We start from the raw sequence: 288358 nt of genomic DNA, 5'->3' as shown, positions 1-288358 counted from the left end.
TCAAATCTGGAATTATTTTCATGCAGCTGAAGAAGGTTGGGTTGTTGAGTTGTTCCTTCCGGCTTTGCTGATCCTCTCTTCTCTCACACCCCCTCCACCCCGACCTGTCTTCCTCACTGAGCAGAGGAACAGAACACAGTCAATTAAAAGAAGGAAGTGAATAATATAAGAAAGAAGTTGAAAACCTAAGGGAAAACAATAAAACATATTGAGAGGTCTTGGAGGCAGATACAGAACCCAGAAATAAGGTGGTTAATATTTTCCCCCCCGCCTTGCAAACCCTTTGTCTTTCTGAGCCACTCCACTTGGCTCCGGCTGTGAGTTCTGTTATCCCTGGTAGAGCCCCAGCCTGGCGGATTCCACCTACATTCCTTCATCGCCTGGGTGGGGAGGGGGAGTCACGGGGAACTCAGAAGAGGGGGAGGCAGGGCAGACCCTGGGGATTGTCCGACATACAACACCACTCTGAACCACAGCTAGGGTTTTAGCCTGTTCGTTTTTGAAGTTTGCCCAAAGTCGCAGAGTTGAAATGCCTGAATTTAATACCACTTCCTTCACCACACACTCAGCCAAATGTCCTTGGCTTTTCAATAGTCCTAACCTCTTGGCACTATTGAGTCTTGATGTTTTGCATTCTCTTTTCATACATATTTAACCCTTGCCTAGCCTTGCTCTGACTCAAGCTTCACAAGTCACTCAATGCCTTACTTCCTGGGAAGAGTTTCTTCCTTCCTTCCTTTTTTCCTTCCTTTTTTCTACCTTCCCTCTCTCCCATTATTTTTACTTCCTTTCACTTTTCACGAAGAGGGAGGGAAAGCAATAGAGGAGTCCTTGGAAACTCTGTCCAGAAACACAATTGTGTGTTTCCAGTGGGGGTTGGTGGGCAGTGGGGGTATGGGGGAGGGGCACATAGGTGATAGCTTAGCCACTCTGTCCAGAAAGCAGAATCTTCTTTCCCTACAACTCCCCAAATCCTTTCTGAAATAACTTCAGAAAGTTACAATCTAATCCTTGTGCCCAGGCTTTGGCACTGAGCACAGTCTTCAAGTGTTGCCCTTGAGTAGCAAAATGGGTTTATTGTCAAGTTGTCCCCTTGCACTCTTGTAAATGCCCTTCTGGAGACCTCCTTCTCCTGACCCGGTGTCTACCAGGGCCAAGTTCCTTAGTTTATTGCCAGGGTATTCATTTTCAAAACTTTACATGTTTTGCTTTGCCCTCATTTCTTACCAACCTGGATTTCTTCCCCTGTAAAGTCCAGTGGATTTGCCAAAGTTCACGATCTCAGTGAGGAGCAGAGCTGCAGCGAGAAGATGCAGTTGCACTCCACTTGAGTGCATGCACAGTCTGTGTCTCACTGAAGACAGAGGATTAGGGAGTGTAAGTGAGGCAGCAAGTGTGATTTATTTACACAGATAAGAATTTTTCACAAAATCGACCAGTTGTGAAATCATTGAACTGATCTGTGTTTTGGATTTTGTGTGTTTTTGTTTGTGTCATTATAAAGGCCCAGTTTACTCTTACACCTCAGGCCTTCAGCTCATGAAGTTTGTGTACAACTAGCTTGTTGCATTTCACTTTTTAGGCATCCCATCAAAAATGATTATTGCTGTGCTCATGGAGCACATAGTATGCCTCCTGTCATGTGCTAAGGGTCTTTCAAAAATTATTTAATCTTCTGCATTATCTTATGAAGTGGGTAAAATGCTAATTAATTTTACAGATGAGGAAAGTGAGGTCCAGATAGGTCAATGACTTGTCTAATGTCTATGACTATTCACCTGTGCCTTCTGATACCATATAAGAAGCAGAGTATTGTCTTCCTTATCCTTCTGTCCACACATGGCATATATTCAATGCTCTGCACACAACAGATGCCAGACAAATACCAATAAATATTTACTTCCCAAGAAGAAAAATTTAAACCAAAGACCAAGAGATAATCAAGGAAGGTTGTGTTAAAATTCTTTGCAAATCTGTTGTCTTTGGACCCACCTCAGGCTATTCACAGGCTGGAGCAGAGTATGAAGATTCCTCAAGAAGCTAACAGTAAATTGTGCAGTGTCTTACTTCAGAACTCAGTGCCACAGTGAGGACTACAAACCCACAGCTATACAAGTATAAATACAGACATTTACCATCCTCTGTCAGCTAAAAATGTTGCCTTTCTCATGGCTCAAATTATGAACCTTTCAACTCTGTATGAGAAAGAAGACACCCAGGTGGGTGCAGTCTATCTGTGGGAAACACCAAATCAAGCAAACCCTGGATGTTTGCTTTGTTCCAGGGCCCAGCACACTGATTCCATGTTAAATAGTTTCTTATGCCTAGAAACCCAGATTTTATTGGCATTGAGTCTATCTCTGTCCTTGAAGTTTCTCTTCTTTTCTAGCCACCACTGTATTGGTCAGAAATATATGACCAAAAAAAACTTAGAGTTGAGTCAATCTTCAGTGCTTTGGAGAGGAGTGGAGATCTTGCTCTATGGTCGCTATATTGTATGAGTTTGTTGAAAATTATCTAAGATTTCTTTTAAGGACTCCATTTCCAACTCCTACTTAAAAGAAGACATGCTTCTAGGTCTCTAGATCCGGTGCAGGCACTGATCGTAGCCTAACACAGCGAATTAATTTAGTCTTATCCCTAGATGTGCAGTTGGCTCATCACTCGCTGCATAATACTGGTTCCATCTATTGTCAGAGTATACTGACTGTGAGGATTGGATGCTGAGAATCAGGAAGGAGAGAGTAAAGACAAATGGCTTCTCTGGAACCACTCAGTTACCCCCAGAAAGGCTCTTATGAGAAACAGTCAATACAGCTAATGCCTTTTACTGGAGAAAGAGCCAGAAGACATAGAGGAAAGAAGAAATATGGTAGACCTAGCATTCCAGAGATTTCAAGACTAGGATGGTGGTATGAGAAGAGAAACAGGCTATACCACCATTAAAAGAAAAAGGACACAAAGAAAACAGGACTTTCAATAAATAAATTGGAAATTATGTACACAAGCTGTCCTGCTCTATCTACCCAGAGAAACTAGATCATGAACTAAAGTTTAGGGCCAGAACAGTAAATGGACCAAGCAGTAGACTTCATCTGCTGTCATACCTTTCTGGACTCTTCAGTTTGAACAACCCTTATTAATTTGTAGCAGGAGAGACAAAAACAAAATGTTGCTCTCAAAGAGTTAAGACTATAATTTCACTGTTCTCCAATACATTCTCCTAATAAGGTCACACTGTCAGAGAGCTACAACCATATTCCATAGTTCACCAACACATACTCCAGGGCTTTCCCCTGTATTTATGTGGACTCTGTCTGCTGTCCTTCCTATCAGCTGCTACTTCTTATAGACCTCTGAGCTCCAGAAAGACATCTGTGATACCTGATGGATTAGATTCCTTTCTACCCTGATTAGGAGCTTTGGGCCTGCCCTCATTGCTATTGCTGACCTGCTTCTCTCCCCACCCTTCAATGGCACAGAGGGAGACAGCTTAAGTGGTCTCAAGCGGATTCCAAAGAAAAGATGCAATGATCTTAAAGAAGAGGCCATACAAATAAGGAAAGAAAACAAAACAGAGACTATGATGCAAACCTTTCAAAAATGAGATTAAAGGAAAGACTGGGATTGCTGAGCAATCAGAAATCCAAGAATTCTGAGATCAAGAAGTGGCATGAAGACTACAAGTCCCCACTCTAACAGCAGTGCTTGATTTTACTTCCACAAAAGCATGAAGAAGATTCTCAAGAGGCCAAAATTGCAGCATGAGAGCACCGGTTATGAACTCAAGCCTTCAAGACAGATATACTTGGTTTTGATTCCCACTTCTGCCTCTCACCAACTAGGTGGTCTTAGCTAAACTGTTAAGTTGCTGGTTTCTGTTTGTAAAATGGAGATGCTCATACCTACTTCATAAGAATATTTTGAGGTCTAAATGAGATCATGCCATTAGCACTTCTCTAGAACCATCTATGTGCCAGACATTGTCAATTAATTAACTTGTTCAAGATTACTCTGCCAAAGAAATGGCAAAAGGTAGTGATTTGAACCCAGGAACACTGGCTGCAGTCTGTGTTCTTATCTCCTATGCCATTCAATATAATGCTCATAAAGCTGTGAGCCTGGCACCTGGCATGTAATAATAGTGTTGTGTCAGCTATCATTTTATCACCTTTTTTTTTTTTTTTAAACAAAGGGCATAAGAAAAAAAATCTCTTGTCAATAGCAATTATGAAAGGAACGAGTTCAGGAATGCCATACCTACACTCCACATGTCAGAATAGTATTTCTGGGAGAATCTTTAAAAAATCACCAAAGAGATATATTGCTCACATAGGCTTTCCTGTGTGAGCATGCGTCTAGCTCACATAGTTTTTCTCACCTTAGGTTCATCATCACTTCTGTTTTCCAAGACTGACTAGAGGTCTAAATCTTAACAGAGAATTATAGATTGCCCTCACCCTTTCATTTTGTAAACGGGTACATTGAAGATTCAAGTTACAGTACTTTCTTATAGAAGCTTTGGAAATAAGTAACAAAGCTGAGATTTGAACTCACATCCCTTGATGCTGACACACTGTCTCTTAAATCTACCCTCAATACATATACCCGATTTTCTAGATTTCAAAAATTCTTGTCCTCTGCCTGCATAAATGCAGTCCTATTGGCCAAATAACTGATTTAATAATTGATTTGGAAAATATGGTTATGACAATGATTCATCACATGGAGAACAGTTACAGAGCTTCTTTCTCCATTTACTTATAATGGGCTTGAAGTAGGGAGAGGGGATGCTTAAATCAAAAAGCCCCTAATTACCTATCATAATCCACGGGGTCTTCAATGGTCCTGAGGTTCAGCAACCTGTTTGCTAGTGTTGAGGCTCAAAAGTTCACATTGTTCGAGTCCTCCAGAGGGGACATGTAACATTGAAATGAGGGCCCTCCTGCCATCCCCCCCAAAAGATCATTTGCTTTTAAGGTCTCCTTTAAAAAGCCTGCGAGTTTTCTCTGATCCTCCTTAATAAAGTGCCCCAGCAGCAGTGCTCCCCTTCCTTATTTGAGATCTGTGCAGTCTCATTAAATTTGATGTGTCGCTGAGGGCTTGGATATGTGAAAGGAAGGCTGAGGGAGCAGAACTGGAGGTTGCCAGCTTTACTAAGGAAACGTAATTCATTACGGCTTTTCAAAATGGACGCCCCTCTGGCTTCCTGCTCCATTGATTTTTTTTCCCCCTTTGCAAGTAACAAGTGAAGGGCCAGCTCAGCCTGCAGATTTAACCCTTATTAACAGCTGTTTAAATTAGAGATGCAGTTTGATGGAGAGACAGGAGCCTCCGTGGATCCCCACTCAAAGAAATCCGAGAAGAGATGATTAAAGATGAAAGCGAGCAAATGTCTGGTGCTACACGGACAAGGCGTCATCTTCCCCCATCTGAGGAGGGGAGAGCACTGCTATTAAGTAGTTTATCCAAATAATGTGCTCCTACTTTACCCCGATTAAATATTCATGACCTACTCCTTCCTCCTCCCTCTTGAAATAGTAATGGAGGAAGCAGTATTTGCTGTTCTATGTGAAGTGATGAATAGCAGGACAATAGCAGGCCAGCATGTTGGCACCGGGTTTGAGCACCGCCTCCATGGGAGGATTGATCTGGAACAACTAGGACTACCTGCCCGCTTGCAGGTTTCCCTGAGACCTGGGAGTGAAAATACCGATTGCTTTGATGATCCTGTATGGAAGGAACTGAACGAGGCCAACCTGTCTGGGGAGAGAGCCCGCAGAAAGAGACTCACCATACAGAGGCTAGCTTCACTGCTGTCTGGGCAGACCAGCGTGAGCAGCAGCCCCTCAATAGAGCCAGAAAGCAAAATAGTAAGGACAAGGGGCGGCATCGAGGATGCAGACAGTCCAGGATGAGGCCGCTCATCCCATCCTCGTTCCTGTTTTGCTTGGGGTCTCCTAATGCCCCACACTCCTTCAGCCCCTGCTCCTACATAGTAGTGGGTGTTGTCTTTGTTCCTGTAAATGTCTCTCTTTAAATAAGAGCATCACACTGGGTGTGATCACATTGGGTATTGCCCGCAAAACAAGACAAAATCCCTCCCCATTGCGTAAAGGAACTCTGGAAAAAGAGCATTTGGTGAAAGTGTTGGGACAATACTCCCCCTTAAAACTGTAAAACTCACTTTGTTCATATTTTTGCACAACACACTCTCCTCCAGCAACGGTCTTCTTTCCTCAAAACCTAAGAGTAATTGCCAGAATCAGGGCCCTATCTCTGGAAAATACATACCTATACCTCTCTGAGGAAGAGCAGCATCTCAGTGGCTCTCTCATGCATATACTCTATAAATTATTTTCCTGACTTGCAGTGTCTAAGGCAAGGAATAGAAAGAGAAACATTCTATGACAGAAACAAAATAAGACAGGCCTAAGTAAATCATGTGCTGACAGCACTGGCATTTACATATTAAGTGAAAGGGGATGTCAGCTCACTCTGTTCTTATTTTCAACTGAAGTGCATAGAAGATTTTTTTCTGGATTTTCTAAATTTTATCACAGCAATGCATAGTGCAGAAACCCTTGTGTACCCTAGATTTTTCTTTGCCAGGAGTAATTCTTCCCCTCAAAAAAGACCAAAATAGAAAAGAAATCTGTAGAAAGCATTGCAGTGCCCGTGCCCACTTAGTTCGCTCTTGTAACTTTTGTGCCTGTTTTTCCTGGGAGACTCAGTTTGTTAGAAATAGCGTTTCTTTCAAACTGTTTTGAAACAACGTTTTAAAGTATTCACAGTGCCAGAAAAGTTATTGCCAGTTAGTGTTTGCCACAGAGTGGGCTACACAGGAAATATAGGTCACTTTTTTACTAATTGTCACCATCAGGGAAAGACACAAATATGAAGCATTGGGAAAAATAAACTCAAAATTTCCAATGTACACCATGTCCAGGGACAGATTAAGGAAGGTGCGTGCTATAAGAAGTGCCAAGAACTCTCAGGTTCAGAACGAGTGTCCAAGCACGATGCAGACTTGGCAAGAGTCTTTTTCCTTTTAATTTCAAGCTCGAGAGTACATATACAGGGAAATGTAATCCGTGTTCTTTCTGAGAAGCTTTCCCTTTCTAGAACATCCAAGCCCTGCTTTACAAGCACGTAATGCATGAAAAAGAAGCTAAGAACATGGAGGAAAGCTTGCCTGCCAAGTAAGGATGTTACTCCCACAGCACTGAGAAGTAGTGTGTTGGAAGGTGGATTGTTTAAGAGATATTTTGCTCATCTACTCAGCACTGTCCACAGCAAAATCAATCTGTGATCCCTAAAAGTGTGCAGAATGATAAAGGTCAAAGTGGAACCTGGGGCAGGAAAGAAAAAGAAATTGTCTTATTATTGAGCACTTAGTCTGTGCCAAGAATGTGCTACAGAACTTTACATATGCCTCACGTAAGATTTGCAACCACCCAAAGAGATCAATTTTGTTTTCTTTTCCTACTTAAAGTTGTACGCCCTGAGGACCAGATGGATTGGGTAAATTTTCCAAGGTCTGAAGTGTTAAGCTAGGACTAGGATCATGATCTACCTGATCTTTCCACCACACAATGCTGTCTCCAATTACAAGGTTCTTTAGAGATCATAGAACCAGACTACCAAAGTCACGAAGAGTGGAAATAAGAATCGTGACTCTCAATTCAATCTTATTTCTCATTATGACAGAGTAACCACTGCTGTGTTTACTTCAAACTTGAACGGCCTTATTAAACTACCAAAACGAGTCTAGAATCCTCTTATTACAATTCTTAATGCAATGCCATGTACATCAAACTCAAACCACACTACGTAACAATGACAACAATAGAGGGAACCGGTTGTGTGGATCTGTTTTTTCAAGTAAATATTTACTGTGCCACAGTGCTACAAAGATCTTAGGGTATTAAAAAAAAAAAAATTCCTGACAGACATAGCCCTCATTCTGACCTCCTGCTTCCACTCACTATACCTTTTGCCTGCATTCTGCCCAACCACACGATTATCGACAGAAGCTAAGAAGACATTTTCCAAATAAAATCAGACATAGTCAAATAGTCACATAACACAACCGAGGGCAGTTCAAATCCCCACAATGAAGTTGGGATGTCAACATTCTCCTTCCCTGGTCACTCACACAGGCCTGCAACTTCACCTTGGCCCCCAAACTCAGTCAAACCTCAGCCCTAATGTCTGAACTTCTAGTGCAAGCACAGCACACCCCCACGTTGTCTACTTCCCCCTTCTTTCCCATTCAGTTAACCTGACTTACATCCAAACAAGTGCCCCAACCACCACTTAAGTTCCACACCATCATCTCAACCTGTCTTTTCTTTGGTGTGTCCTGTGGACTCCTGTTTAATGTGAGCAAAATCCCATATAGCTATAAACCCTTACACCAGCATTCCCTTCACCTCACTGTTTAGATGGAAGAGAGAGTCTTTCCCTTAATTAAAATACCTCAGGAAAATCCATTTCCTGAAGGTACTGTTTTTCTCTTCCCTGGTCCCAGCTGGAAGGTCACACACGCTTTCTACCTCCCTTGAAGAGCATTGTCCTGCTGCCATTGCACAAGCATGCCTCTCCTTGGCAACCCTCTTCCCTCACTCCTTGGTGTAGCCGTCTGACCATGGATGCGTTGAGCACTTTTCACCTTTTGCCGGCACACTAAGATTGTATTGATGATTGAAGACCTTGGCCTCTCAGAATGTCCCACCTCCTCAATACCCATAACCTCATCTCTTCTTTTTCTTACCACAAGACAGTGTCTCTCAAAGCATTGTTCTTGGACCCTTAGGATCAGAATCACCTGAAACTTACTAGAAGTGTACATTTTCTGGCCTTAGACATGTTGAATCAGAATCTTTAGGGGTGGGGCCAGCAAGCTATACTCTCATATACCCTCTAGTTTGACTCTGATGCACGAAAGGTTAAGAGCATGAGCACGGGAGATGGTCATACCACGGACCATGTCATTAACTAGAGTTTTGCTACTCTAAGATCTCTGCTTCCTCTGCTGGACATCTCTCTTTCCATCCTCTCATTTTGCTGCTCTACTGCTGGTCCTGGTAAAACCTCATCCAGCTTCATCTTTACCCAATCCAGATCTTAGTCAGTCATGTCCATGATGCCTCTCAGTTTGCAAGAGCCACTTAACTGGTTTCCCTAAATTTGGATTTTTGAATAAAGCTATGAAATTTTGCTACTTGAATCCAAGCTAGCTGCCTTATCTGGGCCCGTGTTGCTGGTTTATAACCATGCTATTCGTTTCTGTTGGACTTGCTAATTTGTTCTCTGCAATATTTCCAGCTTTTGTCTACTTTCATCAAGACTGACACTTCCACCCTATCTTCCATGCTTTTGGCAGATGGCTCTCACTCTAACTTTACCGAGAGCAAAGTCACCAACCTAGTTCCCTCAGTTTCCACCCACTGTTCTCTAGCCATCTGTATAGCTACTCTTTCTGAATCTGAAGTAGAGGTGAACATGCTCCTCTCTTTAGCTCTGCGTATCCTCCCTCATGACTCCACCAGAATCTCACTCCTTAGGAATGCCAGTGGAATGTAGGGCCTCTAAGACCATGTTTTGCCAGAGGGTAGAGGAGGTTGTCAGTGATTAATAGTGTCAAATGCCAGAAATAAACCCAAGATAATGAAACTGAAAAAAAAGGTTGTTTGCCATTTCCAGATGATTGGTTTCAAATTCGCTATTTTAGTAAAGAGGTGAGGAGAGAAGACAGGCTGTAGGAGGTTAAGAGAATGATGTAAATATGTAAGGATGTGTATGGCCCACTAGTACAAAAAAAAAAAAAATGTAGCCAGGTAGCAAAGGAAGAGAGTAGAAATATAACTAAAGCATCTGAGGAATTGATGGGGAGCCTTCTCTCCACCGCTGGTAAGATTTATACAAAAGGAAAGCAACCAGTAGAGAAGGACAGAGTAAGTACACTAAACTGCAGGATAATTAAAGGAGAAAAGTCCTATAATGGATAGAAAGACAAAGGATAGAAAGTAAAACTGGAGGGACCTATTGATCAAGACTCTTGGTTGCATCTATGAAGGATTCCGCAGCCACTGCAGCGCAAGTTTGACCCCTGGCCAGAGAGTTACCCACATGGCGCAGCAGACCTCTCCTGACTCACCTGCTGCTCCCCTCAGTAGTGTATTTTAGTCAATCTGCCTGTTCTGTTCCTCATTCTGTCTCTGGTGAATCCTCTCACCCCCCACACCTCTGGCCTGTACCCCAGTTCTTGTATGTATAAATAAAATCTTTAAAAAAAAAGACTCTTGGTTGCAAATATAGTATAATATTGTCATCAACTAAGTTGGCCAAAACAACCATATATTGGCTTGCAGTCAGCAATAGGAGGAGTGTAGCAAGAGATGGCTGTCCCCAGAGGTCTCATGCTCCCAGGACCATTGTCTCATTGCTGCTATACTCTCTGCATCTGCCACCCCCTCTCTGTGAAGACAAGCATACACTAAGCTCATTCCATGGGTTTTTCCTGGCATATTTCTTTCCAACTTTTTCTTCAGAAAAGGAATTATTTCTCCTAGTTCCCATTAATTGCTGTAAAGATTCAGATCAGCCCAGTCTGAGTGTTGGATCCAACCCCATATCTGGCATGGAGCCTGGTGCATATAAAAACATTCGCTAATTGGAAAAAAAAAGGTATGGTACTTCGACCTATAGACTAAGGAGAAATCAAGTACAGGGCAGATGGAAACGACCAATGTCAACTCTACATGGTTAGGCTTGGACAGGAGCAGCAGGACCTCATTGACTCCAGCATGGGTGTGAATATATATTGATATGTGTATATGTAGAGTATATATGTGATTATACAGGTATATACATACATAGCATATGCATGTTGTATGCATAAATATATAATGCTTGTGTACTTATGTGTATATAGAGAGATATAGAGATATATACACACATGCATATATATGTATATGATATAGTCACTGGGTATGTTACAGGCTGGGTACTCTGAAAGCAGATACTGAGAGGATTTTGTGTGCAAGATGTTCGTTGGGGGTCAAGACCTCTACATGAAGGGAAAGCCATATTTGCCAGAGGGAAAAGTTAAACTGCAATGCCGACCTCCATCAACACAGAGGAGATCTCTTCAGCAAGTGTTGAATCAGGTAGAAGTGGCTGGACCACAGTACCTGGGCTTTTATGCCCTTGGATGGCTCAGTCCCTGGCTATAGCCACCTCAGGGAACACTTGATCTTTATAGCTAAAGCTACCTCCAAAGAATCTGACAGCTGAAAGTTTCTCTCTGCATTCTCTATAACTGAGCAAGCCAATCCCTTCTTTTTTTTTTTTTAAGAGGTGGGGTATAGGCCAGAGTTGCAGGGGGTGAAAAGATTCACCAGAGAGAGTGGGGAGCAGAACAGGCAGATGTACCAAAATACATTACTGAGGGGAGCAGCAGGTGAGACATGTGAGGTCTGCTGCTCCATGTGGATTGCTCTCCAGCCACTGGGGATCGAACTCACGCCTGCAAAAGCCACAAACAGCTTCACAGCTCTACGCTCAACCCCCTGCGCCACCAGGGAGGCCCACCAATCCCTTCTTAGAAAGGAATCTACTGCATGAAACAAGAGTAGAGAGTGCACAACACAATGAATTTTTATGGCAATAAATTGACTCTGTACGATACTACAGTGATAATTACATGCCATGATACATTTGCCCAAGCCCATAAAATGTGAAATACCAAGAGTGAACCCTAAAATGAACTATAGACTCGGTGATGATGATAATATGTCAGTGTAGATTCATCAATTGGGACAAACATACCACTCTGATAGTGGAGACTGTGCTTAGTGAGGACAAGAAGTATACAGGAAATCTCCCAACTCGTCAATGTTGCTAACCTCATTCTAAAAAGTAAAACCTATGAATAATTTTAAAATAATTTATAGCAAAATAAATGTCATAGCAAATGTCACAACCTAGGCCACAGAGTCAAGTGTGGTCCTTTCACTGTATCAGTGCCCAAATGGGAGCAGCAAAGCTAAGTAGAGGGCATCTGGGCTAAAGTTAATCTCCAGTGAGTCCATGGAGAAGAAATTCCCATTTGTAATAGAGAGAGGCTTAATATATTTAGAAGGTAGCATCTGTTTACCTTTCTTTTGAGTCTAGGCTAGTCTGTGACTATTTTAATTCTAGAATATGTTAGTTGCTATATACTATATATTTGTATGCCATGCCATTTATTCCTCACAAGAATTATATGAAGTACGTATCACTTGCCCCATACTCTGTGGCTCAAAGGAAAAAAAGTAGCATGTCCATGGATCAGCATATTTAAAATGGCTGGACAAGGATCTTTTTCCCCAAAGTCCTTGCATTTTCCTAATATCATTTAGCCTCGTGAGGTTTATTGATGTCTATCTCTTAGATTGGACTGTACTCTTTTTAAGGATATGAATCTTGTCTGACTCATCTCTGTTTTCTTCCTATGCCAAATATAAATGTATTTGCTGGTCAACAAATAGCATTTCTGGGTGCTGTGGTGGTGGGTGTGGTGTGGTACTTATATCTCAAGAGCTGTGAACCTGTACCTCCAAATCATATATTGTGTTATAAACCAGTGTTACCTCAATAAAAAGTAACATAAAAATGCATTTCATAACCAAAGTGAGGTACAAATTTAACAAAAAAATATTCCCTAAAAGTGCATAATTGACATTAAATTGTTATTTATTTAACAAAATGAAAAAGACAATGTATGGATGGATAAATGAGTGCAAGGAGGAAGGCTGAATGTGTTCTCATCTCAGGACTTCTGCATTGATTGTTCCCTTGGTCTGGAATGGTTTACCCCCAGAATGTTACATGGATTGCTCCCCAGTCCTTCCATTCTCCACTCAAATGTGACCTTCAGTCGCCATTCTATATAAATAGCAACTATCCCTCCAACTGTCATCTTATGTCCTTACTCTGCTGTATTTTTTTTCACAGCACTTACCAGCATCTGACATATTGTCTAGTTGTTAGTTTCTCATCTGTCTGCCCCACTAGAGCACATACTCCAGGAGATCAAGAGACTTTTTTCTACTGTAGTACTGCTGCACTCCCAGGCTTGTAGGTGCTCAGTTAATATGGGTTAAATGGATCAACATGATCACTAAACATAGTCATAGAAATCAAAATCCCTCCTGCCTTTTCTCTTATTTTTCCTGAAAATCAAATAATTGTATCAGCCCATTAAACAGTGCTGTGTTCCAAAAGTATAAAAAAAGCAATGAGATTGCCTGTTTCTTGTCTTTTATGTCTGTATGGCTCTACTCACACAATGGGGTTTTGTTAGCACGATAGGTTGCTACTTTTCTCACCTGCAAGAGCTGGGCATAAAACATAGTTGGATCCATTCTCTCAGTGAATTGCAAGGCTAAAAGGAGCTCTTTCTACCTGCCAAGAGGGAGGTGTTTGACTCTCATCTTCCTCTACATTCTTCCCCTTCACCAATAGATTTTGATGGCACTTTGGAAATCAAGTAAAATATTGTTTCAGTCACTGTGATATTGGAAAAGGGGGAAGAAAAACTCTCAGGACTAGTGTTTACTTCATTGCAGGACTTGGGATTTTTTTGTCTCCTGCAGAAAGTTCATGTTCAGATACTTTCAACACAAAAGAAGGCCATTCACTAGAATCTTAGGCAAGCTTTCTCCTGTTTTAGATAGAGAAATTGCTCTTTTCAAGATAGCTTTGAAGCATAATACTGTAATAATATTCATTGCAATGGAATTTTACCTTTATGATAATATTATCTAAGGTGGTAACCAATCTCATTCCCCAGTTCTCTGTGTCTCTAATTACTTGGAGAAACATCCTAACATTGTGATATTTAAGGGTAGGTCCTATGTGACTGGGATGTTAACAGACTTTAATGCAGAACCTTTGAGATTAAAATAAACTATTAGCGACTGAGCTCATAGTCAAAGCTGAAATAGTAATAATACTTTATATGACTCTCCATATTTCTCACTTTATCATCAGCACCTTATTAGGAAAAAGTCAGAATTTCCTCAAATTGCTAATGGTGAGACTTGAGACTCCTAGAATGTGAAGTGTACCATAGGATCACATGGCTAGAGGAGATATAATCCAGGTCAGAGCCCTGGTCTTTGGACTCCTGAGACCTCTTCTACCTGCTCTAACTAGCCCAGAAAAACTGAAACTGTGTCATGGAACACAGGTCTTCCCTTTCAGACTCGAATTTCTGGAACTGCAAATCAATAGCAAGTCACAGGTAGGGCCATATCAAAAAGAAGTAAGGATTTGTAGAGGCAACTCGATATATGTGAATTAAAGTGGAAATCGGGCCCCTAGAAAACCAACCCAGACCTGTGACTATTGGGGAGAAAGACCCAAATCCCAAACTGAACAGAGGGAAGCAGAAGCCCCCAAGTGAACAGAGCAGCCTGATTTCTAGCCTGTCCAGGCATTTACTCTGAACCCCTCATGGATTCAGCAATAACTCATTGCTTCCCTTCTTACTTTGCTTTCCTCTGGTGAGGAGAGTTATTTACTTTGTGATTAATACTTCCCTGAAAATATTCCTATAGGTGCATTTCTTTATCACCTCTTTTCCTTTCCTCCCACTTCCCCCCTATTTCATTTTCTCTCTATCATAAGCTTTTAAATCCTCAATCTTGCTTGAGGTATTAGTTTTCTGTGGCTGAATTTAAAATTGCCACAAAATTAGCATTCTTAAAACAACACAAATATATCCTCTGGCAGTTTCTGTACATCAGAAGTGTGAGAAGGGTGTGGCATGATTCTCTGCTGAGGGACTCCCTGAGCTGAAACCAAGTTGCCAACCAGGGATGCCGTTGGGAAGACATGGGTCTTCTTCCAAGATCACTGGTGTTGGCAGAATTTGTGTCCTTCAGGCTGTAGGATGGAGATGCCTGTTTTTGTGCCAGATGTCACATGAAGACTGCCCTGTGTTTCCAGAGGCTGCCCACAGTTTCCTGCCACATGTCCCCACCCCCACCCTCTGACCCTCTAGGGCATTTGCAACTTGGGATTTGCTTTCTTCCAGAGTAGCTGGAGTCTGTCTTTCTGACTTCCTCTTCTGCAACCAGCTGGGAAGAATCTTTTGTTTTAAATGGCCAGTGTGATTTGTGTGATCATCAGCTATGTCATCAAGCATAAACTAACCACTAGGATAAAGTCCGTCACATTCACCACCCCAGGGATTATGCAGGGCATGCCTAGCACTGTTAGCAATAGCACACTCTGCTCATGTGGCATGTAATGTGAAGAAGAAAATTTCTTTGTTCTTTTTTTTTTAAAGATTGATTTATTTATACATACAAGATCTGGGGTACAGGCCATAGGTGTGGGGGGTGAGAGGATTCACCAGAGACAGAGTGGGGAACAGAACAGGCAGACGGACTGAAATACACTGCTGAGGGGAGCAGTGGGCGAGGCAGCAGAGGTCTGCTGCGCCATGTGTGTTGCTCTCTGGCCAGGATCAAACTTGTGCTGCAGAGGCTGCGGACAGCTTCACAGTGAGGTGCTTCACTCCTTGCACCACCAGGGAGGCCCTTCTTTTCTTTCTAAAAGATGATTCTTCCCTCCTATTTAAAATATCCTTCATATGTCCTCTGAAAAGCCACTAACTACTTTTTGGGTCTGTTCTGACACTCTGCCCACTCCTTCGTAAGTCACTCTGTTGGTTCTTCCACATTCCCCAACTTCTAAATGCTTGGGTTCCCCAGGATTCTAACTTCATCTGTCTAACTAAAATATTCCCTAGAGATGTCCTCTTACCCAGGTTTTGAAGAACTATTTATATAGGATGGCTCCCAAATTTATCTTCATAGATCAGATCTCTCCCCTGTATTTCTGACTCACATATTCAGTTGCTTCCTGAATATCTCCACTTGCTATCTAATAGGAATATCAAACATTTCTAAAAATAAACTTCCTTCTGACCCTTCCCAAATTGTTCCTCTCCAAGTCCTCCCCATCTCAGTGAGGGGCGATGCCTCCATTGCACCAATTTTTCAGGTCAAAACCTCGTAATCATCTTTAACTCCTCTTTCTCTTACATACCACAGACTCAATCCATCAGCAAAATCCCTTGGCTCTGCCTTCAAAATATGTGCAGAAACTGCCAGTTGCTTTCGCCCACCACTAACAAGCTACCTTGTCTAGGTTTTTGCAGTAAATGTCATACCTTCTTTATCTCCACACAAAGCTCCACTGATTACCTTATGACATTAAGCATATTATGCCACTCTCCTGCGGAAAGTGCCCCAGTGGCTTCCCAGCTCATCCAGAGAAATGTCTAAGTCTTCCCTTCATGGTCTGACCCCTGCCCCTCAGCTTTTGTCACACTCTTATCCCTCACTCTACTTCGCTGTGCTCTCCACAGTGCCCCTCAGATAGCCAAACATGTTCTTTCCACAAGACCTTTGCACTTGCTTTTCCTGCTGCTCATCTTCCATATCCACTAGCCTCACCCTTTCACTCTATTGTTCTGTCCTCAGAGTGAGTTTTCCTGACAGCCTTATGTACAAATACACCACCTTTGGGACTCTCATAATGGCACCGTCACCTCCTGATATATGAAGTCATGCATTGTATGCATTTATTTCCCATGACCGTATTAGAATGTCAGCCCCGGGCCTCCACTGGTGGTGCAGCAGTTGAGCCCTGGGCTGCGAAGCTGCCCGCAGTCTCTGCAGTGCCAGTTCAATCCCCAGCTGCCAGTGAGGGTCCCACATGGCGCAACAGACCTCTCCTGCTGTGCCCGCTGCTCCCCTCAGCTGTGTATTTTGTCAGTCTGCCTGTTCTGTTCCCTGCTTTGGCTCTGGTGAATTCTCTTACCCTCCCATGCTTCTTACTGTACCCAGTGCTTGTATAAATTAATAAATAAATCTTTAAAAAAAAAAAAAAAGGTCGGCCCCATGACTGAAGGGGCTTGGTCAATTCACTGTTGTGTCCCCAAAGCCTTGAGTAGTATCAGGAGTATATTCAATGACCATTTACTGAGAGAGTGAAAATTGTACAATTAGAGAACACAAATTTTCTCAATATAGCATTTTTTAGTGGAAAATACCATGGTTGAGAGCAGAAGTGTTAGAATAACCTTAAAATTCTCTTTAGCGAAAAAGCAAGTTCCAACCATATAACATTGTAGTGAGGACAAAGAGGGTCTTCATGGAAGAAAGATAGTCAAATGAGCTGTGTTGTTGTTGTTGTTTTCATCACAAGGGTTACGGGGTCAAATATAGTCAGCCATCACGGAAACCAGAGGATATTTTGTGTTTTTTGCCTTTTTCCACAAGCCAAGCTGGAGTCCCATCCCCATGTCTTAGTTCCTATGGCTCTTGGCTGACCTGCCTTCACCTCAGCTTCCCAAAATGCAATCCATCATTCTAGATCCATCTTAAACACTATCTTTATCACTGAACATTTTGTGACTCCCCCATATCATGTATGACATTTCTACCTAAAGCCTCCCACAGCGCCCTATCTTAAATGGCCATCACTAAGAACTTTCTCACCCACCCACCTCCCACATTTCCCAAACTTAAAGGGAACAGCATTGTATTATTTATCTGTCCTCCATAGCACTTAGCACCATGACTTACCCAGAGAAGATGCTTGTTATATGTTTTGTGGGTGGTATTAAATTAATTCAAATTATTGCATTTAATTGGGAAATTAGGCACTTAGCTAGCAGACTGCTTTCTTGGACTTTCAGGCCTTCAGGATTAAGCATTATTCACCTCCATCGCTGGCAGTCAGCTCAGTGTCCTGAGACTAGATGTGGCTTCACAGCTTGCTTAGAGGGAGCTCCCAAATAACAGGATTCTACAGGTTTTGTCAGATATTAGGGTCAGTCAAGAATGGACAAGGGGAGGGCCTCCCTGGTGGCACAAGGGATTAAGACACAGCACTATGAAGCTGTACGTAGCCACTGCAGCATGAGTTTGATCCCCAGCCAGGGAGGTGACACACATGGTGCAGCAGACCTCTCCTGACTCACCCGCTGCTCCCCTCAGCAGTGTATCAGTGGATCTGCCTGTTCTGCTCCCCACTTTTTCTGGTGAATCCTCTCACCCCCAGCATCTGGCTTATACCCCGGTTCTTGTATGCATAAATAAATAAATCTTTAAATAAAAAAGAATGGACGGGGGAAAAAAATCCTCTTTAAAAGTAGATTAAACTCTGTTTTCCATTTCATGTTCACTAGTTGTATATTTTTAATCTTTTATGAAATCTTTATGAAAAGCAACTTCTTTTCTATTCAAGTGAAATAGAACAACTCACCCTGGGCTGCCCATGGTCCTACTAATGCTTCCAGGAAAATATAGTGAAGGGCTACTTTCTTTTTCAGCCTTTGATTTGTTCTTTCTACATCCTGTAATTTCCATCCACACCGGAGAGCCAAGTGCTGTGTGGGACTAATTAAATACTATAATTATCCATGAGCTATGGCCCAGAAGCAGAGAGAAAAATCTAACACATGTCTGATTGTAATATCAGGTAAATACTCAAGATGTGTGACTGGCGAAATGCAAAATATTCTATTCATTTAATATTCTTGATGAATAGTGAATTAGTCTAATCACATTAGCTATTCTATTCATTTATTAGGTGAGAGTGATTAGAAGTGAATAGCTGCAGAAAAACCCTCTCAAGTTGCAAAAATTAGACTTCTATAGTTTTATTATGTTTATTTTCAACTGAGAGTAATTGTCTGTAGCTTTCTCTGAGACTAGTCTACACCCCTCCCCTATCTTTGCCCCTTGAAAAACTGAGTGCTGGTTACAAGTGCAGAGGAAGCAGATAAGACATGTAGATCTGGCCCATAAATGCACCTATAGATTGTATAAACATGTAAAAATATTGCATACAAATATTGCACTTGCAAAGATTAACCATACTGTTTTTTTCTTTTATTGAAGAATAATTTACATACAATAAAAAACATAAATCTTAAGTGTACAGCTCAATGAATTTTTGCCTATAGACTTGCCTGTGTAATTACTACACAGTTCAAGATACACATGTCTCAGGTAGGTTCCATTGCACCCCTTCTCAGCCAATACTCTTCAGTTCCCAGTCACACCCACCCTCTTCCTGAATTAATCACTATTTTGATTCCTATCACCATACAATGGTTAGGCTGTCCCTAACTACCTACATATGCTATCGTTCAGTCCCATATTCAATTTTAAAGAATAGTATAAAGTCGTTTTAACACAGAAAATCAAACAAAGAGGAAAATCTATAATCTTATCATCACCACCAAAAAACAAATGCTCTTGACATTAAAATAGTCAATTTAATTTTTACTTACTTTAAGTAATACATACATGTCATTAGATATTTTAGACATTACAGAAAAGCATATGGAGAAGCCCTCATAACTACACTTCTTCAAAAGTTGTTCCTTCCAAAGCATCACTCCAAAGTGCATCTTGCCCACTGGCTCCTTCAGATCCTTCCTCCAGCCCTCTGCACCCAGTTCTGAGCTGGAAGTGTGTGGCCTGCCTCATTTGCTCCCTGGTATCTACTTGGGAACTATCAAAGGAGGCACAGTTGTAGATGGAAGGTCGGTGGTGTTTTGAGTGTCTCTCCATTGGGTTCCCTTGAGATATCTGCATCTCCAGGAGTAAGAAGAGTTTCCTCCCTTTGCATCTTTAGACCTGGATGATTACAATTCCCTTCCCAGCTTTGGCTTGCCCCTGGTTGTTTCAACACCTCTGGTTGGTTTTCCTTAATTGTTCTCAGACTTGTATAAATAATCCTTTCATTAAACTCAGCTATCCTGTTTGAATGTTCTATTCTGCCCCTCATTATCACCCATGTTAAGTTTTAAAATTGAGTTTATAGGAAATATTTTTGCATTCATCATGAGCACAGGCTATAAACTGTTCCACAGGTGATAATTTGATTGTTTCCAGAGAGTTTCTTCATTAGTCACCTTTTTCTAATCAAGTACACTTATATCATCCACACAGCTAATTCATCCTGATCACTATAACAAGTGATCCAAAGTCTATATTATACTCTCTTGAATCTTATAAGTTATTTTTACCATTTGAACTTACTTGAACTCTTTGCCCACATCTCTCATTGCAATTTCACACCTCGTATATACAGTTGCTTTGGAAAAGTCATTTACCTCTCTCAGCAAGTCTAACATGGGCAGGCTACACAAGAAGAATTTGGCCAAAACCTCAGTTGTGGCAAGAAGAAGCTTGAAATCAAAGGTATAAGGTTGACACAAACCAGAAGGTCAAGGAAACTTCAGCATTTGGTGAGTGTGTTGTGCCAGGCTCTATACTAACCACTTAATAGACATTAATTCTTATGTTAGCCACATGAGGTTATGAGTTCAGCATAATTCACAGATGAGGAAACTGACAGATCTGAGTTTTAAATTCACTATATCCAGGTCCCAGACTTCCAGCTCTCCCATGAAGGAGACCCAGTGAGTGTAATCAACCTGACTACCATAGAATTGAAGCCCAAGGAGGGGGAAAGGGAGGGGACACAAAAATAGACAACTAAGTTATTTTAAGTGTCAATATTCCTAAATCCAGACAAACTGCATTGTGGAGGGTGAAGAAAGTCAGATGTGCTGCCAAAGTCATTATCTTATTTAAAAGAATGTGGAAACAGCCAGAGATATACACCATGAAGTAGCAAAGACCTGAGCAGGAGGGACAGAATAGCTCTCTGGAGATGATCCCACCTCTGGAGAACCAGGAATGGAGGTTACAGTGAATAGGGTTTCTAGCCTGTCAAGTTCTCTTCATTCATTCACTTACTCAAGAAAAAATTTGAGAATCTGCTATATCCCAGGCATGTAATTACTGCTAGTGAATACAATTGTGGACAGGAAACAACATTCCTGTTGCCATAGCACTTCCATTTTTGTGGGACTAGACAGCAAGTAAATAAGGAAACAAAGATATAATACATTAGTGTTATGAAAAATATCAAACAGGGTAAGGAGACTATAAAGAGATGAGGAAGAGCATTTGCTTTTGTAGAGGGCGGTGAGAGTCAGTTCTCTGAGAAAGTCTCTTTTCTGAAGAGAGAAGTGATCCATGTGGATACCTGGGTGGATTCATGTGAATATCCAGGGGAAAAAATGTTCCAGGTTATGGAGCAGCATCTACAAAGCCCCTGAAGTGGGCTTATATGTCACTGTGTTTGAGGAACAGCAAGGAGGTTGTGACTGAAACTGGAGGATCATACCAAGGGGTAAAGAACTTGGGAGAAATTAAGATTCGTCCTAAATCTTCTGGAGAAAGATTGTGTAGAACCTTGGACCCTTTTAAAGTATTTTACCTTGTATTTAGAGTGACATGGGAAGCTATCAAAAGATTTTCTTTTTTTTTATAGAGGCATGTTTTATTTATTTATTTGTTTGTTTGTTTTGTTTATATATCACTGGGTATATTCAGAAGCGCGGGAGGGTGAGAGAATTCACCAGAGCCAGAGCAGGGAGCAGAGCAGGCAGAAGGACCAAACTACACTGCTGAGGGGAGCAGCAGGCTGCAGGAGAGGTCTGCACGCCATGTGGGACCCTCCTCCGGTGGCTGGGGAGCAGCCGGGGATCGAACCAGCGCCGCAGAGGCCACGGGCAGCTTCGCAACCCAGCGCTCAACCGCTGTGCCACCGGGGAGGCCCATATCAAAAGATTTTCATATCAAAAGGAGAGATGTGATATTACTAATGTTTTGAAAGGATCACTCTGGATATTGCACTGAGAATACACTTTTGTTGAGTGGAGGGAAAGTAGGGAGATAGGAGGCTGTTAAAATAATCCATATGAGGAAGAATGGTGAATTGGACTAGGTGTGGCAGTACAAGTAGTGAGAAGTGGTCAGATTCTGCATATATTTTGAAAGTCGAGACCATAGCACTTGATGTTAGATTGGATATAGAGTCTAATAGCAGATAATGTAGCGAAGATGATTCCAATTTTTTAGAAATGTAGAATGTATTTGTCATTTGTTAAAATGGGGAAAACTTCAGAATAAAAGGTTTCAGGAGAAAATGAATTTTGGATATGGTGAATTTTGAATGTCTGTGGGACATCCAAGCATAGATGTCAAGGAGGCTGTCAGCTATAAGAGTCTGCCTTTGAGGAGAGAGCACCTAAATATATAAATTGGGGAGTTATCAGTGTTCAGATGGTAGTTAGAACCATGGGATTGGATGAGGCCTTCTTTCCCTCCCCTAAGTGTGCACGAATAGAGAACTGAGTCCTGCAGCACTCGACAACTTAGAGGTCAGAAGGATGAGGAGGAACCATACAGCAAAGATTGAAAAGGAACTGCCAGTGAGGTGGGAAGAACTGAGAGGAAGTGGTACCCCAGAGAATAGTGAAGAAGGCACTTCAAGGTCTAGATATGATTAACTATGGCCAATGTTGCTGATAAGCGAAGCAACATAGTGACAAAGACTCAGCTGTAAATTAAGGTAATGGGAAATTCTTTGTGAGTTGTAGTGGAGTAGTGACAACAAAGACCCAACTGGAGTGTATTCGAGAAAAAAACAGGAGGAAAGATTAGGGAGACAGAATATATAGACACCTCTGCCAGTGATTTTGCTTCAAAGAAGAGGACAGGAATACGGTAATAACTGCAGGGTGGTGAAGGAAAATGGTTTAGGTTGGATGGTTGGTTGGTTTAAAGATGGTGACTGTTGGGCCTCCCCAGTGGCGCAGCGGTTGAGCGCTGTGTTGCGAAGCTGCCCGCAGCCTCTGTGACGCCGGTTCGATCCCCAGCTGCTCCCAGTCCACCGGAGGAGGGTCCCACATGGCGCGCAGACCTCTCCTGCCGCTTGCTGCTCCCCTCAGCAGTGTACTTCTGTCCTTCTGCCTGCTCTGCTCCCCGCTCTGGCTCTGGTGAATTCTCTCACCCTCCCGCGCTTCTGACTGTACCCAGTGATTGTATGTAAAAACAAATAAACAAACAAATAAATAAATAATTCTTTTTAAAAAATTTTTTAATTAAAAAAAAAAGATGGTGACTGTTCTATCATGCTTCAGATTGACAGTAATGACCAGCAAGCAGTATCAAATGTTGATACACAGGGACAGATTGATGAAGGTAGGTTCTTGAATAGAGTAGAGGGCAGGAGCTCTAGGGCCCAAGTAGGAAGGGTTCCATAGAGTCAACTAGTATAGTTCTAGCTTATCTGCTTCTATTTTTGCAGCTCCACAGAGAATTTCATTGAGGAAGCATGAATGTTTTGTTGCTAATTTTTTTAATTGACAACTGTTTGTTTTATTTATCCCTTACATGTTCCTATGAGTCATTTTGCTAATAAATATTCATTTTACTAATAAAGTTAATAAATATTCACTTTACTAATAAAGAAGACTCATAAAAGTTATATGATTTCATGACTTCTCAGAGTTTGTATGAAAACCAGGTCTCAAACTAGTTCTGGCTCCTTCCAAAGATCATAAATGTTCCACCACATCAAAATCTAGAATTCTCCTTGAGTGTCTACTATAATGAGAAAGGGAGAACATCTTATTAAAATACCAAGAAAGGAAAAGCACAACTAACATCAACATAAAGAATCCCACGTGCAAGCACTAAAAAGGCAAGAGAAAGTTATATGCATGGGCCCTCTGTAGCTTTTGGGAAGATGTGGTTTGTTCCATTGCTTCTAAAGACAGAAAGTGAGCATGGCTAAGTAGGTAGTTGGCTCTGTGGAAGGTTTAGTACTTGACAGTATTATAGGAAGTCCTGAGAGCAACTAGACTTCAGTGCAGGACTGATTAGTCGATGAGAATGTTTGTACTTGAACTGAATGTACAGTGGCAGAGTTGAGAAAAGTATCATGGGGCTTCTTTAATGAACATTTATCAAGCTCCTACCATGTACACAGCACAAGGCTCCATACTTGGGAAATAAACACAAGTGGCCATCCTCCCAGAGGTTACCTGTATAGTGAACAATATAATTCATCTTAACATTTCTAAATGCCTGTATGCAATGTTTCTCCAGAGAAACAGAATTAATGGTACCTTGCTATAAATATAGATGGTATAGATACAGATTTACATGTGGGTATTTATTTATATATCTTTATATAAAGAAATTTATTTCAAGGAAATGTGGAAAAGTATGAAATTTGTAGGGCAGACCTACAGAGTGAAAACACAGGCAGAAGTTGATGCTGGGGTCTTCAGTAGAATAGCTTTCTCCTCTAGGAAACCTCAATTTCTACTGCTAGCACCCTCAACTGATGGAACGAGGCCCACCCACATTATTTAGGGTAATGCACTTGAAATCAATCAACTGTAGCCACTAAGCACATTTTGAAAATACCATCAGGGGCCCTGGCGCAAGGGGTTAAGTCTCAGTGCTATCAAGCTATCTGCGGCAACTGCAGCATGAGTTTGATACCTGCCAGGGAGCTGACCCACATGGTACAGCAGACCTCTTCTGTCTTGCCCGCTGCTCCCCTCAGCAGTATATTTCAGCCAGTCTGCCTGTTCTGTTCCCCACTCTGTCTCTGGGGAATCCTCTCACCCTCCACACCTCTGGCCTACACAGCAGCTCTTGTATGCGTAAATAAAATAAAATAAATCTTTAAAAAAAACCCACAAATACCATCATATCAACATCTGGATTAGTGCTTGATTAAATAACTGGGTACTGCAGCCTAGCCAAGTGACACATAAAACTAACCATTTCAGCATCCCACTGTTCCCACATCTATGCTATAGAAGCCAAAACCAGATGCTTTATTTTAGAGACATTTGCCTTTTAGGATTGTTATTTCCTGATCGGATTTTAAGCTGTAGACCAGTTAGAGGACAGAGGAGGGGCTGTCTCTGAGCCATTGTACTCTTAAGGGTGGTTTCTAAAGGTTCTAATTCATTGTAATTAATTTTCATTGTGCAGAGGCAGAAGGCTGGCGGAGTGAAAAGGGGTAATTTCTCAAGTCAAAATAACAAATAAGTAAATACAAATAGGCCCCCACTTCTCAAGAGCAGATCACGGTCTCCAGGTCTCACCTCTGTGTAGGAAGTGCAGGTTCTACACCGTGGCTCTGTGCTCCCTCCTTCCCACCAGTTTTTCATGATGCTGACAGGTTTCAAAAGCCCCCTGGCCCCAATAGCTCCCTTCTCCCCCAGCTTGACACAGTGTTAAAGCCCTTGTCAATGGAGAGGGAGTATGAGGGTGTTGAAACAGTACCCCCAAATGGCGAGGAATTCGCCACCCGCCTGACTGGGGAGAGCAGCTTCTTTGGGTGTGCTTGCCGCAAACAATGAACCGTCTGCTGGGAGGCTCTTTGTTCAGCTGCACACTCGGAGCCCTGGCGAGGGAACACTGCAGGCGCGTGTGCCGGATATTAAGTCTCCTTTCAAAGCCGCTGTCTGCAGAATGACGTGGGAGCCTGCTAGGTGCTGGGGGTGGGAGGCTGGGGACCCCGCTTTGAGCATCTGCATGGAGGGGCGAGGGAGTAGAGATGAAGAGAAGCCCCTGTGTGGGGTGGGGGGCCAGGGGGGCATTCTCCTTTTCACAGGGTGAGGGACGAAAGGGAGACTTTGACATACTCAGGCAGGAAACCCTGGGTTGGGGTTTCAGGAGCCTTGAGTAATGACCAGTGTAGTTTTCTCCTGGAGGACTCATTTATCTGGGTGCCAGTGGGTGAAGCTGGCTTCCCAAGCTTGAAAATTTAGATTTATTGGGTGCCAGAAATTGGACTGGACACCATTTAATAGGCCCATGCACCATGAAGGTGAGGGTAGGGGGATAAGAGTCAAAAGGGCAGAATGGATGAAGAAGGGACACCAGGAAAAGAAAACAGCAGAATGATTAGTGCCACAGAGCATTTGCTGCAGCAGGCGGGAAGTACAGACTCTGGAGAAATTGGTGGTTTGGAAACAGAGCTGAGATCAGACAAACCTGTGGAAAGAGAGAACTGGAGAAGAGTAAACAATGAGTCTCTCTAGTTGAGGGAGAAGGTTGCTGGAGAGATGAGAAAAAGAGAGAGAGACCCTTAAAGTCTGCACAAAGACAAACCTGCTGGTGGAAGAGGTGGATCGATAAAAAAGCCATTTGCTGCTTACAAAAAAAAAAATACATATATCTTGCTCAGTCTCTTGCTCTGAAACAGAAGAAAAGCTTTGGGATTTATGGAATGTGGATTTACATAGAGAGGCCCTGGAATACATAAATACTGGACAGACTTCTAATGTGCAGAGAAAGGCCAGGGGAGGCACGTTTGCAGGAGGGAAAAGCAGAGGAATGTGAAATCCAAGCCGTGGCCTCTGCGCCCCCTTTTCCAAGTAAAAGTGGGGAATTCATTCCCCTTCTTCTGGTGCTTCGATTTCTTCATTAGTTTCATCTATTTTCTCCCTTGGGCTAGAAGAAGCAGTGTAAAAATGACTTTGCAAGCTTTGAGACATTTAAACAAAAAGCGATGTAATGCCACACAGCTGATGTGAATCTCTCACAAACACAAATGTTCATTCAATATTTATTGGGTTTCCTCACTGTACGAAGTGCTGCATTAGTGTCATCACTGTAGAGGCCTGTGGTGGGCACTTCGCTCATTCATTCAATGAATATCTGGGAGTAAAAAAAAAAAGATGATTAAAATCCAACCTGCCCCTCCAAGCTCTCCCATTCTTGTGGGGAGAGTTGGACAAGGAAATTCATGACCGTGTATCTGGATGAATCAGACAGGGAATCATGGGTGCCTTCACAGGAGAAATGACTTACACACAAGATGTAGTGGTCAGATGAAAATCACATGTCTCAGTCAGCAACCCAGATCTTGGGATTCCACCTCTGTACATAGGAAGGCATCTGGAAGTCCCTGCCTCTTTGTTGTGGATGTGGAAATGCCTAACAGCACCCGTAGAAGGGAAGTGAGCATGTACCTTGTAAATAGTGTGAGCATGTATCATGTAATAATTATTTTTATGAGCCATTCCTCTTCCACGAGGACACAGATCATCACAATTCTTTGCTATTTATTATACATTACTTTATTACTTTCCCTCAATTATGTGGTAAAATTTATATCTTCACGCATGGCCAAGGTGGTAGGCCCTGTGGCCCAAGGCAATTAGATAAGGCCTTAAAAAAAACTCAGACTATGAACAAGGCAGAAATTTAATAGAATTTGAGACCCACAACTGTCAAGCTACGCGATGCCTTGTATTCGCAAATAGCAGACAGACCATCACTACAGAATCAGTTGTTGTAAAAAGCTCTGGCAAAACTTTGCATCCTGTTTTGGTGACAGGTTTAAAAACAATGTTAGGGTGTGTGGGGTGTGTTTATGTGTGTGTGTGAATGTGTGTGTTTATAAATACATACATGTGTGCATATATGTGGCGTTTTTACACTGATGTCAGGATGCGCTAGAAGGAGGGAAGCAACATTGCAAAGACAAAACTTCCTATCAGTGGTCCTCAGTCACTTGTTCTCCCCCACCTCCTTAATCACCCTCTGCACCCTCTGATCCTGCACAACACCCCCCCACCCCGCAAAGCCTAGAGCCCTTAAGCCCCTCCCCCAAGAAAACTTAATCTCTTGTCCCTAATTCACATAAATGTCCTTCTTGTGGAATTTTTATTTTATTCTATTTTATTTTATCCCCCGCCCCACCCCTACCACCACCTCTGTCTCTGTCCCTTTCTCTCTCCAAAGCCCTCAGGATGTTTGTTGATGCCCAGTAGTTTTTGAAAGTGCTTTCCATTGTGAAATTATCTGTTACAGGAATGAATATTTTCATTTAAACAGCTCAAATAGCCTAAAGCTGAGAAAGATTAAGTCCTGAGGATGAGAGAACATAAGGAATGAATTAGCAACAGGTCAAGGTTAGAGACGGGGCTGAGAGAAACAGAAGAGACTTTCGTGATGTTGAAAGGTAAAACAAAAAAAGTGGGTCTGAATTCCAGGGCTTTCCTTTCCAGGCTATTTCCAACTCCAGGGGCAAGGCATTCTGCCTTTCTGTTACTTGGAGTCAGTCTTTCTCGTCTCTGTCCTCCAGAGGTTTTTGTAATTGCCTCAAACCAAGTGCTTATCAGATTGCATAAGCACTAATGAATTACTTGTTTATGGCTGTCTTACACTCGATGGTGAGCTCCCCAAACCAGGGGGCCATGTCTCCCCTAAGTCTAAGATGATGCCTGATGCCTGGGTGTGGAAGTGGCCATGTTGAATGCTTTGCAAGGAAGCTAACTCTTCTGAATCTCTTTCTCACCTACAAAATGCAACTGTGTCCACACATCCACCCATTTATCTACTTGCTTTTTACTGGACAACCTGCTAGTTTAGGCGCTATAGAAATCATACAGATGCACAATCTAGTAATTTACCTAAAGTATCATTCCCCGTCTACCTGCTGGAACTATAAAGAAAAGCAAAAAGAGATGGTACTGATAAATGAGCTTGGGAAACTGTATGTACTCCCTGAGGTCAGTGGCAATTTTTATTCCTACTTGTTACCTGTGCATGCAGATGCTGTGTGCTCTCCTGGCCCTGCAAGGGTTATTTCTGCAGATTCCCCCCTTCTCCCTTCTCTGTAGCTCCCAGCAGATGTATTAAGTATAATCTTGGAACTGTTCCAGGTTTCTTCTTTAAGACTCAGAATGTTCAATATTTCCTGCACACAGCAGGCTGCTCTGGCCTGGCTTCACGCCAGGGACTCTGAAGGGTTCACTCCCCAAGAATCCCTGGTGGTTGAGCCCCAGCCCTAACTTGTCCATGTTCCCTGGCCCTGACTTGGGAAGTAGGGACAAAGCCCCGGCAGTGGCTGCCACTGCAGCTCCCTCCCCTTCAGTCCCCAGCTTTTATCCAAGCTCTCCTGCTCTCCAGCTCTGTCCTGAGCACCAGCTGAGGAAAGGAAGTCCCATGACTGCCCCTCCTGCTACCCCAGGAGGCAAGTGGGGCATCTGGGCTGCCCAGAGGCTCTGTTTGGGTTGATGGTGGAATTAGTGCTTTTGAGAGGTTTCCACGGGGAAATGAGCCAACAGTAGTGTACTACATCCCCTGGTCTCTTGCGGGGCTAATATGGAAGTTGACCCCATCTGCACTGTGTGGGTGATGAGACTCCATCTGGTTCTGCAGTGAAAACTGCCTGTCCTTGTGACAGCTCAGGGCCTCCTCTTTCTTACAGCAGCAGCACAAATGGAATCCAGATCCTTCTACCAATGGGGAAAGAAGTGGTTCTGAGGGGTCTTTGGGCACACTTCCATTTGGACCCATCATCCCTTCTCTCCCTCTTAATTAATTTGCATAATCACTTGCACAGCCTGAACACATGTGACACACTCTGAACTCACATTTAAACAGGAACCAGTTTGCTGCTTTGTAAATACGGTCTTTTCCTGACTTTTCCCCTGTTCCTCCCACTGTTTGTCTTTCTATTCATTGAGTCTTCTGTCCCCTCCAGATATTTCTCTTTTCTCCAATCTTCCCACACTTGGTGGATTACGTGTTCAGTTGCAACTCTATCAAATAGACACCTTCTTTCCCCAACCATGTCAATTTAATTGAACAAGTATATTCTGCCACAGAAAAGAAAGAAACCAAGATTCATTGAGCTTCTATGAGGCAGCAGGCATAGCACAAAAACACAGGCTATTGACAGATAAGCCCCCTGCACCCATAGAGCTCACCTGTGGCCTAGGGGATCCCACCTGGTGCTAAAGCACCTATCAAACGTACAGTCCTACTAAGACAGGGAAGACATACTATAAAAGTGGAGTAAGAGTTACAGAGGCCCTTGAAAAGCATGAGGATCCAATGTCCAGCCAATAAGAATTTCTTCCACAAAAGGTCACCGAGAAATGATCTCTCGCCCAGGTAGCAAGTTAAGCTCCATCTTTAACTGACCTTTGTTATTCTGACCCCAGTTTCCTCATTTATAAACCAGGATAATTGAAGGAAATAACCAGTATGTCTGCTTACTCTGATAAACTTTGATTCTGTGAATCCTTCAATGATCTTAGCTTCATGACCCACCTCATGATAAATTGGTACTAAAATGGACTGTGGATAAAGGTAACTGTCATCTGTATTTTTTCAGGTGACCAGACCCCTAAATTCTTATCAAAATAATTTGCATTGGGGGCTATAATAGTTTCTAATCATTCTAGGTACACATACTGTCTCTCACTACCAAAATACAGTGCCCGCTAAGCACTTGAGTCCATGTTATTTGGAAAGACAGACTGTTATTCATTCTGTAGCCATCCTTACTGGAATCCCATTCAGACAGGGCTTGAGTTGCTTGAGCTAATGAGAGAGACCTTTTATCAAATCCTGGAGGTCAGCAGATGTGAGCTTTATGGGAAAAGTGAAAGAATAGGGGAAAGTCCATCATGGTCATGAAAAGGCACTTACAGTAAACTCTGTTATCCATCAAGGAAGAGTAATACATTGTTCTGGTGGGTGGTGAATAGAATCTCTATGGGTGTTTCATGGATTATCAATTTTCAAAGATAGAAAGAAACATGGAAATACACCAAAAAGCTGCTCTATATAAATTAATCCTTTCTGAGGATTCCAGACCCTTTCCGTGAGCCTTACATAGCATGTGGGGATGGTAGATTTAGAATATCATTTTTATTCTTTTTGACAAAAAAGTTTCCTATTTATCAATCCTGTTGCTTTTGAAAAATATTAATAATATTCCTCTCCATTTCAATGCCAAGTTCCTGCTCCATGCTCTCCAAACTCGGCTGACCATTTCTAGAGAGAGATTTAGATTCTCCCAAGTGTACACCTGTGCTCAGTGCTTCTCACCCTGCAAAGCCTGCTGTGGTCTCTTTCAAGAAGTCATAATATCCCCCAAAGATGTGGCTGCTCCTGTTTCAGAACTCCCCCAGAGCTTTGTTTTCAATCTCCCTTAAAGCATTTATCCATGCTGTGCTCTTTGGCCCAAATGAACCTATCTGGTTTTGGCACTTTCCTATAGAGGAAGTTTGACATATAACCTGCCTAAGGACATTGCTGTTTTAATTTGGTTTAGGCCTCTTGATAACAGAAATGGTACTATTTATCAAAAATTTTTTTAATGAGGAGCATTGGTGATTGCCTATATTCCTTATCTCTGAATTTCTGTGCGTCTCCTGAGAGCAGGATCATATCTAAGCAATCTGCATTTCTGTGTCCCAGCTCAGAGCCTGACACTTGGTGGTAGTGGTGATGGGGATTGGGGGAGGGATCATCAATATTTGTTGAATTAAGCAGAACATTGTAAAAAGACACCATGGTGCAACACATTATCAGACTTCTAGTTGTGCTAGAAATGTCACCAAAATTAAATCTCTCATTTACAACAGAAAAAAAAAATCACATTTTACATTGGACAGAGAAACACTAAAATTTGCAATATCATTCTGAAGCCCAAATAGTTTGTTTTAATATAGAAGCATTACTAACCTATACTTTTGCAGGAAATTATTGGTTAACATCAGCCACTTTATCATGTTGACTTTATAATTATAGGTATAGATTCTTTTATTTTTCATTCAATAAATATTACTGAGCACCAACTATGTGGTAGGAGTTATTAAAGTTGTAGGGTTGGAGCAGTGGAATAAGACAAGGTTCTTCAACTCATGGAGGGTATATCCTCCATGAAGCAAGAGCAGAAAGCAAACTAGTATAAATGTGGTTCACTGATATGAAGAAAATAAATCAGAGTATTGAAAACAAAAGTGATGGGGAAATCAGAATTTTAGGAATAATGGACAGGCAAGGGAGGATGTTTGGAGGACATGACTATTAAAATTAAAGAAAGTAAGTATGTAAATATGAGGGGGAAATATTAGGCAAGAGGAGTGTGTACAAAGACTCTGACATAGGAGAATGCTTGGTTGTTTGAGGAAAAGAATAACAAGGAAAACTGTAGCTGGAGTGAACTGAAGAGGAATGTGTTTAGGACAAATGGCAAGAAATGAGCTCAGAGTATAGCAGTGAGCCAGGTGTAAGAACTGTAGGACACAGTAAGATTTGGATTTCACTCCAAGTAAGATGGATGCTTTTCAATGATGTGGAGCTGAACTGTGATGTGATCTGACCTACATTTTAAAAGCATCGCTGTAGCTGCTATGTTGAAGGTAGAATGGGAAATGGTAGGAGCCTGGCCATTTAGAGGTGATGGAGGAGTTAGGAAGCTGCTGAAACACTCCAGGATGCTGGTGACTTGAAATAAGTTGATGAAGAGTGAGGGTGGTAAGAAGTGACTGGTTTCTGCACATATAGTTGAATGTAGAGCTTCAGACTTTGCTAAATGATTGGATATAAAGTCAGAGAGAAAGAACCCCAAAGTGGTTAGCCTGAGCAATTGGAAGAGCAATTGCCATGTATTGGATGGATTCGATTGTGAGAGTTAATTCTGAGGTAAGGGAGTTCAGTTTTGAATGTGTTAATTTGGGGATTCCTACTGGCCATCCAAGTAGAGATGTTGAGTAGGCTTAGAAGACTGAAGTTCAGGAAACACTGAACTTCAGATATTCAGAACGGATATGTGAGTTGCTAGCAAAGAGTATTCCTATTAGTCTGCTCAAACTTCCATAACAAAAAAGCAATCAATAAAGTGGTTTAAACAATCAGAATTTATTTCTCACAGTTCTGGAGGGTAGGAAGTCCCAGATCAAGATGACAGCAAATGTGGGTCCCTGGTGAGGACTCTCTTCCTAGCTTGTAGACAGAGTCTTGGCTCTGTGTCCTCACATGGCAGAGGGAGAGGGGAGAAGCAAGCTGTACATGGCCTCTTACAGGGGCACTGATCCCAGCAAGATGGCCCCACCCTCATGGCATCATCTACACCTAATCACCTTTGAAAAGCCCCACCTCCTAATACTTTCAGAAGGGTGTTAGGACTTCAGTGAATCAATTAGGCAGTGGGGGGAGGCAATTTAATTCATGCTAGTATTTTAAATGAATTTAATTAAATCAATTTAATTCATGCTAGTATTTTAAATGAATAAAAGAGAGGAGAGCAAAGGGGAGGATGAGAGAAGAGGGGAGAGGAAGAGAGGAGCAGTTTAAAGAATGAAAGAAGATGAGGCAGAAGCAACAACAATCATAGAAAAGGAATGACTTTGGGAGGGAGGAGGAGAATCAGGAGGCTCTGGCATGCTGAGAGCCCAGTGAACATAGAATGTCAAAGAAGACAGATGATCACCTGGGTAAAATGCCAAAATGCCGCTGATAGATCAAGTAGGAGAGGGGTGCAAATTGACCATGCATATAGTAACTGATAGGTCATGGCGACCTTAACGAGAGTAATTTTCTGTCAAGTGTTGAGGGTGAGATACTGATTTTGGTGGTTGCAAGAGAAAGCAAGACAGAGGGAATTGGAGCAACTAATATCAATCATCCCTTCATGGCATTTCACTGTGAAGGGGAGCAGGGGGAAAAAAAGGCATGATAGCTTAAAAAAAAAAAACACTTACCTGCTATAGCTGAAGAACCATCTAGAGTGCACCACCTGCCTTCTGAAAGTGCAGCCTTTACTCACTCAGTGGGAAGGGCACTCTAAAGGCTAACAGAGTGCTCTCAGAGGACATGAGAATGGTCTAGAACCCTTAGGAAATGCTGCCCCATCTACCAATAAAACCACACACAGAAGATACAGCTTGATGTTCCCAAGTCAGCCATCTATTGTCAACCAGAATGGCTAAACGCCACCAACACCTTCCCTTTCCTTCCTGTGTAGGTGTGCATGCATAACTGGGTCTGGTCACAAGTAGTGACAACCCCCTGTAGGCTTGTAGGAAGCCTACAAGAAACCTGAGATAAAAGGGCAAAGAACCTGAAGTCAATTGGAAAATCATATTATGAGCAAATCTCTGGCATAGAAGGATGGAGAAAAAGAAGAGGATTATGTGAGAATGAACAGACAGGTATTAATGAATTCCCAGCTGCCTATATCCCAGTGTGTTTAGGCACCCTGTGGCAATGTGGGACAGTTTCAATTATCTCTTCTCAGTTTGTATCAAGTGATGCTGGGAACATACATTCCTTTGCTGACAAGTGTTTCCGCATTGACACCAGGCCTGCTTTACAACTACACCTTGCTTCCTCTGCTTTTCAGTGATCTCTGAAGTGGAGGCATAGAAGTTGGCATGAGGTGACTCTCACCAAAGTGAAACTTTGCTTTTGGTTTCATTTCACTCAACTGTTTTATTGAGCATCTATTAGAGCCAGTTTCCATGCTAGTTGGTACAAAAACACAGGTTGCAAAAAAAAAAAAAAACTGAACTTGCATTCATAGAGCTCACAGTCTAAGTTAGTGGTTCTTAACCATGGCAAATTCTGCCATCCAGGGATATTTGGCAATGTCACTACTAAGAGAGGGTGTCTCTGGCAGCTCCTGGGTAGAGGCAGGGAGATCCTATGATGCAGGACAGTCTCTAACCAGAATGAATTATCTGGTCTAAAATGTCAGTAGTACAAGATCGAAAAGCCCTAATCTGAGGGGGACAATAGCACAGATATAAATAATTGCAGTTGCTGTAATAAGTAACAATTCGTTTTTCCAGGGGTCCTTGAAACTTTGTAGAGATATAGTATCTTAGGTTTAGTAGATAGACCTCACCAGTAGTCTTGGAAATTACACTCTAGGGAAATCAAGCCTCGGCTAGTTCATACATGGGTGATTTGTATGCATCGACATGGCCTCCTAGAGGTAACAAGGCTCTTTTGTAGACACTATCATATTCAATCCTTGAAGTCATCCTATGTAGAGGCCCTCTCTCTATTTCATAATGTGACAGAAGAACAATGTGCCTCTATTTTGGAAAGAAATTCCAAATGAGAAAAAGGGACCTCAGCCTGGCCAACACAACAGTCAAGAGGACCCTGGCTGTCACTGATGACAGATGCCCCCAGACAGATGTCCATCACTGCTCAACAGCTGTTGTAAGCAGAGTTGGGTCTGTCTTCATTTCAGATCTGGAAGCTGAGGTTTAGTGACATAACTAAGACCTCACTGCTCCTAAATTTCAGTCATATGGCTCAAATATAAATCTGACACTAGACATCGAATGCTTTCTACAATGAGACACTGTGTCTCTCCAGAGTAACAACCAGAGGCATCTCTGTTAAGGAGATGACAATTCACAAAGTGATTCTCGCACACATTCTTTTCTCCTCGGGTATTTCTTCGGGCATGTGCACGGAAAGGAGTGGAAAACACATTATGGGTTTAGGTGGAAGGAAAGAAAGAGTCATCACCTCTATTTTTATCAGCCACATCACATCTCTCTGTGTTCATACATAAATCGTGGAGGCAGAACAGATACAGAGCCACTCTGCATGGAAGTGGAGTCAGACTAACGGGTGCATCCAGTAGCACCATACAGCACATTTATGTATCCTTAAAAAACAAAAAACAAAACAAAACAAAAAAAAATGGGGAATCCATTCAAGTATGGTATGGCTTTAAATGACGAAGTTAAAACCAAGCCACATGCTTTTATTTAAATACAGATGGTCAGATTTTGTTTATATATACAGAGCCAACTGCTGATACAAAGCGGTGCCCTATACATATAAACCAGCAAAGCCATTTTAGAACCCAGAGTTTGAAAGAGTCTATATAAATGTAAATTACCAACCAAAGGGAGCATAAAATCTATGGATGTGAAAATGAGACTACTATCTTTCCTCATCCGGCTCCTGTTGGCCAGTGAGGGCTCACATGACTTTCTCTCATTTGGGGAGCCTCTGGAGCATGGATTTAGCTGAGTATCTGTGTGCCAACATTTCAGCTGGCAGTGGCTGAGTGACCTGTGTTTCTTCTGTGGTTGTTTGTCAATGCCAGGGGCTTTTCCAGATCTTATGAAGACACTGAGTCTTCATGCATCTGACTTTTCACCCCAGCACAGCTTTGATTCCTTGGATTCTGCAGCAGGAACCTTCTAGGCAAATTCTGGGAGTGGCTTGGCCCAATAATTCATGCTAACAGCTAGTTGGGCAACTTTGTCCAGGGCCAACACTGAGCTCTGGTGGGAAATGCAATGCTGCTGATAAGGCATTAACTCTTTTACACCCCTCATGCTGTATTTTGGGCCCTGTTGTAGCCATTCCCTAAAAGGGACTCAGACATGAAAAAAGTTAAAGTGAGCTTTTCCAAACCTGTTATCCAACAAAGGAGGATGGGGTAGGAGAGGACTCACAATGGGCAGGGATTTATCGATTAAAAGAGAAGGTCCACAAACTACTTGGAGCTCCATGCAAGAAGGACCCAGAAAAGAACAATCTAGCTAAATGAAATTGTTTTCTTCCTTTCCAACCACAGTACATTAATTGGGTACAAATCGGTCCACTTAATGCCAATTGACATTAAGCAATTTGCCATTTGATGGCAATTGAAAACCCATGCTTACTGCTCCAAACCCTCTTGATTGTTCCAAACAGATTTCCCATCCTAAAGTGGAAATGGATTTAATTTGATCTCTTCAGTCTGTTCACTGTTTGTTTAAAACGGTGATATTAGGACCAGGAAGCCAGCCGCTACCTGAGCAGTAGAGCATTCAAAATGAAGGTGTTCAGTCATTGGCAAAAATCCAAAAGCATAAATCCTAGTTGCAATGATGGACCCAGGATAGCATGGCTGTTCTTTGTCATCCTTATTGCTGTCTCATTGTCTTGATTTTTTTTTTCTATTGTGTTTCCTTAAACCCAGACAAGCTTAAAGTTGAAAAAAGTGCTAGAAAGTAATCTGGTTCAGTTCTGTAGCTCTCCAATCTGAAAACTGAGGTCTAAAGAAGTTACATTACAAAGTTGATTTTCCAGATAGTTAAAAACAATCATCTGTTCTCCACATTCCTGTATCTTTTTAATTTTCTTCTATCCTTCTTCCTACCCCCCAGTAAGCCCTGATCAGAACACTTTGAGTGGACAGGTCATGGAAAGAATGTGTGATCTTGTAACCCAGTGGACTTGAGTTCTGTGTCACCTAATGTCTCAGGACCTCAGTTTCTTTAACAATTAAAAAGGGAATAGAGATTCATACCTCTCACTGCTTTTGCAAGGACTAGGTGAAAGAACTCATTCGAAAGCATTTAAAAGTTGTGAAGAAACATGAGACAAAAGGCCTTGGCTGATACAAGTCCAGAGGAGACAGGATATGGGCCCAATGGGTCAAAGGAACAAACTTTGAGCAATTGGCCACAAGAACCATAGCACCAGGTACTCTCCACTCCTACCTGATACCAAAGAAAGACTGGGGATTACAAGTCTGAAAATATTTGCAGATATTTAGCATGGCTGCGGTTAGCCTTTTGACTTTTGGGCCCAGTAACATGGAGGAATATTTGTTCTGCTTGTTTTTCTTTTAATTAAGTTGTCAGCATATTACTTGAAAATTTTTAAATTCTACAGATCTATGTTACAGAAAGATATCTACTCACTTATCTGAACAAAAATGCAAACATGACTATGACTCACCCTGTCATTCATTATACTTCACAGTGAAATACACAGAGCTAATCCTCTATTCTGCTGGCAATGAACCCAATCCTTTATGTAAGTGTTTGCAGAAATGAGTGTCCTTTCACAAGTACAGGCATAAATGGAACACAATATAGCCTAGAAGGAGCCCTGGTCTAAAAGACACAAAGTGTTGTTTTCTGTTTGCTATGTGACTTCAACCAAGTCACTTTACCTCTCTGAGCTTCCAAGAGGTAGATATGGATGCACAATGGAAATAATTACAGTATCAACACCAGGACTAAATGGGATCACATTATCTGGGTGTCAGCTAAAATATCCCCTACCCAAAGGGGCAATAGTAGATGCTGAAGCATCATTTCCCTACATGCGGAAATATTGGCAACTGCCAACTCACAGCTATCTATTGTTTCATAGATCTTATCCAAGAACTCACCAAACCCCCATCAAAGGCAAGAGTTTAAAGTCCAATCTTCTTACCACCCCCAACTCAGGAGACTCTGCAGGGTGACCCCAAAACCAAGTGAAATGTTTTAGGGTCTAATGTTTTGCTGTGAGTATAGGACAATCCAGCTCTTCCTCTTCTCAATCCTATTTCCTGGCATGCTCATCCTAAAAATAGCTCCATAGTAAACTCTCTCTATGCAACCTCTATCTCACAGTCATCTTCCCAAAAAAACTTCCCTTTCTGGGGCAGGAACCTTTCCTGGTGCCACCAGATCCTTTTGAATCATCTCTTCTGGTCACTATCCCATTGCTTGTGTCACTATCTGAAAAAAAAAATACCATTAATTTATTTGCATGTATATCGTCTGCCTCTCCACTACTATTATATATATGCTCCATGGGGGCAGGGACTTTGTTCCTCACTGCTGTATCCCTAGGACCTAGCATACAAGAGGCACTCAGTATATACTTATTGAATAAAAGAATATCAGATATTCAGAGCTTCCAGTTCAGTAAATACAGTGAATTATACACTGTTAGCTTATGTTTTTAAGAACTCAATTTGTGCTTCAAAAAGGATGAGTTAAAAGAGAGTTGACAAATACGTTGTAGGACTCATCCACTGAATCACTCATCAACAGATTAATGGATTCTGCCTTGGTTGACATTTCTGTTTGCAAACTAATGGCATCCTTATTTAACTGTCTCCATTATGTGGGCCCTTAATATACTAAAAGAGTATTTTTAAGCATGAAAATTGCAACTTAAAAAATTTAAACACAATCACAGTGTGTTTGTAGGCACCAGCAAATACCATTTGGATAAACAAACAGCTTATAACTAAGGAACCAATGATCTATAAAACAAGCAGGTTATCAGTTCAGAAACAGAGAGTGCTGTCATAGGCACGAAAGATTCATTTTATTGATCCTGGTAACGCTCCAGGTCATGAAGACCAGCTCTCTGAATTACCTGGGTCAAGTTACTACACCTCACTGGTTCGTAGTAGTCTTATCTATGATATTAGAAGAAAGATGCTTTCCATCATCCCTCTCAACTTTAAAATTCTGTGTGCATATATTAGCTGATTGATATATACCAATGATATATTAATGTCATAGAAGACAACCTAGACTATACTACAGTTTTATGTAGGAAACGTCTAAAACACTTTATAACCTACAGGATACTTGGAGTGCAAAGTAAATAGTCTATGCTTGATTATTTATTTAGATGTCTGAGTTCAAGGTAATAGTTAAACTTTTTTATGATATTGAATAAATAACTGAAAGACAGGTATGTTTGAAACCAGAAAATAATAAAATGTGACTGACTACATTGAATCAAAAATGGATTTGTTTCTGAGGACCCAGGGAGGCAGTGTTTTTCAGTGTTGCTCCAAAATTTGTTGAGAAATAGTGTTGACCCCCTTTTCTCAAATGTGTGAACTAAATGAGGACTTACCCGACTCCATCTGCTATTGCTTTTTATTTTGAGCCCAACTCAGAAAATTATGACAATTTCTTCTTTCTCTCTTTTCCTTCATAGCTCCTTTCTTCCTTCCTGCCTCATCTTCTCACTGCGGTCAATCTTCAAGGTCCCATCCCCTACTCTCTTCCCTATGCTCATCTCAGATAATGATCTCATCCACCTTACATAGGCTGATTATGTGCAAATGGCTCCCACGGCAGTATCTCTAGCCACAGCATCTCAATTTTTTTTTAAAGATATATTTATTTATTTATACAAGCACTGGGTAATCAGAAGTGCGGGAGGGTGAGAGAATTCACCAGAGCCAAAGGGGAGAGCAGAGCAGGCAGACTGACGAAGTACACTGCTGAGGGGAGCAGCGGGCGGTAGGAGAGGTCTGCGCGCCATGTGGGACGCTCGCCAGGCAGCCGGGGATCGAACCAGTGCTGCAGAGGCTGTGGGCAGTTTCTCAACCCAGCGCTAAACCACTGTGCCACCAGGGAGGCCCCCATGGCATCTCAATTTATAAATCAAAACTCCCAATTGCCTATTGGACAATTCCACTAGCTAACTTCACATCTCAGAGTGATATCTATATAGAACTTAACTTTTTCTTTATCTATATAAAGAAACCTAAAACAGTTCTTGAGCCTCACTTTCCTCATTTACATTGTGGGGTACTTATTCAAGTCCTTGCCTCCTAAATCTAAATATCTGATATTGAATAAATAACTGAAAGACAGGTATGTTTGAAACCAGAAAATAATAAAATGTGAGTGACTACCTTGAACCAAAGGTAGTCTTGAATCTAAACCTAAATCTAACTTCCTTGCCATTTTCCTCTTCACTGTTTTCTGCATGTATCCCATTTCAACTGCTTCCAATAGAAGTCTTGAACAAGATTGCCAATTCAATAATAAATAAAACTTACATCACTATTCTAAATTTTAAAAGTCTCTGGTATGAACAAAAGGAAAGCATAGGCCTAACTCACTAATAAACATAAATAAGACAAGAGTAAATAAAATCTTAGCCAAGCAAGTCAAACAATGAACAAAAAAGACATTCTGATCAACTGACTTTATGCCAGGAATTCATAAATGGCTTAACATTAGAAATTTGATTAATATAACTTATTACATTAACAGACAAAAGGAGAAAAAATCATATGCTAATACCCATAAATACATAAACTCAGGAAAAATGTTTAAAATGATAAAATTCAATATCCATTTGTAACTTAAAAAGAAAAAACTTAGCAAACTAAGAATAAATGTAACTTTTAAATCTACCAAAACCTTCCCTCAGAGACATCTTTTTAATGAATAAATCCTAAAATATTTATAGAAAAGATGGTAACATTCCTGCTATAGACACTTCTGATTTTATAATAGAGGCCCTAAGCAAGACAGTAAGAAAAGTGAAAGAAATAAGGGTTGAAAAAATGCAACAATCTTGCAGTTGATCTGATTTCCTACACGGAACAGCAAAACCAAAGACTCTACAGGAAAAAATAATAAATTTAATGAGAGCATTCAATAAAATTGTGAGATATAGCATAAACATACAAAATTAATTGCATTCTCTTACCATTTACACACAAAAAAACTTATCAACAGAATTTTACAACTAGCATTTACAATACTCACTAGAAAGTACCATGATTTATCTTACAGGAAATCTTTAAAAATACAAATGGTAAAAATTATTGCAAAATTACTAAAAGACCTAACAAGTAGAAAGATGAATACCAATTTCATGGATAAGAATATTCAATATCCTAAATACGTCTATTTATCCCCTAATGAATATATATATATATATATATACCAAAATCCTAGCAGGATTTTTTTTTAATTGAATAGCTAAATTCTACAATATGAAAGAGTAAAGGGCCAAGAATAGGCCAAGACAATCTTGAAAAAGATTCGCCCTAATGTATTTCAAGACCAACACTGTGGGATTGGGATAAGAATGGAAAAAATTGAAAAATAACAAGCTATAGGGTCCAAAAACAGTGCTATATATGAGAAAGCATCATATATATAGTAGAGAAAATGTGCAATAACTTAATCTATATGAGAAAGAAAAGATTTCTACCTCATTTCACACCCATTTAAAGCCATTTACAATGGATACAAAAATATAAGCATTAAAGTATTACAAGAGTATTAGAAGAATTACAGGAAAGTATATTTAGAACTTTGTGATGGGGAAGAACTCCTCAAAGATCCAATGCATAAAAACCACGAGAGGGGACTCCCCTGGTGGCACAGCAGTTGAGTGCTGGGCTTCAAAGCTGCCCACAGCCTCTGCAGCGCCAGTTTGATCCCCGGCCACCTCTAGGGGCCCACATGGCGCGCAGACCTCTCCTGCTGCCCACTGCTCCCCTCAGCAGTGTATTTCGTCCATCTGCCTGTTCTGTTCCCTGCTCTGGCTCTGATGAATTCTCTCACCCTCCCGCGCTTCTGACTGTGCCCAGTGCTTGTATGAATAAATATTAAAAAAAAGAGAGAGAGAAAAGATGATTAATCTGACTATATTCCAATTAAAGTGTTCTGTACTTCAAAATAAACATCATTGGAGGGACTTTGGGTTATGGCAGAATGAAGGTCTTCAAAAATAAGAATAACATTGAACAAAATTGTCAAAATCAACTATTTCAAATAAAATAAATCCAGTAATCAAATAAAATCAGTTAACAAGCATTTATTCTTGAAAAACTCTAGAATTTTGGGTGAGAACAGCAGGGGTCTGGATTTCCCACCTGGGGTTGCACCTACCTCTTGCCCTAGTTTTGTTGGTAAGAACTGTAGTTTTGCCCATGTTAAGCTACTGTAGCACCAGAAGCTTTGCTGGCAGAGAGAATAGTGTCAATTCATGATAAGGATTGGATTGGGAGTAGACAGGAAAAATCCAGGACTTTTCCAGCTAAAAGTGGTGAATTCTGTAGACAATCATTGGGGAAACCCCACAGCAGCTTGCTGATCCAAGATTGCAACCTTATTTGTGGTGAGTAATCGACCGGTCAGAAATGTAATAGAGAAATTCAGGAAATGAGAAAGCTGTAGAAGAGTTGGAATAAACTTCCCACACAAACCTTAGTAACTGCAAAACTACAGACATGTGCAAGGGAGATACAAGGAAATCTGGAGATAAAGCTAAGAGAGACTTAAGAACTGGTTGCAAGTCTAAATATTTCCCAATTCACACACATCTCAATTAGCCCATGGTGAAAGCCCTACCAAATCTATCATAATCTCTGCCCAAATTATGGGCTTACTACTAAGCAATGCAGACAAGGAAGTGACCTCTAGGAAAGGAGATAAAAATGAAAGTAAAAATTTCAGCAGATACCTTAATGACTACAGGTCTTAGAGGAAATGGTTTCTCCACATCCCCATTAGCATTTGGTATTGTTAATCTTAATGATAGCCATTGTAGTGGGTAGTTAGTATTATCTCATTGGGCTTTAAATTTACATTTCCTTAGTGACTAAAAATGCTGGGCATCTTTTTAGATTTTTATTAGTCACTCACATATCTTCTGTGAAGTGCCTATTGTTCAATAGTAAATTTACTAAAATACATCAGTCTATGCATTTACAATGAGTAAATTTTGTGGTATACAAATTAGACTTCAATAAGCTTGTTTTTAAAAAGTTGTCATCATTGAAAAAGAAGTTGCATTATGAATTAGAAGATATTTTAAATCAATATAATTACAGAAGGGTTAGAATCCAGAATATATATGTTTGTGAATGTGTGTGTGTATATTAACTCTTATAAAAAACTGGAAATAGAAAATGCAATTTTGAAAATTTATGAACAGGCAATTCTCAAAGAAAACCTGAACAGGCAATAATAAACATAAAAAACAACCAATCTCATTGTCATTTAAAAAATGTAAATTAAAACCACAGTGAAATACCAAGTGATGCCAGAAAAATTTTTTTTTTCATTTTGATTACACTAAATGTTGGCAAGACTATGGAGCAAAAAGAATTCTTAAACACTACTCTGGAGAGTAGAAATAAATACAGTTACTAAGGACAGCAAGTTGGTGAAGTCTCACAATATTGAATATGTACATTTTTTAAAAAAAGATTTATTTATTTATGCATATAGGAACTAGGGTGCAGGCCAGAGGTGCGGGGGGTGAAAGGATTCACCAGAGACAGAGTGGGGAACAGAACAGGCAGACTGACTGAAATACACTGCTGAGGGGAGCAGCGGGGGAGAGAGGAGAGGTCTGCCGTGCCATGTGGGTAGCTCCCTGGCTGGCCGGGGATCAAACTAGAGTTGCAGAGGCTGTGTATAACTTCACAGTGTTTTGCTTAACCCTTGCACCACCAGGATTCTTCATGGCTCAGCTATTCCATTTCTACACACACACACACACAGCGGCACCAGTAAATTCTTATACATATTCCGTAAGAAAGACATACAAGAGCGTTCATAATAACTGGTTTTGGAGTCAACAACTGGATTAAATCTTGTGTAAACCATTAATTCTCTGAATAGCCATAGGTAAGAGTCCATTAAATCTCTCTCGGCTTTAATTTTTCCATTAATAAAAATTGGGATAACCATACCTACCCACCAGAGGTACAGATTAAAAGACAATGTTTATTTAAAATGTAGCACAATGTCTGGTACTTAATAAACCTTCAAGAACATTATTTCTCTTCTCTCTGTACACTAAATGATGGTCCATATTCTTAATTGACTAGTGGGAAATATTTGATTGTAATCCAGACAGGCGCCTACATTGAAGGCAAGTGGACTCCTTCTTAATGTTTAAACCCCTTTCTTCTGGTATTTTACAAAAAGTGCCTATGCCACACCTCCCCGAAAGTACATCATCAAAAGAGGGAGGCAGAGACACTGGGACCATTACAAGCTTAAGAAGTCATTGATTATAGCCTGTCTCTCAATATGAACTTCATATAGATATACTTGGTTTAAAGCAGCGTCTGTATTATAGTCAAATGTGTCTATCTAACTTTGAAAGAAATGTGCTTGTACAAGTTCAGTAGGACACAATGATTCCTGGTCCTTACAAACTTGTAAGACCATTTTTGTTTATCTTGGTACAAAAATCCAGTTATGTTATGGAGAGCCAAGTAAATATTTTGGCTCTTTCTCATTTAATTGTACAAGGAAACTTGTGGCAGATGAGGTTAAATGTGGCTGAATTTACAACTATGGTGGATATTCCTTACAATTTCAAATGACTGTCAAGTTAGAAGTTTAGTTCATCTGGATGAGCCAGATCTAAAAAAAGCATGTTCTAAATGGGCTTTCAAGACCCAGGGCAGAAATGGGAATCACAGTCAGTAATAACTTTGATTTACTGAATGGGATGGAGAGGCTCTCAGGTTCGAATCCTGGCTTGGTCACTAACTTGCTGTGGGAACTGAGCAACCCCCTTACAGCTTTCAAGATCACCAAAGACTCAATGATCTACCCAATCTAGATCTTGGATTCTGAAGCTAATTACCTATTTCTCAAACCCTGGTTGTAAAAGTTGTGTTCCAGTGGGTCTGAAAACAGAGCCCTCGGTACTGGGCCTAGGAAAGAAACTGGGCAAAAAGGAAGCATAGGAGATAAGGCATAATGAGAGAAGATATATAAAAATTAGAAATGCATTTTCAAAATGCCTTTTAAATGGAGTGGATACATTAAATCCAAATGATTCTTTTTGCAAGTTCACAGAGGTGTAAGGTAGGATGTCTATTTTATAATCGTGAACTCCTGAATTAACAAGCTGTGTGACTTTGAATCAGTCAGTCAGTTTCCTTCTTTTAGTCTCTGTTTTCTTCTCTATAAAACATGGGGTTAGGACTAGATGGTTTCCAGGCAAAATAACTTGATGAATCTAAGTTTAAGGGTTAAATAGCATGCAATGTACATATAAGCTTTGGGGATCTGGGAGTTGTGGAGGATTGGTTAAAAGTGGGCAGGGTTTCCATCTTTGGGTCTCCATTCTCCAGAGTGCCCCTCCCTGTCAGACTTCCCAGACCACGCTGGTGTTGCCAAAGGGCTGCTGGGAAGTTCTCTGCACAGCCCTGTTCCGAAATGAACTCCCCTGAGACTGGGGGGATGGATGAGGGTGCCAGTTTAAAGCAGGTCTGATATGATCCAGGACCTGATAGAGTTTCAGCTGCCTGCTTTCTGGCAACTTGCAGAGAAATTAAAGCGATTTTTGTTGAGGTTAAATGACTCGAGTCCTAGGGAAGAACGCCATTTCTCAGGAAAACACACACACACACACACACACACACTCACACACACACACACAAAGACGAGATTCATCTTGCTCAAGAATTATAAATAGAACAGTCAGATTAGATTCGGCAAAGGAATGGGGGCACCACGAAGGAGCCAAGTTCTCTCCGAATAAAGAGGCAAGGCTCCAAAGCTCCCAAAGCAGGCTTTCAAAATGGAAAAAAGAAAAGATGGAAAAGAAGAAAACATCAAAAAATGGGTCTTTTCTTTTAACCCACAGCTTCTTTCAGGCAAGAAGGCAAAATCATCAGTTTCTGAAAAAGAGATTAAAAGTAAATTATCACCCCATAAGGAGTCGTTCACTGTAAAAGGAATGAAAATAGTTTACTGCTTTACGGAAAATGCAAGCTGCTTCCAAACTTTAGGTTAAAAACTTGGCAAAGGGAGTTTGGCCTCCCTGTGCGGCTGTGTTGGAGATGTTTATCCAGCGGATGGAGATATTGAGATGGGCCTGGTTTCAGGTTTGTTTTTTTGTTCCGCATAAGGTTTCCATCAGATACAGTCTGCAAACTGGTGCAAACCAACAGGCTGCTGGAGGAGAAGCTCTGATTTAACTGCAGCAGGCTCGGCCTGCACCAGGACTCTGCTTGGTAGGAACAAAGCAGTAGTGCAGGGACCAAGCTGGAAGCAGCTCCGGGAGCTGGTGGAGAGCATGCTGGCTCCTGACTCAAAAGATCTTTCCAGGTCTGCTTCCAGTATTAAATACCATCTGGTCTTAGACAAGTCACTAGACCTCTCTGAGCTACAGATTCCCCATCTGTTCTTCAGGGAGTCTGGCTTCCACCTACATCTCAAGGTTGTTTTAAGGAAGTAATATAAAACATAAGTTCTGTAGAAATGCCGTGAGTAGTGTAGGCAAAAACAGCTTCCTTCAGGGGGACCCTAAATGCTTTCTACATAACCACAGATAAAGGGGGCTGCTTATTCACATTATACATTTCCTGTTCTCCACAGGATGTCACCTAAATACTTCCAGTCTTCTCTCTTCTAAAATAAAATCTACAGAGGCAATGAAATTAGGATCATGGTTATGGATTGGGACAAGCTAGAGTTCGAATGCCCCCATTGCACTTATTAGGTATATAATACTGAAAAAAATTTCTTAAACTATCTTTATCTCTTATTAACTTCACAATGAAAAGTGAATAATGCTGGTCTGTCACATTTGCTGTGAGGATACATAAAAAGGGAGAATGTGTACAGGGCCACATGGCATGTGCTCAATAAAATATTGATAAAGGCTATTGTTTTTAATCATCACCCAGTACCACAATCACTAATTTAACTCTATGTTAAATCAAGCAACTACCCTTGATTTACTGTAGCTGTAATTTAAATGTTTTTGTTAAAATTTAATTTTACATACTAATAAACAGATAAGAAGGCTAGATTTATTTTAAATATAATACATGGCTATACTTCTACTTCAGGAAGATGGAACAGGCATACGTTTTCTCCCTCCTTTAAATACAACAAAAATGCATGGACATTATATGTAAAACCAACATAAGTCTATGAAAAGTGAAGAGAAGGTAGAAGGTCAACTAGGGACCTCAGAATCCAAATAACAACACAGTGTTAAGTACCCTGAGTTTTCTTTCTTTTCTTCATATTTCCCAGATTTGGAGCTCAAGAAGTCAGACAGAAATGGCAACAGGTACAGGTTAAAAATAGTCTCAACAAAAGCCTGTTCTCCCTAGCCAAGTGACCAGAAAAGAGGCAGCCTAGCAAGATAAAAAAAAACGTTTAGATAATAACTCTATTCTTGCTAAAAGCACAGAAAACCACCCCCGCCAGCAAAGACCAATAGAGAACCTAGACTTCTGTCCTTGTCAAGCAATAATGAGGCACCCAACACCCAATACCATGATCAGGTATTAAAAGATGGCTCTAATAGGAATTCTACTACAATGCCAGTGGACCTTCCCTCCCACCCAAAACCAGTGTCAGCTCTTCTCCTCCCCGATGGGTAACCTCAGAGAAGGACTAGAGGCAAATCAGGACTTTTACCACTGCCCAGCTGTAATGAAGGTACCCTTCTTCCCAGTTGTCAGGGTGGCCAAATGGGGGACAATAATGAGACTTATCTACCTCTCCAAGCTAGAGGAGTATCAGTGCAAGCTTAGTGGGAACACAGAACTTCCAACCTCATCCATCAGTAACAAGGAGCTCCCCAATGTTGGATGTCAACAGAGCTTCAGTGAGAACCTGGATATCTACCTCTACCTGGCACTATCAAAAGAGAATCCTCCTTTACCCCTTTGGAATGGTGTTAGAGCAAAAACAGAATATTGAAGTAAAACACAGAATATCATAATATAATACAAAAATTGAAATCAATTGAAAATGAATCATTATAATACCAACCAAAAAGATTGAAAAATCCAAAACCTGACAACATCATTAGTGAATTCCACCAAATATTTAAAGAACACCAGTCCTTCTCAAGCTTTTCTAGGAAAGTGAATAGGGGAAAGCACTTTCTAGTATATTCTGTATGTTAGCATTGCCCAGACAAAGACATTACAAAATTACAGACTAATATCCTCATGAACATTGATGTAAAAATGCTAGCAGACTAAATTCAGAATATTAAAAAGATTATACGCTATGAAAAGCCCACAGGAATACATATTCAATGATGAAAGACAAAGCTTTTCTTCTAAGATCAGGAACAAAACAAAGATGCCCACTGTACTACTTCTATTCAATATAGTACTAGAAGTTCTAGCCTAAGCAAATTAGGCAAGAAATGGAAATAAAAGGCACCCAAATTGGGAAAGAAAAAATTAATCTCTCTTTTTTCACAGATGATATGATCTTATGGGTATAAAATCCCAAAAATTCCACATAAAATGTGTTTGAAATTAGTAAATGAATTCAGAACTGCAGCAGGATGCAAAATCAATACACAAAAATCACTTGCATTATTCTACACCAACAATGAATAATCTGAAAGGGAGATAAAAAAAAATTCCATTTAATGCCTGTTCTGTTCCCCACTCTGTCTCTGGTGAATTCTCTCACCCTCCCACACTTCTGACTGTACCCAGTGCTTGTATGAATAAATAAACCAATCTTTAACAACAACAAAAAAAAAAACAGCATCAAAAAGAAAAAATATTTGGGTACTAACTTAATCACTGAGGTAACAGACTTCTACAATAAAAACTGCAGAACATTGCTGAGATAAATTCAAGAGATAGATAAATGAATGGCAAGATGGCCTGTTCTTAGATTAGGAGACTTAATATTATTGAGAGGTGAGTATGACCCAGAGTGAGCTGCAGATTCAATACAATCTCTATCAAAATCCCAACAATTTTTTTTTTTTTTGCAGAAATAGGAAAACCCATCCTGTTATTCATGTGGACTCTCAAGGAGGCCCAAATAACCAAAGTAACCTTGCTTAAGAACAAAGTTGGAGGATTCAGAATTCCTGATTTCAAAATTTATAAGACATCCATTTATATTTGATAACTGACATGAATTGATTCAATCTCTTAAAAAATAGAAACTACCACATTCATTTAACATGAAATAGGTGATTTGGATATCTTTTATAAGTGATAATGAAGTTAAATTCATAACTAAGGAACACACCAAAAGTAAATATCCTACCCAACATTTAAGAAAGAATTATCGTGAATTCTACAAAATCTCTTCCAGAAAGTAGAAGAGGAAATAACACTTTACAGTTTATTTTATGAAGCTAATATTGCCCTGATCTCAAAATAGGACAATACAAAAAAAGAAAACTCTTAAAACTCACATTTCAAGAATATGAATACAAAAATCCTTCACAAAATATTGTCAAATACAATTCAGCAATTATATAAAGATATACCTGTCCCTGTATAGTTTATTACAAGTGTGCAGGGCAGGTTCAACATTGTAATATAAATTGTTGTGTTATATATGTTAATATATAATCAATCTATTGTATAATTGGAATAAAAGAGTGAATTACATGAGCATATCAATCAGTACAGAAAAATCATTTGCTGAAACTCAATACCCATTCATTATTTTAAAAAAAAAAAGCTCTCAGAAAAAAATAGTAACAGAAAGAACTCCCTAAACTTGAAGAAAACCATCTACAATAAACCTACAGTTAACGTGATATTTGCTAATAAGAGACAAAATCCTTACTCCCAAGATCAGGAACAAAGTAAAGATATCTGCTCTCCAGTCTTAAGGTAGTACTAGAGCTTCTAAATAATACAATCAGCAAAAAAGGGTAATAAAAGACATAAAAATTAGAAAGAAAAAAATGAAATTGCCCCCATTTGCAGATAGCATGCTAGTCTATATAGAAAATCCAAAATGATATACTAAAAAAATCTCCTAGAACTAATAAATGAGTTCAGCAAAATTATAGGACATGAGAAACACAAATACATGTATTACATATTATAAATATGTTTTATATTTCTATATGCTAGCAAAGAATATGTTGAAAGACTCAACAGAGTAAAAGATGTTATTTCTCCCTAAATTTACATACACTCATTGCAATTTATATCAAAGTTATAGAAAGACTTTTTTGTAGATATGGCAAGACAATTCTAAAACTGATATGGAAAGGCAAGCTAAAATAGTCATAACAGTTTTGAAAAGGGTGAGTAAAGCTCAGTGTACCTGATTCCAAGACTTTTTTATATAGCTGCAATAATCAAGACTGTGTGGTGCAGGTGAAGGGATAGATCTATAGAACAATGGAATAGAAGAAGTGGAAAGAGACTTACACAAAAATTCCCAGCTGATTTTTGACAAAGGTGCAAAAGCATTTCAATGGAAGAAAGACAGGCTTTTCAACAAATGGCACTGGAGCAATTGCACCTCTATAGGAGAGAAGGAGAAATAGGAAAACTTCAACCGAAGTCTTGCCCATTAAACAAAAATTAAGTGAAATAGAGCATAGACTTAAATGTAAAAAAACAAAACTATAAAGCTTTTTTCTAAAGAGAATATATAGATGTCAAATAAGCACATGAAAATGTATTAGCTATTAAATAAATACAAGTTAAACCACAAAGAAATAACTTTATACACCTCACCAGATACTAGTAAGGATAAAGAAAAACTGACTCATGCATGCATTGCTGGTGGGACTATAAAAATGATCCAGCCTCTCTGAAAAAGAAACTACCTTGTGACCCAGAAATTACTCTCCTAGGTGTTTATCCCCCAGTAAAGAAATCTCAAACTCACACAAAAATCTTGAACAAATATTTATTTCAGCTTCATATGTAATGGTGAAAAATCGGAAATAACCAAGATGTATTTCAACAGATGAATAGTTAAAAAAAACCTGTGGTACATGCATGGGATATTACTCAATAATGAAAAAGGAATGATTCATTGAAACAACAGAAACATGGATGAATCTCCAGAGTATTACATACCATATGATTCCTATGACAAAATTAACAGGAGTGGAAACTAGATCAGTGGTTGAGAGAGGTTATGGGGTAGAAGCAGGAGGGTAGTGAGTGAGGTTATAAAAGGACAGCATGAATGGTTCGTGGGATGATGGACTCTTGACTAGATCAAAGTCAGTATCCTTGGAAGGTTGTACTTTGCAAGATGTTACCATTGGGGGAAAAGTGGACCAGTGATATATGTGTTACTCTGTATTCTTTCTTACAACTCTATGTGAATTTAAAATTACCTGAAAAGTAGAAGTTTAAATTTTGTAAATAATACATATTCATTTTAGAAAATCTGACTAATCTGTATATAGAAATATGTACAGAAAAATGGTAAAAATCATGTGTATCCACACCACTCAGAGAGAACAACTTTTTATACTTAGACACATTAAACCTTAGATTTGGAAATATTTCTGAGCATGAATAATTTCAAAGAAAGATAATTTAAGAAAGTGATCCTGTGCCCCATTTTCTCACCATGAAAATTATTTTACTTCAGAAATCCTTTCTTATCCTACAATGACCTTGTTATATTCAAGGTTGTCCAGACAAATAGTCAATACTTTTATATTATACTTATATCATTGTATTTATCATATTCACTATATATCATATCATATCACAATATACCATATGATACAGAATTAGCATGTAGCTAGGGAGACTGAGAATTCCCAAGATCTGCTTTCAGCAAGCTGGAGAGGAGACCCAGAAAGCTGATGCTATAGTTTCAGACCAAAAGTGAGCAGACTTAAGACCCAAGAAGATAGGGTCTTCCGACCCAATTATTACTGTTATTCTGAGCCTCAACCACCCCAACTGTAAAATGGGCATTTTTGATCTATCACTGGCTCATAGAAGTTGTTGTGATGTCTCTACAGCCCACCAACCCCTTAAAGAAAAGCGAAGTTAAATTTAAGTCAAAGGCAGAAAAAGACCAATGTCCCAGCAGTAAGCAGTCAGGCAGAAGTTCCCTTTTACTTGAGGGAGGTCAGCCTTTTCTAATAGACCTTCAACTGATCAAATGAGGCCCACCTCTATTAAGGAGAGCAACTGATTACTGAGTCTACTGGATCAAATGTTAACCTCAGCCAGAAACACCCTCACAGACATATCCAGAATAATATTTGACCAAATATCTAGGCACTCTGTGGCCAGTCAAGTTGACACACAAAAGGAAACCTCACATGGCTTGATGCCATTCTCCATCTCATCAGTAAATCACTAGCCTGCCTCGACCAACACTTTAGCTAATTTCCTGAAGAGTTTCTCAAATTCATTATTTTGAAGAACTAGTGAGATCATGAAGCAAGGCATCTGAGCAAGGCAGTCCCAGATCCTGTGATAAGCAACTTGCTAAATTTCCTGGGATGTAAATTACCTCTTGTCTGAGCATGAACACTTACAATGTTAATCCACCCAGAACAATCTGAAATGTATATAAGCCCATAAATCCCTTGCAGGCATGCTCAACCTTTGGCTGTAGATCTGCTGAATCAGGTACCAGTACATTAAACCTGTTTTTTGTTAGCTTCGGTGACCTGGTCTCCTTATACCACATAATAATCATAGCAGGGAAACTGTAGACAGTGGCTACAGAATTTTTCAACCAACTATCCTACATCTGGAATGTGTCCCAACGGAGTCACTAAATGGTAGCACCAGTGTGAAACAATGCCAAAGAGAGCGGGTGTTAGTTCTGTGATGTATGAGATCAGTAATGTGGTGTAGCAGAAAAGTTATGGCACACACACCTATGTGCACACAAGGACCTTGCGGTCTGTCCTGTGGTTGTTTGCTCACTTGTTCTGTAATGAACTTCTCAGTTTGGGTAGTACAGATTAATATTGGGACATGTTAGATGGGTCTATTCTATAGAAAAATTATTATTTTCATCCTGAGTCTCAACCACCCCAACTGTAAAATGGGCATTTTTGATCTGCCTTTGGTTCATAGAAGTTGTAGTGATGTCTCTACAGCATAGCAACCCCTTAAAGAAAAACATCTGTATAAATAAATCATAGGCCCCTCCATAAAAAACAATGTCAAGTTCATTAATCATCCAGATCCTTAGGAGACTCACTTTAAATATTTAATAAAAGTAGACAAACAGCTGGCAGCATGAGGATTCAGCTTGCAACAGAGTTCAAAGAGAAAAGAACTCATAGAAACTAAGGTAAAATGGAGCACCCAATAAAGTGATTTTACTTGGGCCATACAGTTCTGCTTCACAGGCTAACTTCCCAATGGCATGTATTTCATCACACACTCATCTGTTCTCTGACCCAGCAATTCTATTCCTAGCATTCATCCAAAATAAATAAAAGCATGTGCCCCTACACAAAAAAATGTAGAAATACATTAGTAGCAGCCTTCCTCGTAGTAGTCAAGTGTCAATTAACATGAATGGATAAACAGATTGTGGTATAGTTGTTTAATGGAATGCTTTTTGGAAATAAAATAATAATGCATTGTATACATACAAAATAATAATCAATATAATTATATCTTGACAATAATTATATATTTAACATATGTAATTATGTATTATAATATGACACATAATAAAAAGGAGTATGTAACTACTGATATAGGCAACCACATGGATAGATCCTAAAGTCTTGTGGAGTGAAAGAAACTAGACCTAAAAGAGTCCATACTATATAATTCCATTTTTATGAATTTGGGAATTGCAAAACTAACCTATCATGAAAAACTGGAAATATGGTTGTGTATAGCAGTTAGTGGGGATGGGATTAGAGTTGGTAAGAAGTTGGGATTAGAGTTGGTGTGTAGATGATTGAACTCATCAAACCAAACATTTAAGATATGTGCAAACCATCATATGTAAAAGTATCTTAGCAGTTGTTTATTTTTGTTTTTTTGTTTTTTGTTTTTTTTTTTTGTAGTTGTCAGACCCACCTATACCCAGGGGCAGGAAAACTTGATCAACACTGAATACATCATGAACTAGCAATGGGAAACAAATTACCATTTTGTTTTGATCACATCCTTTGATTGTGCTTGTTGAAGATATCGGTTAAATGCACTACTTATTTTGTCCAAGAAAGGAAGGAAGAAAGGGTATTCTGACACCTTTCCTGACTTTTCCTGTTTAATACACTTACTTCTCTCCCCTTACTCCATTGTTCTATCCATTTAACATTTCCACGGAATACCATACCCTGTCTTCGCCCATCCTAGGTGTCCAATGCGCTCATGGACAGCCTGAGTGGTTGACTTAGTGGGAAAAATGTCTGGAGCAAGTAGGAGATGACACAAGACAATATGTAAATTTGACTCTTAGAAGCCAAATTTAGTTTAGAGAAAAATTTCTTCCTGGGGAAGCCAGGAGAAAGTTTCACTGAGGCAATGGAATGAATGTACTTTGGAGAGCTGGGAGAATTTTCATTGGTGGAGGCATAAAAGCAATTCCATAAAGGGTTATCATAACAAAGGCACAGAGTCAGAAAAGCAGTAAGCATGGTGAGGAAATAGAAATAACTATTATAGCTACTACTTGTTAAAAACCTTATGTTTGTCAGCAACTTTCCATCTATCTCCTTATTTAAACTCCAGAATAACTCTTCATTATACAGACAAGAAAAGGGAGACAGAGGGAAGTTAGAGACCTGCCTCAGGTTCTCCCAGCTAACAAGTGCGAAGCTGGACTCTGAGTCCGGGTCCACAGCTCATGCACTGGCAAGTTACACGATGATGCCATTGTCCCAGGTTCACGCAATGAGGTGCAATGCCCACTTACGGTACAGTCCTTTTAGTAGAAGGCAGGATATCAATCCATTAATTAAAACAGAGAAGGGGATTTTGAAATATTGAGGTGACAGAATAAAAAGTTAGGGAACCAGTGCATAGAGTACTTTGAGTAACAGGTTAAGGAGTATACATTTTATTGCAGGTACAGAGAAGTCATCCAAGCTCTGTGAGCCAAACCACATGAATGTGAAAGAAACATTTTAAGAAGATTGCTTTAGTTGGGATGAATAGGACAAGCCAGGCGGGCACCAACCCAGCAGCAGCAGGTAAGAGGTTATTAGGATACTGTGTTCGTTCCTATTAGGATGCTTTAAGGGTCTTAAGGAAACAGTTGAGAGAAGAGAATTTTTAAAATACTGACAAGGTACAATGTGCTCTTAAGGTCCTCTCCTCACACCATTGTTCTAACCATTTAACATTTCTATGAAATACCCCTTTTCCTCCATCATGGGTGTCTGATGCGCTCATGGACAACCTGAGTGGTTGACTGAATGGGAAAAATGTCTGGAGCAAGTAGGAAATGACAAATAAGAGAAATATGCTCAAAGCTTAGTGTCTAATAGGATGAAGAACTGAGCAAAGTGAGCAAGGTAAAGAACAGAGGACTATAGGGTTCAAGACTAGGTCCTGGGAAAAGGTAGTTGTGTTAATAGAAGTCAGAAGGAGAGATGGAAGGAGAGGAAGGTGGGTGGTCAACTAATCAATATAGTAAATTGGGGGTTTGAAATCTGGTGGGACAGGGAGATATGGTGAGATTTGCAGGCCGGTGATAGAAGAAAAGAGACTAAGATCAAGGAATCAAACTTTGGGCCTGGAGCAACCTGGCTAAGAAGTCAGACAGAGCAGACCAGGATTTGACACCTACCAAGACCTTAACCTCTTTTCTTCCTCTAAAAGTAAAATAATTAATGTAGCTGGTTTATAAGGTTGATTAGAAGTAAAAATGAACACTAGTAAGCACTCAATAAATGTCAGCTCTGATTATTGAGGCATACATTTTGGGAGAAAGAAGCAGAGGGGAGGCCTGGAAGACCCAGATGAAATCAAAGAAATTTAGAATAGTCTTGGAAGAGTGCAACATGACAGATGCCTAGGGAGTCTTAAGGAGAGGTTGATAAACAAAGGAGAGTGGAGTCAGAATGGGCCACAATTGTCAATCAGCAGACTAAAGAAGGCAAAATCCGTTTTCAAGGGCTTCAAGGGACACTGGTTATGTCACAATGGAGACAGTCAATGTAAACATATGACAGATCATAAAGGAAAAGAAAGCTGGAAAAGTTACTAGAAAAAGAGCAAAGCTCAAAGATTTATTGTCAATACAAAGAAGACTGAACTATTGGCTGAAAGTTGCAGTGAACAGAGAAATAGTAAATATACCGAAGAGAAAATGGTAATCAAGAGGCCAATTACCCCCCCATAGAGGGAAGGGACCCACTCATTCCCAAGTAGCCCCAACTTGAATATATTCACATGGTCTCACTGTCAAAGGGAGAATATTTTTGTTCCATACAAATGGAATCCACCGAGGCTGTTCTGGGAGCCTCTCTCATCTTGCCAAAGTATTGTTCCAGATGCCCAACAACAAGGATCTCCAAGTGTTCCCCTAATACTTAAGTAGATGCTGAATGAAAAGTTGAGATGGTAGACTTGGTAAGGGTGTGCTCCTCACCGAGCTCCCTCTGGATCAGTGATTTCCGTGGAAACTGTAAATGCCCCAATTCTCTGAAGTATTGACTTTGAAGCCTCAGTCTCACAGGGCCTAATTCAACATTTGGCAATCCATTGGCATATGTGGTACTTGGCATTTTCATTGCTTCATTATTTAAAGGGCAATTCATTATGTGCAATGGAAACAAATAAAACTCTATTTCTGACATTTCTAAATCTGAACCCTGAACTCTCAATAAACCTTCCAGTTTCAAAATAATTATTTAAGCAAAGCCCTGGTGTATTCATTCTAAACCATCAAGTGGTGCTCCTAAATGGTTGGTGATGCAATCTCCGATGCTGAGACCAGAGTATTGGAACTTCCCTGAAGAATATTAAATAGTCCCCTACGCTGCAACCCATTAAAGGCAATCTTGTCCTCACAGGCCTCAATCAAATTTGCACACCAATTAGTCCTGCACAGGGTTTGATACATTTCTTAATTATAAAACAACTTTGTACTCTATTGGCCCTTTCAGATGGGTTAAGAGAACATTAATTACCTCCTCCTGAGACATCAAAGAGTTGTTTTTTTTAATCCCCATCTTAGGGATGAATACAGCAAGATATAGAGAGGAACTAGCATCTATGGAACACCTACTACGTGTTAAGTTCTGTTTTATTTGGGGTGATTTACACCAGTCAGAATAAGCCTATGGTGAATTAATAATACTATTTTGGACATGAGAAAACACCAGGAAGTTAGCACACCTGCCCACCATCACCCTGCTAGTAAGTCTGCAAAAGGGAGTTTTGTATTGTAGTGCCTCTTGAGAACTATTACCCCTGATTTTTATTTTTATTTTTTTAAAGATTTAAGTATTTTATTTATACAAGCACTGGGTACAGTCAGATGCACTTGAGGGTGAGAGAATTCACCAAAGCCAGAGCGGGGAGCAGAACAGGCAGACTGACGAAGTACATTGCTGAGGGGAGCATGGGCGCCGGCAGGAGAGGTCTGCGCGCCATGTAGGACCCTCACCAGCAGCCGGGGATCGAACTGGCGCTGCAGAGGCTGCGGGCAGTTTCGCAGCCCAGCGCTCAACCGCTGCGCCACTGGGGAGGCCCACCCCTGATTTTTAAAAAATAACAATAATAGCTTACATCACTATAATAATTTATGTAATTATAGATGTGTGTAGATATATTCTGTCATAATATAATAATATCTCTTACTATCACCTTTTGTGCATTTTTGAGCACCTTCTGTATGCCAGTGTGCCAGGTGCACTGAAGAATAAATGGCTGGCTCCCTGTTGCCAGAGCAGGCATGAAACAAATAACTCCTCCATCCTGCTTCTAGAATCAAGCCAGAGCGCTATGCGGATACAGGGCAGGCTGTGAGCACCCAGTTCAGCCCCTGTGGGTGCGGCCGGGAGAGTTTACACAGTCGAGGGTGGGGCTTCTTTCAGATGAGATCTAAATCCCCTGGAAATTGCCACCTCTCCCTTTCACCCTAGTCTGGTGCATCCCACAGGGAAGGAAGTTAAAACATCAGAAAGAAAGAAAAAAAAAAAAAAAAACCCACCTAGGTGTTTTCCTGGCACTGACTTTGGCACCAGAAAACAAACATTTTCTTCCCTTCCTTTGACTCAAGCAACCCAGTCCCCCGTGCCCTCCGCAGCAACCCTCCCCCACCTCTAACCAGTCAAGATTTTTTTCTCCCCCACTGTAATCTTTCTAAATTGCGCATTTCATAAGACCTTCAGGAAAAAGTCAGGAAATGAGGTTTAGAGGAAGACAGAGGAGCAGAGTAGGGGGCCGGGAGGGGATTGGGGAGGAGGGAGGCAAACCAGAAGACAGCAAGGCTTTCAGGATCACGACCTGCTAGGCGCACACCCTCCCTTCTCCCTGTGCCACCCTCGTGCTGGAGGCGAGCCATCCTCTGGGCTAACGAGCAGAGCACGGGAGATAACTAATCCTAATGCAATTACCGCTCGCCATTACACTGATAGGTTTGAGGCGCTCCCCATGTGCCCCGCAGCCCGAGCCAGGCTCATGCAGATGTGTCTTAGGCTCCTGTCTGAGACGTTTTGACAGCTGTATACCCTGCTGACCCCCTCCCCCTGAAAGCATCCCCGGGAGAGTGATCTTTTAACAGCGAGTCCCCGCGCAGCCTGTCGGAGGTGAAATGAAATTTTAGCAGCTTGCGGGAAGGAAGCCTGCTCGGACCGTGCGCGATAGGCGGCGGCTTTTTCCAGGGCGGTGATGGAAGAAGCCGTGAGACAGGGCACTTGTCTGAGGCTGCGCCCCCACCTCTGCGGCTTCCTGAGAGCTTGCGGGGTGTTTAAACTGCAGTGAAAAATTATGGTGCGCAGGCCTGGCCCTCTCCTGGTGGAGCTCGCGCTCCCGTGATAGGGGGATGGTTCGCAGCACACATGTTCCTTTGTTTGGCTGGACCACGTGCTCTGTTTGCACAGCAGCATGTGGTACCACTGGAGGAAATCGAACCGACTCTGAAAGTTTAAGAAACAGCCAAGCTCTGCTGGGAAGCCGCTGAGCCAGGGCCGGAGTGAAGCGCTGAGGCCGGAGACAGGCAGGACTCCCCAGCAGGAGAAGGACAGGGGGATGGGAGGAATCCCTGGGGTAACAACTCCTCGGGATAAAGAAGACTGCAGGTTTCCAGCATCAGTCCCACGGGGAGGGTTTTCTGCAGTGACCAGCCAGCCTGCCTGGGGTGGGGAATGGACTTTGACTGTGATGATTATCTCTTGTGTTTGAAAGACACTTATGGTTGATAAAACCTTCTCACAGCCTTTATCTCATTTAATCCTTAAAACAACATATGATGCTGAAGTGCCTCTCCTTCTTGGGGTAAAGAGGGAGAGGGAAAGGGCTGGAGCTCCTGAACCCTTGACCTTGACCGAATGGCCTGACCTTCCAGGAGGCCCAGCAGGGCAGCTCCAACCATGGCTGATGGCAAAATGGGTGAAACAGCACTGGTTTGTGTTCTGCACATATTTCTCTCTCTCTCTCTCTCTCTCTCTCTCTCTCTCTCTCTCTCTCTGTGTCAGCTATAGAGTAATACACACTTGTGAAATAACACAAAAAATATATAAAATAAACGTAGACAGTAAAAGGGAAGTTTTCCAAAATCCAATTTTCCAGTTACATGTCATTCAGTTCAATCTGTTCAGTTTAACAATATATCAAACGATATCTGTCTAAAACAGAATATATAAATTTATACCACTGTTCTTTTTAACAACTGCATAATGTTTCTTTATTGACTGTGTTAACTGCACAATCATGGCTTCCAGCTTTTGTTATTAAAACAATGCCTAGCTAAACATTTATGATGCGTGAATATGTACCATGTATATAATATGTGAATATCTACTGCACATTTTCTAAAATTGCTACTTCAAACAGTTTTGAGTCAAAGGTAAGGCACATTTTTAATTTCAATCAGCATTGCCAAATTGTTCAACAATAATGTACTAATTTGCAGTGCTTGTAAGAAAGTTAACTGTTAATATAGGACATTAGTGTATGATCATTATGTGTCTCCACACCTGACCTGGGTATTTGTAAATCTTTTCTTTTCATGCTAGTTCAACAGGATAAAAACCTTATGTTTTTAAGAGTAAATTTAAGTATATTTCTTATAATATTTTTATTGGCTATTTTTTGGTTTTCTCCTAAACATTATATCTCTGCTCATTTTTCTGTTGGTTTATTTATCTTTCCTTACTGATTTGAGGAAATTCCTTTGAATACTTTTACAAAGATATTTCCCAGTTCGTTTTTTCCTTTCAGTTCTGTAAAGTGGAAATATTAAATGCATAACATAGTCACATCTGTCCATATTTATCTTTATGGTTTCTAGATTTCATGCCATACTTAGAAAAACTTTTCTAAACTCCCAGAAAAATCACAATATTCTACTATATTTTAACACTTTCATGATTGCATTTTTTTATTATTATTTAACAGATTTTTATTGCACAAGTAACATATGCAGACTCTATTTTAGAAGCTGAATATGTCAACATAGTTCCTGAATTGGTGGAATTTATTTTCTAGAGTGGGAGATAAACAATAAACAAGTAAATGAATGAATTTAAATTTAAATTACAAAATTTAAAACACTATGAAGAGTTAATGGCGAATAACCAGGAATATCTACTTAGGCAGAGTAGTTTTACAGAAGGCAAGACTTAAACTAATCTCCAAAGAATGAGAAATAGCCAGTTATGAAGGTGAAGAAAAATAATTTGTGATGTTTGAGGAAATTAAAGAAGGCCAATGTGACTGGATCACAGTGAAATAGTGTAGTGAATAGAAGATCAAGAGCTGTAAAGACCAAACATGAGAAAGAAATGAATGATGACTGACAGACCCATGTAAGGAATCAACTTTATTCTGAATGCAGTAGGAACACCCTGGATAGTTAAAGGAAATAAATTGATGTGCTGATTTATGGTTTTATGTTTAACTTATTTGAAAGAATGTTTTGGTTTCCTTGCAAATGCTGTGAAGGGGGTAAGAGATGAAGCAGAAATATAGGAAAAATTCTAGAAAAGAGGATAATGGCTTGCTGGATGGTAGGCATGGAAGAGGAAGATGTAAAGATTTAAGAATTATCTGATAGGACATTGACATGAATTGCTGATGGAATGCATGTGGGTGATGAGCAAGAAGCAGAAATCAGCATATTTCTAGATTCTAGTTTGAGTAACTGAGTAGAAGGTGGTACCATTTCCTGAGACATGTCAATTAGAGAAAGATGTGGGTGGAGGGAGTCTAGAGGTCACTTTCAACATGTTGAGTTTAAGGTAATCATGAACTATCAAGTAAGTGGTTGGCAGTACAAAACTGCAGCTCAGAAAAGACTAGGTGGAGATAAAAAAAATTGGAAATTGCTGTTCATTGAATATTTAGGTACAGGAATCAACTATAAAAGACAGGCAGAGGGCCTGGCTGCAAGTCCTAAGAAACTTCTATGTCTGGGGTTAAACTGAGGAGTAGAAACAAATCAAGGAGACTAAGGAGCAGTCAGGGAGGTGAGGTGGAAAACTAGGAGAGATTGCTATCTCAGAGATTTTAAAAGGAGGAATAGTAAACAGCATCAAATGCCGAGAAGAAGTCACTTAAAGAAGAGGTCATTTAATATAGGAGGACCAAAAGAATTCATGAAAGTTGACAACAAAGAACTCACTCATGATATGGACAAGAGCAGTTTTAGTAGAATAAGAAGGTAGAAGCTGTAATTTGAGAACCATGGCAAACCACTGAGAGAAAACTTGGAATAGGGGACTTTTATGAATATAATGCCTTAATCTGGTATTTCTCAAACTTTGCTGTGCACTAGAGTCATCTAGCAAAAAATACAGTTGCCTCACCCCCACCCTCAGACAACTGAGTCTAACTCATTAGTTCTACAATAAATATTTTAAATAAGTTTCTCACCTGGGTCTGAGACAAAGCAAAGTGGGAGAATCACTGCTTGCCTTAATCCAGATTCCTTGAGGCAAGATTTGAGGATAAAAGAACTTTCAGTGCCTTTCAGATTTTATCACACAAGCAACTGCCTACTGTTGTATGAAGATGGTGACAGTATCTCTTGGTCTTATCTCAGGTGTTTTTAATCTGAACAGAAGCTGAATTCACTGAAACCAAGCTAAATTCCCTACTTGACCTGCTTGTTTGAATACAACCACAGGTAGACTCAAATAACATTTCACAGGTGAAATTTCATTTTTGTAAATAAAGGTCTCCTTTTTTTAAAAAAAGATTTATTTATTTATTTATACAAGCACTGGGTACAGTCAGAAGTGCAGAAGGGTGAGAGCGTTCACCAGAGCCAGAGCAGGGAACAGAACAGGCAGATGGACCAAAGTACACTGCTGACAGGAGCAGCGGGTGCCCAGGAGAGGTCTGCGAGCCATGTGGGACCCTCGCCCGTGGCTGGGGAGCCAACCAGCACTGCAGAGGCTGTGGGCAGCTTCACAGCCCCACGCTCAACCGCTGAGCCACCGGGGAGGACCAATAAAGGTCTCCTTTTTTTATTCAAAATGTCTCTTCTTCCATTTCTCTTCCAACCAACTTGATCATGTCCTTAAAGGCAATTCCTGGCTTAGTCTTTCAGAGTCAACTTTCTTTTATTTACCACCCCCCAGTCTAGGTGAGCACTTTTTAATATATTTTCTAACCAAATTTCACATGAACCTTTTGAGGCAACAACTTTTATTTATCTTTTATAGGTGAAAAACTGTGACTAGAATGACTCTGAAATCACTTACTAGAGAAGTCTCAAAATTAGCATCCTTTGATTATGTACAGATTGAACTAGGTTATCCTGACTATGGAAAGGAAATGGGTGGTTCATTTCCCAAATGATTCTAATATTTGCCTTCTCTTACCCTCCTGACCCTACTATGTTGATGAGGTTCTTAACTACTTGGATACCATTAGCAGTGGGCTTTGTATTCTCTCTTTTTTTTTTTAAGATTTATTTATTTATTTATTTATACAAGCACTGGGTACAGTCAGAAGCACGGGAGGGTGAGAGAATTCACTAGAGCCAGAGCGGGGAACAGAACAGGGCAGACTGACGAAGTACACTGCTGAAGGGAGCAGTGGGCGGCAGGAGAAGTCTGCGCGCCATGTGGGACCCTCGCCTGGCGGCCAGGGATCGAACCGGTGCTGCAAGGCTGCGGGCAGCTTTGCAGCCCAGTGCTCAACCGTTACGCCACTGGGGAGGCCTGTGTGGGCTTTGTATTCTGTCTTAGTTTGGACATGGAGCATGATGTAGTGGAAAGTATATGCCTGAGCTCTGGGAACAAATAGACCTCGGTTCAAATGCCAGTTCTGTCCCTTAGTAACTCTGTTGCCCTGGACAAATCATTTAGCTTTCTAAACTTTATTGTCCTCAGGTGAAAATCAAGATGCTCTCCAAAGGATGTTTTCAGTTCTAAATGATATCAGTTACATGCATGGTATGCTCAAGAATCAGTAACTATATTATTTGTATCAAACCCCATTATACTCCTCAATCAAATCCTAACTCCACCCAAATCTCCTAAAGGCTATATTCCTAAAATGCTTTTTTGAAAAGTGCTACTGGTTTTCATTCCTTTCTAACCCTAAAGGAGTTATTTCAATGACATTCTGCCCCCATCTCCAGAGTTCAATGTAGCCACCACACTGGGTCCTGAAAGAGATGATAGATTCAGACTCCTTCTACTCCATGTCCCCCCATACCCAGTATTAAAACAAACACACCCCCAAGTTACCCAAGAAACAACACTTACTTCCAAGTTAACCAAGAAAATTGAGAAAAATGAAGGATTTCGCCAAAATATTCATACTTAATACATACTCAAGTCTCTGGTATCAAAAAATACATTTTCTATAATATCCCTCTCATCTACTCATATACATTTAGAGATGAAGAATGCCAATGCAGCCTGTTCATTCCATGGCTCTGACTAGGAGAAACTTCTCCCCAATGTCAATTAGCATCTTTCTCCTACAGATTTCATCTTACCTTTAAGAATCATAAAGAACTAGTCTTTGGAATGTCCAGCAAAAGCTGGCAGAGCCTCCTTGAGTTTCTTCTCTCCCAGCTGCATATCCCAAAATTCACCAGTTATTCCTTACATAATATGCTCTATGGTTTGTTTAGCATCATGTCCACTAGCCCTAAATGCACTATCTTTCTCTTTCCCTCTTAAAATTGTTTACCAATCTAAATGCAACGGTGAGGTTTAACCAGCACAGAGAGCAAGATTATCCCCACCTCTGTTCTAATACTTTTTCTTTACCCAATTAATGTGCTGTGCATTTAGATATAACCACAAGATCTGGAAGGTGGATGTGGGGTGAAGTCCATTTCCCTGAATTCTGCCACTGCCACTGGCAAGTGGAATTGTAGAGACTGATTTTGTGCAACAAACTGAAGCTTTCTATTCAGCATTAAGGGTAAAGATAGTAGCAAAGACATTAGGAAGTGGCTGCCTGCTTCCTGTTCTGAAGTCAGTAGTTCCAGTGGTAGTCACCTAATTCCTTTTCTTCTTGGTTGTGACAGAAGCAGAAGCTCCTTTGATGGACCAGTTCCTCAGAATTGTTCTAAGACTCATTCCTGGAGGCCAAACCTAGATAGAGCTTGCTCCTCCAGCACATCCAACTGTTTTGTAAGTACCTAATTCCTCATGTTGAATCTCTTGATGCTTGAAATGAATAGAGTGCTTTCTATTTCCTGCAATTGTATGCTGGCCATTTTGAACAATGAGTAATATTTCACAAGGCAGAAAGTTATAGCACTGAAATGTGCTGCTTTATGTTCATTTATATGTAAGGTCCACTGGATAGATGGTTGAACTTGAACTTGTAGGTGGATGGCTATAGGAAACACTGTTTCTTTCGGTGCCCATTTTATTCCTTAAATTCACAGAATAGCAGCCCTGCCTACTATATTATTGATCAAAATGTGTAGTTTGGCTACAATTATAAGTCCTACTATATTGATCAGGACTCTTGGTTATAAGGGACAGAAACACAATTCAAAACTATTCAAGCAAAAGAAGGGGGTTAATGATAATCTAACATCAGAAAAGTAGGAATAGAGATGGCCTTAGGGACAACTAAACCAAGGATCAAATGTTCTAAGGATCTCGCTTCATCTTTCAGCTCTGCTTCCATCTGAATATTAGATTTATTTCCCCAAACTATCTTATCTAGCAGAATTGAGTACATGGCTGCTGAAGGCACCAGTTTATATCCTAAACATTCTCAAACCAGAGATGAAAATAAAGGTTCTCTTCTCCCAACCAAAATTTGAAAAACACCAAGATAAAAATTCTGAAGATGGTTTGGATCTTGTGCCCATCCTTTGGACCAATCACTATAGCTGGGAAATGAGGTTCAATGGATAGACCAACCTGGACCACATGGTCATCTCTTGAGGGGAGTGAAGTCTATTAACAGAAGACTGGACAGTAGGCAGAGAGCAGATACAAGAGACTTCTCCAGACTTGAAATGATCTGAATGATTTACCAAATGCAGCTGTTAGGCTTTTCAATGTTAACTCTTCTCAGAGGATTTAAAACCACTGACATGACCAGTATGTTGAGAAATCTATCTCTGTGAAACTACTCTGGTGAACACATTTCTGAAATGTTTCATCTGTGGAGGATTTTGGTAATAAGACACTTATCTCTTGATCAATTATTTGGCCATAGAAAAAAAACCACTTAAAATCTAGAAATAAGAAAAAGTACCTTTTGAATAGGTAGAAGTGCATTTTAAAAATCAAGTTATGAAATGACCAAAGAGTTCTGAAATGGTTACCAACATTCTGGATGCACTGATACCACTGAGTTGTATTTAAATGGTTAAAATGCTCAATTTGCCACAAAAAAAAATTTAAAAAGCTGTGTATCTAATTCATTCATGAATTTATAATTTAATTATCATTCATTCATTTAGCCTTTATTTTACTGTAGTCTCAGAGGAAAATCCAGAATATATAGATATATCCACAGATTACTGGAGCCTAAAAATCATTGACATGATTCTCAATGTACTCAACCCTGCAAGTGGAAATTCATGATGCCATAGAATTCTTGGGCTAAAAGTGTTAGCACAGATCATCTAGTTAATCCTCCACTTGTCACTAAAGAACGTTTCACTCCATCCATCCAGGACACCTAATTCATTCTAGATACAGATGCTTTAACTGGTTTAGAAACACCACTGACAGTAATTGCTCTCCCTAGGCTTTATAAGCAAATCTTAGGTGTGGCCCAGACTGGAAAAAAATTCTCATGTGAAGGATGTTAGTACCATGCCCCCACCCCTGCCAAGTCATAAGGAACCAGTAGGCATTTTCCTCCCAACTCTTAGAAGCTCTATTGGAAGAAAAATGAAGGTCTTCTGTGCTCTTAATCTTAAGAACCTGAGACTGTTCTATAAGAGGAAAGAGGAGGTATAATGTTTTTTTCTTCCTTAAATAACAGGGAATGAGCTCAGAGAAGGCTAAGCTATACTGATGGAAATTTTCTGTAATCTTTTGAAGCTTTAGAAACTGACCAAAAATACAATGCTATGCTTCTATTTCCCTCTGTCATGGGATTAGACTGTTAGATAACTAGGCATTCTCCAGTGAGAGAGTCTGTCATGGAAAGCCACCCTTCCAGAAAGAATTTAGGGCATTTCTATAGAATTGGATTAAATCAGAAACATACTCCGATCAATTGGCTATAACTTATCATCTCTCATGTCCTTTACATGTTTAACCCTCCTGGAATCTCTTTCTTTTATTTGGGAAAAAAAAAAAAAGATTGTTGTGGTTCATTTATTGCTTAGACAAATTATTGACATATCAGAAAGTAACAAGAGACGACAGAAAAAAAAAATAAAAACTCCCATTATGAATTCCTTTATCTAATATTTATTAAAGATTCACTGTATGCTAAACTGATGTTAAGTTTCTTTTACTATGTAATAAATTACCTCAAAGCTTAGTTGATTTTGCTTGTGACTTAATTTTGCAGGTCAAGGGAATGGTTAGCTAGATGCACTTGGTATTTGCTGGATTAGTGAGCTTGAGGGTACATTTCCAATGTGGCACCTTCACTTACCTTTCTACAACCTCAGTGCTCTATCACCTCTCTCTCTCTCTCTCATTCACCAAGTTTCCTTCACTAAGTTTGGAATTCTCACAGCATGGTTGTCTCACAGTATTCCTATTTCTTATATCAAAACTTCCCCACACCCAATATCCTAAGAAACCCAAGGAGAAACCTTGGCAGTCCCTGAACACCACTTCTGACACACACTATTGGTCAACATGAATAACATTAAGGCAAAGCCAGATTCAAGGTGAGGAAAGGAATAGACTCTACCTCTTCATGAGGGTGAGACATGCAGGTACAGGGAGGGAAAGACTTGATGGTAGCCATCTTGGAGAGAAGCTACAACACATAGTGCTGTAAGAATATAGACATAGTCTCCAGTCTCACTGAACAGATAGTATAAACAAGGAAATAGCTCACTGCAATGATAGAATAGGTATACTGTGGAATGGGAGCATATTGAAGGAAAACCCAACCCAGACTTGAGAGGGATTTCTGAAGTAGAAAATATTTAACATACGACCTAGAGCAAGTTTGAGGGAATTGTATGACAGGGAAGACAGAAGAGACAGTGGTCTAAAAGTTGGGGACAATATTCTAGCAGGTCCAGGAGCAAAAGAAAGAGAAAGAACAATTGTATTTTTTTAAAAAGACTGAAATAATTCCAATATGGCAGAACAGTAGGATGAAGGGTATAATTGTTAAAAGAAAGAGTTGAAGAGACAAGAATATAAATCACAACTTTTTCTGTGTAAAGATAGATGCACACTTAAAAGTATATTTTTTTTTACAAAAATAAGTTCATGCCAGTCTCATGGTTTTGTGGTCTACATTTTTTCATGTTAATACCTTTTCTTAAGAAATACACTTCTTAAACAGCTCTTTAAATAAATATATATCATTCATTTCTTGGTTTTGTGTCACTTTATTTGATCAGTTTCTTACTGTTGAGTATTTAGGGTATTTTCAGTTTCTTTTACATGCAGCCTTATGGTTAAATCTTAACCATTTTAATGATAACTTCCCAGATACATGATTTCTGGCTCAACAAATATGAATACTTTTTTAAGGTTTTTGATAAATCTCACCAAATTCTCTTCCAGAAATTCTTAGAATGTAATTCCGCCAACAATTCAAGAGAATATCTGTTCCCTATATATTTTCTGTCAAGAAGAAAAATAATTTGTTTCTATTTTTTACCAATTAATCTGTTTCCATTTACATTTCTATAATTACTGTGGAAACTGAATTTCTTGTTTGCTGGTATTCTTTTTTTATGTAGGCTTCTGGAGACAATAAGCTTCCAAAAATAGATAAATGGCTAGACTTCAAACTTTAAAATGCTATAAAAACATAATAGGGGAAATTTAATCTACTAGTAAATTTAAGCTGTGGTTTGACAATATCTCTGTCTGCTTTTCTTTTCTCTGACTGTGTCAGTGTTTAGAACTGTTCTGAAATAGTCACTGGGCCTTGTATAGAAAGAGAGGAAGTCAAAGGGTGTGACATATCAAAGACCCAGACTAAGTTCAATTCCAGTTAAATAGGTGAAGTGGGGTGAGCGGGGGGCCTTATTTCACTCATGATAGCTCACTAGCTCCCTCCTCTAATGCATTTAATGATCCTGTGAGCTTAATGACTGTTGCAATTAAAGTCACCCTGCTTAAGCATTGTGAATTACATTATGCTTGTTAGTGGTTGCCTTTGATAAAACATAATAGCGACTCATCTCTTACATCATAACTCATTTTAAATATTGCTTTTCTGTATCTGTCCTTGCCCAGTTGATTTATTACCAGGTACTCCTGAGAAGTGTAATAAAAAGAAAGTTAAGACTTAAGTAATTCTTCTAGGGTCTAGATAAGCAGGAATGAGAGGGGGGTGACCCTATGATTGGTTATCCTAAAAATGGCAATGGGAGTGAGGGTGGTAATCAGGAATTAAATGAGGCTAGTTATACAAAAGGAAAATATTAGCTTTTTGTGGCCTCTTTGCCCTCCCTCCCTTTGGAAGGAAAATCAACAAAGGCCAGGTCTCCACCAGGAAGACTTGAGATATTTGCCTATCCAGATAAACCAGGGGAATGCATCTGCGAGTCAGGACCAGGGACAGATGGGGCTGGGAAAGATGGTATGCTTTTATTTTTTGTCTCCTTAACTTTACCAAGAATAGTTTTGACATAGAATTGAAATCAAATCTGAACAAGAATCTGGTAAAATTGAGAAATGTTGATTATTTGAAACCCCCTTCACCCCTAAGAAAAGAAACCTCATGTTGCCTTTTTGTTATGTACCCACCACCCTCATCCCCAAATCATAGGAATCATTTTCCTTCTGTTTTTCATTTTGCTCCAGCAAACTAAGTCCCAGCCTTTGGCCATTTGGTACAAATAACTTCCTGGAGACAAGCTCATCAATGCACAAAGTTAAATTAATGTGAATTCATAGCTGTACCCAAAATCTTTGTACCTATTCATAACATCCACCCAAGATGCATTTGGACTTGGAAAGTAATGTGTTGTATTAGCTATTACAAAGCTCAGTGATACACAGTGATTTCATTCCGATTAGTGTCAAATGACTATATGTAGAACTAGGTAGAAATATGTCTTTTGAGGTATACCATCAACTTTTGGAGAACCAATGGAGAATTTTCCTCTCCTCTCTACCCTCACTTCCCCCCCATATAGTTTTGCTGCTTCCTTCAACTGCAACTGGTAATAGTTACAGAGAGAAGTCTGATGTTTGTATATATAATAGAATAAAGGATGTTCCACTTCACATACCCAGCAAAGATCTTGAGTTGACAGATATAAAGGAGAATTTACAAAACTCTGTACAATACCATCTTCTAACAAAATGACTTTTTGAGAGACTGAGTGGTTTAGTAGAGAATGTACCAGAAATAAGAACAGCTGTATTTGAGAACTATTCCTGCCACCAACCTGTGTTCTCTCTTTAGACAAATTATTTTAACATTAGGGTACCTCAGTTTTCTCATCTCTAAAAAGGGGGATTAAGCTATATCATCTCTAAGCTATATGAGTTCTTTTTTTTTTTAAGATTTATTTATTTATGCATATAACAGCTGGGGTACAGGCCAGAGATGCAGGGGGTGAGAGGATTCACCGGAGACAGAGTAGGGAGCAGAACAGGCAGATCTACTAAAATACACTGCTGAAGGGAGCAGTGTAAACCATATGAGTTCTTAATGAATATGCTGTTCTGATCACTTCTGATGGGTTTTGTGATATAAATTCAGTAATTTCTCTTTGCAAGACATTTTTCACATGAAGATATTCATTGTATGTCTGCTGCCTACCTGGAAAAAAAGATTAAAACTTTAGAAGAAACTGATAGTAATAATAATAATATGCATATATATAATCACATAATACATATGTATAAATACCTATACATATATACCTACACATAAATACCTTAGTTTTGTGTTTCTAATTCACCTCAAATATAATTCATAATATTGTAACACAATGGGCCTAACTCTCCTCTTTGATGTTTAATATATACTTGATTTATTCTTTGATTTTAATGTACTTCCTTACATTACTATACACTATAGAAGTCCATCTGCTCCCTAAATTGCTGTAGTAAACATCACAGATGTCAGTTGCCTAAATTCTATTGTTTCTTGGGAAATAATGACAGCAATAGTTCACACCATATATATGATTTTATGGTTTGTGTTTTTTTAAACTTAATGCCATACTCATCATGATTATATTAGTGTTACTAGGTCATCAGTTCAGAAGACAGCATGTATAATTTCACAAAAAAAAAAACTTTTAGATATAAATTATTAACATTAAAGTCAGCTAAACGATTTAAGATATATAGAGTAAACACAATGAAATGGGCACTGTAGTACCCATTAATGAAAATACATGACAGTCTTTCTGGAAATAGATTGGGAAAATGTATCCTGAGACTTAAAAGTGTTTGCACTTTAGCAATTCCTCCTCTATTAAGGTATCCAAAAGAAAATCTGAAATACAATGGTTTTCTATCATTGTGTACAAATCCCTTACACTAAAGTAAAATTAGATCCACTCTGAACGACCAGTACAAGATAGTGGCTTAGTACATTATATCCATCCATATGATGAGACATCACATAGTCACTAAAAACATATTTTGTCAAAATTTTATATGACAGAGAAAATGTCATTAAGCAAAAAATGTAAAATTTTACATCAAAATTTAATCTCAAAAAGTATGTAACTAGGGCCTCCCTGGTGGCACAGGCAGTTGAGCGCTGCACTGTGAAGCTGTTTGCAGCCTCTGCAGCGCCAGTTTGATCCCGGCTGGCCAGCAAGGGTATCACCTGGTGTGGCAGACCTCTCCTGTCTTGCCCACCTCTCCCCTCAGCAGTGTATGTCATCAGTCTGCCTGTTCTGTCTCTGGTGAATCCTCTCACCCTCCCACGCATCTGGCCTGTACCCCGGTTCTTGTATAAATAAATAAATCTTTTAAAAAAAAAAAAGTATGTAACTAATAAAAGTAGAACAAAGTATCTTGATTTTTTTTTTCTTTAAACTTTTTGTCATCTCCAAATGGGGTATCCGCTAAAATCAGGGAAAAAATTACCCATAGTAATAAAAAACTAAAATTAAAAAATGGATTGTATTGTGAGACCAAGAGTAGCTAGAATGCTTGAGGAATGAAATATTTGGGTGGCTTTAATGTTGTGGCACACTACAAATTAATTAGGAATCCCTTTCTGAATCTTTGCTGAGAAGCAAGCAATCAGCCAACAATTGTTTTCGGAATACCTTTTACAACTTTATTCAGGCACCTTGCAAAGATGCCAAATCACTTGCAAACACATGTCAGGCAGTTTCTGTGCCAGACAACGGAGACCCCAAGTGAAAAAGCAACATACCCTGCCCTGACAGGACTCACAAGTCTAACAGAGGAGATCTATGAAAATGCACCCCAAAATACGGGTGCCCACGCCCAACTAACAAGGGCATGAGGCCCTGTAGGATAATGTTGGAAGAAGTCATTTTGCCCAACAAGCTCCAGAAAAATCCTCACAGAGAACAAGAGAAAAGTGTGCCTTGCAGAATGGACAGAATTATAAGAGAACATAAACTGGGAATCTCCCTCCACACCTTGATGGACGAAAGCACAGAGAAGCTGAGGTGCATCTGAGCTCCCACACAGATCTTCCTAGCAAAAGCAAGGCTTCTTCTGGAAGTGGTGGGCATGTTTTCTCCAGGGCACTCACTTCTTTCCAAATCAGTAAGGAATGGTCATGGCTGAGTCTTTGCACCATTATTGTAGATATTTTGGTGCCACAACCATCCATGGGAACTTTACAAACCACAATCCACTCCCTAAATGCATATGTCAGAGGCCTAAGATACTGTTCTAAATAATAATGGTAATCCCCTACCTTTGTATAGCACCTTTCATTTTACAAAGATTTCCCCCCCCGGGGTTTATCTCATTTGCTCTTCACAGCCACCCTGAGACCAGCATTATTATCACCATTTCACCGATAAGGAAATACACTCAAAGAGACGCAATGAATCATCTTGGTTATACCACCAGGAAGTGACAGTTGAGTTTCAGATCTTCTGACTCCACTGCATTTTTCTCTGTACCACAGTTGCCTTTGACCCAGGGACACACCCTAAAAGTTCACTTGTCTTTTTCCTCACTCCAAAGTTCACGTTAATCTCTGTCATTGTCTTCTTTCTTCTTGATGTTTCAGTACAGGGGGTTCTGTTTAGACTGGATTTGGAATTCTTCAAAGCAATTCTCTGCTTTCAAAGTGGCTTCACACCTCATTTATCCTTACAACTTTTCAGGTAATTCCGACAAATTGAAAACTTTGCTTTAGACTAAATACACCAAGGACAGAATGGGAGGCAGAGGGGTAGGAGCAGGAAGAGAGAAGAGATAAAGGCAGGAAGGAGCAGCTAATTTACTCAGCCTTATGATCACTTTGCCACGAGCACTGAGGGGGTGAAAGGGGACATGGAATTTTTGTCCTTCCCAGGTTGACAAACTCCTGGAAATATAAAAGGTATAAAACCCCCCTTATGAATTCCCTTTTTGTTGTACCGCTTTTACCACCAAAGCCTTTTTCAACATTTGGTTCTATAAGAAAAACAGTTGTGTCATATGGCTCCAAGTAATTCTCACACTTCCAAATCAAATATGGCTGCCAACTAATATTGCAAGAACTAAATAGAAGACATCTGGAAAGAAGAAATTTTAAAGCCCACTATTTGTTACCCCCACCTGTGTCTTTATAGGCAGCAGGAAAGTAGAGGTAGAACAGGGAAGGGGCTCTTTGACTTAGAGAAAAATAGAGGGAGGGAGGACATGTTAAAAATATGATTTATCATCTGTCTTTGTTGTCTTTATTCACCAAATGCATTTCAAGCAGGTAGAGTGAAGAGGGGTTTGCATATTAAGTCAGTGTGTCTCTACAGACCGTCATCTCTCTAAAATACAAATCCCTTTGCTCTAAAACATCAGGCTGACTGTGGAATGGAGTTAGGATTTAAGATCAAATAGTACTTACTGAATATTACTTAAAGAAATACCTACTAAGTACCTCCCATGTCCCTGCTCTGTGGAAAATCTGGTCCAGTGTAACTTTGGGCAAATTATTTAATATTTCTTGCTCTAGGCTTGCCAGACTAAGAAAATAGGATACCAATAAAGTTGACTCTTCCAAACTGAGAGAGTTATTGTGAAGTTCAAAAAAGGTAAATATGTGGAAGGGGTTTGCACACTCTAAATTCCAGAAAATTTCAAAATACCATTATTTTACAATGAAGCATTGGGTCTGATCCTGGTGTACAAGGAACTTGCTACTGATTTGGAGGAACAAAGCATAAACATATCAAATTTAAATACCAGAGTAAAAATGAAATAATAGAAAAGACAACATGACAAGTGGTTTGGCAAGATAATATGTAATTATTTGCAAGGGAGAGGTGCAGACAATGAGATGTATAAATTTAAAATAGGTAACCATCTCAGGCAGCTAAAGTGATGGAGACAGGTTTTTTCAGTCAAAAGGATTCTGGATCTGGCCTTGGAGGGTGAGCAGGTGGAGCAAGAGGAAGCATACGCTATCATTTCTGCAGTAAACCTAAGCTGTTTCTTCTTCCCTGGGTGTGTATGGACATGCTGAGATGAAATTCACAAAGCACTCCTTCTAATGTATGAGGCTGACTGAAGTCAGACTTCAGTGGTCTTTAAAAGAAGTCCCTGAACACTACCTTACAGGTTAGACCTGGAACTGAGCAAAGTACTAATGGGACTAAGTCCAGAGGTTCAGCGCCCTACCCATTCTTTTCACCAAGCAAAAAGCTATTAGTACTTTCAGTTTACTGGACACAGGATGCAATAGAATCCCACCCAGTCACCCCTTGGTACAAACTGTGGGTCATGAGAGAGCTTAGAACAAGGTACAAAAGACTCCACCCAACACATGGCCCCACCAAGGTGTCTGGAAAGTCAGCACCACCCAATCCCTCTTCCCCTTCCCAAATGCTTTTCACCAGTGGTCCAGTCACTGTCACCCAGGATGTCAAAGAAATTGCCCAGTCCACATCTTTGCTCATGCTCCCCTTACTGCCCCTTTGGCCCCCAACATTCTCCTGCAGAGCATTAATTCAAATGTGCTCCTTTCCACAGGACTTACATTTTCATCCCTGCATCCCCTCCAGGGCCAGTCCCAATGCCTCCATGCCCATGGTGTTCCCATTGTCTGACCTCCCAGAGCACTCAGAAGACTTTTCATTTTGGTCTTGGTATTATTCCCTTAGGATTGGCATAATGCCTGGTACACAGTAAGCTCTTTTAGAAATGCCTAAGAAATAAATTCTGGTTACATATAATGGAAGGAGAGGGGCTTACTAGAAAGATCAGGTAAAACTTCCCTTTGAGTTTATCTGTAAATTCCTTCCCTTCCCAAATAGCACATCAGTGGCAGTAACAGTAGTGAGGGTAATAACAGCAGGAGGCAGGAGGGGATAGTGCTAGTCTGATATCTTGGAAGTATTGATCAGGAGGAGAACATTGAAATCTACCACATAGAGGAGTTCTACATGTAGACTTGTGGCCATTATCTAAGTAATTTGTGCAAGCAAACTAGACAAAGAAATAGAACTCTTAGAAACATAAAAATGAGAGACTCTTCATTGCATACCTAACCCTGTCCTTTCTCTCCTCCTGCAAAATCCAGCTAGTTATAGATATCTAAAATCTCCCCACATCTATTCCCACTTCTAGATCATCCTGAGACCGTCACCATACATTATCTGGACTATTCCAGAAGCCTCTTACCTGATCTCCACCCTCTGACCTTTCCCCCTCAATGCGTTGTTTCAAGACTGACAGTGACTTTAGCACACTCTTGTCTGAGCATGTCACTCCTTGGCTTCTAAGCCATTTCCCTTATGGGTAAAGTCTGTACAGTTTAGCATGGCTTCCTAATTTGACCCCAAGGTACTTTTCAATCTTTTTCCTCCCTATGACCTGTCACCTCCTACTCTCTAGACACATCAAACTGGTCACCAAGCCCTGAGTGGAGTATGTTTTTTTTCACATCTCCTTACCATTGCACAGGACGCTCCCTACCTGCCAACAAACTCCTACTGAGCCCATATAGACCAGCTTGAAGAATACTTCTTCCAGGGCATTTCTTCAATGATGGCTCCCATCTTGCACCCTGAGGCCCTTTTGAGATTCCTCACAGAGAACCAGCACAATTATCTGTTCACGTACTGATACAATCCCACTAGACTGAATTTCACAGAGGTGGGGGTTGTGTCTTATTTACCTCCCCATCTTCAGAGCCCAGCACACAGATAGTGCTCAACAAGTGTTGGTTGTATGTCGGATCAGCTCACACTCCTCACATCCACACCCTACTGTGCTTTGTCCCTGCAGCTCTGTTCTTTGCCTTCCCACATTTCACCCTGAGGGGCTAATAAGGAATGAGAAACTAAAAAAGTAAAGCCTTGGAGATGGACAAAGAATACCAGCTCATTGACAATCCTTTCTTTTTTTTTCAATCAAGCAAAGTTTTTCTAGGTCAAAACTGTGTGTCCTGATGCATTGTCTTTTCTTCCTCTCTTCTGCAATCCGATTTGTCACAGATCTCATTGGTTCTGCTCGCCGCATCTCTTCCTACTGCTACATCACCCTCAAGCCTCACCATAACTTATCTGGGATAAAGCAGGAGAATTCACTTGACCTGAAACTCCTGTAATTTTTTCTGATTCATGGTCTTATTTCATTTGAGGAATGGCAGCTGGAGCACTCTCTTTCTGCTTAAATCTTTTTTTGTTGTTATTTTCTTTTATATATATATTTTATTTTATATAATACTTAATATCATTTTTCATTTTTGCACAATGTATGCATTTTCATTTTGGTTATATTCCCCATACAATTGCACCCCCCCCATTTTGACCCTAATCCTACCTCTCCCCTTCTCTCCCCTCCCCCTCGTAGTGTGTCTCTGGTTTATAGTTGCTTGTTGATTTTGATTTTTTCTTTATTACAATTGGTCTTTTTCCTGGTCCCTTACTTGGGTTTTCTAAATTCCTGCTATGAGTGAGACCATCCGGTATTTTTCTTTTTCTTTCTGGCTAATTTCACTGAGCATGATCCCTTCCAGCTCCACCCATGTTGCTGCAAATTGCATGAGTTTATCTTTTTTGATTGCTGAGTAATATCCCAGAACTGTCAAGGCTGCATGAGAAGAGAGAGGGATGCCGAGTGATGAATCCAAATGCATAGCCTTTGTTGTAGTTCCACCCCTGCAGCTAATTAACAGGGCAACTTTGGTCAAGACACCTTTCCTCCCTGAGCTTACATTTCCTTTTCAACCGTCTATTTGAAAAATACCACCAGATAAGTCCTCAAGAATAAACAAATGTTGAGCTGGTTTTCTACCAGATGATGCTCTATAAGGAATTTTCTAACTCCAACACTGAGGCTCCCCAGTTCCATACTTCTCATCTCCCTGCTTCCTCTCTGCTCTTCTCCCCTCCACATATGTCTGCAACAAGCCTGACCAATACCTCAACACTTTATTAGAATTTATTTCCGTTATTGCCTTCATGTCAAGACCACCTACCAGAAATAGGAAGGCTGAATACAGAATATCTATTTCCTTTCCATTGTGAGGCCTCTTCTCCTTTTCTAGGGAAAATGGTCTATTTGGAGAAACCAAGTGCATTTGAATTGAATTCACCAAAGTAATATACACAAGGTTTTAATTTACAGTTTTGGGTCTCTGTGCCCCTGCATATGAGTTCTATAAATGAGACGTGTTGCTACAATAAGCCCCATCGGGAGAGGTTGGACTTCAACTGAGAACAGCTGTAGCACTATAATCCAACAACGTCAGCTTCTGAATCAAATATGAATTATAGGTTCAGTCACAAAGCTGTGGATATGCTTTCCCCACAGACACTCACATATGGCCTTCGGCAAAAAGGAAAATATCTTTTCCCTCCTTTACTGCTTTTGGTTAATAATAAATCTTTATTCTGAATACTTTCTTATGTCTTAACTTCCTTGTTCTTTGTTCTCATTTTGATTTCCTCTGCAAGGCCTCCAAGAGCCACCTGTACAAAACAAGGCCACCAGCTCTTGTGAAATGAAGCAAGCCAAGGCCTTGGAGGTAGAGGCTCTGGGTCTTGCTTGTCGAGTGGGTACACATGAGGGTTTTTCAAAACGCCCAGTGCCCACCATGGGGGAATTCAACCCAGAGCACCTAAGCAGGAAACTGCAGGAGTGGAACCAAGGCACTGGTCTCCTTTAAGCCCTGAGGTGATTCCAAAACTCACTCAACATGAAAACATGACTTCACTTTCAATGACGTCTAAACCATGAACAGCTTTTAAAAGCGCTATCTCTGAACAACATATAGGAGATATGGGTACAAAAAGCTTCCTTTTTTCCCCTTTGTCTTTCGCCTTCATTTTTTTTTTCTGAACTATACTGTTCTCCTGAGTAAGTAGATATTGATATTTGGATTTCTGCACTTTTTATAAAAATGATTATTATAGACTCATTTGATATTTTAGTTAAGCCATTTAACAATATTCCAATATAAGAAGTGGTTCATGTATTTTCAAGTATTTTTCCTCAAATATTCCTTATAGAAAGACTACAGGAAGTTATATGAGAGTTTTAGTTTATATGTGTGTGTATGAATGGGTGTGACATGTTTTTTCATCTCATCCATGGTAAATAGATTTTAAAACACAATTTCCCCCCCCACCATCCCTAAAACCCCTTATCCTTATCTATCTCCCCCCTCTCTTAACCTCAGAGCATCACTGCATTTATTAATATCCACTAGTTTTTGTGTTTTACTTTGTCAAATCATCCATTTTTGTAAATATCCAGTATTTGTCTGTCATTCTGACTTGCTTTACTGCATATAATTCCCTCAAACTCCCTCCATTTTGCTTTAAATACCTTCAGCTCCTAAGACCAAAACTTGTCCTCTAAATTAAGGTGTGTAGCCAAGACCTCAAAAAATTTACCCAACTACCATACCTTCTGGAGTGTCAGCTTTCTGATCCTCAAAGCATTTAGTTTTGAAGGCTGGAGGCTAGGAGGAGACAATGGAAAGTGTGCAAGAGGGGACTAACAGGAGGCTAGATCTGGAGAGTCTATTTCTGACACCATTGGTATGGGAAAGAGTCCATTCAAATTTTAGAGTTGCATTTCCTTGTCTGTAAACCGAATATGGAGGTTCGTGAAATATCTTTAAGTGGTTTCCTCCACCATCCTCTGGAGCCAGCGAGTTAATCAAAATGTTTAACATGCTGCATACACCTTGTTAAATACTATCCACTTGAGTACAGCCATGTGCTCTGGGTAATAAAATTAGTTAATTAATTGATACTTTCCTGTACAGAACTGCCAAATATTTGGAGAGAAAACTGGAGAGGATTTGGAGTAAATCATCTAGACTCAGGATCTTCACCTTGACATTGGATAATGGAATAATAGAACAAACCACTTCTTCTTTTTTGGTCATTTCAGCCATTATAAGACCATAAATCTTTCTGTCCTGGTAGGGAACTCAAAATCCCTCTGGGTCTTCTCTCCTTTTTCCCCTGTAAGGACTGAGCTCATCTCTGAGTTCACTGAAGACCTCCAATTTCTACATTACCACCTTTCAGCCTCTTTGGCTACACTGTAAGTGCTGAATCATTCTATAGGCTTGGGCATAAGCCATCTTAAGCAGTAAGCATCTCCCTTTTTGACCGGTAAGTAGATTGTGTTAAATGTGGAAATGTGATGCTTTTCCATCTGACTTATTGGAATAATTCATGCTAGATTCTTCTCTCTACCTTGGCCTTCACATACAGTTGATTCTCTTAATTCTACTTTTAAGTCTCACATCTCTGAAACCCATTTTTTGTTTCCCATTCCCACTGCCACTGCCCTTTCTTGGGTAAAGTTGTGCTTCAGAAGAGATGGCTGTGGATAGACAAGCCAGAGAGGGGGACCCACTTAGTCAGCCAAATAATCAGTGTGGAGAGAGTAGGCTTATGAGAGAGGCAAAAAGCAGCTCTCTTTTAAATCATATTCCAGGTCCTCATCATTTCCCCCCCCCCTATAATTGCAGCAGCTTCCTGATCAGTTCATCATCAAGTCCCACCCCCACTCCTTCTTAATTAAATGATATATATGAGGCACCACGATTGGTGCTACCACTGTGAAGATAAGTCACTCCGGTCCTGCCTTTAAGGAGATCTCTTGCCTGCAAATGACATACAAGTAGGAAATCATTTCCTCTATTTGGTAGAATTCCTTGCTGATGTCACAAAGGAGGATGCCACAATGTGTGGTTAGAAAAACCCGAGACGTTTCTGAGCAGAGGTGATATCTGAGCTGAGGGACATTCTGTAGAAAAAGCACAGACTGTGCAAAGACCTAAAGATCGGAAAGATTATAACTCATCATTGAAATTGCAAGTTGCACCCTACAGTGAGTATGTAGATTAAGAGCCTGTCACGATCCGGGGCTTAAAAAGGAGGCAGGGACTGAATAATGAAATCACAGATCCAGAGTGCAGTGAGGAATTTGGGTTTCATCCATAGCCTATGAGGTGCCCTTGAAGAATTTTAAGCAGGGAAGTCACAAGATCATCAGTTTTAGAACATAGTCTTTGATAGTGAACTGAGAATGCCTTGAAAGAGACAAGCTTGGGGGCAGGTAACATTGGTAGAGAGCGTTGCAAAGGTCCAGGTGAGGAAAGGTGAGCCGAAGTTGAGGTGATAACAGTGGAATTAGGAAGGAAACTTTCAGTTGTCTGCAAATTTGCCCTGATTACCACTGCATTTTTATTCTTTCTTTTTTATGTTTGCTTTGCATTTTTTAAATAGAAACTTCTATAGATCTTAATCTATGTATAGCTCCTGAACAATAGCTATTAGTAGCTCAGTTTTGCCAATGAGGAAACTAACTCAGAGATGTCAAGTAACTTGCCCAGAGTCACATAGCTAAAGACCATGCCAGTCTGGTGCCCAGATTTTCTGGCTCTTTCAACTACACCTCTGTTAAGTAGCCCAGTTTCATTTTTGCTGTATCTTTCCTGTGGCAGACTGAGCGTGGCAAATAGACCATTTGTCTGGGCATAACTTCGGTGGCTATGGTTAAAAAGCCTGGCTTTGGAGTACAAGCAACTTGGGTCTGATTCCCAGCCTGGAGCTAAAACCTTCAATCCTCAGTCATTCTGTCTGTCACAAGAGGGCAATAACATCTCACAGGGTTCCTGTAAGGATTAAATGAGGTCCAATTCCCTTAGCAGCCCCCAGCGAGGCCCCCGTCCAGTACAGTTCATGGTATATAGTCAGTTCTCAGGAAATGGTGACAGTTTTTCCCCAGAACAGCCAGGAAAGAGTCAAATGTAACTAGAAGCTGTGTCCTTTATTTGACTCAGGAATATGCCAGAAGATGTGGGATACATAAACCAGGACCCAAAAAAAAAAAAAAAAAAAAACCCAGTTGTGTGGTTTTCATATCTCCCCTGTCACCTCTAAGACAATTCTTTCCTCCTCTGATTGTGTCACTGAGGTGACTGGTAAAAACACCCCCACACCCCCTCCCAAGCCAGCTTCATACCCAGCTCAGGAGATCCTTGTGCCAAGCTACTTTACGGGTGGTTTCTGTTCTTTTTCTTTCTCTCTCTTTTCACACTAGAATTAAGAAACCTGTAACTTGCTGCTTATCTCATTATCTCCTGCCTTGCATTTTAATGTGTTGCCTCTAAAGAGACCTCATTGATATTCCAGTTATGTATGTGTTTGTTTGTGTCTCTTGGGAAAATTTGCTACCGATCTTCCAAGTTGAGCACCGGCTTCCTCACAGCTCAAAGTTGGATCTTTTTTGTATGAAGGGGAAAAAAATGGAGAAGGCTAGAATATTTTGCCTCTATGAGAAGCTGTAAATAGAACTGCTCAAGAGTCTCCATCCCAATCTCTGCACAAAGGGCAGGTGAAGAATTGGACATCTTCCCGGGATGCTGGGTATGTCGATGAATAATTCAAGCCCAAAGGCTCTTAAAAGGACACAGTTACCTGGTTTTCCAGATAATTAGAGACCCCCCTGACATAAAAGGTTTTTACCTAATTTAACCAGATAATTAACCAGATCATCCAGAAAAGAGCAAGCTTTTTATCCTGCCTAAATTATCCAGAGTTTCTTCATTATTTATGTAACTGAAAACCTTCTCCACTTACAAGAATGTGGATTCTCTGCAGATGGAGCAAAATCAAGTGAACAGGTGACACGAACAGGATAACAAGGACTAAGCTTCCCAAACCAGCTTGCTCTTTTCCAGTGTTACAGAACATGGCCACCTCCATACAAAGCACCCTGGAAGCTTAGGGAATTATCCATAACAAAACAAAAAAAGCCTAACCATCGGGAAAAAAAAACTGGATTGGTAGAAACCTGATTTCAATGGCTTTTTGCAGGTTGAATTATTTAAATCATCACTGGTTTGATGTTATTTTGCTTATGCATTAATATTAGGAGGTTAACATAGATACATAGCATTTTTATAGGCTGATGAAATTTTCTCATTTGATTAATCAGCTTCTACTTCCCTGAAACTACCCAATAGAATCTTTGGGGAGTAGGCCATAGTCTGTACTGATAAAACATCATTAACTGAAGAACCAAACACTGGCCGATCTGTAAAATGCATTACTTCACATAAACATGTGGAAAACCCCTTCAAGTAGGTCTTTATGAACCCTATTTTACTGATGAAGACACTGAGATTTTGAGCAATAATGGGGCATGGAGAGGCAGGAGCCGACTGTGGCTCAGACTGGATGGATTACAGAAATGGGTCCTCCTGCACTCTGCCCTGGGCTCACCCAGAGAGAATACTGCTCTACTAACATGAATGCTTTTTAACTTTCAGCATCACCTACCCAGCACTTTCAGAAAGTACTGATCAAGACACTAAGAACAACTATAAAAAGAATGAAAACAAAAATGGTCATAACTTTTAACCCTTAAAGCAAATGCAAGTGAGATGGCTTGTTCATTACAACCATGGCTGCGAGAGTCCACTGGGGTTGAATTCTAGATGCACTACCTAAGATCACAATGTGTGTGATCTTAAGCTTTCACACTTTCTGATCTCAGGGTTTTGTTGTCTTTTTTTTTTTTTTTTTTTTTGTAACGTGGGAGTAGGACTGTTGTATTAGAAGGCTGGGCCTGGCCCAGTATCTAGCACAGAGTAAGTGCTCAGTGATTGTTATTATTAAGCATAGAGTAGAACAGTCATTCCTAGGAATGCAATGGATGATATAAATAATTCTTTATCAGTAGCCAATGATCTAGATTGCTTAACCAGTGACAGTTAACCTTGGTATATCAGAGCACTATTTCAGGTGCTTTGTGGATAATAACTTGTTTAAGACTTGTGATAATCTCTAAAGTTGGTAACTGCTATTATGGCATTCTACAAATGAGGAAGTTACTTCAACTCTGAGAAATGAAGAGGTAAATGTCAAGTTCAAGATCACACAGCTAGTACTGGCAGAGCTGGATTTCAAGGCCAAATAGCCTAGCTCCAGAGTCCTTAACCTTCACCCCTATACTCTTCTGCTCCCCCAACTGCAGAAGAGCAGGATTTTTACTCCAGTTACAATCACTTCACCAGTATCATCTTGGTCCTCTCTCTGGTATGAGTTCTGGCCCTAGTTTCCTTTATTGGCCCAGCACTTAAGCTTCCCCCACCTTTCAGGGTAAAGTTGTTTATGGAAATTCTGATTATAATTTCTTAGGTTTAGCCATTTTATTTTTGCTCCCTGGTACTAGTTGAATCAATAACAAGAGACAAAAAAAAATATTTCTTTGTAACCACAGATGCTAGCCATGCTACAGGATATTAACAAGGGAACTTACTTTGCCTTGACAAGAAGTAGTGGAAGAGAGCCAGATGTCCCATTAAAAGTCCTTTCTAACCTAAATGAGTTTGTGACGATGTGTGTTTATACATGTGAGGATAAAACATACTGTGAGCATCGCTTCTCCTAGTGTATAAGCTGTTATCTGAGAATGAGTCACTTCAGGAGGCTAATTGAGCACTGGAGGCTGTCTACATAGGCAGAGCAAAGGGGAGATCTGGAGTCCTCCCACCAGCCCCCCCCAAACTCCCCACCACCACCCCAACACACAAAGTAAAGAAAAACCTTGCTATATTAGCCAGGCAGGCTCATTTATCTGATAGGAGAACTTCATCTCTCCCCTACAGACAAAATATGTTTATGTTTTCAGGAGCCTGGACTTCCAGAGGCCCAGATAAGTCTCAGCTTCTCTATTCTGCAAAATGGTTCTCTCAAGTACTCATGAGTATACTTCCAGCTCAGCCAGCTCTGCTCAGACAGGCTTAGCCATGATGCCCAGCTCTGCTTTCCAGAGCCTACTATACCAGCTGTGGCCATTTTATCCTTTAGTAGAGAACACTTGAAAGGAAAAATAAAGGGGAAAAAGAATCATGTTAAAAGTCAACCCTGTATTTTGTATAAAGATGTCATTTTTTGTTAGTTACTTATTATTGTTGGCAATTTTGGATTAATTATGGCAGGTTTTTTCTAAGTGGCAGGAGCAATCTGTCACCCCGAGTTACACAGAAGGCCACCCAAGCTCCGTGCTTCCTGTTATCCTGCTGTAAATAAGTGTAACTTGCAAGACAGCATGCCACAACGGAGCGATGGCCGGGCCGTCCTCTGTCACAATCAGTGCCGTGCCCACCACTCCCCTCTTCCCGCTCCCCAAAGGGGCCTGAAAGAGGATTTGTCCAGGAACGCTGCAGCCCCGCAGCGTGCTGACTTTATAAAGAGACGAGGTGAAGTAACACTTTTCTTTTTAATACCCCATGGTGTTGAACTGAAATTGCAGCCTGCTTCTATTTTCAGAGGCCTCCTTGGTAAGAGAATGTTTTTATCTGCAGATACAATGACCGTGGCCCATACTCTGCAGTTCCCATGAAGGCCTTGCCAAAGTCCATGAATGCTCGCTTTATGAATTGGTCTTGCAGGTGTTCAGGGGGGTATGTAATCACTAATGAATAGTCGAAAAACACAGAAACTCTCCACAGCCTCTGGCACCGAGAGCTGCTGGGCTTTATAATTCTGTGAGAAAACACACTTGCATCTAAAGCATTCCCTGGGCTCCAGTGTTGCCTGAGGCCAAATATTCGTCACAGTCCATCCCTGGACTGGTGGTACGTTCCAGAAAAGAAGGGATCTATAGTGGCCCTGTGGCCCCAAGAAGTTTGTGGCTCTGACATGACAATCTCCTCGCTCTCACTCGTTGCAGGCGTTATTCACGCCAAGCTACCACACACCCACCGTTTGTGCAACCCAGTAGGCTTGGCCCTCTGGAGATTTTATGAAGACCTCACAGACCCAGACCCAAATTGGCTGGCTTCCCAGGGAAAGAGGCTTTGGGAAGGAAAGACCATGTGACCTCAGATAATCAGCACATATCCAAGGCAGCGAAGAGGAGTCAAGAAGAGAATGCTTCCTCAAGCAGTCTGGATAAGGGGGTGGGGGACAAAGAAAGTGACCTGGTATTGGGGGTCCACAGAGCAAGAGGGCTTCGATCTCAAACCCTCCATTTATAGCTCTGCCAGATGCCCATCTAGAATTTCCATGATATATCATAGAAAAGTATCCATTCCATAAATGAGAAAAGTAAAGCAAATGTATTTCATTTAATTTAAATACAATACACCTTGACAAAAGGAATGCTCTATGTGTGTGGCGTGCAGTGACACAAGCACAGGGGAATGTGAGGAAGAAATTCTTTGGATTGCTAATGTGGGTCCCCTGGGAAGAGATGATGTAGAGCCAAGGCGGGTCAGAAGAGGAAGGAACCAAGCAAAAACATAAAGGAAAGCCCACACTAACAACAGCAACAAAGCCCTGTATGGTGTGATTGAATTTTTGTGTTTGTATGAAATTATATTTGTATGGCTCAAAAGAGAAATTACTGCCTCCTCTCCTCAGAAAAACCTGCTATCAGGTAGGCTGGGTTTCCCTTCACTGGCTTATCAGCCCTACGTATATCAAGTATCTGTTGAACCCTTAGTGCTCCAAACTGATACCTGTCCCTCCCTGGCAGCTTATTTGGGAATTTAAAAGATAAATCAAATGAAATAGCTCTATTTTGATGCAAACATTCATTCATTCACTCATTCTTTCATGCATGCCCAGGGAACCAGAAGAGGGTATCACACGCAGCACATTCTGACGTAAAAAGCAGTGAGGGAGGAGTATTTTATATTTTTCTCTGTTTCTAGTTTGTTTCTTTAATGTTACTGTTAGCTAGTGTTTCTTTAATGTTACTGTTAGCTAGTAATGTCCAACGAATACTTTTTCTCGTTTCCTCTACTTACTCCTTTGCTGGATCACCAAATTCTCAGAAAGATAAGATGGATGCCCAGTGCATCATCGACAGTCCACCGAGGCGCACAGAACAATGAGTGCAAGTGCTCTGGCCACACCTTTCAAGGTCAGGAGGGAGAAGCATGGGCTCCGGACAGTCGCTGTCCCGCCCAGTGACCTAGAAGCCCAGGAATCCGATCAGGCCACACTGCAGAGGCTGTCCACAGCTCCAACTGCCCATCAGTTTCTGTTCTGACGGCCAAGAATGAGAACAAAAGAAGTGAAATGCCAGCAGCTTTCAGTCTTTCCTCACCCAATTCCATGGCCTTTTTGTTTTTACCGCCCCAGATCTATTCTGGGAACTGCTAACCAAAGGAAGGTCTGAGGCTCTCAAACTGCTGTTCTTAACTCAGGAAGAAAAATGTTCTCGCAGTTTGCTCCTTGCACAGTGTAGAGGATGAGAAATCATCCCAGACGTATTGAACTGTCTGGTGTAGGTGGCGGGCACAACCACCTAATAATAATTACAATTTCCTTCTACCGGGACCATACATTTCAAAGTGTTTCCTTCCACATATAAAATGTCGTGAGAGACAGAAAGCACAGGCAGTATTAAGAACACCTGGTGAAAAGCCTGAAGCTAGGGATAGGTAAGCAAATTGCCAGGGGTGATCAACTAGTAATACAGGAACTGGGGGGGTGAACCCATGTCTTTCAAATAGTAACAGGGGCACAGAAGCAAGCAGCATTTTCAAGAAAATTCATTGGTGTAGGGCACCACTGTTCAGCAGAAACAGAATGCGAGCCATATGAGGCAGTTAAAATTTTTCCAGTATCCACATTAAAAAAGTGAAAAGAAACAGGTGAATTTAAGTTTAATGTATTTTAATATAACCCAATATAGTTTAAATATTATTTCATCATGCAATTAATATAAAAGAATTAATGAGCTATTTTACTTTTGTGCTGAACTCTGGAAATCTACTGAGTGTCTTATACCTAGAGGACATTCAGATTAGTACCCCTGCCCTCGAATACAGTAGTGCCCCTATCTGCAGTTCTCTGTTCTCAGTTTCAGTTACATGTGGTCAAATGTAGTCTGAAAATATGACCAGCAGAAAGGTACTGAAAGAGAGAGAGAGAAAGACAGCGCGCATGCACTTTCACATAACTTTTATCATAGTATATTATTTTAACAGTTCTGTTATTAGTGGTTATCATTGTTAATCTCGTGCTGTGCATAATTTACAAATTAAACCTTGTCATGGGTACATACATAGAGGAAAAAATACAGTATCTGTAGGAATTGGTACTAGCCACGGTTCCAGGCATCCACTGGGGGTCTTGGAACATATTCCTTGCAGAGGCGGGGGGCGGGAGGGTGGGGTGCGCTTCTGTGCCACTTCTGGCTGAAGTCTACCGTAAAGGAGAGCTCAAGACATAGACAAAAGGAGAAAGACTATGATCATAGATTGCATTTACAAATCAAGGAAATTTTCTTAAAGCAGCTCACCAGAAAATACATGGAGGCAAGTTGGCAGGGGCCCTTCCTCTAGCCCTCAAGTGTGGAACCCAGGCCCTGCTGATACCCTGCACTGCAGGTCACCCAGAAAACACTCCCTAATCCTCAGTAATAGAAGCAAGGCCTGGAAGGATAGGGACAGGCTGCTCCCTCCTGGGTGGAGGCCGGAGCAGACATACTGGGGACTTGTAAAGCTTCTGTCAATAAGAAACTGGCTCCACAATAATTTTAAACCACAGTGAGCCCTGACAGGAAACTGACCTAGTAAACCAGACAAATTACTGCAGCAGCCAGGCCTGCCTGCCTCCCACTCCACCCTCCAATGAAACTGGAGCTGTTTGAAAGCTTCTTCTCAGTTTTCTGGACGGTGAGAGATGGAAGGCACAGAACGGCCTTGAACTCAGAGAGCCCAGACCAAAGTCTGGCATTCTTGGTCTCTTGCATCTGTACGACATCAGGTATACCTAGGCCAGTGCCCTAAGGTTGGGGCTTTGACTTGACTTAAATGGTTCCCCTCTCTGGGCATTCAGTTGTTTTATCACGAAGTGGCATGAATTACACCTGCTCATTGGCACCACATCCATTCGGGCAGTGAGCTTTCCACTAGCAAAAGACCATTCATTGCCATCTTAGTTAAGTGGCACTGGGATAAAGTGGCCTATGGTGTTCATGGTGGAATGTGTGATTCCTGGCAAGACTCACAGGGGCACAGCAGAACCACTGGGAAAGAAAAGTTCCATGAAAGTTAAAAGCTTGGGAAAGGGATCCTATGTGAAAATAGACAGGGAGACACAGCAAGGACCCAGTGAGTAAGAAAGCTTTGGGAGATTTTTTGTTTACTCTACCTCTGTCCCCTTCCTAGACAGGAAGCTTGTGCACTTGCTTGACAGCAAACTCTAAACTTGATGTCAAATCCATCTGCCAAAACAGGCCACTGGTGATTGGTTGACTTAAGCACTAAGCTTGGTTACTTGGGAACAAGTCACAGTGTTTATTTAGCACCAGGATGTAGCTACAAAAAAATTAAAGATGCCTTCCCCTCTGATGTACCTCACCCCCCTGCATGCCCTGCATGTGCCATGGGCTCATAAACACTCACTGGCAGGACAAGTCAGTGTGTTCCGTGTGGAACAACAAAGTAGCTGTTAAGACTTTTCCCCCAACTCTCATTCATAATGCCAAGGTGGTAGAGATCCATCCTGTGGGAAGGATAGGAAAGGCAGGTGTATGTTGGGGATAGGGGCAGAGCTGAAGGTCAAGGACCACATCATTTTGGGAGCTACAGCACCCCACTGACTCCTTCCACTTCCACCTGCTCTGTGTCCTGAGCCCCAATATTGGGCTCCTTCCAGTCCATTTGTGTCCCTTCCATCTGTGGAATTTCTCAAACACTCCAGATTTTCTGGCTGGTTTAACAGCCTTATGGAGGGGTTAAAGTCTCAAATTTAAACTGTCAAAGCTGTTTAAGGTCTAACAAAGACTCAGTAATCTAACCAAATTCAGGTTCCTTTCGGAGATGCAACTGAAGGCCATAGTCATCTGGTTTTTGCAAATTCCCAGTGTTCTATTGATGTTAAGGAACTTTGACATAATCATTGAAGGCAACTAAACTTGCAGTGAGAATAAAGGGAATGCAATTTCTTGGTAATGCCTTGTTCTCTAGTTCATTGCAGTCATGGAAGCTCCAAACAGTGACTCCTTACTGGAAGAGGCTCTTATGATGACCAGCCTCCTCCTGTGTCTTTTCCCTGATGTCTCATGTAAAATAGTGAAAATGATTGCCTCAGTTTCACTGCCTGTCATATGCAGAAATCAGCCTTTATCCTACCTACCAACCTTATTCTGAATGTAATAGTGTAGTAATTTGAATAGAAGGGGAAAAACACCAGAAGAGTAAGGACTGAGAAGGGATTATAGGTGAATTTTTTCCTACCCTTTATTTTGCAACCTTTTTGAAATGTGGTTACACTCCTTACAGAAAACCAGTTGAATTTGCTGTAAGATTTAACAGAAAGTAACTAGAAATCGGTGAACTCAGTATGAGGGTAAATCCCTGCCGATTCTTAATTAAGCCAGGTGCCACAGAACTCACGAAGTTTTTTGTCTACACTCAATTTTTTAAATCCAGTGGAACTCCCCTGGTTACAAGGACACCTCTGAGGTGACTTCAGTCAATCACTAAAAAGTTGTTAAGTGTGTGTGCATGTATTTTGAACTGTGAATTCAGCATTGTGGAAATGCATAGATGATACAGAGAGTTCCACTACTGTCCTGATGGATTTCACAACATGTGGAAAACAGATCTAACATAGATGACAAAATGTAAGTGACATAACTGTGGCCATTCTGAGGGCCAAACCATGGAGAACAAACTCTGGAGATGAGCGTAGGCTCAGAGTCACCAGCAAAGATGGCATGGAAAGTGGGGCCTACGGGCGAGCTTGAAAAATAGATGACATCTATCTGTGAAGAAGAAGGGACAAGGCAAGGTCCTGCAGGAACAGAAACAATAGAGCAGGAAAGAGGAACCAATATTTGCAGACATCTGCTACTCAACAGGCACTGTTATAGGAATTTAAGCATTCTCATTGACTTCTTGCCACCACAGGAGGCAGGCATTCTCAATAAACCATTGGACAGGTAAGGAAACTGAGACTTAATTATTGTATCATGTTCATAGGATAATGCAGGAACCTGCCTGATTCTAAGAGGCAGATAGGCCTGGTAACATAATGAAGCATAACTTAGAATAAAGAGGCACCCATGGTAAAGAGCTATGCTGTCCAATATGGCGGCCACACACCCAAGCACCCATTGACTCTGAGACAGTCAATGTGTGATTAAGACACTGAGGCAATGTGTTGTATTTTTCTGTGAAGTACAACTTCACAGCTTTTTTGGGACTACATTTAACTTTAACCACTGAAAATTTAGCTTCCAAATTAAGATGTGTTCTAAGTATAAAATACAAAATTTGAAACAGGATGATTTTTAAGACTGTAAAATAACTCATTAGTAGTTGTAAATATTGACTAAATGTTTAAAGATTTCTGATACATTCTGGTGAAATAGAAGATAATCAAAACATTTACCACTATTTTTACATTTTTTTATGTGACTACTAGAAACTATTAAATCACAAATATGACTTGTATTATAGTTCATTGGACATTGTTGATAATGGAGCTTGGAAAGCCTGGGTATCAATAAAACACAGTTTAATACCACAAGACATTTGCTTATTGTTAACCTGAGCTAATAGTCCTTTGGACTATAAATAAAAATAAATCCCCAATGATTTTAATTGCCTGCTGTGTAGAATCACCTATAATGGTTTTCTTTGCACATTTGTACTTTGTGCATCTTTGTACTTTGCAAAATACTTTCACACATATTGTGTAAACCCCTACATCTCTGTAGTGAGACAGAGTGGGTGTAATTATCCCCACCTCACAGAACAGGATACCAAGGCCAGTCAATCCAGTTGCTAGTGAGGGGCAGAGTAGACTTCAGTCAGTTTTCCAGTTTCAATAGCCAGCCTTCCTTGGTCAGAGACTGCTTCCATTACATACATGTGCCCATAACTCTCATCTGCAACTCCCTGGGAGCCCTACCCATGCAGCAGTTTTGCTCAGCAAAGCAATCTGGATGGATTTCTAGGACATTTCCAGTTGATGCACAAACCAGAGCAATGCAGGAGCATTGTTAGAGCCTCTGCCCCTCCAGTGCAGGCCTTCTGCAAGCTTCTGTACATAGGTGCTTGTCCAGTTGCACTCACCCTACTTCCCAGGTGGCTCCAGCAGGCATTTGGGAGCCAGCTGTTTGATTCCAACAGGCAAAAACCTCCAGGGAGCAGGAAACCACATGCAAAACTTACCTCTTTTCTGTCCTGAGTAAACTGGCTCCTTACCCAAGGCCTACCCAGATATGTGCACCATCTTCCTGACTCTACTTGGAAGCTCCATTGCTTGCTTAGCTCTTTGCCTCCCTCAGCATCCTATCAATAACTCCTCACACAAGGAACACACTTCATAAAGGTTGGCTTAGATCTGTGATAGAGTGACATCTATACCTTCTTTCTAATGTAAATCCCAGGAGGCTTCCTAATTCAGTTGAGGTGAAGAATGGCCTTGTTGTCTGGGGTGTGTCTAATGCTAGATGGAGAGTCAAGTTTCTGGCTGAGCCATTTTGGTCCATGTATGATCTAGGGCAAATTGCATAACCGTTCTGAGCTTTGTTTCCTAATTTTCACAATGGGGATGACAATAATAATCAGAGTCAGTACCCATGGCCCAGCAGATAAGGTGGGGCTCTAGTCTAACATGCACTCTTATCACCAGGCCACATACCTGGTTCAGGGAGTGTCAGCCTGTAAAGAGGATCACCATACTCTAAACCCCTCACAAGTGCTATCTACTCACCAAGCCAGCACCTGCAAGGCCAAGCATACCCAGGTGGGGGGTCCTTTTCTTGTAGTGAAAACTTATGATAGATAATGCAGAATGCTTGGTCAGAAATGACAGATTTTCAGGATGCCATTGTTTTAGAAGCTGATGACATATTTTCTGCCTTCATGGAACTTTCCCTATCTGATAAGAGAAGGGGGATGGCAGGTTGTGTTCATATCCTGGTTCACTCCTTTCATTCAGGTCTATTGAGTCTCCATTTCTCATTTGTAGAAGAGCAATACTAGGACTGCTGGGGGAATTAGCACAGTGGCATGGATATAGTGTTTCCCCAATAATTTTGAGTCATCTGAGAAGGTGAGAAGTAGCAAAGGGTGATGGGCACCCCAATGTCACACTGGCTTCCCTGACTCTGTCTCCTTGACTGACTTCTCAATTCCTGTCTTACCCCCAACTATGGATGGGTAAGATGTTTACCACTTCTCATTTGTCTACTGGAAAAATCACCCACTATCAAGCCTTCAATTTCTACATCTTTGCTTATGGTGCCCAACTCTTTCTCTTAACCTGGAACCCCCCAAGTTATAGTCACAGCTCTAATTGCCTGCCAGGCATTTTCCTTTGGAAGACTGATCTGGTCATTCAATTCAACATGTACAAAAGCAAATTGACCTTCTTTCCAAAACCTCCAAATCTTCTCCCCTCTCCTCTTTCCACTAATGGCCTTGCTTCTTCACTGAGGTAAGCAGCTATCAGAAGAGTACTTCGATAAGGAAGACATACCTCCAAACCTATTGACCTAGTTATAGCTGTATTTGCATCACTGCCTTTATTCTATGACAGAAACAAACTGTCCCTGTTTCTATTGCCAAGGCCAACTCCTTTACTTCTTATCCTCACTACGTCAGCCCTGTCCTCTCCTTAATATTTCCTTCTCAAATGACCATTGCCATAAACCTACAAACTTACAAACTGTAACTTCTCCTTTCCCTTAAAAAACTCCCATGGTGGGGGAGGGCAGGGGGCCAATGGAACATGGTGGAGGAGTGTTGGGGCATTGGTGGTGGACAGGGTTTGAAAGTACACATTTTAGAGGTTTCAACCCATAACCCCCCAGCAGAGATACAAAGATGTAAACCCACTGTCTCTCAATAAACATAATTTGGGAAAAAAAAAAAAAACAGTTCTCTTCATCTTACACCTCCCCATTTCTCTGCTTCCTTTTACAACAGAAGTCATCATAATAATTATCAATACTGGGCCTCCCCGGTGGTGCAGTGGTTGGGCGCTGGGTTGTGAAGCTGCCCGTAGCCTCTGCAGCGCCGGTTCAATCCCCAGCCACCGGGTGAGGGTCCCACATGGCATGCAGACCTCTCCTGCCGCCCGCTGCTCCCCTCAGCAGTGTACTTCATCAGTCTGCCTGTTCTGTTCCCCGCTCTGGCTCTGGTGAATTCTCTCACCCTCCCGTGCTTCTGACTGTACCCAGTGCTTGTATAAATAAATAAATAAATCTTTAAAAAAATGTAAAATAATTATCGATACGTGCTGTCTCCACTCTTCTCTTGTTTTCTCCAGAACCCACCACTATTAGGCTTTCTGGTCCACTTTATCCAACAGAATTGCTCTTGTCACCAGTGACCTTGACATTGGTTGTCAAATCCAATAGCTACTTCCAGTTCTCATATTACTCAAGATCCGCATTTGACAGAGCTAATTACTTTTCCCTTTTGAAACACTTTTTTTTTTTTTGAGCTGATCTCTACAGTGTTACTTTCCCTTGGATCTCTTCCTAGCTCGCTGCCCACTCTTACTTAATTGCCTTTCTTTATCATCTTCCCAGCCTTCAAATCTTAGAACATCCAGTCCTCTTACTTTCTCTCTTCTCACTCCCATGCTGATCTCGTCTGAGTCTCCAGATCAGAGTTCATCTCTAAACTTCAAATGCTATGTACAACTACATGGTTTTCTTCTTACAAGTATTGAATTCACTATGCCCATTCTAGATGGAACTCCCCAGCATGCAGGTGCACATGTGCACGTCACAAACACACACACATACACACACACACAAAACCTGCCTTTCCCTGAGATTTCTTCATCTCAGTAAATACCAAGTTGTTCTTCTAATTGCTCTGCTAAAACTTGCAGAGACAACCTTGACATCTCTCCCCTCTCTCACATTTCAACTCTAAATCATCAGTTCTACCTTCAAACAATATCTAATTCTCACCAATCTGCCATTATCACCCTGATCCATGCCACTGTCCTCTATGCATCTCTACATTAACTTGACAAGGTCCCCTGCCTCTCCCACTATAGTTTATTCTCCATATGGCAGGCAGAGTGATGCTTTTAAAACAAATCAGAGCATAACACTGTTCCTTTCAAACCTTCCAATAGCTTCCTATTTCAGAGCAAAATTCAAGGTCCCACATGATGTCCCACCTCTCTGATCTCATTGCCATGACTATTCCCCTGCCTATTCTACTCCACTTACACAACCTCCTGTTGTTCTTCAAATTTGCCATGCTGGCTCCTGCCTCATGTTACCCTACTTGCATATCTCACTGCCTGGTATTCAGCTACCTCAGATTTGTATGACCTGCCCTCTCCCTTCCTTCTTTCCCCAAAGGCCAACTTATCAAGAAGTCACTCTTGTTTCCTTTATGTAGATGATAGCTCATCTCCCCTATTTTACTCTCTATTGGCTTTATTCTCCATCAGGCAATTACCACCACGTGGCTTGTTATCTATGCATTTGTTTATTGTCAATCTTTTTTCTACTGGAATATTAACTCAAAGAGTAGAGAGACTTTGTTTCTGTCCACTGCTGTATCCTCACAACTATGAACTCACTATCTACTTAATTAACAATAGTCACTGGCATAGAATAGATGCCCAATTAATTTTGGATCTGAATTTCTGTCATTGGTACCATCATCATTCTAGTCACCTTGCTCTCCACTTTGGTGTCCCCTTTGCTCTCCACTGTCTGACATCTTTGGTCAGACAAGAAAAGTTGTCATTTCCCACTCTGCAAGAGCCCTGGCACCTATCCTTTTTTATCCACATCTCCCACCCCTACCCCAGTCCATACCCATAGGTAATCCTAAAATTACCTGGATTGCCTGTCTCTCTGCCTCTGCCTCTCCCTCCCTCCAGTATATTCTGTCATCACTGCCAGATTAATCCTCCTCAAATGCTACTTTCATTTTTAAAATTCCTTAAGTACAAGGAATGGGTGTTATTTATCTTGGTATACTCTGTGTGGGGCACTCAGTAGGTACTTGAGAATTGTAAGAAATGTTTTTTGAATGTGTCAAGTTATTTATAACTTACCTTAGTCCACAAATACTGAGGTTTCTTTTATCCTGTCATTTCCTTGTCTATAACCCTATAAGGACTCATCCAAAAACTATAGGGCGAAGTCCAAACTCTACTTGGCACTCATGGCAGACCAGCATTTGGTGATGTCTACTGACTTCATATCTCCCTTTTTGTATTTTCATCCTTCCTGTACCAGAACTTCCTTTTACCTGGTTGCTTCGGCTTACACTTTCCCTCAACCTCTTGGAATACCTTCTTTCATCCATTTATCAAACTCTACCTCCTCTTCAAAGTTTGGATCAAAATCCACATTTCTTGAAGGACTCTCTTAATAACACCACCCCGAAATGAACATCTTCTGCTCTGTCCCGTAAATCTCACTGTTCACACTGTTAGCATCAGCCACTGGACTTTAGTATATTCTGTTATTCACTCATCATACATTCATTCACTTACTGACTTAACAGCTATTTATCTTATCAGACCTCTAACATGTATTCTCCATATTTCCCCCATACATGTATCTGATCTATTCAATTATATCATAAACTCTTTAGAAATGCAAACGAAAGTTTTAAACTTATTTGAACTGTCTGTGCAAACATATTTGAAAGTTCTATGCAATTTTATATTACGTCATTTTGTTCAACATTGTTTTATTGTAATGATCAGAAATAAATAATCCTCACCAAAGTGACTAAACAGCATTATTGGAGGAACTGCTTTCCTTATGCGTCATTTGGCTTAAAGTTGCAGTTTTCAAGAACCTATGGACGATGTTGAGTACTTACTGTATGTAAAATTACTGATCAAAGAGAATGTAGCCTGTTTCATGCCTCTGTGTTGTTATACATCTTGTTCCATTTGCCTAGAATGCCCTTTCTCTGTTATTATTTCCATCTGTTAGGCAAATTCCTACTCTTCTTTCAATAGACAAGTTAGGTTGAGCTCTTCCTCCTTTGAATTTCCTTCACCAGCAACACATTGCGTGTGTCCAGCTTTTATTCTCAAGACTTTCTTGTCTGCTTTGTTTGGTAAATGATTTCCTCTCCCCAAACCACTAACAATAATACTCTATGGCATATTTAAGTACTTTAGATTCTTCACAGAAAAAGCACTAATTAAATCCATGCAGGGGCTGTAGTCTCTGTTGTGCCAAATATATCTATGAACTTTCAGTGCTGGCTCTCATCATCAGTGCCTTCGTTACCTAAAATGTGTTTCCTCCCTTCCCACCCACACAACATCTATATGAAGGTGTTACGGAACATCCATGTATTACATTTGAATTCATGAGTTCTACAGCGTCATGCCTTGATTGTTGTTTTACATATTGTTTCATTGCCTGGAATGCCCTAAGAGTAGGAAGAGATTAAATGAATTAATCACTAGAACACACCCAATACACACTGAAATGTTTGCCATTTGTTGGTAAGTTAAGAAAAGTTAAGAAGTTTGATTATCATACATGTTCTGAGAAATGATGATGATGCTAAGACAAACCAGCGATCAAACTGGAATTTTCTTTTTTTTTTAATTTTTTATCAATAATTATTTTTTTTACTTTTTTATTATTTAAATTTTATTTTTATATTCCCCATACAATTACAACCCCCTTATTTTGACCCCAAACCCTCCTTTCCCACCCCCCACCTGCCATAGAGTGTCTCTGGTTCATAGTTGTTTGTTGATTTTGATATTTTTTTTTCTTATAGTTATTCTTTTTCCTGGTCCCTTATTTAAGTTTTCTAGATTCCTGCTATGAGTGAGACCAACTGGTATTTTTCTTTTTCTTTCTGGCTTATTTCGCTGAGCATGATCCCTTCCAGCTCCATCCATGTTGCTGCAAATTGCATGTGTTTATCTTTTTCGAATGCTGAGCAATATTTCATGGTGTATATGTACCACATCTTGATCCAGTCATCTATTTTTGGGCATTTGGGTTGTTTCCATAGCTTAGCTATTGTAAACAGTGCTGCTATAAACATAGGGGTGCAGGTGCTCTTTGGAATGTTTCTGTGTCCTTTGGGTAAATACCTAGGAGTGGAATTGCTGGATCATATGGAAGCTCTATGTTTAGTAGGTCAAGAAATCTCCACACAGCTCTCCATAGTGGTTGGACCATAAACTGGAATTTTCTAAGCAAATTATTTGATTCAAATTTCAGCTCCACTTCTTCCTAACTGCATGTCTGTCATAGGATATGTTATTTTATCTCTAAATCTTAGTTTCAAAAAAATAAAATAAATCTTATTTTCTTATATTAAACAAAAATAACAGAATAAATAACTGATAGTGTTGTGATGACTCAAAAAGCTATTGTATATAAAATACTCAGCATGCTGACAAGTACATAGTAAGCACCTTGTAAGTAAATAGATATTATTTATAAATATTAATTTGTTAATAGACCAGAAATAGGCACATGCTTTTACATTTTAAAAAATTCTAGAAATAGCTTAGTATTGAACATGATATATTCTGGCAGAATCCAGGAAAACATTAAGCAGATGACTTATGAAGAGAAAGAGGTGATCCCTATAGGTTAGCACGTGTTCATTATGACTAAGTCAAAGTTTGGAAAGGATTATTAAACAGGTGAATGAATATGGTTGTACAGAGGTATTGCATCTTCATTTTTTGTAATGTTTAATACTCTCTTTGGTGATTTCTTTAGAAGGAATGTAGACGAAATGAGAATTCTGTTATATAAGCTGGTTAAAATGCATCACTCCCCAGGATGGCATAACTAATACCACAGTTGCCTTTCTATGGTAAATAACTAGAAAACTTGGTGAAGGCAATGAAACTCATTTTTCAGACATTAGAATACCATGCAGATTGTGATGCCTAAAAAAAAGAAATGCAAGCTAGGTGAACCCTATGATAGGCTATGTATTCTCTGAAAACATGCCAGGTCACAGTATAGGGAAAAGCAGCTCAAGGAAAACGTAGTAGTCTGGCTCAATTAAGAAGGCAGAGGTTAGAGTTTGAGTAGACTGAGGTGACTAGAATTTGTGTGACAGAACACAATAGTGAAGGAATCTACTCAATAAAAAAGATTTGCTCATAGGAATCTACCCAAAGGGCACAAAAAAACACTAATTCAAAAAGAAACCTGCACTCCTATGTTTATTGCAGCACTATTTACAATAGCCAAGATATGGAAACAACCCAAATGCCCCTAAATAGACATATGGATCAAAAAGTTGTGGTATATTCACACAAAGGAATATTACTCAGCCATCAAAAAAACAAACTCATGCCATTTGTGGCAATGTGGATGGAGCTGAAAGAGATTATGCAAGCTGAAATAATTCAGAAGGAAAAAGATAAATATGGGATGGTCTCACTTATATGCAGAATATGGAAAAAACAAACAAAAGGTCTAGAAATAATAAAAACTAGCAAGCTGTCCATAGATAGAGGCACATAGCAAGGGAAGGGGAGCAAGTGGGATCAAAACAGGTGAGGGAAGAACACAAGGGAATATGGTGACAGTTCACAGGTGATACGGTGGTGGGAGAACTATGGGGACTATAACAATGTATGGGAAAAAATAAATTAATTAAAAAAAAAAGATTCTGGAAGTTTGCCATGTTCCCTTGAGTCTTTCATTAAGTACTAAGCTCATGTACCCAGGAAGAAATTCTATGAGGCCAGGCAAGGAACAAAGAGTAGGCAGCTGTAACCAAATATTTCTAGAGCTCACATAAGGCTGGAGATAGTTAAGTTTCAACAGCCAGCATAAAGAGAGTTCCTTGAATCTCAGAGCTATTGAGGAGAAGCCTCAGAAGGTTCACATTTCAGTAATGTGTAAAAACTACCCTGAGGGCAAAAGTTACTCTTGACCCACTTTTTAAATTTTTTAAAACAAGTGTCAAAAGAATCAGGCTAATCCACAAGTTATTTAATGACCTGCAAAACAAAATTCCCCTCTCTTTAAAGGAAGACAAGAAAATGTATACACTGATCAATGCAACATTGTCAATGTTCAACGCCAAGTGAATACCTAACACCAAAAAATGCTAGATATATAATCCATAACCAATAAGAAAATAAAAACAGTAACAGAACAGGTAGAAACAATGGAAGAAGCAAAGACTTTTAATACACACGTTTGAGGATTTAAAAGAAAATGTAAAAGTAATGATAAAAAGATATGGGAAAGAAGGAAAATGAAACTTCCACACCTGAAAAATATTATATCTGAAGTGAAAAATTCACTAAGTGAACTTACTTAACAACAGATTAAACACTGTGCACACACACACACAAAGGACAAAAAACTGGTAAATGTCTGAAGCAATAGAAATTATTCCAATTGAAGCACAGAAAGAAACATGATTTTTAAAAAATGATATGAGCATCAGTGACTTTCAACACAATATAAAGCAGCCTAACATATATGTTGGGAGTCCTAGAAGAGAAGAAGAGAAGAATATTCGAATAAATAATGGTCAAAATTTACTAAATTTGATGAAAATTATAAACCCACAGATCTAAGACATTCTGCAAGGAGGAAATAGAAGGAAAAATTGGACACATCGTATTGAAACTGCTGTAAATCAAAGGAGGCATGCTAAGCGTTGGAAATGTTCCATATCTTAATTATGGTGGTGTTACATGGATATATTCATTTGTCAAAAACTCACCAAAATATATACTCAAAATGGATCTGTATTAAAATATGCAACTTTCATGTAAAATATACCTCAATAATGCCGATTTTTTAATCATCAAAAAAGATTATATAATTTAGATTAAAAGTACAGAACTTTTTCTCAGCCCTGCCCAATTCTGTATTCTAATACAGCAAGAAATCACACTTTCCAAGTTTACTGATGACATGTAGCTGGGAAAGTCTCTTATATTTGTTAATCCAACAAATATTCCTTAAATATCTACTATGTACTGGGCATTTGAGTCTATCATGGTAAAAAAAAAAAAGAGAGAGATCTCTATTCTCATGGCATTACAATATTATGTAGGAGGCAGACATTAATGAAAACAATACAATGTACCATTTTAAGCTGAGATAAATGGAACAGTTCTATGAAAACAGATAAAAAGGAGCCTGATGTAGTCTAAAGAGGGAAAGAGAGGTCTCCCCCCAAAAAAAGACCATGCAGTTAGGAACTTAAGGATGAGTGGGTAGAATTCATGGAACCGGGGTGCTGTATAGCAAGAGCCCTAAGCACAAGGGAGAGAATGAAAGAAGCATGAAAGGCAGGGAGCCGTGTCAGAGTCATGTCCTGAAAATGAAGACCCACTAAGGAGTCCTCCTTGAGAAGGTCAATGATGCAGTGGTGGGCCAGCATGAATGCAACAGTCCAGGGGAGAGAATTGGCTACTTATTATCGTAATGGCAATGCGAATTCCAAAAAGTGGATGCATTTGCTAAGAGAAGATAAAATTGACCATCTTGGTGAAGGATTATATATGGGGGACCAGGGAGATAGATCACAAAAGCATAATGCCAAGAGCAAAAGAGGAGGGTCCAGGCACAGGAGAACCAACACTTAAGGCCCAGTCAAGAGAAGCAGATTCCACAAAGGAGTACCTATGAAATGAAAAAAATAAAAACAGAGATATGTAATCCATCAGGAAGGGAGGAAAGCATTTCAAGGAAAATGCAGTCAGGAAAGTGGTCCCTTTAGCACAAGGCTCTAGACAAAAGCACATGGGCAATGGGAGAGTGGTGGTAGCAATGTCTGGGCATGATTGAGCACTTTAACATTATAAGTGGGCCTCCCTGGTGGCACAGGGGTTAAGTCTCAGTGCTTTCAAGCTATGGTCAGCCACTGCAGCATAAATTCTATCCCCGGCCAGGGAGCTGACCCACATGGCTCAGTAGACCTCTCCTGTCTCCCCCACTGCTCCCCTCAGCAGTGTATTTCAGTAGATCTGCTTGTTCTACTCCCCACTCTGTCTCTGGTGAATCCACTCACCCCCTGCACCTCTGACCTATACCCCAATTCTTGTCTGCATAAATAAATAAAAATAAATCTTTAAAAAATAAAGAACATTCTAAATACTGTCCTAAGCACCTTAAGAAAATCCCCTGATGTTATAACTACAACAGCAGCAATGGATAGAAAGGGCACAGCTCCAATTCCAGTGCTCCTTCCCCTACCGCCTTTTCATTGACCTAGCTGGCTGAGCATCTGTTTTTCCAAAACTGCCTCTCAGGCTCAGTGACCCAAATTCTCTGCACCATAGAATGTGGTGTATTTGGATTTTGGGGTCTCCTTCCTGGTCCACCCCGAGGTCAGTTCATTCTCAGGTGGGAGGAAGAGGAGACAGTAGTAGCCTCCAGGGAAACACCTAGCACACACAGTTCCCCTCCTTACCGCCACCCCATCGCCCCTTTTTATTCCCTGGTCTCTCTCCAGGCGTCTGCAGGAGTTATTTTCCTGCAACCATGAGGGGTGCACAAGAGGAACATTTCTCCCCTTGCATGTCCTCAGTCCCCTGCATGTCCCCCCCACCCCACCCCCAACCCACCCTGGCCATCCCCTCCCTCAGGTTGGCATGTTTCTCTTTCCCTCCCGGGCCTTATATAGTCATGAGGATTCACAAGTACCAAGGAGACTGCCAGCACCTCTAACCACCCTGCTGCCAAAGAGATGGCTGAGGCGAGCTGCAAACTTCGGGTTTCTGCCAGACACCGAATTTATCTATTTTCTGCATCTCTAACAAGGCACCGGAGACAGCCTCAGGGGCCCTGGGCCCCTTCCCAGATCGGCCACACTGACATTTAAAGAACCAGAATGCGCAGCACCAGTGCCTAGGCCTGAGGGAGTCAGGGGCGCCCGTGCACAGAGCAGGTGCTCACCACCGCCCTTCTCCCTTTGCGTGCGCGCGCGCGCAAAGCTGCAGTTCTTTGTGTCTGCATCTCTGCTAGCTGTCTGCACTAGACTGGGTGGGGTGGGGGAAGCCGGAAGCAGCAAATCAGCGTCTGGGTCTTGAAAAATGCCTAGAAGGGTGGACATTTTCATTAGAAACCCTTGCACATTTGGAGAAAGCAAGTCTACAAGCTCAGTGCCCTTCCCTCCCTGCCCCCCACCCATTCTCCCGCCCACACCCCACTCCCTATCGGCTCACCTCCTTCCCCCGGTTCCTCTAACAACCCCCCTCCCTCCCTGGTCATCTGGATCTCGTTGTTTTTGCATTTCCCCAGCTGCCTGTCTGCTTTTGCTGCCCTGCACGTGCGCGCGCACACACGTGCTCAGGGCACCCGCGCCCTGTGCCCCTTACCGCGACAACCCCACACCTTTCACAGACTCACAGGGCAGTTCCTTCCCTGCCTCCAAGACAGAATGGGCCCTTTATTCCAAAACCGAAATAGAAAGGCCTTGGGTCTAGTTAACTGGAGCAAGAGAAACCACCAGGAAGGGCTGTATTTTTGCATGGGAGAGTGGGTGGGCAGCTGCTGTGGTTTGGGATATTTTAGTCATTTTCCAAAAAATATACTATATGAACAATCTATTTCTCTACTTTGAGGGCTTCCCTGAAGGAAGACTGTTAAAAAGAATATGCAGGAACACAGTTAACAAAGTGTTTTTCCCCTTACTTTACATAAAGGCCTTTTGCCATGTTCAGTTACTATTGTTTGATGTTTTATATGTTATTTAATATGCTGGGGGGGGGGCCGGTGGGAAGGATTATCAAAAATCTAGGACATTGTCCCTTTAAGAATCTAGACTAAAACACCTTAAATGAACTCTGCAGCAGACAGATGAAGGGGGGGGGGTGGCTAGAAAAAGCCCTTCTCTGGCCCTTGCTGCTTTTGCCATTATTCATGATGTAATTTTTCAGGTGTTAGTTTGGCAGAGAAAGATTGGAACTGGGCTTGTTGCTAGGACATGAATGAAGAACAAGAATCCCATTGGTTCTCTGAGACTTTGCAGGAGCCAATGAGAATGAAGGGGCTGGAGTGGGGAAAGTCACTAAAAAAAAAAAAAAGAAAGAAAAAAAAAACCAAAAAACTCTCCGCCAGACCATTATTGTGTTTGCCATGTTAAAGTTAAGTGGGGTACTGTAAATTTATGGGGGGCGGGGGGTTCAGTCTATTTTTCCAAAGTGTTGGTGGGGAGTATTGTCCGATGGAGTAAAGCTGAAGAACGAGCAATTAAGAAGCAGCTTTGTTCCGCACTGTCCTGGGTTTCACTAATAGCTCACTGTCACAAGGCAGTCTGGAGCACTATGCAAAGGAGGCTGAGCACATTTCACACCCTTCCCCTGCTGCCACACACCATTCGGTGATGCAATTATGCTAGAGTTGGAGGAAGGGGAGGTGGGGAGTGGGTGGAGGGGGCCTCAGAGTCTTTCTCTAGTCTTGATCATGATTAGGTGAACCCCAAACAACATTTGGCAATGTAAGTGAAACAGCTCTGCATGTGTAAATAAGGGGCTCTGTGTGTTCCCCGCCCAAGGCTTAGGTGCCACCTCCCCACACTGTGTTCCAGCATCTCCATGGGTCACTGTGAGATCTGGCCCAGCAAAACCCCAGTTCTGATAACAACCACATGTAGGCACAGTGCTGCTGAGAATGTCACCAGGTCTCCAGACCAGGGCTATAAAACGTTCACCCACTTAAGCCATTTGAGTCTCAGCCTCCCAGCTAGCAAAGTAAGCAATTTTGTGTGCCAGTCATACTCGACTGCCTGATTCAAGGCAGCTCCTTGCAAACTTGGGCAGGAAGAGAAGCTTGATCCCTGCAGGGCCCCCCTCGCTCTCCCCCCACTGACTGTGTAGACTTGACAATAATCCACCTCCCATGCCACGTTCCATTGTCTGGGCTCTGACTGTAACCCACACCTTTACTTGAATAAATGTGTAGGGTTTAGGCTGGGTGACTTGAAACACACATGCAATAAATTGACTTCTTATTGGGTTATAGACCTGGCCAGTTTATTTACACCCTGGAGGGGGCTCAACCTCAGCCAGATTCCTAACTTCAGAGATTCTGTGGCTGGAAGCCAGCAACATAAAAGGATTTTTCCTTGTAATCGGAGCGCTTCTTAAAACCACAGGCAGTTTCAACCAATTAACATCTCTGATTGCAATAGAACATTTTAGGAGACTCAGAAAGAACAGGAGGGTTTTCAACCACAAGCCTTTATTGGATCCATAGCAAGAATTGATCTGATTATTGATTTCTTTCTTGCGGATTTCTGTGACTTCCCAGGTTGTTGAAGATTTGGGGGGTTGGGAAGATGGAGGGTGGTCATGGGCAGAAAATGGGAGGAGATAAAACAGGGAGATTTTTAAGTAGTCCGTTTTCTTTCATCCAAACAAATCCCAGGCTCTACTCACATTCACTGCTCCACTCTGATAGAAAACATAGCTCCAAGTGCAGACCCTAATTGTACCCTTCAGGTGACAGGTAGGGCATGTGCTCCAGTTCAAAGCCAAAGTCAGGGTTGAGTAAATGTGAATTCAGACAGTCAGCATTTCAAAATAAAAGCATTCAACCTGGAGCCCCAGACTGGAGGCCTCCTTGCAGCCTTTTAGCAGGAATCCTGTGAGATGCACTTCAGTCAAGGTCTCCACTCAAACCTTACTTTGTTCTCGTTCTCATAAAACCTCAGACTGCTTGCAAAGCTCCCCTACCTAAACCAAACGGAGGCTCCAGAGACTAGTGCGGGGAATGTAAAATGCATGGAAATGATGTTGCAGGCAGCCATTCCACCCTGGGGACAACGGTACCAAGCAGCCACCAAGGGCGACGAAAGAGTTCCAGAAAAAGAAGAAAAGAGATTGGATGGCTTCTTCTCTCCTCATATCTCAGTGCATTGATCATTTCGGGGCACTGTTACATTTACTGGGAAAATGGGTAAAAATCCTGAGATCTGAGCTCTCTTTCATGGAAAGAGAGAGAGAGAAATGTGGGGTGAGTTGAACAATTAACATTAGATCTCTGTCATTTAAGCAATGCAGGTCATATTCAAGGCTGGACTCTAATTAATCAAGCCTTGAAATATCCAACTTACATATTATTAACTCTGTATAAAAGCATTGTCATTCCTTGCTTGTGCAAAGACCTAGCAAAGGCCCCCAAATTAAGAGATCTCCTTCATGACACCCAGTCAGCCTGGCTCAGGAACCACGAGGAGACAGCACCATTCTGATCAGGAAAGGACCTTCCACCCACAAACTTTAGAAATGAGCACATGTTCATTGCCACTGCGTGAACTGTCAGCTAATTTCTGTTTCCCTGCATGGGAGGCAAATTATATCAATCGTACAATAAAAGCTATTGTCATGCCTAGTGTGTTCATCATGACTCAGAAAGATGCAAAAATATTGACTTGCTCTAAATAGCATTTTACTTTAGTCTCCAGACAGCAGTTCTGAAGACCTAGAATGACCAGAAGTAGTTTTGTTAACAGAGGGAGGAAATGTGACAGAAAGGAAGAGGCTGTGTGTATAACCTACTCCACCCACATGGAAGCCACAGGGAGCTCTAAGGGAAAGGGGTACCTCATGAAAGAGTTAACTTGGACTATTACTTAGATTTTTTTTTTAATTCCTTAAAACTCCCAACAGTACCTACAGTAACAAGAAAATAACGAAGCCCACTGACATCTCTGAAAAGAAGGTGATTAATTAAAGTAATTAGGCTGCACTGAATTATTAAAATATGAAGTCTTCTGTAGGGACGACCAAAAAGGCAGAACATTTTTGCAGTTCAAAAATTAAAACCATATTCTGCTTCATTAGCTGAGACGGGAACTCACACGTTTTAGCCTACAATCTTATTCACAGATGCGTAAGTGTCTAATATTTCACACCTTTGTAATGGCCCTTGTAAAAATAAAAAAAGAAAAAGAAAGAAAAAAAAAAACAACAACCTGACTTCAATTATTTTATTGCTTATAGGGCAGAGGAGAGCTTTTGAAAGAATGACAACGAGCCTTTCGGGTTTACTTTGAAAATGCCCCAGGCTTTGAAATGCCAGGTGTGTTGGGTCCTGACTAGAGTCAGGCCAGGGACAGTGAAGGGCAAAGAGGCACCTCTTAACACATTCCTCAGCTGTGTCTTCAAAGCAGTTGATGTCTCTTTCCTTCCTACTAAATCAAATTGAACTCATGGGCCTGACTTTAAAATCCCTCCCATGATGCTCTTCCCCACCCCCATGACATCCACTCCAGTGGGCCAGGCAAATTCCACCATCTTGTTGCAAACCATACTCAGTCCTCCTGCTACATCCCCAGCCAGTGTGGCCCCTGCCTGAATGTTCCATGGTTCTTTGATGAATCCTAACCACCCCGTCTCTGAAAATCCAAAGCTTTTTGTCCTCCTCTTCCAGATCTTCACACTCAAGACCTGTGTTGTTTCTGACTTGATTGCAAATCTGATCTTTTCCTTGTTTTAAAACCTTTCATTGCACCCTCTGCCTTCAGAATCCATGTTCAGGCATGTTAGCCCTGTGTCCATTCCTTCTCTGAACACTGGTTCTAGCATACTCCACCAGCCAGTAGCTAACGGTACCGCCAGTTGGTAAATAAGAGCTCAGACTGCAGCTGATTCTTCCAGATTTACTTCTGACTCCACCCCCTGTTGGGATGTGGTGTGATGGTGGCTGAGTCCTGCATGGCTATCCCAGCTCCAGAGACCACAGGGATTCAGTCAAGAGGACAAAAGATATATTTTAAAAATTTAACACTTTTGCACCCATATTTCATCAGTCAAGATTTCATTAGGGGGCCTCCCCGGTGGTGCAGTGGTTGAGCGCTGGTCTGTGAAGCTGCCCAAAGCCTCTGCAGCGCCAGTTTGATCCCCGGCCACCAGCAAGGGTCCCACGTGGCGAGCAGACCTCTGCTGCCACGCCCGCTGCTCCCCTCAGCAGTGTACTTCATCGGTCTGCTTGTTCTGTTCCCCACTCTGGCTCTGGTGAATTCTCTCACCCTCCCGCACTTCTGACTGTACAGTGCTTGTATAAATAAATAAATAAATCTTTTAAAAAAAGAAAAATATTTCATTAGGGCTTGTGCTAAGCAGTTTATAGGGTAAGCATTTTCTAAATGTGAAAATATAATGACTGTATTTCTAAGAAGTACTCTTTTTCCCACTTTAGAGATTCTGATGTGCACCAAATAGGCAGAGATCTCACCGAGTCCCTCTGACGGTGCATTTTCTGCAAGCTTTATCCCAGAAGAGTGACCAAGGAATCACATACCCCATGTGGCTTCTCCAACCTCTACGAACTCTTCCAAACTTCACGTTCGAGATCATCAGCTGAGCAGGTAACTCACCCCTTTTCTGTCTCAATTCCCACCTGTAAAAAGGAAGGGAAGGAGATTCCTCTTTCCAGCTTTCCCACCTCGGATCATTGGAAAGATTAAATGAGATGCGATGGGAAATGCTTTGAAATAGAACGACATGAACATTTTCCTGCTGGCTTCTCAACAAATCCCCAGTTCCCCTGAGTGCTCACAGAGATGTGTTGTATAAATCCACGTTTCAGGGCTCTCATACGCATAGAAATTTGTTCTCACTCTCAACGAGAATATGACACTCAGAAATCTGTACATTGTACCCCCTTGTCAAAGCCATGGGAAGTTGACACGGAGGGAAAGACTAAAATCCCCTTAAAATAGGAGCAACTCGATTCAGAAAGAGTGATAAATTTTGGGCTTTCTCTATTGACTGGTATTTAAGAAAAAGGATCTAAGAGGACGCAAATATGGTCAACTCAGCTGGGGAAGCCTCTCATCTCTGAGATCAATGCCATAAATCCATACCTGTCTCTTCTCCAAAAGAGAAAGAAAAAAGAAAAAAAACAACTGAGCTTATTTAGAGAAAGGATAACTCAGGAACAGATATAATTTGGGGTAAGACCAACTGACTACACTAGACTCTTCTAGGTATCAGAACTGGCTACAAGAGTCAGATCATCAACGTCATGCTGACTTGTAAAGTTCACCAAATGGGAGATTGTGCCAAAGGTCCCAGGAGTCTCTCCACTGCCCTCTTAAATGATTTTGGTCTCTGCCCACTACCCTCAGAGCCTCTAACTGCCAGTTTATCCTGTGGGGCATTGCCCCTAAGTGGACAGAACTAGGTCAGAGTTGCCAAGGACACCAGGATGGCAGGCTGCTCTGAACCATGAATGGTCAAGTTAAGGACATCTCCCAGAAGAAGGGCTGCCTACAGTCGACCAAAGGAGATCTCAGCCAGGAGCCATCAATGGGCTTCATCAGGTCACTGCTTAAAATGCAACAGGGAAGCAAAGCCAGTCCCTTGAGCCAGGTAGGAGCCAAGGCTGGTAATTAAGAGGTAAGTGACACTGGAGCCAGTGGGCTGGGAATTCAGTCAGCAGATGGTGGAGGTGGAAGTGCAGTTGCACCCCAGCCAAGTGCCCTTGTGCACAAATGACATTGTTGGTTAAGTGTCCTACCAAGGGCTCCAGCTCGTTGACACAGCAATGCGATTGTCCTGCCTTCTGCTGTACAGAGACACATCATGCATAGCCGTTCCTACACACCACTCCTGAACCACCCACCCCCACCAAAGCATGTTAAGGAAGTGCTGATCTCAGCCACAGAGATCTCTGCTTTGAGGGCATTTAATTCCCCTGCTTGGCCTATGAGTTTCCCCCACCCCACGCACATTTATTAGATAATGAACAAGAGCAAATTATGTACCAGTTTTATTCTCTACTCTGGAAATTCCGTGATAAAGAAGGCATGACTCCTGTACTGGAAGTTACTCTAGTTAGGGAGACAGACAAGTAAGTCTGTATGTTAAGGTGATACAATTCCCAGGAGAGAAACTGCATGGCTCTACACTGTCTTCTCGAGACTTCCAGGATACCTCACACGCCTAGCTGTCCTCTGAAATCAGTGACTTCTCCGCCTCAGTATCCTTGGCTGAATCTTCCTCCTTCATACTCTATGTTTCAGAATATCCCAGGGCTCCTCCCCCAGGTTATATTTTACCCAGTGGTTTTAAGTACCACCTATGCAGTGACAGTTCCCAAATGTGTCTCTCCAGCACAGACTTCTCCCCTGAGCTTGAAGTTATACCTCCAGCCGCTCCCAGCCATCTATGCTTGGAAACATGTAGCTATCTTGAGCTTTCTTGCTGTTAACCAGTTAATTTCCCTCTCCCCAAGCACACACAATGGCCACTGAATTATCACTCCCTTGGTAGGTGGCAGGACATCCACCCAGTTGCTCAAATAAAAATCGCAAGAGTTAGCTTTGCTACTGTCCCTACTCTCCTGTTCTTCATTGAATCCAGACTCCAGAATAAAATCCAGGATCATCTGCTTCTTACCCTCCTGCTCCTGCTCTTAAGGGCTCTGTCACAGAACATACACATGTGCAACATTTTCCATATAATTTTAGAGGTTTCATAGGGGAATAGGCTTGTCAATAGACTCCAGGTTAATGTCCCATTCAATGAGTATTTGTATCTTTTTAACCGTTTTAGATGTTAAGCTACTTAGGGGCAGGAATCCTTCATGTAATTATTTCAGTAGGGTACCTGGCACAGTGCCTCATACTGCTAATCCCTCAATTAAGTCTTTTTTAAAAATATAATATGGAGGAGGAAATTAATCATTCATCCAATAAATATTTATTGAGTGCATACTGTATGCAGTGTCCTTGGGCTGGTTGTTGTGGGGAATACAAAGATTTAAACCAAAAATACAGAGAAGCTGAGTTAACAACATTATGGGGCCTCCCCTGGTGGCGCAGTGGTTGAGCGCTGGGCTACGAAAGCTACCCACAGCCTCTGCAGCACCAGTTCGATCCCCCGCCACCAGCGAGGGTCCCACATGGTGTGCAGACCTCTCCTGCCTCGCCCACTGCTCCCCTCAGCAGTGTATTTCGTCAGTCTGCCTGTTCTGCTCCCCGCTCTGGCTCTGGTGAATACTCTCACCCTCCCGTGCTTCTGACTGTACCCAGTGCTTGTATAAATAAATAAATAAATAAATAGATAGATAAATAAATAAATATTTTTTAAAGAAAAACCATTATGAATGACATGAACAAAAAAGGGGAGCCAGTTGGTGTTTCAGGATGCAGTACTAGAGGTACGAAGATGGAAGAGCACAAGAAGGGCTTGCTGAGAAGTAAGGCTACCCAACTGGGCTAGAACAGAGGGATTGTACAGAAGGTCTTGGAGCCAAGACGGGGAGGTGAAAAGCAGTGACACAAGACCAAAGCAATACATTTGTGTGGCTGAGTTGGCAAGAAGGATAATTTGGTACTTTTCAAAAACCATTAAAACATGGAAAAGTGTGAGGCAGTGTCTTTTACTGCCCTGTTCTCATGCTAGAAGATGGAATATGGGATAGGTTGAACCCGCTAGGAGGGCCTGGGGCATTGTTGTCCTCACAGAGGACACTGGGCCATTGGGATCTTGACAGTGGGCCCTGAGTCATCGGGGTTCTTACAGAGGGCAGTGGAGCATTGGGGTCCTCACAGAGGGCACTGAGGTATCAGGTGCTTCGTCGTGCATGATGGGTAAGTGTTCCAGAGACATGCGTCATGGCCTCCTAGCATGACTTTGAGGGGGACTAGAATAATAATAGCAGTCATTAATGCAGGCAAATGTTTAGAGAACACTTTAACATGCGTTCGCTTACTTAATCCTGAAGATCTCCCCATGAAAGAGCTGTTATTTTATTTACAGTTTGCAATGAGGAAATTCAGATTTAAAGAAAGGAAGAAAGCAGAAACTCAGATTATTGAGTATCTACCAAACACTAGGACTTGTCAGAGGTATCTTATTCTTCACTGAACTGCCACAAAATGATAGGAACATTCCTGACTTGCAGTTACCGAAACTAAGGTTCAGAAGAGTTAAATAACTTGCTGATCAGCAATGAGCAGGTGATACCACCAGTGTCTGAGTGTGGGACTGGCCACCGTACAACTAGCAGTACCACAATGCAGACAACCTAGAAGATGTTTAATAAGCACATCCAGCAGGGGTGTGTTAATGAAAGGTGGGATTGTGACGGGAAAAAAAAGGTTTGTATGGGGCCCCTTTATTACAATACAGAATGCAAAACAATCCAGATGCACAGAGATTCAAGAAAAGGCTCCTGTAAGATAGAACTCTGGGAATCTTGGCCAAAATTAATTTAAATTTACTGTTCCCTCCCATCTAGGGATATGTAAGCTCCCATATATAAAGCACAGTGAACATTTTCCTGTAGCCACTGGAAAATCCTGCTTGCCTGTCTTTCGTGAATGGGTCTTCACCAGTGCCCACACTTCTCACTCTGTTCTGACAGCTGTGGACCCTTGGCACCAAAGTTGAGGGAAGAGAAACATCCCAAAATAATGAAAGTTGGCCATTAATAGCCTTTTTATCTCCAGCTCTCTGAATGCAGGCAGAAAGATGGCTGTTTCTGAAGCCAGCAAATTTACAGATAATATTTCTAAGGGATTGGGTCTTGGAAAATTGAATTTACAACCAGACTATTCTTTATAGAGCTACTTTCATTTAAGACACTCAACTGAATATAATCTTTCTCATTGCACCCTTGTTCCTGTTTCCTGAAATCTCCCTCCTTTATCCCAATTTATCTACTAGAATCTGAGGATAAAAGCAGTCCTATGGTCCCATAAGAAGTGGGAGTAGAGATAGGATATAGATCGAGAGAGCATTGAAGATCAATGTCAAACACATCTCATCTTGCCCCCATAGCAGCTGCTGCAGTCTTAGCCATGAGAGTTGCTCAATAAATAATCACTGAATTTCAGTGAATTGAACGGAACCAAAATGGCTCTATGAATAGTGCTCAGAAGAGGTGGTGGTGCATGATTCATTGGTCACAGACTTAGTTATTTGTGTGTGGGAGTGGGGGATTCTTATGCTTCTGGTTTCAGAGATGGAATAAGGAGGTGAGTGGCCCTCTCTATTGCTGGGTTGAGTCCCTAAGACCCATCAGGTTGCCAGGTATCTATTCTTGGTCAGTGTAATCTGTTACTAGAGCCATTTCAAGCTGCCCTACATGGGATTTAAGCTGCTATTTGATCCAGCATGTCCCAAGGATTTATTGTCTGTAAGAATTCCACAAACATGGTCAGCTTGGGCCTGAATTATGAAAGCAACTAAAGACTCATTTTCAACCCTTCAGAGACAGGGGCCTGAGGGTGGGAGAGCAGGATGGAGAGAATATTTGGAAAACAGTAATCAGGGCAACACTGCCAGGACAAAACACGCAGCCAACATAATTACCTGCCATCTGTTATATGGACTAAGGATGGTTATTTAGTGGTCAGAACAAACCCCATGGTTCCTGGCCTGGCTCTTCATGGAAAGGGCTTTGTGTCCTGAAGTTGGTTCCTTTGACTCTCTGCACACAATTCACTGGTGGGAGAAGCAGAGGTGAAGCTGTCCTACCCCTGGAGATGTGATGATAGCGCATTTCCCATACAGATTGGACAGGAATATGACTCCAGCAACCTTTTGATCTAATTATTGTTTGTGGCATATTTGGTGGATCTGCTGGTGACAAGGACTACATATAGGAACAAAGTCTGACTACTAAGGCTTATGATTTAACTCCTTTCCCAAGCTCCATGTTGATTCATTTTGAAATCCCACTACAATTTCAAAGGCGGACTGATCTCTTTTACATGCAATGAAAAAACAGCTTCCCAGAGGAACACTGCTCTCCCTGGCTTAGGGAGCCATACTTAAAACTCACACTAATACAAATAAACACAGCACTGGAGCTTCAATAAGGTAGACTTTCCATGACCTATTTATGGCTGTTGGCTTCTACACAAATAGTCAATTCTCAATTATGCACTCAAATGAGGGACTAATGGTGCAGAAATCTAAATGGATGCCAATGAAAGGATACTTCTCTCTGTCTATTCGCTTATCCACTTATTCTTTCAATAAGCATTTATTGAACACCTACTAAGTACCAGGTAGTGTGCTAAATCCTAGAGATTCAAAACTGATTAAGAAATGGGATGTGCCCTTTAGAAGTCAGTCTACTAGGGAAAATGGACAAAGAAAATAATCAGCACAGGTTAAGTATTACAACAAAGGTACACAGATTGCTTTGGGAACATGGAGGAGGGATGCTCTTACTTCAAGCACTGGCAAAACTCCACTGACACCAGTCCAGCAGGTATGGCTCCTTGGCATGAACTGGACAGTGACCAGTTGCTTTCCTGCAGCCCTGATCCATGGTGCCAGCAAGCCAAGCCAACATAGAGAACCAAAGAATCCTGCAAGCATTGATTAGTTGCCCTAGGATGCAGAGCCAGGGACAAGTATGGGGAGCTAAGTTGTGAAGGTGAAGGACCAGAAATTCAAAAAGGATAAGAAGCAGCGGAGCAGTGGGTTAATTCTAGAGAAAATAAGATTGACTTTGCATGCTCCCCACCCTAATGGGCGATAAATGGGAGTTTTCAGGAGTAGGATGAAAAGGTGAGAGACTAGTTCTGCCTGCAGAGTTGGGAAGAGCTTTGGAGAGGACACATGTGTGCAGGTTTTGAAGAATGAGTAAGAGTTTGCTACAGGAAATCCATTAGTCACATAATTGTGTTGATGATTATAGAGGAGACAGTGGTAGTTAGAGGTTAAGGAATATGTTTGTTTTCTCTCTTTTAAGAAGGTCAGAGTTTGAATTTTTATTCCTGTGGCATTCAAGGCCGTCCATCATCAGACATGGGGCAACATTTGTATCCCACTCCATCCCTACACACCCCTCCTCTCTTCCAGTTACATGGAACTAATCTTTGTTCCCCAAACAACTTCAGGTTCTGTAATTTTACTTCTGCTATCCCTTGTCTTGCTATTGAAATTGAACACATTTTTCTGTGCCTAATTCAAACACTACCACATACAGGAAGCCATCCCTACACCAACACCCTAGGGAAGAGGAACATTCTTTATTCTGAGTTTCCAAGATCTATGCCCTGTACCTCCACTGGCCATGCTTTCGATTCTGCCTTGGATAAAACACAGTGATTCGCCTGTCTGCTTGCCCTTGGCAAATAGTAAATAGTAAATGCTAAGCTCCTTGTTGTGCCTTTTAATTTTAAGGTTTTTTTTTTTTTCTTTTTAAAAAAAATACTTATTTTTATTATTTATGCATACAAGAACTGGAGTACATGCCAGAGGCACGGGGGTGAGAGGATTCACCAGAGACAGAGTGGGGAGCAGAGCAGGCAGATATACTGAAATATACCGCTGAGGGGAGCAGTGGGCGAGACTGGAGAGGTCTGCTGCACCATGTGGGTCAGCTCCCTGGCCAGAGAGGGAAACAAACTTGAACTCATGCTGCAATGGCTGGCAATTGCTTGCTAGCACTGAGACTTTAACCCCTGAGACACCAGGGAGGCCCAATTTTGAGGCTTTTTCAACCCCAGAAAAGTTTCATTACAATTGTCAACGAACATCCAGTACTCTTCACCCTCGGTTCGCCAATTACTAACACTCTGATATTGTGGGTTTCTTTCCCTGACTCATTTGAAAGTTCATTGTGATACTCATCCCTTCATTCTTCAACATGTCTGTCATGCTGAGGTTTCTCCTCTAAAACCCCATGCCATGGTCACAGCTAGAACATCATCAATAATCCCATTATGCAGCCTACCTCAGATTCCCCCAATTGTCTCAAAAAATGTCTTTTATAGATTCATGCACCCCACCTTGCATTGCAGAGTCATTCAAGGTCCACACATTGCATTTAGCTATGATATTAGTATATAGTTATAATGCTAGTTCGTCTTTTTAACCTCCAAGAGTCACTCCTGGGTATCAGTGATTCTTATCCACCCTTTTTTTTTTTTTTAACATAGTAGGTACCAAATAAATTGAATGATGGAAGAAATGGGTAGGTGGAAAAAGGAACCCCATGATGTAAGATTCCTGGGCTCTTCCTCCAGGAAGAGGCAGGACATGACAGGAGGAACTTGTACTAAGTGTCCTTTGTGACATCACCAGGAACTGGGTAGGAGACAGCGTCATTGTCTCTCTGTGGCTTCTGCTTTACACATCAAAAGCTGGTCCTTAGACCACTGGGGAAATGGCTCAGAGAGACTTAGGGAGAAGAATCTGCTCCCTCACCTTTGACAGAAGGCGGGAAGGCCCAGAGAGCAGGATGCTCTTGACTCATGAATGTCAAGCTGACGAGAACCCAGAGGCCATAGCCAGCTGCCTGGCATTCCAGGGGAGACACCCAGACTCAGAGAGGTGTAGTGGCTCATCCAAGGGGATCTTTGCCTCAGCTCCCCATCCAGCTTCCTTTCTCCTTTCCCTGGTCACCACAATATCTGGGCTCTCTGTCCTTCTGGTTCCCCATAACCTGTAATTTCCTCAACCTTGAAGCGTCAGAGCCCTCGAAGTATTCAAGACAAAGCCACTCTCAGAACTCCTAGCTCACATGAATGAGCCAGAGACCATTCTTTGTCTGTCTGAAGTGGAATTCATTTCGGAGGGTACTTCTGGCCTCCAATGGGGAAAGACGGAAGCCCACAGCACCTGAATCCATCACAGAGGAGGAGGCGGGAGTACAACCACTGCTCTCAACAGACTGAGAGGGAGGACGCCTCAGATCATCTTGCTCTACCGACTGTTATGCTCTAAAAGTGTGACTGGGATGTTCTAAGGCCCACTAGCCTCACCTCTAAAAACAGATCCTTGCAGGGGGGCATCACCATCATGGCCATTTGCAGGTGTGACCCCCTGATGATAAGTTATAAATGAGGGAAATCAGGGGAATGAAGGACTCTCATTTCTCACTGCCTGAGGATAAGCATTTATTTAAACCAGCAAAATTGAAAATTCCCCAGGAAGTACAGAGCACGTGTTCTTTCCCGTGCTCTTCCAGGCAGTAGCAACGCGGGCCTGTGGGTGTTGGCGAGTTTCATTGAACAAGAAAAAATGAGTGAGAGGAGGTAAGTGGCTCCCTCAACAATGGTTTGAAGACTGAGTGAAAGCCTCAATGATCACTGAGGAAACAGAGTCTTCTATAGAAATTCCAGTCTTGGACTTGAACATGTGTGACCTTTTTTTGAACTACTTACTTTTTAGGAACCCCAAACTATAAAAAAAGGGAACATAGAATCCCAGTGATATTTTAAATTTCTGGATGTGCATTACAATAATGGAGTGGGGAGGCTCAAAATGAAGATGTCCCCCAGCTCTAAGGTGGGTTCTAGCTGTTCTTAAGTAGCAGGAGTCAGAACCTCTAGGTTATGGGATCACCAAAACCCGATTCTCAGAAAGGAATAAAGTCAGTGTGACAGTGGAAAGGAACACTAGACTTTCTCAACTGTTTACTGGTGCACAGAGCTGCTAAGCCCTGTGCTGGCTTGTCTGCTGACTTGGTTATTTCCCCAAGCTGAGCACCCTCTGGGATCAAGGAGAGGCTCCTCTCAGCATTTCCCCAGCAACCTGTGAGGACACATGTATTTTCCAAACTAAAAGGGAAATAGTAGGAAGCATGGATCTTTACGCATTCTGCAGGGGGTTAGCCAGCTGTATGGCGGTCCCACCACCTTTCCGATGTCTAATCCAAGCAGCAGGATGGCCACTGGAGCAGGGAGATGGGGAGAGAGGCCCCAACCACATCTAACAAGATGGCCGATCAGTCTGCATGCCTGTCTGACGCCAGCGCCAGCCACCAGCTCCCGACACGCAGGACTGAAGCATCTGCCAGACGGGTGCCGGCTTTTGATCAGTACCATGTCGAGCCAGACACCTGCAGGGAAGCGGCTAGGCTCCCTGGCGTTGGCTCGCAGGGATCTTTCTGCAACCTTGGGAGGGGTGCTTGAAGAATTTGAGCACCGATCTAAAAGTGGGGTGCAGGCAGCAGGAGGGGGGAACTGCATGACGGAAGCTGTCTCCAAATGCCAGGTTTTTTCATCTCACCCAAAGGAAGCAAGACACCCTTTCTTGTCTGATGTTTGGAGCAGGATTCCTGTGCTGCCTTTGCACATTTTGTTACACTGCCCCTCGGCTGGGGGAGTCCCTCAGCCTCAGCAGAAGCAGCTGTACACCCTGAGACCACCGGAGAGTGGGTCCCTGGTCTCTCCTGTATCAAGCAGCAGGGTGTGGTGCTGACTGACGGCAGTAGGGCTGTTTACATGAAACTTGGGGCCTTTTGCAGGTCTGCTCAGAGCGGGACCCTGCAGGAGTCTTGTAACTGGGTCCTCCGGGGCATTGGTTTAGTGTCCTTAGGAAATCCAACCAGAATCCTTAGCCTTGAGACTGGGGGTGCCCCTCAAAGCTATGTGTTAAAATAGGGTGGTTCCTCCTCCCCCACCTTCCTGGGCAGCCAGGCCAAGTGCGGGAAAGAGCCAGGCCAAGAGCCGCAGACAGATAGCTGTACTGTGTGTCTGACAATAGGAGCTACGTGACTTCAAGGGCTCTTCTCTTAGAAAACCAAATGCCCACTAGTTTTTGCTTATTTGCTCTAACCTTCAAAGAGCCCAGAGGTCCCTTCCTAGTTCAACAAATAAATCCAGTTCCACTCTGGCAGGCTTCAGCCCACAAAGTTCTATTGTTTCGCCTTCCCCCATGAATTTCGCTCCCACTCGGGCAGTCCAGCTTCATGCCGGCTCACCCTTCTTTCGTTGGGGGATAAATCAACCTCCGTTGGCTTTTTGTTGTTGTTGGTTGTTTTTTTTTTTTAATTCTTTCAAAGGGTAAGGAATGTTGACACCCCCCTCCCCCCCGAACATGCTTCTGATGTCTGGTTAGACTTCAGACGGCTGTATTTGAACGTGTGCTGACGCAATCGGGCAGATTGGGTTAAACCAAATATTACAATTGCAAGAACTCATCTGGAACTAATAATTTTGAGGCCACCGAAAGTAAAAGGGCCCCGCTTTGGGGCTGGCCAGCGGCAGAGGCCAGCCCGGGCCGATGCTGCCACCTGCCGTGGGCCTGGGGAACAGGGCGCGCCTAACCGGCCTGCGTGTTTTGTTCTGGGGGCCACGGTCTCCTATGCAGACGGGTCCCCCCCAACGCCAGCCAGACCAGGGCTATTTTCGAAAGCTAGTGCCTCTCTGCAGCCCTCGGTGCAAACATAGCTAGTCTGGCTGCCCCGGCTCTCCTCTGAAAAAGACAACCTCCCAATTCTAGAGCCAAGGCTGGCTGCAATGGCAGTTGGCTGCATTAAACAAACATGTGCCCCTTGGATGAAGCAGATCATCTGTCGATGGTGCACTTAGGAGGAAGGCTCGTTGGAGGAAGAATTTTTATTTTGCGGGGGATGAGGGGAACGCGCATGGGTTATGTCGGCACACTGCTGCACTGCAAGTCACATGCCAGAACCAGAAATGATGAAAACATCTGTTTTCGCTTTAGACCAGCGAGGCTCTGGCCGTGGGGAGGGGCGGGGGAGGGGAGGGACCGGCTCTGCTCACCAGCGCCATCTGCTGAGCCTGGTGTGGAAACGCCTGCGTCTCCCAAGCACAATGCAGGTTGTCGCTCACCCCGCGAAGGGGGAGATCAACAGGTGGGGGGTCTCTGCCCAGGCGATCACTCTCCAGGGAGGACAACCCTGATTGTGCCCTAGGGACTGTGCCGTTCCGTATTGTCTCCGAGTGTTCACAACAAAGAGCTTTGTCCCCGGGGATTGCTCTGGGGCAGAGGAGGAGGAGAGAGCAGCAGCAAATGAATTCCCAGGTTGGGAGGGAGGGAGGTGAAGGGGGAGGGAAGGAGCTCGTTGGTGGTTGCAGACAGTAAAATTTGCTGTTCCTTCTGGCTGAAATCTACCAGAACAAAGGAACAGCTCACTGTCTCAGGAAACTCCCAACTGCACTTCCCCCCCAACCTTCCCTCTTTCCTGCAAAGATGGCTTTTACTCAGCATGTCTGAGAGTGTTTCAGTTTTCACAGGGACCCCAGTTTTCACAAGGATCATTCTGGTCAGGCAGGGCTTCATCAACCCTTTAAGATGAAATCCACCCAGCTTCATAGCCATGGGGCGCTGGGGTTGGGTTCTGGGGGAGCCATACTGACGGTCTTTCTTTCAATGTGAAGCAAATACTTATGCCTGCCTGCTAGCTGCCCCGCACTTACTCAGCACAACTATTTGTCATGCAGTTTAAAAAAAAATGCAAATATGTCAGAGGAAAATGTATGTTTGATGTCAAGTGAGTATTCCAGACAATGACAGCTGTGAGTTCAGAGGCAGGGATTCCAGAACTCTGATTCCACCTTTTCTCAGTGTTTAGGGGGCCATTCTGAAGAGTCTGATTCTCCCAGTCATCCCTTGTATGGTTTAATCCCCTAAATAACTGAGTTCAGTCTACCTGTTTCAGCCTTAAAGTTAAATACTTTGCTCCAGTTCCAAGGGAGTTCATTACAGAAGATACCATTGTTGGGGGGCAGTGGGAGGGGTGGATCCAAATCACATCTTATTTCCCCCTAATCAGAATTGGGTGGGTGGGTTGGTGGGGGGGGGTGGCAGATCGCTGCCTGGACTCCCATGCATCACCTCTAGGCCAGAAGCAAAATTGTAAAATACAAGTGTTTCAGGGCAGGGAGAGGGGCACCCCAGACCCCACAAACCTGCCTGCTCTAAATAGGTTCTGCCATCTGCCACCACATCAACACTGGGGACCACCCTGTTACACAAGCAGGCCGGCAGAACTTTCCAACAGTAAACTTAGTCTAGAGGAAAAAGAACATAGGTCCACGAAAATGTCCAGGCTTTCAGATCTTTTTTTTTTTTTTTGAGATTTATTTATTTATTTATGTACGCACTGGAGGGTGAGAGGATTCACCAGAGCCAGAGCGGGCAGCAGAACAGGCAGACTGACGAAATACACTGCTGAGGGGAGGAGCGGGCGCGGCAGGAGAGGTCTGTCGAGCCATGTGGGACCCTCACCGGTGGCCAGGGATGGAACCAGTGCTGCAGAGGCTGCGGGCAGCTTTGCAGCCCAGCGCTCAACCGCTGCGCCACCAGGGGAGGCCCATTTTCAGGTCTTATTAAGTCCCTTTACTTCTTTACATTGATCACCCTCAGCTCTCAGTTTCCCACTTTTGAGGTTTCCAGAAGAAGAAAGACTAACAATTTGAACTTCAGTGCATCTGTCTGTTCATTTTTGCCCACCTTATCTATAATCTCCCAACTAGAAAGGAAACTAAGTTCTGTGAGGGTGGCCCAATTCTTCCATTTCTCCCCCAAATAATGTAGAAAGAGTTGTCCTGCATGAGGGCCTGGGAATCTGATTGCCATCAAAGGGATGAGTAAGAAAAAGATTCATTCTCATTTTTACAGCTGGACAGTGTGAGAACAAACTCAGTCCTTATAGATCTTGTCATACACTAGCTGTGTTCCCAGTGGCTATTATCTGTTTCCATAGGACCCATGTTTTGACACTTACTAGGACCCCAACCAACCCTCAAAGCTGCCTCCACGTTCATCTGTCACCTGCAGCTGCCCTGCTCAGGTGTTAGAAAGTTGCTAGTTCAGGGAAACCATGCTAACCAGTATAATCAACTTCCGGTTTTGCTTTAAGCCTTAAAAGATTAGAACAGGAGGCTTCATTTGGATCTGGTTTGGTATTGATCCGCCCTGGAGAGCTTTGATGTATTTTCTTTGTTTCATAAACTGAGGAAACCTGGTCCCTGACCCATATTTCTTTCCTGAATTCTTAACACTTTTTCCCATTTCTACCTGGCTTTGCAACAGGTCTGTGTTTTGATCCATTGGGGGTTGGGTAGAGATTGTTTTCATGCTGCATTGATGTCTTTGAGCTCAGAATTCAGGGTATTTTGTCAGCATTCAGTAAAATAAAATCTCTAAACTAGACTCAGACAATAAGGTAGAAAAACTACAGGAGAAAAGATGTGGCATGAATATAATAATTTCGTGCTTTCCCAAGTGTAAGATGCCAACCTTCTAAACTATTCTTTCAGTCCTATCTAAACTCTCTTTCCCTCATTACATATATATTTAAAAATTCCCTCGCCCATTTTCATTTCATACATCTTGATGTGATTCTCTTCACGCAGAGAAATTACCTTTGTCCAAAACTCCACTCTCCTAAGCTGTGCTGAATTCTGCAAGATCACTCCCCACGTATAAGATTAGCACCTCCTTTCCAGCACCAAATAGACTGTAATCCAAAAGCTGCTTTTAAACAGAGGTTTCTTTTATACTTAAATTCCGAAATAAAAGAAACATCAATGCTACTGCTACTCTCCCCAGTTAAATCCGATTTGCAAGAAATGCTGCATGCTTGAAATTCTGGGTGTGAGCTGAAGTCTGGACTCCGGGAACACATTTGGGATTCTCCCATCATTTTCTATCTGGAGGGCCCTCCAGTGGCCAAAATAATACCTGATATAAACAAAGACCACCAAAGCAAGTAGTTACAACAAAGGCAGAGGATGACTCTAGCCTGCCTTTAAAATGCTGTTTGTAAGCCTCACATTTTGCCCCACAGAGGTGTGTCTCCTTTAAAGAAAGCCCAGACAGAATCTCAGCTCATGGAAGGGAGACGTTATTTGCATTACAAAAGGACCCTTCACTTGATAAAAAGAGGCAGGTTTGAACTCCATTAAATGACAACTCCCTCTAATTTTTTTTAGGATGCTATTGAATTTGCAAAAAAAAAAAAAACAGATTGACTTATGAATTTCCAGAACGCATCTGTGGCAGAGAACCTGGTATCTTTTACTGCCTCTGCAGGACTCGACCCAACCCACCCACATTTCCATCTCTGAGAACCTCATCAGCACTTTGACCATGAGACTCTGAGACTGGGAGGAAGTGATCAGAACACTTGGTAGTGAGAGCTGAAGGCTGGTGTAAATATCCCAGAACTGTGGCCTTTCTGGAACACTGTGAATTGTGCCCAGGTATTTCCCTCTGGTCCTGAAGGATATTGCCAATGTTCTGAAAGTAGGTTTTTGAGAAGAAGCTCTGCCACATATTAACGTGTCCCGTTAGGCAGCCAGGCCTCAGTTCCTTCTGGTGTAAAATGAAGGGTGGATGGCACAAACCAGATTAGTTCTAGGATTTTGGATCATCCCCAGCCATTGCAATGATCGTTGCTCCCTAGAAGCATTGGGGAAAGGGATAGGAGCGGGCAGAGATGCTTTCTCCTCTAAAGTCCCTTCAGTCTTTCTCTCCCTCTCAACAGTCTCCCACTCACAACCAGCAGCAGTCACACCAAACTAAGGACCCCCACAGACTAGAGTCCACACACACATACCCTTCACTCCATTCCCCACTGGGCAAACTCCTACTCATTCTGCATGGCCCAGATCAAATGCCAGTTCCTCTCTGGCACCTTACCCAACCCTTCGCCAACGTAAGGCTCCAGGTGCCCGCCTCTGTCACAGCATTTGGCTGTGCTGGGCCCTCCACCCTGCGGTGTTGCTGGCGGTGGGAGGCAGCCTGGGGACTCCTGTGTCTCTGTGTCCCTGTGCTTATTGAGAGAATTGCTGAGTGGATGAGAGATGAGAGGAGAGCGCCTCTCCTGCCAGGCCTTCAGGAAGAGAGACGGTGGTTGGGGCCAGCAGTCCCTCTCCCAGGCCTGCCCTGACCCAGGGCCAGAGCCAGATTGGGAGAAGGTGCAGGGAGGTTCCCTGCCCAGTGGAGTGTGGTAGTGATAGAAGCAACATCCTACTCTCCCCGTCCTCTTCCTCCCAGTCAGGCACCCTCCATCAGCCACATCCCCCTTTGGGCCACTAGGCTTCTCCTTGGGTACTTTGAGCAGCAGGCACAGACAGCAGGGAGCAGCAAGGATCTGTCTGGAAGCCAGGAGGGGGCTGGCCCAGCTCCTTGGAGCTCCCTCTCAAAAAGGAGGAGTCTGAAGTCCCTCCTCCTCCTTTCCTCTCAGTCCCTGCTCATCCCAGTCGGCCATTGTGTCCTGAAAACCCTCTCATTGAGGACATCACCTCACCTGTAAAAACAGGGTCTGCCTCACAGGGCTGCGGGAAGGACAGAGGGTCACTCTCCTAGGTCACCTTCACCGTATGGCGTTTATTATGCACGCTCCACTGTCTCTCATTGAATCCTCACAGCAACCCTAAGGGCTAGGTGCTAAAGGGTCCTCATTTATAGGCAAGATTTATAGGCAAGGATACTGCAGAGCAAAAAAGGTTAAAATACCCATGGAATCACAGGTGCCCAGTCAGGATTTGAACTCAGGCCATCTGGGTCCAGCTCCTAACTCAGGAAAGGCTGCCCGGTTCTGAGAAGTGCAGAGCCCTGTTCCTCCTACCTGGTATCTGACGGGGCGGTCCCCCTCCACAGATCTTTGTGCTCCTCGCACCTGAGTTCTCCCTGTCTCCACATACCCGTCCGGCCTCCCCAAAGCAGCGTATCGCCTGCCCCAGCACTTTGGCAAGTTCCCGCCATTTGGATTTTATTTTGCCATCTCTTCTCACTCCTCATACCTCTCTGTCCAAGTTTTTGTCTCCATCCTTGGCTTTAACTACCTGGATAAGTATCTCTAATATAAGCTATGGCTTCTAGATATGAATCTCAGCAAACACCTCCAGGCTGACTCTGTCTCTGAGCTCTAAGCGTTGCCCAAACTGTGCTCCCCAATGTCTGGTGCTGTTTTCCAGAACACACATCGCTGTCAATCAGGTCACGCCAGTTGGTAATCGCAGTGTTCACTGTTCACTTTGTCTTCCTCTACTTGAGTCTAATCCCCCCAAGGACAGAGTCCAGTGTCTTCAGCACCCAGAACATGCCTAGTATATAGTAGTCACTCAGTTAATATTTGCTAAAGGAAAGACACCAGCTGTCACTTGGTCACCCTGCTTGGGATGTGCCATTGGCCCTTCCAACTCAGTATGTCCAAAAGAGAATTCATGAGCCCAACCAACCTTTTTTCCTACCCTGCTTTGTAGCATCAGTCAACCATGTGATGTTATAACCTGGGAATGGGGAGGTCATTCCTCATCTTGCTCTACACCTTGCTTATAGGGGCAAGGAGTGCTTGCTGTGTTAGGTCCTCTATGAATGGTGTACCTAGTGATTCTATGTTCAAGGAGATCCCTGATCACCTTACTACAGAGAATTTTCCTAGATGGAAGATTGAGGAATTAGGTAAGACTGGATAAAAAAATATGGATACAAAAGTGTGATGAAATCGGCAACATGAGAAGTTCCTGGCATAGAATGACCTTTCTCTGAAAGCAGTCTCCTTGCTCTGAATGCCTGTGGAAGATGTCTTTGTATAGCCAGCACCTTCCAGTTTCAAAGTGTTTGCACATCAGTTTCTTTCATACCCTGTGTATCAACTTTAGCTTCCTCTTAGGACAAGAAACCTAAGGCAGGGCCTCCCTGGTGGCGCAAGGAGTTAAGTCTCAGCACTATGAAGCTATCTGCAGCCACTGCAGCCTGAGTTCAATCCCCGGCCAGGGAGCTGACCCACATGGCACAGCAGACCTCTCCTGACTCGCCTGCTGCTCCCCTCAGGAGTGTATTTCAGTCAGTCTGCCGGTTCTGCTCCCCATTCTGTCTCTAGTGAGTCCTCTCACCCACTGCACCACTGGCCTGTACCCCAGTCCTTGTATGCGTAAATAAATAAAAATAAATCTTAAAAAAAAAAAAATCTAAGGCACTGGCGAGATTTGGAGAATTGTATCTCTGGCCACCTAGCCAGTAATTGCAGAACCAGACTGTGCCATCAGCCCACATGTTCCTGCCATGCCTCCCTCAGACTTGGAACTATTGAACTTGACCCTTCTGGTAAACCATTTTTTTTTTTTTGTTTGCTTAACTTTTTATTTACTTTTGTCTACCCAACACTCTATGGCAAAGATCACCAGTGGGCTGCTCAGCTTCTACGCTCCCCCTCTTCCTTGCCATATAGGCCCTCCCTTCTTGAAAGTGGCAATGCTTAAGCTAAATGACCCACCTTTCCTGGATTCCTTGCAGGAAAGAGTGGCCAGTGAAACATTAGAAGTTGTTACGTGGAGGGCCTCGCTGGTGGTGCAGGGGTTAAGTATTATTGCATCAAGCTCATCACCAGCCACTGCACCATGAGTTCGATCCCTGGTGAGGGAGCTGACCCACATGACGCAGCAGACCTGTCCTGTCTCGCCCACTGCTCCCCTCAGCAGTGTGTTTCAGTAGATCTGCCTGTTCTGCTCCCCTCTCTGTCTCTAGTGAATCCTCTAACCTCTTCCCCCAGCACCTCTGGCCTTCACCCCAGTTCTTGTATGTATAAATAAAATAAACCTTAAAAAAAAGTTATTAAGTAGAGATTCTGGAAAGCTCCTTAAAGATTTATGTTTTATTTATTGATGCATATAAGAACTGAGGTGTAGGCCAGAGGCGTTGGGGCAGGGGTGGGGGAGAGAGGAACCAGCAGAGACAGAGTGGGGCGCCAAACAGGCAGATTCACTGAAATATACTGCTGAGGGGACTAGTAGGTGAGACAGGATAGGTCTGCTGCACCAAGTGGGTCAGCTCCCTCGCCGGGGATTGAGCTCAGGCTGGAGTGGTGCTAGTGCTGAGACAACCCTTAGGCCATCTGGGAGGGCCCCTGGAGAACTCCTTAAAAGGAGCTGATTAAGCTGTAAAGCTCTCTTCTGCCCCTCACCTCTTCCTCTTGGTCAGTGCCCAGACTTTGGTGATGACTGGAATGGAACCATCAGGCAGACTACGCGGGGACTGAAAGGAAATTAGTCATGCAAAGGATGGAGGGACAGAGTGATGGGGAAGACCTGGATCTTTAAGGAATAAAGTTTCCAGAGCAGTTCAGAATTTCTTTTACATGAAAATAAGCATACGACCCTCTCTTTTATTGTTTTTCCTATTCCTACCATTTGCTCTGCATTTCTTTATTTTTTTTTCTTGCACGTTATTAATTTTTGGACTCTTTTAAAATCACTTCTAAGTGGGCTTTAGGTCATATGCAGCTAAACCTCCTAATGGATTCACCTTCAAGAACAGGTGAACTCACCCCTTCATCCATCTAGCAGACTTACTAAGTGTCGAGAATCTGTGGAAATAGAACAGGCGAGGAGCTCCAATTTAAAAGATTCTGTTCTCCTTTTTGTCACGTCAGGTTTCTTGTACAAACTTTGCCCCAAACTTCACACAGGAGCTAAATGAAGTATGACACAGTTTTATTTCACAAGTTCATCTTCTTTTTGGTGCTATTGTGGGTCTTCACTTGTGTGTCTTTACTTCCCTTCTAGACTTAGACCCTCCATGATGAGGTTTGAATGATGCACATTTTGTCCAGTGGGTGACTATGGGTGTCACTTCTGGCCCAGAGACCTTTGTGTGGTGAGCAGACTCCCTTGAGTTTGGAATGCCGTCTAAGCAAGAGCCCCAAGGGACTGCCTTGGTCTGGCCCTTATTTCAGAAACATTTCTACATCTGGGAAATGTGCCCCTTTGCTCTAATCTGTTCAGTGTATCATCAAATTGTGCAATAAGGAATCATAAGGGTCATACAGTAACATAGAAGGAGGCCATATCAATCTCTGATTTCACTCTCCCTTTATGTTTTGCGACGTCCTCTAAAACATCATTCCTCTGTCTTCTTTCTCTCCACTGCCTTCTGGAACTTCTAGGGCTCTGAACCCACTAAACACTTAAGAAGCAAATGTTGATTCCATCAGTCATCCATCAACCTGCAGGTGGGATTAACCTCTGGGTCAGACAGAACTGGGCTCAAAAACTGGCTCCAACTTCTTCTGTGTAAAATAGGATGATTATATTTACTTCAAAGGGGTTTTAAGATTAAATTAAATGGTAGTGCCTGGTACATCATCGGTGCTCAATAAACGAGAGACGTTATTAGCACTCATCTGTCCATCCACCAAGCTTCTCCAAAATAATAAGTTCAGAACAGTGGAGTAATTGTGAGTAATAGAAAAGAGTAGACAATATAACCTTTGATTTGAAAGAACATAGTTTCACCATTCAAAATAAAAGTGATGGGATTTTTTACCAAGTATGAAGATAAAATGGATTTCCTTCCAAAAGTTTCCAATAGCCTTGGATTTCTGTAATCAGAAAATGAATTCCCTAATGAATCCTCCATATAATTTATTTCTATGATGAACTATGTCTTAGGTCACAGGTATATATGTCATTCCTTCATACGACCCTTCCTGGGAGATAAACAGAAGAGGGTTGCCCTTTAGATGAAGAGTGGCTTATGGTAAAGGGCTAACCCTTGACCCAAGGATGCATTTCTCACCCTCCATATCACTGGCAGCTCCCTCTGCACCAGAAGTGGGCAGACATGAGCTGTCAGAGAAGGACTTTACCATGGTTCTCAGTCCCATGGGGAATAATGCTACATCATCAAGTCACCAAGCTGTTGCACCCATGAGGGTCAGAGCAAGGAGGAAAAGCAACTTATTAATTTATGCTTTAGAGACTCATTTTCAGTATGAATTATATTGTAGATTTCACAATGAAGTAGTGAAGACAGAAGTATCATTTGTACTGTCACTACCTGTGCTAAAGTAAAGGGACTGAGTAGCCCTGGAAAAATTTTAAAAGGTGAATTATCCAAAAATGATTTCTCTATGTATATGTTTTATGAGCACATTTAGAGAGAACTGTCTAAGTGCTGCCTACTTTTCATATCTTTTGCTGAATTTAAGCTTTAATTTTTTCAAGCACTAGAGTGGTAGGTTAGAATAGTACTTGGATTTTAGGACTCTGTGAGGAAGTCTACCCATAAAAAACACTAGCCAATTTCACTGAGCATGATCCCTTCCAGCTCCATCCATGTTGCTGCAAATTGCATGTGTTTATCTTTTTTGAATGCTGAGTAATATTCCATGGTATATATGTACCACATCTTCTTGATCCAGTCATCTATTTTTGGGCATTTGGGCTGTTTCCAAAGCTTAGCTATTGTAAATAGTGCTGCTATGAACATAGGGGTGCAGGTGCCCTTTTGAATTAATGTTTCTGTGTCCTTTGGGTAAATACCTAGGAGTGGAATTGCTGGATCATATGGAAATAATCAGAAAGAAAAAGAAAAATACCGATTGGTCTCACTCATAGCAGGAATTTAGAAAACCTAAATAAGGGACCAGGAAAAACCTAATTATAATAAAGTAAAAATCAAAAACAAGCAACTATAAACCAGAGACACACTATGGGGCGGGGCTGGGGGGAAGGAGGGAGTAGGATCAAAATGTAAAAAATGTATAAAATAAAAAAAAAACCACTAGCCAAAAGGAAACGAGGTATCACATTATTAATAAAATCTGGATAAGCAGCCCATGACACACTCTTCTGCACCAAAGCAAGGTCTGTCTTAGAAGGGAAATTGGAACCTCTCCAATCAAATCCAAAGCCCTGCCCCAGTGTGATCGTGGGTCCACTAACACAGGCTTGATAGCAGGTTTTTCGAATTCAGACTAATTAGCTGATGATTAGCTGGGACCTTAGGCAAAATACTTAATATCTTCAGCCTCAGTTCCTCTTTTATGAAATCATTTATACCGTCAACTTGAGACTCAAATGGCCTCAACACCCTGAGGGTTTGTTTTATATTGCTCCAAAGGGCAAGAATATGAACTGTTTTTTTCTGGTGTTTAAAGAATTTTTTATTTGTGCATGGAAGAACTGGGGTATAGGCCAGAGGCGCAGGGGGTAAGAGAGTTCACCAGAGACAGAGTCAGGAGCAGAACAGGCAGATCAACTGAAATACACTCCTGAGGGGAGCAATGGGTGAGGCTGGAGTGGTCTGCGGCACCATGTGGTTTAACGCCTGGCTGGGGATTGAACTTATGCTGCAGTGGCTGCAGAAAGCTTCATAGTGCTGAGTCTAACCCTTGCACCACCAGGGAGGCCCAGAATACAAACTTTTTTTCTCCACTATTTTCCCGTGGCGAATACAAACTGATATGCTCAGAAGTTTCTTCCTGGGTGAATGTTGCTCTGAGACCTATGAGTTCTGTGCCTTACTGACTGGGAAGTTTTTCATCATGTCAGCCTGAGCTGGAGACCTGACAAGAATCTTTCATTTCTTCAGGAACAGCGCCATCCTCAGGCCTCTCTTCTCCCTACTTGCTATTTCTCTAGCCTAGAGACAGAGGACATTTACAAGCGATTCCAACAAGAGGTTCAGTGTCTATTCACATATAATCCACATTTTTCACTGCTGGCTCTGGCCTATCTATACTTAGGAAATTATTCTGTCATTTCACAAATTTCATGTTGGGTTGAAATGGAGAAAGTGCTCACCATCCAGCTCTAAATACCTTTAAAGCAGCTTTTTTTTAAAAAAAAGATTTATTTATTTATGCATACAAGAGCTGGGGTACAGGCCAGAGGTATGGGGGGTGAGAGGATTCACCAGAGACAGAGTGGGGAGCAGAACAGGCAGATTGACTGAAATACACTGTTGAGGGGAGCAGCGGGCAAGTCAGGAGAGGTCTGCTGTGCCATGTGGGTTTCTCCCTGGCCTGCCGGGGGATCGAACTCGTGAACAGTGGCTGAGGATTGCTTCACAGGTTGTATCTTAACCCCTTGCGCCACCAGGGAGGCCCCCTCTAAAGCAGCTTTCAATTCCTTCTTTTCCTTCTACTCCATCACAGACACATGCAAACAGATCCCACCACCTTGCTAATACAGCAGGCTTTAGACTGCCCCTTGTTCTTCCGTAGAGTTCAGGCACCTCCTTTGAACCAGGTTGCTCTTGGACCAAACACGCTTAACATGACAACCATGTCTGCGAGTCATCTTTTACTTATAAATCCTTCCTGTCTGCTGTTTTCTTTGGTGGGAAGAGTTAATAGCAGCTTCTCCTATGCGCCAAACAGCAAGACGCTGAATTGGGCAACCTCAGTGAGCCAGAGCTAATGAAGTGACACAAATAAATCCTACAAGTTTCATTAGTGTGAAAGAGGAGTCAAAGCAGCTGACCATGATGCAGGCAGAAATCCAGCTGGGGACCTGGTGACAAAGATTCTCTGGTTTCGCTGCTCTTCAGCTGCTTACAGGGACAGAGGGGAAAGGATATCCCTCTGTTTCTGAGATCTGAATTCAGATTTGCCCTTGTGGTTGGAACCAGGACCTAACAGGAGCAGCATTCTGGGAAACTCCCCCATATGAACTTGGTTGTCTTCATAACCACAGAACTGTAAGCAGATGCAATTGTCATTATAGAAAAAGGGGATAAAGGACCAAATGGTAACTGTGGTTATCTCAAAGATCAAAAGGAAATCTCATTTTCTTCTTTATGTCTTTATTTTCCTAATATGCCTAGAGTAGATCCAAATTTCTTTCATAATCCAAAAAGAAAAATCTGGTTATCAAAAGGGTCACTTGGAATGGGTGTGTGACATCATTAAAAGCACAGACTCTGGAGTCTGGTGATTTTTTTTTTTTAAGACTTATTTATTTATGTATACAAGAACTGGGGTACAGACCAGAGGTGTGGGGGGTGAGAGCTCTGATCCACCAGAGACAGGGCAGGGAGCAGAACAGACAGATCTACTGAAATACACTGCTGAGGGGAGCAGTGGGCGAGGCAGGAGAGGTCTGCTACACCATGTGGGTAGCTCCCTGGCCAGCCAGGGATCGAGCTGCAGAGGCTGCAGATAGCTTCACAGCGCTCTGCTTTAACCCCTTGCACCACTAGGGAGGTCCTAGTGATTTGGTTTATATCTCAGTCCTGCCTTACTAGCTGTTGTGACCTTGGGCAAATTTCTTAACCTTTCTGTGCTTCAGTTTCCTTATCTATAAAGTGAGAATAATAACATCATCCTCAAAGGATTGTTGTGCAGATTAAATAAATATGTAAGAAATCCCCAGAACAATCCCGGCATGTACCATGCATATTTGCTACATATTTACATATTAGCTATTACGACTTACTATCATTGACCAAAATGTTTTTGACTACCTTTTGGGTGGTCCTTGAATCCCTTAGATGTGGATAAAATTTCCTCCTTTGAAGATGCCCTAATCCTTGGTACAAGGGGAGTTTATGAAGTCTGCTTGATGTCCTTGCATTGTTTATCTGCTGTCTATGGAAAATTCCATAAAACACACATGCACACACACACTCCTAAACAATTCAGCACCATCTTGGGCTTGATCAATCCCTAGGTAACTAATATCGCTTCTGCTTCTGCCAGAGAGAAATTGAGAAGCAAGTTTTGGGGTTTTTTTTTAAGATTTTATTTTATTATTTATGCATACAAGAGCTGGGGTACAGTCCAGAGATGTGGGAGGTGAGAGGATCCACCAGAGACAGAGTGGGTAACAAAACAGGCAGATTGAATGAAACACACTGCTGAGGGAAGCAGCGGGTGAGACAGGAGAGGTCTGCCTTGCCATGTGGGTTTCTCCCTGGCTGGCCGGGGATCAAACTCGTGCTGCAGAGGCTGCGGATTGCTTCATAGTATGGTGCTTAATCCCTTGGGCCACCAGGGAGGCTTTTAATGGTGAGACCTCTTTATTCAATCCATCCTGAAAGCTTTGTGGACTAGTGTGGAGCCACAGGGCAAATTTCATAAGAGGCTGACTTACATTTAAATCTGAGGCCTTTTTTTCTTCCTCAAAGTTTGCTGATGCCATTTTAAATATGAAATGTCATTGTTTTCATACAAATATTCCCAAACAGTACCAGTTGTCATTTTGGGATTAAATAGGGTTGCGACATTACAATGATAACATTAGCATATTAAAAAGCCTAATGTCATTGTTCTTTTGTAGATTGTTGCAGACTCAAATTGCCCTACATATAATCTTTCTTAAAAAAATTAATGGGGCACGAGCATGAAAGCCAGTTAGAGCTGGGTGAAAAAAAGGCAGCCACTTCCTTTTGGTGGGACCCTGATGGTCTTGAGCTAGCCCCATTATTGCCCTAACAGAACATTTTGTGATGGTGTCTTCCACTGGGTACATAAATAAAGGTGAATGAAAGGTGCACTGAACATTCTTTCCCAAGATGCAGAGAACTTTGATAAAAATCTAACTGGGTTGTAGAAAGGCAAAGAAATCCTCCATTTTGTTAATTATTGAATCCTTTACAAAAACATTTTCCTGGGCCTTCCTGGAAGGGTTAAAGACAGCGCTATCAAGCTATGGCCAGCTAATGCAGCACCAGTTCAATCCCAGGCCGGCTGGCCAGGGAGCTGACCCACATGGCACAGCAGACCTCTCCTGTCCTGCCCCCTGCTCCCTCAGTAGTGTATTTCAGTAGATCTGCCTGTTCTGCTCCTCATTCTGTCTCTGGTGAATCCCCTCACTCACCCCCCACCCCCAAACCCCACACCTCTGGCTTACACTCCAGTTCTTGTACACATAAATAAATCTTTTTTTAAAAAAAAAAAAACATTTAAAAAAAAAAAGACTTCATTAATCTAGCTTCAGTAGGGAATGATTTTGTCCTCCATAAAATTTGCAAAGAAATTTTAGTATGTAGTTTTAAGTTTCCAGTGTCATTTTTAATCTTTCTGGTAGGATTCCTTTAAAAGTACTACTGCCTTTGAATTCCCTAAAGGGTATTGCTATTACAGACCTCTAAAGTACCAAAAGACAAAGTAGCATAAATAAAAACACAAACGCTAGAATGGAGATACATTTAAGTTGGACTCTCGGCTCCACCATTAACCACATATGAGATCTTGGAGATGTTACTTGCTCAGAAATGATTTCCCTCAGTTCTTAAAAATGAGTATCTAAATCAATAAATCACTTCTAAATTAAAAAAAAAAGTTTAGCACTGTAACTTGCAAAGAATAGGGGCTCAATACAAATGAACTATTTTTCTAATCAACTGGACTACTAAACTTGTAGGATTCTGTCCCTATCAGGCTTATAGAGAGTAAATGCCCCCAACAAGATATCTGTTTATTTCCTTTGTCTCTAATGAAGGTGTTCTGCTGCCTCACAGTAAGGTTCTTAGCTTTTATTTTATTATCAGGGTGTCTGTCTTTAGTATTCTCTTTCCATTTTAAATTTGCTGTTGCTGGGGAACCAGATACTCTTAGCTGACAGATGCCGTCAGAACTTGGAGCTTCATTGAAGTGTCTCCCTCTAGGGCTCAAAAATAGTGTCCTTCCAGAGTAAAGAGTACACCAACATTAACCATGGAATGTTTGTGTAAAGAGGAGGAGTATTCTCAACCACAAAACACAGAGGATGAAGTCTGGGTGGCAGATGTGGGCGGTGCTCAAGCCCTGTGGAGAAACTTTATCAAATAGACTACAAGGGTTAAATCCCCATCGGCAAGAACTTCTTAAACAGAAATGGATACAGGGAGCTGTGGTCTGAAGATTTCAAAAACTATCTTCAGAAGGGGTAGTTTATGCCTCTAGTGGAGTGTCAATCACTCATCCATTCATTGTCTGATCAGTATCAGGCAATCATTGCTTCCACCTGGACCCCTCCCACTTCCTTTATTCTCAACCAGTGCTCACCGAGCAACCATCTAGATGTGACTGGCTTTCTGGTAGACCTCTCTAGAGGCAGCCAATGCACCTTCAGTGCTAACATTCTATTGCCCATGTTAATAGATGGGCTTCATTTTGTTGCCTATAGTCTTACAAGTTCGGTTAAGGTACGTTTGCCCAAGATGAACTCACTATTGTGCTAATAAAATAAGTCATATAAGGCTAAAAATTTAAGGGCGAGTCTATGAACAGATAAATTCACCCAAGTGGTAGTATGCACACTGAGACAGAGCAGGATCCAGATTCAGAATACCTGGCCTTTGAGCGGGAGTTTGCCATCAACGCTCTGGTTTACCCTAAGCAATTCACCTAACCTCTCTGAGCCTCTTTTCCTCATCTGCAAATTGGGACACTTCATAATTTCATTTTTGGCTCAATAAAAAGTCACTAAAAAGTGCTGTTAAATCTAAAACACCTCCCAGTCCCATACTTGCCAATCCTGACTTGTTTCATTTGCCACTCATTCACCAACCACAGAAAGTACAGCATCCATCACAAGACCTCACTGCCTATGGAAACTCCTGGAAATGATCTTTGCCATGCAGCTCATCAGACTGTTGTGCTCTTCGCTTAGATTTGAAAATTGCCTTCTTAGCAAATGTAATTACAGCTGTAAGGAAGCCACTTCCATCACTTCCCCTGTGGAATCATTCTATTTACTTCAAAACAGCCACCAAGCCATTTCCCCAGTCCTCAGTCAACACAAAGGCATCGTGTTCTTCAAGGATTCACCATCTGAGACCAGCTTGTTAAAGCCAAAATGATTCCAGGTCTCGGTGTTCTCTCATCTATGAAGTAAACATCCTTTTAAAACAGACAAATCAAACGGGGTTCAGAGACTGTATTAACCATCTTTATTGCACTCAGAAGAACAACTCAAGACACGCATAGAGAGTGGATTTTCAAATAGGTGTTTTCTTGACCCAGTTAAATTTTTATTCAGTGAAAAAAGTTGACATTGAGATCAAAATTGTCTTAAAATTGTGCAATATAGTAAAATCTTCAGCATAAATTAGTGATTTGGAAACTTATCCAGGCAATTGAAATCATAAATACCTAATTTCGCTTTGGAGAGAAACAAGTTTACAGTGTTTCACTTTAAATAAGAGCAGAGTAGGCCTTTATTTTGCTGCAAATACTTTTGATTTTTGCCTAAAGTTTCTAATAACTTGTAACAGGTCTTTAAATGAGAAATGACATGGAATATCTGAGAATAATGTTCCACTTTAGCATTCACACTGATTCCATTTGAGCTATTATACATGAAACTAATACCATTCTTGGGTTACTTGGCTCTGATGATTTAATTATTATGACTGCTCAAAATCAGTGGGCAGAAACATAGCCTCCCGCTCAACCCATGCTCAGTGGTGATCCCCCATCTGGAAACGTGTTTATTATCCGTGTACTTAATATTACATCTCTCTTGCTAGCTAGTCCATATCCTCAGTCTTGCATAGAAAGTAGTCTATATAAACTTAATGCACTGGCTTTTATTACACAAAAATTGTACCTGAAAGGCAGCACACACTCCAGTTTTAAAAAATAACATAATAGGAATGTCAAGATACAGTCCCAAAACAAGTGAAGATTCTGCACAGAGCTTGAGAGTCAGTTCCTAAAATCAATGTGGAGGAGGATCCCTTCTCTGAGGGACCTTCCTACTCTGCCGAAGGAAGGGGAAACTTTTCAGGATCTACCATAACCCCCTTCATGGGAAAGTGACCAACCATACTGACAGGATGGGGTTTCTGTCGTCAAGGAAGCACTGGGAATGTAAGCTGACTGGATGGAGTGGCCGGGTGGATACGTAAAGGCAGGATTCTGAGGATAAATGGGTGACTTATGTGTAAGGTGATCACCTTACCATTGTTCTCCCCAATTTTCCTACCACCCCTTGGCAAAATGGCCACTGGTTGGAGAAAGGTTGCATTCCTTATTGACTGAGCTATAGCTCAGTCTAATGGGGCACCCCACCGTGCCTAAGGGAGCACTGGGCTTATCCCACATCTGTCCCACCCAGTCTAGTGACACTACTGGACACTCAGGAGCCACTCTTCCCAAGGCCAGAAGTTTCTACCAGTTACCAGCTTCCTAACTGTTTACCCAGCTCTCCAAAGCAGCCAGTAGTCACTAGAACACCTGGAAACAGGTGTGCAGACACAGCTTCTCCCTGGAATCCTCTGCAGAAGTGTCATTTCATCCACATGGACCCATGTCTCATTATGCTCAAGGTGGGGGTGGTGGTCACTCAACATATACAGGGACAAAAATCAGCATCCAGAGAAAATCTGAACACACTCCCCCTGCCCACTGAATTGTAATGGTCTATTAGAGGTCCACATGGAGGGGGGCTCCTGACATGTGAATGAATCCCAGGACTGAATAAAACATTTCCCCTGTACAGTGTGAATATTTGAGGTGTTATCTCCAATGCGGCATGGAAATCCCTTTTTCATAATCAGGGCCTCACACTAGTTGCAGTGAAGACAATTATCTGGTCACCTTCAAAGGCTGAATGTAGTTTTTGTTTTCATTTCCTACTGGCTCTCCAACCCCTGGACTCCTGCAGATGGCAGAAGTCACCAAACCCCACAAAGCTATGCAGAGGGAAACAGAGTGTGTGCTTCAACATTTCATAAAAATATACAATTTACACATAGCTGCATCTATCTAGCTTAGTCTTCAGGAACTTAGCTCTTCTGTTTATATAAAATACTCTAGCCCTAAAAGGCTGCTTTGTCTCAGACAGCACAGTGGCATTTTCCAAAGAGAGGGGTGATGGCCGGTCTCTACAGTACTGGGGACAAAGCTTTGGGAGGCACTGGGAACGAGAACTAGCCGCTCAAGAATATCGCAAGTTGCCAACTGGAGACATATGCTCCATAAAAGGCTTGCCTATGGAATAATTGAAAATAAAGTCTCCAAGCCTTTTACATCCGTGTGTGCAAATGCCACCAAAAAGTTGGCAGAAAAAGAAAAGAAAATATATTTTCTAGTGGTTCAATTGAATGACTCGCCTCCCACTAGGCTTGTTAATCTTTCAGCGACTTAAAGAGCTTATTAGAGAGGAGGTGGTAGGGTTTGGAGTTTTGAACAAAACTCCAAGGTAAGACAAGATGATGCCAAAGAAATTCCAGTCTTTGAAAAAAAAAAAAAAAACAAAAGCGAGAGCTAGGAAAGAAACTATGCTGGAAGTAGGGTCATCGTTACCACCACTTGTTAAAAACCAAATGGACCCCGACCCACACACGACACACTAAGTTGTCTACAGTTTAAAATACTCATCCAAAATATATACATATAAATTAAAAAAATGCTCAAAACTAGTTTAATTGGCTCTTGGTTTTCCCAACAATCACTAAGTAGAAGAAAACTGTACCCTCACCCAAGAATGATACTTTTGGTTAAAAGAAAGCAAATACTTGTGAGGTGATGCCGCACATCTAAGAGATGGGGTTTTACGAAGCTTGACTATGAAGGACACGTATTCAGAAGCCTGGCTCTGCAACAGCCCCACTGCTCACTGCTTCTCAGTGGGGAGAAGCCTGGTGGTGAGGTTCACACAGAAGTCACAGCAATGTTAGACCGGGGGGGCCACGACACTCAGGCTGAAAGGTGGGGGCCCCAGTGGGACCACATGTCTGTCATGCGGCCCTAATTTTAATACAGGGTGGAGGGACATTTAAAGGCAGAAGGGTGGGGGCGGGGAGAAAGCCCCCCTCATTTTACAGAGAGAATAAGCTCTAGTACTGCTGCTTCTAAGAATTAGCTTGAATAGCCTCAAACACGCAGCTCTCCTGCACCCCTGTGAAAGTGAAACAGCATTTTTTCTTTAAATCAGGCAGGGGCACGGGTGAGAGAGGTGGCAGAAAAAAAGAGAAGGCACTGACCCAATTTAAAATGGCTGCATATATCAGCATGGAGCTTTTCAGGACAACACATGGCTACCTCAACACAAACACAAAGTTTTACATTCGAGGTTTCTCAGTGGTTAAAAGCAAAGAATCCAGAATGGAAAAATTAGGTACCCTATTTGCCAGTGTATCTATCATGGCGCAGATCTAGAACTCTCCCTCAAGCAGAGCGACTTTTTTGCCATCGACAATGACACCAGTGAATCATAAAGCAGCGTTACCGCTTTGTAGCTCTGAAAGCTCATCTGGTACAGAGGCGGATACAGCAAGCTACCGTCAATGAACAGAGCAAGGAAGCGGCTGCTCGCGGGGCTTCCCAGCTGCAGCTCTGCTGAGCTGAAATGGGGCGATGACTCAGTGCCCCCTCCGGCCAGATGCCATTATGTGACACGCACGCGAACAAAAATGGATCGTTTCCGGAATGGCAACAAAACTGCTTCTGTTCCCCACCCCTCAACCCGACGGGTGAGGGGCTCGAAACATGTGTGATGTCAGATGGGCCGAAAGCCCTGCTTTATACAGAGTCCCAATAAATTAACAAAATAACACAAAAGAAGCTTCCCCTGTAACACACCCACATACTTTCATATAAACTAAACCCAAACAAAGTTCAAAATTTCAGGGCTTCCACCCGTCACTCTGTCTTGAAGTTTTTATTAAATACATTTCTGTGTCTTAGAAAAATAAAAAGAATGACCAGTTTATTGAACCAAAATTATCTCACAGACTTAAAAGCATGCCCAGCAAGCACAGCCCTGTAAGACTACATTAATGTCAAATCGAAGCAGTTTGGTTACTGAAATTAACCTGGCTTGAAGTTCACAGTTGATTACTACAAAGTTTATTCATTCCTTTCTCTCCTTTTTTTTTTTTTTTGTTTTTGCTTTGTTTTTGGCCCATATAAAAATAACATATTGCAACTCAAAGTGCATCTTTTAAAATAAACCATCAACTATCTTTATCAAATAAAATATTTACACCATTTGGTTTCTAGTGAGAAAAACTTTCAGGCTATCACCATTGGAACGTCGTCTGAAAATCCAGTTATCATAGGAGCGTCTTCATCGTCTTCCCCTAAAGACAAACAGTCATTCCTTGGTGAGTTTCAGTGCATTTCTACCAGGCCCCAAATGCCCCCCACTGTGTGACAACCCCCAGCTAGGAAAGTCAGCCCAGTGGCCAGCCAGCACAATCATGGACGCGGACACCCAGCCCAACTTCTCTTTGACACTCCTGGGTCACTTTCTTCCCCATCAGTGGGTGACCAACGCTATTTTAATGGTAGCTGGAGCCTGACCAAAGACGGAAGAGGATCTTAATACCTCTTTCTTAGATTTCTTAGAGGTACCAAAGTCCAATAGGCGGTTTGGCTCTCCAGCTTGATTTATCTATACCCTGAATTGGCATAGTCAACTTCATTGCTTTCTCCTTTGAACCCACAGTCCTGAGGAAAAGGGCCTTGGAGGGGTTTGAGCAATTTGAGGACAACCTCCCCCACTAACTTGTCTCCTCATGTCCCCCCCCAGCACACTTTCATGCAAGTGTGGCTGACCTGCCATGGGGGAAGGGAACACTACATGGCCCCGGAGTGGGTTTGGTGCCTTCTGCCCCCAAGAACAAAGGCCAAGAACCCACTCCATTCCTGTAAGGCCATCCAAGTACTTGCATTAAGCAAGAAAGGAAATTGAGAAGGGGAGCAGAGCTGATCAAAAATGGCCAGTGAACGCACCCCGCCTTTGAGCCCCCACGGCCTGCGCATGGCCTTGGGGTTCATTTTTAACCGCGAGCGACACGGCTGAAAAAGAAAAGGAAAAAAAAAAAAAAGCAGCCAGTGAATGGGACTATGTACTGCCTTTACAGACAAAACAGAAATTACAACTAGTTTATAGGAAACAAATATGTAAATGCACATTTAGCACTCTTGAGTATGGGGGAGGCCCCCAAACACACCTACTGCATTGTGTTGTCTACCAGCTCGATTAGCACACAGGAGTTTGAGTGTACAGACCTCTATAGAAAACTATTTCCATCTTTTCCTGTGCCGAGCTCACTGACACAGGAAAGAGGAATGGCGGGTAAGGTTGCACTCACAATCAGAAAGAGAAACAAAGATGGGACGGGCTTCACTGGATAGAAGCCTGTTGGGAAATTATGGCTTTTTCTCTTGCCTGGGATCCCAAAAATGCCTGCGCTCCAGAGCTGTGAAGGAGGGGGAGGTTTGGAAATTCTTGAAAACTGGCCAATACCCTGGGTGTATCCAAAGCCCAGAGCCTGTCTATCCTTGAGCAAGGCAAGTTCCTACTGGTTCTTCCACAAAGGTACTCCCTGTCTCGGACCAGGACCACATGATTGAAGACAATTCTGGTATTTTCATTTGGGAGCAAGTTCAAAGCGAAAGGCTTGGATTGCTTTGACCCAAAGCAGTGGGATGGGATGATTCATGAGTAGCTCCTCTAGCGTCAGAGGTGAGCTGACATCATCGGCTATGGGTGTCCGCCCTGGGAGAGGAGTCCTGGAGCCACCCCACTTACCCAAGTCATCCCCTGAGGAGAAGATGGCAGAACCCAGCCTGGAGCTGTAGTGGCTGTTGGCAAAAGCAGTGAAGCTGCTCTGTAGCCTCCGATGCTTTGTGTACAGGATGGCAAACCCGACCCCAAGGCTCAGCAGGATCAGGAACAAGATGGGCACCACCACGGCAGCGACGTCAGTGGATCTGGCAGCTTGAAACGCTGACGCATCCCCACCTGCCAAGGCAAGATGCCAATCCATGAGCCGCCTGTCTCAGGGCCGGAAGGCGGATCAGGCCACACTCCTCCAGATCCCACCCACCCAAGCAGCCGGGCATCTGCCACTGCTACCCACAGTGCCTGCCCGGCATGACATGTTCCTGCACATGAAGCCGGAGTGTTTCCCGGCTCCTCGCCGCGAGCAGCTAGACCACGGGCCTTGTGCATGCAAATACGGTAATTACATTAGACTCCTAATCACTGCCTTGTTGGTTATTTAGATAATCTCTTGGAAGGGAGACCTTTGTTGGGGTATCAACATTGATTTCATTAGCATTATTACTTAAGACCACTTGCTTGCCTTACATAAGAGGATGTGAAATCAGACCACTAATTAACGAGATTGCAATTATTTCTCCCTACTTGGCACCAAAGTCACTCTGAACTGCAATTACCTGAAGCTCCATTAAGTGATACAAACAAGATTCCTTTACTACAATACTGACTTAACAGCTCATGAAGTTTTATGAGGGTTCAGGTTTTTTTTTTTTTTTTTTTTTTAAATAAGAGCGAGAGAGAGAGAGAGAGAGAGAGAGAGAGAGAGAGAGAGAGAGAGAGAGAGAGAAAGAGAGAAGGAGGGAGGGAGGGAGGGAGGTTGGAAGGTGGGGAGAGAGAGAGCGAGAGAAAGCTTTTCATACATATTTTACATTTTTCAAGATCTTTGAAAAGCCATTTGGGGTTTTATCACCTAACAATGACTTAAATGCTAGCACTGGATGATGTATGGGCAGATTTATACCACCAGGGCTCTCAAGCAAAGCCATCTCCCCTTAAGTTAGAGCTGGTCTCCCTGAAAGCAGTTGGCTGTTTACAGCAGAAAAGGGATAAATCAGAGCCTGAGGCAGGAGGAGGGAACTCAGGAGTCAGTGTTCCCTAAGGAAGCAAAGTGGACGTTTTTAAGTCTAGGTCTCTATGAGCATTCTTGTTAGATCTGAGGTTGAGAGGAAGCTAGCACGGTAGAGGCAACAGGAGTGCGTGAGCGCTCATCCCCACCGCAGTACCATCGGGAGGCTAAACACCTAGGAACCAGACATAGGCCGAGAGTTCTGAGGATCTCAGTTTTGTTAAGGCAGCTGGCTGGTGTCCTGAGTTTTCCCAAAGCCTATTATTTCACAGATCACTAGTTGGTTATTCATAAAAAGGAGATTCATCAGGAACCAATAGGTTAACAAGAATTTGTTGTCTGTTTACTGCTGGACCTCCCTTTTTTAGGGAAGCAACAGGGCTAAGCCTTCACTGGAACACACTCAGGCAAGCATCATATGACAGAATGAACAACCCAGCACAAGACTGTGGTGTGGACCCTGGTGAGTTTCTGGCTAGGAATCAAAGGAACTACAAAGACCAGCAAAGCACCTTCTGCTGGAATCCTGGCCAACCTGCTACCACCCAGGCAGAAGTTCTATGTAAACAACAGAGCTCTGAGGCCAAACCCAGGCCCTGAGCTGAGGTGGACAGTGAAGATAGATGATGGGGAAAAATCAGGACAAAGGCTGACTTGAAGAATTGGAGGTTTTGAAAAGTCCTTCAAAAAACAAATGACAAACTGTTCTTCACCTAGTGTTCCCCAAAGAGAACCCCCCCTTTGAAACAAACCTGTTAACTTTCCCTTTCTTGCACTCTATATTCAGAATGGGGTCAGCTGATCACCCCAGCTCCTCATGCCAGGCCTGGTTTAGTAAGTACTTGTTAAGTAAATCAGCATCAGTTAAGTTGACACACAAATGACTTTCTTCTGAACTGAAAGACTATTTTAAATGCATTTTGGAAAGACACATATTCATCAAACCTTTCTGTATCCTTGGCCTGTTTCCCCAGAACTGAACATGGAAGCAGGCAACAACAGCGACTTACCAGACCCCAGGTCATCATACAGCAGCACAGCAGGCTCCCCACACATCTGGCTGCCAAAAAGGCATCTGGCTTGGACAGTGAAAGTATAATTATGACCCAGTTTTAGGTTGGAAATTTTAAAGAAATTGTCAGTAGTATTCCCAAGGTAAACGGTGATGTTCATGGCACTGTCGAACATGTGGATCTCATAGCCCTGAAAATAAACACAGAGGCCTGCTCAGACGGTCAAAGACAGAACTGCCAGCTTCTATTACATGCTCCAACTTGATGTGAGCTCCTTCATGCAGGCCTGATGGACATGTAAAGCGCTTTGGGTTTCTTGCTAGTTTTTACCTGACCACTAAGATATTGGATTCAAAAAAAGGGGGGGTGGTGGAATTTTTCCATTCCAAACGTCTCAAATAGCTACCACGCCCACTTATGATATGCACAGTGGAAATATGAAATGTAGCCCTCACAAAAGTCACTTTAACAGATATTTTGGTCCAAAGTCAAGGTTCATGACAGCAGGCCACTCACACAATATTAAAGGCCACAAAGAATCAGGACAATTTAACAACAGCTCACTGTAGTGGGATTTATTTACTAAATAATGAATACAAGTTGTTATGGATTCTGGCAAAGGGTTAAGAAAAAGAACCTTGCATTAGAAAAGACAGGATATTTCTCCTTAGAACAATCTGTGGGAACTCCATGGTCAGCCCACAGCTCACTTCCTGTCTCCTCAATTTCTAGCTCTTAATCCAGCCCAGCCTGACCCTGAATCTAGAAGCACCTCAGCAGGCTCCAGCCCTAGTCACTGGAGGAGAGTGTGAAGCAGGCGCCTATTCAGGTGTCTCCTGTGCAGAAAACGTCTCTTGGCAGAGCTCTGGCCCAGCGTGCTGACCAGGAGCAGGACTGTTAACTGGACTCCTGTCTGATCCAAGCATTCAAGTGCCCACGTTACCCAACCCCATACACCAGGCATCAGGGCATAATCATGGTGTCCTGGTATCCATTCCTGGACCTGCCCGTTCTCTAAACTTACTCAGAGGAAGGCAAGGAGAACGTGCCATGCTTATGTCAAACCCTCCACTGGGACCGGAATACTGACTTCACTGCCTCCCAGGAGGATCCCCTGAGGAAAACCGGCCGTCAAACTGGGGGTTCCAATACCACCTGCCTGGAATATCAGCCCTGCGTTCTTTGCACTAAACTAGCATTTATTGATTTTCATCTAATACAGATTTGGTGTAGCCTATTTGCAAAATACATAAAAGTATAAAGAAAAAGCATCAACCATCCATAGCTGATTTCACTAGTGCTCTTTCTTACTACTGATAATGCTGCCCTGAAGGGCCTTGTATGGAAGTTCTTTATGCGCATTGTTTACTGCGAGTCAAATTCTCTAAGAATTGCTGGGCAAGAGAGGGTGAACACCTTTTGATACATATCATCAAAGTGTCTTATAGAAGGTTGAACCCACTTATACTCCCAGACTAGTCTCACCCACTATCACTCAGACTGGTAATAGACTTCCCCCAAAACTTTGGCCAGTAGAGTGTGCAAGTGTCATAACTCTGTTGTTTGTATTACTAGTGAAGTAGAATCTTTCTGTCTTTTGTGTCTTTTTTAAATTTAACTGTACCATTTTCAAAATGACACTATTTCTCTTTGAATTGATTTGAACACTTAATATTTAAGTATATTAACCATTTATATGTCAGAGTTGTGAGAATTTTCTAATTTTAATTTAACTTTGCTTCTGGCATTACACGGACTATTTGGATCCCAAGGGTTCTTTGCAGATTCCTCAAGGTAAAAGCAGGAGATTTATGACTCTGTTTAGCTCATTTGATTTGCTCACAAGGGGGCCAACCCAGTCTGCTCAGGAATTTGTCCACCCTAAAGCAGCAAATCTATTCCCAGATCCCTGTCCTCGTCCAGTTGCCTACTATGAATGCAGTAATTGATCTGCCAGGAAGGAAACAAAATAAAAAGGTGTTTTTCATATGTCAACAGATTATCTTCAAGTACTTCCTGGTCCTGGAATTTCTCTGGAAAGAAACGGATGGGATGCCAGGTTGAGGAAGCAGTTTTGCTGCCCGGTTCTAGAGCCACAGTCACCCCACATACTGTTTGAGAAAGAGGAGCCCTTGGTTCCAAAGCTCAAGCCCAGCCTGGCCTCAGGAGGCACAGCAAGCTCCAGCGCGTTTCCCTCTCTACCGGGGAAGACAAGTTCAGAAAATGAAAAGTGCTTAGTGCAGAGATTCTCATCTTAATGGACAGTATAAACTTTTCACTAATTAGCAACCCCACAGAAAATGACCCTTTAATTCTCAAGTTCACTTCCTTGTCCTATTCTTTTTACTCAATCTATGCCAGCATACTGTTAATGAGCTCATCTCTAAAACAGCATTTCAATGAGATTCCCGAAGTCCTTGAGAATGAGGGAGGTGCTTACCCTGCTTTCATTAAAATGCTTCTCCTTCAGAGCAAGACTTTTCCAAAACAGAAGAACGTGGTCATTTTCTGTTATAATTTTTAAGGCATCAGGTGCTGATAACGAAACTGAAAGTTGAAGATGAAACAGGATACAGTTAGTGCTTGCACATTTGAACCTTTGTTTTTTCATCCATTAAAGGGAGATTAAATAATGCTACCTTGACAGGATCCAGGAAGAACTGTGCAACACACATAAGCCAATAGTATGTCTGCCACGGGCTATGCTCTATAGGGCATCTCTTGCTGTTCTTATAAAAGCTTTAGCCAAGAAACTTGGACAGCATCTAATTTAGTAGTTCTTGGGCCAAGGATGGCCAAAATCAAATGAGAGGACGGGAGGGAACAGAGGAGGAGGAGGGCAAAGGGATGGAAGAGAGGAAGGGGACATGGTGGGGATGGGACGGCATAGAAAGGGAAGAGAAAAGAAGGGAAGAGACCCTGGTTGATAAGCCTGCCAGGATCTCTGCCTGAAGACAAAGCCCCCTGTGGCCAAGGAGTTGGGCCTAGGCCCACTGTCACACTGCCAGCCTGATGGGCTGCCTGACTGCCCTCCTGATCCTGTCTGCTGCTGTCCAGGATAACTGAGTTTACTGCCTGCTTTCTGACTACAGCCTGACTGTCGAGCCAGTCCTGTGCTCACACAAGTCCCCTAAATTCTGCTGCCCAGTTATTGGTGTCCCTCCATTTCTCCATATCTTGCTGCACAAAGAACCACTGTGACGTCAGCCCAAGTCCTTGGATGCAATATTTGGCTTTCGTGGCAAATACTCAACTTTTGTCCCTGTCTTGGGCATCCCTGCTCTTCTCTCCAGACAGGAGACAGGGGAGTAGAAGACTTAGAGAAGGTGAAAATGAAGGCCGCTGCCCAACCTGGTGCCCTGACCACCACCTGCAGCCCAGATCCTGGAACCCGCGCACCGCTCAGCCCTGCATGGGCACTGGACAGTGGTGCCAACATATCCTGTGTAGTTTCTAATGGAAACTCCATGTGTCAAGGTGGCCCATCAGCACACAGGGGCCTTGCTGTGTGGGAAGGCCCCTCAGCCCCCTCCTGCTCACCTGTGGTAATTTTTATACTGCTATCTTTGCTCATGTTCCCTAGTTGGACAATGACGTGGTATTTCCCTCCAGGTTCCAACTTGTTCAGGGTGTATTCCACAGTGCTGTTGCGGGATTTCACTTTGTAGCTCCGGTCACTCTTTCTTATTAGATCTTTTACTGCAATTGCATATAACTGGGCCAAGGAAAAACAAAACAAAGCAGCAAAACATCTTAATGGGAACCAGAAACCTGGCATTTTCTCCTCATCCTATCAAGGGTAGATGTGACGCAAGTGTTTTGGTGGCTGTGACCCACGGCAATGGCATTTGAATGTCTACGCTGACATTGTTCGTCAGAAAGCCTTTGATGTCCAATCTCAGATCAATAGTCACTCCCCAAACTGCATTGAATTATCAAATTCATCCAAAATACCTACTTAGGGAAAGCCACCTTTTTTTTTACATCAGCAGGTAGGTTAGGACAAGAAAAATTCAAATTTGGGGTTAAATTTCTCTATCTCCACCACTGTAAAAGTTTCAGGATGTTGTCAGAGGAGATAATAAATGAATGTGTTTTATCTTAACTCTAAAGGATAAAAAAAAAAGATTCACCTTCTCCCAGGTTGCCTCTCATGTACATGGCGGCAAGAAGAAACTAAAGGACATGTAGTAAGTACAGGAAACGCGACTGTCAGGAGAGGTTGAGAGTCAGGGTCTTAGTAACCGAGCATTGAGTGCATATGGGCCTGGAGGGGCTGAGGAGGGCAGAGGGAATGGAGGGAAAATCAGCCTAGAGCAAGGGAAAAAGGGAGCTTTTCTAGAATCCATGCCTTTTCTTTTACAACAGGAACCAACAAACTCTTGTAAGGATCCACACAAGCAACTATTTTAGGCCTGGAGGGCAAGAGAGTCACTACCCTAAGTACTCAGCTTTGTGTTTGCAGCACGGAAGTCCTCACAGATAACATGGAAATGATGGGTATAGCTTTGTTCCAACAAAACGTTATTTACAAAAATGGGCACAGGCTGCACCTAGCCTGCAGGCCTTTGTCTGTTAACCCATTCTAGGGGGTCAAGGAGGGCATGTGAGAAAGCAGAGAAGGAGAGACAAAGCAAGATGGCAGCTGGGAGTAAGAAAGTGAAGTGACCACTGAGAAGAGGCACCTGTAAGGACCCTATCTTTGGTCAGTCAGAAAGGGGTGAGACCAGGCCTCCCTGGAGGTGCAAGGGGTTAAGCACAGCACTATGAAGCTATCTGCAGCCTCTGCAGCACGAGTTTGATCCCCAGCCAGCACGACATGGCCCAGCAGACCTCTCCTGTCTCGCCCGCTGCTCCCCTCAGCAGTGTATTTCAGTCAATCTGCCTGTTCTGTTCCCCACTCTGTCTCTGGTGAATCCTCTCACCACTCCCCGCCTCCACCCCCTATAACTCTAGCCTGCACTCCAGTTCTTGTATGCATAAATAAATCAATCTCAATCTCTAAAAAAAAAAAAGTGGGGAGGCCTATTGAGCTTCAACCCCCACACCTAAGTTTCTTGTCCCATGATAGAGTCCTCCTCCCAAACCATACCAAGTAATTAGCAAGGCTGCTGGGGTGCCCAGCCCGCTCACCAAGTCCTGGTCAGGAGAATCATACGGGGATTCCCACTTGATGACAACCGAGGTTTTGCTGGTGTGGACCACATGCAGGTGGCGGGGGGGAAGCCTGCTGTCTGGGATCATCCTCACCACGACGTAGTCGGAGGACGGGCCCTGGTAGGGCACCACCACCCGGACCTGAAACAAGTACCACACACTCAGGGAGTCTTCCCCAAGCCGCTTTCCCACAAAATAGTGACATATGCACACAGTTAAAATCCCATCAGTACCAAAAGATAGAAAATGTAAAAAATAATTCCCTACCTACCCCAGGTCTCCAATTCAGAGCTACCACTGCTAACATTTTTTTGTACTTCCTTCCAGAAATGCCCCATGCATATATAAGCAGACATTTCAGATACAGATTTATATGTATGTATGGCCTGATTTCCTTAAATTTTCTTATACGAATGAGAAAACATGCATTTATATGCTTTTTACTTCGTTCACTTCATAATATAGCTTAGAGATTTTTCCATCGCAGTATATTTAGGGTTGCTATATTTCTTTTGGAGGGTTGCCCCGTATTCCATTGCCACAAAGGGTAAACCATAATATTTTTAACCAGCCTTCTCTTAATAGGCATTTGTTTCAAATCTTTCACAATCACAAGCCATAGCAAACCGAACACCTTTTTCCATATACCTTGGCACATAAGTGAAGGCATGTAGGCTTGGTCCCAAGAAGGGGAATCTGATAAAAGCTCATATCTATTCCTGTGATCCACTGGCCAGATCTCCACCCTCCACAGTGGAGCTGTAGGTGCTGAGTGGCCATTCAGGCTGCTTCAGGTAAGAACCTGATGCTTGTGAAGAGGAGCTATCTTTGCATCACACACACAAATCCTGGAATCTGCATCTCCATGTCCTGGATTTGAGTGAGGTGCCCAGGAATAAAAGACATCCTCGCAAAGCAGAAATGCCTCTGGACTCTCTGGTGCAGGAAACTTACCAGAAACAAATACTGCTCGTCCCCGCTGACAATGACCGTTTTGTTGTGGAGGGGAGTAGTCAAGCTCTTTGGGTTTCGATAGAGGTCAAGAAAGGACGTAGCGTAGAAAATGCCATAAACCTGGCAAAAAGAGAGAACAGGGAAGGACATTAACTCAGTGGCCAGTGACCTCACTCTCTTGAAACCCTTAATTTAAAATCCTGGGAACCACTTCAAATGAGCTCAGTGAGAAGTCATCATTCGACATCTATTTCATCAGCATTTACACAAATTGGCCCAGGCACCATATTTGCTCCTACAAAGATAAATATGGTATGGGCTCTGTCTACAAAGAGTTCATTTTGGGGGGAAGAGATGGGCAGAGAAGAAAAACAAAACAAATTTATAAATCACAACTTGCACACAGAGGATATTTGGGGTTATACTAGACCGCACCATGAGCCAGGGGAGAAAAGCAGGATCAACAAAGAAGAGTGGGTGCTCTCCCGGGGTCATTGGAGAAATGGGGAGCTGAATGCACAGAAGGAGGGCAAGATGGTGCACACTGCTAGCTGCTCAGCAGACACCCTGCTTCTCCCCTTTGTCCTTAATGGAATCCTGGTTCTTAGTAGTATTGAAGTTGAAATGTCCTTTGTAAAGAGAGTCCACTTGGAGGTACAAGAGGTACAAGCCCAGGATAGACTCAGGGCCTGCTCCTCTCTGACCCTGCCTCCAAATTGGTTCTGGAGCAAAAGAAGAGCAAAAGCTGTTAAACCAGCCAGACTTGACCTCAAATTCACTCTACTGCTTACTAAGCTTCAACTCCAGCTAGCAACTTCTCTCCAACCCCTGGCTCCTGTAACATGGAAACATGTGCCCCATGGAACTGATGAAACAATTAAGTGGGATAATGTGTGTAAAGGGCTGTGTAGGGTGGCTGCACACAGTGCAGTAAATCTGACATCTCCTTTCCTCACTGCTGATCTTACAATTGTTTGCAAACCTTGGTACCTGCCCAGGAGTCAGTCCCATACCACATGAGCCCTGGAAACACCCTCAGAAGAAAAAACAAAGGTCCGTTCCCCCCTCGCCTGTCACTGAGGAGTCACTGAAAGATCTAGACGGCTTTCCATCTGGAAAACACTACTTCCGTTCAAGGAACCTACAAACTAAATCAGGGAGGAAAAGAGTCAGACAGAAGATGTCAAATAGGAGCAAGCAGAATCTAGTGAAATAGGCTGTGTGGCCCCAACTATGAATATGTCAGGAGTTCAGAAGGGAAAGAGATCAAGAGATCTGCACAGAACTGTTGGTGGGAGTGCAAACTGGTCCAACCACTATGGAGAGCTGTGTGGAGATTTCTGGACCTACTAAACATAGAGCTTCCATATGATCCAGCAATTCCACTCCTAGGTATTTACCCAAAGGACACAGAAACATCAATTCCAAAGAGCACCTGCACTCCTATGTTTATAGCAGCACTGTTTACAATAGCTAAGCTTTGGAAACAGCCCAAATGCCCAAAAATAGATGACTGGATCAAGAAGATGTGGTACATATATACCATGGAATATTACTCAGCATTCAAAAAAGATAAACACATGCAATTTGCAGCAACATGGATGGCACTGGAAGGGATCATGCTCAGCGAAATAAGCCAAAAAGAAAAAGAAAAATACCGGATGGTCTCACTCATAGCAGGAATCTAGAAAACTTAAATAAGGGACCAGGAAAATGAATATAAGAAAGTGAAAATCAAAATCAACAAAAAACTATGAACCAGAGACACTTTTTGGGGGGTGGGGGGCGGGAGGGGAAGGATTGGGGTCAGAATGGGGCGTTTGCAATTGTATGGGGGAATATAAAAATAAAATTTAATATTTAAAAAAATAAAAAAATAAAAAAATAAAAAAAAAAAAAAAAAAAGAGATCTGCACAGAGAAGGAGGGAAGGACATCAGGGAGGAGAAAGAGCACAAGCCGAGGTACAGAGGCAGGAAGGGGTGGCGAGCACCCTGGAAGTCAACCTCAAAGCAAAGCACACAGCGGGAAGGAGTAGGAAAGAAAAACCAGACTGAAAAAGAACCACAAGTCTAATCACAGCAGTCAAAATGCATACACGAAAACAAAAATAAAGACATATATGCAAGTGTGGCGGGGACAATGGAGGGGGTGGGGCACCTTTAGAAGAACTGGTCCCAGAAAGCAATCTGTGGATTAGGGAATCACATTAGGGTAAGGGGCTGGAGTGGGGGCAAGACACTTAACTGCAACACTCACTGTCACTGCCTCTGCCCTCTCCCCACACCCACCACCCAAGGTATGTCCCCCTTTTCCTACTCTAGATCTACTGACAGCAAGCAAGAGGGGGCACTTTCTTTCAGGGAGCAAGGTGTAGAATGGGATTCTGGGGCTGGGATGTCAGGTGCCTCTAGAAGGTAATCCAGGACTGACCAAGCGGGTAGCTTGCATTTGGGGTGAGAAAGGAGGACGCAGCAACAGAAGAGAAAGCCCTGGGGCTGTTGGCATCAGGGAGAGAATGTCCACACTGGCTAAAAAGGTCATTCTGGCCAACTTACCACATTCCTGGGGCCAGTCCAGGTGCATTCCACTGCAGTCTGATTGACGGCCTTGGCTTTGAGGCTGGGAGCAGGTGGGCGGACTCCTTTTGTCATGACATGCTCAAAGGCCAGAGGACTATCCCCCAAGTCAGTCTTTGCCCAGGCAGAAATCTCATAGGCCGTGTGCGCGGTCAGATTGCCAACTGTGAAAACAGGGATAAGGTGATGCCAGGCAGGCCAGGGGTGTTTGTCCAGAATGTGTGTGCCTGGTATACATACCCTGTTTGATGGACTCTTTCAATTTAAGTGCAGCTTGCATGTTGGGATAGTAACTGTTCTATAAATTTGTTCAGTTACTCATTGATGGCAACTACAGGTCACTGGGTCATTTCTTTTAAAGGGGACCAACTGGGATAGAAATTGGTGCAACATGCCTGGAGAACCACGTGGCTTTGTGTAACGGTCTCATACCCTTCAATTCTTCATACCCTTCAATCCATTTACCCCATGCAATTAGGGGGGGGACTCAAAGCTTTGTATATGGAGGGTGTCCATCACAGGGCTTTTCACAGTGGAAAAAAACTGTACATAATCTGACTGCCTAACAAGGGAGCAACAGTTAATTAAACTGTATGCACTCCATGAACTACAAGGCATTTATGGGCACACCACCAACCACTAATCTATTTCATGACCCAGGAAAATTCTCACAAATTCATGCTAAAAGGGCAGACAGACTCCAAAACTATATGTAATATTATTCCCATTTTATTTAAAAAAAAAAAGGGGGGGGGATGTTATGAAAATGAACAGAGTGGTGCAGTGAAGGAGGGTCTTAGAAACTGAAGAACCTAAGTTCGAGGCCAGCCTCTATGTGTGTAGCAAAGCTTAGGGTAGAGCATTCAGAGTCTCTGTATCCATTTCCCTGTTGTGAGATGAAGAAAAATAACAGTATACTTAGAGCAGTTGGTCCTTGGAGGGATTAAAAAAGAAAATTCTTGTAAAGCGCTTGGCATGAGGCCTAGCAGTGAGCTGGCTTTTTCATATTTCACGCAATAGCTAATAAGCCTTTTGTTCCAGATGCTGCCCATTTCTCCTCAGTGACAGAGACAATGGGATCACACATAAGAGGGGGGCTGTCATCCTGGCTCTGCCACCTTCAGAGGGACACTTAATCTCTGAACCTCAGGCTCTCCTCTGTAAGGCAAGTGCATCCCACAGTTATTACTGGAGTTGCATAAAAATGTCAGACATGGATGCCCAGGTTGATGCCGGCACTCAGTGTGTGCTCGATGCCATTTTACTCCTGCACAGACTCTTTGGGGAAACCTCCAGCTTCCAGAAAAAGATGACGATAATAGAGCACTTGTAGGAATATAAGCATGACTGGAAGCACTTTGAGACAGGCGAGAAGGGGAAAGGAAGGTGTTCTCATGTCATGCTCACACTCTCGGCAGGCTTGGCCACTGACAGTTTTATCTTGGAGACAAACGAAAATCCTACCTTTAGCTCACTTTCAGATATTTTGATTGAGGCTCATTATTAGCACAGGTTAAAGGTACGAGCCATGTCCTTAGTTTGACCACTCACTCAACAAATATTTACTGAACACCAGTAATGCGGTGTGCTCTGTGCTACCTCTTAGTGACCCGGGTCAGAAGAGAGAGACAGGTAGCTCAATCTAGGAATGTGTTTGTTTGGGACTCAAAAACACAGCTGAGAGGGTTCATCTGGCTTCCTTCCAGTTCTTTCAACTTCTATCACAAGCTGTCAGTTTAGAAATAGGCTTGAGGAACCACCAAGGAGATCCCTCACCTAAAGTCAGGAGCCCTTCATATAGTATACCCAATGGATAGGAACCTGCCCACCCAGAGAAGTCCTCCCCCCTTCCCCAGGATGCCCCCCACCATCCCCCAGGTTCTACTGTCAGCAATGTGCCCACCTGGCCCCTCCTTCCTGCTCACACACCCACAGCCTCCAAGGTGTTACCTTTGTGTGACAATGTGCTTCCTCGGAAGCTCAATGTTCTCTTCTCTTGTTTGTGGGTGTCAAAGGCCCAGAAAAGGTTCACCACATAGCCATTCACCTACCAAGAACCAAGAGCCACGTTACTGAACAGCGAGCAGACCAAGCGTAAAAGGCGCCTCTGATTTCCTTGGGTGTTTCTCATTCCTTACAATGGACAGGTTGTTCCCTTGATCTTTAAACCAGTTTAATTTGTGCTACTATTGCACATTTAGTGACTACAGCAATAGGCAGGCTGTTTTCTTTGATCTTTGAACTAGAACTATCTGTGCTATCATTTACTGGTTAGTGACTCTCTACCTACTTCCAAAAAACAAACATGAAGCCATCTAAAATACACACTTAATGAAATAATGCAGGAAAAAAAGGGACAAGATCCAATTATTAAAGGCAGAAAGAGGAGACGCAGCCAAGATAACTTAGATATGCTAATTAAGGAAAAACTTAACTCGGGTGGTCCTTGCCGGCAAGGTCAGGAGGACTGTACAAAGGGGACTTAGACCGCACGGTCTGACAGAGCAATACACCTGTGCGGGTGTATTGCTTCCCAAGCCCTGAGCTCATAGGAGGGGGTTTGATCTAAAGATCTTGAGACAACAATCAAAAGGTAATAAACATGTGTAAAAGACATGTCAAAGACCGTGCACACGAGGTCCATGACTCGTGCACACGAGGTCCAAAGACCGTGCACACGAGATCCAGTGACTTGCACTGACTATTTCTGAAGCCAAGGGCAGGACTCCAAATTGTAGTTCACGGAAGGTCACAAGGACTGTGAGGTGGACCTCACAGATGGGGAAGGATATAAGAGGGACAGATGAGAACACTCTGGAGAGTGGGTCTCAACTTGAAAAACCACGGGGAACAGGTCACGATGGGACAGGTGGCTGTGACCAGCCACACGGAGGGTACGGTGGTGCTAGGAGAGGTGGCTGTTGGGTGGGTATACGCGGGTATGTTTCCAAGGTATTGCCTCTCTCACAAGACTAACTCTGTCCCACTGTGGGAATCTCTGCATTAGTGCTCAGCACCAGGAAATCCAATAAAGCTGAAAATTACAGGGCATACATATTCTGTTAACACCAACTCTTTATTTGCACTGTAGCTGTGAACCATTTAATTATATGGTTTTAAAAAAAAGGCACCAGGCAGAATAATTACATGTGAAGACTCAAGTTGTTCTTGGTGGGGGAAGGAACCTACCTAGTTGTGGTCTTTTTACTTCACTGGGTCCAGTCACCTGTTTTTCTTCCTCTCCCTGTACTATGCTGTCTCAGCTCCCACACAAAGCACAGCCCCACCCAACGGCTAGTCTGAAATTCCGACGTTACCTTGATGTCACTCTCTGTGGTCAGGGTGAAGCTTAAAGAATTTTCACTATAGCTGTCAATGTGGATATCTGGCGGTGGAATCACTAAAACAAAAAGGAATTCAAAGAGAGAAAGCATGTGATGAAAAGTGAGGAAGGCAGGACTTAGCAGGTTTCAGCTCCATAGACAAAGCCATCCTTGAGTGAGGGATGAAAGGACATTTCTGTTTTCACTTGTCTATCTCATACCACTGTCTTTCTGAAGCCGAGATTAGGGTCACCTTGGCCAGATGAGCCACATGAGTATCTTGGCAAGGTTGGCCATCCTGGCAAGTAGGTGGAGCAGAAAAGTTCCATTATGTCAATGACTCCAAATAGCCCAGTTCCAGCCTGGCCTGAAAGCCACAGGGATCATGATGAATGCACCTTTATTGGTGCTAACAAACTCCCAGCAGCCTCGAGTCCTTTCTGAAAGCTAACAGCAGTAGAAGCCCTAAATCATAAATTAAAAACACAAGCAGGCAGACCGGAGTTCAAATTCCTCACGCTCATCTGTGTGACTGGGGCAGGTTCATTACCCAGATTGAGCCTGAGGATAAGACCTGCACTTGACAGAGCTGGCAAAATGCACTGTAGCAAAGTACATCAAGTGTCTAGCACTCAAATGATGTTCCCCTTCGCCATCTTGGCAGTAAAGCCCCAGCTATGACTGAAGATCCCTGGAGTCGCTGGGTTCTTGAAAAGCCCAGAGTAATGGGGGCAAGTCAAATCTCCCCAAGTCACAGCCTTGCCACTCTGCTGGCAGGAATACCCAAGGTCCAGAAAAGCCCCAAGGCTGAAAGCAGGGAAACCACTTGTGGAGACAAGTGGCAGTCTGTCTCCAAAAGTGTCAGAACCTTCGTCTCAATTGCTTCAGTTCACTCATTCATCAACTATTTTATAAGTTCCCACTTGCCCCCAGTTATACAATGGACGAAGCCAGAGCATGCTCATCTCTGCCCTCGCGAAATACACACGCAGTACATGCCACAGCCCATGGGGGCAGAAGAGGCATACAGCACAGTGATTAAGGGCACAGGCCTTGGAGTCAGGCAGAGCGGGTTCTAGTACCAGCCCTTGGCAAGTGTCAGCCACCATCAATACCAGCTCCAGCGCCGAAGACACCACCTACACATTGTGAGTCGGTGCCATTTGGAGAAGCAGTAGGCGTGGGCCTCATGCTCATTCAGAAACGTTGAAATGAATACACAGTCACCTCTACCATAGCAGAAAGAAAGTCCTTCTCCTGGGGATATCACACATGAGCTGGCCCTCGGGCCTGCCTGGGGGCTTTTAGAAATCTCTTTGCATGACTGTGTTATAATAAATGCTCAGCTCCAGGAGGAACACATGCAACAATCACCCAAAAAGACTTTGCATCCCCAGCACGGTGGAGACACCCAGAGATGTGCTGAGCTGGGGGGAAGGCGGCATGTGCAGTTCTCTAGTCTGTGCTTCCCCGCCTTCGCAGTTATTTCCAAAAGAGTTTCTGCCTCCTCTAGACCTGCAAATGCTGGACTCATTTACCTTTTCCTTGGATGGTGGTAATGGATTTCGAATCGCTCCAGTTTCCTATTCCACGACTAGTCACCGCAGCCACCTTTTCAAAGCAGAGTGTGAATTAGTATGAAATAAAGGCAGCAGACCATCCAGCAAGAACTCTGGATGAGCTAACAGGGTGAGACTTTGGCCAGAAGGGTGGAAAAAAATTATCTACAGAGGAATCCAGGATATTCAGAGGCCCCAACAACTGAAATAAGAGGGGGAGAGAGTGTGAGAGGGAAGCTAGGTTAAGGGAACTGAGAAGCTGGGGTGGTGAAATTGCTATTGATGGACAATGTCAAGGTCTTTCTAAAGGGCTGGGATGGGAGAGATAGAGGATGTATGCCTGTCCATACACACACATATAAAAAAGGGCATTGAGGTCATCATCGACGTAATGGAGTCTGTGTGTACAATTAATGGTCTCGGCCAACAGATTTTGTACAAATCTTTTTCTGCTGAAGCCACAAGGCAGCAGAATATCCGGCTAAAAGCAGGCAGAGCTGCATCACATAAATTCTTGGTTATCTGAGGGCAAGAGTCTGGCTTCAACGAACTGGCTTTAACGAACAAAAGAAACAATGACCCCGACCTCCACCCCAGGCCAAGGCTGGGTAGTCAGCAGACCACCCCAGAGCATCTCATGAAGGGGAGCAGAGTGAACCCCCAGGAAACAGCCACCACCACTCTGGGCTCGGCTGAAATGAGGTGGTACTTACTCTGACAGTGTATGGGGTGTTGACAGCTAAGTTCCTGATTTCGGTGACATTACTAGCAGCCCTCTGGGAGGCCCACACCTTGGAACCACTCCTGCTGTATTCTACCTGAAGTGGGACCAAAAAAACATTAGTAAAAGATAACCGAAGACCACTGGCATCCTAATACCTCACCAGACGAGCTGGAGGAGAGGCGGAAGGGAGGAGCATGATACTCTAATGGAGAGATCACTGACGAGGAGACACTATGTCACAATACCCATTGGCTCTGACAGGCAAGAAATCTACTATGTACCCGACATACACGGCCAGTCCTGGCAGGTACTTACAATGTACTCTCGAATGAGGCCATGGGTATGGACAGGAGGAGTCCAGTGGCCAACAATCACGCCTTCCATCTCCCTGTGGAGTGACAGCTGGAGATTTCCAGGGGCATCGGGCACTAGAAAAGAGTCAACTCAGTGTTAAAACCATCTGCATACTGGTTGGCTGGAGTGAACCCCTTGAGCTTAAAACAAGGAGAAAGCATCGAGAGCCAGCACAGAACTTAGCCACTAGAAATGGCGGTTAGCTTGGTCTTCACATTGACAGAAACCCTTTCCTTTCTCCAGAATACAAGCTGTGCTGTGCCCACAAGGTCATGGCTTAGAGGAGTCTGAACACTTTGAGACTCACTAGGGCTGCAGGATGAGCCGCCTGGGCAGGTTGAGTCCCCTCTGGCCCTGGGCCCTCAACCAGAGACCTTAATTGTCCAGGACTGAGCCTGAACCACAATACCGTGGGTGTGACCACAGAGGAGTAGGTCGCTGTCACAGCACCAAACGGTATTCAAATGAACAAAGAGCAGGCTCCTTGCAGACCAGAGCTGGCATAGTCAAGACATTTCTGACTCTTTTTTGAGACTGCATCCAGAACCAGGTTGGAAGTCACAAACAAAACCAGTGATACTTTTCTGACCAAGCTCCAGAGCCTTCCACTCACAAGGATAACCCCCAGGAGATGAATATTATGGGTTGAGCTAAAGTCCTAAACTCAGAACCTCAGAACAACCTTAGGTAAGGTCAGTAAAAAGGTAATTAAATTAAAAGGAGTCATGAGGTGGGAACCATGGGCCAATAGGACCTGTGTGCTTAGAAGGAGGAGCAGCACACAGACACAGGGGAGATGTTCATTTTCTCCAAGGCCAAGGACAGAGGCCTCAGAAAAAGCCAGCCTGTGGCCACCTTGATCTTGGACTTCCAGGCTCCAGAACTGTAAATTTACTAAAACCTTCTTTCTTTTCTGTTTGAATTGACTGATTTGGCTTAAGTCTGGAACCCTAAAGCACACCCCCCCCAGGACTCTGAGGAACTCATGTACCCCGGGTCCTGTCCTCTCTGCCCTCACCCACCTTGGCCTCCCTGTGAGGCCCCCTGAGGCTTGCTGTGTACTTCCTCCAGGGCCTGTAATATCTCTATTTAAATTTCCCTCAGGCTTTTGGGTTGACAGTCAACACTCTGGGGGCCTCTACTGAACAAATGATAATTTAACAAAATCCAAACACATGGTTCTGACAGCAGATGCAAGTGAAGCGTCCACAAAACTTTGGGAACAAAGTTCACTCTCTGGGATAAGCACACAGTCACCAAGCGGGGAGGCAGCAGGGAACTCTCCTGGACACACAACTTTGCTAAACTTCTTTTCTACTTGGTCACAATACTAAATTAGGGACATGGCCTAGTTTAAAAAAATACGAGGAATAGATGGAGCTCACCAAGTACCAAGCACTGGGGGACACCTACAGAAGGCAGAGGCAGACACTAAATAAGAACCATAAGAGATGATAACAGTGGACAGGAGCTGAAATTAACTTAAGGCAGAAGAACATCACCTGATAAGAAAATAAATGTTCAGCAGTTCAGACAAGGCCATAAAACGCAACCACAATCCTCGGGATGTACACAGCACAGGCAATTATGTCCCCGTGCTCCGAGTACCCCGATCATCCCATGTAAGGTCTAGAACAAACCATGAAAATAAAGTCTAACACTTACAACCTTCCGGAGTCCTCAGGGTCACGAAGTCATTGGTGCTGTGCACCTTGCTCAGACATTGGACCTGAACTTTAACCTGATACGTGGTATCCGGCTTCAGGACTTTCAAGATCGTGTTGGTTTTATTGCTGTGGGTCTCCAGAGCCTTCCATATACTTTCTCCAACCACTCTGACCAACAGAATAAAGATACCATCACATCAAAGCCACATGGGGGTTGGAGATGAGTGACCCAGGCACAGGGCCACCCTGCATGCACTGGGGAGTTAAAGGAGCACCCTGGGACTATGAGGGCGTCACTGTCTTCTTCTGGGTGAGACGGGACCCACCTATAGTAGACGTTATAGACGCAAGAAGCAGAGGGCATTTTCTTGGGCCGCATCCAGGTCAAAGTGACATCCCCGGAGAAGTCGGCTGTCCACTGAAGGTTCTGTACTTTGTATACAGTCAATTCATCTAGAGAGATGGGAGGGGGGAGGAGAAGAGAAAGCGATGTGTTACAAATCCTTGGATTTCAAAGGACCCAAGAGCTGCCTTGATTTTAGGCAAACTTACGATCTACAGGGTGATAGCACCTGCATCACCTGACAACACACGCGGCAGGTAGAGGGGTCCCCTTTCTCTGCACCCTTTCCTCAGGTCTCAATTTCCATCACATTTTCCCTCTCATTTCACCTCCTTTCCTTCTGCAGGGACAGAAACCTGCTTCTCAAGCGAGAATGCTACAACTCCAAGGTTGATGTCATAAGAGGATTTATTTCTGCTCTCGATCGACTATCTGTGAATCCTAAAATTCACATGCTGCAGCCCAACTCCCAACATGACGGTATTAGGAGGCAAAGGCCTTCGGGAGATAATTAGGTCAAGGAAGAGCCCTGATGAGCAGTATGGGGTTCCTCATAAAGGAGACCCCAAAGGGACCCCTGGCTCCGCTCGCCATGTGAGGAGACAGTGAGAAGGTAGGCACAGTGAGGCAGGAAGTGGGCCTCCGCCAGACCCAGAGTCTGCTGGCACCTTGACTTTGGACTTCCCAGGACCCAGAACCGTCAGAAATAAATTTCCACTGTGTATAAGCCACCTGCTGCCCCATCTGCGGAACACTCACTTCCAGCAGCCCAAAAGGACTAAGACAGTTACTAGATGCGTCCCAGACAGAAAGGCCATGTTAACCCACCTGCAGCCAAGCACATGCACGCTGGGGAGACGCACCTGAGATGAGACCAGCGTTTCCTAGCAGAATTCCAGCTAACCTTGCTCCTAGCAGCGGTGAGCCAAGTCTCACCTCACTTGGGGCTTGACAGTTAGGCAGAAATCTTTTCTTTTCCAATGGGAGAGAAGCTTGCTAGCTTTCTGGCCAGAGGGCCACGCCGGAGCTGAGCCCCAGAGACCGGACTCACCGCTGCAGCCGTTCTCATCGCTCTCATCCGAGCAGTCCAGGAAGCCGTCGCAGCGCTCGGACAGCACGATGCAGGCCTCACCGTCTGTGCACCTGAACTCCCTGCTCATGCAGGTCAGGGTGCTGTGTGTGGCTGAAACACAAAAAGCCTTCTTAAACCCAAGGGAGATGGGACAGCCAGGTGTTCTCAGATTAAGGAAAAGCAGTTTGCAGTCTCTGAAGCTTCTGCTTCAAAATCCACCTCTGGAAGGAGTGGTGGGCTCCATGAAGCACTGGGATGCCTCCCTGTTTCACTTTAACAGTTCGACTCTGCCCTCACGAGGGGCAAGAGCTTTGGGGCATCAAACAAATTGGGATTTAAATCCTAGATGTGTATGGGCCTCCCTAGTGGAGCAAGGGGTTAAGTCTCAGCACTATGAAGCTATCCACAGTCACTGCAGCACGAGTTCAATACCCAGCCAGGGAGCCAACCCACATGGAGCAGCAGCAAATCCTGTCTTGCCCAGCTGCTCCCCTCAGCAGTGAATTTCAGGTGATCCACCTGTTCTTCTCCCTGCTCTGTCTCTGGTGAATCCTCTCACCTCTCTGTACCTCTGGCTTATATCTCAGCTCTTATATACATAAATAAATATTAAAATAAGTAAATAAATAAATCCTGGCTATGTGTGACTGTGAGACTGGTTGCACTCAGGCCCTTACCCCTACATCCTCCTGAAGTAACACTTCCACTCCTGCCGTATCCACAAGGACCAGGTAAGATCAAGCGCCTAGAAGATGGCCTGGCTGCTAGAGTAAGAGCTATGATCTGCTGGGGGCTGCCAGGTACTACTAAGTATTCTGTTACTATTGTTAATTTGCTGCCCAAAACGACACTGATTTCTCATTTCAGTTAATACTAGCAGCAACAAAATGAATGACAATCTTAAGAGCATGCCCGCTCTGTGTAGTATTTTCATTGTATAGGTTTTAAAATTATTTACTGTCATTAAAGGGTAACTAATATACAGAAGGGTAACTGAAGGGTAAACGATTATATTCATTTCAGGTGTACAGTGTAATGATTCAATATGGTTTCAAAGTATTTTACCAGAATGTGAAATAAAGTAAAGAGCACCGGTAACTGAAGAGGTCCGCAGCTCCACAGCCATGAACCATAATCTTCTCTCTAGTTCTGAGAGATTTAAACTGCAAGAAAAGCTCAGAATGGAAGCAATGACAATTGCACGTGGTTCTAGGAGGAGGAGAGACTGGCTGTAGAAACCAAATCTGCTGCCCCTGACTGTCTAGGCCAGGCCCAGGGCAGCACTTCAGGCCTCCACTACAGAGAGTCCTAAGTGCCTGTAGGCCCAGCTACACCAGACCCCACCCAACCAGAGAGCAGGGGCTAAAAGTGAAAGATATTGGCTTCCTAATCCCTAGAAACTGTCAGTGTTACCCTGCAAAGCTAAAGGGACTTTGCAGGTGTGACTAAAGGATTAAGACTCTGACTATGGAGCTTAGTCTCAGTTGTCCAGGCAGACCCAATCTAATCACATGCATTCTTATCCTTAAAAGCAGAGACCCTTTTGGCTGTGGTTAGAGAGGAAAATGTGAAGACAGAAGGAAAGTCAGAGATGGAAGACTGTTGGCTTTGAAAATGGAAGGAGGGAGCCAGGAGCCAAGACACGTGGACATACTCTAAAAACCAGAAAAAGTAAGAAATAGATTCAGAGAACTAGGTCTGCCTGTATCTTGGTTTCGGTCAGTGAGTCCTCTGCGTCACACACCTGACCTACAGAACGGAAAGATAATAAACAGGGGTGTTGTAAGACAGAAAGTTTGTGGCAATCTGTTACCAGGCCGTGGGAAACTAAAACACACTGAACCTCTGTATTTGTCAGAGCTTACACTGGGGATTCTTCCTTGGTCTCTTGATTTCTCAGGATTAAAACCTTATAGCTAGGGCCTCCCTGGTGGCGCAACGGTTGGAGGGTTGCGAAGCTCCCCGCTGCCTCTGCGGCACCAGTTCGATCCCCGGCTGCTCCTGGACCACCGGAGGAGGGTCCCACATGGCGCGCAGACCTCTCCTGCCGCCCGCTGCTCCCCTCAGCAATGTACTTCGGTCCTTCTGCCTGCTCTGCTCCCCGCTCTGGCTCTGGTGAATTCTCTCACCCTCCCGCGCTTCTGACTGTACCCAGTGCTTGTATAAATAAATAAATAAATAATAATAATAATAAAAAAATAAAACCTTATAGCTAGCTCTTGCTTCCCACCCCCAAGCAAATGTAAATATAATATTCCAGGCACTACCTCTACAATCTCTTATTAATATTATGAATCATGCAGAACCCCAGGTTTATTAAAAAAAATCCTTTCTCTAAAGTGGGCTAACCAGACCTTCAAACTCCATCCCAGGTATTGACACTAGAAGAAATTAGCAAAGAGACCACTGAAGCCACTGAGAGTAAAACACCCACAATAGTGGATCTTAAGAGTCTCGTGGGGAACTTGCACAAATCAGATTCCTTCAACCTGCCCCAAACCTAGTGAAGCAGCAAGAGGGAGCTAAGCATGTTCAGAATTGACGAGCTCCCCAGTGATACACTGGAATTGGCGAGAACTTCTGTTCCGAGACAAGAGCAGCTAGTCCTGATATCTGTCTGAAGCACTGTATCTCCTTCTAGAAACTTGAAATGCAGGGAGGAACTGGATAATGCTCACACGAGAGCAACCAGATAGTGCAGAGGAATAAAGGATTCAGGGATATTTTCCTAGAGAGGAAAGATATAGAGGGTTGGGGTGGGAGAGTGTCCTCAACTGGTAACTTTTCATGTGAAAGAACAATTAAGACTTCTTTGCATGAGTCTCTAGGGTAGAGATTCAGATTCCAATTCAACATATCTCTCTTTTTTTTTAAGATTTATTTATACATACAAGAACTGGGGTACAGGCCAGAGGTTTGGTGGGGTGAGAGGACACCAGGGACAGAGTGGGGTACAGAACAGGTGGATCGACTGAAATACACTGCTGAGGGGAGCAGCGGGCGAGACAGGAGAGGTCTGCTGCTCCATGTGGGTCAGCTCCCCAGCCTGGGATCGAACTCGTGCTGCAGTGGCTGCGGACAGCTTATGTCTTAGCCCCTTGCGCCACCAGGGAGGCCCCAATATATTTCTTAAAGGACTAATATAGTAATTCTCAGTGGGAGGAGGGAAATATCAAAACCACTCGTTAGGCTTTTGCAAGCTATAATTCCTCATCTCCAGGAAAATCGTTGTTTTACAGAGTTCTAGTCTATGATCAGCTGAAATGGGATTGCCTTCAGGAGGTTGGAAGGGGGGCTCAGTTACAGATAAAGTGCATTAGAGTATCTAGAAAAGGTTTGAGAACTATTACTCTAAAAGTCCCAGAAGCCCAAGATGGAATTCATCCATCCCTCCATCCATCAAAGCAGCCAGCCAAGCCCTTCCACCCATGCATGCATCCAAGGAACATTTTCAGAGATCTTCTGAAGTAGGTACTACTCCAGATGCTAAGAACATGGTGGGAAGCAGACAAAGGCTCTAACCTCGTGCAGATTACCTTCCGCTGAGAGAAGCAGCAAACAAGTAAACAAATGTGCCATTTTAGACGGTGATAAGCATCACAAAGGAATATAAAGAGGGCTTTAAGAAAGTGAGGGGGCTTATCACTTTGCACCAAGTAGTCAGGGAGAGACTGTGCTCAGAAGGGGGTAGTTCTAGAAAATACCAAGCTCCCCATCACAGAATTATCCTCCTTGGTAAGAATATAGTAAAATCTAACCAAATAATACTTAAGTAGCAAAGCTGACGATTGTTTGAGGTGTCTTTATAAAATATGTCTCAGTATTTTAAAAATGGGAAAACCAAGGTATTCGCAATTGGGAATAAGGCTGTCATTAATGTTTGAACATTCTTAAAACTGATTATTCAACAGAGGATTAATGGGCACTTAACAGCAGGCAGTGGCCTTCAGGGCCAGCTTCTGCCAGGAGGATCCTTCTATGCTCTTCGCCTTTCCTTCTTTGATAAGGTCATCAGATTAATGGATCTAGGAAAGTTGTGGATACAGCACATCTAGATTTTAAGACCCTTAGTAAGTAACGTCTTTGTGAATGAGTCCAATTTGAAACAAGCTATAAAAAAATTAAAAAATACCAATTAATGAATCAATCTCACCCAGGAGGAAAGTCCTATCTCATTTCCTCTTTGTTAATTACTTTCAGTGTTCATCTTAGCACATCCTTGCTTATTTGGCTCAGATGTTCCTGCTGTTATTTTCGATGTGTGCGAAGGTCAATCTGTTGGATTATTTTAACATCCAGAGTCCACTCTGTTCATTCTTTGCATTAAGTGTAAAGTTGTACACTAACTGCTATTTCAGTTCTGTTACTTGGATATATTCCATGCTCAAGAAGGACTTTCAATATGGTGAGATCAAAAGATCTCAAATTTGCACAAAGGATATAAACGCCCCAGGATGTCACTGACCAGATGATTCTCTTTGAACCTTAACATTCCTATCTCTAACACGAAGATAATACCCGAACCACAAGTTCGTAACTCGAGGCCCAGCAGCCTTCCCGGGGTGATGGTCCCGACTACTCACGGCAGTTTTCCTCATCCCGGCCGTCCCGGCAATCTCGATGGCCATCACAGCGCTTCCAGTTGGGGATGCACTTCTTGGGTTGGTGACACTCGAACTCAAATCGGTCACACTGCCCAAGCTGGGTAGGAGTGGAGGCAGCAGTGACATTTGCTAGAAAAACAACATTTTTAAAAATCACTCGTTGGTCTTGAGGGAGCTGGCCAGCAGCATCCACCAGTTCCACAAGTTGGGGGATGCCAGCGGTTGAAGAGTCGCAAATGGGAACGCTGGGGAAGGACAGCAGATGGATGAAGCACAGGGATCTCATCTTATGCTCGCAGGACCCCACAGAGGAGACAAAGGCAACACCAATGAGGACGCAGGGACGCAGGCAGATGGTGGTAAGTGACTAAAGAGACCAGAACAGACTGTATTCTAAGCTGTCGGGGGAGAAAGCTAAGAACCAACAAGAGCAACATCACGAAGTCCACAAGAAGCAGGAATATGGCCTGTCTTAACTGAAAGAAAAGGGTGAAAGCACAATAAGGCAGCTGGCTGAATGCTACTTAAACAGCAACTGGATCCCCTGCATCTATTATCCCCAGTCCCTAATAAAACCTCACCCATAAAAGACTGAGGACTGTTATTTGGAGAGGGTAAAAACAAGGCTTATTTCAAAAATAAACATGCTTATTATACTCTGAAAGAAAAATACATATCTATGAAAACAGGACAGAATGCCACAAAAAAGGACAACACTAAAAAAGATCTAAAAATTTTAGACAGTTTTAAAAACTTAAAGCCATGTTAACAGAACTGAAAAACTCAGAAGAGGTGGCAGATAGAGTAAATCTTCTAGAAAGTAGAAAAAATTTTAAAAATAGAAAAGATTAAGAAATGAAATATTAAGAGGACCAGATTAGGAGGTCTATTGTATGTATGACAAAATTTCCAGGGGGAAAAGAACCAAATCATGAATGAAATATTTCGAGGAAAGTTCATGAAACTAAAATATTTCAATTTCTGGAAGGAAAGATGGTCAGTGTCCATCCTATTGCATGGAAAGGCTCCTACCACGTCACCATGAGATTTCAAAACACTGGGGCCAAAGGGAAGATTATTCTACCAGTTTTCAGGAAGTAAAAACGGGCTACACACAAAAAAGATCAATATCAAAACGGTTTGAGATTTCCCAAAACCTGTTCTTAGACAGTGGAGCAATGTCTTCAAAATTCTGAGAGAATGTTATTTACAATGCAGAATTACAAACCCAGCTAAAGGATCAAAAGCAACTTATAGACAAGCAAGACATCTCCAACATCCTTCCCACCTACTCTTCCTTAGGAACTTTCTGGAAAATGTGTTCAACCCAAACATGGGATCAAACTAAAAAATGGGGAAACTTGGGATGTAGAAAATAGCTCCAACGTAGGAGAGTGGGAAAGCAAGTCCCTAGGGTGGCAGCTGACACCAGTGCCCAGGCATGAGGGCAACAGCCCGACCCAGAGCAGAAAAACCCGGAGACAGCCTGCGGGAGGCTATCATGGCTGTGCCCCCCACCGCTGTGCCATCACATTCACCCTGCAAAGCTACTGGAGCATGTGCTCCGCCAAAACAAAGCAGTCAACCAAGAGAAAGACACAAGATCCAGGAAACAAGGAATCCAATTCAGTAAAAAGGCAAAGAGAATTCCAAGGTGAGTGGTGAAGTCCTGAGCCCAGAGAGAGCAGGCTCCAAGAGAAGTACTGGAGTTAACAGATGGCCTGATACATAATCTCGTGGGAAGTTACTCTGAGAGGCTACGGGCAGCCGGTAGAAAGTAACCTGAGCTAACAAACAAAAAGCAATCATTAACTTAGGGGTAGTGTGTGTGTCCTGTAGTTTTAACTGGATTTTCAAACAGGCTGATGCAGAAACACCTAGAAATACGCTGCTAAAACAAAGTGCATGGAAAAGGGAGGTAAACAATTAGACTAGAGCACCAGGCCAATGTGAATCCTAGTGCGTGTGCTCAGGCAACAAGGGTCAGGAAATTCCAGTACACGGAGCGGGGCAGGCTCTTGCATCAGTGTGTCGCCCACTGGGAGGTAAACCAGCAAAGGGCAAGACAGGAGAAGGAGAAACCACTTAGGAGACTTTTACACTTAAGAAATAATATCTGAGAGCCGGAAACAACACAATGTACATTTGTACGAAAAATGTACATAAAAAAAGAAATCACAGAAGTTGAACCAACTATCTAAATAGGCATCTGCTTACCGGAGTCATCAAAATTTTCTTACTTTATTAATCTCCTGGCCAGAGCTTCAATAGTCCAAAAACAATTTAGGAGCAGGCAATGAAGATACTAAGGAGATAGGTGAGTCTGAGGTTGGGGGGAAGAAAGATATTAAAAGGCTAATTTCTTTCTTATGGTTTAATCTGGGACACCATCTATTTGCCTGTTACTGGGCTAAGCATAGTGGTGGAGTCTACGCCGCCCGCAGCACCCTCCCAGAACAAGAAGTCCACACAATTACGATGGGAAGGAAACGCTGACACCCATGGGATGATTAGGAAGATATGGCGGGTCACAGTTGAGAATCAAAAGGACAATTGATAAGTTCAATGAGAGTGGAAAACAAATCAACATCAGTTAAAACACTTAATGGACGTTCCAAGGAGCTGGGGCTGAGAGGAGAATGCTCTACTTGTTCAAAGCAGTGAACTTCAGTGAAACTACAAATCACATGGGGAGTTCCTGGGCTCCATCCAGAAATGCCCATTCTCTATTTTTCATAAATACCCAAAGTTGATCCCATTACAGGGGATCTTTGTGCCATACTTTGAAAAATACTGGTGCCAGAGCAAGGTCTATTTTAGCTATGAAATCCATGCTTCTGTTTGCTAGGATGGACAGTGGGCTTCTTAGAAAGCAGGACAAGAATGAGAAAAACACGTCTCCAATAAAGGCAAAACCCCTGCTACAGGAATACAGGCAGAGAAGCGGAAGTTCCGTGCAGAGCAGATGAAGAGCCAGCGTGGCAGATGGAAGACGGAATGGCAGGCAAGAGGCATCAGCCCACACAGGGCCTTGAAAATAGGACTCAAAGATCAGGATCTAGCTTCTGGATGTTAAGACAAGAGGAAACCATAGATCATTTTAAACAGGGAAGTGACAGGATGAAAATAGCAACAAGAGGAAATGCAGACTATGGACCAACTAGAAAAAGGACTGAGCAAACAATGACCTAATCACTTACGATAACCAAGTTGGAAAGAGAATTCTGTTCAGGAAAGGGCGCCACTTTCTTACCTCTTTCAGGCTGCAGTTAAGCACGTGTGCTAGGAGGGGTCCTTGGGGTCTATACCCTGCCTCTGACAATCTTACACCTTCAGGTGCCACTCCATGTTCAGCCACTAGATGGCAGTGCTTACCTGCTTTCAGAAGGCTGCCCACCAACTAGTAAACTGAAAAACTGGGCATTTTCCCCTGAGCTTTTAATACACACACAAACACCTCACTATAATCCCCACTGTAATTTCCTGTGGAGAAGGAAGCAAAGGTGGCCCGACCTCGGTCAGGGTGGAAAGCAGGGAGGCTAGCCTACTTTGCAGGAAGCTCAGAAGGCGGTTATAGAAGATGAGACAGTGCAGTTCCCAGTGGCCCTGGGTCTCCCTGCTGGGTGGGGGTGAGGGGCAGAGGAGTGGTGAGAGGCAGTCTGGCTGCAGGCACTGAGCCTGGCGATGCTGTGCCCAGGGAGCCCTCTCCACAAAGGCAGGTGCCGCAGGCAAGCAGGGCCCAACTCACGCGGAGAGGGGCAGGCTTCCTCGTCCGAGCCGTCAGCGCAGTCCCGGTAGCCGTCGCACACCCAGCTGTCCATCACACAGGCGCCGCTGCTGCAGCGGTAGTAATTGGGCAGGCATGTGGAGGGCCCCGGAGTCGGGGAGGGTAGAAGATGTGAATCTGCAGAGAACGGCAAGCAAGAAACCCCAAAAGTCACATGTGGTTTGAGCTCGGCCCAGAGTGTGCATCAACCCTCCTGCAGATGTCTTGGTTCAGCCACCCCAACCCAGGGCGACCAGCCCCCTAGGCCCAGTCAGGAACAGCAGTTCAGCTAAATGCTACTTATAACCAGGTTTCAGATGGACTGTATTCTTTCCCCTTCTGGAGCAGATTTAGTTCCCATGTCCTATTTGACCTGGCTAATATTGTGATGAGTCTGCTGTCTGGGGGGCTAGCGTTGGTCAATAGAAGGAAAGGGACTCAGACTGCATGGGGGTGCGGGTGTGGGAGGGAGGCTAAAAAGGCTAAAAGCTGTTGAGGCTAAAAGCTGCTCAGGTTAACACAACCCACAGCAACACAAGGACCCCATTCAGAGATGAGAATGCCAAAAAGGAAGCAGACATGCATTCTGCACAGAGCTTCCCAGAAGTATGTGGTACATAGAGCTTCTTACAAAGTAGATTCAGACACAGGAGGGAGGCCCAAGGCAGCACCCAGAGGGCAGGTCTCACACTCTGAGGAGATGTGGATACTGCTGGCCTGCAGATCACACAGGGGGCAGCGAGGCCCCGAGTTTTGACTGTGCTTTGCAAAATACAAACTGCATAACCCCAGACATAGGAGAGATCCAACACACTAATTTTTAGATGGGAGAGGGACAGAACTCAGAATTATCCTCCCCCAAATCATTGATAAGACAGAAGAGAAAGTTCTGTGCAGCCAGGAGTGGGGGAGCACTGGTGTCCCGATGCGCTGACCCCAGACCCCAGGGTCTTACCTCCACAGTCCTTCTCATCAGACCAGTCCCCACAGTCATTTTCCCTGTCACATTTCCACCGGTTGGGGATGCAGTGGCCATTCTCACACTGGAACTGGAAGTAGCGGGAACAGTTTGGGGCTTCTGTGGGGTTTTCTGGGGAGACCAAGCACACTATCAGTTGTCTTGCCTGCACCAGTGTGAACATAAAGCTCCATTCTGCAAGCCTCCTCAACGCCCAAATCCCAGGGCAGCCTCATGGCCCTAGCAGAGAAAGGTAAGCTTCTGGGATTCACATAAAACCCATCTTCCCCAGGTCCCATTCCACGCTTGTGACCTAGACTTCTACACCTTGTGAATCATACCTGAGTGTTCATTCTGACACTTCACCATTAACTTTTAGGGGAGAGAGGGGCACACTCCAAAGTATTTACCATAATTCCTTATACATGTAAACTTATATTCCTGATACATGTGAACTTCTCAGCTGGGGCACAAGGAATGAACCCCTCTGACTCTTGCTGGGGGCCCAAGTTTCCCACTTCCAGATGATCCTTCCATGGAGATTCTAGAACTGGGCTCATTACAGATGGGAAGCAAAGTCTGCGTGTGAGTGTGCTGGTGAGCACCCCAACTACAGATGTGACTGACCCTGAAGATGAGGGGGGATAGGAGCCGGAGCCGTCTTACCACAGTTGGCTTCATCAGAGTAATCACCACAATCATCCATCCCGTCACACTTCCAGATCAAACTGATGCACACGCCATTCTGACACTGGAAGCTGAGCTCGTCACAAACCTTGTGGAACTCCGGGTCTTGGGCTAAAGAAAGAACAAAGTGCCTAAGCCCCAGGCCACTTCTCACCGAAGCCTCCAGGGTGGCCATGCCGTGAGCTAGCGCCCCCACCTGTCTGGCAGGAGGATTCCTTGGAAGTCAAAATGGAAACCCTAACCTCCAGCACCTCCGAAGAAGCCTGTACACTAGGGGTTTCAGAGAAGTAGCTGAGTGCCAGGGAGGGCAGAGGAGGTCCGGACCCAATGACCATGTTGTCGAGGACAGTGAGGAGCAGCAGATGGCCATCTGCTAGCCAAGGAGAGAAGCCTCAGAGGAATCCGCCCCTGCTGACACCCTGACCTCGGCCCTGCAGCTGCCACGTCTTTGAGAAGATCCACTTCTGTTGCTTAAACCGTCCGGCCTGTGGTCCTCTGCTGTGGCAGCCCTGGAGGCTAATTCAGCGCCTACCACACACAGGGCGCTGCTTCAGGACAGGGGCCAAGCAGCCAACAGGACAGAGCCTGGCTGTCACTGAGCTCCCATCCCATAGGGGAGACACAGACAGTCAATATATACATAGTGTGCAAAGTGGGGACTCTTGCTGTGAAAACCTCTGGAGCAATGCTGGGGGGCTACAGCGAGATTGGAGGCAAGAAAGTCCTGCCGTAGGTGACATTTGAGCGAAGTCGTTAGCCCTTCTCCATCCTTGCTTTGCACACATGCCAATGGCTAAAGAGTGGTACTTCTGAAGCAAAGATATGTCCTTCTCAAACAAGGCGAGATCGGGCATCCCTAGTGGCTCAAGGGGTTAATTAAGCACAGCACTATGAAGCAATCCGCAGCCTCTGCAGCACGAGTTCAATCCCCGGCCTGCCAGGGAGTAATCCACATGGCTCAGCAGACCTCTCCTGTCTGGCCCACTCCCCTCAGCAGTGTATTTCAGTACATCTGCCTGTTCTGCTCCCCACTCTTGTCTCTGGTGAATCCTCTCACCCCCTGAACCCCTGCATCTCTGGCCTGTACCCCAGCTCTTGTATGCATAAATAAATCTTAAAAAATTTTTTTTAAAAAAAACAAGGCGAGATCATTAACTCAGTCAAGATCTGTAAACTAGAGGGAGGGGGTGCATCCCCAGGGGGCCCATTCCACCCCCTAGTGGCTTCCTCAGTAACAGGGATACCCTCCACCCCCATCCACTCACAGCATCCCGCGAACGCAGGGTCTTCGTCAGATCCGTCCCGGCACTGGACAATCCCATCACATACCATGGTGTGGAACAGGCACTGCTGGCGGTTCTTGCACACAAAATCCATGAAGCGTGTGCACAGGGGCTCTGTAAGGGGTGCAGAGAGAAGGAACTGAGCATTCAGGGCTGCTGGGCCAGGCCCTGTGCCAGGGACAGGCATGTGTTTGCAAACCAAGGTAAAAGCAATTGCCATAAAGGAACATCATTAAGCGCTCAAGAGAATGCTGATTTTATGGTCACGCGTCAACATGAAATAATGGGGTGGCAGCATGAGATTCAGCTGAGCGCACACAGCGATGAGGGTGTAGCCAAAAACTGAAATCCATGAGTCTGACATCGAAGCCCGTGGTCTTCAATACTATTAATAGCACTGAATCACTAATACAGGGCTGGCAAGCCTCCTATCAAGGCCCTGTATTGGGGCATCCTTGGTCGCGCAAGGGGTTAAGTGTCAGCACCATCAAGCTATTGCCAGCCACTGCAACATAAGTTCAATCCCTGGCCAGGGAGCTACCCACATGGAACAGCAGATCTCTCCTGTCCCACCCTCCACTCCCTCAGCAGTGTATTTCAGTAGATCCTCCTGTTCTGCTCCCTGCTGTCTCTGGTGAACTCTCTCACCCCGCACCTCTGGCCTGTACCCCAGTACCTTATGCATAAATAAATAAAAATAAAAATCTTAAAAAAAAAAAGGCCCAGTGTTATGGACTCAATTATACCCTGTCCCCAAAGTCAGATGATGATGCCCTAATTCCCCTTTGGAGATGAGGCCTTTAGAGAGGATTACAGTTAAATGAGTCGCACTGGTGGGGCCCTGAGCCAACAGGATTAGTGTCCCTCTAAGAAGAGGAAGATACACCAGAGATACAGTACAGAGAGAGGACTACTTGGGGACAGAGCGAGAAGGTGGCAGAGCCTGAATTGCAAAAATCGGCTCATCCTGGCTTTCCAGTCTGCTGGTCAACTTGCACATTTTGGATTTGCCAGCCGGTGTGACCACAGGGTCCAACTCCTTAGACTAAATCGCTATATGCACACATGCGCACAGAGAGCACAGAGATGAATATGGTGAGCGTGCAAATTCTCCCAGCCTCTCGCATGACTCCTCGACTCTGCCCCTCCAGCACTGAGAGCAGGAGACAGGTGTTAGGCGAAGGCAGTGGCTGCTCGAGTCAACTGCATGGATGGGCTGCTCCCCACAGCCCCTTTCTCCCCCCAATCCTCAGCCTGGACTGCACATTAGGATCATCTCAAGGAACTTTCCAGCCTCAAGCCCAAGTCACACTCTAGACTAAATCTGCATATCTGGCGGGTAAATCTGCATATCTAACAACATGCTTAGCAAACTATTTGTGCAAAACAGGACGAGAACACACAATGAGGCCCGCCTTTTAAAGTTCCCCAAGTGAATCCAAGGAAGAGCTCCACTGACCAAGATAATGTTTCTGGGTGTAAAGAACAGTGGGGATCAAAAGGGGGTAAAAAGGTAAACACCTGTTAATCCACAACACCAATAATATCAATAAAGTAGGAGAAATTACTGTCTGATTCAAAACAATTGGCTAATTCATAGAACATACTGTAAACAATAACGTCACCGGAAGTATGACATAATTCCACAGTCACCCCATCCCTGCTCCACTCCCTGCTCTTACTCTTCTTCATCCAAAACCTGGCTCCCTGCCATGATCTGCCTTTAAGAGTCCTGGTCCAGCACTCAGGGCCAACTTGGTCAAAAGCAAACCACAAAGGGAGTGAGGATGTAAAAGGACTTCGTCCACACTGTGCCCTTCTAGCGCGAGCACCTGATGCTCCCTGGGGCAGGAGGGGACTCACCGCAGTGCTGTTCGTCCGAGCCGTCCGAGCAGTCCCGCAGACCATCGCAGTGCTTGCTGGACGGGATGCAGGTGCCATTCGGGCAGCGGAAGCCATTGCACTTCTTCTCTGAAATGCAATTCAGAGACAGGACGATGACCCAGAGGGCGCAGGCCCTGCAGGTGGCTACTGGGTGTAAACTCCCAGGGAGACCTCCTGGCACAGCTCTCACAAGATCACAAACAGAAATGGAAGTTGACCCAGCAGTGCAACTTCTAGAAATGTACCAAGTTACACATGTGAAAATTAAGAATAAGGTTATTCATTGCATCCTGTTGGTAACAGATTGAAAACCTCCCACCAAGGGAGGATTTTCTAGTGGACATTGCACACTGGAACACCACAGCGAGGTAGAAGCAGCACTCTAAAAATGTCCTAGATAGAGACTGAAAAAAAGGTTAAAAACAACATGCTTAGCAAACTATTTGTGCAAAACAGGACGAGAACACACAATGCATTAAAATTTGACTCTTTCATCTCAGCCACCAACACACTCTCCAGGCAGAGCATGATCTGGAGACTTGGGGCCACGTGAGCCATGGCCACGGCCACATGGTTTAGGAGGGAAAGCGCCCAGGGAACCCTGGTAATGCTGCTGGCAGGGTCAACATCCACAGATATCGCCCAGCTAACTCAGAGAGATGGTAGGAGGCATTAGCTTGTACAGAGGAATCGGAGCTTCTGCCCACCTGTCAACTCTGGCAAATGATGGGCTTTTGTCAGTGAGCAGACTCAGGTAAAAACTGCCAAAAGCAAGTCTGAAGCTCTCTTAGCATTGATATGGTGCAATCAGAATTCTCCAGAGCTCTGGGGAAGGTAAAACTCCCTACACAGCATGTGACTGTGAAAGCCAAGAAGATTAAGGAGGTATGTGTAGAGGGGAGGGGGGAGGTGCTGTGCCATCTGTTCACTAAATGCTACAAATAAAAAACAAAATGAAATCCGTACATACATGCACAAAACTCTTCTGGAAAGATTATACGACTATGGTTTTCTGTGGACACAGGCTAGGAACTGGGCGGGTGGGAGGATGCTTTTGCATCTTTTACTGTATGCTTTTGTATACTTTTTCCATTTTTAACCATGTGAATGTGTTACCTACTCAAAAAAATTGGTTTTTTTTAAGGAAAGCTTCAATGAATGTAAAAAATCAAGACATGACTCATCATTATGAAACATTGTTTTTTTAAAGCTGTCTCCTAAATCACTCACCATCTTAATTTTCTAGGAATTGGGATTAATCTAAAGCAATCTAAACCAAAGCTCCCTTGGAAAAAGTGTCCTAGAAATGTTAAGTGCCTGAGGTTTCACAATTAGTTCCAGGGGAAATTAAACTACGACTGACTAAGGTATCTGAATGCTTAGAGCCACATTCTCGGGGCTAGGGCGTCTCCTTTCTCTTGAACACAGAGCTGCTGCAAGACGTCAGGCACCTAGGGCCTGGGAAAACCCCAATGTCAGTGGCAGAGCTCCTTAAGGACCAGATGGAGGGTGAGGGAACATGTTGTACCCCTGTAAAAAGACACTGTTCTGAGGAAATGATTTGAAGGACAGAAAACAAAACAAGCACCGCAGTGTGGGGAAATCACCCATGTCACTAAGCAGGAAAGGTTGTTAAAAAAAGAATGGATCAAAATTACATGAGACAAATTCCAACTCATTGAAGAGGGAAACAGCTAAAAAGATAAAATATATTATCAAGGGAGACTCAGGAGAAACATACTACAGACCAGAGAGTGAGATGCTCTTGGTACCATCACTGGCAATACAGTCAAAACACTCAACAAGAATCGCGGAGACTGATCAGAAGCTTTGACCTACCAGTTCCTCTGGGGAACATATCAACATCGGGAAGGATCTCAGAGGGATCTCATTCTTGCTGGGTTCCTAAAGAGCTTCAGGATGGGGGCTGGTCCCCCAAAAATATCAAGACACAACAGATGCTTGGAACTTACCAGCCCCTCATCCTCCAGGAGGGGAGGAGACCGAGTTAATGATCGGTCAAGCCAAGCAGATGAAACCTTCATAGGAACCCCTAAAGTGCAGGATTCCAAGAACTTTCAAGTTGCTGAACACGGCGAGTTGCTGGGAGGGTGGCAAGCCTGGAGAGGGCTTGGGAAGTCCCACACCCTTACCCATACATACTCTGCCCCACATGTCTCTTTTCCCTGGACGCCCATCTCTATCCTATCCTTTAGGATAAAAACAGCAATGTGTTTCCGAGTTCTGTGGACAATTCCAGCAAATCATCAAAACCAAGGGTCACGGGAATCCCAATTTATAGCCTTTCTGTCATAAGTACAGGCAACAAATTGGGACTGGCAGATGAAGTAGGATGGGGTGAGGGAGTGGAATCTTGTAATATTGAGCCCTTAACTTGTGGGAGACACACTCTCCAGGTGTTGAACAAAATTGTAAGACAGACAGCAGGCATCAGAGAATTGCTTGGGGTAGAAAACACACATTGAGTGACCAGAAATATCACAAGTATTCAATAAGATGAAGTTTAAACAACAGAGGAAATACACAGGTGGAGTTTTCCCTTCAGACATTTGGCAAAAAGATAACAGAGAACCTTCAAAATACTGGCCTGTAAAAAAACATTTTACACAGAGTTCGTGTGCGAGCTATTTTGTGGCTGCTTAATTTCTATTCTAAGGATCATTAATGAGCTCCAATATTTAAACTCATTATACTGAAAAATTTTTTCTTTAGGAACATTGAGCCATTTTCACAAAGGACAGAGAACTTAGACTTAAGACCTACTATTTCTACTAGGACTGGTGGCTCGCAGCACACTGGTAGCATGGCTGCCTTCCACGCACTCCATTTCTTTTCTTCAAAGTTGTTACGGAAAAGCAGTGAGGCAAACGGCTGGTCTGAGAGTGGACACTAAGTAACACCCCCCATTGTGCCTTCTGGCAATGTCACAACAGAAGGTGGGGGGCTTGCTGAGTTGTCAGTGGGGACGCGGGTTCTGCAGAACAGAACTTCATTTCCTGGCTTCGGATGGCCTCTTTCCTGAACAGCAGACACTGCTGCTCGGGTGGGCGAAGCATCTGTACTTACCACAGTTGACGGGATCTTCATCAGAGCCATCTTGGCAGTCCATGTCACCATCACACGCCCACCGCTGGGGGATGCAGTGCCCGTTGCGGCACTGGAAGTTTGAGGCCTCACAGGTGTGATAGATGGCTGCGGCAAAGCAGAAGAGAGAGACGTCAGCCCCCTCACCTCCCCGAGTCGGCAGCCAGCAAGGTGCTGACTGAAAGCAGATGCTGCAGGGGAATAGGCCCTGAGCTGGAGGCCACAGTTTCTCCTCCATCAGCAGGCCAGCACTATGGGCTGATCTAAGAGTATGGGGCAGCCCCTGGAAGGGCAATGACTGGAGTCTGAGAGAAAAGCCACACAAGCACAGATGGACATGTTTAAAAATTCATTCACTTTTCACAAAACCTACGAGGTAGGGGTTTACAGATGAGAAACAAACTTCAAGATAAAGTTGGTCACATTCACAAAGATAAATATTAGCACCAGGGTGTCCATGATTCTCTACTCTATCTTGCTTCTTTATCTGCTCACATAAATCCTCTCACTCATCCCAATGCTCAGGAGGTGGAGCAACTGTTTGGGGTCCTCTATTTCATCATCTACTCACCGATATTTAGGACCTTTGGGAGTTCTGAAAGACCATGGCTTTGTAGTTTCCAATGAACTACCCAGTTTCAAGTGTGGAATATATCAGGCCCACAAGAGCACAAAAGACTTACCCAATATGGCAAAGAAAGCAAAATCTGGAAGTGTCCAGTTTTCTGGACAGTTAAGAGTAGCCACTAGCAGCTAACAGCACTCAGTGTCTATTACTGGAAAGAGAGGCTGGTGAAACAGAAAGGCATTGTTATAAATGAATGGCCTCATTTGCACATCTGGGCCAGGACTGCTTGGAAATCATTTAGAAACATCTCAAAACTGCAGTTAAAGATGAGTTCAGTTGCATATCTGCCTCAAACCCAGCCAACATTACCAACCATCTTATCCATCAGATTTCCACCTCCCTGCTCCAAAACAGAAAGCTATCTGTGTCTGTTTGCTGCTGAATGAAAGCCAGGACCAGCCTTGTTTACAACCAGCATAAAATAATATAACCATGATAGATGGACTCTGTTGGTTTAACTGTGTGGCTAGGCTGCCTTCACAACAAAGGAGGCTAAACAAACAAACTTGGGTAGTTGAGTGCAAACTATAGTTATTTATTCAATCGAGATAGTTGGAAATAAGCTACTCAAAGGCTGGGAAAATTGGCTACAATGCCCTCTGGAATTCTTACTGAATTGGAGGCTATTTTCTGCAAAAGTCTGAAATACAAAGAACCTGATTTTTCAAACCACTTTAAAACAAGTGGTGGGTCATTATGTCTTATCTCTCCAAAGACCAAAACTGTATTTGGTAGCATACAAACAAGCCTGCAGGAAGTTTCAACATTTTACAATCCCTGGCTTTTGGAATCCATTAAATATCTTTCATAAAATACTCACCTCTGAAAAAGAGGAATAAGTATCATGCATGTTACATGAGCTTTTGCTCCAGTAAACAGTAGTTGCCTAGAATACTTACGATTTATTGGCTCCCCAAGGCTGATAGTCCTTTAAAAATTCTTCACCAAAGCCTTGCTCACTTTCATAAAATGCAATATTGCTTAAATTTACTGCCATAGTGATCTACTTATTATTCAACCTATGCATATGATTTTTAATTGAAAGCAATTTCAGAGTGCTAATGGATTTCCAAATGGTAATTCTGGGAGGTATGTAGGAGAGCTCCAGACTCTACCCCTGAAAGACTAATCAGTTTTCAGAAGTTCCTTCAAGGGCCAGGTGTGATGGGAATACTTAACACATTCTCTTTCTGGATTTTGCTGTCTTCTGAGTAACTTATTAGCTCTCTGACAGTGGTAAATACATGCTCAATAAATTTTTTAAGGGTTTTAATTACAAAGATGGAAGAGGTTAATTTCAATTGAGACGAAATGACTTGGGGAAGTAAACGAATGTGAAGCATGGCATGAGTCACTGTGACTTCTAAGAATGGCAGTTCTAATGGAGTAAATGGTCATGAAATTAGAATATCAGGGTTTCTAACAGAGGCTATCATCTTACAACTAACTCTGACTAAGACAGATCTTTTCTGACTCAGCAAGACCCTTTGTAAACCTGATCAAAAACCTTAAATAAAAATGGGGAAGAAAAGATGAATTAATTACAATGACGAGGACAGCACTGCCTCTGTTGCAAAGCACTGAACTACTAAGAAATGCATAAAGGAGACAAAATGCTAATAAAACACAGTATGAACAAAAAATGGCAGATTTGAAAGAACAAAACAGGAAACCTAGACTTAAAAAACACAGCCATGGAAATAAAATAGCTCAGTGGATATGTGAAACAGGAGACTAAAGTCAGCTGAAAAGAGATGTGTTGAACTGGATGAGAAGCCTGAGGAAGTAACTCAGATTCTAGCAGAGTCATGCAGACCACAAAAGTAACAAGAGGTATGAATAGAATGAGCCAGTCCAACAAATGGCTGCACGCAGTTGCTAAAGACAAGACCAGAGAAAGTAGCAAATAAAGCGGATAACATAGTAACTGTAGTTTTCCATCATGAGACATGGGATTTAAAAGTCACTCCATTAATTCACAAGGATAATGACCCACACTAGATAATTGAGGAGTTTGACTCATGAAAGATGAGTTGCAGGAAAGGTGACGGATGAGGGTGTGAAAGCAGATCTGCCCAGATCATCACATGGTCAAAGGAAACAGCTTTATGTCCATCGCTGGGATGATTTAAGGTAGAGCTAAGTTTACAGAGAAAATGTACTTATCACATTGAAGAAATTTTTCATTCCTCTGCAATATCCCCAAACTCCTTGCTCTCCCACATTCCACTACAGGTACATGACCCCCCATTCTTTCTTTCATTTATGTGAGGAAAAAAACAATGTAATGAACATGAGTAAACTTAAAGCCTGAGAGAAGAAATAGAAAGTTGCCTCTATCTTACGCCATGCAGCCTTCCTCGCATATGCTCGTGTTTTCAGCTTTATTCTTAACGAAAGCAGCCCCCAGACAGATGCCAGCACAGTTTAAGTTTTCATTGTTCAGAGAACCCCTGATGTTCCATTTAAAAACATGAGCTAGTTCCGTGCTGCTCTAAGTATGGTCCCAGATTAGGGTGAATCTGTAAACTGTTTATTCCTGGTCCTGAGCCAGAATGTCAATCAAGTATCACTCAGGACACTATTTAGTTCAGTTAACAATTTTTCAGTGTCAGACATTCACAAGGAAGGAAGCAGGATATTGCCTTTCATTCTGGCACCACGAGCTTAGCATAAACCTGCTTTTTAGATGAAACTAGTGCATTTCTAAAGTCCAAGCTAATTCCTAGAGCCTAGAGTCCACACTCCTACAAACTTCAATGCTACCCAGCACATGAACAGAAAAGTGCTACAAACTGAGGCCACGAAATACTGACCCGTGCAGTTGGCTTCGTCAGACCAGTCCCTGCAGTCATTGTCCCCGTCACATACCCAGGAGGAGCGGATGCACATGCCAGAGCTGCAGTTGTATTCATCGCTGCGGCACTGGTGCATTTCTGCAGGTGAGACCACAAACAGCTGTGAGGACAACAACTTACTCAGAATTCTGTCCCTGGTGTCAATCTCATGAGGGTTGGAGATGCATCCACAATCCCCATTACCACTGACTGTCCACAGATAGTGTGGCTGAAGAGCTCCTAACAGGGGAGGCCCAGTCATTGAGGAAGTTCTAGGTAGTGTGCTGCAACAGGTGACAGGTGAGCTGGGACATGACATGACACCCTCGTCTCTCCCAACTGGCTGCCTCTAGGCAAGAGCAGTCTTGTTCATTTAAATGGGTGTGCTTTTCAAATGCCATCATTGCCTGTGCTTACTATGATGGGAAGAAGGTTGAGAAGCAATGCTTGAGGAGCCCAGGAAATTAAATTTGCAAGAAACAGAAGACTTAGACAGAGACAGAGTCTGTGGTTTCAGAGAAGGAGTCATATGAACCCACAGTGTGCAGACCCATGCGTGCTGAGTTTCTGCAACAGGAGCTGTGTAAGCTGGGGACTTCCTGCATGTGGAGAGCCAGGTACAGGGCTGTGGGCTGCACCTGGAAGGGTGGAGACCTGGAGCAAAGGAGCCAGTGTAGTCTAAGAGGTTTAAAGAGGTGATGCTGGCAAGATCTTTTGTGGGCCCTGGGGATATCATTAAAACAGAACTTCCGCATGGAATTTTTAAGCTTCTGTAAACACAGAAGCAGCTAAGCCTACAGCCCATGTGGCTGCCTCACCCAAGAGCCAGGCCAATGGGGATGTTGGTGATTCAGGTAATTAAGGACAAACAGTCTGAGGACTTCTAAGGAGGATCTGGATCAGGGAAGGGGCACTGAGTCCTTGGGATGTATTTGGAATACACTGTCGCGATGGGGTCACGGGCAGAAAGTGAGGGGGAGGCACAGTTGAGCAAACTGACACCAGAAACATGTCATTCTGTGCCTTGTCCTTCCTACTAAAGCAAAAGTAGCTGCGTACTTTAACCTTCTGTGTGCTGGGCAGGGAGTGGGCGGAATGAAGGGAAAAGAGTTATGAATCCCAAGGGTTCATTTCTAGGAACCTCCTTTTTTTTAGACAATGAAGGAAAAGTATCTAACTCCCCCTGAAAAAATTCCCCCGAGAGCCAGCATTTCCTCTGCTCCCTTATCTCAGCCCCAGCTCATGTCAAGCAGGTCCTTTGCATCCACATCAGCTCAACAGGACCTGCCCCCTGGACAGGCAGGGGTCCAGATAGATCACAATGTCTGGGTCAGCGTCTGGCCTCTACTCTCACTTCCTGTTCAGGCCTGGGATCCCTCCACTGGTGCACTGCATGCGTTTCCTCTTTTGGTGGTCAGCAGCGCTGTGCTTGGGATCAGCAGACAACACAAAACTGTCGGGGCAGGATTGTGCAACCAAAGGGTCACCAGAAACAGGGGCTCCAGTTCCCTTGGGACACAAACTATGTCACCCTGAACAAGGTCCCGGAACCTACCTCCATCAATGCATCTGGAAAGTCAAAGGACTGAACCAGAGAACCCCTGCCACTCCTTGCAATTCCAACCCACTATTTTTCTAAGTATAAAACATTCCATTGAGAAAACAGAGGCTTAATCCATGCTTGTGCCATCTGCCGACTTCTAACAGAGTTTATTGAATTACATTGGTCATAAAAAAAAAAAAAAACAACAGTTCATAAAGGTATAAGAGATCCATGTTTTCAGGAGACTAAAAGCCACCAGAGCCCGTGCCACATCCATGCTGCTGTTAATCATCGCCTGGATTCACTTAGAAATTCTGTAACTCATGCTTGCAATACCTCTGCAAAGCACAGCAGGGCCCACTGCTTTGTGAATGAACAGATAGCCTCCACTTCCAACCCACCTCATGTATGGGCCCAGTACAAGGGTGCTGCCCCCCTCTGGAACAGGGCTCCTGGACATGGGGTCCCCTTACCACAGTGGCTTTCATCACTGTTATCTCCACAGTCATCCTCAAGGTCACACTTGTAGGAGAGAGGGATACAAGTCCCAGACTCCTGGCAACGGAACTGCGTGTCCAGATCACAAATGGTAGTAGCTAAAATGGAAGAGAGAGACAGCATAGTCACTAGGTATCATTAACACCCCAAACATAAACATCCATTGGAAGGAAGCAGGTTTTAATTGTGGCAACAAGAATGCAACAAACTTGTAGAAAAAAATGCATGAAAACCTGAAATTTACAACAAGAGATCGGACCTGTCTCTCCGTGGAGTTTCCAGATGGGAGTCAGGGCCGGCTAGGAAAAGTGAGACTCTGTCCTCTGTGAGGAGGGCAGGAAGGAAGGGAGAGAAATGGGAGCACTCACCCCCTAAGATTTCCTTAGACACCAAAGTGTCTTCCTAAATAAGTGGCAGGAATACCTTCACCTAGAAAACTTCCGTCAGCGAGCCCAGCTGCACACAGGAGCCAGCACTCATCCACGAGTGTGCAGGCAGAACTCTGCAGCTGGAACCTGCACTCAGAGAGACGGGGCTGCAAATTCTGGCTCTGCCTCAACCCTGAGCAGTTAGTTTTACCACCCCAGGCTGTTTCTCCACCATAAAAAGGGGATAAGGTAATGTGGCCAGGTGCTTGCAATGACTGAACTACCAAGATTTGGATCCGGACTCTATGTCTGCTTAACCCAACCATCAGTGTCCTCCCTGAACATCATCGAGGTAAATAAAACAAGTGTGGGGCCTATAAAATCGAGGTGACTATAACAGGCTCAGAACAAACCTCACTTCTCTTCCTCATCATTCTCCCTGCCCTTCTGGCAGCACGATGTACTCAGAATGAGATTTCTCTCCCTCTTCCAGGTACAGACTGGTTAGGCTGAAGCACCCTTCCGAGAAGCCAGCTAAAGACCCTCCAGGAAAGGATTCCGGAATAAAGGCTGCTCTCCAGGGCAGCTGATGCCTAAGGTAGGATGTGGCAGAACAGAATCCTGGGAAGGAGGGAGGGGTGTGCTGTAGAAGGAAAAGCCGTTGGCAACACTGTGGTTACACAGCCCCGGCAACCCTTATTTGAGGCTCTGTTTCTTCCATGTAATTGAGCTCGTGGTGGGAGGCAGGGGATAAATGCAGAAATGACAATACTGCAGGGGATTCATGTCAAAATCCTGAGTGCCTGACAGCTACCCAGCACAGGATTCTGTTTAACAGGAAGGGAGATCTGCTGACAACATCACCACCCCTCGCTTTCCTCTTCCCTGGTAGCTGACAGGATGCCTCACGTAACTTCCCAACAGCAGTGCCCAGGCACAGCCTGACAGGCCCTCTCCTGCAGCTCAGCACCACTATCATGCCAAGCACAGCTCTCCTGGGTCAGGGCAACACTGCCCTGGAAGGCAGAGATGAGCATCACACTCCTGGTTCCCAGACTCCACGTTTTCACCCTGCATCCCTCACCTCTGGCCCATCTGAGCCATGTAGAATTGTGAGGGCAGAGCAGAGCAGACAGCAAGTTCAGAGTCTCAGAAAGGTCAATCCCAGCTGACATTCACGCCAAACCCAGAGGAGGTCAGGCAGATCCACACTTTATGCCAAAAGCGGCTTAAACTCTGTGTAGACAGCTGAGAAGCTGGCAGCAGAGCCTGGGAACCGGGTGGGAAGGCACACTCCCTGAGGACGGAGGGGGATCTTTCTCTCCAAAAGCTGAAACAACACAAGTTCCCAGTCCTTCCAGTAGACACCAAAGCACCGAGATCAAAGGCGGACCTCCTAGCGGCTGAGCGTGAGGTCATCTAGTTTATCTCTCTCTGCTTCCACTCTGCCCAGTTATGCCTGAGCACTTTTGTTCTAACGTGTCAATTCTAAGAAGCCTTTCCCCTCCTTTCTACAATGTACTGCAACGCTATTAATATTTATATATTAAAGTGCTTAAGGAGCTCTGGTTATCCGCCAACCCCCAACATCACACCTTCTTTGAGGAACTAAAGGTTTCTCAGTGAACCTTTTGCAAAAAGGGGAAACCATACAGGCCACGCATTCCCAAATCGGCCCATTCGGTACACTCTTCTCCCTGGCCTGGAAAGGCCACCACTGAAAAGAAGGCAACATTATTAAGGTTTGGCAAGTAACCGCCTATCAGACAGACAGGGCAGCACAAGGTCTACAGGGCCTAGAGGAGGTGAGGAAGTTGATTGCTTTGGAAGTTGCTTTCTGGGGGGAGTGGCATGGGGACCTAGCACAAGCAGCAGCTAACCGATTCAACAGACCCACCAGAAGAGCGTGAGGGCCACGTACTAATAGATTCTCAAAGCACAAAATGGTTAACGAGCTTCTGACTCCCACACGTAAAATGTGGAGGAGACTTAAGACTGGTTTTGACCTGTGGCTCTAGGCTTTCTCGCATCTCAGGCATTCTGCCCACTGCTATCTTTCCAAAGGCAAAATTTCATGTCATTTCAAAGGCTTCCAAACTGTTTTTCTGATAAAGCACACAGGCCCTTGTGGCTCTGGCCTTGCCCACCTGCCCCACTGCTCCCACTGCAGGTCTGGACACCCACACTAGCTTCCTGACCATGCCACATCCACGCTGACCTCTGGGCTTTCAACATGCTGCTCTCTGGCCCAGTACCCTGCTTGGTACACCTCTACTCACCCTCAGAGTAGAGCAGACAGCAAGGGCTGTTCAGAGGTGCCGACCCACATTCGATTTGGGAGCCCTTCCTGTCTGCACGTGGCGCTTTCCCCTCATCTCTCTGCTGCAACCACCTATTTGCTTTTCTGACTCCTCCTTCAGACTGAAAACCTGTCCCACCTCAGTCCCAGTCTCTGTCCAGGCCAGCGCAGAGGTGGAACTCAAATACTTGCTGAGTGAAGGTAGAAACTGACCAAGCAGGGCACCTCCTAATAAGATGTTGAAGCTGTTAAAATAACTGAAAAGAGGGCCTCCCCTGGTGGTGCAGGGGTTGAGTGCTGGGCTGCGAAGCTGCCCACAGCCTCTGCAGCGCCGGTTCGATCCCTGGCCTCTGGTGAGGGTCCCACATGGCGCACAGACTCTCCTGCCACGCCTGCTGCTCCCCTCATCAGTGTGTTTCATCAGTCTGCCTGTTCTGTTCCCTGCTCTGGCTCAGGTGAATTCTCTCATCCGCTCACGCTTCTGACTGTACCCAGTGCGAGTATAAATAAATAAATAAATCTTTAAAAAAAAAAAAAACAAAACTGAAAAGACAGGTGGTTAATGAATCAGCCATTACAAATAGTTGTCTTTGAACACTGATAAACCAGGTCCTATACTTTAGCAGTTAGACCTTACATATTATAGTCTCCAAAGATGGCATTTACACATACACACACCAACATTCCAGGTCAAAGTCGGCATTGCCATTCAATGAGAACAATCTCTCTTGAGCCAGGCAGGCATCCAAGGTAAAACCTGTCTCCATCTCTGAAAAGGCTGAATTTACAAATCAAGAGAAGTCTCCTGGCCACCTGGCGTGGGTCACCAGCCTCAGACAGCAGCAGGGTCACCTGCTGGTCATCAGAGTGCAAATGCCTAACTCCCAAATCAGCACAGCTTTACCTCTGGGGTGCTTATTTGTCAAGCTTGTAATGAATAGATAATACCTGGAAGTTTTTAAAATAAAATATCTAAATGGGTGGGAAAATATGTTCTCTGTGCTCCAAGCCCCAACAGCTAAAATGGGCACCACTGATCCTGAGAGGCCCACCAGCCTTCACTGTGCCTGCCCCTCAGGCGAGGTTGACCAGCCTCCATGGTCAATGCTTGACACCCCCAAAACCAAGTCAGAGGACTCACGGCAGTCTCTCTCATCGCTCATGTCCCCACAGTCGTTGTCAAAGTCACACCACCAGATGCTGTTGATACAGTTCCCGTTGCTGCAGCGATACTGGTTGCGGAGACAGGTGTTCTCTGGCCAAGGGGAAAAAGGGAGATGATACCAGTGTTAGTCTTGCTCTGGACCCCAGGTCCTTGTCTTTCATCTCTTTTCCTTAAATAAATGGCCTTCGATGGCAAAGAGAAGAGGGACGCCCACACAGACATGCACATAGGCAGGAAGCATCGAGAGCGGCTTTCTGTCTCTTTTTATCAAAATTAAGGGAGAAGAGGCGGACTAGAGGTAGTTATAGTGATGAAAAAGGAGCGTGGTGGTGCCTGCTGGGTCTAGTGGGTAGAGGTAGCATACATCGATGTTATAAAATGCTAATGACACAAGGAACTCCGTAATGGACTGTGTGCAGAGTATTCAAACATACATTCAGTATGTGCGCAGATAAGTTCATGAATATTCCAATTTACCAACCAAGTAGGTTATGAAGCTTTTCTTTACGTACTTGGTGGACTTTTTTTTTCTCCCCCAAGACTTCTTGAAAGCAAGCAGTTATAGTTCCTCACACAGGTACGGCACCTTGCTTGTGTATTGGGTCAAGAACACGTGATGCGGGCCTCTTGTTTGGCTCATCAAAGGCATGCCAATGGGAACAAAAGAAGAGCTCTCTCCCCGCCTCCTGGAATTTAGTGTTAACTCTGTTTCTCTCCAAATAGCTTTAAGATATGATGTCCAAAGCCTGAAAGACAGTCTCCCGTGTCTGAGAGAGGAAAGCAGCTCGGCTTTCTCCATGTGTATTTTGTAAGGAAGGGAGAGCAGAAGACTCCTTTGCATCTCACTGCAGGGACGCCACGCCGCCGTGGAGGGAGGTTGACATTACAGAGCAAATACAACCTTGAGAATAAGGTGGAAAGCGGGAATTCTAGCCACCCATCAGGCACGGAGTGGCAAGGTCCCTTCCTGGGGCTCACCCGGTGACACATGAGACTGGGCTTGGGGAGGTGGGAAGGTGAAAATGAGACAGAGAAGAAAGATTAAACAGGTTTGCAGAGAGAATTTTAGCATCTGTGTTTTCAAATTAAAGCAGGAGAGGGGAGAGGTTGCCACAGCCTCGAGCACAGCTCAGAAGCCAAGACCTGAGCCCTTTGCAACACGGGTCTTGGGGTTCCAGAGATTTCTGGACTGAGGGAAGATGAGGAGGACACAGCTAGGATGGACCCAGTGGACTATGAGGGAGTCAAACCAGCCCCTCTGCCAAGTCAGGCTGGCTCCATGTACGAGAAGCAGAAGAGGCTGGAGAACCGACATGTGGGGGGTGGTTACAGATAAGAGGCAGGAGGGGGAAGAAGAGGGTGGAGAAGAAGAGAGAAAAAGGGGGAAGAAAAAGAAAAAAAGAAGAGGCTTCTGAGAAATGCTGTGTCACCTGACAGGAAGCTAGAGACACAGCTGTTATTTTTAAACAAGCAGCTTCGCCTGCCCTGGATGAGGACTGAAGGACCACAGGCTCGGACCTGAACCAGGAAGTCTACAAGGACCTAGTGGAGTTTATTTTCAGCTTGGATATTTTCAATAGCCCAAAACATGAGGGAATAGAGCTTTGGGAGAGAGAAGGCAGGAAGGGAAAAAGGCCTTGCATGGGCGGGGAACAGAAATGGACGCACCTTCTTTGACACAGGTGTTGTTCTTCAGCTGGTAGCCCTGTGGGCACTCGCACATTAGGTCCCCAGATGGGAGGATGCTGCTGGACACACCCTCTGGACACCTGCAGCTTTTACTGTTGTTTGCCTTGGGCAGGCACAGCAGGCTGCAGGGCCTGGACACACAGGCATTGCTTCCTACAGAGGAGATAAACACCAGCAGGTTAACAAACACAGGCGGCTGATGTGGTGTCTTCACGTACGGGCTTGGTGCAGAGCTGAGAAAGACCAAGGTGACGTGGCCAGCTCTGGGCACCTGCTGTGCCACCTATCTCTGCTCAGAGCCCTGAGCAGGGCTGACCCAGGGGTGGGGACCTCAGCTGACCAGACTGTCCAGAACAACACCAGGCATCGGCTACTCCTCCTGGGAATCTGGAATCAAGACACTGAGAGAAGACAAAGTCATCTGGGAGGCTGGGGCTGCTGGAAGAAAGTCACATACGTGGGCATCCAGCGTCAGGGAGACTTACGGTTGCTGCTGAGACCAGTGGGCATTCTAGGGAGAGTGAAACCAATTTATGGAGAGAAGAAAGGACAACAGGTGGGCTCCAGGGGGAGAGAAGAGGAGAGAAAGGAGGTACATGCCCAGCTCCAGTCCCCGTAAGGCTCACCAGATTCTACCTTCAGCTTCTTTACACTTCCTCTTTATTCTTTTTTTTTTTAAGATTTATCCATTTATTTATACAAGAACTGGGGTACAGGCCAGATTTTCAGGAGGGTGAGAGGATTCACCAGAGACAGGGTGGGAAACAGAACAGGCAGACTGACCAAAACACACTGCTGAGGGGAGCAGCGGGCGAGACAGAAAAGGTCCACGGCGCCATGTGGGACCCTCGCCGGCCGTCTGGGATCGAAGCAGCGCTGCAGAGGTTGCGGACAGCTTCACGGCGCTGCACTCAACTGCCTGAGCCACCAGGGGAGGCCCTCCCCTTTATTCTTTCAATAGCACTTTTACTAGAGTTAGCGTGAGTGGACTTCCAGTCCCTAGGACCTAAAAGTCCTTAATTAAAACACATACCTGTGCAGTGACAGGGCTCAGAAAAATCTGGGTCTCCTCTGCTCAATTCCTTTGTGCAAGAGCACAGCTGCAGAGCTAAAGGAAGTGCCAACCATTGCAGCCATTGGGCACAAGAATGTAAGCAATCCACGTCAGGACTAGCTCATGTTGACCTGTCCCTATTTCCAAACTTTTCTCTGACTCAACCTTCCCAAGACAGTACCAGAAGAGAATCCATAAAATCCTACACTGCACTCTTGGGAAAGAACCAAGTGGATGAACACAATGGAAAAGGTGTTTTCTACTCCCCTTGCCCATCTTCTGGGAAGTAGGGGAGAGGCCACACAAACCATTTTGTAACATCTAGAAACATGGTATGGTCATTAAGCAACCAAAAAAGCCAGTAAATTGTGAAATATACATTTTTTGCTTTTAGCTGAGAATGTTCCATCCAGCTGAGATTTTAGCCGAGCCATGCCCACCCCTGCAGTGTGGGAAACAAGACAGTGAGTGACAGAGTAAAGATCAGTGCTGATAGGAGTAAAGATATGCTGGGGAGCTCTGGGTCTGCTGGCCCCTTGTCAGCATTTGACTGGCATCCACACACTAGATTTAAGAGCCCAATGATACACTGAGAAGGGGCCAGAACCAGAGGCATTTTTACCTACTGTTCTCTCCCTTTCCTATGTATAGTGGGGGCCAGTGAAACCACTAGCTACAGTGTCTTGTAGACGCCCCAGGCATCAAAGTGAGCATTGTGCAGGCTCAGGACCCAAGAGCTAAAAGGTCCTGGTTGACCATGTGAGTGTTGTCCAACCCAGAGGGGAGACACTGCTGCTCACTCCCGTCTGGGAGCAGAAGGGGGAGAAGCTGGAGACGCCTGTCATATCCCAGCCAGTACCAACAGCCTAACAGGATCTGGAGCTGGATCTGGAGTGTGATACTGCTCTATAAGGATCTTTTAAAAACCTTTTTAAAAGACACACACAAAAAATCCCAATGATATAGTAACAATGTTCTTTTGATGATAGGACCAAGTTATCGTATAAAATAGACACCCACAGAAAGAAAACCATATGATGGCCCATGCAGAAGGGTCTAGCAAATAACTTGATCAGCCCTACAGGTTGAGTTACGGTAGTCAACTAATCAGCTAAAATGTCAGAAGTCAGTTCACCTTATCTGTTCCATGGGCTAAAACTATCCACAGATTTCAAACACAAAAGCCCCAGGTTAAAGGGGAGCTGTCACCAATGAAAAGCCACTCTAAAAAGATCTAGAACATGTTCGTTGTACTCAAAGGGCAACACATTATTCAATCTTTCCAGAAATTGAACAACAGAATATTTGGGAAAATACTCATTCGAGGACATTTTCATGTGTGTCATATCTATCGAGTGTAATTTACTAACAATGTTGCACACAGAGCCAGTGTCCCAGCTGATCATCAAAGCCAGAGGCACAGTATTTCAGGAGGGTGGACAAGGCAAAACACTGACACTGCAGAGTGGGAGTCAGCTCCAAGGGCAAACCCCAAGCTTGTGCAGCAGAGTTATTGACCCCTGAGGTGGGCAGGCCAGGAGCGTGCAGACTGGTACAAAGCCGCCGTCCAGAAGAGGGGAGTACATCATTAGCCAAAGAGCAGGGAAGGAGATTCAGCAGAGTGCCCAGGGCCAGTGGAACATAGCCACCCACCCTGTGTCCACACCACAGTCCTGTGTGGCAAGGCAGCAATGGGGAAAGCATCATCCCAGTGTGAAGGGTGGCCAAGTGACAGCTGTCACCTCCGCAGATGTCCCCTCAGAAGACTACCACCCACTCATACACTCATAGGATGTCTTCACTGAGCATGTTTAGGACATTTTCAGATTTCCTCCTTGGAAAATTGCTCCAGAACCAGTTTAGAAGCCAAAAATGCAATTAACATGCTTAATTATCTATACACTTGACAATTATCAAAATCAAATGCATACCACAAAATAAATATTTGTCTCATTACAGATTTTTAAAAATATGTGCTTACTGCAGACACGGAAGGAGAACGTCAAAAACTCCAAAATATTTAACCCATTACAGTATCAACTCAATACATCAATGGCCTTGCAGAGTAACCTCTGTAAAGGAAAAACATGAAGAATTGAACCCAGTAATGCTATGTAGAAACTAATCAAGTATAAATACACCCATTTATAACCAAACACTCCAAACTGACTGATATTTCAAATGAACAGTTTGTATCATAAACAAAAATTAATCAAAGCATAGCACTTCTAAATTGTGGTCCTAGCCCCAGGGCTAGTCCAACAACACTAGAGGAAACGAGCCTGAAGCTTTCATTGAAGTCTGTGCTTTGAAATATACTTAGTTGCGGAACCCAACTTTCACATTCTCATCAGATGGGGATATTTACAGAACACAGAGATTTGGGAGAGATTAACAGATTCTACAAACCCACAAAGCCTTAGGGAGATGATGACACAGCAGTTCCCTAAGAAGTAGAGTTACTGCCCCTGCTATCACATCACTCCTGCCTAACAGCAAGTTCCTATGTGTAATTTTCAAAACTTCCTGGCACCAGGAGCTGCCAGTACTCACGGCTAGTTTGTAACATTCTCTCAGAGCCCGAGAAAGCCAGCAGGTTGAGCAAATGAGATCAAGGCTGGGAGGCACCTTTTGCAAAAATTTCGATTTCATCCAAACTGGCCCATTAGAGAATACAAACTTGCTGCTCCTGTGTCTATGAGCAGAGCTCCTGGAAGTTTCCTGCCCACACAGAGAAAAGATCCCCAAGGACAAATGGAGAAAGGAGCAGCAGAAGCCACTAATGGACCTGGCCCTGCAAGGGCTGCTGTCTGGGTTATCTGCGCTGGTACATCGACTCCACCCACCCACGCTCTCCCAGAGCCCAAGGATCGCTCTCACTACTTTAATCAGAGGTGACTCTTGGAGGCATAAAGGGGAAATCACCAGGAGGCATTAAGGGGGAATGTATAGCACCAGGAGGCCATGCAAGCACGCTCTGATCGCAGCCCCCCTACCTCACCACTCCCCAGGTGCGGGCTATGGTTACGCTTTAGCTAGAATGACATGGTCGCCCATGACTAGGGAGTGGAGAGCCCAGGGATCACCAGCTTTTTCGGGATGGTGTTTTGGGACCTGTTGTATGTTCACCAAGCACAGGCTCACAAGTTCTTGTCAACACTAAGCCCTGTCATCCACACTGCCTGTAACTTAGAGAAATGCTGGAGATTCCATCAGCTTGCTGGCGAGGCGGTCAATAGGGGAGGGTGGTCTCTGTCAAGGGCCTGTGATCCCGGCCAGCGAGGCTGAGAGGCACAGCTCCTTCATCCCTTGCTCTTAGAAAACAGGCACCTCCTCTAAGAAGGAATGTGACCCCTCTACTTAGTAGCAGGATGGGACAAAAGTCCAGCTCCTGATCTAGTCAAGGGACCTTTGGGAAAGCTAATTTGTATCAAAGATCTTGTTCCCTAATCTATAAATCAAGGATCATAATACCAAGCCCTGCTTCCTAAGTGGTGAAGACAGTATAACAGACTTTCATTTCTAAGATACTTTGTTTTGAAAGGGTGTTCTCAGGCTGGTTTCATTGGTCCCATGAGGATAACAAGCATATCTATAACTATCTTATTTCCCTTTGTCAATATTCTCTTAGCACAGGCCCAGCCAAAAGCCACAACAATATCAGCATTCTAGGCCAAAACAGGGATCTTAGCAGTTAGTCAATAAATGAGAGTCAGCAGCCCCAGATGCTACTTAACACAGTTGAGATACAGAGGGCACTTCTTAAAGGTTCTACTCTTCTTCGGAGTACCCTGATCTCTCTCCACTAGAATAACCAGTAAGATAAAGATAAACCAGCCAAGTAAGGCAGAGGCTTTCTATTGAGGATGCAGAGACTCCAGGACCAGCCGCTCAGGGTATTGCACCTGAAGTCTCCGTCAATAATCTTTGGGACTGTGGCTGTCTACACCCTGGCAATGCTGCCCTTCTCTCCTCAACCCTCCTCCGTTCCACTAAAATTGAGCATATACTGAGTGCTGAGCAGTAGCAACATTGTTGGGGAAAAAAAGAAAAAGCAATCTCCTTATTTATAGTTTCCTGGTGGGGGCGGTTAAATCATCCTCTAACTACACTGAGTTTTACCAGGAGGTGGGTGTTCAGTGAGGAATGGGTCATCAGGACAACAAGAGAATGAGGTAGACTGACACTTGTCAGGAAGCACAGCTGCCTGCATACCCGGCTCAGAGTTGCTCCCTGTCAGGGAGCCAAACAGGGATTAAGCGCACGCTGGGCCTCTCCAGCTGCAACAGAAGCCACGCCACCAATCAGTAAGGGGCCAAAGGCAGGAGGAGGGTGTAATTACCCACCAAGCACCAACACTCCAGGCAGGCAAAAACATGCCGTCTTCCAGCTGTTTGTGTATCATTAGAAAAGAAATTAAGATGTCATTAGGAAGAAATTAAATAATGTGCATGTTGTCGTGACAACAAAGATGCAGGCTGCCAGATCCCACTCTGAGTGGAGGTTGCCCACACCCAGCCCCTTTCTAGATCAACTTCAAGATGGAGATGAAGGAGGAGACTCTGCCTTACCGGTTGTCTTTCCCTTGTAGAAAATCTTCATGTCCATCAGTCCCGTGAGCTGACTTGCCAGGCTTGTCACCCGGGACCCGCTGTGTTTGGAAGCTCGGAATATGCTGAGCTGTGACCAATCGTCCCAGTAGATTTCATTCTAAAAAGAGAAGTTTGGCTCGTTAGTTCAGTTCTACAGGCCTGCCCATCAGGCACACGGACCTCTTATTTTGATGGTCAGCCTGACTGACCTTCCATTTAAAGGCAAGAGTTAGTGTCCAGACACCAAGCATCCACACTGAAGGAACTACTGATGACCACTCACACCTGACCCCAATTGCCACCCTGCTTTCCACTGTTGGGAAGAACCATTTTGTCCTCTAGACTCAAAGTGGAGATGAAAGGCAACACAGGTGATGGGAAGCTCATCTGAAGCCAGCAGGGAGCCCACGGGTGAACCTCAACCTTGAAAGTTTTGAAATGCTAACGGTGAGCATTCCATATGGGCTGAAATAAACTGGCTTCATTTCAGAAATAAGTTGATGTTCTAGAACTTGGTCAAATCTCTCTGCCAAATCCCAGGGACAGGAGGCTCTTCCCCTCACCTTGAAGACGGCAATGGCATAGGGGTGGGGGAGGTTGTCCAGGATGACAGAGCGCTGCTGGCCACTGAAACTGACACGTTCAATGCAGTCCAGGTAGGCATCTGTCCAGTAAATCCACTGGTCGTCCACAGAGATGCCATTGGGCCATTTCACATCCTCTGACACAAGGCGATGGACAGCAGAGCCATCCATGTTGCTCCGATAAATGCCAGGCTTCAGGTCTCCCCAGTCGGTCCAGAACATGACCCTGGTCCAAATTGGGACAGAAAACACAAGACATCGGAACTAAGGAAATAGGCGCTCACATACTGCTCCAAACAGGTAAGACGTCCCTCCAGAACAACCAGGCTGGCTACTTCAGCATTACTGTTACACTCTGTAATTCTAATACTCGAAACCATTTAATTCCCGGATGCAGGAATTCCTGTACTGGAATTTCTTTAGAGAAAGAATCAGAATTTGCAAATGTACAAAAATGTGCATAACAGCATTACTCAGTCTAGACAAATACACACACACACAAACATATATATGCATACAAACATCTCCCCAAAATGTAAATCTATAGAGAAAATAACACATATGGCACATATAGAAGGGCTCATATGAAGCTAACATTAGATTAACATTAAACATTGAATTGTTTAAAATATGAATAATAAATAACTTATGATACTATTCGGCCTGTGTCCTTGTTTTAATATATGCTTGCACATGAATATTTTTTAAATTCTCAAAGACACGTAACCTTTAATCATCATGATCACCCCTAGGAAGTGTCACGTATGAAGGGTCAGGTGTGAGAAAAGAGTGAGAAAAGAGGGAATATACACTTTTCACTTCATCAACTTCTGTTCTTTTAATGTTTTTTAGCAAGTACATATATCTCTGTGAGAATTTTCCTTTAAGAAATAGATCAAATTGTCAATTATCAATTTGACCAGGAAGAAAAGTTAGTCTAGAACTTCCCTTTGGGTTAAGCTCATTAGGTAATAAAGAGCATTTTATATGTCCGAGTTGCATATGAATCCTGGTGGGAATCTACAGGTACTGGGAGGTGTGGAAAAGATGGGATGAAATGTTTGTGGCATGCTTGAACGTGAAGAATCCTCACGCCATCTGACCAACCAGGCCCAACTCTGTCATCGAGACTCTTAGTATTACCTTTAGTTAAATGATGCCCCATAGCTGTGAGACATCTGGATGCCAACAGAGATCCTGATGCTTGCTAAAGAAAGAAAAGGGAACAGGACTAACTGGCCCAGACTATGGTGTCAAAACTCTCAACTTAATAGATTCATTTCGGCCACAATCACAAGAATCGGGTTTTGTCCAGCAGTTTGCATTTCCACAGGAAAGTGTGGCATCTGACACCTAGACTCCCACTGGGATTTTACTTACCCCTCCTGGGGCAGGAGGACCAGAGCCCTGGGCCGGTCCAGCACAGAGGAATTGACAATCGTGAGTCGGAAATCACCATCTGGACTAGCCACCTGACAAAAAAAAAAAATGGGGAGAGGGTGCAAAATAGATGTGAGCCCCTTAAAAGGCCCACACTGCGGTCTCCTACTCAGCAACTGCCCACAGTCACGGCCTCTGTGGCTGCCAGATTCCCCTGCAGACTTTTCTGGGAACCTGCCCCCCTTTCCAGTCAGTGAGCAGCTTCCTCCTCAGGCTTATGTGACAATCCTTGCAGGCTATAACTAATGAGCCAGCACCCCTCGTTCCCAGAGTTGATGACCTGCACCCAGATTTCTATACATGTTTATTCATTTAACCTGCCTATGCTCCTCCATGCTCCAAAGTCACTGAAGGCTCCACGTTGTCAACCGAACAATTTCTCATGTCACAGCCCTGAGGGGGAGTTGCCATAGATGGGAGCCCCGGTCTCTGGCCCACTTCAGCTCTTGCGATTTCCTTAAGATGGGTCTTCAAGCCTGACACACCCTTATTCCCATCTGCACCTGCCACATCCCCTGTGGGGCCTGTCTGCAGCTCTCTAATCAAATCCTCTTTCCAAACTGTCTTCCAGTATGTTGGCAACTGTGCTGCATCTCTCTAGAATCTGGCAAAGTGCTAGCCACACACAATTATCGAAAGGAGAGAAACAGAAACAGACGACCATCATCCCACACACAGCAGGAGACAACTACTGTGTGCCTTCAGTCCCCTTTCTCGACCTCCCTAAGAGGTGAGCACCCCAATTATCCTCTCCTCCAGCAGGGCTCAACTCCGATGTCAGCTGCTGAGACACCCGCTTTCCAGCGCCGTCCCCACTCCCACTTGAGCATGTGGCCTGTTTTCATTCTTTGTAGCACTTATCACCAGCAGAACTGAGGTACTCATTTCTCCATTGCTTTGCTTTCTGCACTGAAATCTAATCTCTATCAGAACAAGAAAGTCTGCTACTGAGGTAATGCTGCAACATTAAAACCACACCTGATGTGGATCTCACTCTCCACTCAGCACTTCTCAAGCCACTGAGCACATAAAATGAATGTTCATCTTACACATGAAGAAAGGGAATGCCCAATCCATGTAAGGACTGACCCTGGGTCTGTCTCACAAGCTCATGTCTGTTGTCTTGCAACTTCTGTTTCTGCGTGCTTATGGTCACCAGGCCCTATGTAGAGTGAGTATAAGGAGGCGGTAAGGCAGTGCCCACCCAGCCTCATCTGTAACCTGCAGGAGGTGAGTGTATACCTATATTCCCAGAGACAGTGGTTGGGATGATTTGGAAACCATTTATACCCTTCACATTGCCTTGGGTAGCTAAGCTGCAGGTAGGTAATGAGGGCGTAATAGGAGAACCTGCCCTAAGGGTTATTGTGAGAGATGAATCAAGTAATCCCTATGCAGTGGCTCCCATAGAGCTCAGCACAGAATAAGTGCTCATTATCACCATCACCGATGGTCACCATGATGACCTTGGCATTATTACCCTAATCAACTAGAACAGCTGAGCATTCATTATAACAGCACCATGGCACTGCCATTTTGATCACTGCCTCTCCTCTTTGCATCTGCTGGCAGAATATAAACGTTCAGGTATCTTCATGAATCTGTCTGAGAGATTCAGGTACCCTGTTCTCACATGGGACCTTGATGGCATTGAGCAATAATTCTAAGACTATCCCCCTTTTCTTTCTTCTCAAGAGGCTCGGCTGGTCCATTCTCTGGAATCTTCACAGTTTCCAGAGACATCTAACACTGGCTCCAACCACTGTGTCAAATCTGGCCTGCAGCCCGATGCTCCCCTACGTGCTGGCCTCGGGTCAGCATGGGGACACGCTTACCTCAATCTTCTTGAGGCCAGCATCCACCCAGTAAAGTAGCTGGCTGAGGGGCTCAAAGGCCAATGCTTCTACTGTCTCCAGGCCAGAATTGATGATCACCTCTTGCCCTGTACTCCCATTCAGACAGAGGCGCTGAAGAGAGAAAAAAAGAACATTAAATCCTCAAGTGACATCCTGCCTATTTTCTAATCCCACAAGTCAACTGGCTTGACTGGCCAGCGATGAGACATTTTATAGAAATAAACTCTCCAGATGAATGAAGCAGATTTTTACTAAAACAATTCTAAGATACAGGATGGCTTTTTGGTTTAAGTAGACTAATGAAACCAAACGTAAGTTTTTCTATCCCTCTGCATGGTTGTGAAGAACGCTGGTTGCTAAACCACACTGCATCATGGTAACAAGTTCACAGATCAGGGAGATGCATGAGTCTGTTTGTTTCTAAAATAAGTGAAGCCAAATTGTCATTATTTTCAAGTTCTTGCCTGACCTCCCTTCTGCTTCCCAGAGCCTCTCCTCCCCGAGGAGGCACTGAGTCATCAGGTGCTACTGCTGGGACAGCTACACTCAGTCCTGCCATCCCCAGCCCCTCAGGCCCTGGGAAAAATTCTGTTGGGTTAGAAGCCCAGATACAACTTGATGTAACTGCTTTTCCAAAATGATTTATAGAAAATGAAAATCAAAACACTCTCCCCTTTAAATGTGTGGGTTTCAGTACAGAGCTATCCACCTGGCCTGTCCAGGGATCGTCACAGGTGTCACTATGCCATGGGGACTGGGAGGAAGAGCCCCACAGAGGCAGTTGGTATAATGATGAGTATTATGAATCATCCATAATGCTAGACCCAATATGAGACCTTGCTTATGAGCAAGCCTCAGACTTGGGGTTCCTTGGTCCATCCTCCAAGAACAAATATGGGCAGTGAAAGAAAATACTAAACCATAAAACTGAACAGTTTCATCAGTTGGCCCTGAGATGAGGGATGACTTGAAAACTCAAACATCTACTCCCTCACGCTATTCTAAAAGCAGCTCTCAGGATTGGGGAGTCACAAGGTACAGCCCCAGAACCAGACCAAGCCATGACTCACCTGGATGATGTCCAAGGCCAGGTCAGACCAATACAAGCAGTTGTGCTCATAGTCAAAATCCAAGGCCACCGCCGCCCGCAGGCCGGTGAGAGGCAGCTGCTCGGTGGCCCCTGATGCCAGGTCGTAGCGGTGGATGGACTTCCGCATGGCGTACAGGATGAACTCATTCTCCTCTGCACGGCACACAAAACAACAGGAAAGGAGGACCTGGGGGTTAGGGATGCCAAAGAGGCCCCGGCATGGCTGACCTGTTTCTGTCTCACACAAACGTCAGAGTCATTGATATTAGGGAGGATCGAGAATCAAATAAGAATCAAGACCTAGAAGGTGTCTAAGGGAATCACACTCCCACCATGGGTGAGGTAAGCTCCTGGGAATCTTAGTTTTCTTGTATGCAATGTCTTTCTTACTCTTTCATTTTTTTTGGGGGGGTGGGGGGCGAGGGGGCTCTAATAGCCATACTTCTGAGCTTAGGCAAAAAGTCTTCGGTCAAACTTAAAAAATAATTACAGCAGCCAGTTTGTGGTACCTTGTCATGGCCCTTTATCATGCACCATAATCTTGATAACTAGAAACTACTAGTCCCCCAAAGACTTGTAACTAAATTTTCTAATCTCTTCACTCACCCACTCAGTATTGTTCACAATGACATATGGTGATGACATCAAGCTATATTTTCAGAATAATACATTTATTCTTGGCTTCTTACAAAATGTTTTCAACATAATCATCACAAAGATTCTATTTCTACTTAAACACTGTACTCATGACCTCGCAGCATTGCTTAATCTGAGTAATAATGGTATAATGGAAGAACTACTCTTAACTCAATTTTACTCAGGAGTGAAGTGAGAGCAGAGGTGAACTAACTCAGGATATATGACTATTAAGTGGCAGAACCTAGATTCTGACTGGAGCCAGAGTGTGTGTCTTAACCATTATGTTCCTCTGCCTTTTGTGATACGGATACTAAGATTGCTGTTTTTTAGGATGTAGAAATAGAGGCCCAGAGCACTTATGAGATTTACGGAAAAGATCAGACAGCTAGTTCTCTCCCCACCACTTAGAAACAGTCTGGAAAATAGACAGTTCTTCCCAGGAACCATAGATGAGCAACAAATCAGATTCATTTTGACAATATGTTGGTAATGGGACCAAGATGCAAATCTGAATCCCTTTGCTGCCTGCATACCTGTTTCTTATTCTCTCTTCCATTCCTCAACAAATAAACATGTACCAGCCTCCTGCCTTATAAAGGCCTCCATAAAGATAACACACCTGAAAATTAATTCCACCTACCATTTCCCCACTTTTTCCCCCGCTTTGGGCTAACATTAAAATTACTAAGCTGCTACCACATAGTATCTGATATCACCTTTTGGTTCAAGAAAACCTTCCCACTGTCATTCAGAGAGAAGGGGGCAGTCAAGATAAAAGCGGAGCAGTCAGGGAGGATACATTCACTGCAGCCTCTCACCCCTCGTCTAATGTCTTCATACTTCACCCTGCTGCTTTGGTTTCTTCTAACAAACTAGCCTTTACAACAGAGTCTGAGTCCAGAAATATTTGGCTTGGAGTGTAACATGCAATGTCTGCCGTGCAGTACTTAACAGAAAATGGACGGGACCCGCGGCCAAGCCCTGTCATCCACAAGCACAGCTGAGGCATCTACACTACTAGAGTGATCATAATGGAAGAAAAATGACTTCACTTTTAAAAATCCTTCCAGATGTCTAGATGACCTCATCTTTGCAACGATGTTATGTTTCCATCAGTCCCACAAAACCCTCTTCCTTTCTTGGTACATCCCTCTTGTTCAACATTTGGGTTTTTAAACATTTAGGAAGTGGTCTATATTGCAAATGAGTTTTTTCCACTTCATTCTGTTTCATCTTCTCCAATCAGAAGAGAAAATAGCTTTCCTACCAAAGTTGAAATGGCTTTATTTTTTTAAAATATTTATTTATTTATGCATAGAAGAACTGGGGTACAGGCCAGGGGCGTGGGGGGTGAGAGGATTCACCAGAGACAGAGCAGGGAACAGAACAGACAGACGGATGAAATACACTGCTGAGGGGAGCAGCGGGTGAGACAGGAGAGGTCTGCTGCACCATGTGGGCAGCTCTCTGGCCGGGGATCGAACTTGTACAGGAGTGGCTGCGACAGCTTCATAGGTTGTGTCTTAACCCCTTGCACCACCAGGGAGGCCCTGAAATGGCTTTAAACAAACTGTTTTGTCCCCTGCTGAATTACCTTCAGAAATATTTATAACCAAAGTATGTACTTTAGCTCCTTTAGGACAATCACTCAAACCTTGCTAACAAGGTTGAATTCTAACAATTAACAGTTCTTGCGAGGGACGTATCCAAATATGATCTGCTCGTTTGTGGGGACCTGCTGAAGCTGTGTTTTTTTGAAGTCTCCACAGTGAGGTATGTTAATTACTGTAGTAATGATGGAAGATTAAATTAAGGGACTAATGAGCTTAGCATGAGAAATACCAGGGCAAGCTGGCAAGCAGTGAGGGAGGGAGCCGGCACTCTGGCCTGCCTGCGAGGCCAACGTGCTTGCTTCAGGATCATTTGGTGCTTAAACAGCACCTCTGAGGGGGGAAATCAGCTCCAACTTCACCTTCATTGAGAAGTGTGAGCAGGAGGGAGAGCTCAGAGGGAAAAAGGAAACTCTAAATGAGCAAGAGCTCAAAACAAAGTGAAGAAAAGATACACAAACATTAACTACTTTAAGCACTGTCATTTCATTTCTAAATTATAAATAGCTCAGCGTGTACCGAGAATCAATTTCAAATGTTTGAAACATAATATGCTTTTATAGTAGGTACAGTCACTCTGAAGATTTTCTTAATAAGAAGCATAATGATCATCTAAAATAATGACACCTATATGACATGCAGGTGACATAAGAACATGGGGCTCAGAGCCTGAATTTAAGCTGTCACTTACCAGATGCATGACCTAACCCTCTCCCGAACCCTCTCCCCTGAACATGCTTGATATATGTAAAAAGAATGGAGCTGATAATATCTGTTTCACTGGCTAGTTAAAAAGATTAAAGTCACAACACATGGAAAAGTACATCAAAATGTGTGAAGTTCCTTTCAAATATTAGTTATTATTATATACAGATAGAATACCTCACTGCTTGCCAAGCAGCAGTAGTTCTCTTTATTCAACTCTGACACAAAGATTAAGGACACTCAAGATCTGTCGCCCTCAGGCCCCCATGTCTGCCACACAACAGATATACATTTTTCAATGCAATAAAGGTATACCCTGAAAGGTATTTTCTGTCCCTATAAAGGCATAAGCCTGTAAGGTCATTTAGTCTGGAGACTAAGCTTAAGGGCGAGAGGAGGCTCTGTGTTGCTTGTAAAGCACATTCTTTTTCTCTACTAAGTGAGCAGAGCCACAGACTGGACCTGGGTGGGAGCATGATGTTTTCCGATGTCTCGAGACATCAAAGGGAAGAAGCCACCTCTCTTACCTGCCAGGGGACATGGAACCAGCTCTCCTTCTAGTCGTGCTTCCACATCTCCTCCGCTACAGGTGTCCCCAGAGATCTTCCGGTACCTGTCACCCCCCACCCCAAGAGCAAGAAGTCAGAAACATGAATAGCCACAAAGGCATCATAATTGGAAACGTATTTCCTATTCATGGAAATAGCTCACTACTCGCTTCCCTCGAGGGAAACTGGTAATTCTGAATTGGTTCTGCTGGTAATCAGGCAGCCCAGACAAGTTGGGGTGCTGTCCTGGGCAAGGTTTTACATATATATCTTCAACAAATGTCTCTGAAGATATGTCTGTTCTGAAGGTTATGACTCAAGAGACAACTAGAGGGGGGCCCAGTGGAGGATTACTGGTGCTTTGGTGTGGGTGTGGTATGGCACCTATACTCCTGAAGAGGGGTGAACCTATATCCCTAAATCATATGCAGTGTTGTAATGCACATAGGTTACTTGTAATGGAATGTTATTTCAATTTAAGAAAATACAATTAAAAAAAAAAAAAAGACACAACTAGAGCTGTGGAACAGCTTCCAGACTTGCATTTTTTTCCTCAATAGGGATAAGAGAGTTTATAAATATTGTAATTTTAAGCATCATCCAAGCTACCTGAACCTGCCAACTTGCATTCTAGCACTTAGAGCCTTGGAGGCACCCAAGTGTCCTCCATGCCCTCTCAAGTCACGTGCAGATCCTGCCCCCACATCCTCAACATGATAACCCTGAGAGACGTACCCTCTGGTTCTTCTGTAAGTCGAACCCACAGGACAAGGCACAGGTGGGGAGTAGGACTTCCCAGAAAACTCAGGATCCGGCACACAAACCTCCAGTGACAAGTCTTCACTCATCTTGAAGCCAAAGTCACTGAAAAGGCAAAGGACTTTGTTAGGCTGTTCAGACGCCTCACTGCCCACATTTGTGCTGGAAGTTACTTGACATGCCCCTTGAAAGAATACTCATTTATACAGAAATAAATACATTTTCCAAAGAAGTCAGACATCAAAACCATAATTGAAAATCCACTATGCTGGACCATAAAGAGACAAAAGCGATACCAATCATCATGCCAAAAACATAATTCTAAATTTCAGCTAGAGCCAGTGCCCTATCCAAAGCCTGAGTCTGCCTGTCCTTTCTTTGTGGAAATGAATTTGCAAATGCTAAATAGTTAATAGCACCCAGTAGGGCTTTTTTTTTTCCCCTTGATATGGTCAGAAAAATTAAAAGAGCAATTCAAAATACTTTTTTTTTAACCAGGATTCAGTGTTATTTAAGACTGTCCACACAGCACCTAAATTCACCACTAGGACTCATCCTGCACAGTAAGACACAGGGCTCCAGCCAAGGGGCCTTCTGGATATGGGGTCACATCTCTTCCAAGCTTCCCCACTCAATGGGCAGTATCCTGGATTAAGAAGCAGGGGTCCAAGCTCTGGACTTGGCTCTGCCTTTAGCTGTGTGCCTTCACTGCCCCACATCTGACAGCTCCATTAGGAGGCAGCTGCATGCTATAAGTCTCCTGGGCTAGCCGAACCAGAAATTCAAAATTCAAAGGGATTTTCCATGTTGATGTGCTTTCCCTGAAAGGTTTCGTTTACTGTATTCAGTTCAAGGTGTTGTTTATTGACTATCTTCTACAGGAAAAGTATTAACAGGGACAAGGCAAGGTGGTTTGTGTGTATATTATGTCATAATCCACATTTAGCAACTTGTAGAGTTCAAAAGGAAGCAGTTTTATTGCTGTATCAAACAGATCTCATTAAGTCAGTTTTTACTGAATGGCTGCTTTGAATTTTTTGGAGTAACTGGACCATTAGCTAACAATTAGGCTTCAATGGCAAAGTTCCCATGTTAGGCAGGTTTCTCCCAGCTGTAGGCCACAACCTGGTGGACTATGTAAGTATGTTGGAGGGTCAAGAGCAGATTCTTCCCTTCCCGACACAGAACAAGAGATTGCAAAATTCATCACTTATGAGTAAGCACTGCCTCCTAAAACTTTTGCTTCATTTATGTGCCTTTGCATACACATACAAATGGTTAGGTACAGGGTCACCACAAAATGCACTGTTTACTAGGGGCTGCAGTCAAGACATCGAAAGCTACACTTCCTGGCAATGTGGGACCATGTAAAGAAAGGACAGAAACTACCCCTGAGATAAGGCAACATACAAGACAAATAGCTGGGCTTCCCATTGAGATCTGGGAGGACTGTCAGAAGTGACTGAATTGCAAATAGTCAGCACTCAGGAGCTGAACTAGTAATGGGCACTACAAGGTCTCTCATTCTAGTTTGCTCTCCTGCTATCCATCTTCAGACCACTTCCTTCCTCTGCCACCATCTGATACCACTAGACATTCCCAATCCCAGCAGCCACCATAAGCAGAGGAGCAGCAGGGTGGTCTGAAGGCAACACACCCCTCATGTTACCATTTTCACAGGGCTGTCACCCCCACAGTCTCATCTGGCAGGAAGCCCAACTCGTGCAGGGCAGAGTGGGTGGCTTCCCTGTTCTATCATATTAAGACTCAACACCTTTTCTTATGAGTGGGGTGGACAGTTGGGGAGCCAGACCCTTTTATAAGGAAGGCACATCAGCCCCTGGTCTGGGCATAGGTGGGGAAATTGGAAGATTTTAAAGATTTATTTATTTATTTATTTATTTATTTATACAAGCACGGGTACAGTCAGAAGTACGGGAGGGTGAGAGAATTCACTAGAGCCAGAGGGGAGAGCAGAGCAGGCAGACTGACGAAGTACACTGCTGAGGGGAGCAGCGGGTGGCAGGAGAGGTCTGTGCGCCATGTGGGACCCTCGCCCTACGGCCGGGGATCGAACCGGTGCTGCAGAAGCTGCGGGCAGCTTTACAACCCAGCGCTCAACTGCTGCGCCACCAGGGAGGCCCGGAAATTGGAAGATTTTAGAGCAAAAATGTAAGTGGGTCCCTGAGGAAAAAAATCAAACATTCATTACATCTTCTTACATCTTCTTGATTTCATTTCATTCTGTCGTGATTGATAGGATAAGAGAAGAAAGACACTTCAAGAAAAAAAGAAAACATTAAACTGCATGTTAAATGTACTTATCTGGAAAATGTGTTATAGCTCACAATAAAAAGAATTAAAATTCTGTTTAATTAAACAAAAAGAACGCACTAAAATCTTTTTCATGATTAAAATTGCCATTTCAGGGCACCTATGGGAGAGCAGAAGGGAGCAAAGGGGCAGGGCATGGATGGTACCGGAACACCATACAGTTCTGTGCTTGGCCTTGAGGAAAGCGTCCATGCCATTAACTCAAGACCAGGCAGATTCCCTAGGGGAAGAATGATGCCTCCCAGCAGGTGGTCCGAGGCTAAGCCCGTCAGGCACTGGTGGATCCTAGCAGAACCACAGCTCCCTCCAACTACCAAGTCAGAACCCTCATTGTGGCAGGATCCTGTGAGACTTCTGAGAACGTTCAGGTTCACAAACATAGGTCTAGAAACAGGATGGGCCAAATCTGGTTGGCTGGGTGTGTAAACACAACTTGACAGGATCACAGCCATGCCGTTCATGTAGGACTGCAACGGAGCCCACTTGGCCTGCAAAGCTAGCAACATTTACCCATGGCCCTGTTCCAAGCTCTGGACGAGGGCACATCAGAAGTGCCTGGCTTTAGTTAAGATAAGTGTGACTTCCCACAGCAAACTTCAGTTTGTGTCTCAGCCGCTGCTCAAAAGGAGTTACATGTTCATGTTCACTGACTAGGCTCTATCCGCACCCCTGCCTAATGCGAGATGATTTCAAGCTGGATTACACGCTCCAGGGCTCTGAAACCCTGTGTGTTCTGTGCTACACCAACCCCCTAAAGCTAAGCTCTCAAATGACCATCAGCTCTCCTCCACAGCCTCAGCGCTGCCCTTCTGCTTCCAGAATAAGGTCCATACTCTCCATGTCTACCTTATCGTGTTCTCTTTTCAGTGTCTTCTCCATTTCCTAGCCCCTACCCACACCCAACCAAATGTTCCCTTCTCTGCCTCCACACCCTCACACTGCTGCCATGACACACAAGCTCAGGTGCAACAGTGTCTCCTCCAGAAACTTCCTGATGTCCCCACAGCCACCAGTCCCACCTTCCTGCCCGTGGTGTGGCTCTGAGGTGACACAGCCTCCATCTCCTGCAACAGCTGTTCGTGCACCTGCTTCTCCTCTCACCGTTCTCAGCAGTGCCCTGGACAACCTCACTTAAGGACCAACATACATGCAAATACACACTAACAGCCTCTGTTTGAGATTAAGAACTAAATTCCCTATGGAATAGGACTCCAAAGGAAAAAGTGACCCACAGTGGGACGTTCCATATGTTCCTTCTTGGGGTTGTCCTCTCAGAAATGAATGCCAGAGCAACCTAAACCTGAATAAATCACTGCAGCTTCCCGAGGTGCCAACGTGTCTACCCAGTTACACTGCTGGAAGGCCTGGATGGAAGCACCTCTGTAGCAAGTGCCAGCAAGGTCCCTGGAACATGGCAGAGACTGAGTAAACACGTGCTTCCTTTCATTTCCCGCCTTTCCTCGGGGGAAGGGATTATGCCCGAGCTAATTTCCTCACACTGCAGAGTAAGCAAAACAATTCCATCCCCGGGCTTCGAAGCACAACCAACCATTCATAGTCCTCACGGGTGCAGGAGCAGTTGGACACGACCACTGGCCGGTCGAAGTCTTCGCCATTGAAGCACGTCGCGTGGGGTGTCCTCCGTTTGAAGACAGTCTTGTGTCCCAACAAACACTCGTTGCCCCGCTCATCAGATGGTGACCACAGCTTATAGTCGTTTTCTGTGCAGGGAACCCCTGAGGAAAAGCAAGGCAGCATTGAGGCAAGCCCATGTGGGGTGTACTGGCCCAGCCCTGTCCCCAGCCCAGCACTCGCTTCCTGCCACCCTGCTCAGCAAGCACAGGTCCCAGCAGCTGTCCCAAGTCTTCAGTGGCTTGCATGAGGCTGAGCAGCGCCCACACCCACAAAAATGGCACCTCCCCCCCAAAACAGACATTAGACTGAGAAGGTTGGGGAGAAGCAAGTCACCACTGGCACCATCTGCTTCTCTGAAATATTTTAGCAGATACCACAGTTTCTTTTAGAAATAGGCATCCAGGGGTGCTTATGGCGAGAGAGTCTGGTGGCGGCTGAATCCTGGAGAGGAATCACTCAGGAGCACTGCTCCCACGCGCCTCCTGTGGTGGTGTGGGCACAGGTGGCCCGGGAGTGAAAGACATTTGCTGTCACTGCTCGAAGGTACAGGATCTTCATGGAGGGAGGTTGAGATCACTCACCTAGCCACCTACACTTCAAAGTTAAGTCGAGCAGTTTCTATAGGAATTCCAAAGAACACCTATATCTATACTGATACTGTGACCTTTTCTAATATGTGCACCTTCTCTTTAAATGCTGCCCAAAACTGATGAACAACTGCCAACTCGGCACCATTCAACCAGCAAGAACTTATCAAAACTTCTGACTAAGGTCATCCGGCTGTCGGTGGGTGGAACGTAACTACACAGAGGGCAAGTCTGTGTTCCTAAAGACCTTATAATATAATCTAGGTGCTGGGACATGGGTCCAAGAGTGTGACGACTCTATAGGTGACGTGCTTTTGCTCTGAACACACAACAGGGAAGGAGGGGTCTTCTTGAAGGGACATTCCCATCCAGTGCCTTAAACGTGATCCTGAAACGTGAAAAGGTATGTCAAGGGTGGAAATTGAATGCATAGCACAGGGAGCATCCAGGGGTCTGGAATGATGTAGAGGACAAAAGCCAGCTACACTGGGCCAGAGGAGGAGGGAGAATACTGAGAAGTTTCACTCTGCCTGCTCAGGCACACGTCCCGTACCTACACTAGTGAGTTGTGTTCTTTGCTTTGAGAGGACACTGTACCCTCTGGCTGCTGCCTCTCATGTGGGAGTTAATGTGGAATTTGGCAAAGAATGCTTTCATTCATTCATTCACATGTTCAACACACATATACCTAAACCTACTATGTGGCAATGACTACACAGGAAATGAGGACATGGAACAGACCTACAATGTACCAATGATTACTCAGAAAATGAGGACACAGGGTGCCTCCCTGGTGGCGCAAGGGGTAAAGCACCACACTATGAAGCAATCGCAGCTTCTGCATCACAAGTTCAAGCCCCAGCCGGCCAGGGAGCAATTCACATGGCACAGCAGCCCTCTCCTGTCTCGCCTGCTGCTTCCCTCCCAGCTGCTTCCCTGTTTCAGTCAGTCTGCCTTTTCTGTTCCCCACTCTGTCTCTGGTGGATCCTCTCACCCCCGCATCGCTGGCCTGTACCCCAGCTCTTGTATGCACAAATAAATAAATCTTTAAAAAAAGAAAAGAAGGGACCTCCCTGGTGGCGCAGCGGTTGAGCACTGGGTTGCGAAGCTGCCCGCAGCCTCTGCAGTGCCAGTTCGATCCCTGGCCACTGGGTGAGGGTCCCACATGGCGCGCAGACCTCTCCTGCTGCCTGCTGCTCCCTCAGCAGTGTATTTCGGTCCTTCTGACTGCTCTGCTCCCCGCTCTGGTGAATTCTCTCACCCTCCCACGCTTCTGACTGTACCCAGTGCTTGTATAAATAAATAAATAAATAAATCTTAAAAAAAAGAAAAGAAAAGAAAAAAAGAAAAGAAAATGAGGACATGGAAGAGAACACAAGGACTGCCTGGGTAACTGCCTCTATTTCTCACTGACTCGCTGCTTATCTGCCCATCTCTAACCATGGATGACATACTCTAAGTACAGAGTACCTACACTGATACTGTGTTCAATAAATATTTCCATGAACATGGCGGAGGAGCTTACCCAAGGCATCGGTGGCGTTCACCTGGAGGATCAGCCAGCTGTGCACATTTTCTTTGTTGGAACCAAAGATGGTGAAGACGGTACTCTTCTCCCCAGGCTCCGTGAGGAGTCCATACACAAACACCGGCTTCTCGGAGAAGACAAATGATTTCCAGGTCTCCCCTTCGTTGGTACTGTATCTGTGCAAAAGCAATTCAGAACATCTTGCAGTTAAAGTCTCCAGGGCAAGGGCATGGTTTCCAGTCACATGTACAGGAAATGGGAACCTGGACTCTGTGGAGAAATGGTAGATCCTAAGCTTGCGCAGGGGAAGTTTCAGGTTGTAGACAAAAGCAAGAAAGCGCTCAGGGAAGACAGCAGTCATCTCAGAGGGCACAGGAGCCTAATGGGGCTCCCAGTGGCCAAAGTCAGGAAAACTTGACCATGAAGAGGAAAAATGATGGTGGCAGGTGATTATCCACTGCATGATAATAAAGCACAGGTCTCTAAACGACAGTAATAGGAAGAGAGAAGGCAGGGAGGGAAGGCTTTCTTCTTTTACAAAGCTACCTAATAAACGTTGAGGACAAAATGAGAAAAGTGAGCATTCTATAACCTCTGCTATAATAACTAAATCATCCAGGATCAACACTGTTTGCTAAAGCCACTGGGTACAAGCGTGCTGGAGGATCAGAACATGCACAGGAGCTAAAGCTATCAAGCCCGAGGCAATCCCTGCACTAATCTTACAGTGGGTGAAGGAGAAGCTCAGCCTTCACCAAGCTCAGCATCACCAAAGTAGGATAACCTGACATTATGTGCCTGCCGTATAAAGCATTGAGGATAACACACCATCGACACACTACCCTATCCAAGTGGATAAATCCAGAATGTGAGACATTCTGCATGGGCAAAGGGTATGGAGTCTTAACAAAAATTAAGGCTAAGAATAGAAAAACAAGCAAAAAAGGCAGAAGGAATATTATATATTAAGAGAGACTAAAGAGATGTAACAACCAAATTCAATGTGTGAAACTTCACTGAACCCTGGATTGAAAAAAAAAACCCAGTTATAAATACAAGACAACTGAGAAAAATAATTGTAGCCCATAATATTGAAATTATGTTACTTTTCTTAGGAGTGATGTCATTCTATCTGGTGGAAAATATCCTTAATAATGGAGATGCATGTTTAATTATTTTGCTGTGAAGGGACATGATGTTGGTAAGTTTCTTGCAAATGATTCAGGAAAAGATAGGTTATAAATAAGGCAGCTGGACAACAGCTAGACAGACAGGATACCGAGACAGATAACGGAGTAAAGCTAAGTGGCAAAATATTAACAATTGGTGATTCTAGGTGAAGATTGTATGGAGTGATCTTTTACGTCTTACAACTTTTCCTGTGGCTTTAAATATTAAAAGTTAGAGGAAAAATATGTCCTGAGAAAAATCCACCAGGCAGCCCACATCAGAACAATAAAAGAAACCTCTTAAAAAATTTTGAATTGTATGGATTTAAAAATATCTTTTATACTGAGAAGGAAGTGGTGGAGGAGGAAGGGCAGGTGGCAGAGAAAGGGGGGAAAACCCACCTGATACTTCATCACCTAGTAGGATGGTGAGATGCTCGACAGGGTTATTAGAACGCTCTTCAACCCTAATTACATCTAAGCTTTTCCTTCACCATTACAAGTTTTTGAATTTTCACTTTTACTCAGAATCTTAATAACTGACAAATCTTTTCACAACATCACTGAATCCAAAGACTTTCTGCCATTGAGATTACAAAAAATTAATACTTCTACAGAAACACTATGGGGTAAACCAAGTGGTAGGATTTCAAGGTACCACAGTGAATGTCAGTAGGAGACTAAATATCTCCTTTACACATGTGCTAAAGAAAAAAGAGTCTCACCTGACTGATATATGCTTTGGGTTTAAGCTTATTTTGAAAGAGATATGTTTACTCAAGCCCCTTCTGTACCAGTGTGATAAGCTAATACCATTTTTAAAGCAAACTAAACCAGCAATACTGGCCCATTAACCAGACATGAAGGGAGCTATCTGTCTGGTCTGTGATGATTCTGGAAGTTTATCTATTTGCTCATTGGCTCATTAATTCCATTTAAGAGCTCCTTAAACCCAAGAACCTCAGGAAATGCATCATCCCCTTTCTTAAGAGGTTCTCAGTAACACATTAATGGCAGTAATAAGCCAGTACAAGACCAGGCACAGCCTTGCATCTAAGAATAAATTGGTATATTTTCAGAATTGGGGGGAAGGAACAGAAACATTACCAAAAACAACAGTATAGGGAACCTCTTTTCTGGACCAAATTCTACAAGAAGAACTTATGCTGATAAAATTTAAGTGACAAGAATCTTGCAAGAAAACAAACCAAGTTATCTTTGATTTCCTAACAGTCACAAAAGAGGACAAGGGTCCTTGCCTGGGGAATGGAGGACTCACAATGCTCAGATAAAAATACAGACATAGCATAGAAGATGTATACTATAACCAGATACTCTAAATAAAGGAAGCAGTGGTCGGTACCCAATTTAAGATAGTTATGTGTACACAAAGGCCCTGTATGGTCCAGAGTTTTAAGAATATATTAAAGATGAGAAGTCATAACCAAAGGCAAAAACTTAGAAGAGCAGCAGGAATCTTCTAGTTCATTCTAGCTGTCATCCTTCAAGCTAGTCATTGGTAGGAATAGTGACCAGACAACCCAAATTCAAAATGAATTAAGAATTATGCTTAATTACCAAAATAATAGATAGATTGGTGACTCAGTGGGATGGTGAGTTGGTTACCTAGTAAGTTCTACAAAGAACTAGAAAGTAATAGAATCATCATTCTGATGGCCAAGACAAATGGTAACAGAGAAAAGGCAGAAATATTCCATTTCTATTTTGTTTTTTTCTTTATGAAGGAGAGTGATTTTCACACTGGACAAGGCAAAAAAAAAAAATGGCAGAAAATGAGTACAAAATACAGAGACATAAAGACAGGACTGCACGGTCCCTATTAATAATCTCCAATGAAAAAGCAGAAAACAGAAAAAGATCTCAAAGACTAGAGGAGGAAAACTAGTTTTATTTCCCCAGAGAACAAAAGGTGGTTTAAAGAAAAGATTATGAAACAACAGATTTGAGAACTTAGAAAAGGAGAAGTCACAGCAAACAACTCTCACCTCCTCTTCCCATGGTAATACTCGATTTGAAAAACAGGGTAATGAAATAGAACTTTTTTTTCATAAGGATCTTCATGGATCAATGATAAAATTTACTGCCAGTGAAACAAATCCCAAATGTACAAATATATGGTTTGAGCTCAACCCAAAATAAGGCCTTTAATTCTTACAGAGCTCATTCCATTTGTCAGTGATCTGAATAACAATCTGGAAGGTGAATTAATTGCATTTACAAAGGGTCCAAAGCTAGCTGCATGGAGAAGACAATAAATGCCAAAAATGAGATTTAAAAGACTTTCCTTACCTCCAAAGAATTAGTAAAAATGAGAATTAAAGTTCCACGTGTAATTTCAAAAACCAATCTGCTCAAATATAGGATGGAGAAAATCTGTCTTCAGTGATATCTTTAAGATCTGTGTTTTTAGTTAAATTGAATTTCACCTACTGATACCTGTTCCAACATGGATAAATCTCAAAAATATGATGCTCAGGGCCTCCCTGGTGGCACAGTGGGTTAAGTGCCATGCTGTGAAGCTGTCCACAGCCTCTGCAACGCAGGTTCAATTCCCGGCCGGCCAGGGAGAAACCCACATGGCGTGGCAGACTTCTGCCTCGCCCACTGCTCCCCTCAGCAGTGTCTTTGGTCCGTCTGCCTGTTCTGCTCCCTGCTCTGTCTCTGGTGAATTCTCTCACCCTCCCGTACCTCTGACCTGTACCCCAGTTCTTGTATAAATAAATAAATCTTTTAAAAAAGTACGATGCTCAGTTAAAGAAGCCAAATACAAACATGAAATTCTGGAGTAGACAGAACTAACCTATGACAATAAAAATGTTACCGACCACCAGCTCCCTCTGTGGAGTTCTGGCCATGGGGGAGGTGAGAGAAGTTAGTGGAGCCAGGAGAATCATATTGACTGGGAAGGATGATGGGTGATGAAATATTCTACATCTTGACATGCATCCTTCAGAACTGATTAAATGGGGTATTTTGCATCTGGGCATCTTGTAATGTGTAGTAATACCTCAATTTCTAGGGGAAAAAATGTAAGAGGAGCTGCCAGTTTGAGGTGTAAAATGTAAAAATGTAAAAACAGTCTCATATTTTTATTACTAGAAATTGAGTGTCCAGAGGCATAAATATAAACCCCAACATCCTGCATTTTAGACTGTGAGGGTCAGATCTGAGCCCCACATTTGAAGGCACTGACACCATGAGGCAGACCTAAAAAAAAACCTCACCAGTGGATATTCCAGATCTTAGGGCTTGTGGGGATAGGAACTGGAGCTCTTCACCATGGAAGGGAGATGGTGCAGGGATGGGGGGGAAGGAGCTTCAAATATCTAAAAGATTTTCACATAAAAACCAAATGTCTCCTTGGAACAGAACTAAGCCCACAGGCAGAAACTGCAATAAGGAGAATTTGGGCTCTCTCTGACCTGAGATCTTTCATAAAGAAATGAATGGGGGTCCTCCCCTGGTGGCGCAGCAGTTGAGCGCTGGGCTGTGAAGTTGCCCGCAGCCTCTGCAGCGCCGGTTTGATCCCCAGCCACTGGTGAGGGTCCCACATGGTGCGACAGACCTCTCCTGCCACACCCGCTGCTCCCCTCAGCAGTGTATTTCGTCAGTCTGCCTGTTCTGCTTCCCGCTCTGGTGAATTCTCTCACCCTCCTGTGCTTCTGACTGTACCCAGTGTTTATATAAATAAACAAATCAATCTTTTTTTAAAAAAAGAAATGAATAGGGAAAATGAGTGAATGAACAAAAGAGACAAACAAATTGTCCCAAATTAAGAGGGAAGCTACTTCTGATCTAGCAAACTCCTCATCACTAGGTTGTTCAAACACAGGATGGCCATCTTTCACAAGCAACACAGAAAATTCCTTCAAGGGGTAGTGGGAAGCTGAACCAGATGGCGGGCTGTGTCCAGGTTTCTGCTGGGTCTCTCACCTGGGACACCCCACACCCCCTTTCATTCAACTTGTCCAAATCTGCATTCATCCTGCAGTCTTTACCTTGCATGGGAGGATCATCTGGCCCCACTGGCCAGAATCTCCTATGAGGAACGATGCTTTTGGGCAAGGTAAAGTATTTTCAGTACCAATGATCTCTGTGTGCTGATAGGCAAACTGCCAAAAAGAAATGCAAACTGATTTCATCCTTGATGCTCAAGCCAACAAACCTGTGTTTAGGTTTGGGTTTTATTTTTTGTATTTTGGTCAAGATGCAAAAAGTGTAACAGGCACATCTCTGAAGAGCACTTATGTATGTGCGAGGAACTTGCCTCCTCTGAGCAGGTTAATCATGGGAACACACTATGAAATGTTCTAGAAAATGACCCCTCCCTGTACTGGCAGGTGAGAAACCAGGCCATCTGCATAGAGGTGAAGTTTGAAATAGCCATGTAAGACCTGATACCCATGGGGAAAGCCAGGCTTTCACCCTCACTGATGACCAAGGAGAAGACACAGAAAAGTTAACAATGAGGACCCAGGCTTTGCATCTCTGCAGGGCACTCTTTAGAGAGGAAGAGATGAAGTCCTGCACTGCTATCCTTGGTGCTTAATAACAGTGTATCTTTAGCTCGGGACAACTTAGAACTAGAAGTCTCTTCCTCCAAGAAAAATTACACACTTTTAATGTCAATGACTCGCTGTTTCTACCTATATAAACTAAATTCCTATTCAAGGTTGTTGGAAGGGTTCTCAGAGTAACCTCTATTGGGCTGCTTCCCAAATTTGAATCCTCACTTTGATCATCGAAGAAAAGCTTATCTTTTATTTTTTTTTAAAGATTTATTTATTTTATACAAGAACCGGGGTACAGGCCAGATATGCGGGAGGTGAGAGGCTTCACCAGAGACAGAGCGGGGAACAGAACAGGCAGACCAATGAAACACACTGCTGAGGGGAGCAGCGGGCGAGACAGGAGAGGTCTGTCGTGCCATGTGGGACCCTTGCCGGTGGCCGGGGATCGAACCAGTGCTGCAGAGGCTGCAGCAGCTTCGCAGCTCAGCGCTCAACCGCTGCACCACCAGGGGAGGCCCCCGGAAAAGCTTATCTATCACTGAGACTTTTTCTGGTTAACTAAAATGGCAAAGCATCCTAAACGGGGTCTTATTTCATCATTTCAGATATGTAGACACAGAGCAAAAAAAAAGCATTCCACTTCTTGCTCTCAATTTCAATTAACAATAACAAAGTTAACAGCCTCAGCAGAGGATCAAGGCAGAAACTGAAACAAATAACAGCCATCTCTTAGTTATCTGTGCTAATCAGGGAGCGAAAGACATAAGGAATTTTAAAGAACTGCCCAAAACCGAAACACCTAACTCTCAACAATGTCCTAATCTCTGTACCCATTCAACCTGTTAAAAGTTCCCGATGTAACTCAGGCTGGCTCTCGCCTCCCTCAGGTTAGATAAACATGAGGTCAGAAGGCTTTTTCAAAACAAGCCCTTTCCCCTGGCTTGTCTCTTCAGCCAGCTTAGAAACTCAGAACTAGAACAGAGTAACAGTGGACACCGAAGCACCAGAACAGTAACTCCTCACCCACCATGTCATCTTCCATACCTAGAACAACATCTCGCTCATTACAGAGGTTCTATGTACGTTCGTGTAATTGACCTGAAATGATGCCCACTAGAAATAAGCTCCATTTCCAGCTTGGGCCCTCACTACTATGAGTCGTCGTTTCCTCCCAAGGAAGGTGGGTCTGGCCATCTCTGATTCCTCCAGGCACCACCAGGTGGCATCACCCAGGGACCCTTCCTCACATGGGAGCTCCGGGGACTGTCATTTACTTATGAGCTCAAGGGAGTGATGTCTCCGGAGCTATACAACCATCACCCTATTCCGCCCCTTCCAGTTTTATAAATCAGTAAAAAAAAAAAACAAAAAACAAAAAACAAGCAATCTTAGAAGACTAAGTGTGCATGACCTACTTATTGAATAATCAAACTTTTACTAAGCGCCTGCCTAGCCTGTATAGAATAGAAATTTTTGTCTGCAAAGACCTCGCTAATGAGTTGAGGAATTCAGGCATATAATGAAAAGGTAACTAACAAAAGGAGTCAGTAAATGATCAATGCCAAACTAATGAGACAATCAATAAACGCTGAGACTCGAGGAGACAGCAAGCTCCGTGGTTGGGGCAGCCAGAGTTAGGAGGCCAAAGCCCTAGGCCAGCAGCTGGAATCTGGTTCGATGAGAAGCAGCCTCCACTCTCACATGGACAGCACAGCAAATGCTCACCGTGGCTTGAGGATATGAACAAACTACCGTATCATTTTCTGCTTCTCTTCTGCTGAAGCTGATAACACAGGTCAAGAAGAGAGCAGCATGAGAAACAAACAAACAAACAAACAAACAAACAAAAAAAAAACCCTCTGAGCAACATACCAAGTAAATGCCAGGTGGCTACACAGATTTTGCCCACAGACTGGTATTTGGGACACCGGCACCTGTGAGTAGGAGGCTGTACCTATGGTCATATTGGAAAGGGTTTTATGGAAACACACATGCAGACACCTGCAGGTGACCTATAAAGACAGAGGCAGGCTCTAGGGTCATAACCTCAAAGCCTACACCCCAAAGCCATATTTAAATGCCTGGGAGGGCACTAGGGTTTAGGGCAGCAGGTCTGTTTCCCTGATGGTGTTTTGCTCCAGCTAGTGCAGCAATGACGCTGCGTTCCCCGGGCACATATGCACCGACAGATGGTGTGAGAGGACTAGGATCGTGCTAACTGCTTCCGGAAGCCAGCCTGGAATGCAAATGTAATCTGTAGGAAAGTTCAACAAGGAAAATCCAGAACTGACTACACACCATGACTGCCACACAAAAAATGTGTATTCCTCAAAGCCGAAGTACATGGCCCACCGTGTATCTCCCGCAGTTGTGTCCCAAACACATCATCATTTCCCTGTGGACTCTTAAAGAGTGGGGGAGAACATCCTATTTAGATACACAGTATCTGGCACAATCAGAGAGGTGAGAATTAATGCATTATAATAGACAAATACCTATACTACATAATGTATGATATATGAAATGTAAATGTAATGTTTATATATTATAAAATTATATTTCTATTGTATATAAAATGTATAAGTTATAATTGATATTATATATCAATTATAAAATAAAATGTAATTTGTCATATATAATTTATAGTATAGTAAATATAATAAATAGTGCATAAATGTGGGAAGCACTGTGCTCTTTGTCATCAGAGCAAACACCTATCTGAATGCGGGGACCTTCTGTAAGTTCCACTTACACACAGGCCTCTTCTGACTTTTGTCTCTAGAGCAGCAGCTGGTGCTGCCACCCAGACCAGAGAACAGCCAGGTGGAAGGCCAAACATCAGTACTTCCCTGCTCTCTGCTGCTTTGAGGATGAGCTGTTTGGCACGTGTCAGCTTAACCACAGGGGAGCCCAGCTGCTCAGATCTCTTCCCAACCACCCACCTCTCTCTTGCTGCTGGCCCTGTTTTCAAGAGGCACAGTGGCAAAGAAGGCTTTTTTCCCTGCATTAAACAAGATGATGACAGAATCGCTGACCATCTCCTTCAGTAATCCAGTTTGTGGAGTCGTACTTTTTCAAATCAATAAAGTCATTTCCTTTATTCTTCATGGGACCCCTTTGAGATAGGAAGGGGTATCAGATCTTACCTCCCATTTTAGAGCCAAAGAAAATTTAAGCTGTGTCCCAAGGTCACAAAATATGGCCAAGAGGCAATACACTTACATGCACAGACTTAAATTCCTGGGAAAACAGTAGAAGGTTAAAGAAAAAGCTTCATCAGAGACACTTACTTCAGCTCGTTGGTCTCCGTGCCCTGGGCGATGGCCATGATGATGCCCCCATGGTCTCCCCAGGTGTAGTAGTGAGGTCCAGGAAGTGCCTGAGGAAGAAGGCCAGGGCTGATGCTGCTGCCATGCGGGTGGCTGGCCAGACACCACACACACCACGTGTCCATGGCACGCGAGCACGCACACACACATACATGCACACATGTGCATATACACAGCAGCAGCAATGCCAAGCACCTGAACATACTCCTTTCATTTCCAAAGCGCATTCACATCTACTATCCCATCAACCCGACATAATCCTGGGGTGGGCAAGAAAGTTATAGCCTCATTTTCTTCCCCAAGTGGAGAAACCAGCATTCATACTAAAGTGGCAGAATTTCAAGTCAAAGGATATAGATATCGCCAAAAAGAAAAGTCCGGGCCCAGGTAGTTTAATGATAAACTTTAAAAAAAAAAAAATAAACACCGGCCTTACATAACTTTGTCAGAAAACAAAAGAGGCGCCATCACGCACCACGTTCTTGGACACCAGCCTAGCCAACACTTGACATTTTTCAAAAAATTACAATTATAGTATCTCTCATGAATAATGTAAAAATTATCAACTGAACTGTAGCAAATCAAATCTAACCTATGAAAAGGATAATATCAATACATTATGACTAAATAGGGCTTAGCATAGAAATTCAAGGTTAAATATTCAAAAATTACATCATACACCATGTTCCCCATTCTATATGAGCTGTGTGATGGAAGAAGAAATATGTACTTTGGCCTTTATACCAGGCTCCTGACCCAAGCTTCTAAAACTTAACAATTCCGGAAGTGCTAAGAGGGATAGGAACACGCTTTATCCTAATGTTTGATCTCTGACCTCTGTCCCTCACCAGCACTCCTACCTCTCCCTTGGAATTCATAGCCGACAGGAGCAGCTCTTGTTCTAATGAAGCAACTCTTGTGGGTTCCTATGGGCTGGGTACCCAGAAAACCAGGCATGATTAGAAACATTGATTCTTTTAGCCCCAACCCTGTCTTCTGGGGAGAGAGGACAGGACTGGAGAATGAACGAATAATGTCTATGTGATGAAGGCTCCATTAAAACCAACCCCTAACTGCAGGGTTCTCAGAGTTTCCAGGTTAGTGAATGTATCTACATGCTGAGAGGGCAGTACACCCCAACTCCAGGAGGACAGAAGCATCTATGATGACACCCCTAAAGAATGAGACCAGGTCTTGAGACTGAGTCTTCCCTGGGCCTTGATGGGTCAGAAGAGACTAGTAGAAAAACATCCAATAAAATTCTAGAAAAATGTTAATAATCTGACCAGGATGAGGTTTTAGAGAAGGGGTAGTTCTTCTCTTAAGGGGTACATAGATATTTTGCAGGTTGATACAAATTATCTGCTGCCTTAACTGTGGTGTTGGTGATAGTGTAATGATGGAGATCAATTCTGATCAAATTATACCCTTTAAGATAAAGTGTACTTTCCTATTCACAATGAAATTATTAAAGAAAAAACAAAAAAGGAACTGTGGGCATGGGAAGAATTTGCACAACTAATTAGCACTAGGTGGGGAGTAAAATGGGGTGCAAGAATTAGAGTCACCCACTTTCTGGGCAGCATTCTGTCCCCTACATACCACCCTCCCTCACCCCCTTCTCCATCCATTGCCTCAACAAGCTCCAGGTCACCCCTCTCAAGTGCAGCCTGCCCAGGGGACTAGGACATAGATATAGTCTTGATCTTTCCATCCCTAGTTAGCTCTCTGCTGTTTCCAAAATCAAGGTCCCCTGTGCAGTGGCCGCTTCCTGGCAGGCGTGAAGCATGTCTGGCAGGAGGCGAGGGCATCGGCCAGCCCATCCCACTTCACCGCAGGAGGAACACGACCCTGTTTTTGACCCATAGGAAATCACTTGCATGTGTTCAAATTCCAGATTACACCAACATCACAAGGTACAAACCACAAGCCCATCCACAGGCGAGGGAACACCCAATTTCAAAAGGAATGTCGGCTCCAAGGAATGTTGGGCTTCATCTCCCACAGAAGCAGGATAAAGGTGCCCAAAAGTCCCCAGTGGTCACTTTCCTCGCTACTCTGGACTTAATCACCTCCTTCATCAGAATACACACTCACGTTCTTCTACCATACTGTATGTCCTTAATGCATGCATACACACACACACACACACCTGCGCACACACACATGTGCACGTACACACAATCTCTAGCTGGAAGGCTGGGAAGCCCTACCACAAATAAGTTAGGGGATAAGTTTCTGTAAATTGCAAAAAGCCAATCCAGTGTTGTCGATTCAGGAAGGTAAACATATTACACCTCCCTTGAGAAGCACCATGAGGATGGGAACTATCTGCTCACTCTTCTGGGAACTCCACATCCCTCCCCACATCAAGCTCAGCCTACACCAGAAGCTCAATCAATTCTGTGGGGTGGTCTACGCTGTCCGCTTCACATTCACAGGGGGCAGCACTGAAAGCAACCCCGACAGAATAGGACAGTTTTGCTTCTCTTGGCCTTAGAAAGTCCTGGGAAGCTGATAAAAAATGTATGTATTTTTTTTTTTTAAATAAGCTTAGGAATTCTCTTGTGTCCAAGGCTGAATTAGCATTTCAGGATCAGAAAACCAGCCCCATCCTCAGTATCAGTCTGATCAGTGTCTAAGAATACAAAGTAGTAAAACAACCTTTAGGCAAAACAAGCTCCTTCCACAGCAAAGAAAGAGATGAGAGCACCTGCACAGCATAGTGCAGTGAGGACGGGCCTCACCTCACTTAAATACTACATCAAATAACCAATTTCAGACCTGAAACCACTAGCAATACATGGTCTTTTGCTGATGATTCAGCAAATCAGCACCCACTCCCTGCCAGACAGGCTAGGCCCTAGGGGAAGAAAAGGAGAACAGACATTGCCCTGTCCTTCCGGAACTTAGCTTGGGAGCATCTCGGTCAAATTCACAGTAGCAAAAATCTGTTTTTGATTCAAAGTAACATTTTTGGCAACATCACAAATGCACATTATAAGGCAAAGGGGCAGCAAAGCCCCCTGTGTGGCTCCAGGTTTTCTATTTCATAGCACTTCTTGGCTTGCTGGCCACCACATGGGCCGTGTGTCCCTGAGCTGTCATGTGGTCAAAAAAACAGCATCAAAGGAGGGCCCTCACCTCTCGCCACCTGGCTCCGGCACTGCTAGAAATGTAGACATTCGTCTTGCTCGCCAAGTTCTTTCCCACTGAACCTAAAATGCAAAAGGAATAATTACTTTTAATTTCAAGAAGATGCCAGATAATCACTTGGCCCAACTAGAAATTCTGATGGTGTCTAACCACCTAGAATGTCTCAAAGTCATGAACAGTAGTTACTGCAGGAGATGGTGTGGGTCACTGGTTAATCAAATGGTTTAACCTGAAAGTGAAAGCAGGCAAAGTCAACTTACCAGTGGCAATGATCAGACCGGGAGCTGACTCCTTGGACAGGATGGGCATTCTCCGCAGCTGCAGGTTGAGCAGCTGGCTAAGCCGCTGGGCCAGGTGGAGGGAACAGCCTTGGGAGAGCTTTAGAAAAGACACAGGCACAGTCAGCAGGACAGGGAGACAGGGAGACGATGCCTAGATCACCCTCTAGACCCTGAGGCCTGTGTGAGGCCACTGCAGTCAGATAAAGGGAAAATAAACCTGGCCCACAGGAAACCAGAGTCACCATCCCACCGTTCCTGGGGGTGGTCAAGATCATCTGAGCCACACCAATTCCTCTCATTGAAGAAAAGAGAAAAACACTGCTAAAAAATCCTTCTGAGATTCTCAGAGAACAGCAACTAGAAGTCAGTGCCAACTCAAGTAGATAAGAAAACTTCCTCTCCGTATTATCTAGAGTCTCTCATGTGGCTCAGAACCAGAGAAATGAAGTGATTTCATGGTCTATATTTTCTAAGTCAGTGGAGATAGATTTCAAATACAATTTAAGCAATTCTGCCAAAAAACCAAGAATCAGAAGTTATAAAGTCTCACTGATAAGCTCCCAGATGTACAATATGTGTGTTATAAACACCATAAGGATTCACATTAATTTTTTTATGTGGCCTGCATTTACACAAAGCACAAAGTCTACAGTGTGCACCACAAGACTTCAAGCTATGCCAACTGGCCTCCATCTCTTTTATGTTCAGATTTTAACAGTTAGGTGAGAAAAGGCCTTTTGCTACATGGTTGGAGCCAAGCTTCTCCACCAAGTGATCATCAAATGTTATTTAGTCTTGTCCACCATTCTAAGCAGGGTAAACGTGTGTGTGTTTCTGGTACAGCAAAGACTACGACATGCTCGAGATATTTTTTATAACCAAAGGAACCCTATCTTGCTAGCATCACAGCAATAAATAAATAAAAACTTGAGCAAATCAGGTTGGCCCACAAAGAAATTATGTGCCAACCTTCTCTTTCAGCATAAAATAGAAACAAAGTCATTTAATTGTTCTACAGTTCATAAATAAGCAGCTGCATTTTAACAATACTTTACATCCCCAAACTTTGCACCAAGGGTCTTGGGTGCTGCAGTGAACTCACAAAGGCACCACAGGAGACTTTAGTTCTCACTGGAGAGAGCTCAGACCCCCTTGTCACGTTGACATCTGACCAACAGATGTTAAGTATCACAGTGGTCTCAGACCTCCTAAGATCTAGGAGACACTGCCGAGTAAAGGAGAAGCACCTGGAGATCTGTTTCTATCAACTTATATCTTTCCTCTTTCCAAAGTTAGACTTGATGTGGTGAGTGGAAAATGGTTGCCAAATAGGGAAGATACAGGGGCAAGAGTCTCCTAAAGGATTTCCCCAAGAGCTACAGGCTCAGCATACAGAAGAGCCAACATTTAACTCCAGAAAAATAAAACTCAAAAGACTAGGTGATTATCTAAACTGTTACTGTTTCTCCAAAAATTAGTGCCGCTACACATTCTAGAAGGCTCAAGTAAAAGAAAAGTGGGAGTGTGGGGAATCACATAAAGCCAAGGATCACAATCCAGGGCTAATCCAGAGAGAAAAGAGTGAGCTACTAAGGTTTGGGAACACCCAGCGGAACCAAGTAATACAGATCAGTACTAAGATTTCCAGATGAGGCCAAAGAAGGAAAATCAGAGTCCTAAATTCTATTGAGAGGGATTTTAAAAGAAATTCCACAGAAATAACAACTTGTGGAGAGATTCCCAAACTTTCTAGGTTCACAGCACAACTGGTGTCTCAGTAATTTTTTAGTACAGCCTCCAGCCAGAATACTAACATTTGTTTTTAATATACTTAAGATCAAACAATTTAATAAATATAAATATATCCTAATGACTTAGTAACAACTTGATATAGCACACATATCAAGTGTAAAGAAACAAAATTTTAATTTTATTCTTAAGTAGCCACAATTAACAATGGGATGGTGCATCTATCAGGCACTGCACAACTTCTCAAACTTTGGGATTTTTTTTTTTTAAGGAGTAATTTTTTTAAGATTTATTTATTTATTTTATACAAGAACCGGGGTACAAGCCAGATGCGTGGGAGGGTGAGAGGATTTAGCAGAGACAGGGCGGGGTACAGAACAGGCAGACTGACGAAATACACTGCTGAGGGAAGCAGCAGGCGAGACAGGAGACGTCTGCCACGCCATGTGGGACCCTCACTGGCTGGCCGGGATGGAACCAACGCTGCAGAGGCTGTGGACAGCTTCATAGCGCGGCGTTTAACTGCCTGCGCCACCAGGGGAGGCCCTCAAACTTTGGGATTTTATTGTACACCACCATCATTTCCTATTCCACCCTGATTTTCTCACCTGCCTTTTAGCACAGCAACTGCTAAAAATCCAGTCTCATATGATGTCATCAGAGGAAACAGAGCCCAATCTACAGTTGAAGCTGTGACCTACCTCAAGCTAGCAACTCTCATGGTGACCAACAGATGTCAAGTATCACAGTGTTTCCCTGAAAAGCTTAAAATAGACCAAGGTACCCCCATGGTGCCCTGGTGCAGTTTGGGGACCGCACATGTAGACCAACAGATAAATTTGTATTGAAGACCTAAATGAGATTAAGGCATCTATACCTCACAATTGATTTTTTCTCCATATCCCGTGAAGGCTGGGGCCTGAAGAAATTCCCAGGTTCCCCCTTTGTCAAAGGTGATGACTGATCTCATGTTCTCCTCATTCATGGAACCATTAATCAGAGTAGCAATGTAGACCCCTTGCAACCCTTCCACGCGATGGAAGTCAGCGAATGGTTCATTTGCAAAATACCTATGAGAGAAAAACCATTGTGAACCTGATTTCTTGGTATGTTTTTATTGGAAGTAACATAAAATGCAACCTTTTAAAAGTACATAATTCAGTGGCAACAAATACATTCACAATGTTATGCAAGCATCACCCCCATCTAATTCCAGAACAGTGTCATCATCCCGTGCCCTGTGGCAGTCACCCCCACTTCCAATGCTGGCAACAAGTCATCGGTTTTTTGTCTCTATAGATTTGCCTATTCTGGGTATTTCGTAAATGGGATCCCACACTTTGTGGCCAATTACCTTCACTTAGCATAATGCTCCATCTCAGAGCATGTCTCGGTACTTCATTCCTTTTGATGGCTAAAGAGTGTGCTCTCTCTTTAAGTGACTGTTTTTTAATGTTGAGGGCCAAGATGCTTATCTGATGGCTAATGGCTCACAGGGGGCTCAGAGTCAACAATACAATACAAGACAGTGGATGAAAGATTCTCTATCATCCCAATTGGCCCCAAATCCAGCAGGGAGCCTTGATAAACTGGAAACAATAATCCTGACATGCAGACACTAATAATAGAGCGAGGTCTGACGCTTCCACCCAGTCTGTAGGGAGCTAGTGCTACCAGGCACTTACAACCAATTAACCAAGCCCACACCAGGTTTCTGACAGAAGCAGAGAATCCCTTCCCTAAGAAGCAGTGTCTACAGCGAGGATGCATCTAGAAAGCATAAGGATATGTTTGTTAACAGTAGAGCAGAGACCAAGGCCGGCCAGGCCCTCACTGCTCTATCAGGATGCTGTATGATACCAGAAAGCAGTTTTGCCCCAAAATGGCACACAAGCTGCAAATGTAACAGATCTCTGAGGAGTGATAATCATGGTTCACACGTGGCTTTTAAAATATTAAGGGACTTATGTGCCACTGGGCTTCATTAAAAATCAAAACACTGCTTTTTTTCCATTATCCACCACACAAATCTGGAGCTGGGTGCTGGCTCTGCCACCTCAGAAAGGCCCATGCTCCAGCTAGAAAGCAGAAGGAATATAAGTAGTGAGACACTGAGAGACTGAGCAGATCTCCATAAAGTATCAGAGTTGAGACCTAATATTCTGATATGTGGTTTTTCCTTGGGTCTATTTTAGTTATTTTTCAGCTGCTTCCTTAGACATGAACCCAATATGCATTAGCTCTGCTTCCTATTTACCTCAGCTCTGCTGCTTTTGATTCCATCATGGAGTCAGCCGCCCTCAGGTGTGTGCTAGCTTCTTTCATATATCCAGGGGGTCCGAATTTCTCTCATTTAGACAAACCCTACTTTTCCGCCTCACATCATTCTAGTGGAGTTTTATCTTTTAATTCCATACAGAAGCCTGCCCTCCTGTACTTCGGATGCCCCTCTGTCTTCAGACCCAGCCCACCTTGACAGGCCCTGTAAGAACTCACCTTACCCTGAGTGCTCCGAGTTCACCTTCTCCCACTTTCTCTCCCTGGCCTTGTGCCACTCTCCCCTCCTTCCCTAAGTGCCCTGGGCCAGGGCTTGCCAGGCAATCACCGGGTCTCCCTCAGTCCCCTGATGTGTCAAGCTGAGTCCTCCTCAGGATGCGGACTGTGACTATAAGAAGATGTGACTTCTTATAGCACCTTTGTTCCTCTGCACATGGCTCTCCACCAGATTCCCACTTGGCACATCCCACCAATGCCAGGGTCATTCCCTATTAAGAAGTCTTTCCTTGTCCTCTAAGTAAACTAGAAGCAGTTCCTTGGCACCAGGTCTTCCTACCGAGCTCAAAGAAAAGCTCGCTTCAAAGACCACAGTTTTGTCGTTGTCATTTTTTTTAACCAGCTTTATCACGTAATCTGCTAATTCACCCTTATCCACTTTTAGCTCGCTGAGATGGAGAGGCAGATGACAACAGGTCACTGCCCTGAGCACATGTCAACATCTCCAGTCCTGGGATAAAGTCTGAAGAAAAAAAATAAGGCAGCTGAACAGGATGTTGGTGTAAGAATCTTGAAGCAAATCTACTTTCAATGTTCTAACTAAATTGTGAACTCAGGTCCAACTACATGAAGGACCATCTATCTAAGGTGGCCCTTAGTCACTTAACTGTAGTTACTATTTCCTGGGGACACTCTCTGCAGCTTCTTGCTCCTGCTCTGCCCAACCAGGAGACATTCACCCTGAATATCTGACCAATGTGAAGACCAGGAAACCTCTGACAAGCTGATTACTTATCCTTCCCATCCTCAGAGGCTCTCCAAGGTGAAAAAAAAAATATCTTTAAACAGTCAGCAAAAGGCCCAAGGGATAATGGCTCATGATTTTAACTATAAAAGCAGTGAAAACAATATCACTTACCCATAAAAAGAAATGACACAAACTACATGTGGATAAACCTGAAAAGCATTCTGCAAAATGAAAGGAGGCAGACACAGAGGTCACATTTTAGGGGACGGATCCACGTGTCTGCAATATCCAGAAAAGGTTAATCCACAGAAACAAAAACAGACTGGGAGCTGGGAGGAGAGGTTGGTAGGAAGAAAGCACTTAATGGGAAAGAGCTTTCTTTTGGGGGACAATGAAAATATTTTGGAGTAAGATAAAGGTGGTTGCACAGCATTGTGAATGTACTGAACGTCACTAAGTTGCTGACTTTGAAGTAACAGCTTTTTAAAAAATATATATATATATTTATTTATTTATTTATACAAGCACTGGGTACAGTCAGAAGCGCAGGAGGGTGAGAGAATTCACCAGAGCCAGAGTGGGGAGCAGAACAGGCAGAAGGACAGAAGCACACTGCTGAGGGGAGCAGCGGGAGCAGCAGGAGAGGTCTGCGCGCCATGTGGGGCCCTCGCTGGTGGCCGGGGATTAAACCGGCGCTACAGAGGCTGCGGGCAGCTTTGCAGCCCAGCGCTCAACCGTTGCACCACCAGGGGAGGCCCAGTAACGGCTTTTTTTTTTTTTTCTAAAAGTCCACAGGCCCAGCCCAAGGGGCTAGCTGCTGCTGACCACGAGGATCCCAGAGGCTAATCGCAGCAGGAATGGCTCATGACACAATAGAACACACTGAAGGACAAGCAGCCCGTGTTTCTATGCCATGTATCTGGGCTTCTCATTGCTCCTAAAAGAAACCAACCAAGTCCCACCACAGAGCTACTGTGCCTGCTGTTCCCACTGCCTGAGGTGCTCTTCCCCAGGCTCTTCCCTCTTGTAATCCAGGCACCTACCCAAATGCCCCCCGAGGAAGCAGCCTTCTATGCCCAATCTGTATAAAATAATACCCTCTTAATCCTCTTATCTTGCTTTATTGTTCTGCTCAGTGCTCATATTACCAGGCAGATTACATATTTGTTTATATTCTGCCTTTCCATAACTAAAGCAGGTTCCAGGGACCTTGTTCTGAGTTTTCATTTCTGCATGCACTGTTTCACTACTGTGCCCAGAATACCATCTAGCACGGAGGGAGAGCCTTCTTGTTGAACGACCTGATGACTGAATGAAGTGGCAGAATGAGGAGACACAGCAGACAGCAATGGCAGCCCTCTCACTGAAGCCAGAGCCTGAGAGCCAGACCCCACTGCAGATCAGTCAGTCAGCTACACCACAGGGCGCTTTCAGAGAGCAGAGATGACCCAAGTCACCTGACAACCACCTGGCTGTGACAAGACCAATGAGAATCACAGGACTCAGTCCTGATGGAGCACAATGCCACACGGGGAATCATGGGGTTAATGTCTCTGAAACTCCCAACTCCACCCCTCACTGAGCCTGCAAAACCACTCCCAGCATGTGATTCAGTGATACAGGGTCAGTGCCACTGGTGTCTTTCCAATGACACCAACAGACCGTGCTGCCATCCTCCAGAAGGGCAGGAGTTAGTGATATGAATTAATCCGAGCCTCTCTGCTGCCAGGCCCCACAGCCACATAGGCCAGCTCTACTGACTTGCTTTTCCTCCAACTGCTCTTCACCACAGGCTCAGAAACAGGTACCTCAATGACAGGACCCCAAGAGAATGGTTAACACAGTGGCTTATGGCCCTGTCACCCAGAGCCACCGCGCTCACCTTGGTTTCACAGGCACCTGCAGTGCTTTCTTAAGATTCTCACACCCAGGTCACACCAACCAGCTAAATTATAACCTCTGGGTAAAGTGAGTTGGGCACCAGGGTTTCTGAAAACTCCTCCAGATGAGTCCCAGCTAGAGGTCAGGGGTCGTGCAGATGAAAGACAGTGGGGAGGGACACGTGGTCCCCTTACCTCACCAGCGTGTCGCTGCCAGCGCCGCCTGGACTGTAATAGAGCACATTCTCCAGAGACAGGGAGAACTTCAGCCCCTCTGCCTCTGAGATGTACAGGTTGGTGCGGTTGTTACTGTGGCTGACACACACAAACACCTGGTCTTCAGAGGCATCCGCGATGTAATATTCCTTTGGAACAAAGATCAAAAAAGGGGTCACAAATATACACTCAGCGGCTTCCCCTATGCACAGTACAGCAACGATTTCCAAGTGCCCAGCCATGAACACAGACTTAGTGGCCACAGAAAACTCCCCAGTCTTGGCAAAAAAGCCTGAGTGAATTACCTTTAGAGAACCTGAGGCTGCCGTGTACTAGAAGAGGTTCCCAACTGGCAAGTTGGGAACGAAAGAAGAGACACTGAACTCCATAAATGACCTAAAAACCTCCTTTTAGTTAATTACGTCTCCCTCTTTTTCCCCATGAGATCTATCACTGGTAAAAGGTACAATATAGGTTAATGGGCATTTCCTTTCCTTTTATTTCCTCCTCATGATTAAAAGGCAGCAGAATGCATATAAAGCAAAAACCTGACACGAGTGTTCTCTTCACCCCCTACTCGGAGCTACCAGCCTCCCCCACACCAAATGCTAAAGTCAAGGTTATCGAACGCCACATCCTCCTTGTAGTCACTTCTCAGGTGACCCCCAGTACAGATGAACCTTTCGTATGGATTTCCACCCTATAGATCCTCTACATGGACTGCACGGCTCAGCACAGAGGTGACGGGCACCAACCCCCTTAGAGTCATCTAAAACATCTAGAGACATCTAGATGTCTAGATGTCTAGAGACATCTCCCCCAAACCTTTAGTAATAGCCTGCTGCTGACTGCAAGCCTTACCAATAACCTAAACCATCGATTAACACCTGTGCTGCATGTTGTACATATTCCACGCTGTAGTCTTACAATAAGTAAGCACAGAGAAAAGAAAGTGTGAAGAAAAATCATAAGGAAGAAAAAACAAACTCACAGTACTGGACTGTATTGACCAATTCGGTTACATTGTCTGTCTACAAGAAAACGCACATCGAAGTGGACCCGTTTAGTTCAAATCCATATTGTTCAAGGATCAGCTGTATATGCTTTCTTTTTTTTTTTAAAGATTTATTTTTATTTATTTATACAAGCACTGGGTATAGTCAGAAGCGCGGGAGGGTGAGAGAATTCAGCAGAGCCAGAGCGGGGAGCAGAGCAGGCAGAAGGACCGAAGTACACTGCTGAGGGGAGCAGCGGGCGGCAGGAGAGGTCTGCGCGCCAAGTGGGACCCTCCTCCGGTGGCCGGGGAGCAGCCAGGGATCGAACCGGCGCTGCAGAGGCTGCGGGCAGCTTCGCAACCCAGCGCTCAACCACTGCGCCACCAGGGAGGCCCTGTATATGCTTTCTTTATTGGCTCAGTTCTCAGTATCTGTTTCTAAAGGGGGGACCTAAATCTTACCCCCTTTGGGAACCGAGCCATCTGTGGGCAACAGAGCAGGTACTTCCTAAATAACCGCCGTTGTCACTGACTTCTACTCCACCAGCACAGCACACTGAGCCCATTGACTCTGGCTCCAAGCCTCGCTGCCAACCCTCCTTTCCACTTGAAGCAAATCAAGGCTCCCGTTCAACTCCACTTCAGTGAAGAGGGAAAAGTGGATAAAACAGATCGAGATGTCCGAAGCACAGCAGCTCTCCCCCGAGACCTAGCTGGAAAGTGACTTCAGGGAGCCTCTAATATCACCCACCCCACAGACGGCCATCCCCTGGCCTCTGCAAGGGCACAAAAGCACATCCCGCCCCCAAGCAGACCCCACTCACATTAATAGGATGTCTGGTGACAAACTGGGCTGCTCGCATGGGCTTCCGGCCAAAGGAGACCCAGAGCTGGATGGAAGATGGCTGCTGGCTGTCCAGGAGATGCTGCGAGAGAAGAGAAGAAAATCAGGGGCACCAAATCATAGCCCTCGCAACAGGCACAAAGGGAACAGCAGTCAGGGCACTTGGATTTTACAGAAAACACAAAATAGAGAGTGTGACTGCAAGTGCACAGTTTTTGCAACACCTTCCATCACTGCACAGCCTGGATGGTGTGGCTTAAGGTACCTAGTCCGCAGCAGATACGAGATTCTGCATAGATGTTACACAAGGAGGAAGGCAATGGCATGATGGACTTGGGGAAGCTGCCAAGGTATATGCTCAGGGAGTGAATGGGGGTTATGATGAGACTGAAGAGACAGCCTGGGCAAACCTCCCTCCAGTCCCAAGTTACCTGCAGGAAGAGAGCAGCCTCAGCGCATGCAAACAAAACATTCTCTCTCCTCCCTTTGACTCCTATTTTTAAGTTACAAGGATACTCAAATTTGCACGAAGAAAATGAAAGGAATCTCAGTTCCTTTGTTTAAAGCTGAAAGAATTTTTATTGATTCTATTTGCTAATCCTTTAATACCTCTCACTGATTAAGGTCTTTTGCTGGGATATAGTTTCTTTAGTATTGAGTGTTGGACAAGACACTGACCAAAATACATTCCATTTTAGAGATATTAAACCATAGCTAAAATCTTGAAAATGTGAAAGCCAGCTCCACCACCCAAGGAAATCAGTAAATCTCTCTGGATCTAAGTTTTTTTCATCTATAAAATGAGACGCTGCTATGGAACAGGACCTTCTGTAGAGAGGTTTAAATGATCCAGAAGCCTTATACGTACATATACAAAATTATTTTCTACAGATACTTCATTTTGCTAGGAAGGGTCTATACATTTAACCAGATTCTCAAAGGGATTGATAACCCAAAAAAGGTTAAGAACTATTCAAGTACAACCAATAGCTATTCAAGTACAACCAATGTGAAGAGCAAGCTGATCCCAGTTATTTTTGATTCCCTTGAGCAATATATGTATTTAAATCCCCACTGAACAAATGGCTAAAAGTAGCTTGTCTTCAAGAAACCAGGTAGCGTATAAAGAACTAAGTTTCCAAAACCTCACTGTGAAAAACCATAGTAACAGCTTGTACTCACTATGGGGCCCCAGCAAATGATGGATCTATTAGAAATGTAAAAACATGTTACCTGAGAGAAAACAGTTCCCAGCAAAGCTGTTATGTGGCAATTCCAAAAACACCTCTTAAGTAAATAAAATCTTATCAAGGATTAGTTTGTCACCCTATATAAAAAATATATATATATATATATATATATATATATATATATACGAATACTTAGATGATCAATGAAAAACGCATTTTTATTACATTTTGTCACAACTTCCAACTGCGGCTATCCCTTAGACATGAGCCATTTTTCTCAGGGATGCCAGGGCCCATCAGCAGTTACATGTGTTGAATGACTGCTGTGGGGGGCCCAACAACTGAGTTTGCACAGCAAGTCCATCCTTACTCCAAAAATGCAAAAATCATAGAATACCAAGGTCATAAAAAATCTCCATACACATCCATCCCATTTCCTTCTGGGAGAATTATCACTCCTAATGTATTCTTGAAGAGTTGCTATAATATTTTGCTGCCACAAAGAAAAATAGCAACAATTAAACTACGGCACAGTATTGACTCTAAGACGTATGGAACAACCCTAACACGTTTCTTAATAAATCATGGGGTTTTGTTGTTCCTGGGCTTTTCTTTATTGTTATAAAAGTAAATCGTGGTCGGGCCTCCCTGGTGGCGCAGGCAGTTGAGCGCCGCACTGTGAAGCTGTCTGCAACCTCTGCAGTGCTGGTTCGATCCCCGCTGGCCTCTGAGTAACCCAAATGGCGAGCAGACCTCTCCTGTCTCGCCCGCTGCTCCCCTCAGCAGTGTATTTCATCCATCTGCCTGTTTTGTTCCCTGCTCTGTCTCTGGTGAATCCTCTCACCCTCCCGCACATCTGGCCTAAATCCCGGTTCTCGTATAAATAAATAAAATCTTTTAAAAAAGGGGGGGAAAAAAGGGAAATTGTGGTCATGAAAGACGGATGCAGCTATCCATACAGGTAGAAGGTTGCCCGCTCCCTACTACTGATCGACTGCTCCCCGGCGTCCACTGGAACAGGCTCTGTACATTCCTTCAGAAATACGGTGTGTCCGCACATGGTAGCATGTCTATACAGTGACAGACAAGGCTGCACTGGTCCAACATATCCACTACCTCCTCCTCAACAGGACCCACTGCCATCCAGAACCAAAAACCAACATTCTCTACCTTTTGTTACAACTATGTGTGTTCATGTGACCAGTTACTAGTCAATGAAACACAAACACAAATGTGTTGGTTTTCTAGGAAGCCTGCTTAAAGGGATTGATTGGCTGGAAAGGGGCCTGTCCTCTCTCTTCTGGCCTGCCTGTCCTTATTCTTCCTAAGGGCAATAAAGACTCAAAGGCTAGTGCAGATGACTTCAATCAGCGTGAGAAAGGGAATCATTAGTTAGGATGGCCAAAATGGAAGCCTGGGTCCCCAATAACATCAGGATGCCAATACAACAGTCCTAGATTACCTATCTCTGAGCAGCACTGCCAAGAGAAAAACAAGCTTCCCTCGTGGTCAAGTTCCTTTTACTTCTAGTCGGTGAGCAGGAGCATGACACAATGCCAAAGTGTCACCATGTTTTTCACATAATACAATGGATTTTTCACAAACATTGGTGTTTGCAATATGGTTAAGCAACTCAACTTTTCTTAAATGGTGTCATACTGTTGTGCAATTTATCTTTATTCACTAGCAGTGTCTTACACATCTTCCATTTAACAACTAGATGGGCATTTAGGTTATTTCCAGAACCTCTCTTCATGAGCACATTTGTATACATTACCTCTTCCAGATCTAAACAATTTTTGTAGGATGCATTCTTAGAATTTTTTATTTTTGTGTAAAATTTTTATTTTTGTGTAAAATGGTCCTCCTGAAAGACTGCACCGGTTCATAACATCCACCAGCTCACATACCCTTACCAACAACTGAGAATTATTTTAAATGCTTTAACTGATGCCAATAGTATAGGGCCTGAGAATTTATATTAAATTTGTCATATGGTCTTTTCATTTCTAACAAGTAAAAATAACTTTACAATCTGAAGAATCTGAATTTCAGAGCAAGCATTTACATTTATGTTTGAGGTTATGTCAATAGCAAAAAGAAATGAGAAGTTATGGGGAAAATAGCAGAAAGGAAACCAAAAAAAAAAAAAAATAGATGGCACATTCTTGCCAAATGAAGTCCAAAGGAAGCCACAGCAAACTATTAAACTGGAAATTTCACAGAGAAAATGGGAGGATGAGGTGCCACAGCAGGGGGTGTTTTCGAGGATGCCAGTTCAGAGTCACATGAGTCAATGCAGTCACTTAAAGCATCATTCACATAATGTTACTTACACCTAGAAATGTACAGATAAAATGAAATTATTTGAAAATTAAAATTATTGGGAATGCTTTCAAATAATTCGGGGGGAAATAGTAATAATAGGTAGACAGCTGAAAAGAGATTTGCAAAGATAAGTTAATACAGAGCCAGGATAAAGGCACAAGAACAGAGTAGAATTAACTGTTCTTTTGTGCAGATTTAAAAATGCCCACAACAGAGGGTTCACAAAGTTAATATTAATTGCAAACACATCCAGGATGGCAAAATCAGGAGCTCTCACTATGCACTCATCCACACAAGCAATAAGAACAGAGACAAAAATTCTCACAATCAGCTTTTCCAGAATTCTGAAAATTCAATAAGGCTTGAAATAACTCAAGGAGCATTTATTCAAGAAAAACAATGAATCTTTGGCAACTTTATAATAGTATAGTTCTGCAGAAGCCTTGGACATTCACAGCTTCACAAATTACAGTGACTGTGAAAACCAGCAGCCTTGCAGCCCTGGGAGGAATTAGAATCAGTTTTGAGCTTCCAAATGCTCCACAGCCAAAAAACTGTCACTATTTGACCTGTCTGGTAGATGGCATGAAAGCTGCAGTCTCCGCTCTTCTCTTTACATAGCCTGGCTCAGATAGTGCACAAGACCAATAGTCAGGATGTTTATAGAAAACAGCAACAGGTGGAAAACAGTTAATACCACAGCTGCTGGAGAAGCACTACTACTTGGAGCTAACAGAGGCTAAAATCCATAAAAGGAAGTACTAAGGAAAATGATGACCATAAAAGGTTTTGATAACCTGCAAAACAGAGAATTTACAGGATCTCACATAAAACCTGTTAGGATGCTCAGAAAAGAAAATCAAAGGACTAATCATACTTGCCTGACCTGGAGGCTCTCCACAAGCAGGACATGAAGACCAAGGCAGAGTTTGAATGTACATACGTACCAACATATGCTCAGCAAAGGCTGCCAGGCCTATTGGTTCAAAGCATTTAAGGACATATCTGTTCAATTATTAGCTGCCCACTGAGCTACATTAGCCAACACATCAGTAGCCATATGCGGTAGTACGAACTTTACAAGGTGGAGGATACCCACAAAACAAGGCAAGGCAAGAACAGTAACAAAAGGCAATGAAAAACCCTGGGAAGGGGTACTCTGACATGAGCAGCTGCCACACTACTGTTTCAATTTTTAATTTTCAAAAGAAAGCAAAGAGACAGCTAAGTGTGCACAGACACCTGTCAATAGATCCTATTCCAACACCAGATATTGGACTTAATAGAAAAAATGTATGTGTGTATATGTGTGTAATGTGTCTCTGTACATATGTGTGTATATACATGAGAACACTTTCTCACCAAATAAATAGAAATTATAGGAAAATTTGAGTTGAAACATAGAATAAATCAAAAGAAAAATTCCCCAGAGGTCAACAAGATCTGAACTGGAAGGAGAAAAAGCATCAATTTAAAAATAGATTAATCGTGATGATCCAGTTAGAGGAAAAGAAAGAATAAGGAACTTTAAAATTAAAAAAGCCTAGAGAACATCATCAAGCATCTCAGCACATACATTAAGGAACCAGGGTGAGGTGAATGGAGGGCAAGACTATCTGAATTAACAATGGCCAACAGCTCCTCACGTCTGATGAAAAACCATCTGAACATGGTGGAAGCTCAGTGAATTTCTAGGACAAACTCAGATCCACACTGAGATATCCCTTGGCCATGATGTTAAAAGTCAAAGGTAAAGAGAATCTTGAAAGCAACAAAAGGAAACTGACTGACTACACACAAGGCAGAGTCCTCACTAAGACAAAAACCCTGTGCTGGGCATAGAAAGATGTTTCCATGAGAGCAAAGGAGGCAGAGAGTGGTGCTATACAGAAACAAAACTTTTGCAAATTATTGATATTAAAATGATATTTATTGATATTAAGCCAAATTAGATTTTATAAGCTAAGGTATTTACTAACATCCCCAGAGTAAGCACCAAGAAAGTAGTAGGAAAACAGATGAGTAAAAGAGAATTAAAATGGCACTTTAAAAAAATTTTAATACAAAGGAAGGTAATAAAAAGCAGAAGGTGGATAGAAAGCAAAACAGCAGGCATGTATCCTACCTTTGAGTAATGCTCTTAAATGTAAATGGATTAAAAAACGCATTAAAACAACTATAACACTATCTCTAAGAGTTCAAAGACACAAATTTGTTCAATAAGATGAAAAATTCTATACCATGTTAATAGTACTAGATGAAGTAATTCTGCTAATAGATAAAAATAGATAAACTGAAACAGAGGATATTTTATAATGACTTTTCATCACCAGACAAATGGACTCTCACCTTAGGGGGCTTGGTAGCACTACGGTAAATCAATGGAAAAAAAATTAAAGTCTTTCTGGCACATATTTGGACAACTGGATATCCACAGATGAAAAAATTAAGATAGACAGTGATTTCACAGCATTTCATTGAAAAGGAATCATGGACCTAATTGTAAGAGGTAAAACTACTAAACTTTTACAGGAAAGAGGAAATCTTCATGACTCTGGGTTAGGCAATGGTTTCTTGGATATAACAACAAAAGCAAAACCAACAAAGGGAAGTTATAAAAATTCTTCAAATTTTGTGCTGAAAGTGAAAAGACAACTCATAGAAAGGGAGAAAACATAAATGCTATCACATACAGAAAATATACATAACATATAAAGAATTCAATAACAAGACAAATAACTCAACTTAAAAATCAAGTACTTGTTTTCAATAGACATTTCTTCAAGGAAAATATAGAAATGGCCAACAAACATGAAAAGATGCACAACATTCTTTTCCCTCTGGAAATGCAAATAAAAGCATCATGAGTTATCACTTCACACCCATTAGGATGGCTAGAATTAAAATGACAGACAGTAATGAGGATGTGGAGAAATGGCAATTCTAATAATACATTGCAGTTGCTTTGGAAGACAAATTCTCAAATAAAATGATCATATCACCCAGCAATGAAACCCCAAGGTATGTGAGAAACTGAATTGCAAACAGGCCCATACACAAATGTTGACATGAACATTCACAGCAGCACTATCCATAGGATTCATGAGCCATGTATCACTGTTCACAATAGCCAAGATGTGAACCCAAACACTCATCAATGGACAGACGGGTAAATGTGGTATATCCACACAACAGAGTACTTTCCATCCTAAGAATGAAGTGCCAAAACAGGGATGAAACTTGAGAACTTGATACAATGAAAAGAAAACTCACAAAACGAAATTAATGCTAATGGGTCTGGTTGCTTGGGGGGCATAAAATGTCTCGGAATTAGGTAGTGATCATCAATGCATAACCCTGTGAACACACTAAAAAACACAGAATTGTACTCTCTCAAAGGGTGAATTTTACGGTCTATGAATTATACATCCCAATACAGGGGTCGTAAAAGTATTTTCCAGCTTATTTGTATTGTAGTTATATTTTTAATCTAAAATAGGCTTGGGTTTTATTGCTGTATATGGGAGTGGTAAGCATTAGATGCTTATAGCTGACTTTATATCTGCATTTATTTAAGCAATATCGTAATTTAACTAGTTTACCAACAGTTGGTTTTGTTCAGTAATTCTAAAACTCGCACCAATTGTGGTCAGCTAATTTCTGGTGTAGAAGTTTTTCTGCTAACTCTGTCAAACAGTAGATACTTAAGATTAACATAGTGAAGGTTAGACATTGGTTTCCAATAGTGAAATGAGTGGTTGGCTGATCAGAACAGTGAAGTACAGAGGGGCGCTCTCAAGACATCAGGATATCAGAGTTGTCATGACACCTTAATGATAACACTGTGTCATCAACAAGGTAAAATGACTCAGGGAGGCCTGTAACCTGAATATGTCATGCTCTTGTACTAGAGGTTGCTGATGCCAATGGGAAGGATCATAGAATCTAGCCTCTACAACAAGGATTGGCAGACTTTCTGTAAAGGTCTATACAGAACTAGTTTAGCCTTTAAGCGTCATCCCATCACTGCAACTATTCAATTCCACCACTGTAGCACAAGCACAAGGGTGATAGACCGCAACTAACAACACACAAGCAAATAGCCTGGCTGTGTCTCAATAAAACTTTATAGACAAAAGCATATGAAGGCCCATACTTTCAAACACCCTGCCCTAGAACATCATGCCTGCATTACACAGGTGAGGCTGCATCACCTGTGAGAACAGAGAGGCAACTCCACCAAGTCCACACTTCTGGCCCCTGCCTACCCATACACACCGGGCTAAGAATGTCCAAGTCTGGCTTTCTTGGTTACCTGATAATCTGGTAGTGAAGCTTTAGAGAAGCAGCCTATCCTCACCTCTGTCCAACTTTTTGGTCAACTATTGTGATCTATCAGAAATAACCTAACAATTGTTATATCACCAAGTAAACAGCTGTCAGTTTGTAAAGGTGCCTCTTTTGTTGCTTTAATGATGTGCACTATTAAGACAAGTGAGTGAACTACTTGACCAACAAGGACTAAAAATTAAACTTGAATTAAACAAAAAAAAACAGGGCCTCCCTGTTGGCTCAGGGGGTAAAGACTTAGCAATATCGAGCTATCACCAGCCACTGCAGCATGAGTTTGATCCCCAGCCAGGGAGCTGACCCACATGGCGCAGCAGACCTCTCCTGACTCACCCACTGCTCCCCTCAGCAGTGTATTTCAGTCAATGTGCCTGTTCTGTTCCCCACTCTGTCTCTGGTGAGTCCTCTCAACCTCCGCACCTCTGGCCTACACCCCAGTTCTTATATGCATAAATAAATAAAAACTATTATCTTAACAAAAAAGTCAAAGCACAGATGAAGAGCCAGGCCAACAGGGCCCAGGGACTCCAAGAACTGGATCCCAGTTCCAACTCAGAACCCAGATAGCTGTCCCCACATTCTAAAACATGAGCATGCGAGGAATTATTATCATTTGTGGTACTAGAAAGAAGCAAAAGAGTTAATCACCCAAAAGCAATTTGCTATGGTTTTACAATTAGTATCTTGGGTTACCAAATTTGATTTGAATCTATTTAACACAAAGTCACTCAGAATACCCCAAACCCAGACAGCCTTAGCATAAGGCACAACACAGGGGAGAAGTTATACTCGCAGGCCTCGGCACTCCTGCAGACACGGTTATCCAACGAGGCCCACACCGCCCATCCTTACAGCTCAGCAGTCTAAGCAGTCCTGGGAGAAATACCCATCCTCTCTACTGCTGGTTATGCCTTTTGTCTCAAAGCATCCATTGTGAAATGTTCTGTTTGTATTACAATCAACTATTATTAAAGGTTTCTGCATACCGAAGACCTCGGGGAAGAGTTTCTCAAATTCTAGTAATTCACAAGCCTCTAGGACCATGCAGAGGAGCAAGGGCACCTGGACTCTACAACCTGCACTTGGAACAAGTGACCGGATGCCGTTGCTGTAGGTGCTCCTAAGACCACAATTTGAGAAACACTCCCAGGCAGTGGGCTGGCTCACCTTACCGAGAGCCTCTGGCTAACACCACTGACCTCAGCATCTGATGGCCGGTTCATGGGCTAAAGGAAGGGAGACGCCAACATATAACTATTATTTTGCCATCAACAGCATGTTAATAAATTACACAGAGACTCAAGAGCTGATTATAAAAGTACCATAATTTAACACACTGCACCCAAAAAAAAATCTACTAGTCTATACTTTCTGACAGGTGAGCAGATGGCATTCATCCCATCATACTCTGTACATCCACTACACACCAGGCACTAGGAACGGTTTTGGACACTATTGGTGATGATCAAAACAGACATGGCCCATGATCAGACCACTGGCCAGGAAAAAGACTCACCACCAGGGCACACTGTACATCAGCACATTCAGAACAGGGGGCAGAGAGCTCCATCTGGGATATAACTTAAACTCCTACATGCAAAATTTAGAATTCGGAGGGTTATAAGATAGGCACAGCTCTCCACCTCAGCCCCCACTCAGTCAGTGGAATGAATCTGAGAATCAGCCGCCCTGTCTTAAAGTTAGTTAAAATTAAACAAATTCGGGTCTAAGGGACTAAAGATGGAACACTGCAGAACTGGAGACTACTAGACTCAGCCCTCAGCCCTGCCCTACTGGGTATCACCAAGTCCTGCACTCAGGCCCGATTTCTCTCCTCTGCATCCCCATCAGCACATGTCTGCCTAAAGCAATTCAAGGAAGCCTGTGTACTTGACATGCTCTGTGTATATGTGTGTGCATGTGTAAGAGAAACATAAGGCAGATCCAAGATGTGAGCCAAGCAAACAGTCTAATAAGAAAACTTGCCACAGCCTAGTGATTTTAGAAGCATTTTTAGAAAGCATTTTGGATGTACAGGGTATGATGGGATGAATGCACTGGGAAACCACCTCCATCTTCTCATTCCGACCTTACTTTGCTTTCCCTGTCACAGAGGTTCTCACTACTTTAGAATCCTTCCAAGAGGGGTTGAGCTGCTTCTGCCTGGTCAGCTACCACTTATAAATAAATGAGAACCTGGAGGAAAACAGTACATGTGAATATAGTCCCTAAGCAGCACAGTGACAGAAAGCAGAACAACTTGCCAGTTATCAGAGGTCTCCAGAGTCAGAGGTCAAGGAGGGAATGGCCGCCATTGGAAAACAAGCTTACCTCCCCTCGGGAACACAGGCCACCTGCTCTTGGCCAAGCCTGATTTTTTACTTTACAAAAGGGCAATAGAGTTGCAACTTGATACAGCTGCAAGGCAAGTCCTGCTAAATAATCAACTGGTTTTTTTTGTTTGTTTGTTTTTTAAGATTTATTTATTTATGCATACAAGAGCTGGGGTACAGGCCAGAGATGTGGAGGGTGAGAGGATTCACCAGAGACAGAGTGGGGAACAGAACAGGCAGATTGACCAAAGTACACTGCTGAGGGGAGCAGTAGGCGAGTCAGGAGAGGTCTGCTGCGTCATGTGGGTGGCCCGCCGGTGATCTAACTCATGCTGCAGAGGCTGCGGATTGCTTCATAGAGCAGTGCTAAACCCTTCTGCCTCCAGGGAGGCCCCTCAACTGGTTTTTAAATGAGGAAGCCCTCCATTTCAGCATCTGGCTCTGGCATATCAAATCAAGAGGGAAATTTTCTCAAAGGCTGAGAGTTAAGCTACTTACTGACAGCTGGAAGCTTAATTACTGCTTTTCTTAGAACACTAACTCCCACTAGCCAATGACTACACATTCTATTAGCCAAGTAAATTAACACGTGTCCAAAATTCACATAGAAATCAGCCTACATTGAAAGGAAATCAGGCAGCGGGGCTTAAGAGGTAAAAGTCACTGAGCCTCCCATGTCCTTTCTGTGTTCTGGAATTGCAAGAAATACATTTGTCAAAAATGGTTGGCCATGAGGAAAGAACCAAACTCTTAGCGCCTGGAGATCTTGAGTGGTTGTCTAAGCTTCTCTAATCTTCAATCTCACATGCTTCAGTCAAGCTCCCCAGACCCACCAATCCAGTCCCTGCTTGTACAAACTCACTTGCATGATCACAGAATGCCAAACCTCAGAAAGCAAGCTTAAAAGCACTGTATTCCTTAGTGCCTTCAACTTACCACCACCTTTGTGGCGAACATATACTTGTCCCGAAGCTGAAAGTCTCTCACTTCCTCGAGGATCACCTCCTGGTTCTCTCGGGACTGGAAGAAGTCTGTGCTGCGGAGAACCGTGGAGTAGCCCGAGGGCTCGTGTCGTTCCACATAGATGGTGTTTGGCTTGTCATAGGGATCGATTCCCCTGGAAAAACAGACAAGTGGTCGTCATCGTCACGCTGAGTCATAGAGGGCATGGAGACTGGACCATGCAGACAATCAGCTCGGATTTTGGGGCACCCAGATGGGAGCTACAGATGACATTCTCTGTGCTACAAACATATTCCTGGGGTTACTCAGGGGCTCAGTTTGGAGGGAAAGGAACTGCCATTTGTAAAATGTTCTATGTTGTTACTGTTTTCAAAGCATCCTGGATTTTGCTTAAGGTAAGATATAGCCATGCTTGAGAACAGCAAAAAAGAATAAAAGCATTAATGAGCAAGGGGCTGCTGCAGGCTGTCAGCAAGCTTCTGGCCTCAAGGGATGAACCTCAGAGGAATGAAGGCAATGTTTCCCCAGGATGCCATGTTCTCAGAAGCACAGTTCTAGCAGAAAGCACAGGAGGAGCCCCTGAGCCTGATCTTTCTAAGACACCCTGCCCTTTCCCTCGCTGTCCGTCCGGTGCTGTTATCACTGATCTGTGCCACTGGGATTCATCCAACCAGTGCAGATTCATCTCCCATGAGGCTCCTTCACAAATCCTTTCTCGATACACTGCTCTCCTTGATGTCCTTCAGAGGCTCGGGCATATTTCTCCCACTGTGCTTTGTCAACACTATACCCCTCTGGGGTGATGCCCTCCACATGCACTCTGATCAACATCTCTAAATCAGACTCATCCTCTTAAGTCAAGTCCCCCTTTTCAGAGAAGCTTTCCCCCAATCCTCTCCTCACCCAGCACTACCCACACATGGCTTTTCTGCAGCACTCAATTTCAAACCTTTTTTGAGTTTTATAGGCATCTCAAAGAAAGGTAGAGAACAGCTTTGCAACTAGTCTCATCATGATACATGGCAGTGCTTCTTACTATGTATTCTTCATAAGTGTTTGAGCTAGAGACAGACAGAAGGACAGGCAGACAGAGAGAGAGAAAAAGATGCCTTCAAAGGCTATGTCTTACATTTCCTTTTATCCCACAGTGTACTTAGCTGAACTGATCCCTAATACATTGAATGTGTGAACCATAATTACAGGGGCCGGGCCAGTCCAAACTGAAATCTAAGGGCCCCAATATCCACTGAGAGAATAATCTATCCCAGGCTTCCTAACACAAGAACACCAAGGCTGGGGGCCATTCAGCAAGTAGGAAAATCACTGGAAAACTCAGGAAGAGAACTCCCCAGTGAGGGGGGTGCGAAGGCCCAAGCACAGGCAGGACTCACTGTCATAGGGACTCATGGTGCTCTATGCACATTGGCTCTCAAGATGATAAGGGCAACGTTCCTTCAAAGGTGCACTGGTAAGAGCAAGTTCTCAAGAAGAAAGGAAGGAAGAAGGGAGATAAGAAACAGGAAAACCAAAGTGTTTTCATGTTTGTGGGTTTTTGGTTTTCACTTGGGGGAAGATTTGACATGGCTCCACAGTCTGCAGGGCGATGGAAGAACCAGCAGCCTTAGTCCTAAAGTGGGAGTGACAGTTCGTCGGCTGCTGTGGGGGTGGTGGTATGTTCCCTTCTTTTCCACAATTAGAAATACTGATTAAAGTACTTCCTCTATCCCGGAGGACATGTAAATTAAAACCAGGCTGCTTGGTATTTTTAAAAAGGCAGAGAGGAAAGGACCTTTATTTGGCTCTTTGAGATGAGCTCACCTCTGATTCCTTCTTCACCAAAAGCAGCGGCTGACATCTTGATAGAAAGAGCTATGCCTTTCCTCCCAATTCTCATTGGAGACAGGTACTTGAAGCTTGTTTCTGAGAGCCATGCCCCCTACAACTTTACAATCACTACCTTCCCACTTTGTGCATGCCCTCACACCTATTTCAGGTGCTGTTTTTGCCCCCTTTTGGAAATTCAAGGCTTATTCTAGCTAAGTGGACTCATCAGTCCTCACCTTGCCCCACCTGCTTAGCTGACGATCCTTCAGTGATGCCCCACAAGGCACCTGGCACCCTCCTCATAGCTCTTGCACTGGCCAGTCTTGCTATTCTCCAGCTCTGGACAACATAAGATACTGTTTTTTCTCACTCCTGATGCTCCCCAGGCTGCCAACCATTGTTAAACAAATGTATGCCATTAGTCTGTGACATTATACTCACTTATTATGCGGAATCCTAGGGGGAAATCCCCCAGATAGCCTGAAATTCCCTAACACCAGACATGTGATTATCTAAAATAAGATAGGCCAGCCCTCTCCCCTAAGGTATCTTTATGTCTTTACAGAGACAGAATGTATAACTTACAAATTCCCAAACAGGAAGTTCTTTTATTTAATAATCCTGCTGGTTTGTCCTCTTAATACATGCTTTCCTAACAGATGAAAGAGCAATCTGTCCCTTTAAAATTCAAACACAGCAAGTTCTAATGGGACTCCCTGGGTAGAGGTTGTCCTTGGATGAGACTGTGGTTATAATTTCAGTAAGACTCAACAACCCCTGCCCAAGGGTCAGAAACAGCTGTCCTCTAAGAAAAGCAAATCCACTGGAGCCTGAAGACACTCAGCTGTAAGGCCCTTCTGTACTCCTTTTTACGATTCTCTATTGCCAAAGAAGCTACACCAACTCAAAGACATCCTCTTCAAACAGAAAGCTAAAAAATAAAAAAAGCACAGCCTCTACTTTGTGTAGGGCCATTACATTTAATGAGGACAAAAACTCCATGTTAAAGTCAAAAGACAAACTGGGAAATATAAATATAAAAGCACACACGCTTCCTATCACAAGATCAACAGTTACCTCACATCACAAAGGACTAATCTCGAATAAATAAAGAGCTCCTAGAAATCAACTATAAAAAGACTAACAAATAGAAAAAAGAAACAAAAGATCAGGAGATACAAGTCATAAGAAAATAACAAAAACCCTTCCTAAAGCAGGTTAAAAATGTTCAAACTTATTGGTAAGAAAAGTGCAAATTAAAACTACACCAAAATATTCTCTTACCTAAGACACATTGGCTGTGGGGAGAGGCACAATTCTATGATGATGTGAGTGCAAAACTCAACACTTAATATAAAAATTTAGCATCCTACCCAAATCACAATTTCAATGCTTCATTCACTGGGCATTATAATCACTGCACAAAACTGACAAAAAGCTCCTGTCCTGGTGGGACTTTTCGTCTACTGGGCAGAGACAGACAAGTAATAAGCATAATAATGGTGTATCAGAATATAAGTCATATGCAAAAAATAGGTCAGGGCACAGCATAGTAGGAGTGACAGGGTAGTGGGCGCAATTTTAAGAGGATCCTTAGGATTGACCTCATTAAGCTATTATCTGAGCAGACTTGAATGAGTTAAGAGAGCAAGCCATAAGTACATTCTGGGTAAGAGCATTCTAGGCAGAGCAAACGCAAAGGCCCAGTGGTAGGAATGTACATGGCATTTAACCAGAGAGAAATGATGGACATTAAATGGTTCAAAGCAAAGGAACATAATCTGACCTGTTTTTAATAGGGTCAATGTGACCATGGGCTGAGAATAAATTGTCAGAGGGCAAAAACAGGAGGTGACCAGCTGGATGACTAGTGAGTAAGAATGGCCATTTGGAGTAAAGAAATAGCTGAGTAGAAGATTCTGGATGCACTGAAGAGTCAACAGGATCTCCTGACTGATTTAATGTAAAGCATGAAACAAACACAGTCTTAATGGCTCAAAGTTTTTGACCTGAGCAAGAGAAATTTGAAATGGGGAAAATAATGGGTCAAGCAATGAAGATCAGCAGTCCATTTGGAAGGTATCAAGTTTGCTGTGAATGGGTTGAGGCAACAGTAGATAAACCCACTGACCCTCAGATTTGTATCCACTTTTGTTCATTCTGTTCCCGTCCACAATTTCCACCCTGCACACCTCCACTCAGCTACACCCACCTATTGCAAACAAACTGGATCAATAGCAACCTCCTCCACGGAGCCATGAATCTCCTCTCAAGCTATCCCCACGACTTCAGGGCTTCCTGTATAATGCATTATGTGCAGAATGCTTTTTCTTACCACCTCAACTACTGTCTCCTTAGTAACTTTACCCATAAATTATTCAACTACCTATGCTGAAAGTATCTAGTATGATTTATATTTAGCAAACATTCAAAAAATATATACCTTATGATCGAACAATTGAACAAATTTTACAGGGAGAAAAATTCCCTCTTTTCATATGATGCTCTAACAATGAAGGTCTTTAGAATCTCCAATACACTCCAGAGCTCCAGATTCCCCTGAGTTCTCTGATGGCCTGCAAAAGCCTTATCTCCTCTCAAAAATGACCTTCCTTTCTATCATCCCTAGTGAGTTTGCTCGACTTGCAGCTCCAATTTCCTTGGTCTGGAAAATGTATTTCCTGAACCAAATGCTTTACATTTCAGGTACTTTCAGGGCAGAAGTTTTGTCCTCCGTGAAGGAGCTGGAACTGGAGAAAGGAGATTAGATAACATTCCTTACACGACAGAACTTACCAATAAAAGGACTTCACGTGCTCCTGTATCATGATCCAGGTCTGGCCAAAATCATCTGACTTCCATAGCTGCAGAGACCAAAATGACAAGAGGTGGTTATGCTGTGCAAGGTGTGCCCATCTGCATGGATGCTCACTGGACGTCCACCTTGAGTTATGTGCCATCTGTGAAGACCGGCACCAAGGTCACCTCGGCCAGCGTGGTTACTCCAAGGGTAGGAAGGGAAGAACAGATTTGTGCTAACTAACAGCCCTTGCATTCTTCTCCAGATTTACTACAGTCTCAACAACAACTAGAAGGCAAATGAGCATGACTAGTCTTACATTTATTGATTACCAGAAAGTATTATTTTATTCAAGACTAGCCCTGGGGTGATGGTAAAAAAAAAAAAAAAAAAAAAACCCAAAGATACCCAGTACTTCTGCCTGGAAAAGTGTCTTTAAAAACCCATCAAGGGTCAGGGTGATTCAAGGGAAAGGACAACTGGCAAAGAAGAATGGAAGAACACCTAAGGAACCAACTGAGTCCCCAGGGGGACTTCCAAAGGCATAACCTGAGGGTTCCCCTGCCCCAAGCCAGGTCTTAAAGAAGCAGGAGACCAAAAATAACAATTATCCACCCACACTGGTAAGCTGACCCAGCCCATACTCGGGTTACTCCCTAAGGCAAGTGAAGGTAAACAGATCATGTTTTGGTTAAACCACCTGCATGAGAAAGAAATGTTCCAATCCTCTAAGCAAAACCTTTCAAAACTCATCATAAATCCTATCCTACAGGATCTACAGGTTTCACAGGATTATACCAGAGCATATATCAGGCTTGGCAAGTTTTGACCTTGAGATATGAATCCCATTCAAGCTCTCTCTCCACTTCTCTCACCCTTCCTTCAAGCTTGGATTAAAGGAGGAAAACACACACACACACACACACACACACACACATATATAGAGAGACACACAAACACACTAAGAAGGAATATTACCATTAATGGTACCATTAAATAAAAGATAAGCAAAAGCAGTAGGTTTAAAGTAGAGGATGGGGAAGTTAGAACAGAAATTCAACAAGAGGCCTCCCCGGTGGTGCAGTGGTTGAGTGCTGGGCTGCGAAGCTGCCCACAGACTCTGCAGCGCCAGTTCGATCCCAGCCACTGGTGAGGGTCCCACATGGCGCGCAGATCTCTCCTGCCGCGCCCGCTGCTCCCCTCAGCAGTGTATTTCATCAGTCTGCCTGTTCTGCTCCCCACTCTGTCTCTGGTGAATTCTTTCACCCTCGGTGCTTCTGACTGTACCTGGTGCTTGTATAAATAAATAAATCTTCAAAAAAAAAAAAAAAGAAAGAAATTCAACAACAGATCCCAGTAGAGCTCCAGACAGCTCTTCCTGGTTCTGATTAAATTCCAGAGCCTCAATTTACCCCAGGATGAACTAAAGTGCATCTACCCTGCAGGGCATGATATTAAGTAACAGGCCTTGCCAAGAGCCAGGTGTTGTTCCCTAGCTGGGCTGCAGATTGAGTGTGCCAGAAGAACAGATTTTTCCTTAGCCATGGGAAGTGAAATAGTAGCTACAAAGGCCAGAAAGGAGAGGGCGGGCAGGAGGGAGGTCACTCAAAGGACAGGCAAGCTATAAGGTGCCCCCCTGGCTGTGTCCCGGAAGCTCTCTTACCTGCTTATTGGGGTGAGATCTGTCAAAGCCCAGGAGAAGGTTGGAGACCTTGCTATGCAGAAGGAGATCAGCTGCCCGGAATGGGATGGAGAAGCCTTGGATTGTGTTGCAGAAGTCAAATGTGATCCAGAGGTACTGTGCATAAGCATCTGCAAAGATGTACTGCAAGAGAAAAGAGGTGAGCTCAGAGCAGGACCTGGCCAGCACCCCCCCACACTCCCAGCAGGGAGCACATGCATGCAGGGGGCCAAGAGGTACTGGAGGTGCCAGGGACTCAGGAGTTCCCATAAGGCTTTCTCCTGCTGTGTCCTGGCAACAAAAGGAAGCTGGTGCACACCCAAGTAGGCTCAGGGTCCGGGACAGGCTGGAGCAAAGCCAGAGAGGGCTCTCCTTGAACCAGGTCATAAAGCTAGTCAAGCCTTGCTGTTTTGCCTTTGAACTGACTTGGCTATTCTCAGTCCCTGCTGGTTGCTCAGTCACAATCAAAGGGTGGCTACTGGAAGTTGGGCCAGGGACGTCACGTTCTGCAGATTGGCTGCACACACAACGCAGCCCACATCCTCTAAGAACCTGTCAGACATGCATTTCCAAGAAACTCCCTAAAGTCACACACCTCCAAGGAGATTAGCTGCTTTGGGCTACCAGACCAGGTGCCAGGGTAGCTCCACAGCCCCCGGCTGCCACAGGCAGACTCACTGTCAGGAGCACAGCAGGAAGCAGCTCAGGCAGCAGGGGCCTCACCTCCTTTTGCTTGCACCTGGGTGAGTGACATGGAACAGTTTGGCAGGATAGTGACCGGTGGTCTAAAGAGTTCTCAGGGGGAAAGGACTGAGACAATTCAATTCAACAAATGCACCCTGAACGTTCACTTGGACCAGAAGCTCAGATTCTTCTCTACAAACCCAGGGTCCGCTCTCTCCAGCAGCTTGCCCCTCTGACGCAGGGCAGACATGTCCACAGCTAACCCTATGCAGAAGCGAAGTGAGAGTGAATGGGAAACCATGGGCAGCTCCAGGCTGGGAGATCAGAAATGACTCCATGGAAGATCTGGCCTTTGGAGGGCAGGCAAGACTTCCTTAGGGCATGAATATCCCAAGTCTACAGCAATTTGAGCTTGGGAACAAAGGAGGAGAGAAAATACAGCACGGGTTCGGTGCCAGTCTTGGGAGCTTGGGGAAATGATTAGGAAGAAAGCACAAATATTGGAAAGCTTCGGGTGCACACAAGCTCTCTGGAAGACAGCCCTGCTCCCAGAAGACGCAGTGAGGTGGGGGAGGGACTCCGTGGAGGACATTGAACCCGAAACTACAATAAAGCAGGCAGATCCGGCTCCACCTACAACCAGTCAACAGTCAATGAAATTCTAGAAATCAACAAGCCAAAGGAATCAGACCCAGGACACGTTCCCTAATTGATTCCACCTGATGCAGATCAGGCTGCAGCTCCGATCCTTTCAGCACGAACAGCACGGCTGCTCTGCCTGCTCCCATGTTGCTGTCAGTGCTAGTGCTCCGTCTCATTTGCTCTCTCCCCAAATCGAGACTTGAAGCTTCCCAGGAACTGGTTTTATGTGTTCCCTTTTGCTCCCTCCACGGTAGCTAATGCAAAACTCCAAACTCTGTAGAAGGCTCATTAAATCTAACTCTAAAGGCCGGTGAACATCTTTAAAATGAAAACTATCACAAGCAAAGGCCATCTTATAAAAATAAGCATGATCCTTAGAGTACCGGCATCATTTCTGGCATATAAGTCTTCCCCCGGAAATAACCTCACCCATCTTCCTGCCCTGAAACCATCTTGGTTATGGAGGAAGGGAGTGTTCTCAGTTTGCAAAGGTTTCTCCAGAAATCGATACTCAAACAGCTTCCTATTTGAGAATCTAAAAATCGTGCACCTAGTGACAGGACTCATAGTTGTGCATCATCCTAGCTAAAATTTTTCAGGAACACTTACAATTTGCCAGATACTGAGGGAAAAGTTTTATGTGCCTGCTCGCATTTAGTCCATTTAGCAAATCCAGTGCATCAATGCTTGGGGTATCATTACTCTCTCCTTTTACTTTAAGGACCCTGATGCTTGGAGAGGTTAACTGCTCACAGAAAGCCTGGAGCCCACAGCACTTACATCAATGAACGCTGGTTTAGGGCTTCTCTCTTAACAGTCCGCCCATCCTTACCTCTCCTCCCAACACAAAGGCAGCAGTTGCTGAAATGAAATTCCAGCCTTACCCAGGCTATTGGGCTCCTTTATGGGCCTTCTCTCTTAATCGGCTCCTTAGGCGTTCACTGGAAGCTCTCCTCCCTGGCCTCCTACAGACTCAGATCCACTCTCATCCCCCACCCTCACCGGCTCTGGCTCTGTCCTTTCTGCTTCTGCTGGCTCCTTTTGTCTTCCCGGGCCTCTCTCCACACTCTGGTAACCTGACTGCTCTTCCTTCCTTTGCTAATTCGAGTTATCCTTCCACTCAGCTGCAAGGACTGCCCTCAAGCACAAGCATTACATGACCTTCAGGTCTAATCTACCCCTGACTTCTCACTGAGATTCTATCTAGTTCACTACCTTCTTAGCATCTCCGGCCTGATGTGCACCAAGAGATTTTGTTAGGGGAACAGGACCCACAGCCAGGCAACCCGTTTTATATCGGGGCTGCTCTGTAACAATTTCATAAGTTCAAACTGAACCTGACACCTCCCCACCAAATCCCAAACTCCCTACCCACATCCCTGGCTCCAGCCATGCTACCCTCCTCTGGGCACCACCACTCACAAGCCGCCCTGGGCTGCACTGAAGCCACAGACTCATGCTGTGACGCCTCTGCCCCTGCCTTTCTCCTCCTCTACGGCTCCCCCCAACTCTGCTCTAGCCACTGGAACCAGGCCCGGTCCTGGAGCTCTGTCACGCTAATGCTGAAGGTTCCAGGCAGCCTTGAACACCGCAGCTCTCACCACCTGCAGGAGGCAGCCAGCACCTAGATACGTGCTGCTCCAGCTGTTCTGGTCCACGCCACACACGCACACGTGAGGAAGGGGCAGAAGGTCCTGCTCTGCTTTCAAGTCCCAAGACCGCCTGGCAGTCAAGTCTACCCCAGGTCAACCCCACAAAGGAGCCAACAGAGCTGACCTACAAGAGCCTCCTAAATAGTGGATTCGGGAGCATCCTCATGTACCCCACCCCTCCGACCCCATTTGCAACCACTTCCTACTCTAAAGAAGCTCCACCTTTTGGCCTTAAACTCTGTCTCTTCTTAAAATGTTTCTGGAAAAGGAACAAAATAAGCTATGGAGTTCATCTCCATGTCAGCATAAACGACTCTCCAGTTTTGAGTGGAGAAAGCAGAGGTGTGATGAGAGGAGGAAGGGCGGAGGCGGCGAGGAAGGAGCCAAGCTCGAGGAGGTGAGGGGAAAGAGCTGCTTCACAAACACACCCAGGACCAACTGCTGGAGAAAAGCAGAAGGGCTGTCGCTTCTGCTGAGCTTATGGGACCGGAGCGCACATTCAGTGGCCTTTGTAATAGAGCCCCAAACACGTCTGGACACTGCTTGCCCAGTGGTGGATGCGTTACAAGGCCAAGCGCCGGCCAGCTGGCTGGAGCTGCACGCTGGCTCGGGAGACAGCACGAAGGGCAGTGAGGAGGAAGTAGAACTGCTGGCTGATGCGAAAATAGACCCCTTAGCTTACATGCTTCCACGGCACTCCACCTCCGTCACGAGGCAAAGCCACCAGTCCAGAGCTGGTGGCCTGAATAGCACCTCCTTCCCCTTCACAGGCACACCCCACCACCCCCAGACTTCCACACATGGCTGGGCTGTGACATCTTAACCTCTCAGGCAGTGGCTCATGTGAGCCATGTCCACTTGAGTTCCTGACACTCCACACTGACAAACAGGTGTCTGCCAGGGCCCACGGCCCACCTCCCCAGCATTGACAGTAAGGCACAGGACTTGTGTGATTTTTCTCAGGAAGTGGTGGTAGGTCTCTGGGGCAATTTGCCTTCCAACAGCACAGTTAAGAGTCACCATTTCCTTCCTGAGAAGTCTTGGGAGGGGGGAGGGGGTAAACAGCCCTTTCAGGGGAACTAGAAACTTTAAAGAGAAGGCCTCACCCCTGCTTCAGGCCTCAGGGTTCTCCAAGAAGGCAGCCCCTCTTCGTTCACCCCACCAATGCCAAAGCACATCCAACTTGACTATGACAAATCCAAGACACACCCTTTCCAAGGCAGAGAGCATATCTGAAGTTTCTTTGCTGCCACCACCCCAGGGTTTCTCCTGCCTTCATCCCCTACACCATGGCCCCTGCCCTAGTCCTTCTCTAGACCAAATGCTCTAAGAGTCCCTAATCTCTCTGGCAGCACTAAGCCTCCCCCTTGCAAGCCCCTCGAGGGCTTAGCAGCTGCTCACCACAACCAGGAAGGAAGGCAGAACCTGCTAACAGACCTGTGCCCTGTGGCAGAAGGGGGCAAACGGAACTGAAGAGAGAGGTTCCAAAGAGGCAACAGGGAGCTCTCAAGGTCACCACTTCAGCAAGAGTTAGCTCTGGGACAAGGTGTAAAAGCAGTGAAAATAGACAGGTCTGCCCCAACCAAGAGTAAAGTCCAAATGTGATTCTTTTCTTGGGAGGCAGGGGGCGTCTAGATCTATTCTCCGGAGACCAGGCTGCCAGGAGTTGACCCCCAAGCAGGGCTCGGGCATGAAACAAGGTGGTCCCAAGCGCATACTTGTCTGGTCACCTGCCACGGTGGGGGAGGTTATACAGAGCCAGTTCTGATATTTTTTCAGTCGTTGCAGGTGAAAACTGGCTGTCACCCCAGGCAAGAGGGGGTTGTTTTCCTAAGATCCTTTAAGAGCCTTAGGCTGGGCTGATACTTAACCAGTATGGACCATAACAACTATTCCAGTAGTCATTAAAAAAATTGCTTCTGTACCCATTAGTAAATAGCTGCACCCCTAAAACCATTGAGAGCACCCCCCGCCCATAGCCGGTCTCCTTCCACAGGCCCTCCTCTCAAGCCAGCAAATGAAAGGTTAATGCTTGGCCCAGCAGGGTGGCCTTCAGAACCCAACTCCCTCCAGACAGGGTCAGTTCTGATTGGTCAGTGCCATCCCAGTGGCTAAATATTTTGAATACAGCCCCTGTTAACAGACCACAGGCAACCCGAGAAGCCTGCATGGGGGAGGGGGGAGAGGGGGGCACCTGGAGGCCCAGAAATCCTGTGGCTCTCGTTCTCTTGTTCCCTTCTGAATGAGAAGAGAACAGCAGCTATCCCACCTCAGAGCTTTGGCTGCAGAGGTCTTTTTCAGCATCTGTAGTCGCTGTCATCTAACCCAAGAAATGAGCTGGGGCTCTTGAGTGGGGCAGAAAGCAATCAGGCAATCAGATAAAACTCTCCCAGCTACAGCTACCTACTGGCAGGAGAGCCTGGCTGGCTGCCTGCTTCCAGCCTCCCCTCCCCCTCCCTGTCCCAGTCCCTGTCCCTCAGGGCCCAATCTCAAATCAAAGCTTCCCCACTCTAACTTTAGAAACAAAGCCCTCAGGCCAACAGGGAGAAAACAAATCACCAGTAACTGGTGGGGGGTGGTGTTCTATCAGCACATGAGCAAGCCCCCACAGGTGCACACATGCTGGTGATGCCATCAAACCAAGAGCTGAGCCCTCCAAAGACCTGCTTAGATAGCAACGAAAGTCCCAGTGGCCTGGTCATATTTGCCACCACTGCAGGTTTTCTGTGCTGTAACTGGACACACCGTGTGTCTGGAAATCCTTCCTGGCCAGCTTGATGCTCTGCCTCACCCTGAGAACTACACTCTGTCACAAGCTCCCAGGTTAGTAGCAGTTACCAGTCATGCTGCAAAGAGGACAATGAGCTCCATCTCCCAGCCCCCTCAAGCCCACCCCAGGTCCTGACAGGCAGGGCGACCACCGCCTTACACGCTTGTTGTCTGCGGGACTGTGGTAGAACTGGGCCACCACGGCTTCACTGTTATTTCCCACGCCGAAGTTCAACTTCTCGGAAATTTTCCTGAATGATTTTCCATAGTCATATGACACGTACACCTGGAACAGGGAAAAGAGCTGGTGAGAGATGTGGCAGAAGATGTGTTACTCAGCCTCAACTGGCATCCTCCCGCCCTGGGTTCCGACAGGTCCCCAACATCATGGAATTACAGATGTGCAAAGAACTCCCCAGGAGAAACAGGGCACACTCTGCCTCCACCCCAGTGCAGGAGAGGGCAGTCTGCAGGGGAACCTGCAGCCAGAAACATGCAGACCTCTTTCCTTAGGCCAAGACAAGTCCCCACAGGAGGAGACAATGGGTGAGAGCCCCTCCTCACCAAGGCTGGGTAAGTGTTCTTAACAAATCACCTCCCGAGGCAGGGAGAACATGGTTGTCTGAGGGAAAGGGACTGAGAATTTGTTTTGCCCTCGGTGGCCTTTTCAGGCTTTTATTGAGCTTTTTACATCATTTGTAGTGCAGCAACCAGGTACACGGCAGGTGGAGGGGCTGGGAGGCCAGGAGACTGGCAGGCCTCCAGCATTGGGCAAGTCATCACTCTTTCTGGGCTCTCTAGCGTTCTCTCGAGGGCTCTTCCCCACTCTGCTTCTGCTGCCATTGCTGTTGCTGCCTCTGCTGTTGCTGGCATCCCCATGACGCCACCCTTATAGGCCTAGTCTCTCAACCCAGGTATGTCCACCTATGCATACCCACGCTCTACTCCAGGTATCCACCATCAGGCACTCGTGCAAGCCCACAGTCGTCTATCACTAAATACTAATGGTGGGAGGGTGGAAAATCCTGGCAATTTATACTTACCCTACACCATCTATTGAGATGTCCCCAAAAGACAATCTAACTCTTCATCCCTCTGCTAGGAAGTTCTGCTCTTATAGCATTCCAGGAGATGAAAGAATACCCCTCCTGGGTCTCCACAGAATAACACAAGAGATGATAAGAAGTGCAATGCGCTTAAAAATGCACGAGGTTAGTTATATCAATGGCACCAGAACCCCTTTCCCAGCACGTGTGTTCTGCCATTTAGGCAATTTGAGTCCAGGAGAACAGCAGTGCCAACATCTACTGCTCTCCTGCTGATGGGTTACTCGCTATCCTGTAACCACAGGTACAGAAGGGAAAGATCCCTGCCCTTCCCTAAGTATTTGTTGGTGCCAGGAACTTCACCAAGCTCTTCAAATAAATGAGTTCGGGCAGCTTTACCACAACCCGAGGTGGCAAATGCAAGGACTAACGTCATTTCACAGGGAAGGCAAGAGGTGCTTGTGACGTTAGAGTAACAGAAAGTTGCAGCAATGTGGGGTTCAGACCTGATCTACCTGCCCCTCATTTACCTGCCAGGTATCATCTCAAAGTCACTACACCTCAAGTGAGGGACAGCTGTCAGGTGTTTGGTACCTGGGCTTTAATACCTGTGTCATAGGAAATATAATCGGTGAGTTAAAAACAGTAACTGACAAATACTTAGAATCGGTGTAAGCATTAAAGAAAACCGACAGGTGATTTCAAGGAATGGGACTAATTCCAGAAAGTGTCACCATCCCTGTGTGCCCGCTGATTCAGACAGCAAGCACGCTCTGAAGAGTTTTCTATGAGCTGGGTACTGTGCTAAGCACCAGACATACAAAGACACATGGTGTTTAGACACAATGGGCCTGTATACACGCAAATATCTGTAAACAATGCCCCCCCACGTAAACAGTAACCATCACAAGGCATGTACAAAGGGATGGGGGAGCACATGTAGGTTGTTGATATTTATTAGATGTCAAGGTTTAAAAGAGCAGAGAGAGCGCCTCTGCCAATAACTGGGTCACGGGAAGAAATCCTATTACCAACACACAGGCTCAAACGCAGCATGTTCCCAACTACCAAACACGCAGCAAGGGGCCGCCACAAAGGCAGCTTCAGAAGTTCAGCAGGCTCAGAGCTCACACACCATCCGAGCGGTTAAGAAGCCAAAGTGGCACTTTCTCACTCTCGTTCTCCTGGCCAAGAATGGACGGTAGGAGTCCCCCAGAGACTCAAAAGTCACATGCAGCAAACGAGTGGCTTCTCAAAAAGGGACTCAGGTCCCCTCTAGTGCCAACATCCAGTAAACTGATAATCCACTAGGGTTACCTCCGCGGAGGCACACAAGCGATAGCAAGTTCATGTTAGGGCTGCATTGTTTAGAATACAGTACTCTTTTGTGCATACTATCTCTCATCTGCAGAAATGGAGTTAGGCTCACGTTGCCTCCTCCTGTGTACCTGGACATAGCAGGTTCTCACTCAAGGTTTCTGGAGTGAATAAATGTCATTACAGACATGAATGTTCCATAAATGAATAAAAACATGTAAATGAATGGCCAAGTGACTAGGTGGATCATTATTTCCATGTAAGAGGTAGCAAAAAGTAAGACTCAGAAGTGAAAGCCCAGCGCCAGCTCACAATGCTAGTAGCTGACAAAGCTGCCAGGTTCCACCAATGCCAAGTCCAGTTGTCTTTCCACGCTTGCAACTTAACCTTCCAGAAGGTTCTCTCCTACATACTTACGGTTCTCTGTTAAAGGGGGCGGCCACACAACGGATCTACAGGACAGATGACGGAAGACACATTGGAGGGTAGAGAGAACAGACCGACATGAACGAAGCACAAAGCTGTTCTTGCCGAGATGCTCAGCCAGGCTGCTGTACTTTACACTCTGAGGTACAACCACCATCCTCACTACCAAAACATTCTTCCTTAATTCTCCATCAGCAACATCCATCTCTTTGGGTCATATATCTAACAGAAGTTCAGAGTGAGAACGTGGCAGTCCATCCAATGCCGCAAGGCCCACGTCAGCAGCTCATCCACCTGCTTTCCCTCTTCTAGGTTGATAATTGCAACACAGTATTTCCAGCCTATTCTCCTGAGTCCTGTTTCTTTGTGATTAATGTAGACCCTCAGCTCTCTGGGGCCAACACCAAGCTCAAGGCTATGCTCAGCCACCCATTTTCCTCCATGAGCTCACTCCAGCTCAGGTGATGCCAAGCAGGCTGCCACCTCTCGGGCTCCACACAGGCCCCTCCCTGTTGTCCTTCAGGGCAGCAATAGGCTGTTGACTCACTCACTGCCCACTGCACCCTCCAGGTGGATTGAGGCAGACACCCTGCACTCTTTCAGCTTGTGTTTCTACCACTTGTTTTTCATCCAGGCATGGGTTCCTGCACTACTCAGTCCTCTGATCTTAACAAGGCACAACTCCCTCCTAACTCCCTGACTTACTGAGTTGGGGTTGGGGGTGGTGGTGACTGAGCTGCCAGAAGTTGCTGCTAAGACCCCTTTCCTACTATTAAGATGGTCCTTTTGAACAGCTTTAAAATCTTTTCCCTGTACTTGGAAACCATGTAATAGTGGGAAGCTGGGGAAGAAGCAGAGGCCGAGGGGAAATGATAGGCAGAGAAGGGTTAAAATGAACAGAAAACATCTCCTTATCTGGGACTATTCTAAGAACTTGACACCAGGGCTTCTCTAACCTGCCACAAGTCACCTGGCAGGGCGATGGTCAAAATACAGATTCTGTATTTCTGTATTCTAATTCAGAATCTGTATTCTGGAGTAGTCCTGAGAGTCGGCGTTTCTAATCAGCTCCCAGAAACACACACAGGGCTGATCCAGAGACCACACTTTGGGGAGCAAGGTTTTACAAGTAGGATCTCAGGGACAGATGAGCCAAGAGAAGTTGGCCCGAGGTCAGGCTGCTAATGAGTGGTGAGCCAGGCTTTAACCCAGGTGTTCTCATTTCAGAGCCGCTGCTCAGCTGGTCATCAGCTCCCACCACATTCTGTGCTATTACCACGTCTCAGCCCTGCTCCCAGGTCAGTCTGAGGGGCACAATCTTGTCACCACTTCGGTGGCAAGCGCAGTGAGTCCTGCCATTCCTGATTCCTTGCCTGATCAATTCTGATCTTGCATGGCCACTATCTCTGGATAGCTCTCTGGTACTCTCTGGCTATTGATAATGCATATTACAAGTTCTTTGCACATTTATCAGGAAAGGGCAGAAACAGAGGTGTGGGAAGGGTAGAGACAGGTAACACCTACAGTTTCTTACATCCACCACACATCACAGTTGATGATCTGGAGGAGCCGTTCTTCACGGACTCACACTGGCTTCACGCTCATCAGGACATTATTCATATTTTTCCCCTTATTTAAGAGCAAATCTTCTGGGATTCCAGCTTCCAGATCCACTCCTTTCTATACACTGAATATGCGTGCGTTGGCCACGCTACAACGCTTGCACATTGCCTTATTTGTGGAAGTTCTCTCTCTGGACTGCTTGGGGGCCTTACGCTGCTTCCAGTCTTCTTTAACGAAATGTGGATTGTTACAACTCTGGCATCACCAACTCCTGCCTCTGAGTCATAATTTATTTTTGCATTAACTTTCCACATCAGAGCATCTTAGTTTCATCTGCCGATTCTAATGTAGCTTATATCCAGAGGGGGGAAATCTCTGCCCTCCCTATTTATCTCTAAGCATTAAGTATCCTTCCATTTAATCTTATATATTCCATTCCAGAATAGTCTGTCACTTCGAATGTTCAATGGGCTAAGATACACCCAAGTACGTGAAAAGTGAGAATCAGGTCTGGGTAGCCTGGCAATAGCAAGGGTGTCTGTCCAGGACTGAGGACAGGGGTTTCAGGATATCGAACTATCAGGGCTGAAATGCTCACAAGTCCTCACCCTACATCCTCATACACGGAGCATGTCTGAGACATGAGCCCTGTCTCTCCACGAGGCCTCATGTAGATCAATGTCTCTAGGCTCCTGTTTGTCCATCAAAACCATAAAACAAGAATAAAGTCTTTTATCAATCTCACCAAAATACTGTCTAAAGAAGGTTTTAAATGCATAAAAACCCTAAGGAGGATTTCTCTATACAGTAGGGCATAAAGCCATTTTCTGGGCTCACAAAGGACCCTAAGGGCAGACTATGCACCCACACAGGTGCCCGCAGACATTCGTAGGGCCAGCAAATGCCAGACATCTGTGCTTGTAAACCCTGATCTCGTGTATAAATGGATCAAACTCCCTGCCCCAGCTCACTACACCCAAACTGGCTGTTAACAGCAGGGTTCCCACCAGCCATTGCTTAGCACCACCCTGAGCAAAGCTATCCATCATTATAGCTGCCCTTCTCCTGCCCTCCCCGACTGTGGTTGTCCCGATTCAACCCACCAGGAAACAACCCCAGAGGCTCCCTTGGGTCACCTGCCTTGGAGCACATCCAACCCAGATAGTGGATTTGCAGAGGGCAGGGGCCTCACAGAGACCAAATCTACACTCAAGAATTACAATTGTATCCCTCAGGCTTATATAAAAATGCTAGCAAACATATTGTGAGGTTTCTTTTGGCCAGAGCACAGAGGAACCAAAGCTCCATGGCCTGTTTTTCGTCCACAGCTTCCCCCATGTCACAGGGCAGACCAGGACCTAAGGCAGGGCTGTTCTTCATCCCCACAGGGGAATCTGGGACAGGGACTTGGAGCACAGACCTGGACAAGGAGCCAGCTCTGACCCTCATGTATGTTTTTCTTGGCCCAAACATGGTTTATAAAAATTACACATTACCTGCCAACTTGTAAGATTCGTATAAAATTTTTCACATAAAAATCCAGGCGTCTGAGCATCTCTTGAAAACACAGAAGACTGGGGTGTACTGATCCCTGCTTTGGGCACAGGGACCAAACCAAGAACCTAAAACAGCACCCCCTCAGAAGGATATATTCTCCAGTTCACCAAAGTTCCTTACCATTATCCTAGGATGTCTCAAACACTGCAACCGAATATCAATCACCACCTTCAAATTACACACAGGTGACTGTTTCTTGAGCCTGTATCTATCAAAAATAGGAAAACTACACATTGTTTTGGAGGGTCACACACTTCAAAATGAAGGGGAGAGATCCCTTTTCTTTGGGGAGGTAGAGAGCGTCATAAGCTTGGAGGCAGATTCACCCCTGCCCTCTCTCCAAGGCCTTTGAATGGCAACTCTTCAAAGCCCCTAAACTATCAAACACTGCAAAAAGTCAACTATGGAAAAGACTATGGAGGATCAAATTCAACTCACTGAAGTCTAATGAGTTAGAAGGATGATCCCGTGAGAAAAGCCAGTGCAATTCCATCCGGTTCTGCTGCAGCCCCCAAAATGCCTCAATGTGGGTACAGTGCCTATCCTATCAGGTCAGAAAAGCAATCCCAAGTGGTGTGGATGTTTGCAACCCTAACCTCATCACTCTGTGTTTAGCAAATAAGGAGCAGACACTATTCTAGATTCTATTCTTGTCAGGTAATTCGTCCCATCCAATTATGCGTTATGCTTTTCTGACATGGCCTCAGCAAGGCACAATGGCCCCACAGAGCAACCCCATACTTACGTCACTGCTCTTGGGCCGTGCCAATGCCAGGCTGTCTCGGGCTAAGGCCACAATCACGTTGCTCTTCTCTCCAGCCCAGTGCACCACCATCTGATTGTGGGAGTCATTCAGGCTGACCTGAAAGAGACCAGACCAGCAAAGGACTTAGGGTGCCCGACCAGGCCATAGCATTCGAAACCAAGACTGTCTTATGGAAATGACCTTGTCACTGGAAATGACTTTTCTGAGATCTGGAGCACTGGCTAAGGGTGGCCTATTTTTCCTCCCATGCATATTCCCAGACTCCACATCCCCAGGAACAAACACCAGGCCCCTGCTATTTTACAGACAAGTGGATTACAAAAAGAAAAACCCTCCTCAGACTCTCACTGGCATAACCAATCACTTTGCTTATTTTTATGCTTTGCGAAATCAATCTCTGGTTACTTTCATCCTTATTTATACACAGGACAAACCCACCTAAGGTTTGTATCCAAAACACTGAAATGGCTCCCTCAAAACAGTGCCTAGGTCAGAAAGACCACCTAGTTCCAATCCAGTGCTTTCTCTGGTCTGCAGGTGAAATTGCTCCTCCTTAGTGCAAACAAGGATGAACAAGGGGAAACCATTCCACTGCAGATTTAGTTAATTTTGAAGTGAAAGTAAGGAAACATTGCCAGGACTCCACAGAAATGACCTTTGGATTATTGCTAACAGTACCCCAGACTCCTGGATTTTGTAAACCTATAAAATAATAAATCAAGAAGGCTAAGAGGATTGGCCAGTCATATATTGCCAGGTAAGGGCATTAACAAAACCGCCACTGTGTCGGAGTTTGGCTGGCTGCACTATTTCCTGTGCTTCTGAGGACACAGCAAGCTCTTGTCCAGGCTGCCGTGCAGAGGGTGTGGCTCTGGGTCTGAGTTCCAGCCCAGAAAATGTGAGAGAAGGTAATTAGTGCCACAACGCCGGCCCCACACAGCCTTCTGTTTTCTCTCCTGATCTGCAGGCTGCATCCAGAAAACTCCAGAGTCCCAGGGGAGAGCAAAGCCTCCAGACAGAAGGACGTTATCTCCCCAAGAAGGCCCGGCCCTAATCAGCAACACGGAGCAGGTTGTCTATGACCCAAGCAGACGGGGTAAAGGAGGAGAGAGCCCTGGACCCCTCAGTGGCTTTTCAGGCTTTTATTGGGATTTACCAATACACGGCAGGCAGGGGTGCTGGGGGGGCCGGGAGGCTGACAGGCCTCCCAGCCCCCAGCAAGTCTTCAATCATTCTGGGCTCTCTCGCGTTCTCTCTGCTTCTCTCGTGATTCCCTGCTGACATCCCCGTGACGCCGCCCTTATAAGCTCAGTCTCTCAGCCCAGGTGTACCCACTTACGCATGCCCACACCCCACTCCAGGTGCCTACCATCAGGCATGCATTCAGGACCGCAGGGATTCATCATCAATTCTAACGGCAGGAGGGCAGAAAAGCCTGATACTTTTTATTTACCCTACAGAGGAATTTCTGCAAAGGAAGTTTTAGTCCAGGTAGCGCTATAGGGTGAGCAGGGCTGAGTCAAGCGCTCTGAAAAAGCCATTTCCCCCTCACCATCTGAGAGGGGACGTAAAGGGGAAACGTAGGGGCTTCTCACGGTGGCTCCGGAAGCTCAACTGGCCTAATTAACTCACAGCTGTCCATAATTCCGCTCTAGAACATTCTTTGGGGGGGGTTTGTTGGGCTTTTTATTTTTAAGATTTTATTTATTTACACAAGCACTGGGGTACAGGCCAGAGGCACGGGAGGGTGAGAGAATCCACCAGAGACAGGGCAGGGAGCAGAACAGGCAGAAGGACGGAAATACACTACTGAGGGGAGCAGTGGGCGAGACAGGAGAGGTCTGCTGCACCATGTGGGACCCTCCCTGGCTAGCCAGGAATCGAACCGTTGCCACCGAGGCTGTGGACAGCTTCACAGCGCTGTGCTCAGCTGTGCTCAACCCGCTGCGCCACCGAGGAGGCACGAACATTCTTTGTTTTTTAACTGGGCCTTAAGGACCCCTAGATGGCGTCCATCAGGCACAGGTGTTGCCAGTTACCTACTCAAAGGACAGTGCTTTGACGTCCACAACACCTCAGTAACAAAAATCCTGAAAGCTGGTGTTAATGTTAAGAATCAGGACAAAGCCCCCAAACCACGGTATTGCGTCACCTCCCTCTTGCTAGGCAACATCAGGGAGAAGCTGTTCCACAGCCTATTCAAACTCAGCTGTCTCAGGCACTCAAGTTTCTGGGCTCTAAGTAGGTCCCGACCCAGACCTCTTGGACTTTGGCAAAGGATGATGAGCCTGAGCTTCCCGGACCTCCTAGTTTCTTTCCATCAAGGTTCTGTAGCAGAAACCCTCCCCTCGCCACGCGCCCCCTTTCTTCCTATCCTTCCTGGAGACCCAGCACACCCTAACTTGCCCCACCCACTCCTGAGGCCCTCTCAGCTGTCACCAGGAGAAGGGAAACACCTGTGCCACCAGCTTGGCCGGCAGAACCACCAAGGAGCTAATCCTTAAGTACTTTGCTTCAGGCTTCAGCACCTGCATCTAATTTGATCCAGAATCTATCGGTTTTGGAAAGTATTTGAAATGAGACCTCTTTAGAGACAAAGACCCCTGATATTTTTGTGAATATATTATTGCAAAATGTTTCTTCTTGATTCCAGAGAGAGAAGCTCTGCATTGACGGAAAAGTGCAAATAAAAAACAGAAATAAATAATTTAATCCAGAATGCTATGGGGAGAAAGCAGCTAAGGAAGCCTCCATTGGTTACAGTGGCCTTCGCCCAGCCCTCCCTTCTCCCATCTCTCCTTCCAGCCCATGCCTCTAGGAAGAATCTGGAAGCATCTGTGAACCAGAAGCCCACCAGCACAGGTGCCCTGGAAATTCAAACTAAAATTCAGCTCCCCTCCAAAAACAGTCTTACCCATAGAACCCGAATGCAATAACCAGAGGAACCTGTATAGACACCACACAGAAAATCAGGAACCTAGAAGCATCACCCCTGTTCATCCAGCAGCAGGGATGACAAAGCCCCCCTGGGCCTCCTCTGTGACCGTCACCACTGGTCTGCAGCAGCTAACAATGACGTAAGGCTCTGAACAGGTCACAGAGCTTTCAGCAAGCAGTGGAGAGAGGCCTGAACCCCACTTGCAGAAGTCCTTCTGCTCAGCGGAGGTGAGATTCACGGCCCCTGCACCGATGTGAGAACAGCACAGAGGACAAGGATCAGCACATCCAACAGCTTTTGTACAAAGGAAACCTGGGCGGTAGCTTGGTGAAACACCTTCAAAAAAAGACTTTTTTCTTAGATGTCCCTTTTATTCCGAACAGCAGGCTATAACAGGGCAGGCCAGTGCAAAGAAAAAGAAATCCTGGCACGAGATGGCTTGTCTAAGGGCACCGGTACCACACAAACAGTTTGGCTCCTGTGTCTGGAGAGCTGTCACAGGAGTCACTCCCTGGAGAGCTGCAGGTGGGTCACGGCTCATCCACTGGCGGCCCGGGTGCCCACACGGTACAAGCCCAGGGCCAGCCAGAAATCCAGGTGCTCAGAGGCCAGCAGAGGGACTCAGCAGCAGGCTGCCAATTTTATTAATGCAAAAACCAAGGCACTCTGGCCTTACCTTCCAACTCTCTAACTCCCCTGTCTCCATTGCCACCACCCCGTACCTCCCACAAAGGGAAAGAGGAAGAAATGGAAGCTAGCTCTCCTGGTGACCTGAAAACCAGAGGCCCAGACAGCCTCCTGCCATCCACAATACCACCACCCCAGCTAGATACCCTCACTTGATGACATTTGTGGTGCCTTTCCCATCCCCAGGGGTTTCATCCTGGTCTCCCCTCCCTGAACCTCCCCCTCATCAGCACCCTTGGGCTCTTGAGAGCCTTCAGACTGGCCTGGCTCACACAGCCACACAGAAAGGGGTGCAGACACAGACCCAGAAGACGCAGGTGGGGGGCAGGGGGAGGCACTGGGAGGGTGGCTTTTCCAGGAACGTAACCTTGAAATGCAGTCAGTCATAACCACAACCCCAGGGCATGAACAACCTCTCCTCTCCCATCGCCAGCTCACAGGGCGTAGCTGGAGCTTGATAAATGAGACACAATTAATTGGAGCTGCAAAAGCAGCAGGGAGGGGGCCCGATGCCTCCCCTCAGAAGGCGAACAGAAAAATCACATGCTACAGAAATCTCTCAACACGAAACTGCATCATAAACAAGAACAGCTTCAGACTTCTGCTGGGTCACAGGCAGTGGTCAAGAGCCAAGAAAACCCCCAGAAGTTGCCTGGTTCAAGGGCCCCCAGCCTACTGATAGACTCGCCAGAGCAGCCCCACCCCAGACCTATAGATTCAGAAGTCCCCTGACCAAAGCCCAGGAATCAGTATTTTTTTAAAGATTTATTCATGCATACAAGAACCGGGGTACAGGCCAGAGGCAAGGGAGGGTGAGAGGATTCACCAGAGACAGAGCGGGGTACAGAACAGGCAGACTGACTGATATATACTGCTGAGTGGGGGGAGTGGGCGAGACAGGAGAGGTCTATCGCGCCATATGGGTATCTCCGCAGCCGGCTGGGATCGAACCCACGCCACAGAGGCTGCAGACAGCTTCACCGAGCTGTGCTCAACCGCCTACGCCACCAGGGAGGCCCAGGAATCAGTATAAGACATGCACACACGTGTCTCTAATGCATCTTATTTGGGGAGCAAAGAATCTGGCCCAATCCCCATGCCCCTGGTAGGACCCAGGATCTAAATGCCAGTGGCTGGAAGACTCAGTCTGGTAACGTGGTTGTGGTGGGGAGGTAGCTTGGGGTATTTGGGAGTCATTGTTAAAATTCTATGATCCACTGATATATGCTATAATGTGAACAAATCGCAAAACACCATGCAATGGAACGAAGTCAAACCCAAAAGGAGACATGTTGCTTGGTTCCATTTACATGAAATATCAAGAACAGGTAACGCCACAGACAGAAAGCAGATGGTGGTTGCCTGGGCCTGTGGAGAAGAAGGAGCAAGCAGTTACTGTTTAACAGGTAAGGGGTTTTATTTGGGAGTGATGACAATTTAGAACTTGATAAAGGTGTGGTTGCACGATGCTGTGACTGTTCTATCTGCTGTGGCACTGTCCACATTAAAATGGTTTGTGTCCGGTTAGGTGAATTTCACATCAACTGAAAAAAGAGCCTCTATCTTATGACCTGTAAGGAATATTACAATTCTCAAGCCCTGATCCAGTACCTAGGAGCTCCTACTCTTAAGAAGTGCTTTTTTCATCTTGATCCTTCATGCTACCAAAATATGCAGCTAGAATGAGTCATTCAGGAGGCAGGCTGAGGAGTGGGTCTCTGGCCAAAGCAATCTTTCCAAGGGCTGTCAGCTGCATCTGCAGTATCGCAGCATCCCTGCAGGCCTGCCGGCCCCTGGACCCTGGCAGGAGAAATGGCCACGGGCTCAGCATCCACCTCTAACGCAGGACAATCATCACCACCCCACAGTGACATAGCTGCAACCACATCACCCCACGATTTCATCTCATTCCCAAGGGGTGGTCCAGAGAGGTTAAATGATTTGCCTTATTATTTAGAAGGGGGTAGAGGAGGAGGAGAATCTGATGATACCAAGGCCACAAGCTCTGGGTTGTTATCAATAGAAAAGATGGTAAATGCACTGTCTCTGGGCCTCTCTGGTGGCACAGGAGTTAACGCCTCAGCGCAATCAGGCTGTCTCCAGCCACTGCTGCATGAGTTCGATCCCAGCCAGGGAGCTGACCCACATGGCGCATCAGACCTCTCCTGCCGCGCCCGCTGCTCCCCTCAGCAGTGTATTTCAGTGGATCTGCCTGTTCTGCTCCCCACTCTGTCTCCAGTGAATCCTCTCACTGGCCTAGACCCCACTTCTTGAATGCATAAATAAAATATATCTTTAAAAAAAAAAAGTAAGCGAGAGAAAAGAATGCAACTATATTTAAAAAAAAAAAAAAAAAAAAAAAGCACACTGCCCCTGCATTCAGTTACCAGTTAAGTGCTCATGGAGGTCTATGGGATGCTATACTCCCCCAGAGGCTCCCTCATCATTGCTTCCCCATCCAGAGTACACACAGCACTTTGGGAGAAATCAGTGTTGGAAGTCTGGCCATTCACGAGAAGCGTACAACAGTCACTGTAGAGGCTTTCTCAGGAGGACGGAAACACTTATTGGGAAGGATCACAGTTCGTCCCCACTGGCAGTTCTTCTGCCATTATCTCTGACAAGTTGGTCAAACCCAAAGATCAGGATGTCCTAGACACCCACAGCCTGCAGTCCCCCGTCCCCCCGCCACCACCCCCCCATTCCTATACAGCCTCTTTCCAGAACGCAGAGGCAGACAAATAAGGCAGTCTGGTTCATTTCTCGGCCCTACCAGCAGTGAAATACAAAGAAGCATTTTTAAAATTCTACAATGAAGTTTAAAACAAATATCCTGTCCTTCAACTACAAGGACAGAGGCAGCTGCTAAATGCCCTGAACAACAGGCCGGGCCTGAGGAAACCAAAGACGGACTCCCAAGGTCCAAGAATAACAAGGTTCTCTCAAACCATCCGTTTGCACGACCTAAATGCTAGGGATGCAATCGCCCCTCAGTGTCCCCTTTCTAGGCAGTGCTCTCCCTATATTTAGTAAGCTCATTATCCTCCCTGGACTCTCCACCTAGAAGCAGAGCTGAAATCTAGTTTAAGAGCTCCCTGCAGGAGCCTACTCAGCTCCCTCCCTCCACTTTTGTGATTGTTCAAGAAGATTCACCTATAGACCTCATTAACTACTTTGCTAATGAGTTCAGGCAGCCCATTTTACAGATGGGGAAACAGAGGTAGAATGATCTTGGATTAAGAAACTTAGCATTTCAGGGCCTCCCTGGTGGCGCAAGGGGTTAGGAAGCAGCCTATGGAGCAGGCTGTCCACAGCTACTACAGCATGAGTTCGATCCCCAGCCAGGGAGCTACCTACATGGCACAGCAGACCTCTCCTGTCTCACCCGCTGCTCCCCTCAGCAGTGTATTTCAGTCAATCTGCCTGTTCTGTTCCCCACTCTGTCTCTGATGAATCCTCTCACTCTCCACATCTCTGCCTGTACCCCAGTTCTTGTATGCATAAATAAATAAATCTTAAAAAAAAAAAAAAAGAAACTTAGCATTTCAGTAGTATCTCCTTAACTGGAGACCTGAGCGCCACAATCTCTCTCTCTCTCTCTCTCTCTCTCTCTCTCTCTCTCTCTCTCTCTCTCTCTCTCTCTCTCTCTCTCTCTCTCCTTTCTCTTTACCAAAAGAGTGAAAATCAGATCTTCACTGACATATTATCACTATATCAATTCAGAGAGACTTATCTTTATTTCTGATTGCTCTTTGGCAAGTTGATCTGTCCACACTGGCCTCTGGGTGCCACTCCTTCCTGGCGAATCACCCCTCTTTGTTATTTACCAAAAAGCATGCTTTGCTATTTTGTTCTCTATTAAACACAGCTCCCAACTAAAAAGAACCTGTGAAAAATCCCTATCAGGAAAATCATCACCCCTTACTTTACCAATTGGTAAGTAAAGGAAGAAGTTATCAGAGCCACAAAGAACCTCAGAGAACATCTGAGCCGACTTCCATATTTTGCAGGTGAGGTTAAGCTCATAAAGTCTCCATCTTAAATCTGTCTGGTCTTCAGGGCAACAAGCCCCATCTCATTGGTTGGCGCGACCTCTGGACTAGCCTTCAGCGAGGATTCACCATGACCCCAAAGCCACTGTTGTGAGCTCTTTAGGTTGCTTCCAGGCCAGCCACTTCCCCTGACTCCCCTCTCCCTGGCTCTGCATCTGCACCATGAATAGCACCCCCACCGCGTTCATTCAATAAATATTTATTGAGCACTTGCTATATATCAGACGCCAAGCGAGGTGTTAGGAAAAACAGCAGACCTCTAGATCCTGGTGCCAGGCTCTTAAGTTAGTAAGGGAAACAAACGTTAACCAGTAAATTCCAGGAATAATGGTTAAATTACAATGGCTAAATGAGAGGGAGGAGGCAAAACAGCATGTGGGGGAGACAGTGCTCTGAAGGTCAGACAGACCTAAGGTGGATACTCCCAGGATGAAGAGGAAGTTAGGGAGGAAGGAGATGCAAAAAGACCTCCAGACCAAAGGATGGGGACAGGGAGGGACTAAGGACTTGTCACATTTGTGAAGTTAAAAATTAGTGTAGGGCTCCCTGGTGGCGCAAGGGGAAAGACGCAGCCTCTGCAGCATGAGTTCGATCCCCCAGCTGGCCAGGAAGCAACCCACATGGCACAGCAGACCCCTCCTGATTCGCCCGCTGCTCCCCTCAGCAGTGTATTTCAGTCAATCCCCCTGTTCTGTTCCCCACTCTGTCTCTGATGAATCCTCTCACCCCCCCCACACACACACCTTTGGCCTGTACCCCAGTTCTTGTATGCATAAATAAATCTTTAAAAAAAAATTAGTGTAGCCAGGACAGCAAAGGAGAGGGTAGAATTATAGTTGGCCCTGAACAATGCCAGGGTGAGATGTGACAAGCCCCTCACAATCAAAAATCTGCACATAACTTTTGATTCCCAAACTTAACTGCAATTAGCCTGCTGTTGACCAGAAGTCTAACCAGTTATACATACCTAACACCTATTTTGCACATTGAACGTACTCTATCCTATATTCTCACAATAAAGCCAGAGAAAAGAACATGTTATTTACTAAGAAAATCACAAGGAAGAGAAAATACATTTACAGGACTGAATCTTTTTATCGATAAGGGATGTTTACATTGTCTGTACACAAAGAAATCTGCGTTATGAGTGGATCCCTGAAGTTCAAACCTGTGTTGTTCAAGGCCAGAGTTATAGAAGATCTCTAGGCTTTAAAGCAGGAAGAAAGAATTCTCAACAAAATAGCCCATGGACCCCTGCTCAGAAGCAAGGCTTTCACCGGGATATTTACAAGAGGCAAATGTGCCATCGATAAGTTGAGGCCAATCAGACTGTTTGAGCCTAGGTTCTAGTATTTACTAGTGGTATAACTCCCCGTGCCTCACCTTTCTGAGCCTCAAGCTGCTCATCTGTGAAACGAGAATAGTCATCATTCTCCCCAATTTCACAGCACTGTGATAAGAACCCTATGAGATGCTATCCATGCATATACTTCATAAGGTTTAAAATGCTATAACATTTCCTTTTGTTATTGGTATATTCTTTAGACCAAATTGCTCTCTACCCAAATAAGCCATTTTTCACAAATGGCTCACATAAAAAATTAACACAAGCATCACCAGGGCTGGAACAGCGAGGTCTAAGCACAAGCAGTGACATATATAAAATGAAGAAACGCTGCACGCCTGGCCAAGCTCAGAATTCAAGGCCAAGGGCTGCTCACATTCTGCAGCCAAGCTCAGAAACCTGAGGAAACGCAACCTCATTTCCCAAGACTCCTGCACGGAGGTAGCACCGATTTCTAGCCCTTTCCATCTCCCCAGGGGAAAGTATTTAAACATTACATCCCCAAGCAAGGACTCAAGACGTCACCTTACCAGCGGCTTTATTTTTTACCACACAGTGAGGGGAGACGATAGAGGGAAGCTCACAGGGACCCAAACAGCAAATTTCTCAGGAGTATGAGATGCCTCTGAACTAGCAGGCAGACCCCAGGGGCTAGCTTAACTCCCCCAACTCTGTGTTGGCAGCCTTTATCCAGTGCTCCACAACCACGCACCCCTCAACTTTTCTTCTCTAAAGATTCCAGAGCTGGCTTCTGCCATCACCCTTCCATCACCACCACTGGCAGCACACGTTGCCAAATCTAGCAAACCATGTGCATGTGCCTATATTTTTTTTTTAACTACTCGGTGAAAGAACTTCAGGGAACTAAATGTATACAGATGAGGTAAGTCATAGGTACATGATCTCATGTTACTCAATTAATTGAGCACAGGTTTCAAACATCCAAATCTCTTCCAAATGTTTCCACAGTCCCACCAGCCACTCTGTTCTGCCCCTCTCCCTCCCCACGATCAGCAGGTCCCTCTGCAGAGACCCTTGGGTGGGCCAGCACTAATCTTTCTCCCCAGATACTTGGAAATGTCTATTAGGGGGCCTCCTTGGTGACACAAGGGGTTAAGTCTCAGCGTTATCAAGCTATCCACAGCCACTGCAGCATGAGTTCAATCCCCAGCCAGGGAGATAACCTCTCCTGACTGGCCTGCTGCTCCTCTCAGCCTATTCTGCTCCCCACTCTGGTGAATCCTCTCACCTCTTCCCCCTACTCCTCCCAGCACCTCTGGCCTGCACCCCAGCTCTTGTAGGCATAAATAAATAAATCTTAAAAAAAAAAGAAATGTTTAGTAGGGATCCCCTGGGCTAACAGAGAAATAGGGTGGCTTACTATCTAGGCCCCTAACTCCACATAGAGCTCACAATCTAGGCACCACTTGAGTCTCCAAAGGACCAGTCCCTCCTCTAGCCTTTCTCCCCAGGTTGCTTAAAAACCAGGCCCCCCAAACTCGGTCAGCTCACTCCAGTTTTTCCCAATTTCTTCTGGGCACAGAAGTTTCCTAAGAGCCCAGATTTTCAAATCATGACACTATTCATTCCCCGGCCCATCAGTGCCAACTAACATATTAAATCCCAATTCAGGACCCGCTTGTTGACTCAGAGCTACACATACAATTCACCCTCTCCCCCACCCCAGACCCCCTCTTTAATCCACAGTTGTTGGGGGGAGAAGTTTCTACTCAACAGACTAGTAGCTCTTTTCTAAATAATAGAAGTAATATTAGTTATCTCCATTAAAAAAAAAAGGAAGAAGAAATAATAAACAGCACATTGGCTCCGACACAGCACAAAACGCGTTTGCTATACATACATCTTTTTATTGCCCTTGTCTGCCACTCAGATTGGGGACATAATCTCATCAGCCTGCCTTTCTGAGAATTCGTAGCCGTGTTTTTAATCTAATTCAGGGGACTAGAGATAAATCATCATGAAGGGTCCCGATTTTCTGAGCCAAGAGCCCACACGGCAGTGCGCAACAGCAACGGCATGCTAAGTTAAAGGGTCGACCAGGGAGGGGGGGTTCCATACAGTGACGAAGACCACACGCCATACTGTTTGTCTACATGCCAGCCTGCTGGGTCACGGGGATGAAAGAAAGACCCAGCTATGGCGAGGTAAGTCAACAAGACACAGGAAGTGGAGGGCAGGGCAGGGGAGATGGCCCCACAGTTAAAACCCTGTTTACAACTCTCACCGCTAAACAGACAAACACCACAGAGGCCAAGTCGGTGCAGGTGGACCGTCAGCGCAAAGTCACGCCAGAGGTGGAGGCACAAGGTCGAGTCTCATCACCCAAGTCACTCATGGAAAGAGGAGAGGCTGATGCAGGTGTATCCCCTATGCCGAGGGCTGCAGCCACCACACCCTCCCAGTGCACCAGGTCTCCTGTCTCCTGACACTCAGCTTGGCAGTCAGCAGTGCCAAAACCTGGGGTTACGAGGCAGCCCTCAACTCTCGCTTTTCCATCCCTGTTTACGGTAGAAATAAATACAGGTCTTTGCTGTAACTACAGCTTCGCTCCCAGGGGAAGTAGAGGTTACCTACCACAGGGAAAAGGAGGCCTTCCACAACTTGTTAAAGCTAAGGCGGCTCATCCAGTGGCCATTTAAACTTAAATTTAAATTGATTCAAATGAAATGAAAGCCAATTCAATTCTTCAGTCACACTTGCCACAGTTCAAGTGCTCAACCACCCTGTAGGGTTAGTAGTGCACACGCCAGACAGCACAGATAAACCATCTTTCCATCACCACCGAAAAATCTAGCAAACAGCACTTTACCAGAAGATCTGGCAGGAAGCCAAGAAGATAGGCTCTTCTGGCTCTTAGCAGCAGTGATATGATCACAGATGTTATCATTATTATTAACAATTACCCAGTGGATGACAGAATTTTGTATTTCTCACTCGCTATGATGATCAAGATTGCTAAAAAATCCTGTTTTCATGGAACCCACCCCCAAATGCACAAAGCAGTCCTTATTTTACAATAAAAAATGGAGGGTCCCGTAAGTACATAGGATGAAACCCAAATCTTGATCGAGATCAGCAGCCCACCCTGGCTTCTCTGATTTATAGCTTCATCAGCCACCTCAAAGCTAGAAGGCTGCCCATGCCACTTCTTCGAAGGCCCAAGGTTCACAGGTCGATAAACCAATAAATTAGGTCGAAATTAACTGCGGCTCATTTTAAACTGAGGGAAATTGATTTCTGCATCTACGTGGCTGGACTGAATATGCCATGTGCCCGAGCATTCTGGGGGTACCAAGAGAATGCATGGGTAGGTTCTGTGCTCCCTAGCAAAGAGAATACCTTACCCCTGTATTCTGGAGAAATCCTAATCCCTGAATATTCAACAAACCAAATGTAATGAGCTTTTCTTTACTTTCCATTACAACGAAATCTAAAAAAATAGAGAAAAGGTCGCTGTAATACTCAGCTTTAATGCATTTCTATGCAGTCAACTGCCAATTATCTGCATCTGAATTACTGTCAAAAATTTTAAACTCCAAACTGGCTTTTCCTGAGCACATTATGCCAACCATTTCACATATCAGCTGCTCAAAGAATGCATACTCACTTTAATATTAGCCTAAGAAAATTTAATTATGAAAGTAAACTGATGTTTCATTAAAAAAAAGATTAAATAAATACACAGCAAAGTAACGGTTTGGTTTTTTAATGACCTGCTCTCCAGTATATTGGACTATTCCTGTGCCTGTCCCTGAAAGTGGACAGCACAAGGCCGGCTCCATCGATCTCTAGCCCTGGGGTGAAACAACGACATTACAAAGAAGGCTGTCTTCTCAAAGAAGGAACAGACCAAGATATGACAGTGAAATGTTCCTATAACATCCATCTCTTGCTTTGGGATGTTAGTTGCCGTTAGATCTGCTGCCTGGATCCCAGGTCTCAAAGCAATTTATTAAGCATACCATTAACTGCATCTTACAAAACATAAAGAAATCCTGAAAAGAATACTAGTTAAAAACAAGATCCATCATCTCTATATTCTGATCTCACTAGCCTGGGCTCACACCTCTAGGGAGCTACCTTCTAGCATCTTCCCGGGTCAAAAAGGGCTGCATGATGCTGCTCTCCTAGCCTGCAGGAACCTTCTAATTGGAATGAGAATGCATTTCTTTCACCTGGGCTGGGAAAAAAGTAACAACCCACCTTATACTATGAAACTTCAGGTAAATCCCTTCTTATTGGTAATCATATTGCCATAGTATATTAGGAGCTCGAATTAATCTCATTCATGATATCAGGGCTTATGGATAATAGAAAGTTACTGATATTTAAAGTTTCAAATTTTATATACATATATATTACATATGCAGAATGTTTCCAGAAGGATATAAAAAAAATCTGATGACGGTGGTTGCCAACCAGGTAAAGGGTACTGGGTGAATGGGGAACAGGAGATGGAAGGGAAATTTTCTTCTCGCCACACACTTCTGTACAAATTGTCTTGGAAACAAATATTAAAAAATTACCTACCTGAGACTTAAAAACTAAATGCGATAGCTTTTCATGTCACATTTTTAATTCTCCATCTCCTCGCGCCTGTCCCTGACTCCTTTTCCGCCCATCCCTTCCACCTCTCAAATCCTCCAGCCACCATGACACAAGACACACAGGCCCATAGAGAACTAGAGAGTCAGAGACTGAGCAAAGAACAGCAGACAATAAAAGATGTCAAGTGGAACCAGAAATGTTCTTAAGGTCACATCTCTTATTGAGTCAACCCAACATGCCAAGCAACTCTCTCCCCCATGTAGAAGTCAACTTAAAACAGTACATGCTTTGCCTTCTCATCTTCTGGAACCACACAGGTCAAACCCCCTAGCTTCATAATCAACCAGTCGATTCTTTCCCAAGCCAAGTGTATCGTGCAAGAATCTACTCCAAAATTATCTAAAGCTAAACAGTATCACATCCCCAAAGGAGGCTCTTTGTCCCAGGGCCTTGTGCAGTAACAGACTCTTTTTTTTTTTTTTTTTTTTTTTTGCCTCAAATCAGGACACTGAATACTCCCTGGCCTCTAAAAAGCAGGCATTATGAAAAGACAGTTCATTGGAAGGAAAATAAACCTGTAAATCCTGTTAGGCTTTGTGCTTCATTCCAAAGGATTTTTTCCCAAAACAATACCATTACCAATGCCATGATAGCCCTGAAAAAGAAGATTCTTTATGACAGAATCCCAATTCTTCATTCAAAACCACCCCCTAAGATAGCACAGGATAATCGGTGCTCGGCTACCAGCATCGTGGGCACAGAGTGAGTCAAATCATTTTCACTGGTCGGTTATGGGCAGGTCATGATCCTCCTTATAAATACCTTTTCTGTAACGTGGTTGTGTTCCTCACCTCCAGACCACTCTCCTCCCAGGTGTGCAGTCAGTCCAGAAATATTCACTAAGTGCCACCCAAGTACCAGGGACACAGAGAAGAGAAATTTGGCTTATCTATGCCCTCAAGGAGCAAATGGGGAGATAGACAGTTAGACAAGTAATTATTACAGAAGGCAGTAGAATTATTAGAACTCAAAAGCAGCAGAACTCAAAGATACTCTTTCCAGGGGAGCCCGGGAATACTAGGAGGCATTCCTTGCATGTCCAAGGATGGAAGAGGGGTTTCCAAGCAAAGGCAGAAGCCCATTTCAGGCAGAAGAAAAAGCCAGCATGATGCCACAAAGGCATGGCATTGACATAAAATTTGGAAGAAACTCAACATGGCTAGAATTATGGGATCCCCCTTCATGAGCCCCTTTTTTGGAGATGCATTCAATATCTAAATTTTGAATTTGGGCAGAAAAATCCTAATATGTTACTCAAGGGAATACTACTTAGCTATTAAAAAAGATGAAAATGTGCCTTTTGGGACAAAAATGGATGGTTTTGTAACAGGGTGGTCCCCAGGAAAGGGGGAGGTTCCAGGCTCCCTGCCCCATCCAAATGGAGGGTGGAGCTGAGTAGGGAGAGAAGAAGCTGCAGAGGAGACTGAGGAAGGAAGGAGGCAGGATGGAGCCAGAAGGAGACCTGGAGGAGGCACATGGAGCCAAGAGACATGTGAAGAAACTGCGCCTGCCTTTTGGTCGGGACTGGGTGACACTGATGTGGGCGAGAGGCCCGTGGGGAGGTGACAATGGCGGTTTTTGTCTTGATTTTGCTCTTTTCCTTCCGGGCTTGTCTGGTTGTTTCTGACCCTTTTCTGTGGGTCCCCACTGGATGATGCTTTAGACTTGTGGCAGGCTTTGGGGCCTTGCTCTGGGCCAATCCCATTTGGATGGACTTTTACCCACGAGGGGACGGGTAACTTTGGGTGCTTCATTTAGAAACTAGACTCTTTGCCTTTCCTGTATTGTTTCCTGATTGTATTAAAGTTCCTTCCCATTAAAGTCTCATATGTTTTGTGTTGATGTGGCGGATGGCAGAACCCATTTAGAGCAGGCAGGTTTTGGGGGGATCTGGGGTGCACCTCTCCCTGCCCTGTAAGTTTCATTATAAGTATGACTATGTCAAGTGAAGTCAGTCAGAAAGTGAAAGACAGTCACCAGACGGTTTCACTGATTTACAGAATACAAAGTACCAAAGAAAATGAACTGGAAAACACAACAAAAATAACCCTCAGACTCGGTAATAAGTATAGTGGTTAATGGAGGTGATGGGGTAGGAAGGGGGCGGGGGCTGGATAGGGGATTGCACTGGAGCTTTGGTGGAGGGTAGAGTAAAGAGTGAAATTGTATCCAAAATTAGGTAAACGATCAGCAAATCAATAACAATTGAAAAGGAGAATTAATGAGGACATATAGACATTTAATAAAAAGTGCTAACATCTGATAGCAAATTATTTCACCACTTTGACCATATTTCATTATTACGAACATGCTCTAAGGAATCATGACAGAAAATAGTGAAGATGAATATGGTCAAAATAACTAAGCCTGGTTTACACTTTAAGTAGCAGAACCTGAAAGAATCCACAACATTCCAACACTGGGCTCTTTCTCAGATGCAAATGCTTCCCCTGCAAAGGCCCTCCTTGCTCCTCTCCCTGAAGCTGGTGGCCTTAACATCACCCCTCAGGTTTTCTTCAGCCACACAGTTTCAGCCCTAATCTGTGCTGCCAGGCATCCCCTTAACCTCACTCAAAGGTCAGAGGGCAAGAAGCTGCAGAGTGTCTGAGCCCACCGATCCTTATCACTCCATCTTGTTCCCTCCCATATCACACACGAACCCCCACTGCAGAGCTGTGGTTGTTTACTCTGCCCGTGTCTTCTGGTTCCTGTCTCGTACCTTTACATGCCTATATTTGCATCTACTTTATCTCCTCCTGAAACTGTAGGCTTTCTGAATGCAGGGAGGAAATATTCCTTGCCCCCATCTGCACCCCCATGTCTGTATAGAACCACACTCAATGCAAGAAATACTATGGAAAGACTGCAATTCCTTGGTTTCTAGAGGGGAACCAACCCGGGTATACAGTGGAGCTGGGTTTAGGGCTTGACGTAGAACGGCCTTGTGATTTATGGTCTGCATCCTGACACTTTTGAGAGTGATGGCAGCACTATTCATAAGCAACAGGGACAACTTACAAACCAGGTCTGTCCCAGGGAAAACAGGCAAATGGTCACCCCTGCCCGAAAGGTCATTCCAAAGAGCTGTGATTTACTCTAGAGCTCCCAGAGGGGGTTGCCAAGCCCCTGTGTCACTGACTCCCTGTGCTTATAGTCTGACGGTCTCCACCAGATAGTGTCAGAGACAGAAAGCCCAGTGCAAGGAAGTTCTTCCTTCTATCTAACTGCGATCCTTAGAGATTCAAGCTAATCCCACTTTAATTAACCTCGGGGCAACAGAAAACAATGGCAGACCAAGGCAGCCTCAGAAAAGAAAAAACGCAGCTCAGTGTCCTCATTCTTGGTAGGAATTCCTCATTATGAGCTCCACCGCCAGTTCTCCATCCCTCAACTGAACCAAACTCAATCTGGCTGGCTCAGGAATATAAAAGCTGGGGAGTTTGGAATCACTCCCAAGGAGAACACAGTTCATCTTTAATTTGCCCCAAATCCCCAGAAGCTTTCACAAACTAAACCCAAAGAAGAAAGGGCACCTGTGAGACCTGGAAGCTCTGCCTTCAACCAAAACTAATCTGTGGGGGACCTGAGCTCTGGCAAGAACAGGCCCCCACCCCCTCCCCATTCCCAGCCCCCAGAGAGCTGTTCAAGCCCACAGCAGAGCAGGGCTGGCTGTGAAGATGCTAAGAACAAGGGAGCCTCTCTTTCTCCCTCCCCCACTCTCCATCAGGATGCTGGCGTCTCTGTGGAGGGTAAGGAAGGACCTGGCTGACTTCTTTTAACAGGACAAAAAAGAAGTTTCAGATGGCGGGTAGGGCGAGGACCCAGAAGGGACCCCAGCAGGCAGGTTCCAGCAACCCAAGCTCACCAGTGGATCTACGCCAGGGCTGAAGCTTGATGGAAGTCGAATGCTCGAGCCCACTCACCACCATTCTTTGCCCCCTTTATAGTCCTATATATTTGACTTTCGAAATGAGTTATTTAAGAAGCATTTATAGCCAGTGTGACTATTTGAACACACAGAGGTCACTGAGACAATGCAGACCAAAACAAAAGGGCAGATCACCGGCCCCAAGCGACCTTGGGCCAGTCATTTCACCTCTCCCAGCTTTGGTTGCCTCATCAACAAAATGACACAATAAGATGATGGGTTCTTCCTGACTTTCCAGGGGTTTGACATTTAACTCTTGTTTATTTGCTGAAGAAGTGGCTAAAGAAGAATCAGTGGGAAGAGGCAGAACTCAAGCCAATCTTTCAATTTCTAATTTACAAGGGAACATTTTCACTCTATAAACTGGGAATATCTACCACCTTCACCGGTGCCAGTGTTTCTCCCCCGCCGACCTTCGAGCTTTGCTAATGTCAATCTTAACTGCAGGACACGAAGTCTCACGAGGCAGTAACACAGTCAAATTAATTTTGCCAATGCTGATACTAAACCACAAACTCGGTTTGCAATCCCTCGCAGTAATTCTAGCCATAAAAGTGAAATGCATGTTACTTGTGATCTAATAAACCCATTGCCTGGATAGAAATAAATCACTTACAGAATAATAACACCCACCAAATTCCTGCAGTCTTCCAAGTCCCCTAGTGCTATGAGGGATAGATGCCCAGTCCAAAATAAGGTCATTATCTTGAAAGGGGGTAGGACTGGAGGGTGGAATAGAAGACAGAACCTCTCCCCCAGCACCCGCTCACACATACACAAAATCAGCCCTAACATACACTCACATACACACACACACACACACACACACACACACACACCTCGCTTTGCCTATGCAAAGCTAGGTTTGCCCACCTTAATTGTGGTTAGAAAATGGAAAGTGTGGAAACCCCCTCCCTGACTGTTCTGTGTGACTATACTGCAACCAGGGGTGCTTGCTCGGCTGCCCACGGCTGATACACTAAAGAAAACCTGTTTTTATCCCCACGTAAAATGAAGCTGCGCCTCACCTATACCTGCCGGAAACTACCCCGGGTCTGCACTCACGCTGGGGGGAAATATGCACTGCACCCCATGAGTTACCTAGAATACGTTTGCTAAAATCGACAGGAAGAAGGGGCGATGGACGCAATTCAAGTGCTGATGGGGTTGTACTCCTGGGGGTGAGGGCGGCGGGGAACGCATGCAAGCCGGGAAGTCCCCAGTGGTGCCTGCACCTGGGAGGCGACCGCAAGGATGGATGCGGGGGTGAGTTAGTGTCGGGAAAGGAAAGAGCAGGCGGAAGGCGGGTCGCAGAGCTGCTCACCTGTCCGTACACCTTGATGGGCTCCGGCTGCAGGGCAGCGCTCCGTCTCCTCCGGAGAGGCACCTCGTCCGCCCCCCGGGGCTCCCCGCGCGCCCCCAGCCGCAGCTCGCGCGGGTCGCCCTGCACCACGAGGAAGCCCCGGTGCTGGGGCAGGGGCGCGCGGCCGCCGTGCAGGGTCCGCGTCCAGACCTCGCCGAGAGCCCCGGGCGGCAGCAGCGCGACCAGGGTGAATAAGAAGGGGAGTCGCGACTCCCTCCTGCTGCTCCGTGTCGCCATGTTCGGGCGAACGCTACTGCAGGTGGCGCCGCCGCCAGGAGAGAATGTGCAGCGCGAGGCCGGCTGTGCGCCCGGGCCGGGGCCGCGCGCGCCGCTCCCGGGGCTCCAGGCCGCTCCGGGCCGCCCCGCTGCGCCCGCCGCCTCCAGTGCCGCCGGGTCCCGCTCGGCTCCGCGCGGCGCCGTCACGTGTGAGGCTCGCGGCCGCGGCCGCTTCGCGCACTTTCTCCGCTCGGCGGCGGCTCCGGCCCCTCCCCCGCCCGGGGATGGGGAAGTCGCGGCAGCCGGGGCGCAGCGCGCTGTCCACCCTGCGGCCATCGGGAGTTGGGGGGCGCAGGGGGGCGCAGGGGCTCGCTCGACTGGTCTTCTTTGGAGTTTGGGGTCTCCTCCGCGGGGTCGCATCCAGGTCGTCTGGATCCGTGGACACGCGCCTTTCTGAGCGCAGGGCCCCTGTCCCACCACTGACCACCTCCCTGGGCCTCGGAGGCACCCCCGCCCCCAAGGGATGGCCAGAGAAAATGAGCTTCGGGAGCACAGCGGGCATGTTAGAGTCCAGGTGAACCCGCGCCCATTATGGAACGCAGAGTTTCAGCTCCTCAGGGCACCAGGTTGGATTGGAAATGACTGCAGCCCCCAACTACCCTGGATCACGTTTAGTTGTTGCTTCCCGAAGCACAGTAAATACACAGCCTGCGCAGGGGCAGTCAAAGCCAGGGAACAGAGCCAGTCCCGGACCTGCCACACCTGGACGGTTGCACAGTTAAGATATTGGACCCTTGCACAGGTGGGACCTGCAAGGAAGGACCTGCAGGGGCCACAGTTCAGCGCTTGCAGGACACACCCCTCTAAGGTGTCCCAGCACTGTGCCGCCCCACCTTGGCTGCAAAGTGGGCATGTAGGCCAGGCAGTCCCTTGAGCTGTCAGCCCTCGCGGCTGCAAGTCCTCTACAAGAGTGGAAAGCTTGTCACTGGGGTCAGGAGGGGACTGACACCCCCAAGGGAAAATAATGCAGGTTAGCCCTAAATTCAGTTGGAAGATCCAGGCTCTCTTTGAACCACAAGGCGATCAAATTTCTGCCTGGGGAACTGCTGAGGCACACCCAAGGTAAATATCTTTTGCAAGTTCATGAGAGTAGCCAAAGCTGATCCGCTGGGGTTCTGGACCTAGAGCCGGGGTTTTGGTAAGACTAAAGACCTGGAGCAGAACGGAAGGAGAGACTACTTCTTTGGTTGCATCCAAGTCCTTGGCTTAGAAGAAGGGATGGGTCATTCAGTTCCCTAAAATACTCATCTCAAATCACAATACCCATACCCCTGCCCATTCAAGTACTGCCCAGTTAGTTTAGCACAACCCCCTTCTCCCACCATACCACCACTGACAGCCTGCAAGGGAGGGCCAGTGTTCCTCAACTCCCTAAACCCAGCATTCTGCCACCTTCCCCAAACCATGCCAGCTGTCCCACTCCTGCTTGTCTACCCAGTCAAATGCTGTCTTTCTATCCATCTCAAAATAATCACAGAACTGCCCAGTTCTCTCTACCAAACAAATCCCTCATGCTCTGAGAAAGCCACTGAAGCGCCCCTCCAGTTCTCATCTCCAGCTGCCTTACCAGGACAGGCCACCCTGTGGCCTCCCAAGACAAGCAGCAAAGACATTTTAAACCCCACTGAACGCCCAAAGGAAAATGAGGGGGCGGTGGCTAGAGTGGATGACTCAATTATTGGGGAGGGGGCTTTCCATCATATAGTTAATGAGAAGCTTCTCTACAAGGTAAGCATCAGAGTCCCAGCACAAAACAGAGACACGTGTCCTCTAAGTGTAGATTTGAAGATAGGGAGCTGCTTTTCCCAAACAAACCGCTGGCTTGAGTTTCAGATGGCAATTTGCAGGGAAGGATTTGTAGGGCAGGGGCAGCTACTTGCTGGTTTTGATTTTGATTTGCAACTTGGACCCTGGAGAACTGGCGAGAATACCCAAACACGGTTAATTTACTCCTTGAAAGCCCTCCTCTATAATCATTATCTACATTCCAAACCATTCTCAGGTGGATAATCAGCAAACCCTGAGACGGTGTGTGGTGTATACCTCATAACCACAGGGTACTGTGTACAGAACGCAGAATTTTGAGTCTAAAGGTCCACTTTCTAGCTTTGGAAACTTGGTTAAATAACCTTTAAAAGCTTGTTTTCTCATCTGCAAAATAAGCGTCCACAGTCTGCTCTGAGAGCCCCAAATGAGATCCACTGTGCAAAATAAAATAACTGCACAAGTCATGAAGGAGTTCTATACTCGGGTGGCATTGGAGAGATCGATTCTAGCCCTGGCTTGGCAGCCAAATTACAGTGTGAGGTCTGTTCTGGTTATCAACCTCTCTGAGCATTGGTTTTCTCATTTGTAAAATGAAAAGAGACCTTACAGATACCTTCCCTGTTCCCTTCTGGACACACACCTGGAATCAAGATGGGCACAGGGAGACTACCCAGTGTAACAGGGTGGTCCCTGCCCTATAACACCAGGACAAGGGTAGAAGCCAAATGATTGTGCAATGCTAGTAGCTTCAAAACCACATCTGGGTTGTAAACATGCCACCACTTCCTCCATGCCTCCAAAATAACATCAACAAACAGATGGGAATGCAGACAGAAAAGGCCTACCTCCAGCCCATATACTCCAAATGGCAAGCCTTGCTCTGAAGTCCAACATCTCAAGGAAAATCAACATACCTAGGAATGTAACGCTACACTCACACTGTATATAGAAAAAGGTTCTCGCAGGCCTCCCTGGTGGGGAGGCCTTCATAGTCTCAGCACTATGAAGCTATTTGTAGCCACTGAAGCACTAGAGTTCATTCCCCGGCCAGCCAGCTAACCCACATGGCATGGCAGCCCTCTCCTGTCTCACCTGCTGCTCCCCTCAGCATTGTATTTTGGTCAATCTGCCTGTTCTGTCTCTGGTGAATTCTCTCACCCACCCCCTACCTCTGGCCTGTACCCCAGTTTTTGTATGCATAAATAAATAAATCTTTTTTTTTTTTAAAAAAAAAAAAAAGCTCGTGTTTATGGTCACACTTAAAACACCCTCTTCTGACCTTCTGTCTATACTAGGCCATTCTGAGCTAGGGCTGGTGACAGGGCTAGGGAAAAACCACCCAGAGGTCACAGCGTCCCATATTTTTATCTACATGGAGTCAAGTTAAAAAAAAAAAAGTAGGGGCCTCCCTGGTGGCGCAAAGGGTTTCCCAGCCTCTGCAGCATGAGTTTGATCCCAGCCTGCCAAGGAACAACCCACATGGTGCAGCAGACCTCTCCTGACTTGCCTGCTGCTCCCCACAGTAGTGTACTTTGGTCACTCTGCCTGTTCTGTTCCCCACTCTGTCTCTGGGGAATTCTCTCACACACACCCCCACACACACACACCTCTGGCCTGTACCCCAACTCTTATACACATAAATAAATAAATCTTTAAAAAAAAAAAAAGCAGCAAGGACACCATGGAAAGAAGGGTTCTATGGGGAATCTCAAAAGCCTAACTGGACTTCTTTCTATTGTCTCTTGTGTCATGACCTGCCCAGACGCTGGGATCTGTCTATTCCTCCTACCCCAAAGTCCCTGGCCTGGACAACTTCTCTTCATCCTTCAGGGTCACAAAGGCCTCCCTCAGCACCTAACCTTACAACCCCTCATTCTAACGCTGAAAGACACACACATACACCATCCCTACCACCTCATCTATCCCCCCCGATAACCTTTCATACTTCCTTTGTGGTCACATTACTTATTTAACCTCTTAAACTACAAGCAGAAGGATGGCAAGCTCAGGTGTGTCTTGCTCTTGTCTGTGTCTTCAGTGCTCAGCTTAATCCTGGCACGTGGTGGGCACTTCATGATATCTGGAGAATCCATGTGCACGAATGCAGAGGTGGGTGCCCCCCTTTGCCTTGTGCTGAGAGTTGGGGATTAGTTAAGGGTCAGTGTAGTTGAATCTCAGAACTTTTCTTACTACCATCTGGCTCCTACTACTTCTTTCTTCCAAAGCTGGCCTGAGTCACAGTCAGAACTCTGAACCATTAAAGCAGAAAAGAGCCCTCCAGCACTTGGTGTGGGGAACATTTTTCCCTCTTTCACATCATTTTAGCAGAATAACTACCATTTACCTTACTGGTCAGGGTAAGATGGTTTGGGGGTTGTCAATGGATTGTTGAGTTTTCTCCCTCTGTGCCGTCCTCCAAGCAATAGATCAAATAGGCTCCAGCCTGCATCCTATGCAGGAATCTGGGGCCTAATGGTAAAGCCAGTCTTTTCAAACCCATTGATGACCAAGGAGCCAGATTAAAAAGATTTTAGCAATGGAGACCCAGTCTTTGCCTCTCTGCAGGACATTCTTAAGCAAGGAAGAAATGAAATACTGCATTACCTTCCTCTAGCATCAGCATATCTTTAGGGCAGGAAGACTTAGAACTAGAAGACTCTCCTATCCAGAATAATTACATTTTTAATGTCAGTGACTCACTGTTCCTACCTATATAAACTAAACTCAAACTTGTGTTTATTGGAACAGTTCTCTCGGAGTAAAATCCATGGAACTGCTTCGAGAGTTAAATCCTCACTTCGATTATCTAATACACTCTTTGTCTAACTGTCATTGAGATTGTATTTTCAGTTAATGGTGAGGGGGAGGGGAATCATCATTCTACCCTTATAAATTGACTGAAACACCCCTGGGAAAAAAGCAGATTCACAGGAAGAAAATAAGCAATAGTTTAATAACATGTATACTTCCTGTAAACCTGGGAGAAACCCAGGAAAACTGCGTAATTCACCAAAATGGCCTAAGCCACCTCCTTGAGTAAATCTTCAGCTAAAGGATGTTGGGAGAAAGGGGAAGGTCAGTTATGGGAGGATGAAGAAGGAGGCACCCTTCTAAAGGGAGGTTTTCTTTTATATATGTAAATGTCTCTTACAAACCGGTAACTTCTACTCAGTTTTCTGCTCTTTTCCTATATCTGATGTTCCTTAAAAATAACCAGTTCAGGACCTTCCTGGTGGCTCAAGGGGTTAAGCACCGCACTATGAAGCAATCCTCAGCCTCTGCACCAGGAGTTCGATCCCCGGCCAGCCAGGAAGCAACCCACATGGAGAGGTAAACCTCTCCTATCCCGCCCGCTGCTCCCCTCAGCAGTGTATTTCAGTCAGTCTGCCTGTTCTGTTCCCCGCTCTGTCTCTGGTGAATCCTCTCACCCCCCCACATCTCTGGCCTGTACCCCAGCTGTTGTATGCATAAATAAATAAATCTTAAAAAAAAAGTTCAGATAAGCCTATGCCAAAGAGTCATATGTGGGGGTGGCAAGTTTTGCTCCCTCTACAATAGAAATACCCTCTTATTCCCAAGAAATCATTCTTTCTCCTGCAATTACAAAATTTCCCTGAGCAGAGGCAAAGCCCAAGGTAATTAATGAGGTTTAAAATACAGATGTAGGCCTCCCTGGTGGCATAAGGGGTTAAGACGCAACCTATGAAGCTATCCATAGCCTCTGCAACACGAGTTCGATCCCCAGCCAGGGAGAAGCCCACATGGTGCAGCAGACCTCTACTATCTCGCCCACTGCTCCCCTCAGCAGTGTACTTTGGTCAATCTGCCTGTTCTGCTCCCCACTCTCTCTCTGGTGAATCCTCTCACCCCCACACCTCTGGCCTGTACCCCAGTTCTTATATGCATAAATAAATAAATCTTTTTAAAAAAATAAAATACAGGGCCTCCCCTGGTGGCGCAGTGGTTGAGCGCTGGGCTGTGAAGCTGCCCGCAGCCTCTGCAGCGCCAGTTCTATCCCTGGCCCCCAGCGAGAGTCCCACATGGCGCGCAGACCTCTCCTGCCGTGCCCGCTGCTCTCCTCAGGAGTGTATTTCGGTCTATCTGCCTGCTCTGTTCCCCACTCTGGCTCTGGTGAATTCTCTCACCCTCGCGCGCTTCTGACTGTACCCAGTGCTTGTATAAATAAATAAATAAATAAAATCTTTAAAAAAAATAAAATACAGACGCACTTAGAATATAGAGTAAGTTGCTTATATTCTCTGTCTTGAATAAATTAAATTCAAGGAGGAGGGTCTGGAAATAGTAGTAACTTGCACACAGCAGTGATTTATATTTGCATAGTATTATAGTAGGGTTATCTGTCAGATTTTGTTTCACAACACCTTTTTGAAGTGATCTAAAGCAGCCATTATTGACACCATTTTACAGGTTTTGGAAATTTACACTTACAAAAGGATTGACTTGGGCCTCTCTGATGGCACAAGGGTTTAAGCACAGCACTGTGAAGCCATCCCCAGCATGGCACAGCAGACCTCTCCTGTCTTGCCCATTTCTCTCCTCAGCAGTGTATTTCAGTCAGTCTGTTCCCCCTTCTGTCTGTTGTTCTGTTCCCCATTCTGTCTCTGGTGAATGCTCTCACCCTCCCACACCTCTGGCCTGTACCCCAGTTCTTGTATGCATAAATAAATAAATCTTAAGAAAAAAAAAAGTCCAAACCAGAGTCTCTCTGACTCTTTCCACCACTTCTGACACTTCCCTTAGGAAGAATGAAAATCAGCTGATATTTCAAGTCCTGGGTGGGGCCAGAAATTGAGAATCAGGGCAGAAAGGAGAAGACAGAGTTGTCTGAGTCCTCCCCTCTTTTACAACTTGGTCCTGCTTTAACCCTCCCTAAAATAATAGGTCCCCCAAGCACCTAGTCCAGTATGGAGCTCATTCACCCCACTCTCTTTATTCACCCTGATCGGACCAAGTGGGGAACAATGTTACAATGTTTGCAAGTCAAATTCTGTTTTCTTTCTAGAAGATAAATGTAATGAGGGTTTTGGATTTCAGCTTTTCAAATGAGGGTTTTGGTTCAAAACCTATAAAGGAACATAGTGTTTAGAGACTGCCCTTAAATTTTAGTTCCACTGCTTTCCCTAAGGGGGTGTCTTTCCTTGATCTCTCAGAAACCCTACTTCTTGAACTTATGTTACAAGAAAATACTTAGACTTTCCTCACAATGTTGTATAGTAAAAAGTCTTTTAAAAAAAAAAAAAAGATTTATTTATTTTTATACAAGAACCAGGGTACAGGCCAGATGCGCAGGAGGTTGAGAAGATTCACCTGAGACAGAGCGGGGAACAGAACAGGCAGACTGATGAAATACACTGCTGAGGGGAGCAGTGGGCAAGACAGGAGAGGTCTGCTTCACCATGTGGGATTCTCACTGGCCAGCCGGGATCGAACCTGTGCTGCAGACGCTGCGGACAGCTTCACAGTGCTGTGCTCAACTGCCTGTGCCACCAGGGAGGCCCCAAAAAGTCATTATTGTTTTGTAAACTCCAGGACCAAAATTCCTGATGTAAAACAATGGATTACTGGGAAATTTTCCCCTTCCCTGTGACCATAGAATAGGACTGTTCTTCCTGGATTTGGAATGAATGGAAGAAGCTAAAACAGAAGATTCTTTGAAACTTGCATTATTATATATCAAAGCCTTGTTCATCCTTCCCTTTGAGCCTTTGAAATACAATAAGGTAAGTAAGCTCAGCGTTAAGCAACGGAGTGGCTGGAGACACAACCAAGCAACTTGGACACAACGCAAGTGTGTGATGCTTTAGTTCAACAGTTGCCCTGGAATGCTTTTGGGGATACCAAGGTTGGGTAAGCGCATGCCCAGGCTAGTTTTCTAATAAGAACCTAGAAAACTTGTCTTCCATTTTCTTGTAAAGGAGCGGGAAAAAATTCTCCTGTTCCCATCTAGGATCTTTAGCTATTCTAATAATTGAATTGACAGGAGACAGATGAACAGGAGAAAGACAAATTTAATGATGAAGGACATTCACATATAAGGAAGCTCAAAGACTTTGGAATCAAGGCAAATTGGGCAATTGAGGTTTCTATGCCAACCTGAGCTAAGGAATGGGGTAGGGGTCTGGCTTCAAAGGGAGGAGGGTAATTCACAGAAGGCTAAGAAGAGTGCATGTTTGGTAGTTAGATATTTGCTCTGCCATTCAGATTAAGAAGTTCTCTTGATATTAGCGCTCTGTGTCAGGGCCCTTATCTAAATTCTTTTGGCAGTTGAGAGCAAGATAAAAGTTTTTCCTGAATCCAGTTGGCTCTTGCTTGCCTTTAGCTCAAAATAATTCACATGCCAACATGGCACATTCTGGGGTGGCACATTCTCTTCCCCTTTACCTATACCAACAAAGGTCCACTTGCTTTTTTTTTTTGCGTAGAAGTACTGGGGTGTGGGCCAGAGGTATAGGGAGTGAGCGGATTCACCAGAGACAGAGTGGGGAGCAGAACAGGGGAATTTACTGAAATACACTGCTAAGGGGAGCAGCGGGTGAGACAGGAGAGGTCTGCTGTGCCATGTGTGAGTTAGCTCCTTGGCCAGGCATTGAACTCAGACTGTGGCAGTGATAGGGCTGAGACTTAACCCCTAGGCCACCAGGGAGGCACAAAAGGTCCACTTCTTGATTCTTTCCAGATTCACCCCAATGACTCCACAGTCCCCAGCCTTGATTTATGCCTCTCTTGAGATGAATCATGTTCTGCCTTCCATTATAGCAATATTGTGGTATTTATCTCTTTTTCCAAATTTTAATTAGGCCTTTGGACCTATTTCCTCTATATTGCATTTAATAGATTATATCCTTCCACGTTTAAATGAATAGCTGTGAAGTTGGGGTGGTGGGATTACACCAACCACTACTCACACACATTGGCAGTTGATTCTGTGAGGATGAATGATTTTGAATTACTGCTCTTGGGTGGATGAATTTCCCATCCTGACGTCCACACCAAAGAATGCTAGAAAGTCAGCTTAGTGTCCTCTTAGCATCAGGTGAGTCAGCCTAGCCAAGCAGTTCTGTTGCAATATACTTTTATGTATGACTTAGTAATTACTGATTGCCCTGTGACAGGGCTAACAGGGTACCTTGTCTAAAGGATCCGGCCACTACCTGCAAAGAACTGAAAGAGAGAGGACAGATCAGCAAAACACTGCAGACAGTGTTAAATTACTTGAACGAGTTGGCCATTAGACCAAAGTGGCTTAAGGTATTGGTGGCCCATACAAGCAAACCAAAATCTAAGCCTGTTAAGTGTAAATGCCTCAAGGATAAGGAATAGAAATCCAGGGAAAACCATTCACAGCCAAGTAGGCGTTAAACAATAGCCAATCATAAAATCCCTTCAGTTGTGTTTGCACCTTCTCTATTTTTTTTAAAAGATTTATTTATTTATGCGTACAAGAACTGGGGTACAGGCCAGAAGTGGGGGGTGGTGAGAGGTTTCACCAGAGACAGAGTGGGGAACAGAGCAGGCAGACTGACTGAAATATACTAACTGAAATACACTGCTGAGGGGAGCAGCGAGTCAGGAGAGGTCTGCAGTACAATGTGGGTAGCTCCCTGGCCAGGGATTGAACTCACGCTGCAGTGACTATGGATAGCTTCATAGGTTGTGTCTTAAATCCTTGCGCCACCAGGGAGGCCCCACCTTCTCTATTTAGATCTTTCCCTGGCTCTTGTAGGCTGAGTTGCCTAACTATGAACACTTGGTGCAAACCGATTCGAAT

At 44.1% G+C, this 288358-nt stretch overlaps 1 protein-coding gene and 1 long non-coding RNA gene across 4 annotated transcripts; one reads left to right on the top strand and one right to left on the bottom strand.

Moving 5' to 3' along the window:
• Positions 1-80046: 80046 nt before the first annotated feature.
• LOC119240777 (uncharacterized) lies at positions 80047-145040 on the top strand. Of its 2 annotated transcripts, none has more exons than XR_005124190.1 (4): positions 80047-80192; positions 107457-107625; positions 138648-138751; positions 144295-145040. It is a non-coding gene; the product is annotated as an uncharacterized LOC119240777 (long non-coding RNA). The 2 variants fall into 2 exon arrangements; XR_005124189.2 differs by lacking the exon at positions 144295-145040 and adding an exon at positions 143029-143571.
• SORL1 (sortilin related receptor 1) lies at positions 134636-278809 on the bottom strand. 2 transcript variants are annotated; one of them, XM_037505469.2, is made up of 48 exons: positions 278488-278809; positions 259564-259680; positions 253070-253195; positions 247145-247306; positions 245478-245545; positions 240831-241011; positions 229674-229775; positions 227835-228004; positions 223396-223588; positions 220749-220866; positions 220477-220550; positions 217294-217382; positions 208300-208478; positions 206102-206288; positions 202195-202323; positions 201439-201524; positions 197938-198110; positions 196847-196978; positions 194952-195043; positions 193551-193797; positions 192967-193105; positions 187321-187494; positions 185629-185742; positions 181796-181918; positions 179759-179878; positions 176297-176422; positions 173189-173296; positions 171308-171439; positions 170022-170153; positions 169353-169487; positions 168380-168535; positions 164611-164760; positions 160007-160138; positions 158939-159065; positions 158611-158780; positions 156907-157019; positions 156581-156685; positions 155847-155919; positions 154303-154385; positions 152936-153032; positions 150965-151149; positions 148408-148527; positions 147430-147594; positions 145837-146011; positions 144737-144843; positions 142294-142486; positions 140185-140397; positions 134636-138727 (listed from the first exon to the last, which is right to left on the bottom strand). In XM_037505469.2, the coding sequence occupies exons 1-48, from the start codon at positions 278761-278763 to the stop codon at positions 138660-138662; spliced, it is 6636 nt and encodes a 2211-aa protein (XP_037361366.1). In that variant the 5' UTR covers positions 278764-278809; the 3' UTR covers positions 134636-138659. The 2 variants fall into 2 exon arrangements, with proteins under 2 accessions (XP_037361366.1, XP_054549132.1); XM_054693157.1 differs by lacking the exon at positions 278488-278809 and adding an exon at positions 260741-260853.
• Positions 278810-288358: the final 9549 nt, after the last annotated feature.

Source organism: Talpa occidentalis, unplaced genomic scaffold (genome assembly GCF_014898055.3).
Source record: "Talpa occidentalis isolate TD23 unplaced genomic scaffold, MPIMG_talOcc4v2.1 talOcc4.12, whole genome shotgun sequence".
NCBI lineage: Eukaryota > Metazoa > Chordata > Mammalia > Eulipotyphla > Talpidae > Talpa > Talpa occidentalis.
The sequence above is the reverse complement of the archived record's forward strand: the minus strand, read 5'-3'. Positions and strand labels throughout refer to the sequence as shown.

What these genes read in the sequence shown, in the direction of transcription:
- SORL1 (XM_037505469.2), bottom strand. Translation starts at nt 278,763, where the DNA reads ATGGCGACACGGAGCAGCAGGAGGGAGTCGCGACTCCCCTTCTTATTC. An exon ending in TGTTCGCCACAAAGGTGGTG is followed by an intron (nt 229,776 to 240,830) that starts GTAAGTTGAAGG and finishes CTTCTCTCGCAG; the next exon opens with CATCTCCTGGACAGCCAGCA. An exon ending in ACCCGTGAGGACTATGAATG is followed by an intron (nt 202,324 to 206,101) that starts GTTGGTTGTGCT and finishes TTGCCTTTTCAG; the next exon opens with TGACTTTGGCTTCAAGATGA.